The 255,233-nt window shown below is 35.6% G+C and overlaps 2 protein-coding genes across 5 annotated transcripts; both read left to right on the top strand.

The window, feature by feature from the left end:
- The first annotated feature begins 33,623 nt into the window (after positions 1-33,623).
- LOC136035829 (homeobox protein MOX-2-like) lies at positions 33,624-65,566 on the top strand. Its single transcript, XM_065717792.1, has 4 exons — positions 33,624-33,927; positions 45,170-45,326; positions 59,603-59,772; positions 64,747-65,566. The coding sequence occupies exons 1-4, from the start codon at positions 33,649-33,651 to the stop codon at positions 65,083-65,085; spliced, it is 945 nt and encodes a 314-aa protein (XP_065573864.1). The 5' UTR covers positions 33,624-33,648; the 3' UTR covers positions 65,086-65,566.
- Positions 65,567-83,037: 17,471 nt separating this feature from the next.
- LOC136035450 (tight junction protein ZO-2-like) lies at positions 83,038-243,576 on the top strand. Of its 4 annotated transcripts, XM_065717262.1 has the most exons (25): positions 83,038-83,095; positions 91,149-91,296; positions 106,017-106,086; positions 117,411-117,620; positions 130,526-130,805; positions 131,720-131,858; positions 134,452-134,648; positions 174,080-174,252; positions 179,963-180,150; positions 191,584-191,850; positions 194,332-194,449; positions 203,037-203,161; positions 204,667-204,872; positions 206,134-206,285; positions 210,551-210,672; positions 215,476-215,654; positions 219,692-219,863; positions 221,720-221,948; positions 225,628-225,802; positions 230,145-230,375; positions 232,632-232,922; positions 234,136-234,383; positions 237,187-237,678; positions 240,723-240,937; positions 243,308-243,576. In XM_065717262.1, the coding sequence occupies exons 2-25, from the start codon at positions 91,251-91,253 to the stop codon at positions 243,544-243,546; spliced, it is 4,764 nt and encodes a 1,587-aa protein (XP_065573334.1). In that variant the 5' UTR covers positions 83,038-83,095; positions 91,149-91,250; the 3' UTR covers positions 243,547-243,576. The 4 variants fall into 4 exon arrangements, with proteins under 4 accessions (XP_065573334.1, XP_065573336.1, XP_065573335.1 ...); XM_065717264.1 differs by lacking the exon at positions 240,723-240,937; XM_065717263.1 differs by lacking the exons at positions 83,038-83,095; positions 91,149-91,296; positions 106,017-106,086; positions 117,411-117,620 and adding an exon at positions 120,227-120,364.
- The last annotated feature ends 11,657 nt before the right edge of the window (positions 243,577-255,233 follow it).

A 255,233-nucleotide genomic window follows, 5' to 3' on the forward strand; every position in this document is an offset into this window, starting at 1 on the left:
AAATGAATTTCTTTTCGTTTCTAGTGATATAGTCGTTTCATGAAAAAAAAAATATTTTACATATTTTCTCTTTTGAAACAGTTCGTGGTAACGAACTGTAGTAAGGAGCGACCCGGCTTAATAGTAACCGAAACTCTAAAAAATGGAATTTTGATACCAATAGTTACATCAAAAGAATCGCATTTTAATGCTGATTTTAAATATACAAGTTTCATCAAGATTAGTTTTACCCTGAGAAAATTTGCCTCATTTTCGAAAATAGGGGAAAACACCCACTAAAGGTAGGTCATACAATCTTAACGAAAATCACACCATCAGATTCAGCGTATCAGAGAACCTTATTGTAGAAGTTTCAAGGTCCTATCTATAAAAATGTGAAATTTCGCGTTTTTTGCCAGAACACAGATCACGGATGCGTGTTTATTTGTTGTTTTTTTTTGTTTTTTTTTGTTTTGTTTTTTCCCCCAGGGGTGATCGTATCGACCCAGTGCTCCTAGAATCTTGCGCGAGGGCTCATTCTAACGGAAATGAAAAGTTCTAGTGCCCTTTTTAAGTGACCAAAAAATTGGAGGGCACCTAGGCCCCCTCCCACGCCAATTATTTTCCCAAAGCCACCGGATCAAAATTCTGAGATAGCCATTTTATTCACCGTAGTAGAAAAACCTTAAAACTATGTCTTTTGGGACGACTTACTCCCCCACAGTCCCCGTGGGAGGTACTACAAGTTACAAACTTTGACCAGTGCTTACATATAGTAATGGTTATTTGGAAGTGTACCGACGTTTTCAGGGGGATTTTAGGTTGGGGGGGGGGGGGTGTTGAGAAGAGGGAGATATATTGGGGGAACTTTCCTTGGATAAATTTGTCATGGGGGAAGAAAATTTTCATGAAGGGAGCACAGGATTTTCTAGCATTATTAGAAAAAAAAAATTAAAAAATAAATATGAAAAAGTTTTTTCAACTGAAAGTAAGGAGAAGCATTAAAACTTAAAACGAACAGAAATTATTACGCATATGATTGGCTCACCTCCTCCTAATACCCCACTCTTTACGCTAAAGTATTTTTAGTAATTTCAACTATTTATTCTACGGCTTTTGTGATTCAGGGGTCATTCTTAATAAATTGGGACACAATTTAAGCTTTAGTGTAAAGAGCGAGGTACTGACGAGGGGGTGGACCCCCTCATATACGTAATAAAAACATGAGAATACAGAAGTTCGTTACGTAAGCTAATTTTTAACTTACGTATATCTTTTACTAATAAAAAAAACATTCGTAAAACATTAAAAGTTCTAGTTTCCTTTGTAAGTAACAAAGAAATCGGAGGGCTACTAGGCCTCCTCCCCCACTCCTTTTTTCTCAAAATAATTCGATCAAAACTATGAGAAAGACATTTAGCCAAAAAAATATGCAAATTTCGTTTTAATTATTCATCTGCGGAGAGCCAAAATCAAAACATTCATTGATTCGAAAACGTTCAGAAATTAAATATAAAAAAAACAAGTTTTTCTAACGGAAAGTAAGGAGCAGCATTAAAACTTAAAACGAACAGAAATTACTTCGTATATGAAAGGGGCTGCTTCCTCATCAACACCCCGCTCTTTACGCTCAAGTTTTTACTATTAAAAAGCAGAGTTAAGAGAAACAGTCAAAATTTAGCATAAAGAGCGGGGCGTTGATGAGGAAGCAGCCCCTTTCATATACAAAGTAATTTCTGTTCGTTTTAAGTTTTAACGCTGCTCCTTACTTTCCATTAAAAAAACTCGTTTTTTTAAATTTAATTTTCATAAGAATCCATAGTTTGGTTTACTAGTTGTATGTTACAGTAACTTTTTCAACAAATTTTAATCCTGACACAAACAGTATTGTTGAATTTAATTTTATAGCACCTCAATTTGACCTGAAAAATAAAACTTAATACCATTCCCCAAAAATTCTGTCTATGCTCTTCGACAACCCGGATATATATATACACGCTTTCGAATTAGTTAAACTGTATGAGCAGAAGTAGTATAGTATTAACTCTGAGAGTTTCAACTTAATTAAATAAGAAGTTTCTTTTACTGAAAGTAAGGAGCAACATTAAAACTTAAAACGAACAGAAATTACCCCGTATATGAAAGGGGCTGTTCCCTCTTCAACGCCCTGCTCTTTGCGCTAAAGTTTGACTCTTTCTCTCAACTCTAATTTTTTAGACAGTAAAAACTTGAAGAGGGAACAGCCCCTTTTTTTGCCGTAGCAAAAAACGTGTTTTTTGCCGTAGCAAAAAACAGCAAATTTGCAGTCTCCGATATTCGTCGTCATTACCTCTAAGATTCGAATTGGCCAGAGGGTATAGTCCGCAGATTTGGCTAGGAATAAATCACCGATTTTAATGTTTGCAGGATTCATGCCTAGTAAATGAAAGATTATAAAGCGAAAGAAACTAATCTTTCCGTGAGGGCCGAGCCTGACTAATGTATCCAAGTGAACAATCAGTCCAAACTGTGCGAGGTCGGCCCAACTGCTAATCCTTGTCTGCACTAAAAAGTGTAATTAACGCGCAGGCAAATTATATCCAATTTTCTCTACATACCACACTTGGCTATCGTATCTAATTTTCTCAATTCAAAACGCCAAAAATCTGATTGTGTGATAAATTCAAGTATCAGATTGCACAATTTCTGTAGTCACTGAATTAATTCATGGCTAAGGAATCAAGTTCAAACAATTCAAAAGTTCAAACAGGTGTAATCCCTTTGAGAGCTGGTTCAATACTGCAGCATATCAGTATACTGCAGGCATCTTCTTTGAATTGAATTCATTTTTTTCGGTAATCTCGGTTATAACGTTTTTTTCTGACATTATGAGAAATAGAAACATTCAGATCGAAATAAAGATTCTTAATTTTATGAATGGCTTAAGAATATTAAGTGGAAACTTTCAGGCCATAATGAGGGGGATGTACAACTGACGAAAAGGCAATATGCGCATACTTCCTTATATGAAATTATTCCGTATATGAAAGGGGCTTTTCCTCTTCAACGCCCCACTCTTTACGCTAAAGTTTGACTCTTTCTCTTAACTTTACCTCTTAAAACAGTAAAAACCTTTAGCGTAAAGAGCGGGGCGTTGAAGAGGAAAAGCCCCTTTCATATACGGAGTAATTTGATATCAATAGATACATCAAAAGAATCGCATTTTAATGCTGATTTTAAATATATAAGTTTAATCAAGTTTAGTCTTACCCATCAAAAGTTACGAGCCTGAGAAAATTTGCTTTATTTTAAAAAATAGAGGAAAACACCTCCTAAAAGTCATAGGATCTTAACGAAAATCACACCATCAGATTCAGCGTATCAGAGAACCCTATTGTAGAAGTTTCAAGCTCCTATCTACAAAAATGTGGAATTTTGTATTTTTTGCCAGAAGGCAGATCACGGATGCGTGTTTATTTATTTTTTTTTTCCAGGGGTGATCGTATCGACCCAGTGGTCCTAGAGTCTTGCGGGATGGCTCATTCTAACGGAAATGAAAAGTTCTAGTGCCCTTTTTAAGTCACCAAAAAAATTGAAGGGCACCTAGGCCCCCTCCCACGCTAATTATTTTCCCAAAGTCACCAGATCAAAATTCTGAGATAGTCATTTTATTCAGCGTAGTCAAAAAACCTTATAACTATGTCATTGGGGACGACTTACTCCCCCACAGTCCCTGTAAGAGGGGCCACAAGTTACAAACTTTGACCAGTGCTTACATATAGTAATGGTTATTTGGAAGCGTAGAGACGTTTTCAGAGGGATTTTTAGGTTGGGGGGGGGGTGAGAAGAGGTGAATATGTTGGGGGAACTTTCCTTGGAGGAATTTGTCACGGGGAAAGAACATTTTCATGAAGGAAGCGCAGGATTTTCTAACATTATTTAAAAAAATACAATGAAAAAATAAATATGAAAAAGTTTTTTCAATTGACAGTAAGGAGAAGCATTAAAACTTAAAACGAATAAAAATTATTACGCATATGATGGGCTCACCTCCTCCTAATACCTTGCTCTTTACGCTAAAGTATTTTTAGTAATTTCAACTATTTATTCTACGGCTTTTGTGATTCAGGGGTCATTCTTAAGAAATTGGGACTAAATTTAAGCTTCAGTGTAAAGAGCGAGGTACTAACGAGGGGGTGTACCCCTTCGTATACGTAATAAAAATATGAGAATACAGAAGTTCGTTACGTATGCTAATTTGTAAGCTACAAATATCTTTTACTAATAAAAAGATTCGTAAAAAAATTAAATTTTCTAGTTGCCTTTTTAAGTAACCAAAAAATCGGAGGGCAGCTAGGCCTCCTCCCCCTCTCCTTTCTTTCTCAAAATCATTCGATCAAAACTATGATTAAGCCATTTAACAAAAAAATAAATATGCAAATTTCGTTTTAATTATTCATCTGCGGAGAGCCAAAATCAAAACATCCATTGATTTAAAAACGTTCAGAAATTAAATAAAAAAAACAAGTTTTTTTAATGGAAAGTAAGGAGCGACATTAAGACTTAAAACGAACAGAAATTACTTCGTATATGAAAGGGGATGCTTCCTCATCAAAGCCCCGCTCTTTACGCTAAAGTTTTTTTACTGTTTTAAAAAGTAGAGTTAAGAGAAAGAGTTAAACTTTAGCTTAAAGAGGGGGGCGTTGATGAGGAAGCATCCTCTTTCATATACGAAGTAATTTCTGTTCGTTTTAAGTTTTAATGTCGCTCCTTACTTTCCGTTAAAAAACTTTTTTTATTTATTTAATTCATTCAAAGAAGATGCCTGCAGTATATTTATATGCTGCAGTAATGAACTAGCTCTCAAAGGGATTACACCTGTTTGAACTTCTGAATTGTTTGAACTTGATTCCTTAGGCATGAATTAATTCAACGACTACAGAAATTGTGCAATCTGATACTTGAATTTATCACACAATCAGATTTTTGGCGTTTTGAATTGAGAAAATTAGATACGATAGCCAAGTGTGGTGTGTAGAGAAAATTGGATATAATTTGCCTGCGCGTTAATTACACTTTTTAGTGTAGAGAAGGATTAGCAGTTGGGCCGACTTCGCACAGTTTGGACTGATTGTTTACTTGGATACATTAGTGAGGCCCGGCCCTCACGGAGAGATAAGTTTCTTTCACTTTATAATCTTTCATTTACCAGGCATGAATCCTGCGAACAGTAAAATCGGTGATTTATTCCTAGCCAAATTTGCGGGCTATCCCCTCTGGCCAATTCGAATCCTAAAGGTAATGACGACGAACACCGGAAACTGCAAATTTGCTGTTTTTTGCTACGGCAAAAAAAGGGGCTGTTCCCTCTTCAACGCCCTGCTCTTTGCGCTAAAGTTTGACTCTTTCTCTCAACTCTAATTTTTAAAACAGTAAAAACTTTAGCGTAAAGAGCAGGGCGTTGAAGAGGGAACAGCCCCTTTCATATACGGGGTAATTTCTGTTCGTTTTAAGTTTTAATGTTGCTCCTTACTTTTAGTTAAAAAAACTTGTTTTTCTTATTTAATTTCTGAACGTTTTTTAGTTAATCCATGTTTTGATTTCGACTCTCCGCAGATGAATAATTAAAGCGAAATTTGCATATTTATTTATTTGGCTAAATGGATTTCCCATAGTTTTGATCGACTGATTTTGAGAAAAAAGGAGGGGGAGTAGGCCCAGTTGCCCTCCAATTTTTTGGGTACTTAAAAAGGCAACTTGAACTTTTAGTTTTTTACGAACGTTTTCATTATTAAAAGATATATGTAAGTTACGAATTAGCTTACGTAACAAACTTCTATATTCGTACGTTTTTATTATGTTTCTGAGAGGGTTCACCCACTCGTCAATACCTCGCTCTTTACACTAAAGTTTAAATTTTGTCCCCTGAATCACAAAGGCCGTAGAATAAATAGTTGAAATTACTAAAAATGCTTTAGCGTAAAGACTGAGGTATTAGGAGGAGGTGAACCCCTTACATGCGTAATATTTTCTGTTCGTTTTAATTTTTAATGCTACTCCTTACTTTCAGTTGAAAAAACTTTTGCATATTTATTTTTTCATTGTTTTTTTAAATAATGCTAGAAAATGCTGCGCCCCCTTTATGGAAATTTTCTTCCCCCATGACAAATTCCTCCATGGAAATTATCCCCCACATAACCCCCTCTTCTCACCCCCCCTCCCAACAAAAATTCCCCCTGAAAACGTCTGTACACTCCCCAAAAACCATTACTCTATGCAAACACTGGTCAAAATTTGTAACTTGCAGCCCCTCCCACGGGGACTGTGGGGGAGTAAGTCTTCCCCAAAGATATAGTTATAATGTTTTTCGACTATGCTGAATAAAATGGTTATCTCAGAATTTTGATCCGAAGACTTTGGGAAAAAAATGAGCGTGGGAGGGAGCCTAGGTGCCCTTCAATTTTTTGGTCACTTAAAAAGGGCACTAGAACTTTTCATTTCCATTCGAATGAGCCCTCTCGCAAAATTCTAGGACCACTGGTTCGATACGATCACCCCCTGGAAAAAAAACAACAAAAAAACAAATAAACACGCATCCGTGATTTGTCTTCTGGCAAAAAATACAAAATCCCACATTTTTGTAGATAGGAGCTTGGAACTTGTATAGTAGGGTTCTCTGATACGCTGAATCTGATGGTGTGATTTTCGTTAAGATCCTATGACTTTTACGGGGTGTTTCCCTCTATTTTTTAAAATGAAGCAAATTTTCTCAGGCTCGTAACCTTTGATGGGTAAGACTAAACTTGATTAAACTTATATATTTGAAATCAGCATTAAAATGCGATCGTTTTTTAGAGTTTTGGTTACTATTGAGCCGGGTCGCTCCTTACTACAGTTCGTTACCACGAACTGTTTGATACCCCCAGTCGTTTTCGAGATACTGCTGAGGTATATTATTGTCAACCATACAAACAGTGCCCTTTGTTTAATTTTAAAGTGACACTTAGTTTTCAAACACAATGGGCACATTGCATAACTGGGGGGGGGGTACATAACCAATTTCCCTTGAGAAATAGCTACTGGACCGTTCTGCTATGCTGAAAAAAAATGGCTGTCTAAAAATTTTGATATAACGTGCTTGGGAAGTGAATGGACTTGGGAGGAGGGCTCCTTGCCTTCCAATTGCTTTTGACTCTTGAAAAAGTCCGTTTTAGAACGTTTAATTTCCAATCGAATTATCTCCTTTAAAAGTTTCAATGATATTGTTATATGTTATAGAGCGGTGCTGATAATGATATTGCTTATATGACCCTTTTGAAAACCAGCATGCACACAGTTTTTTCGCGTAATGGACCCCCCTCCCACCCTAAACGTTCCTTATAAGCCTTAAGACCTTTAGTGTGATTAGTTACAGTAACTGCAGTGATAGTGATAATAGTATACACATAATGCTTTCTGGTTAGTTCAACGTCCACAACAGTTTACTTTTAAAGGTCTAACTTAATAATATGAGCGACTTATAATAACTTTTGAGATATTGTTTTTTCACCTTTTTGAAAATGATCATGCTCATGGTTTCTTTTGATTTAGTTCAACATCCATCTAAATATTCGTTGAAAGATTCACCTCAATACTCTTAGCTCGTGTAGTAGAAATAGTTGTACTAGCACTAGTAGCAGTGTGCACATAGCACCATTGGTTTTCTTTCAACATACCATTCAACACACGCCTGAAAGTTTTAACTGAATACTATCAACCCATCCTAAAGCATTCCTGATATATCTTCTTGATAGCCTATGTTTGGCATAGTGTGTTTCGATTAAGTTCAATAGACGTTTAAATATTTCCCATATTTTTCGCCTTAATACCCTTAGCTTCAGTAGCAGTAGTAGCAGTACCAGCAGTAATAGTAGTAGCAGTAGAATTAATAGTAGGTATTCCCAAGAAGGTATTGTCTTTTTGGTTCCAAATCAATATACTCAGTATTCCTGAGTAACACCCTTTTGACAACCAGTATACACATAATGTGTTTTGATTTAGTTGAACACTCCCCTCAGTATTCTCTGGAAGGTTTGCCTGAATGCCCTTCGTCTTTTTGGAAAGTAAAGATCATACCTGCATACATTTTTCAATAAGATATACTATGTGTAAACAATGAAAGAATTGTCAAACGTAATGCCCTTACCATGAGGACTGTGGGGTGTTTTGACACCCCCAAAGACATAACAACTGGATCTTTCAACAATGCTGAAAAAATTAATTTCTTAAAATTTTGATTGGATGTGTTTTGGGAAATTATAGGTATGGGTGGGATTGATCTTTCATTCACTTTTCACTCTTAAAAAAGGCACATTTTGAGCAAAATGGCTGTCTCACAATTTCGATCAGATGCATCTGGGGAAAAAGGGTGTCGAAGGGAGAGGGGTTAGCTTGTTGCCCTCCATCACTTTTGACTCTTAGAATGGAATTAAAACTTTATATTTCCAATCAAATAAGCCTGCTCTGAACTTCTAATTTCTAATCTAATAAGCCCCCCTCCTCACCCTGATGCTCATATGACCACCCCTTCCATAAAAACCTTATATGTTAATAATTGGCAACCACTTATAGTGTTGTGGGGTGGGAGTGTCATCGGAAGAGACATAATTGAATTTTCAACCACGCTGAAGAAAATACCCCTTTCGAAATTTCTGTGGGCACAATATGTCTTTTATTTTTTTGTATCTTATGACCAAGACACTACGTGCAGAAGGAGTTGTCGTAGAAACTTTGAAAGGGGCTGATTCAACTGGAAATCGAAAGTTCTAGTGCTCTTTTTAATCTTTTTAGGAGTCAAGAGCGTTTAAAGGGCAACCAGCCCCCCCTCCACGGTCATCATTTTCCTAAACACGTCCGATCAAAATTTTGAGATAGCCACATTGTTCAGCATTGTTGAAAGGTCCAGTTTAAGGAGATGAACCCCCCCCCACAGTCCTCAGGCCTTCACGGTTAAAATAAACCCCTAGAGTCTTTGTACGTTGCCTGTAATATATGCCCTAGGATTTTTATGGAAGGGGTTGTCGCATAAACTTGAGATGAGGCTCGTTTGATTTGAAATTGATTCCAATAAATAGGGAATCAATTTATTCCAATTGACTTTTGTTCAATCAATTGGATTGAACAAAAAATCAAACTATTACTGCTACTATTATTCCTACTACTACCACTACTACTGTGATACTAGTACAATTAAGGCTACTTGTATGAAGGTGAAAATTTGAAAAAAATCGAAGTGGTATTTGAACTAAATCAAATCACACTATGTGCACGCACATTGTCAAAAGGGTATATCTAAAGAATAGATTTTGGTATTAAGTTAGAACTTCCAGAGACTGCTTAAAGAGGAAGATCAATTGACAAAATAGCAATATGTAAACCCTAATACTAAAGCTTCTACCACAGGTACTTTTACTAAACTTACTACTACTATTGCTATTACTCCAGCACTAATTCTACTGCAACTACTTGTAATGCTAAGAGCATTAAGATGAAAAAACCTTCAAGAAGCATATGAATATACAGGTTATCAAAAGGAAACATCGGCAATGTCTAATTGTATTAACTTGAGTCTTCCAGGACTTGATGAGAGGGATTTTCAACTGACTAATAGGCAATATTTTAATACTACTGCTGCTACTAGCACTAGCGCTATTACTATTAGTACTACTACTAGTACTACCAGTAGTATACTACTACTAACTATACCTAAGGGGATGAAGGTGAAGATTTCAGAATTTTTTTTTTTTTTGGGGGGGGGGGTGTGGAAGGTAAACTGCATGACAACACTCCGTCTATATTGCTGTGTGAAGTTGAAACTTACAAGGTTTGTTGTGGGGGATATTGATCTAACCAAAAGACAATATTTGCATTTAGTACTACTGCTTCTCCTCGAACTACCACTACATCTACTTCTCCTATTATTGTAACTACTGCTACTACTGCTACTACAGCTACTACAGCTAAGGTTATTAATATTAGTTCTACTTCTACTGTTGCTACTGCTACTACGACTATTGTTACTGAAATCTCTAGGGAACGTTTAGAGGGAGTTACAATTAAACGAAAATGTTTCATGCAGGTTTTCAAAAGGGCATATAAGCATAGACGGCGCTGCTAAATCATAGCAATTAAAATCATTTAAATTTTGAAAGAAGCTAATTGGATTGGAAATTAAAAGGTGTAGCGCCATTTCGAAGAGTCAAAAGTGACTGGAGGGCAAGAAGCCCTCCTCCTTAGCCCGTAATTTTCCAAAATATTCCAATAAAGTTTTGACACAGCCATTTTGTTCACCATAGTTGAATGATCCAGTATGTATGTCTTTATGGATCTTGGGTATGTCAATCCCCACACTTATGCAATTTGCCCATATTTTAAAACTAACTGTTGCTTTAAAACTAAATCAAGAGGTACTCTATGCATGCTGGTTGCCAATAAGACATCAAACAGTTTGTGATTACGAACTGTAAGTAAAGAGCGATGCGGCTCTATAGTAACAGAAACTTTAAGAAGCAGTGTCTTAATAACAATAGGTAGCCTATTTCAGAAGAATTGAATTTTGACGCTTTTTCAAAGTATTAAAATTCATTAAATTTAATTGTACCCATCAAAAGCTATGAGCCTGGGAAAATTTGCCCAATTTTTGAAAAAGGGGGAAAACACCACCCAAAACCTCAAGTGATCTTAATGAAAATCATTTCATTAGATTCAACATACCAAAATTCTAGTTTAGAAGTGTAAAGCTTCCATTTACATAAATGTAGAAATTTGCATTTTTTGCCAGTAGAAAGTTCACGGATGCGTGCATATTTTTTTTATCCCAGGGATGATCAGTGATCATATCGAACCAGTTATCGTAAAAGATCGGCAGAAGACTCGTTTGATTGGAAATCCAAAGTTCTAGCGCCCTTTTCAGAGACCAAAATTATTGGAGAGCAGCTAACCCCCCTCCCACGCTCATTTTTCCTGAAATTCATCCGATCAAAATTTGGAGATAGCCATTTTGTTCAGCGGGAAGGGCTGCAAGTTATGAGCTTTGCCCATTGCTTACATATAGTATTATTATTGGGAAATACATAGACGTTTTCAGGGGGGCTTTTTCTAGTGGGGGGATGGGGGTTACGTGGGAGGGTCTTTCCAAGGATCAAGGGAATTTTCTATGGAGGAGAAGCCGGACTTCCCAGCATTATTTAAAACGTGATTAGAAATAAAATAAAAACAAGTTTTTTTTAACTGGTCGTATAAACTTTAGATTGGAGGAAGCTTATTGGATTGGAAGTCGAAAGTTCTAGGGTCTTTTTTAAGGGATAAAAGTATATTAAGGGCAACCATTCTCCTCCAGGCATATCATCCGCCAAAACATATCTGACCAAAATTTTAGAGATGTTTTACTTAGAATTGTTTAAAGATCCAGTAATTATGTCTTTGGGGATGGTGACCTCCCCAGAATCCTCAGGGCAATTTGTTCATTGTTTACACAAAGTATGTTTAGTGAGAAAGGTATGTATTTTGAACTTTACTTTCTAAAAAGAGAAAGGGTATTCAGGTGAGCCTTTCAGAGAATGTTGAGTATAGTGTTAAACTCAATCAAAAGACGTTTCGTGTAGGCCTTTACAAATTGTCAAAAGGGTATAACTCAAGAATGACTGAGTATTAACTTGGGACATTCAGGAAATGATAAGGGAGATGAGCATAAAGGCAATATTTGCATACGACCACTACTACTACAATTATCACCGCTACTACTGCTACCACTTATACTACCACACTACTCCATTTACAATGGTGAAAGGTAATTTCAACTAAATCAAAAGACGCTATGTGCATGTGCATTTCAAAAGAGTATATCTTGAGAATTGATTTCAGGGGGATTTTATTTTGTTTGGGGGTGGGGCTGAGGGGAGGGGGCTATGTTGGAGGATCTTTCCTTGGAGGAATCTGTCATGGGGGAAGAAAATGTCAATGAAAAGGGCGCAGGATTTTCTACATTACTATAAGAAAACAATGAAAAATAAACATGAAAACGTTTTTTCAAATGAAAGGAAGGAGTAGCATTGAAACATAAAACGAACAGAGATTATTATGCATATGAGGGGTTCTAAAAATACTTTAGCATAAAGAGCGAGGTATTTAGGAGGAGATATATACCTCGCTCTTTATGCTAAAGTATCTTTAGTAATTTCAGCTATTTATTCTGCGGCCTTTCTGATTCAGAGGCATTCTTTAAGAATTGGGACAAAACTTACGATTTAGTGTAAAGAGCGAGGTATTAACGAGGGTACAAATCCCCTCGTATACAAATATAAGATTATGAAAGTTTGTTACGTAAGTTAATTCTTAAGTTACTTATATTTTTTACTAATAAAAACGTTCGTTAAAAATTAAAAGTTCTAGTTGCCTTTTTAAGTAACCGAAAAATTGGAGGGCAACTAGGCCTCCTTCTCCACCCCTTATTTCTCAAAATCGTCTGATCAAAACTAAGAGAAAGCCATTTAGCCAAAAAAAGAATTAATATACAAATTTCATTTTAATAATTTATGTGCGGAGAGCCAAAACCAAACATGCATTAATTCAAAAACGTTCAGAAATTAAATAAAAAAAACTAATTTTTTTAGCTGAAAGTAAGGAGCGACATTAAAACTTAAAACGAACAGAAATTACTCGGTATATGAAATGGGTTGTCCCCTCCGCAATCCCTCGCTCTTTACGCAAAAGTTTGGCTCTTTGCCACAATTCTACTTTTTAAAACAATTAAAAGCTTTAGCGTAAAGAGCGAGGGATTGCGGAGGGGACTTCTGTTTCTGGTGTAGTTCCTTTGCAATTTTATATCGGACAAATAAGGTAAAAAAGACGCTTTTCTGTGCAGTTCTTATCGCCCCATTACCATCTCATGTAAAATTTTCAAGCTCTTTGAGTCTTTTTGACAAGGGATATTGAAGAAAATTGTTCCGCCCCTCCTCGTCAGTTTGGGTACCAGCGAGGCTTAGGTAGAGAGCATGCTCTCCTTCTACTTATAAATGTGCTGAAGGATTTTGAAGAAAGAGAGGATTTCCTGGTCTTATGTGCACTCGATGTTGCAAGAGCATTTGACTCGTGTATATTTTCGCAGGTTTTGCATGAGGCCCTTTTGAAAGGTACTGATGCTGTGGTAATCACTTGTTTAAGATACATGTATAGAAATCTGAAGGCTGGAATTAAGGATGGTAGTCAACTATTTCCGATTCTGAAAGGTGCTCGCCAAGGAGCTCTCACTTTTCCGGTTTGTTTAGCAATTGTGTTACCGGTGCTCACAATTCGGACCTGCTAAGCCTTTCCTGCACTTTTCAAGGATGCTCTTCGACCTTTGAGTTTCTCCAGAAAGATTAAGAATACATTGGTTTGAGCTTTAATACCGATATTACAGTTGTTGTACCATTCAACCATAAAGAGAATAGAAATTCAATAAGTCTATCCAGCTCTGAGGTTTCTTTTGCTAGCAGCCTTGCTTACCTGGGCATGCCTATTGGAGCAAATCTGAAAGAAACTGTAAATCTGGCAATTAAAAAGTATGACAGTAAGATCCAGGATGCGTATGCCTCCCTGGCTCCAAATGTTTCGGATCTAAGTAGAGTTCACAGTTCTCACTTATATGATAGCCTAACAGTTCCTCACTTACTTGTACTTGCTCCTGTTTGGTCTTTCCTTAATTGTGGCAAAAGAAAGCAAGTTCATCTCCTTTACTTTAAATTTGCAAAGTATTTAATGGAACTTCTAACTTGGGCAAGTATTTCTTTTCTCCCATCTTTGGTCATTTCTGTTTGTCCCTTGTTTGTAGTCGTCAAAGTGTGTTTTTATTTCTGTCGTCTCTCTTTCCGTTTTTTCTTTTCTTGATTTTTACTCTGTCATTTCTGGGCTTTCTGTCCAGTTTTTTTGTGATGGGTTATAAATAAAATAATGATGCTGATGATTAATTTGGAACTCTCAGGAAATGATAAGGGAGATAATCAGTTGACCAAAAATGCAATACACGAAACTACTAAAGTTGAAACTACCACCACTACTATTGCTACCACTACTAATAGTACTACCACGCTGCTACATTTAAAATATTGAGGGGAAATTGTAACTGATTCAAAAGACACTATAAGAATGCACATGGTCAAAAGAGCGTACTTCAAGAATGGATTTGGGGATAAATTTAGAACTTTCAGTGGATGCTTAAGGGGAAGACGATTTGACCAAAAGGTAATATGTGCACGCTTTACTGAAAAAACACTTTACTAAGAAGAAAATGGCCGTGGTTGGTCAGTTTAACTACTACTGATACACTACTACATTTACAATATTGAGGGGAAATTTTAATTATTTCGAAGACACTATTAGAATGCACATGCTTAAAAGACCGTACCTCAAGAATGGATTGGGAATTAAGTTGGAGCCTTCAGAGAATGCTTAAAGGGTAAGATCATTTGACCAAACTGCAATATGTACACGCTAATACTAATACTAATACCACGACTACATTTACTACTACTACTACTACTACTACTACTACTACTTCAACTAGTACTTCTATTGCAAGTACTTCTCAGGCTAATATCATTAAGATAAAAATTTCAAGAACTATATGAATATATGGGTTATAAAAAGGACATAGCAGAAAAGTCATAGCAACGGCTGATTCAATTTAGTTGAAACTTCCAGGACTTAATGAGAGGGATGTTCAACTTACCAAAATGTTATACATTGATACTACTGCCGCTACTAGTACTAGTGCCATTGCTATTAGTAATACCAATGCTACTACAGGGAACACTATTACAACTATGCCTAAGAGTATGAAGGTAAATTTTTCAGGAAATTTTTCAGGGAGAAGGCGAACTGAATTATGTCACACCGTCTATAGGTAAAAATGGCGTAAAAATAATATCTTTTGGATAGTTAGGTGTATGAAGTTGAAACTAACAGGGTTTACTGTAGGGTATATTGAACTTTCCAAAAAAATGGGTGCCCATAAGCTGAAATTTAGGGGGACACTTTCCTGGTTTAATCGCAACTTCCAAGGTTGTATATGGACCCTGGTGCCGCGCCAGCGCATAGGAAAAAAGAAAAACTTATTTTGCGGAAATTTAGAAACTTCGCAAGTCGCTGGAGATGTAGACATCTGGTAGGAACGATATAGCTAGGGCATTTCCAAACCTTTACGTAATAGTTGAAATATCTAAAAACTATGTATTCGCGAGCAACTGTCATCATTACGAAGAGAGATCATTACTTACATCATAGTTGGCTTAGTTGGAAATACTTTTCCCTTAGATTTCATACTATCAAACGTCCAGAAGGGATTGGGAAGGCACATCCCCTTTCAATTCAGATTGTTTTGATAATGAAGATCTGTGCTCTTAAATACAGACCAACCAAATATATTTAGCCCATGAAGCTGGTGGCAAATTGCCTAGCTCATCAAAGGTTCATCTATGAGTAAGAGTCATCTATGAGGGTATTTAGGGAGAAGGTAGAACCTACAGCAGAGGTCAGTGTGACGACTATGAGAGGTGGGAGAGGTAATGTGTGAAAGTGGCTGAAACAGCCAGACCCTATCTATTACATGAAAAAAAAGTCGAACAGTGAAAATATTTAAATGTAAGAGCAAAAGTAGTAATAGTAGCCTTGAAAGTTTCAGTTTAATACCCCCAGTCGTTTTCGAGATATCGCTCTGATGTTTCTAATTGGCAACCATAGTCACAGTTTCTTTTGATTTACTTTAAAAGCAACATTTAGTTTCAGAGCATAATAGACAATTTACATAACTGATATACCCAATATCCCTAGAGACATAGTTATTTGACTGTTCTACTATGCTGAACAAAATTGCTGTCTAAAAATTTTGGTTGGATGTGCTTGGAAAATGAATGGGCTTGGTCAGGTGGCTGCTTGCCCTCTGACCACTTTTTACTCTGGAAAAGGACAATAGAACTTCTAATTTCAAATCGTATTAGATCCTTTTAATTGGAACTCCCCCTGGACGTCCCAATAACCCTTAGTGTCATTAGTTACAGTAATTACAGTGGTATTACTAATATTATACACATAGTGTCTTTTGGCTAGTTCAAAATCCGCCAAAACTTACCTTTAAATTGTCTAATTTAATAATGTAAGCCGTTCTTCATACGTTACTTTGTCAACTTCCTGAAAATATACATTCTCATAATTCGTTTTGATTTAGCCCAACATCCACCTAAATATTCCTTGAAAGCTTCAGCTTAATACCCTTAGCTCGCGCAGTAGAAATAGTCTTAGTAGCAGTATTCGCATTGAACCATTGGTTTTTTTCAGCATACGCTGAAAGTTTAAACTTAATATCATCAATGCATCTTGAAGGTTTCCGGATGTGTCCCTTTGACAACTTTTGTGAGCCCCCTCCTCAAGACCTTGCTCTTTACTTTGAAGTCTTGACTTTTTCCTCATAATTTTTTAAGAATGCAGCGAGGTCTTGAAGAAAAGGCAACCCCTTTCATATGCGAAATAATTTCTGTTCATTTTAAGTTTTGATGCTGCTCCTAACTTTCAGTTGAAAAACTTGTTTGGTTTTTTAATTTGATTAATTATAGATAGTATTTGTTAATGGAAAAAATACGGAACAAGTTTTTTAAAGAAAATTGAAGACCATCATTAAACCCCGAAATAAATTAAATAATCTTCAAAGTAAAAATACAAAATAACTGTAATGGAAAAGAAAACAACGAAAAGATATAAAATATTTTTTTCTGTGAAAAAGACTATGCCAATAAAAAACGAACAGAAATTTATTCAAAAAACTTTTTCCACAAAACAAGTTTGTCAAAGAAATAGCAAAGAGCTTCATTAAGCCTAAAATGAGTAGAAATAAATTCAACTAATTTTCCAAGCAAAAAACTAACACAAATAGCCATCAATAAATAGATTAAACCAAAAACGAACAGAAATTACAACAACTGATTGAGTCAAATCCAAAACGAGCAAAAATTAACATGACTAGAGCTGACAAACCCCTCACACCGTCTCAACACCAAAAAGTAATTAGACTATAAGTATTATATTAAGACTATAACGAATAAATATCAGAATATGTATATTAAACTGACAATACATGTTTATTTATTTTATTTTTAGTAAAGTACAAATTATAATCTGGTCTTGAGAAGACATGGGGGTTGTTCGCACTACTCCTTTTAATTTTTGCTTGTTTTGAGTTTGACTAGGCTATCTATTGTAGTTTCTGTTTGTTTTGGGTTTCATTTATTTATTAATACTGTTTGTTGGTTAAAATGTCATTTATTTAATTTTGATACCAATAGCTACACCAAAAGAATCGCATTTTAATGCTGATTTTAAATATATAAGTTTCATCAAGTTTAGTCTTACCCATAAAAAGTTACCCATCAAGAGTCGGTTGGTGAACTGGGTTTGGAATCCTTTGTCTGAAAGGACGCGGGTTCGGATCCCAGTGTACCCAATTCTTCAGTTTGGGACGGGGGTCAGTGGCGTCACTCTGTAAGCTTAGCCAGAGTCGACCCAGCTCTAAATGGGTACCTGGAGAAATCTGGAGAAGGTAAACAGGAAGGGTGTGCGAAAGCACAGGATGGTTGGCCCCCAACCCCCCATTGCAATTCCTGGCTGAAGGGCGATGAAACGGAGATCAGCACCGCCGGTAGGGACTGTAAAGTCTAATGCCGTATCATTTACCTTTTTTATTTTTTATTTACCATCAAAAGTTACGAGCCTGAGAAAATTTGCGTTATTTTAGAAAATAGGGGGAAACCCTCCCTAAAAGTCATAGAATCTTAACGAAAATCACACCATCAGATTCAGCGTATCAGAGAACCCTACTGTAGAAGCTTCGAGGTCCTATATACAAAAATGTGGAATTTTGTATTTTTTGCCAGAAGGCAGATCACGGATGCGTGTTTATTTGTTTTTTTTTTTGTTTTTTTTCCCAGGGGTGATCGCATCGACCCAGTTGTCCTAGAATGTTGCGAAAGGTCTCATTCTAACGGAAATGAAAAGTTCTAGTGCCCTTTTTAAGGGACCAAAAAAAATTGGAGGGCACCTAGGCCCCCTCCCACTCTAATTATTTTCCCAAAGTCAACGGATCGAAATTCTGACATAGTCATTTTATTCACCGTAGTCGAAAAACCTTAAAACTATGTCTTTGGGGACGATTTACTCCCCCACAGTCCCCGTGGGAGGGGCTACAAGTTACAAACTTTGACCAGTTCTTACATACAGTAATGGTTATTGGGAAGTGTACAGGCGTTTTCAGGAGGATTTTTTGGTTGGGGGAGGAGTTGAGAATAGGGGGATAGGCTGTGGGAACTTTCCATCGAGGAATTTGTCATGGTGGAAGAAAATTTCCATGAAGGGAGCGCGGGATTTACTAGCATTATTAAAAAAAAAAAAAAACAATGAAAAAGTCAATATGAAAAAGTTAGTTTTCAGCTGGAAGTAAGGAGCAGCATTAAAACTTCAAACGAACAGGAATTATTACCCATTTGAGGGGCTCACCTCCTCCTAATACCCCGCTCTTTACGGTAAAGTATTTTTAGTAATTTCAACTATTTATTCTACGGCTTTTGTGATTCAGGGGTCATTCTTAATGAATTGGGACAAAATTTAAGCTTTAGTGTAAAGAGCGAGGTACTGACGAGAGGGCGAACCCCCTCATATATGAAATAAAACATGAGAATACAAAACTCCTTTACGTAAGCTAATTTATAAGTTACGTATATCTTTTACTAATAAAAAGATTCGTAAAAAATTATAAGTTCTAGTTGCCTTTATCTTAATTAACCAAAAAATCGGAGGACAACTAGGCTTCCTCCCCCACTCTTTTTGCTCAAAATTATTCGATAAAAATTATGAGAAAGCCATTTAGCCCAAAAAAAAATAAATATGCAAATTTCGTTTTAATTATTCCTCTGCGGAGAGCCAAAATCAAAACATGGATTGATTCAAAAACGTTCAGAAATTAAATAAAAAAAAAGTTTTTTTTTAACTGAAAGTAAGGAGCGACATTAAAACTTAAAATGAGCAGAAGTTACCCCGTATATGAAAGGGGCTGTTCCCTCTTCAACGCCCTGCTCTTTACGCTAAAGTTTTTTTTTAACTGAAAGTAAGGAGCGACGTTAAAACTTAAAACGAACAGAAATTACTTCGTATATGAAAGGGGCTGCTTCTTCACCAACGCCCCGCTCTTTACGCTACAGTTTTTACTGTTTTAAAAAGAAGAGTTGAGAGAAAGAGTCAAACTTTAGCGTAAAGAGCGGGGCGTTGGTGAGGAAGCAGCCCCTTTCATATACAAAGTAATTTCTGTTCGTTTTAAGTTTTAATGTCGCTCCTTACTTTCAGTTAAAAAAACTTGTTTTTTTTATTTAATAGGTCCTGGCGCGAAGAGATTTTACTCGGCTCAATGCATTCAGATGTTCAGCGTTTTCTGGAACCTGATAACACATTGATTACCAGTTTACTCGCTATATGGGGACACTTATTTTTATGCCTATTTATTAGAACTTGACGACAGGCTTTTAATATTTAAAAATTATCCCAGTCAACTTAGATCCAGAAGATAATTATCCAAAACTTAGTGAACAGGTTGGTTAAAGAGTTCAAAAATCGTAACTCAAATAAACAATATTCTGTTTCAATACCTTGATTGAATAAAAGCCAGTCAAACCAGTCCAATTAGTTTTGTCCTTTTAGACAACATGGTCTTCACACCACGAACACGAATGAAAGACTGACAGATAAGATACAACATATATACAATCTTAGAAAAAAAACATACAACAGGTACTAAAATAAATGACTAAATTAAAAGAAATTATTGTTAAAGAATAAATGAAACCCCAAAACGAACAGAAATTAAATAAACTATCATAGCAAAAACACATACAACAGGTACTAATATAAATGAATAAATAAATCTTAAAACGACGGAAGCTCAAATTGAGTATGCAAATCAAGCTTGAAACGAACAAAAATCATAAAAAACAGGAGTTTGGGTTTTGCCTCCTTCTCTCACTGTAAAAGTTTAAAACCTGCTGCATCATTGGCGCTTTTCTGAAAACTGTATGTGTTTTGAATAGTCTTGGAAAGTACAAATAAAATAAAAACTGAAATTAATTGTTGAACGATCATCAATTTAAAATTTTATTTTGCTGTAAATTTTATTTTCATTTTCAATGCTTTAATAACTGGAAAAGGAAATATTTGTAATACAGTACGTTTTCAGCAAAGCGCCAATGACTGAGTAGGCTTTAAAATTTTACAGCTAGGGATGGGGGCAGTATCCAAACTCTTGTTTGTATTGAAACTATATTAGTCTTAAACAGCCTTGGAAAGAACTAATAAAACTAAACTGAATATTTGATATATAATGACATTAATTACTGGAGGTTCATCACTTCAAAATTCAATTCTACTCTAATTTTTATGTTTATTTTCAATGTTGTAATAAGTACATAAGGCAATGTTTGTGATGTAATTCGTTTTAGTAAAGTGCCAATGACGCATTAGGTTTTAGACTTTTACAGTGAGAAAAACAAGCAAAACCCAAACTCTTGTTTGTTATGATTTTTGTCCGTTCACAGCTTGATTTTCATGTTCAATTTAAGCTTCAATCGTTTTAAGATTTATTAAATAAAAAAAAAACTAGTTTTTTTAACTGAAAGTAAGGAGCGACTTTAAAACTTAAAAGGGATTATATACGGAGTAATTTCTGTTCGTTTTAAGTTTTAAAGTCGCTCCTTACTTTCAGTTAAAAAAAACTAGTTTTTTTTTATTTAATTTCTGAACGTTTTTGAATTAATGCATGTTTGATTTTGGCTCTCCGCACATATATTATTAAAATGAAACTTGCATATTAATTCTTTTTTTGGCTAAATGGCTTTCTCTTAGTTTTGATCAGACGATTTTGAGAAATAAGGGGTGGGAAAGGAGGCTTAGTTGCCCTCCAATTTTTCGGTTACTTAAAAAGGCAACTAGAACTTTTAATTTTTAACGAACGTTTTTATTAGTAAAAATATGCGTAACTTAAGAATTAACTTACGTAACAAACTTTTATATTCTTATTTTTTTATTATGTATATGAGGGGGTTTTTCCCCTCGTTAATACCTCGCTCTTTACACTAAATCTTAAGATTTGTCCCAGTTCTTTAAGAATGACCCCTGAATCAGAAAGGCCGTAGAATAAATAGTTGAAATTACTAAAAATACTTTAGCATAAAGAGCAAGGTATTATCTCCTCCCAAATACATTGCTCTTTATGCTGAAGTATTTTTAGAACCCCTCATATGCGTAATAATCTCTGTTTGTTATAAGTTTCAATGCTACTCCTTACTTTCAATTGAAAAAAAAAACTTTTTTATGTTTACTTTTTCATTGTTTTTTTTTATAGTAATGCTAGAAAATCCCGCACCCTTTTCATTGAAATTTTCTTCCCCCATGACATATTCCTCCAAGGAAAGATCCTCCCACATAGCCCCCTTCCCTCAACCCCACCCCCAAACCAAAAAAAATCCTCCTGAAAACGTCTGTACACTTCCCAATAACCATTACTGTATGTAAACACTGGTCAAAGTTTGTAACTTGCAGCCCCTCCCCCAGGGACTGTGGGGGAGTAAGTCATCCCCAAAGACATAGTTATTATGGTTTTCGACTATGCGGAACAAAATGGCTATCTCAAAATCTTGATCCGTTGACTTTGGGAAAAAATGAGCGTGGGAGGTGCCCTCCAATTTTTTTGGTCACTTAAAAAGAGCAATAGAGCTTTTCATTTCCGCTACAATGAGCCCTCTTGCGACATTCTAGAACCACTTGGTCAATACGATGACCCCTGAAAAAAAAAAAAAAAAAACACGCACCAGTGATCTGTCTTCTGGCAAAAAATATGAATTTCACATTTTTGTAGACAGGAGCTTAAAATTTTTGCTATAGGGTTATCTGATACGCTAAATGCGATGGTGTGAATTTCGTTAAGATTCTATGACTTTTAGGTGGTGTTTCCCCCTATTTTCCAAAATAAGGCAAATTTTCTCAGGCTCATAACTTTTGATGACAAAGACTAAATTTGATGAAACTTATATATTTAAAATCAGCATGAAAATTCAATTCTTTTGATGTATCTTTTAGCATCAAAATTCCTTTTTTTAGAGTTTCGTTTACTATTGAGCCGGGTCGCTCCTTACTACAGTTCGTTACCACGGACTGTTGGATTTACTCATTTTATATTAGTACCTGTTGTATGTTTGTTTGCCAGGATTGTTTATTTAATTTCTGTTCGTTTTGGGTTTCATTTGTTCTTTAATGGATACCCTTTGGGAAAGCGGCGACTCTTAAAAAAAGAACTAAAAGTTTCAATTTCCAATCAAATGAGCCCCTTCCAAAGTTAATACGGCCACCCCTTCCATAAAAAATTTATGTTCTAGTAATGGGCAACTTAAATAAGTCGCAATCCTTTCCCCGGGGGATATGGAGGATTTGTCAACCCCCTAAGTTATAGTAATTTGAATTTAGGACTACTTTGAGCAAAATGGTTATTTCAAAATTTTTATAATATGCATTGGGGGAGGGGGAGGAAAATGCACAAGCGAGGGGCATGTTGCTTTTTGATAATTTTTGGTTCTGAAAAAGGGCACAATATATTTTGATTTTTCGATCGAATTAACTACCTCTAGAGTTTATGTGACCCCGCCTTCCATTGGAGCTTTATATGATAGCGATGGGCTGCTAGTATAAAATACAACCCTTTCCCCCAGGGCTAGGAGGGGGTTTCAAACCCGTAACCATAGCTATTTGACACTTGAAGGATTTTGAACAAAATAGCTAACTTAAAATTTTGAGCGACATAATTTAGAAAAAGGGTGTTGGGGGGGGCAGCCTAGTGTTTCATTACTCTTGACTTCTTGACTTCGGTAAAAACCATATTTATGAACAATGGACAGCCTCCATAACTTGCAGCCCTTGCCCCGGGGGTAGTGGGAGTCTTTTCAACCCCTAAGGAATAACGAATTTAATTAATTCACCTCTTGATCATTTCAGACATAATGGAAATCTAAAAATTTTAATTGGATGCTTTTGGGGAAAAGAGGGCATTGAAGGAGGACCTCGATGCCCTCCATTCGCGATTGGCCCTTATAAAGGGCACTAGAAATTATTATTTCCACTTGAATGAGACCCTTCAGAAGCTTATAAAACCACCCCTTGCATATGAAGTGCCTCTGGAGATAAGCCTTATGAGCCTTACGACCTTGGGATTGGTGTTGGGGAGGCTGGTTGCCATAAGGTCAATTTTAACCCTTAAAAAGTGAAATAGAACTTTCAATTTAAAATCATTTGAGTCTCCTCCAAGGCTTATACGACCAATTTTCCGTGCAAACTTCATATGTCACCGGAGCCTAAAATTCCAACCCTTCCCCTGGGTTTCGGGGGGAGGGAGGTATGTGGGACCCTGAAGTTTTATCATCTGGTCGTTAGAATGTCTAAAAAAAGCAGCTGTCTCAAATTGTGATCGGATACATTTGGGAAAAGAGGGTGGAGGGGGTTTAAGAAAGTAAATAGAAATTTCAATTTCCAATCAAATGAGTCACCTCTGATGTTTATACGACCAACCCTTACAAAAAAACTTATCTGCCCCTGGGGCATAACTTACAACACTTCCCCCGGGCTCCGGGGGGCTCTGTTGAACCCTGAGTTTTTTTTATCTTTTAAACTATTTTGAACTGAATGTCTATCTAAAAATTTTGATCAGATACATTTGCAGAAAAGGGGCCTTAGAGGGGTTGACAAGCTACCCTCCGATCACTTTTGACTCTTAAAAAGGGCATCAAAAATTCGATTTACAATCAAATGAGCCCTCCTCCAAAGTTTATACTACCACCCCTTCCATAAGAACCTTACATATCCCCGGGGCATAATTTACAACACTTGCCTCCAGGTTTTGGTAGGCTGTTTTATCCCTGGAGTCTTTGTTATATTATCTTTGGTCTATTTTGAACATTAAGTAAAAAAACAAGTAATATTTAACTGAAAGTAAGGAGCAAAATCAAAACTTAAAATAAACAGAAATTATTCCGTATATGAAAAGTGCTGTCCCCTCCCAAACACTCTGCTCTTTACGCTAAAGTTTCTTATTGTTTTAAAAGTCGGAGCTATGAGAAAGCGTCAAACTGTAGCGTGAAGAGCGGAGCGTTGAGGAGGGGACAACCCCCTTAATATACGGGATAATTTCTGTTCATTTTAAGATTTAATGTCGCTCCTTACTTTCAGTTAAAGAAATTAGTTTTTTTTTTATTTAATTTCTGAACGTTTTTAAGTTAATGCAGGTTTTGATTTTTGCTCACCGTATATGAATAATGAAACGCAATTTGCATATTAATTTTAATTTTTTGGCCAAATAGCCTTCTCAAAGTTTTGATCGGCAATTTTGACAAAAAAAGGGCGGGGAGGCGGCCTACTTAGAAAGGCCACTATAAATTTTAGTTTTATTTACGAACATTTTTATTAGTAATAATTTTACGTAACTTACAACTTAACATACTTAACGAACTTCTATATTCGTATATATTTATTACGTATATGATGGGGTTCGCCCCAACGTCAATACCTCGCTCTTTATACTATAGTTTAAATTTTGTTCCAATTTTTTAAGAATGGCCCCTTAATCACAAAGGTCGTTTAATTAGAATAAACATTTCTTTTGAAATTATCAAAAATACTTTAGCGTAAAGAGCGAGGTATTGAGGAGGGGATAAATCCCCTAATATACGTAACAATTTCTATTCGTTTTAATTTCGCTTTTTATTTAATTTCTCGTTTTTTTTTTAAATAGCGTTGGGAATCCAGCACCCCCTTCATGGAAATTCTCTTCTCCCATAATAAATTCCTCCATGTAAATATCCGTTCAAGTACCCCCTTCCCCCCAACCTCCCGACCACAAGAAAAAACTCCCCGCTGAAAACGTCAGTATCCTTCCAAATAACCAATACTATATGTAAATTAAATAAAAAAAACTAGTTATGGCACTTGGTATTAACCAAGTGACATATAGCAATCGCAAATTCTGTCGGTCTGTCTGTCGGTCCCGGTTTTGCTACTTTAGGCACTTCCAGGTAAGCTAGGACGATGAAATTTGGCAAGCGTATCAGGGACCGGACCAGATTAAATTAGAAATAGTCGTTTTCCCGATTTGACCATCTGGAGGGGGGATTGGGGGGCCGGTTAATTCGGAAAAAATAGAAAAAATGAAGTATTTTTAACTTATGAGCGGGTGATGGGATCTTATTGAACTTTGATATTTGGAATGATATTGTGTCTCAAAGCTCTTATTTTAAATCCCGACCGGATCTGATGACATTGGGGGGAGTTGGAGGGGGGAAACCTAAAATCTTGGAAAACACTTAGAGTGGAGGGATCGGGATGAAACTTGATGGGAAAAATAAGTACAAGTCCCAGATGCATGATTGACATAATCGGAACAGATCCGCTCTCTTTGGGGTAGTTTGGGGGGGGGGAGTGTAATTCTGAAAAATTAGAAAAAATGAGGTATTTTTAACTTACGAACGGGGGACCGGATCTCAATGAAATTTGATGTTTAGAAGGATATCGTGTCTTAGAGCTCTTGTTTTAGATCCCGACCGGATCTGGTGACACTGGGGGGGATTTGGGAGGAGGAACCCTAAAACTTGGAAAATACTTAGAGTGGAGGGATCGGGATGAAACTTAGTGGGAAAAATAAACACAAGTCCTAGATACATGATTGACATAAACGGAACAGATCCGCTCTCTTCGGGGTAGTTGGGGGGGGGGGTTATTTCTGAAAAATTATAAAAAATCAGGTATTTTTAACTTACGAACGGGTGATCGGATCTCAATGAAATTTCATATTTAGAAGGATATCGTGTCTCAGGGCTTTTATTTTAAATCCCGACCGGATCTGGTGACTTGGGGGGGGGGAGTTGGGAGGGGGAAACCCAAAACTTGGAAAACGCTTAGAGTGGAGGGATCGGGATGAAACTTGGTGGGAAAAATAAGCACAAGTCCTAGATACATGATTGACATAACCAGAACGGATCTGCTCTCTTTGGGGTAGTTGGGGGAGGGGTTAATTCTTAAAAATTAGAAAAAATGAGGTATTTTAAACTTACATTGAGATCGGATCTCAATGAAATTTGATATTGAGAAGGATATCGTGTCTCAAAGCTCTTATTTTAAATCCTGACCGGATCTGGTGACAATGGGGGAAGTTTGGGGTGGGGGAACCTAAAATCATGGAAAACGCTTATATTGGAGGGATCGGGATCTTCATGAAACTTCATATTTAGAAGGACCTTGTAACTCAGATCTCTTATTTTAAATCTCAACCGGATCAAGCGTAATTGGGGGGGGGCAGTTGTGGGGACCAGAAATCTTAGAAAATACTTAAAGCGGTGAGATCAGGATGAAACTGGATGGGAAGAATAGAAACCTGTCTAAGATACGTGACTGACATAACCGGACCGGATCTGCTCTCTTTGGTGGAAATTGGGGGGGGGGGGTAATTTTGAAAATTGAGGTATTTGTAACTTGCGAAAGGGTGACCAGATCTTAATGAAGTTTGATATTTAGAAGGATATTGTGCTTTAAAGTTCTAATTTTAAATTCCGACCAGATCCTGTGATATTGGGGGGAGTTGGAGGGGGAAACCGGAATTCTTGGAAAACCTAAACATTGGGGTATTTTTATCTTACGAATAAATGATCGGATCTTAATGAAATTTGATTTTTAGAAGGAATTCATGTCTCAGAGCTCTTATTTCAAATCCCGACCAGATCTTTTGACACTGGGAGAGTTGGAGGGGGAAATCTTGGAAAAACACTTGGAGTGGAGGAATCAGGATGAAGCTTGGTGGATAGAATAAACAAATGTCCTTGATATGTGATTGACAGAATCGTACTGGATTTGCTCTCTTTGGAGGAGTTGGGGGGAGGGGTTCAGTGATTTGGCGAGTTTGGTGCTTCTAGACGTGGTTGGACGATGAAAATTGGTAGGCGTGTCAGGGAGCTGTACAACTTGACCTGATAAAGTCGCTTTCCCAGATTCGACCATTTGGGGGGCTAAAGGGAGAGGAAAACTTAGAAAAAATTACGAGTGGGTGATCGGATCTTAATGAATTTTGATATTTAGAAGGATATCATGACTCAGAGCTCTTATGTTAAATCCTGACCGGCATTAAGCCTCTTATTTTCCTTTTTAAATCAATCTACTGATTCATAGAATTTTGTTAGAGCTCATACCATATGATCTCTTGGCTCTCAGCTCTTCTCGCCTCGTCACAAGTGCCATATGAGCTCTTAGCTCTTGTTTTTTTAACTGAAAGTAAGGAGCGACATTAAAACTTAAAACGAACAGAAATTACTCCGTATATGAAATGAATTGTCACCTCCACATTCCCTCTCTCTTTACGCTAAAGTTTGACTCTTTGCCACAATTCAACTTTTTAAAACAATTAAAAACTTTAGCGTAAAGAGCGAGGCGTTGAGGAGGTGACAACCCATTCCATATACGGAGTAATTTTTGTTCGATTTAAGTTTTAATGTCGCTCCTTACTTTCAGTTAAAAAAAAACTAGTTTTTTTTTTATTTAATAAATCTTAAAACGATTGAAGCTTAAATTGAACATGAAAATCAAGCTGTAAACGGACGAAAATCATAACAAACAAGAGTTTGGGTTTTGCTTGTTTCTCTCACTGTAAAAGTCTGAAACCTAATGCGTCATCGGCACTTTACTAAAACGAATTATATCATAAATATTGTCTTATGTACTTATTACAACATTGAAAATAAACATAAAAATTGGAGTAGAATTGAATTTTGAAGTGATGAACCTTCAGCAATGAATGTCATTATATATCAAATATTCAGTTTAGTTTTATTAGTTCTTTCCAAGGCTGTTTAAGACTAATATAGTTTCAATACAAGCAAGAGTTTGGATACTGCCCCCATCCCTAGCTGTAAAACTTTAAAGCCTACTCAGTCATTGGCGCTTTGCTGAAAACGTACTGTATTACAAATATTTTCTTTTCCAGTTATTAAAGCATTGAAAATGAAAATAAAATTTACAGCAAAATAAAATTTTGAATTGATGATCGTTCAACAATTAATTTCAGTTTTTATTTTATTTGTACTTTCCAAGACTATTCAAAACACATACAGTTTTCAGAAAAGCGCCAATGATGCAGCAGGTTTTAAACTTTTACTGTGAGAGAAGGAGGCAAAACCTAAACTCCTGTTTTTTATGATTTTTGTTCGTTTCAAGCTTGATTTGTATCCTCAATTTAAGCTTAACTCGTTTTAAGATTTATTTATTCATTTATATTAGTACCTGTTGTATGTGTTTTTGCTATGATAGTTTATTTAATTTCTGTTCGTTTTGGGGTTTCATTTATTCTTTAACAATAATTTCTTATAATTTAGTCATTTATTTTAGTACTTGTTGTATGGTTTTTTCTAAGATTGTTTATCTGTTGTATCTTATCTGTCAGTCTTTCATTCGTGTTCGTGGTGTGAAGACCATTTAGTCTAAAAGGATAAAACTAATTGGACTGGTTTGACTGGCTTTTATTCAATCTAGGTATTGCAACAGAATATTGTTTATTTGAGTTACGATTTTTGAACTCTTTAACCAACCTGTTCACTAAGTTTTGGATAATTATCTTCTGGATCTAAATTGACTAGGATAATTTTTAAATATTAAAAGCCTGTCGTCAAGTTCTAATAAATAGGCATAAAAATAAGTGTCCCCATATAGCGAGTCAATTAGTAAACTGGTAATCAATGTGTTATTAGGTTCCAGAAAATACTAAATATCTGAATGCATTCAGCCGAGTAAAATCTCTTCGCGCCAGCACCTATTAAATAAAAAAAACACGTTTTTTTAACTGAAAGTAAGGAGCGACATTAAAACTTAAAACGAACAAAAATTACTTCGTATATGAAAGGGGCTGCTTCCTCAACAACGCCCCGCTGTTTACGCTAAAGCTTGACTCTTTCTCTCAACTCTTCTTTTTAAAACAGTAAAAACTTTAGCGTAAAGGGCGGGGTGCTGGTGAGGAAGCAGCCCCTTTCATATACAAAGTAATTTACGAAGCAATTACATATAGGAAGTAAGTAAAAAAAACCATGACAACTTCCTCGATGGAAAGTTCCCCCAGCCTATCCTCCTTTTCTCAACCCCTCCCCCAACCAGAAAATCCTCCTGAAAACACCTGTACACTTCCCAATAACCATTACTATATGTAAGCACTGGTCAAAGTTTGTAACATGTAGCCCCTCCCACGGGGACTGTGAGGGAGTAAGTCGTCCCCAAAGACATAGTTATAAGGTTTTTCGACTACGCTGAATAAAATGGCTATCTCAGAATTTTGATCCGTTGATTTTATCAGAATTTTGATCCGTTGGAAAATAATTAGCTTGGGAGGGGGGGGGGCTAGGTGTCCTCCAATTTTTTGGTCACTTAAAAAGGGCACTAAAACTTTTCCTTTCCGTTAGAATGAGCCCTCTCGCAACATTCTAGGACAAATGGGTCGATACGATCACCCCTGGGGAAAAAAAAAGAACAAAAATACAAACAAACAAATAAACACGCACCCGTGATCTGCCTTCTGGCAAAAAATACGAAATTCCACATTTTTGTAGATAGGAGCTTGAAACTTCTACAATAGGGTTGTAGACTTATATATTTAAAATCAGCATTAAATGCGATTCTTTTGATGTAGCTATTGGTATCAAAATTCCATTTTTTAGAGTTTTGGTTACTATTGAGCCGGGTCGCTCCTTACTACAGTTCGTTACGACGAATTGTTTGACAGTGGGCTAAGTTAACTAACTTGGAGCCCTTCCCCCAGGGACTGTGGGGGATTGAGCTGTCCTCAAGGACATAGTTATTGAATTTTTTGATTATGGTGAACAAAATGGCTATTTCAAGATTTTGATCCGGTGACTTTGGGAAAAAATGAACCTGGGAGAGGGCCTAGTTGTCCTATCATTTTTTAGTCACTTAAAAAGAATTTAGAACTTTTAATTTCTATCAAAATGAGGCCTCTCGCGACATTCTGGGACCATCGGGCCGATACGATCACCCCTGGGAAAAAAGAAACAAACAAAAAAAAAAAGAAAAAAAAACAACAAATAAACACGCATCCATGATTTTTGTTCTGGTAAAAAATTACAAAATTCCACATTTGCAGATAGGAGATTGAGACCTCTACAGCAGGGTTCTCTGATACGATGAACCTGATGGTGTGGTTTTCACCAAGATTCTATGACTTTTAGAGGGTGCTTCACCTTTTTTTTGAAAATAGTCCAATTTTCAGAGGCTTGTAACTTTTGATGGTAAGACTAAACTTGATGAAACTTATATATTTAAAATCAGCATAAAATTTTGAATCTTTCGATGTATTGAAAAAACTCTGTTTCTTAGAGTCTCAGTTACCATTGAGCCGGATCGCTCCTTACAATAATTTTTTACCACGAACTGTTTGAAAATGACTATATGAAAAATTTAATTGGAGGCATTTGGGGAAAAGAGGGTTGGATGGGGGGGGGTGCTTGCTGTAGTTGGATCACTTTAGACTCTTAAAAAGGTAATTTCTAATCATTTGAGTCCCCTCCAGGGTTTATACGACCACTTCTTCCATAAAAAATTTGTGTGTCCCCAGGGATTAAGTTACAACCTTTGTCCTGTTCTCCAGGGGGTGTTATGTTAACCCCCATGTTCTGTTGTCTGATCGTTGGACTGTTTCAAGCACTGACAATCTCAAAATTTTGATCAGAGGCATTTATGGAAAAAAGTGTATGTGTGTGTTTGGGGTACACACCCTCCGATCCCTTTAAGAAGGTAACTTGAACTTTCATTTTCCAATCAAATGAGCCACCTCTGAAGTTCATACAACCCCCTCTTACATAAGACTTTATCTAACATGCCCTCGAAGCATAACTTAAGATACTTGCCCTGGGCTCTTGGGGTTTCTGTCGACTCTGGAGTCTTTATTGTCTGATATTTGAACTATTTTTAACAAAATGGGTATACCAAATTTTTTCCAGATGGATTATGAAAAAAGGGCGTTGGGGGGGGGGCTGTTGGTCTAGTTGCCCTTCAGTCTCTTTTGAATCTTTGAAAGTGAACTAGAACTTTCAATTTCCAATCAAATGAGTCATCTCTAATGTTTATACGAGTATCCCTTCTATAAGAACCATGTATGCCCCTACGGCATAACCTATAACTCCTGCCCCCGAGCCCTGGGGGTTGTGTCGACCTCGGATTTTTATTATTTGGTGTTTGGAGTATTTTTTAGCAAAATTGCTATCTCAAAATTTTATCGGATGGATCTGGGCAAAAAAGGCGGGGGGGGGGTAGTTGCCCTCTGTTCTCTTTTGACTCTTAAAGTGAACTAGAACTTTCAATTGACAATAAAACAGGCCAACTCTGAAGTTCATTCGAGCATCTCTTCTATAAGAACCATATATGCCCCCCGGGTATAACTTACAACGCCCGCCCAGGGCCCCTGGGGGAGGGGGGTTGTGTCGACCGGGGAGTTTCTTTTATATCATCTTTAAAATATTTTTAACAAAATGGCTGTCTCAAAATCTTATCGGATGTATTTGGGGAAACAAGGGCGTGGGGGTGGTTAGATGCCCTCGAATCACTTTTGACTCTTAAAAAGGGCACTAGAACTTCCGATTTTCAATCAAATGAGTCCCCTCTGAAGCTTATACGACGACCCCTTCCATGTGAAGTTCCTCTGGTAAAAAAAGAATAAATAATAAACGTTGGAGCCGTATGGCCTTTACTATAGGCAATGCTATAGCGTTACCTCTGATTTACAGCTATGTTTACGGTAAAATCACCCTGAAGAAAAAGTAAATACACTAATTGAGGCATAAAGCATCCCTCCCCTTTCCAAAATAAAGTTAGTAACCCTCTAAAAGCCCACCACTGTGTATCATTATGATCAGTTTCAATGTATCAACCCAGTCAACTGAAGGTTTAAAATATGTGTTTATATTAACGGTTCATTTTGCAAGGACTATATGTATCCATAGGAATATATTTGCCATCGGACAGTATTATGACCTCTGAAACAGGGAAGCCGAATGTGTAATTTCCCAAGGATTTATAATTCTTTTGGCTATCTCATATTTTTTACCCAATAGCCTTAATAGTCGTTTATTTTCTGTTAATTTGAAGAAATACCTTCTGATGGAAGGGAGTTTTTTTCGTACTCTTTTAAAAAAGTACAGAAATTTTTAATTTGCTATTCATTAAGCCCTTATTCAAATTTTAGGATCACCCTTACTGCTTACCTAGGCTGAGGGAAAAAAATATTTGGAAGACATTGTCGTTACTATGCATTAAGTTGACCATTACTCCTCCATATCATTACTCATCCAATCCCTCCTCCATATCATTAATCCTCCATATTATTCGACTGGCTATCTCATATGTTTTACCCAATAGCCTTGATAGTCGTAGCTGTTTTCACCAAAGCTGTAGGTTTGTGCAACAGAATGGAAGGAACCACAATTTTGCCGTGGCACAATCTCCTTTCTTCCTTAAAAGGACACTAAATTGTTTTTTCATTCGAAGGAGTATCCCACCGATATTTTATGACATGGATGTGTTTTGGGAAACGATGAGCTTGTAGGCGGGGACTTGTTGCCCTACATTCACTTTTGACTCTTATAAAGGCCACTAGAAGTTCCGACATTCGATCAAATAAGCCCCGTCCAAAGTTTATACGAACATCTGTTCAATTAAAACCTTATATGCCCTGGAGCATGAAGTACAGCCCTTGCCCCTACGCTCGGGGGGTTTGTGTCGACCCTGGAGGCTTATATTCATTCGAAGGAGTCGCCTACCCATATTTTATGGCCTCTGCTTCGAATCAGCTACATCTGGACCATTCTTCTCAGGAACATACAAATTTTGTGTTTTTGTAGATTTGGATTTGACACCTCAACTATAAAGTTTTCTAACATGCTGAATTTGACAACGCAATTTTCTTCAAGATAACGTTCCTTTTTAGGAATTTTTTCCTATTTTTTAAAACCATACAGATTTTCTTAGCCAAAAACCTTTTGTTAAGTAAATTCAAACTTAATAGCTTTAAAAAAGTAGCCTAGAATAACTTTAAAAACAGACGCTTTAGTACACATTGTTACAAGGTAGTACAGTTTGTTATTGCGAAAAGTTAGTTCACTGTCCATTCAATTTTTCAAGATTTCAAGCTTTCGCTTGAAACCTTTACAGTATTTTTGATTGTGAAATATTTCTCAAATATGACATTATTACTTTTTGGGGAGAATGTTCCCTTTTCTGCTTAATTACATCGTTAGACTCACCCAGCAAATGCATAGAAGGTTCTCAGGATCTAATTTCGTTTCAGAAGTTTTGGTAATCAGCTATTATGTGATTACTATTCCGCTTAGTCAGAATCCAAATATACTTTGCGCATTTATTTACTTTTTCAAAGACCAATCATCACGCTCTTTGTTCCGCCCTAGTATAATTCCCATTGGCTCATGAGTACTTCTCCAGTTAAGAGTTTGGAATGTGGCATAATCGTCCAATTCCAAAGCCTTTCTGTAAGCCAAGCGATACACAATGGCTACTGATTCTTTCCGAATAGATTCCTTACTAGGATGTAAGAAATCAGATGACAGCTCATCAGAAAGGTCAGATTCTGAACTGGGAAGAAATTCTCAAACACCCAATTCTTCAAGGCAGATATGCTTGTCGCCAAGTTACTTTGAATCTAAAGAGGTGATTTTAAACGATGGATTATTTCTTCCGGAAAGGTGCGGATTCCAGTTTCAAAGAAATAGCTATCCACTTAGTTTTCCAGAGAGTATGCAGCAGACAATGACAATCAATGACTACAGGGTAAGAATTTTGGTATTTGTTTTATTTATTTCAGGTCTATGTTTTAACTAGGTTTAAAGAGGGAAAGTCACCTCTAAACCCTGAAATCTTGGTTTTTTAGAATAGCGCATTTTTCAAAGCAGTTCCCCAAGGAGTTGCACCCTCCTCCTCCTAGAACGTATTCGTACTTTCTTTCAAGGTAAAATGTAGGGATGTTTCTTTATTTGCAACTAATTTATGTGTTTTTATTTATCGTTGTCTATAAGCAATTACTTTGGTCTTCAGTTTTCATTATTTATTGCTAGGGTATGTTGGAAGTATAGCTGATTTTGACCGAGAGAAAAGGACATTGACATAAAGGATAATTCTAAGAAAAAAAGACGATAAATTCGCTACCTGCCTTTAATGCACGAGTTCAAACTATAAAGCCTTTTTTTCAAATAAAATTAAAAAGCGGTGTTCACTGTTAAAGCAGTTCTTTATATTTTCAAGGGTACCTTGCTTTTTAATAGAACGAAAGCTTCGGTCTTTTCGCGGGTTTGAACACACCAATTTTGGATGCAGGCTTAGCCATTTGGAATTTGCAGTGCTCGGAATCCGAAAACACAGGCATAGGTCTTTGTAACTATTAAATAAAAAAGTAAGCTTTTTTCAACTGAAAGTAAGAAGCAATATCAAAACTTAAAACGAATAGACATTACTGCGTATCTGGAAAAGGTTACCCCTCCTCAAGACCTTGCTCTTAACGCTAAAGTTTTTCATATAACTTTTAAATAAGCTTTATTATCCTAATTAAACGGCCTTGTGATTCAGGAGTCATTCTTAAAGGATTCAAACAAAAAGTAAAATGTTAGCGTAAAGAGCGAGGTCGTGAGAAGGGTTAAACGTTTTCATATAAGTACTCATTTCTGCTCGTTATCAGTTATGATATTGCTTCTTACTTTCAGTTGAAAAAAAACTTTTTTAAAATTTAATTTCTAATCGTTTGTAAAAAATGCAGGAAATCCAGCTCCGCCTCCATGGAAAATTCCTTCTTCCCACGGAAAGTTCTTCCATGGAAAGTTCTTTCTATATAAAATACGCCCCCCCTTGCCAGGGAAATTCCCCCCAGACAATTCCATTCTACCTCAAAATTCGACCCTGAAAGTTCCTTGCGGATGATTCCGGGTGAAATATTTTTTCTTAGCTCACGCCCATTTGGAGATAACTTTAATTTCTGATTGTTTTTAAAATCATGCGGGAAATCTCCTCCTCTGGGAAAAAGTTTTCTCACAAATAGCTCCTCCCCCATCCCTAGTATAAAGTTGCTCCCGTAGAAAGTTCCCTCTGGAAAATTTATCCCGAGGAAAACTCCCCTATGGAGAATTTTTCTCGCGGATAATACCCCCCCACCCCTACTGAAAGATATTCTAGGCGATTCCAGCCAGGTAAAAATTTCCTGCGGACGATTCACCTTAACATCTCTACATGTAAAATTGAGTTGGCAATGAGATAGTAAGACAAATAAAATAATTTCGCATATGACTTCTGGCAAATTCCTCGAGTGTAAAATTCCCCCTGGAGAGTTCAACCCGTAGAAAATTCCCCCCACCCCTACGAAAAATTCTCACTGTGGAAAATCCCCACAGTGGAAATTCCCCGTCCCCTCCCCCGAAAAAAGTTTCGGTATGCTTCCAAATAGCAAATGCTATGCGTTAACAATAGGCAGACTTCATGACTTACGGACCTTTCCCCAGGGGCTGTGGGGTCATTTAATTCCCAGAGGCTATTGTTACTGGGCTTTTCAACTAAGCTAAATGAAATGGGTATATCAAAATTCTGAAAATTTTGATCGGTCAACTTTGAGGGAAAAAGGGGGTTGAAGGGGGGCTAGTTGCCCTACAAACTTTTTGGCCACTAAAAATAGAACTAGAACTTTTAATTTTCGTTCCAATGAGTCCTTTGCTGATATTCTAGGACTATTGGTTCGATGCGATCACCTCTGGGGAAAACAAACTAAAAAACGAACAAATAAACACGCATCCGTGATCTTTCTTCTGGCAAATAATATAAAATTCCACATTTTTGCAGATGGGAGCTTGAAACTTCTACTGTAAGGTTCTCGGATACGTTGAATTGGATGGTGCAATTTTTATTTTCATTCCTTGACTTTTGAAGGGTGTTTCCCCCCTTTTTCGAAAATCAAGAAAATTTTCTCAGACTTGCAGCTTTTAATGGGTTACAACAAAACTTTATAATCAGCATAATAAGCCAAATATATTGGTATATCTGTTAATATCAAAATTCTGTGGTTTAGAGTTTCAGTTACTATTGAGCCGTGTCTCTCCTTCCTTGCAGTTCGTTACCACAAACTGTTTGATAGAACTTGACATGTCGAGAAGGAAGTGGTCCGTTTAAGAGGTAGTATTGTTCACGGGGCGCTTTTGGGCTAGCTGCTATATAGTAAACTATTAGTAGCCTATTAAATAGTAGGGGTAGATAAGAAGGTAGGTATTCACTAGTTAATTTTGCTTATAGGACAAAAATAAGATATATGAGTAAAAAAAACAAGCTCTTTCCAAAGGTAATAACAACTACCATTATAATTTTGTACGAGCCCCCCCCCCTTCTTAACAGGCAGGTATTGTCCAAGGTCATTTGCAAAAGTCTTGAGATTTTGGTGGTTTTTATTGTTTTTTGTGCCATTTTCTTATCAACGGTTGGTTCGAAAGCCATATTGAAGCCAGTTTGAATACGCCCCCCTCCCAGCAAAATCATTAAAGTTTTAAATGTATAGCCAATTGCTATATTTGGCTAAATTGGGGATGAAGGGTCGGGAACTCAATTACAATGGCAGTGATTGTAATATTTGGAAAAAACAATAAATGGGAATAGAAAAGCATTTTTTTTAAATCTGGTCTCTTTCCAACACTATAAATTAACTCAGGCTGGTATATCCCCTCCCCTTACTTAAATACTCTAATAAAAATATATTCATTTCAGTTCATTCAAAAAAATCTTTTTAGTGGATTTTCACCGTTGCTTCCAGTTTTAGTTGAATCCTAGCCTCCCTCCATGGAAAAGAATTTTCTTTGGGGGAGGAGTGGGGGGGTTAATTGCCCCCTTTCCTCGGTTCGCTTTCCGCTACCAGACCCCAATTCAACCCCCCCCTTTTTGAAGAAATACGGTTTCTTCAAAAATCTTGTCAAAACTAAGATAGCCTACACAATTCAAGCATCTTTAGAAATGGGTCAGTTTTCTTTAGTACATCTTTGCCTTTATAGTACTAAATGGCTCATTTTAAGTTTTCATTACCATTTTCGCTTGATTAGGGAAAATTGCCTCCAACTTTGCCCCCTCCCCAGGATGTTGAAGAGATGTTCCCCACTGCTTCCTCCCCCCCTAATATCTGGATGTATCCTAAGACAATATAAAGATGTTGCTGATTTCGCTTGTTTCCAATATGAAATGTTAACCTGATTAATATGAAATATTAATATTGACTATTTTTTATTTGGAATATGTTTTAGTTCACAAATTTTAGCAGATAATTACAAAATAGGGATTGATGATCAATTAAATAATCACATGTCTTTTCAAACTATTCAAATACAACTTTTCAAACTGGCTCTGTTTTAAGCACGAAAAATTATAGTACGGCAAAAAATCAGCAAATTTTGTATGTCCGAGTAATTAGGGGCTGAAGGGAACGCTATAATAATGACAGTGGTTTGGAAAAAAACACTGAATGGGGAATTCAATGACATATTTCTTTTTTTATCAAGCAAAGTTAATCAGCGATTGCCTACCTTACCACTACCTATACCATCTACTAACTAAGGATTCTTATTTTTTATTTTACCCAACCTGATAAAAAAAGCACCTCTGAGACAGTGTCGCCTATTAAATCAAGCAGTTTGGTGTAGGTACCACAACTTCTACTTACATATCTCTGTACCTGCCTATTGAGTGCATTCGGACTTCTTTTTTGTCAAATCTGCAGCCAACATTAATAGGCTTTATTGAAAAAAGCAACACTTTCGTCCTATTTGAAAGCATGATATCATTGAGAGTTATGAAAAACTGCCACAGTGACGTGTGAAAAAATTATGTGTATCTACCCCAAAAGACTAACAATTTCATGAGACTAATGATTCGTCTTCAGAAACAAGTAGTCCCTCGCAATTTTGTTAGGAATAATGGGCAAAAATAGCGAAACAGGGGTGTTCCATTTTTAAAAGTACTTTCACCACCCTAATGGATGATGTAAAGAATACTCTGTAAAAAATAATATGAACAACAGAAAAAGTATCAATATCCTCGTATACAATTGCCTATAAAACGACTGTTGAAAGATATAATGAATCTGGAGAGGGTTGTCTTTTCAAATTTTGATTTTCACCTTCAATTGATTCTCTTGTTGTTTTACTGCTAAGAATACTAATTGTACTATTGATACATTCTTACTAGTTTCAATGTCGTAAATGTCGTGTTTAAATGATGTACATGGATATATTTAAAGAAACTTTTTGGCTCTTGTTCATTTTTCTACCGCAATGTTTCATAAATTTGCGAACTTCTGAAAATAAAGGGTAACTATTCCAATACAGCTACTTTGCATGCTGTTACGAAGGTCCCCTGAAAAAGTCTTTCCTAATCTATAATAAGTTATAGAGCTATAAGATTATCTAAAGAGAATCCCAATTTTCAAGCCATTTTTCAGGGAAAATGAAGAACAATATCAAAAATTTAAAACGATAAAAATACAAGGAACTAAGTAATGAAGCTCGAAACGAATAGACATTATGCCAAATGATTAAGTTGGTCTTGAAATGAATACGAATCACCAGATGCAAGTATGCCTGTGCCGTCACCCTATTCCCCTCTAAAAGTGTTAAGAGTGTTGTTTACGATTCACTGTGATCTACTTATATTATACTTATCACTTATACATATTATATATATGTAATATTATATATATATTATATTATATATATATATAATACATATATATATATATATATATATATATATATATATATATATATATATATATATATATATATATATATATATATATATATATATATTATATATATATATATATATATAAAATATAATAAGATACATATTATATATATACTTATCACTGTGATCTACTACTTTATATTGTTTAAATTCAGAGTTTTAATTAGGTACATTTCCAATGCACAAAAGATCTATTGAAAAATATAATAAAACACATATTGAAATTTACAATATATTAGACATTTAAATTAAACTATGGCTGTCACAAGCATGCTGATATCGACATCTTTTTTGTTATGGAGGTTGGAGTAGGTTGTCACTTTTGTACTTGTTATAAAAGCTATGTTAAAAATTATTCACCAAGATGAGAGTAATTATTTTAGGGGGATTTGATAATGCTTAGGAGAAATTTAGAGAAGAAGGCATCTAAAAAAGGGACTAATTTTGACGCATCGACAAAAATTAGAACCACATTAGATAAGAAAAACTAAATTAACCGTCATGAATATGTCCTCACTACATCGAACAAAAGTTTTTTTTCTAGAAAGTTTCTCTGGCACTTTGGGAATTGTCTCCGTAATAAATACAAAACTAAAGAAAAGTTTTAGAATATATATTTCAATTTACTCCAATATTGTCAACAACTTTAGAAATTCTTAGATGCAAATTGAAGTGGAAATTGGAGGTGATTGTGAAAATGCAGACAACATACTGTGTTTTCTGTAAGGATGCTCATATTTAGGCTTTATATTTATGATTAGTAACTTCCGAATCTCTTAAACACTAACTGTAGTGGCCTTTTTCAAGATGTTGCCTTTAATCTAAAAGCCGTATACACCGTCTTTCGTGTTACCCCTGCTTGGCCCCTTAAGATTATTTTTTGGATAATTAAACAGAAAAGAATTGTACTATCTTCAAGTAGAGTAAAGATAAAAATTGAAAATTAAGACGAACACGTATTTTTTTTTCTTATATAAGAGGAAGACTAGTCCTAGTTTTCTGCCCTAAAAGAAAGCATTTAGAGCTCGCAACGAAACTAGCCAGAAGATAAGCAAAAGTATTTTGTAAATAATCATCTTTTAACACATTTAAAGTAAGAATATTATTTTTAAGGCAATTGTGAATATACATATGAACCCTTTCGTTTTCCAGTCATTGCGAAAAAAACATGTTTTATCATATCATTTTTCTGTCAGAGAATTCATTATAGATGCATCAAAAACAGGAAAAAAAAAGCCAAAAGAGATAAAACATGACTTATGGTCATTCAAGTATTATTTAGGGAATGATCTTAAACCTTTAAATCTTTATGTTTTAGATCAGGGCATTTCTCTTCCTACACCAAAATTCTTTGTCCACATATACAAACTTTGTCTTTGATTTTCAATGAAGTCTTAGACTATTGATTCTATTGTAGAACATGTTCCTGGTAATGGGGCCACTCATCCTTATGGTAAACAAAACTGTAAAAAAGGGAATTCCGATAATAACTGATAGCCTACGTCAAAAGAAATGGATTTCAGTGCTGATTCCAAATATACAAAATTCCCTAAGTTTAATGTTACCCATCAGAAGCTACGAGCAACAAAAAATTTGCTTGATTTTCAAAAAAGGAGAATCCAACCCCCCCCCCCCAAAAAAAATGCAATGAACCCTAATCAAAATTGCACCATTAAATTCAGCATACGAGGAAGCCCTGCTGTAGAGGTTTCAAGTTCCCACTTGCAAAAATGTTGAATTTTGTGTTTTTTGGCAAAAGATCTTTTTCAACCACGGATGCATGTTCATTTATTTATTTATTTTTTTCGTTCCGTGTTTCCCACGGGTGATCGAATCAAACCAATGGTCGTAAAAGATCATGAGAGGGTTCATTCAAACGGAAATTGAAACTTCTGATGCTCTTTTTAAGTGAAAAAAATTGTGGGCAACTAGCCTTTCCCCAAAGTCAACCCTTGCACCCTTTCCCCAAAGTCATCCGATCATAATCCTTATATAGCTGTTTTGATCACTATTGTAGAAAGATCAAGTAACCATGACTTGGGGAAGACATGGCCCCCACAGCTCCTGGTTGAAGGGCTGTAAGTTACAAAATTTGTCCATTGTTTACATATAATTTTCGTTATTAAGAAGTATGCAGACATTTTTTGGGGAGGGAGAATTTTCTGCTGTTGGGGATTTCCCACGGAGAGAATTCCTCCTTGGAGAGGAAAGTTTCCGGGGAATAAGTTTCAAGGGGATATTTTATATGGGGGAGTTTACCAATATAAAATTCTTTTTATTTGTATTACTTTGTCTTTGGTGACTCAATTTTACATGTGAAGACGTTCCAAGAAAATGGTCCGAAGGAAATTTTAAGCAGGGTTGGATTGTCTGTGGAATTGTTTTGTTAGAGGGGAGTATTTTCCGCTGGAAAATTTTCCGTGGTTGATTTTTCGGCGGGAAAATGTTCCATTGGGAAATTTTTCGCGGGAGAAATTTTTCATTGTTAAATTTTCCGTGGGAGGAATTTTCCATTGGGGGAGGGCATTTCCAGAAAAAATTTCCAGGGAGGGGGAGAGAAGGGTTCCTTCATGATTTGAAAAATAATCAGAAATAAATGAAAAATGAAAAATAAACCTTTTTTTTTAAATGGAAGTGGGGAATTTTCCAGGCGGAATTATCCGAAAATTTCAGCGAGGATGGAATTGTTGGAGATAGTGGGATTTTAAGCGAAAGAAATTTTCTATGGAGGAATTTCCGTGGGGGGATTTTCCATGGAGGGGAAAGGCGGTTATCCCGGAATTGTTTGAAAAACGATCAGAAAATAAATAAAAAAAGTTTTTTCTCGACTGAAAATAAGGAGCAATATTCAAATTTAAAAGGAACAAAAATTGTTCTGTGTATCACGGGGGATATCCCTCCTCAATATCTTGCTCTTTACGCTAAAGTTTGAATTTTTGTCCCAATCCATCAAGAACAACTCCTGAACTCCTGTACTGTTGAATTAGAATAGGAAGCTTGTTTAAAATACTAAGAAACTTCAGCGTGAAGAGCGTGGTTTTGAAGAGGGGCATCACCACTCATATACGGATAATTTCTGCTAATTTTAGATTTCAATTTTACTCCTTACTTTCAGTTGAAAAAACTTTTTTATTTGTATGGGAAACCCTCTGGGAAACTACGAAGCTATCAGAAGGGTCAGATTAAAATTCGAACATTAAAACATATTTGGTAGAGAAACAATTATTATTTTGTCCGAACATATTTCAGACAGCAGAAACTCAGTTGCTCAAATATTTAAGCCGATCAATGAGTTAAGACTTGTATTGTACTTGTGAGCAGACTCACAACAATATTTATTTAAGCAAAGATGTTAAATTTAGGGGTGAAACCTTTTCTGTATATATCCATAAGAGCCTGGATCCGTAGGTAAGCTTGTGAGCAGACTTTATTACCTGAAACACAGATATCTGTCGATAGTTTTGAAAAGTGTTGCCAAGAAAGTTTACAGAAGTTTGGTAAGCCTATGGGAAAAGTAATTAAACAAAAGTTAACTTTCTTATAAATTATATGTTTATTACTACACAGATCAGTTGCATTGTAGATCCTTGACAATATCCCCCTCCTTTGGTTATACTATCTTAACGTAGTTTCCCACTTTAAATATAGTCATTTCATATGAATATAATTTTGATTTGAAACTTCAATTTGTAAAATACAAAGCAATCTACTGAGTTCAGTAAAACATAACTGTCAGATTTAAACGAACAAAAGTTAGTCAAACAGTTCGTGGTAACAAACTGTAGTAAGGAGCGACCCGACTCAATAGAAACCGAAACTCTAAAAAAATGGAATTTTGGTACCAATAGTTACATCAAAAGAATTTTATTTTATTGCTGATTTTAAACATACAAGTTTCATCAAGTTTAATCTTACCCATCAAAAGTTACGAGCCTGAGAAAATTTGTGTTATTTCAGAAAATAGGGGGAGGCACCCACTAAAAGTCATATAATCTTAAAGATAATCACACCATCAGATTCAGCGTATCAGAGAGCCCGATTGTAGAAGTTTCAAGCTCCTATCTACAAAAATGTGGAATTTCGCATTTTCTGCCAAAAGACAGATCACGGATGCCTGTTTATTTGTTTTTTTTTGCCAAAGGGTGATCGTATCGACTCAGTGATCCTAGAATTTCGCAAGAGGGCTCATTCTAAAGGAAATTAAAAGTTCTAGTGGCCTTTTAAAGTGACCAAAAAAATGACTTAAAGTGAACTAGGCCCCCTTCTACCCTCATTTTTCCCCCAAAGTCACCGGATCAAAATTCTGAGATAGCCATTTTATTCATCATAGTCCAAAAACCTAATAACTATGTCTTTGAGGACGACTTACCCCCCCCCCCACAGTTCCCGTGGGAGGGGCTGCAAGTTACAAACTTTTACCAGTATTTACATATAGTAAAGGTTATTGGGAAGTGTACAGACGTTTTCAGGGGGATATTTTTGGTTTGGGGGGGGGGTAGTTGAGGGGGGGATATGTGGGAGGATCTTTCCATTGAGGAATTTGTCACGGGGAAAAGAATTTCAATGAAGTGCGCAGGATTTTCTAGAATTATTAAAAAAAAACAATGAAAAAATAGATATGAAAAGTTTTTTCCAACTGAAAATAAGGTGCAGCGTTAAAACTTAAACGAACAGAAATTATTACGCATATGAGGGGCTCACCTCCTCGTAATACCTCACTCTTTACGCTAAAGTATTTTTAGTAATTTCAACTATTTATTCTAAAGCTTTTGTGATTCAGGGGTCATTCTTAAGGAATTGGGAGAAAATTTAAGCTTCAGTGTAAAGAGCGAGGTATTGACGAGGGGGTGAACCCCCTAATATACATAATAAAAAAATACGAATATAGAAGTTCGTTACGTAAGTTAATTCGTAAGCTACATATTTTTTTACTAATGAAAGCGTTCGTAAAAAATTAAAAGTTCTAGTTGCCTTTTTAAGTAATCAAAAAATTGGAGGGCAACTAGGCCTCCTCCTCCGCTCCTTTCCTTCTCAAAATCTTCGAATTAAAACTATGAGAAAGCCATTTAGCAAAAAAAAATTAATATGCAAATTTCGTTTTAATTATTTATGTGCGGAGAGTCGAAATCAAAACATACATTAATACAAAAACGTTCAGAAATTAGATAAAAAAAAACAAGTTTTTTTTAACTGAAACTAAGGAGCGACATTAAAACTTGAAACGAACAGAAATTACTTCGTGTATGAAATGGGCTTTTCCTCCTAAACGCCTCGCTCTTTATGCTAAAGTTTTTTACTGTTTTAAAAAGTAGGGTTAAGAGAAAGAGTCAAACTTTAGCGTAAAGAGCGGGGCGTTGAGGAGGAAAAGCCCCTTTCATATATGGAGTAATTTCTGTTCGTTTTAAGTTTTAATGTCGCTCCTTACTTTCAGTAAAAAAAACTTGTTTTTTTTATTTAATATAAACAAGAGCGAGAGTACTGTCCCCTGCAAAGCCCTTCGAGTGTCACTTGTGACACTTGACATAGGTTAGACCCAAGCCTCTAAGCAAAACAAGTTATCAATTCAAGAAAATATTCTTTCTTGATTGATTTCGCACGTATCTTGTAGCCCGTTTTTGTTTTCTTAACTGTTTAATTCATTTTAGAGATCGAAGCCTGCATCGACCGAAGGAATGTTTTAGAGAGGGCAAAGGCTTAAGAGCAAAATATATGTTGTTTTTTTTTGGCCATACTTATTAAAAATTACTTAAACGTGAACTTAGCTTCTCCCACGTTGGGAGTCGTCTAAAACATCAACGGCCTCGAAATTGGACGTTCTTAGTCCAAAGTCAATAGTTCGTTCAGGAACGACTGCAATACTCTGCTCCATTTCCGAAGGAAGGCAAGAACACTGCCGTAAACTTCAACCGGCTGCCACCTTTAAACGTTCTTTCAAGTTTACCAAAGTCTTTTTTATGCTAAATTCATATTGCCATCAATTACCTAATCTGACTTGTGTTAGCCCCACCCCCTCCGATTTTGTGACTTGTTCAAATTAAGGAATGTTTTGGTTTTGGACGGTATATTGGAAGCAATTACTTCTTACATTGCACATCCTATGGATATTTATTGTCTTTTTTGGAAAGGGGTTGGTTGATAAGAGACGTAAAGCGAAGAACTGGTCATGACTTGTAATATTTTTATCATAACTTAACCCATAGTTTGTTTTGATGTTTTTAAGCTAAACAAGTCTAAGGTTATTATAATATCTCGACAGGCAAATCCGAATTTTCTCGACTCTTCCTTCTTAATTCATCAGCAGCTCCAAGCAGCAGCCGTTGCAATGAGAGGTCAAACAGAACTACAAGCTGCCCAGCTAGAATGGCTCACCCGGTCAGGGATTATGTATAACAGATTTTCTGGAGATTTTACTAGTAAGTAGATCCTTAGTTCCAATATATTTAAGTTTTTTTTTCTTTTAGTGCTTCTACACAGAATGGCAGATAATTTTACTGAAGAGGGACAATCTGTGTTTTAAACTTACTTCAAAATTATAATCTCTTGTTAAGAGGAAGGTTTAGTTTTCTTTATAAAATTATTTAGACGGAAGCCACCAAGAAAACAAATACTGCCAAAAATATAGAATGAAAATTTTTGTAACTAAATTTATTTTCCTTTTTTCTCCATTCTTCAAAGATTCAATCTAGTTTCATTCAGTACTCATCAGTAAGACTACTAATTTTTGGTCTCCCTCAACTAATCAGGACACTGACGTGACCAAACGCACTCGAAACATTCAGACTTGTACCTCCCTACTCCTCCTATGATAAAATTATCCGTAGTTACACCTCTAAAATCTCATGATTTCTTTACAATTAACAATTTTGTACCTTTTTTGAACGTGTGCCCCCCCTGCACCCCGGCCTTTGTGGCCTTTGAGCATAGCACAGCAGGTCTTTGCTACGCTCCTGATTTGTGACTGGACATTGCTGATGCGTTGCCATAGCATTGAGGTCGTAAATCTTCAAATGATTTGCGTATCTCGAATTATTTTGATAATATGTTTACCGTATTGGCTGCATCTTTTTTTACGAAACAGATTGAACTCTAAAAAAGACTCCTTCACAACTGCTGTTCTTCACCAGAATGAATGTCTACATATTGAAGAGCTTGTGACAATAGGCTGCACCATGAGTAGATTCTTACATTACTCCGTAATGTTCCGGATATCTTGTAATGTTTTCGCATGTCTTGTAAAAGTCTCTCCCTAACCGGGGGGTGCTGAAATTTGTCTAAATTTATTTTATGTTCTTGTTGAAATACAACAAAGGAGTTTGTTGCACATATAAAACGATAGCTTTTGTTTCTAAATCGAACTCAGCAATAAGCTTTACAAGTTCTATCAAACTACCAGCATTTCAATCCAGCTTGTCATTTATAATGCTACTTTGTCTCTGCCCTCTAAGGGCTTAATTCTGTTTGGCTAGATACTTTATACAGCATGGCACCCTTTAAGCATTTCTTGCCATTTCTCCTTATCTTTAGAAATTTAGTTTTGAGGATCGTCATCTATTAAACCTTTTTTTTTTTGCAATTCTTTATTCCATTTCTTTCCACGTTTTGACTGGGTGCCTTTCAGAATTTTCATAAGCAGAAAATTTTTTTCTGCCTTTTCCCACCTTTTAAAGCCGTTTTAGATTCCAGTGAAGAATACCATCTTGGGTTTCCAGGGAAGAACATATACTAATTTCATTCTTTGACCAGCAAAGCACACATTAAATCAATATGTGCACCCTTGTGAATACTCCAACCATGAACAACTCACATTACCTCCCATTCGTTTCTCAGTTGTTTTGTAAACCCCCTTGAAGCTATTGATTTGTTATTTATCGGTTGTTAAAAGGTTCAACATTGTTCTGAAAATAATATGAGCCACCGTCTAATATTAATATACAGAGTGCATCTGGAAAAATTACTTTTCTGCTTTTTTAGATATTACTCGGTATTATTCGATATTACGATATTACGGTTACTTTTCTTGATGCCTGGTCAGAATGCTGTATCTAAAGTATTGACGATAACTTACATGAACTGTAAAAAAAAACTTGATATAATTCATGACTTCTTAATAAACGTTGTTTTTAATTGATTCTGCCTGCCTTGGATCGGTTTTACTTTCACATGCAATTTTTAGCGGTTCAAGTGTTCACGTTTAGATAAAATCATGGGATGTGTCTTTAGTTGAAGACTTTACCCCTTTTGATGTTCATGATTCAGAAGATTGTCCTCTTTGAATAAATGCTGTGAAGATTTTACTTGATTTCGCACTTTCTCCTTCGCGGCCCTTTTACTAATCCCTTCTTTCTGCACCACATGATTTTGCTTACCGTTCTCTTTACTTTTTCATCGTTATATAAGAACTAGTTTCCTTTTAGGGTCCTTAGGCAAACATAAAAAAGACCAGTAACAAAACTACACTCACTAAGAATGACGACAGAACATGCACAGTAGTTCTGACGACTTCCGAAGATCAAGGAATTGATGAAAAAACTTTGTTTGGTCCCCCCTTAGAGGCTGCACCCAGGGTCAGATGTTCCTCCTTTCTGTCCTAAATATACCAGTGATTTAGAGGGGTTCTTCAAAACAGTGAAAAAAACTCAAAAACTCTTTAAATTTGAATTATGAATTTCTTTTAATAACTCAAATAATATATCCAGATAATGCCTCAAGGTTTTCTCTATGCCCCAGGACGATATCCAACAAGAATATCCAACGAAAGTAGTCATCATTTTACTATTTAAATCTCTCGCTGAATTTACATATTCTTCTATAGCATCCTGTTATAGATAATAATTATAAGCGTATTGGTTTGCCTTGAACGCTGTGAAGTCGCAAGTTTTGCTTTTTCATTGTCACCTTGCACCTGATGTGATAAATTTTGGTGGTACAACTATAAAAACCTACCAGGGAGCTGACTTACCTAGGCCTTCCCCATTGGTCCCTCTATAGCTTCAACATGTAATTTGATTATTACCCACATAGACAAGACATTACTTGGGGCATACACGTCGCTTGTTCCGTCACAGGTAAAGGTTAAAAAAATGATCATGGCTAAGCTTTATAAGGCAGTGGATTTGCCTGCCTTGTGTACTGTTCCTATTATCATTTTGGGATTTTCTGATAGCCACGGATAAGAAAGATACTAGAAAACAGTTTTTCAAATTTGTGAAGTTCCTTCTTAGCTCCCCAGTGGGTCTCAGAATTGTTTCCTTTGAAAAAATATTTAATTATCGGGCTTATCCTTAGTGTTGATGACCTGGCCACCAGCATGTGTAGTAAAGAGATGGACCACCCTTGCATGAGTATTCTTTTTTGAATTGCTTGTAGTCGTTGTTACGTATTTTGTGTATAGTAATTGGTTTTTCTTTGTTTTTTTTTTCTCTTTTTATCCTACATTGTTTTCATTTGGTGTATTGATGGGTAATAAAATATTAATTCATTCATATATCTTTTTGTTCCGTTTTTCCGTACTACTTTAAAGAAGGCGAGGAAGTGGGAAAAAAAATTAAAGAATGAGCAGGTCTTTTACAGGCCAGCTGATGTTGAAAAAAAACAACAACATAATTTAAGGATTTACTTTATCCATGAAAGCGGATGAAAGTATAAATAAATTCTATTCCTTCGCATAATCCCTTTCATTCTCTTATCAAGGATTTCAGTGAAGCCAGCATTCCCTTGTCCAATTTTCAATATTTTATCAAACAATTAATCACTATTTAATTGATTGAAGAAAACTACTTACTCCAAATAGGTAATCATTTAAAGAGCTATTTATCTCAACAGGGATAGTGGAACGATTTGCGGAGGGGTATTCTGCTGATCGCTCCCTGATTTTCCGATTATTACATTTCCATAACAAAGCAGCCGTCTAAAAGATCAGGTTAGAAGTAATTGGCTTGTAGCATTCAGCTAAAGGACCATCTGCTACTTTACTTCATTGTGACAAGTGTTGTAAGCATAAGGACATATGGATGATTATATGGCTCATTAGTCAATTATACACCGGTTGATAAAGGATTGTATGTACTAATTATCTTGGTTTTATAAATTTTATCCAAGTCTTTGCTTCTATGATTTGGGAAATGGTGACAAATTCTTGTGAAATATCTAGATTTACAAGTTGCTCAAAACATCTGGAAATGACCCTAGCTTACCTTAGGGGTAGACTAATATTCATGAGCTCAAATCTAAGCGTTCATGTTGCCTCTTTTGTTTAAGTGAGGTTCAGTTTTTCAAACAAAATAGGCGTTTTCATAGAAAAAGTTTGTCTCGCTCATTCAACTAAGCGAAAACCATTTCGAGTGAGATATGATGTTTTAACTTCTGCAAAAAGCGTTTTGACAAATCCAACATTTCAACATTTAGTTTTGCTTATTCAAACCTTCAGAACAAATAATAAAACAGTTCGTGGTAACGAACTGTAGTAAGGAGCGACCCGGATCAATAGTTTTGTTACTAATAGATGCATCAAGAGAATCAGATTTTTATGGTGATTTTTAAAATATAAGTTTCATCAAATTTAATCTTAACTATCAAAAGTTCCGAGCTTAAGAAAATTTGGCTTATTTTTGAAAATAGGGAGAAAAAACCCTATAAGTCATAGAATCTGAACGAAAATCACACCGTCGCATTCAACGTATCAGAGAACCCTACTGAGGAATTTTGTGTTTTTTTTTTGTCAAAAGACCGATCACGGATGCGGTTTTTTTTTTCTTTTTTCTAGGGGTGATCGTATCGGTCCAATGGTCCTAGATTGTTTCGAGAGGGCTCATTCTAACGGAGATTAAAAGTTTTAGTGTCCTTTTTAAGTGGCCAAAAAAATAGAGGGTACCTAGGTCCCCTCCCACGCTCATTTTTTCCCAAAGTCAATGAATCTAAATTTTGAGATAGCTATTTTGCTCAAGATATTCGAAAAACCCAATAAATATGTCTGTGGGGACGACTTACTCCCTCACAGTCCCTGGGGGAGGGGATGAAGCTTACAAACTTTGACAAATGTTTACATATAGTAATGGTTACTGGGAAGTGTACAGAAATTTTCCAGAGAATTTATTTTTTTTTTTTTTTTGGGGGGAGGAGGGGTTAGGGGTTGAGGGAGGGGTTAAGTGGGAGGATTTTTCATGGAGGAATTTGTCATGGGGGAAGAGAATTTCTATGAAGGGGGCAGGATTTTCTAGCAATATTTAAAACAAAAACGATGAAAAAATAAATATGAAAAAGTGTTTTCAACTGAAAGTAAGGACCAGCATTAAAACTCAAAACAAACAGAAATTATTACGCATATAAGGAGTTCATCTCCTTTTTATACCTCGCTCTTTACGCTAAAGTACTTTTGGTATTTCAACTATTTATTCTATGGCGTTTGTGATTCAGGGGTCATTCTTAAGAAATTGGGACAAAATTTAAACTTTAGTTTAAAGAGCGAAGCATTAACGAGGGGGCAAACCCTCTCATATACGTGATAAAAAATACGAATATAGAAGTTCGTTACGTAAGTTAATTCGTAAATTACGTATACTTTTTACTAATAAAAACGTTCGTAAAAAATTAAAAGTTCTAGTTGCATTTTTAAGTAGCCAAAAGATTGGAGGGTAACTAGGCCTCCTCCCCCACCTCTTTTTTCTCAAAATTGTCCGATCAAAACTAAGAGAAAGCCATTGAGCCCCCCCCCCCAAATGCAAATTTCGTTTTAATTATTCATATGCAGAGAGCCAAAATAAAACATGCAATTATCCAAAACGTTCAGAAATTAAATAAAAAACTAGTTTTTTTAACTGAAAGTTAAAAAAAGTTTTTTGAACAGAAATTTATGCTCTTTATGCTAAAGAGTTGAGAGTAAGAGTCAAACTTTAGCATAAGAAGTGGGGGGTTGAAGAGGGAACACTCCTTTCATATACGGAGTAATTCCTGTTCGTTTTAAGTTTTAATGTCGCTCCTTACTTTCAGTTAAAAAAACTTTATTTATTTATTATTTATTATTTTTTATTTATTTTCTCAATTGAAAAGGCCTTCGCAACAAGCATTAAAATTACTGAGTCACTAGTTTTTGCAGCATACACCCTTGTTCATAGCACATTGTCATATTTAACTCAATTAGAGCTGATTTTTTTCCCATGGCAAGTATCCAGAATTTCTATTTTTTCTGGAGGGGGGGGGGTTGGATGGTTTTAACTCATCAAAACATCCATAACGTGGAAATTTCCGATATTTGTAAAAATTGTAAAAAAGTTTCATGGAGCTAGAGCGAATACACAAGGGTCAAAGGACCTCTAGGCTCGTGCCTGGATTTTTCCATTTCTTTAAATTGAGGAAAAGTCTAACAGTTCAAAATATCAAGTAAAGTAGAACTCCAAATACGGCATCAGATAAGACGAGAAAGTACGAAATGCATATATGAATCCTAATGGGCAAATGATTAATTGATTATAGCAACATCAGCAGTAGCTAGATGAATATTGTGAACATTTGGAAGAAGGCTATGGGCTATATTTTCCAAATATTGAACGTCAGTCACCAAAAATATCCAACTCAAAACTCCAAGATTCCTTAAAAAAAGTTGGTTTCACCCGATTACCCATCTAACTTGATTTGGCAACCAATGGCATGATATATTTATTATTCCTTAATGGTCAGACAGTTCGTGGCAAAGAACTCTAATATAACTGTCAAAAAAGGGAGGAATTTTGATAACGAGTAATACATAGAAAGAATTGAATTTTTGTGCTGATTCCAGATATATAAAATTCATTAAGTTCAGTGTTAACTATCAAAAGCTAAGAGCCTGAGAAAATTTGCTGCATTTTTGAAAGAGGGGGAAATACTCCCAAAAAGTCAAGCGATTCTAATGAAAATCACACAATCAAATTGAACAAATCAGAGAACCATATATGTAGAGTTAAGCAGCTATTATCTGCAAAATGTGGAATTTTGTATTTTTTTTTGGGGGGGGGGGAAAGAAAGATCGCGAATGTCTGTTTATTTGTTGTTGGTTTCTTTTTTCCCATGGATGGTCGTATCAAACCAATGACCCTAGAAAATTGAGATAGAGCTCATTTGAACGAAAGTTAGCAGCTCTGGTGCCCTATCTCACAGATCCAAACCATTAGAGGGAAACTAGCCTCCCTCTCGAACACTTTTTTCCCAAAAGAAATCTGATCTAATTTTTGAGATAGCCATTAGGTTCAGGATGGTTGAAAGGCCCAATAACTATGTCTTTAGTGACAAAATGACCCTCACAACTCCTGGGGAAACAGCTCTGTGCTATGCAATTTACCTATTATTTGCACATAGTAGTCTGCTTGTTATTAGGAAACATAGGACAATTTTTCACGAGGGTGGGAATTTCAGTGGTGATATTTTCCACGGAGAGAATTTTTCATAAGGTAAAATTTTACAGGGAAATTTTCTAGGGAGGAAGGTTTCCCAGTTTGATTTGAAAAACAAAGAAAAATTAAATATAAAAAACAAGTTTTTTCAGCTGAAAATAAGGAGTAACATTAATGCTTCGAACGGAAAGAAATTATCTTGCAAATAAGGGGGTTTTCCCCCTCTTTAGTCTCTGACTTTGTATGCTAAAGTTTGACTTTATTTCCCAATTCTTAAAGAACGGCATCTGAAACACAAGGGCTGTTTAATTGAAATAAAAAGATTTTCTTACACACTAAAACACTTAAGCGTAAAGAGCCAGAGGTTGAGAAGGGGTTAACCTCCTAATTTTGTGAATAATTTCTTTTTATTTAACAGCGTAATAAGCAACAATTGCTTATTCGGCTACTTCATTGAGTCTATTAAACGCTACCCAAAAACTGAAGAAGGGTTATATGATGGGACAAAAATGGTTTATTATATTTAGCCTATGTTTTATTTTCTATAAAAATAAATTTTCATTTTGGAACGAGCCAGCGGACTCTTAAGAGGCTTATGAAGTGGGAGGCATGGGATCTAGAGATCTCGTCTTTATCTTTTCAACGGTCTGGTGTTCACTGCCAGGTTTTTCCTTTTTTAACTTGCGTTTCGTTTGAGGGTTGAAATCAACATTGACCTATGCATCATTCATATGATATACAGATATTGCAGATAGAATTGCTTCAAGATAGCTGAATCCAAGTTGAATTAAATAAAAAAACGAATTTTTTCATCTGAAAGTAAGGAGCAACATTAACACTTGAAACGAACAGAAATTATTACGCATATGAGGGGATTCGTATTATAGTGAATAATTGTTCGTAGAGAATCACTAAAATTCACTATTGAAAAATAGTCCTTATGTATTTTTCGGGGAAGTGGGCTGGGGTCAGAAAACCCTAATTTATCAGGTTCTCTGGCCATACCATTGACTAGTCTTTACTAGAACTGTTAACGTCCCTCATGCGGCGTGAAAAGTTGTAGCAACTTTGGTGGTGTATCTCCCCATAAAACTAAAGTTTTATGGGAGGTATACTCTATTTTTGTCTCTTTCCCTTTGATTAAACCCTGCAGCTCTCAGCCTGTTAAAATTTTCAAATGGTAAGGTCTCACACAAAAAATAGTCTATGGTTTTGAAAACAGCCTCAATATTCGCCGTTTCTGCTTAAAACTAAATTTACTCTCTATTGTCTGACATCTAATAAATATTGCTACTTCTAAAAAAAAACACCGTGTTTATAATCTAATAATCTATGTTGTTATTAAATATTCAACGGCAAACTTTTCAGGTGAAAGTATTGAGCGAAATTAAAATCTAAAACGGACAGACGCCATCCCGTATATGCTCTCCCCTCGACCCCTACTTTTTACACCAATGAATTATGGTGCCATTTTTGAATTCAATAAACATAGTTGGTGGAGAATTTCAATAATCGGCTAAAGTATTTGAGAGACTCAGCTGTTGCTGTCTAAAATGGATTTTGAACAAAATAGTAAAAATTGCTGCTTTTGTACTAAATATGTTTCAGTGTTTTTATTTTAATCTGACCTATCTGATAGTTTCATAATTTTCCAGAGCGTTTCTCTAATGTTCAGCACTAAATAAGTGTTTAATCATACATTTAAATTGAAAATAATAGATGAAGAGCTTGAACTTTTATAAGTAACATGTTATAAGGGTTCATAGTGGACACATAGCCTTGGGTTGGGGAAGGCTGATATTTGACACGGATGCAAGCTTAACAGAGTAATCTTATCGTCATGAAAAATAAATATTAATTCTTTGTATTGTTTTTATTTTCAACATGGTATAATAGGTTCCAGCCTTTTTGAAATATGTGTAAAATGTGTTCTATGTCGAACACATTTACATTGAAAAATTAGCATTATATTTTTATTCGGTTACTCATGGATCCTATAAATGTCTACTTCATTGGAACCTTAAAACGAACTGCGAAACATTTTTGTTTAATATATATGAAGTAAGGACGTGTATCTCCCAGCAATTAAATAAAAAATACATATTTTTTCCACTGAAAGTTAAGAGCAACATTAAAAACTAAAACGAACAGAAACTATTCCGTATGTGAAAGGGGTCCTCCCCTCTGCATCGCCCCGCTCTTTACGCTAAAGTTTTTACTGTTTAATAAAGTAGAATTGAGAAAAAGAGTCAAACTTTAGCGTAAAGAGCGGGGCGTTGAGAAGGGAACAGCCCCTTTCATACACGGAGCAATTTCTGTTTGTTTTAAGTTTTAATGTAGCTCCTTACTTTCAGTTAAAGAAACTAGTTTATTTTTATTTAATTTCTGAACGTTTTTGAATTAATGCATTTTTGATTTTGGCTCTCCGCACATAAATTATTGAAATGAAATTTGCTTATTAATTATTTTTTGGGCTAAATGGCTTTCTCTTAGTTTTGATCAGACGATTTTGAGAAAGAAGGGGTGGGGGAGGATGCCTAGTAGCCCTCCAGTTTTTTGTTTACTTGAAAAGGCAACTAGAACTTTCAATTTTTAACGAACGTTAGTATTAGTAAGAAATACACGTAACTTAAGAATTAACCTACGTAACGAACTTTTATATTCTTATATTTTTATTATGTATATGAGGGGGTTTGTCCCCTCGTTAATACCTCACTCTTTACGCTAAAGCTTAAATTTTGTCCCAACTCTTTAAAAATGACCCCTGAATCAGAATGGCCGTAAAACAAATAGTTGAAATAACTAAAAATATTTTGGCATAAAGAGCGAGGTATTTAGGAGGAGATGAACACCTCAAATGCGTAATAATCTCTGTACGTTTTTAGTTTTAATGCTGCTCCTTACTTTTCAGTTGAAAAAACTTTTTCATATTTATTTTTTCATTGTTTTTTTTTAAATAGTAATGCTAGAAAATCCTGCGCCCCTTCATTGAATTTCTCTTCCCCCATGAAATATTCCCCCAAGGAAAGATCCTCCCACATAGCCCCCTTCCCTCAAACCCCCCCCCCCCCCACAAACCAAAATAATACCTCTGAAAAACGTCTGTGCACTTCCCAATAACCATTACTGTGTGTAAACACTGGTCAAAGTTTGTAACTTGCAGCCCCTCCCCTGGGGACTGTGGGGGAGTAAGTCATCCCAAAGACATAGTTCTTATGGTTTTCGACTATTTTGAACAAAATGGCAATCTCAAAATTTTGATCCGTTCATTTTGGTAAAAAATGAGCGTGGGAGGGGGCCTAGGTGCCCTCCAATCTTTTTGGTCACTTAAAAAAGGTACTAGAACTTTTCATTTTCATTAGAATGAGCCCTCTTGCGACACTCTAGGACCACTCGGTCGATACAATGACCCCTGGGAAAAAAAATAAATAAAAAAAAATAGAAAAAATAAAAATAAAAACGCACCCTTGATCGGTCTTCTGGCAAAAAATACGTTCCACATTTTTGTAGATAGGAGCTTGAACCTATTTCAGCAGGGTTCTCTGATACTCTGAATGCGATGGTGTGATTTTCGTTAAGATTCTATGACTTCTAGGGGGTTTTTCCCCCAATTTTCCAAAACAAGGCAAATTTTCTCAGGCTCGTAACTTTTGATGACAAAGACTAAATTTGATGAAATTTATATATTTAAAATCAGCATAAAAATCCAATTCTTTTGGTGCATCTTTTAGTATCAAAATTCCGTTTTTTTTAGAATTTCGTTTACTATTGAGCCGGGTCGCTCCTTACTACAGTTCGTTACCACGAACTGTTTGATCAGAGGTAACAAAAATTAGTTTATATCTGTTTTAGCACTGGGGGATTTCCATTCAAGTTGATATTTAAGGGAATTTGGAAGTTACTAATTATAATTTACCAGCTAGACAATATGAGCGTCCTTAAGAAGAACGTAGCATGTATTGTGTTTTTACAATGACCACCGATTTCCGCCTCGATTTGCACCCAAGAATTTTTAAACTTGTTGAAAATATTGAAATAAAACTAAAATTTATATCGTATAATTTCCCTTTTTTTTATCTATCATAGAAAAAGAATACAGAATGTCTGTCAAATATTCTGAAAAAAAGTTGTCTTCGATGTTTTCCATCTTGAAATTTCTTCTTACTTAAATTCCTCCTAACCATTGCTAAATCTTACTAAAAAAAACTCTGCTTTTCTGAATAAATTACTAGCATTTCTTTTATTATAACAAGTATAAAAGTAAAAACCTATTCAAACTTCCATAAGAAAAAAGAGGCTGTCGGTAGCAGTATTCTTGGGACAACTAGATTTTTAGCCTGATTTTCTCAGGCTAACGGTTTTGACTTATAACTGTAAAAGTAAATAATTCAAACATTTGAAACCACTTTTAAATGAAAAACATATAATTAGGCCTATGTAATGATATTAACTTTCTTTCCTTAGAATTCTAATTGCTCTTAGCAGGATTCCGTCTTCACTAACCGTTCATTACAGCAAAGTGTTCTATTTTTAAAATATAGCATGTAAAAAATAGAACTACATTAATTGCATATTAGTCCATATATTACAGGCGTTCTGATATACTTGACGGTAAAAGCAATTTGATTGTATGTCCGTTACCGGATTATTAACACACGAACCCTTTTTTAGTGCAACGTAACCACTTTTTTAACAACAAACATTCCTATCTTTAAATATTAAATAAAAAAAACTAATTTTTTTAGCTGAAAGTAAGGAGCGACATTAAAACTTAAAACGAACAGAGATTACTCCGTACATGAAATGGGTTGTCCCCTCCGCAATCCCTCGCTCTTTCCGCTAAAGCTTTTAATTGTTTTAAAAAGTAGAATTGTGGCAAAGAGTCAAACTTTCTAGGACCACATGGTCGATACGATGACCCCTGGGAAAAAAAAAAAAAAAAACAAATAAACACGCACCCGTGATTTGTCTTCTGGCAAAAAATGCAAAATTCCACATTTTTGTAGATAGGAGCTTGAAACTTCTACAGTAGGGTTCTCTGATACGCTGAATCTGATGGTGTCATTTTTTTAAGGTTCTACGACTTTTAGGGGGTGTTTCCCCCTATTTTCTTAAATAAGGCAAATTTTCTCAGGCTCGTAACTTTTGATGGGTAAGACTAAACCTTATGAAACTTATATATTGCGATCCATAAAATGCGATTCTTTTGATGTAGCTATTGATATCAAAATTCAATTTTTTAGAGTTTTGGTTACTATTGAGCCGGGTCGCTCCTTACTACAGTTCGTTACCACGAACTGTTTGATATTTGAGACAAATAAAAGGCAGATTAGATATGACAAGCACTGTCAATTCCAAAAAAAGAAAGAAAAAAAAAATCGTGCTTATTATAAAGTCTTTTTTGTAAGAAATGTGTACCTATACTGGTTCTCGTATTTGCTGATTCCAGAAAGGAATTAGCCGTTTGGGAATTACATAAGGTTGTATCTCCAACCCCCTCCTCTCAAATATAAATTCTGGCTTTCTCACGAAACGGGTTCATTTAAACGAATAATTATTCGCATATTGAAGTTACAGACAGAATGCTAATATACCTCCATGATGAGCATTACTTCTCAATTACGGTTTCATTTACATACTAAACACTTGACAAGTGTACTCAAACCACCTGCAATAACTTATATTGCTGATGTCTATACACCTGGGCTGGTGTTGGTATCAGTAACACATAAATATCCTTAGTTTGTTTAGCATGACATTTAAGAAGGTAGCGTTTGTACCGGATTGTTCTTGAATGGTTAAAAATTAGCTTTTAAAATATTATGAATATTGCTGATTCAGGGTATTTAACCGGCCATGGGCTATTGTAATTATATTACTCAGTAAAGATCGAATAAAATTTCATAAAATTTTCGGTGTTCGGAAGTCATGATTATTTGAAATTTAAAGAATAATGGGTTAGTTGAAAAGATAGCATTTTATGGGTTGTAAAAGAGCATTTTAGTCCCATCTATTTTGTAAAGACCATGGAGAACCTCTTAGTTTTTTAAATGTATTTCGAAAAAAAATCTATCAATTAGTATACCAAAAAGCGTTGGAGCAGGTTTCACATTTCATTTTGCAAAAACGGTGCAATACCGAACCGTGTAACTATGTGACGAGTATTCTGGCCGAGGTCTCTTCCGAAGTTTTTCAATTCCTTCAATATTTCCCAAACATCTAATATTTTCCATCAAGGCTGTATCCAGGGGGCTATAGGATTTGACCCCGCCCCTGAGATGTTCATCTGACTCGCAAAAACATAACAGAAATGTATATAAACACATTTTTGATACGTTTTTAATACTTTTTGTAAAACCCACTTAAGAAGATTCATCCCCGAACAAATCCTGGGTATGCCTTGTTTTGAATTGAATAAAGCTCTTTTTTGGAGTATTTTAAGTTTACCCCCGCCCCCAATCTGATGTAATCCTCGTAATTTTAAACACCAGCACCCCTTCCTGCTGTAAAAGTAAACTAAACCCGCCTGTAAAACATATAATATAAATGCAATATGACAAAAATTTTGAAATAAAGAAGGAAAGTCTGCATTAAAGCTAAAAAATGATTTAGACCTGCAAACATCCCTTAAATAGCAAAACGTAGATTTGAAATATTTTAAACAGAAATGATTTATATCGCGTAACTAAGATACATTCTCATCAGTTATATACAGGGGGAGGGGCAACCAGGCTCGCACCTCTTCTCTCCGAAATCGAATAATTTTTGGACCAATACTGCAGTTTCTTTACATTGAATGTAATTCACCTATGCTGACGTTTTTTTTATATATCTGCCTCCCATTACATTGAGGGCTTTCCAATAAAGTTATGTGGGTGATGCCTGTCTTTAGTCACTAAACAAGAAAAATCAACCTGTGATAAGAATATAGCAACTCATATTACGTGCACTCTGCTCCATCATCAACATGAAATTGTTTCTGATCCGTCCTTAAGGCTGGGCCCTCATCACCGTCTCGTCGGGTTGTTTTAGGCTGTTTGATATTGGTATAGTTATTTTGTAGGGAATTTTATTTCTTTTACTTTTTTACTCCACTATTTTTCACAGTATGTGGGTTATAAATAAATATGTTTATACATAACCTCTCCGACTAAAGTTATTTGCCAAAATGACAAAATACTAGATAGTTTTGTATCAAGGCTAGACCTTAATAAGAAAACTAAATTATAAGTGAAAAAAAATGTAAATACTATTCATTGTTTTCATCTTCATCCAAGGCTAGGTAGTGAGGATACAATATTAAATATTAAAAATATTAATTACAGATCATAATGCTGCGACAACGGCTGCTTTATTGGGAAAAGCAAGGCGACCTCGTACCGCATTTACAAGTCAGCAACTTTTGGAGCTGGAGAACCAATTCCGACAGAATAAATATCTTTCCAGACCAAAGAGATTCGAGGTAGCCACAGCTTTAATGCTTACCGAAACACAGGTAAGAACCTCGATTCTTGAACACTAAGTTTCACCCCTTGCTTAAAGTTTAAAAAACAAAAAAACATTTATTAATCAACTAAACAAATATTTGGGTAGATCTTCTTTTGATCAATTCAATAAATTAATATCTTAGGCAATTTTACCTTTCTATTCACAGTTATATCTTAAGTTATATTAGCACATCTTATATTTATTAAGATTTTGTCCTATATGTGCTTGCGTTAGGATGTATGAATTGCAATTTGGAGTGAACATTTTGTTGCGTAATTTGCATTTGCTGAGTTTCCTTTCTTTATGCACTCACATGTGTCTGCACAATTAGAAATACCGTGTAAACCTTTGATAGGGAGTATTTTCCCTGGGTCCTTAATCTGTAATGTTTTAAATGTACAATTTGGTTGCTTAACTCATGCTAGGGGTCAGTTCAGTATTATCATTTCTATAAGTCTCTGATAGAGCCAATTTGGGAAATTATTTTTGTGCCAGTCGTTCGAAAATTTAATAGCAAGGTGGTTCATTCTTTCATTCAATATATTGTTTATTTTGTTTAAGCTGTCACAATTTTCATCCGTTCGTAATTTACGTCTTCACAGGTCATAGTTAAATTTCATGCTGGAATTTTATTTCTTTGTATTGACTGGGTTATATAGCTGAAATGGAAAAACAATAACATTCGTATGCATATATCAAGAAAAAAAAATAACCAGTTTACCTTTAGAAACCTATTTAGACAATGCCAATGCATTTTTTACGAGTCAATAGTCATGGCATATTTCTAGATATGTAAAATTCACATCATATCTATTGCAAAGTCAATGGGAGTTCTCAAACAAGAAAATATATTCTAAGAAGGGGTTGAACAAGTCCGAGAAATAAAGTGAATTACATAAAAGAGGAGGATATAACTTATAATTGTGCCTAATTCCCTCTAATCTGATATATAAATCATCTAGAAAATCAAACGACTATCAGCAACAACTGTGATTTGCTAGACCTTTCACTATGACATGTCTCAAGCTATGAAATAAAAAAAGAAAAGCTATTAATCCAGTAGAATAATGCAATAAATTACATATAAGAACAGAAAGTATCTTATGATTATACCCGCTTACTCCTAATATAATACATAAATTGTCAAAACATGGAAAAATGTCACCAAAAACTCATATTTGCTGTAATGATGGCTAAGAGTAGTCTCAAACAAGTAAATTTGACCAAAGAAAGTGTTAATCAAGTCGAATAAATACAGTAAATCTATATAAGGCTTTGTATATGACGTCATTATAAGTATGTAAAGGGGCGATTCAAAGAGAAATTTCAGTATAAATCCTACAATGGCAGAAGAAACAGCCGAGGAAGCTGCTCAAAGAGTTAATTCAAAGAGAAATTTTAGTATAAATCCTGCAATGGCAGAAGAAACAGCCGAGGAAGCTGCTCAAAGAGCTAATGCCAGTCGATTATTATAGCTTGAGTAGATGTGTTCAAATCGGGACTATGTCTAAAATTTTTCCCTATTGCAAGGCCTTGAAATTTAATGGTGAAACAATGGGAATGTGTTGCGCCTCAGGAAATGTTAAACTTCCTCAACTGGCTGCACCACCAGAGCCATTGAAGATTTTATGACGTTACAGACCGGGACACCGGGACACAAGGAATATAAATGACGACTGGGACACTCAAAGATAAATTACAGACCGGGACAAAAATGACGACTGGGACACAGGGAGGGAATACAAATAACGACCAGGACACTCAAAGAAAAATTACAGACCGAGACACCGGGACACAAATGACGACCGGGACACAGGGAATAAGAATGACGACCGGGACACAGGGACACAACTACAACGGGGACGCCGGAAGGGCACAGGGGGGATATATAAATGACGACGGGGACACAGGGAATGTTCGATTAGCAATCACCATCAACAAAGCTCAAGGGCAATCATTAGAAAAATGCGGTATAGATCTGAATACGGATTGTTTTCCCATGGACAATTATATGTTGCATGTTCAAGAGTCGGGAAACCTGACAATCTATTTATATGCACAGACAATGGGATAGCGAAGAATGTTGTATATTTGCAAATTTTACGTAGCTAAAAACATATATATATCTATCTATATTCACAGGTGGGACACAGGGACACAACTACAATGGCACGAAACTAACATGGCGCGTAACGACTACCGCGCTGGGGGGGGGGGGGGGCTTGAATCGCCCCCACCAACTAGGTTTTGCTGTGGCGTGAAGTGCCTCACCAACACCTAGTTATATATAAGAGAAGAATATGTCTTATGAGTGTGCCGAATTTACTAAATTATGACGAATAAATCTCCTTCAACTTCATAAATGTCAATAGCTCTGATCCTCTAAAACGTATTCTGTGAGATATCTCAATGAAGGAAATAGAGTATGTAATCTAAGAGTATATCAGATTAGTGCAATATATTCAGTAGATTACAAATGAAGGAGGAAATTCTTATAAATGTACTTAATGGATTATAACAGTTCTGACTTGATAAATCTTGATTATGAGAAGTCTCAAACAAGGATGTGTAAGTGGCAATCAAGTCAAGTTTAAATGCGGAATTCTAAAAGTAGAATATATCGTATGATTTTACATAATTCACTAACCTAACATTTAAATCATCTCCAGCATAAAAGCATGCTGCTAACATTTCAGACTTTCCGCAATACTGACTATTAATAGTCTCAGGCATGTAAATTTAACCAAAGACTGCATATTCGACCTTAATATGACACATAAATCTCCTTAAACATAAAAGAATTGTCTACAGAAACTCTGATCCACTAAATGAACTGCTTAGAATGCCTCAATGAGGTATATATTACCAAAAATATTGTTAATTCAGTAAAAATGATACAGTAAGCTACATATGAGAGCAGAATATATCGTATGAATACATAAAAACATGATATGTCTTACGTTTGCACCTAATTCACTCTAACATGACATATAAATCATCTATAACTTCAAAAATCTTCACCAAAAAACTATAATTTTCTAAAATATTGATTGTAACTGGTCTATGACATGAAAATGGAAGTGAAAAAAGTGTTTTTCACTATAATATGACATACAGAGTTCCTTAGACATTGAAAAATTACCTACATCTGATCTACTAAAATGTATTACATAAGATGCCTCAATTTGGGAAATGTAACCAAAATAAGAGTTAATCCAGTAAAAATAATGTGGTAAATTAAAAACGGGAACATGATCTATCTTATGATTTTACCTGATTTTTTTTCTTATATGACATACGAATCGTCTCTAACATTGGAAAATAATCGTCAAGTCATATAAAATAACAAAACTTCGCCTAGGAATGGGCTGATCACGTTAAATAATTGTATCAGAAAATAAAACTGTCTATGAATGTTCTAATTTGTTATTCACCTTTTTTTTTAGAAACAGAAAAACCCTTTTCTTTCAAATTTGAAGCATGAACACTAAGTTTCAAACATGAAATAAAGATAAGAAAAAACGATACGAATTAATAGTCTTATAGAAAAATACTAAGAATATCAAATACAAAGCTACTTTGAAACATACAAATTTTTTAGAGGGGTGGGGGGTGGATTTTTAGGAGAAAAACCAAAAAATATTCAGAATCAGAAATAAATGAGATTTCCCTCGAGAGCTAGCTTCACTTCTCACTTAAAGACTTTATTTATTCACGTCTTATGTTTTAATATTGCTCTTTGCTCTCCTTTAAAGATTTGGGTTCAAAGTTTTATTTTTATTTAGCTCCTTATCTTATTTCCTGGTTTGGGAAAGTCCTAGAGTTCTTTAAAGTGCTTCTCGTTCAAATCAACGGTTGTTGTGTTTGAGTAGTCTTTCCTAAGGAATCAGGACAAAAAGTCTTTTAACGTTTTTACGACGTTTTTACTTCAACTTTAACGTCTGTCTATGACAGGTAGCCCCTCATATACAGGATAACAACTGTCCGGCTTAAGTTTTAATGCTGCTCCTTGCTTTCAATTGATTTTTTTTATTAAATTTCTCAGAGTTTTTCGAATAATGGCAGGAAATTCTCCCTGACTATTTCAAGGGAAAAGCCACAGGAAATTCTTACTGTGAAAATTCTCCCTCTTTTCCCGTAGAAAATTACACCGAAAATTTTCCTTATGTTTCTCATAAACAAATACTTTATATGAACAATATGGGCAAATTACGAAACTTATAACCCTTTCTTCAGGGACTAGGGAGGGTCATATAATCACCAAAAGCATAAGTACTGGACCTTTCATTTATTCTGAATCAAATGGCTGTCTTAAAATTTTAATCAAAAATGTTGGAGAAAATAGGGTGTGGTTGGGGGGCCTTGACCTTCAATTTTCTTGTTCGCTAAAATGGAACTAGAATTTTTGATTTCCATGTGAAAGGGCAACCATCCAATTTTCTAGGTCCGTTCGTTCGATAAGAATACCCTGGGGAAAACAAACTAACAAAAAAACAAACAAAAAAACAAACAACAAAAACAAATAAAAATGCATCCGTGAACTTTGTTTGGCAAAAAAAACATAAAATTCCACATTTTTTTAGATAGGAGTTTGGAACTTCAACAGTAGTGTTCTCTGATATGCTGAATCTGATGATGGGGTTTTCATTTCTTTACTTTTTGGGGGTGTTTCCTCTAATTCCTAAATCAGGCAATTTTCCTAAGCCTCGTAGCTTTTGACTGGTAGAATTACGCTTTATGGATTTTATACATTTGGAATCAGCTTTAAAAGGCAACTCTTTGAGGTATCTATTGTTATCAAAATTCTATTTCATAGAGTTTTGGTTACTCTTCAGATAAGTTGCTCCTTAAATACAGCTCTTTACCACAAACTGCTTGATATTGTTGACAACAAGCCTTATGACAAGACTCAAATGTTGTTAAGAGATGCTTTAGTCCTATTATATGTATGTATTTTTACTTATACAATCAATTTTTCCAGGTAAAAATTTGGTTCCAAAACAGGCGAATGAAATGGAAAAGAAGCAAAAAAGGTCATAATGAATCTAGCAGCGAAAGAAAATCGAAAGAACGAGTTAAAACAGAAGAAAACAAATCAGATTCTAGTTCTAGCAGTAATCAAAACTGCCTAGAGAATTTGTCGAAAGCAACTAGTGATAATAATACCCAGTCTACTTTCATAAGGATTGCAGACGCAAAAGGGGGGTCCTTACCCAACTCTTCTGTGCATTCACCTTCTTATATATATCCAGAGCCGAAGGAGGTTCGACAAGCTCCTCATAGTAATTCATCGAAGATCTATAATCCATTTTTTGTTTAAAGTTTTTACCTTTTGTTTTTACGTTTTCGTGAGTAAATTATCGAATAGTGAAAATGTAATACTTACTTGGGGCTTAGGTGGAAACCTTGTTAAAGATACATACCATAATCTCCCATGAAGGGTATACTAGGTGAAAATACTGAACCCAATTGTATATCCCATGAATGCTAAAATAGCTATACGTAATGATTTTGATACCAATTCATTTCTTTGAGCTTTGGTCACAATTGCAACGGTTCCTTCCTTACGTACTATTCATTACCGCAAATTGTTGGAAAAGAAAATACAGTTGTTCAAAATGTGACTCCTATCCCCAAATTTTAACTGTATTCGGAAACTCATTTTTTTTGTTCAATTCAGTCTAATTTCGTGTATTAATTTAATAAAGCGATTAATAATATTACCTTCAGAACCTTTTCTATTTCACTTCTGTAGAATTAGGGATATCAAGGGTGGGATTCGTCAGTTATGCTGTCAGTTTCTTGTTTTGCTAGAAAGCTTTTAAGCAATTGAATAGCCAGTGGGTAATCTTCTGGAAAATCAGCTCTGGTTATTACGGCTGTCATCATGGAAGGGACTTTGTATTATTCATGGTCGATCTTTGCCCAACTTCGTGATGGCAATTAGGAAAGCAGAATAGTGGAAAATGGCAATTTTGTAAATGCCGGGGACTGATAGCCGATAATTCGTAGTCAAAACTATTTGCAAGAGCAACATCTTTTTTACTGAATATGAATCTGACAGTCAAAGCATAATAAATCCAAGGATTATCTAGCAGAAAAATCACTCCTGCTATTTTAGAAATATATTAACATTTAAAATTGCACATTTTTTCTGGTACTAATTGCCATATTTAATACAGTGCAATGGAATAGGTTTCTCAATAATAATAGGGAGTCTAAACATCTTTTGTAAAAACGATAATCAAATGCCTGTATTAAATAGCTACAATATTAAGTGACCGCTTTAAAGAAGAAGAAGAACAAATTTATTCCGTAAACTGAATGAATGAAAAAGCTGTTTCAGACTTTTTGTTGAGAAATGAAATATTCTTGTCCTCTTTCAAATTTGTTTGAACAATATTTTCTAAAAATAAAGCTCTCAAAAAAATCAAAGAGTAATATTAAAGCCTAAAAAATTAAAGCCTTCCGCCTCTTTGTTTAGAAATGAAATATTTTTGCTCTCTTTATAATTTGTTTATATAATATTTTCTAAAAATAAAGCAGTCAAAAAAATAAAAGAGCAATATTAAAGCCCAAAAAATTAAAGAATTCGAGCTTTTGTTGAGAATTCAAATATTCTTCCCCTCTTTCTAATTTACTCCATCAGTATTTTCTTAAAATTAAGCTGTCAAAGAAAATCAAAGAGCAATATTAAAACCTTAAAAAAATTAAAAGCCGCCAGACTTTTTGTTGAGAAATGAAATGTTCTTGCCTTCTTTCTAATTTATTTCAACAATATTTTCTAAAAATAAAGCTGTCAAAGAAATTCAAAGAGTAATATTAAAGCCTTAATAAACCAGAAATAAAGAAATATAGTAATTCAAATTTAAAACTGAAGCTACTTTGATGGGGTGAATGGAAACTTAGACAAACGTAAATTAAAATGAAAAATGAAACGAAACACAAGAGGAGTCGAAATTGCCACAAACAAAAATGGGGCTACCGCCCCCATAGTAAATCTTATGTTATAAGAGTAGTCACAGTAGTGGTATTGATATTACAAGTCACAGTATTGAATAGCGGTACTACTACTAGCAGCAGTAATATTAACATATTGTCTTTTGGCCAGTGGAAAATCGTCCCTCTCATTAAGTCCTAGAACTTAAAGCAAATAGCCATTGCTATGGCATTACTGATATATCCTTTTAACAACCTGTACGTTGATATACTTCTTGAAACTTTCATCTCAATGCTCTTAGTCTTACAAGTAACTGCAATAGAAGTAATAAGAGTAGTAGCAGTAGCAAACGCAGCAGTAACACTAAAATTATCAGTAATGTGCACATACTGCCTTTTGGTGAAATGATCTTCCCCTTTAAGCATTCTCTGAAAAGTTACAACAAAATAACCGAATCAGTTCTTGAGATACGCTATTTTGACAATGTGCATGCACATAACACCTTTCGATTGTTCAAATTTCCCCTCAATACTGTAAATGGAGTAGTTTGGTAGTAGTAGTGGTAGTAATTGTAGTAGTATTTTTAGCATGCAAATGTTGCCTTTTGATCATTTCGCTTACCATTTCTTGAATTTTTCCAAATTGTTATACTCAGTTATTCCTAAGTTACACCCTCTTGAAAATCCGTATGCACAAAAATCCCTCAAAATTCTCTGAAAGCCTCACCTTAATGCCCCTCGTCTTTTTGGACTTTAAACTTCAAACATGCATGCCTTTCTCAATAACAAATACTTTGTCTAAGAAATGAACGTATCGCCAAACTGTTTTGGGGAATGATAGGCTTAGGGGGACTAATTGTCTTCCACCCACTTTTGACTCTAAAAAAGGGCACTAAAACTTCCAACTTACAAGCCAATGAGCTCCATTCGATCCAAGTTTTATACAACACTCTTTCCATAAGAACTTTATGTGCCCCGGGGACATAAAAAGTTTAAAAATAAAAACTTTACAATCCTAGCCCATCGGCTATTGGGTCCACCCTAAAGGGATTGTTATATGATTTTTGGACAACCGGTAAATAAAACCGGCTATTTCATAAATTCAATTGAATACATTTTAGGAAAAGAGGATGTCAGGAAGGGGGTCTAGCTGCTCTCCATAATTTTTTACTCTTAAAAAGGAACTAGAAATATACATTTCCAATAAAATGAGCCTCTTCTAAAATTCCATGACCACCCCTTCAACAAAAACCTTACATGTCCCTGGGGCATAACTAACAACCCCTACCCTCAGACTCTGGGGGATTGTGTCAACCCCAAAGGCCTTACTATATTACCTTTGGACCATTTTTGAACAAATGGCTATCTCAAAATTTCTATCGGACGCATTTTAAGAAAATACGACAGGGAGGAGGCTATCCACCCCCTGATCACTTTGACTCTTAAAAAGGGCGCTAGAATCATCTAATTTCTAATCCAATGATCCCACTCCGGAGTTTATACTATCACCGTTTCCATATAAAACTTATATGCCCTTTAGATATAACTTACAGCCCTTGCGCTGAGGACTATGGGGGGCTGTCACCCTCAAAGACATAGTTTCCAGACCTTTCAACTACGCTGAACAAAATGGCTATCTCAGAATTTTATTAGATGTGTTTGGGAACTGATGGACTGGGGGGAGGCTTGTTGCTCTTTAATCATTTATGACTATTAAAAAGGGCACTAGCCCTTTCAATTACAAATCGAACATGTCCTTTTCGAAGTTTCTACGACAACAAATACCAACCTCAAAATTTCTATCTGATATATTTCGGGAAAATACGATTTTTTTTTTTAATCCTAAAAGGGCTCTAGAACTTCTGATTACCGGTCCAATGAGCCTTCTTTGAAGTTCATACGACAACCCTTACTATGGAAATCTTGTATACCCCATTTTAAACAGGCACGAAACGGAGATCACCACCGCCGGTTTGGACCTTAAGGGTCTAGTAACGTCTTACTTACTTACTTACTTACGTAAGTTAATTTGTTGTTACGTATATTTTTTACTAATAAAAACGTTCATAAAAAATTAAAAGTTCTAGTTCCCTTTTTAAGTAACCAAAAGATTGGGGGGGGGGCAACTAGGCCTCCTCCCCCAACCCTTTTTTTATCAAATTCATCCGATCAAAACTAAGAGAAGGCCATTTATGAAAAAAAAAAATTAATATGCAAATTTCGTTTTAAGTATTCATGTGCTGAGAGCCAAAATCAAAGCCTGCATTAATTCAAAAACGTTCAGAAATTAAATAAAAAACAAGTTTTTTTAACTGAAAGTAAGGAGCTACATTAAAACTTAAAACGAACAGAAATTACTCCATATGTGAAAGGGGTTGTTCCCTCCTCAATGCCCCGCTCTTTACTCTAAAGTTTTTACTTTTTCAAAAAGCAGATTTGAGAGAAAGAGTCAAACTTTAGCATAAAGAGTTGCAGTTGCTCCCCTGTCCTATGGCAAATCATGCCCCTATTTTGAAAGGTTTCTAGCTCTTCTCCAAAGTTCTTGAAAATTTGTTTCTGTAATAAACTATTACTATTTGGTTAAACTCATCATCCGAATAGTAATAACCTCAACAGTAATGTACCGTGTGCTATAATAGTTTTCATTCCTAAATTATCTTTAAAGGATAAAATTATATAAAAAAAACTAGTTTTTTTAACTGAAAGTAAGGAACGACATTAAAACTTAAAACGAACAGAAATTACTCCGTATATGAAATGGGTTGTCCCCTCCGCAATCCCTCGCTCTTTACGCTAAAGCTTTTAATTGTTTTAAAAAGCAGAATTGTGGCAAAGAGTCAAACTTTAGCGTAAAGAGCGAGGGATTGCGGAGGGGACAACCCATTTCATATACGGAGTAATTTCTGTTCGTTTTAAGTTTTAATGTCACTCCTTACTTTCAGCTAAAAAAAACTAGTTTTTTATGTAATTTCTGAACGTTTTTGAATTAATGCATGTTTGATTTTGGCTCTCCACACATAAATTATTAAAATGAAATTGCATATTAATCTTTTTTTTTGGCTAAATGGCTTTCTTTTAGTTTTGATCAGACGATTTTGAGAAATAAGGGATGGGGAAGGAGGCCTAGTTGCCATGCAATTTTTCGGTTACATAAAAAGGCAACTATAGATTTTAATTTTTAACGAATTTTTTTATTAGTAAAAAATATACGTAACTTAAGAATTAACTTACGTAAAAAACTTTTATATTCTTTAATTTTTATTATGTATATGAGGGGGTTTGTACCCTCGTTAATACCTCGTTCTTTACACTAAATCGTAAGTTTTGTCCCAATTCTTAAGAATGACCCCTGAATCAAAAAGGCCGTAGAATAAATAGTTGAAATTACTAAGAATACTATAGGATAAAGAGCGAGGTATTTATCTCCTCCTAAATACCTCGCTCTTTATGCTAAAGTATTTTTAGAACCCCTCATATGCGTAATAATCTCTGTTCGTTTTAAGTTTCAATGCTACTCTTTACTTTCAATTGAAAAAACTTTTCCATGTTTATTTTTTCATTGTTTGTATGGCACTTGGTATTAACCAAGTGACCTATAGCAATCGCCAATTCTGTCTGTCGGTCCCGGCTTTGCTACTTTAGGCACTTCCAGGTAAACTAGGACGGTGAAATTTGGTAGGCGTATCAGGGACGAGACCAGCTTAAATTAGAAATAGTCGCTTTCCCAATTTGACTATCTGGGGGGGAGTGGGGGCTGGTTGATTCGGAAAAAATAGAAAAAATGAAGTATTTTTAGCTTATGAATGGGTGATGGGATCTTAATGAAATTTAATGTTTGGAATGATATTGTGTCTCAGAGCTTTTATCATAAATCCCGACCGGATCTGATGACATTGGGGGGAATTGGAGGGGGGAAACCTAAAATCTTGGAAAACACTTAAAGTGGAGGGATCAGGATGAAACTTGCTGGGAAAAAAAAGCACAAGTCCCAGATACATGATTGACATAATCGGAACGGATCAGCTCTCTTTGGGGTAGTTGGAGGGGGGGGGGGTAATTCTGAAAAATTAGAAAAAATGAGGTATTTTTAACTTACGAACGGGTGATCGGATCTCAATGAAATTTGATATTTAGAAGGATATCGTGTCTTAGTGCTCTTATTTTAAATCCCGACCGGATCTGGCGACGGGGGGGGGAGTTGGGAGGGGGATACCTAAAACTTGGAAAACACTTAGAGTGGAGGGATCAGGATGAAACTTGGTGGCAAAAATAAACACAAGTGCTAGATACATGATTGACATAAGCGGAACGGATCCACTCTCTTTGGGATAGTTGGCGGGGGTTATTTCTGAAAAATTAGAAAAAATGAGGTATTTTTAACTTACGAACAGGTGATCGGATCTCAATGAAATTTGAAATGTAGATGGATATCGTGGCTCAGAGCTCTTATTTTAAACCCGACCAGATCTGGTGACATTGGGGGGGGGGGAGTTGGGAGAGGGAAACCTAAAACTTGAAAAACACTTAGAGTGAAGGGATCGGGATGAAACTTGGTGGAAAAAAAAATCACGAGTCCTAGATACATGATTGACATAATTGGAACAGATCCGCTCTCTTTGGGGTAGTTGGGGGAGGGGTTAATTCTGTAAAATTAGATAAAATGAGGTATTTTTAACTTACGAACAGGTTATCGGATCTCAATGAAATTTGATATTTAGAAGGATATCGTGTCTCAAAGCTCTTATTTTAAATACTGACTGGATCTGGTGACGTTGGGGGAAGTTTGGGGTGGGGGAACCTAAAATCATGGAAAACGCTTAGATTGGAGGGATCGGGATGAAACTTGGTGGGAAAAATAAGCAGAAGTCTTACATACGTGATTTACATAATTGGATCGGGTCCGATCTATTGGGAGGGGGGGGGTTAGTTCTGAAAAATAAGAAAACATGATGTATTTTTAACTAACGAAGGAGTGATCAGATCTTCATGAAACTTCATATTTAGAAGGACATCGTAACTCGAATCTCTTATTTTAAATCTCAACCGGATCACGCGTAATTGGGGGGGGGAAGTTGGGGGGACCGGAAATCTTAGAAAATACTTAAAGCGGTGAGATCAGGATGAAACTGGATGGGAAGAATAAAAACCTGTCTAAGATACGTGACTGACATAACCGGACCAGATCTGCTCTCTTTGGTCGAATTGAAGGGGGGGGGGATTTTGAAAATTGAGGTATTGGTAACTTACGAAAGGGTGACCATATCTTAATGAAATTTGATATTTAGAAGGATCTTGTGCTTTAAAGTTCTAATTTTAAATTCCGACCAGATCCTGTTACATTGGGGGAGTTGGAGGGGGAAACCGGAATTCTCGGAAAACGTGAAAATTGGGGTATTTTTATCTTACGAATAGATGGTCGGATCTTAATGAAATTTGATTCTTAGAAAGAATTCATGTATCAGAGCTCTTATTTCAAATCCCGACCAGATCGTTTGACATTGGGGGGAGTTGGAGGGGGAAATCTTGGAAAAACACTTGGAGTGTAGGAATCGGGATGAAGCTTGGTTGGATAGAATAAACAAATTTCCTTGATACGTGATTGACAGAATCGTACTGGATTCGCTCTCTTTGGGGGAGTTGGAGGGAGGGGTTCAGTGATTTGGCGAGTTTGGTGCTTCTGGGCGTACTAGGACGATGAAAATTGATAGGCGTGTCAGGGAGCTGCACAATTTGACTTGATAAAGTCGTTTTCCCAGATTCGACCATATGGGGGGCTAAAGGGAGAGGAAAAATTAGAAAAAATTAGGTATTTATAACTTACGAGTGGGTGATCGGATCTTAATGAATTTTGATATTTAGAAGGACATCGTGACTCAGAGCTCTTATTTTAAATCCTGACCGGCATTAAGCCTCTTATTTTTCCTTATTATTCCTTTTTAAATCAATCTATTGATTCATAGAATTTTGTTAGAGCTCATACCATACGATCTCTTGGCTCTTAGCTCTTCTCGCCTCGTCACAAGTGCCATATGAGCTCTTAGCTCTTGTTTTTATAGTAATTTTAGAAAATCCTGCGCCCTTTTCATTGATTTTCTGTTCCCCCATGACATATTTCTCCAAGGAAAGATCCTCCCACATAGCCCCCTCCCCTCAACCCCACCCCCAAACCAAAAAAAAAATCCCCTGAAAACGACTGTACACTTCCCAACAACCATTATTATATGTAAAAACTGGTCGAAGTTTGTAACTTGCAGCCCCTCCCCCAGGGACTGTGGGGGAGTAAGTCATTCCCAAAGACATAGTTATTACTATGTTGGTCACTTAAAAAGTGCACTAGAAATTTTCACTTCCGTTAGAATGAGCCCTATTGCGACATTCTAGGACCACTTGGTCGATACAATGACCCCTGGGGAAAAGAAGAAAAATAACAACAAATAAACACGCACCCGTGATTTGTCTTCTGGCAAAAAATACGAAATTTCACATTTTTGTAGATAGGAGCTTGAAAATTTTGCTTTAGGGTTCTCTGATACGCCGAATGCGATGGTGTGATTTTCGTTAAGATTGTGTGACTTTTAGGGGGTGTTTTCCCCTATTTTCTAAAATAAGGCAATTTTTTTCAGGCTCGTAACTTTTGATGACAAAGACTAAATTTGATGAAACTTATATATTTAAAATCAGCATGAAAATCTGATTCTTTTGATGTATATTTTAGCATCAAAATTCCGTTTTTTAGAGTTTCGTTTACTATTGAGCCGGGTCGCTCCTTACTAAAGTTCGTTACCACGAACTGTTTGATTTTTTACTGAACAGATTTTTCATAACGTGTTTTAAGACTTTCAGTCACTATGAGCTGTGCTCCGCTATTTAATAGATTGCAGAAATTGCTGCAGCCGTGATTGCTATGCTTGCTTTAATTTTGATCAATTTGATATTAGGGGGTGTATTTATGATTAATTAAAAAGAAAATTAAAACAGTTTTTAAAGCCATAAGGCTTTAAAATTTGAAGCCATAAGGCTTCAATGTATAATGGTCATTTTTCCCCAAAGACACTTCATATGGAAGGGTGACCGTTTAGACTTTGGAGGGGACTCATTTTATTGGAAATTGAAAGTTTTGGTGCCCTTTTTAAAAGTCAAAAGAGACTGAAGCGTGAACGACCCTCCCCCCCCCACCCTTCGTTTGCCAAAGACATCTAAAATTTTGAAATAACCGTTTTGTTCAAAATAGTCCACATTTCAAGTAAATATACCTTTGAGGTTGACATAACCTCTGCAGCCCCATTGCAAGGGCTTCAAGTTATGCGAATTACCCTTTTTTATCACATTAGGTTTTAAATTTAGAAAAGGGTGAATGTTTTATCCCAGGTCTTCAAGATGGGCTAGGGTACTAAAGTGAAACTTTAAATAACTTTTGAGAGAGACGCTGTGTACAATCAAAACATAATACGTGCATACTGGTTGTCAAAATGTTGTATTAGCAATATTTAAGGAATGACTTAGGATTATAAGTTGAAACTTTTGAGGGTAGGTTGAGGGGAATATTTAAAATTGACCAGAGGGAAACGTTTCCCCTTTTTAGGTGCCCCCTATCCTCAGCATTGATCGAAGTTTTGAAATACAAATTTTGTTCAAACTAGTCAAAAGGTCTAATAGATGTGTCTTCAGGGATTCAGGGACCATAAACACGGGGCAAGGATTGTAAATTCTGCAGTTTTTCTGTTCTTTACATGCAAGATTTATGTGCTTTTCCCACGTCATTACCGGTATGTAGTTCCTAGTGGTGAGGGATGTAATCTCAAGATTTCCATGGGTATGTGAATCGTGAAATGAGATTAAAAATTTCTTGTGAAGTTCATAAGATCTCTAGCAGTTTTTCAGCAAAATGAAAAAACCATTTTTTTTTCGATGTTGTACATGGTGTCAAAACAAAGCTATCCTTGCTAAAAATGTGAACAATTTTAGAGAAATTTTATGCCGTATTCCCACACAATATTAAAGTATCTGAAAACGGTACAAACATACGGAACAACAGATAGAGATACGGAACAAAGATCCGAATCTCTTTTGGATTTCTCAGGGATATTTCTAGAAAAGTCAATCTCAATTGCCAAATTCCAATTTTCCTATTTCAGAAATTTTGGTTTGATCATTCTTGTATTTTATTGGAGTAATACTATGAAAAGTACTCAAGACAACCTAAACTTTCTTATATACAAAAGCGCTTCTTTCACTTGGAAATTTTCATCCAAAGTCGTCATGATGCAAAAAAGAATTTTGACATTCTAGATGTAACTTTTTTCTAGACAAGGTAAATTTTCTTCCAATACAAATGGAATCATGCTGATAGGAACACATTGAGTTTTTAAGAACTGGAGTTGACATAGGTCTCCCCTTGCAACTATGGCCATTAAAGGACGCGCAAAACTAAAAGAGGGCCCGATAGGAGGGGCTATTTCCACTCTAATAAATTTCATTCATTAAACGTGGATCAGTTTCCAATTCAATAAGCCACCTCTCAGGCTAAAAAAATAAATAGTACTCGTTACATTTCGAAATTACTACGGTCACCTCTTCAATACGAAGTGGCCGTTGACCATTTATTTAGGCAGGGATGAAGCAATACACCACTAAGACATCCCTTCTCAATTTCAAAATAACTGGTGAAGCCGGGTTTTCGTAGTAAATTTTACTTCAAACTCAATCTCTGTGGAGTGTTTGGTTCCATCAAGGCGTTTTCAATCTTTAGAAATCCAACTAAGCATCCCCACTTTGAAGCTATCAATGACAGCCACACAACAGAAATGGGACTAATTTCAAAAACGATTGCCATTGCTAGCGTTATTAGCTCTTGGACGATTTTCATTAGCAGAGAATCAAGGCTCGATGTGTCCCCTGATGACAATTGTCTTCTGGTTTCATTAAGACTTAACACTCGGACAAGAGCATCCTAATTAGTGGCTTGGAAAACCTTTCTGACTCTAAAGATTTTATTGCTCTGAAAAGTTCAGTACATTCTTATTCTTTCCACTACTGCTTGAAGCAAAAACTTGCCCAAGAGGAAAATTGATTTGTAAAGTTTTTGGCTCCGTGATAAACGGGTTCTTAGACACTTTTTTACTGATTATTTTTCAAACAGTTCGTAAAAACTGTAAGTAAGGAGTAACACGGCTCAATAGTAACCGAAACTCTAAAAATGAAAATTTGATATTAATAAATATATTAAAGGAATTGGCTGGTTATACTGATATCAAAACATATATAAAATTCAATAAGTTTAGCGTTACCCATCAAAAGCTACGCGTCTGAGCAAATCTTCCTGATTTTCAAAAAAGGGGAATCACCACCCTAAAGTCAACGGGGGATCTTAATGAAAATCATAAAACCAAATTCTACGTATCTGAGAATCCCCCCTATTGTAGAAGGTTCAAGCTCAAATCTGCAAAAATGCGGAATTTTTTATTTTTTGCCAGAAGAAAGATCACTGATGCGTGTTTATTTATTTTTTTTCCGGGGGTGATCAAATCAAACCAATAGTCCTAGAATATTGGAAAAGGAATTATGCGAACGGACATTAAACGTTCTAGTGTCCTTTTTAAGTGACCAAAAATATTGGAGGGCAACTAGACACCCTCCCAACCCCTTTTTTCCTCAAAGTCGCTCGATTAAAATATTAAGATAGCCACTTTGTTCAGCATAGCTGAAAGGCCCAATAGCTATGCCTTCCAAGATAACATGACCTCCACAGCCCCTGAGGAAAGGTATTTAACTTATAAAATTTGCCCATTGTCTACGTATCATATTTGTTTTGGGGAAGTGTGCAAAATTTTTTCGGTTGGAGAGGAGGAGTATTTTTTATGCTGGGAATTTTTCCATGGAGATAATTTTCCTTAGAAAAGGAAGTTTCCGAGGCATAAACTTTGCTGGAGAAAATTTACGCTTGGGGAATTTACGAGAATTCCTATATGAATTTCTTTTCATTAGTCTTACTTTCTCTTTTCCGACTCAGTTTTACTTGTGGAAACGTTCAGGGGAACTCTCTAGGGGAAATTTTTACCGGTTTAGGGTTGTAAGGGGTATCCTTCTGTTGGAGGAGCATTTTTCATGGGAGGAACTCGCCATAAGGGAATTTTTCATGTGATAAATTCTCCAGAGGGATTTTCCTGTGGGAGCAACTTTCTGCTAGGGGACAGGGTATTTACATAAGAACTTTTCCACGGAGGCGAGAATTTCTGGAATGATTTTAAAAACAATTTTTTCAAATGTAAGTCTTTTCCAGATAGAAGTGCGGTAGAAAAAGTTTTTTACCTGGAACCGTCCACGAAAATATGCTGGAGAAATTTTTTAACTAGAATGGAATTTTCCTGGGAGGAATTTCCCTGGCAGAGGCGGGATTTTACGTGAGAATAACTTTCCATGGAGGGATTGTCCATGAGGAGAATCTCCCATTGAGAGAGATCTGCATTTCTCGGAATTATTTAAAAACGATCAGAAATGAAAAAAAAAACTAATTTTGATAAAAAAAAAAACCTCAAATTTTATATAAGGGTGGATGACCCATCCTTAATATGTCGCTCTTTGTGCTAAAGATGTTCTGTATTAAAAAAAAAATAACTTATTCTTCTAATGAAACGATCCTTCTGTTTCAGGAGTCGTTCTTACAGAATCGGGAGGAAAGTCAAACTTTAGTGCAAAGAGTGGGGTATTGTGAATGGGGCAGCCCCCTCATATGATTAATAGTTTCTGTTCGTTTTAAGTTTTGATGTTGCTCCTTACTTTCAGTTGAAAAAAAATCTTATTTTACTTATTTAATATTGACAAGAAGGCTTCTATAATAAAATATATTATACAGAAAACTGTCTAGCCCCAAAGGTGCAATGAACAAAAATAGTTTACTAGCTTTGTAATATTTAAAATGCCTCAACCTTTTCTGGAAAATATCTACAATTATTGTTTTATACCATTCACCTCTTTCCCAAAAGTTTCAGCGGGCTTGCCCCTGATATGCTGATTTTCTTTCTCGATTTTAGAACAGAAGAAACAAACAAAAACAATTTACTGAGACTACTATGTATTTTAAAAGGGCACTAAAGCTGTGATTACCAACTTGGGGTGCAGGCCTCAGCGGTGGGGCATGTCAATATTTTGGTGGTTCATGGGTCAGACGTGCAACCTTCGATTGGATATAATTTAGAGCCTGAAGTCGAACATCTAACCCCAGCTGCACCTGAACCCTCGATTAATTTAATCCCCCTGCAACTGAATCTTTAATTAATTGAACCTCTGCAACTGCACTACATTTAACTGAACCCTCGTGAAACCAAACTTCCGTGCAAATCAGCCCCAATTAACTGATTCTCGTGCAATAGAGCCCCCGTTTAACTGGAGCAACTCAACCCCACTTGACTGAACCCTCATTCAACTGAACCCCCATTTAACTCAATGTTCTTTTAACTCAACCTCCATTTAAATTAAGCCCTGTTTCACCGAACTCAACCCAAGGCCTAAGACTAAGTTTAACTAGCGCCCATTGGATTTGCTTCACGCTTTGTTTGGAGTTCCTAACTTGAACTTCGATTGCAGCTAATTTTCATCAGTGGCAGCCACCGAAACCGCACCTCATTCAGAATGCTGCTTGCGCCGATCTTTTCGCGCATAGAGAAATTAATGATTGCTCCATTCAAGTTGGACTTTATTCAGTCTTCATCTAAAGCCCCAGATTTGGGTTTCTTTTCCTGTAATTTGTCAAGTATTATAATCAATTTTTTTTTAATGTGTAAATGGGGAGGAGGGATGGTCGTTGAATTTGTGCTATAGCTCTAAGATTAGAAATAGCTTTTTCTCTGGTCAGACTTTAATTTTAATAGGATATAGTATATTGTGCAGGAAAACACAAAAGTCAGTAACAATTCGACAAAGAATTGAGAGATTCTGAGAAAAATATTCTAAAAGTAGCGATTTTTTTTAAACATACAAAATCATTTATATTTTGATTACTTGCTTATGATAGTGTTTCATTTTCTTCTCCCGTACTCCTGAAAATAAAAAAAAAATCCTTTTCATTTTCTTTCTTTCTTTCTTCTAAGACTCCCTGCTTTTTGTAGTCTATTTCATCATGATTTCATTATCATTCCTTCACCTTACTAACTATCTTGCCCCTTACTCGGCATTCCATAGCTTTCTACCTTTCTAATTCCTAACATAGATAATTTTTTCTCTTATATTAAATAAAACGAAACAAGTTTTTTTTACTGATACTAAAAAGTGACACTGAAACTTAAAACGAACATAAATTTTTCCATATATGAAAGGGACTCTCCCCTCCTCAACACCCCGCTCTTTACGCTTAAGTTTTTTATTGTTTTAAAAAGTAGAGTTGTGAGAAAGAGTCAAACTTTACCGTAAAAAGCGAGGCGTTGAGAAGGGGACAGCCCCTTCCATATACGGAATAATTTCTGTTCGTTATAAGTTTTAATGTCGTTCCATACTTTCATTTAAAAAAAAAAACTTTTTTTATTTAATTTCTGAACGTTTTGAATTAATGCAAGTTTTAATTTTGGCTCACTGTACATGGCTAATAACAAAAAAAAATGCATATTAATTTTACTTTTTTTTGGCTAAATAGCTCTCTCAAAGTTTTGGTCGGACGATTTTTAGAAAAAACGGGCGGGGGAGAGGGCCTAGTTGCCGTCCATTTTTTTGATTTCTTAAAAAGGCCACTAGAACTTTTATTTTTTTTTTACGAACGTTGTTATTAGTACTAAACAAACGCAACTTACAAATTAACTTACGTAACGAACTTCTATATTCTTATATTTTTATTATGTATATGAGGGGGTTTGCCTCTTCGTCAATACCTCGCTCTTTACACAGAAGTTCGAATTGTGTTCCAATTCTTTAAGAATGACCCCTGAATCATAAAGGCCGCTTAATTAGAACAAATAGCTCATTTGAAATTACTAAACATACTTTAACGTAAAGAGCGAAGCATGGAGGAGGGGACGAACCCTTTCATATACGAAATAATTTCTGTTCATTTTAAGTTTTAATGTTGCTCCTTACTTTCAGTTGAAAACACTTGTTTTTTATTTAATTTCTTATTATTTTTTAAAATAATCCTGAAAATCCAGCACCCCCATCATGGAAATTCTCTTTCCCCATGATAATTCCTCCATGAAGTGATCTTCCCACGTAACCCTCTCCCCCCAACACCCCATCACAAGCAAATAACCACCCTGAAAACGCCTGTATACTTCCCAATAACGAATACAATGTGTAAACAATGGGCAAAGCTCATAACTTGTAGCCCTTCCCCTGGGTACTGTGGGGAAATAAGTCATCCTCAAAAACAAAGTTATTTGATTTTTCGACTATGCTGAAAAAAATGGCTATCTCAATATTTTGATCCGGTGACTTTGGGAAAAAATAAGCATGGGAGGGGGCCTAGTTGCCTTCCAATTATTGGCTACTTAAAAATAGCACTATAACTTTTAATTTCCTTTGGAATGAGCCTTTCGCGACATTCTAGGACCACTGGGTCGATACGATCTCCCCCGGGAAATAACACCCAAATAAACATGCATCCGTGGTCTTTCTTCTGGCGAAAAATAGAGAATTCCACATTTTTGCAGATAGGAGCTTGAAACCTCTACAGTAGGGTTCTCTGATACGCTGAATATGATAGTGTATTTTTCGTTAATATTCTATTACTATTAGGGAGTGTCCTTTTTTTCGAAAATAAGGCTCATATTCTCAGGCTCCAAACTTTTGATGGGTAAAAATAAACTTGATGAAACTTATATATTTAAAATCAGCATAAGAATCTAATTCCTTTCATGTATTTATTGGCATCAAAATGCCGCTCTTTAGAGTTTCGTTTACTATTGGGCCGGGTCGCTCCTTATTACAGTTCGTTACCACGAACTGTAGTGATTTTTGGGAAATTTTTTTCCAAAAATCAATCATTTCTTAATCCAGGCGAATCAAATAAGAAAACAAAATAAGGTAAGAAATAACTCCCACAATTTCTAATTAAGTTTCATACAATCTTTAAAAAAATCACTTCAAATCTAAACTCTATAATCTGAAATTTTATACACAATCCTGTACTATTGGTATATTCCCCAAAATTAAATTAAATCTTAAGCCCCATAGATTCAAAATATCCTTATTTAATTAAAAATAGTAAAACTTCTATATTCAATCAAAAATCCTAAACATTCAAAATATTTAACTACAAATATTCAAACTACCACTTTAAATTAAATTATTTAATTAAAAATCAAACTCTATAATTATGACTATTCTATCCTAAATCCCACATTTATTTAAAAAAAAATCCATATTCAATATCTAACCAAATGAATTTCAAAATTTTTCAATACAATAAAACCTTACCTTAGAACTCATAATTAAAATATGAAAAATGTTTAATATTAAACATGAAAAATCTAAAGTAAACGTTGAAACTAACAACTAAATCTAAGTTTCCGATTAAATATAGAATTTTTAAAAGTATCAAATTTTACATCAAACTTATTTGCTACTCTTCTTCTTCCATTTTCTCAAAATATTCCTTCATTCTTTTCTATTGCTATTTCCGTTTTCACCATACTACCTTCAGGACTTATCTGTTTTTCTCGTGCTCTCGATGCATAGCACCAATAATGAGATATAATGAATGTGACCATTGGGTTTGTGGGCTCATCGTTACCGTTAACCTTCAGATAAGATATTTATTTTAAGTTAATGGCCGTGCATCTTTTCACTTCCTTTAAATTATTTTGATTTTTTTTCTGACTTTTTTTTTTTCATATTCGAGCATCAAATAGACTACGGTATCTTGTTCTTCCTTGCATGCTCCACATCATGCGTCAATCCCTTCTAGTTTCATTTTTTGCTTCACGTGTTCAGTTGACACATTTAATTGGAAGAAATTTTAGCTTTTATACTTTTCTTCTGTTTGTGCGAAAGTATTATGAGGTTTTTGACAGTTTGTAGTACATCGGATGCTTTACTGTTTCCCAGTCCTCCTCTCTGGTTCTCGCTCATTATCTCCGGCAGCACTTTTTCAGTCTGTTTGCTAGAATCATGGAAAGTAAATGGTAGTCACAGTCTGTTATGTTTACTGGCCTCTAGTTTTCTAATTCATCAGGATTTCCTTTCTTAGGTAGTAGCTTCATCATCCCAATCATTCTGTCTTCGATCCTTCTCGGTTAAGCATCTCATTGTATATTTTTGACAATATCTCAGTCAAATCTTCTCAACATCATTTATAGAACTCGTAAGGAATCCCATTCATTCCTGAAGATCTTTTTTTTTTTTAATTTCGTTTATTGCTTTTTCTACTTTTTCTTACATTATTTGCGATTTTAAATATTCACTTTGTTATTAAGTTACCTTCATTATATCTATTTTTTTTCATATACTCTTTCACCTGTTTTTTCATCCTGAGTTTTGTTTCCTTTTGAAAATGGTTTCTCGTAAGATTCTTTCGAAGATTCTCTTTCAGTAACTGGACTGCTTGTTTTCCCGTCTTTTCTTTTCAGTCATCTGGCTAACACCGCCGATTTCGGTTTGCTTTTGCGTTTTACTGAAACCTTCTCTTTATCTATTTCTGTTTCGTAGCATGTTTCGTTATTTTTTCCCCCGTCTTTTTGTTTCCTCTATTCCGCACTTAATCTTTGCTTTCCTTCGATTGTAACATTGCTTCTTCATCTTTTTGACTTCTTCTTCAACCTTACCGCTTACTTCATATTTTTTTTCTTTGACTGAGCGTTTCTCTTTATCTTGTCACTGCTTCGCTGCTGCCTTTCTAGAAACTGTATTTCTGTTTGTGTTATAAAGATCTCGATTATAAAGATCTGAAAATCTCCATGTATACCCAAAACTGACTAATTATCAAAGAAGCCATGCCCCATGCTCTCTTCTTTGGAAGATGTTCTTTTTTAGCTGTTTCAGTCCCCAACTGTCCTCTTCTCATCAGCAGGAAAATCAAAACAACTAACTTGAAATCAATCACGCAACCATTGCTAAACTGCAGTTGACTATTTGGGTTCATGATGTTAGTTTTGTAAATCTTGCGCAAAGGACACTATTTTTGGACCACTATCATTTGCCCACTGAGCTGCTGAAATTGGTGCCAAAAAAGGTTACGTGTGTCCAGTTTTTTATCTCCGCACTGGTAGCTTCATCACAATCGAAACTTGGAGGACCAAACCGTGAGCACCCAAAAACGTCTCGAGCGGACAACTTTTTAGACCGATAAAGTTTGGTCGTTAGTTTTGACTCTTTGATCCAGGAAAGTTCTGGGTCTCTGGCATTGTCGAAGATTAAATTTTAGAAGAACATGAAGATAATTAAGTTTTAAGGATTGTCCCAGATCTCGAATTGTAATATACTAATTTATGATGTATTTTATTCTTTTTGTGACTTTATTAGCCAATTATATTAATAGAATTATAATATGTTCTAATTTAGCCCTCTTATCTTCTTCTTCTAAACCTGCTTCCATTTCAGTAAGCTCATTGGCTATTCAAGAGGTTGCCACCCATAGACCTGGCTGTTTATCATTATTTTGTTGATTATGCTTTGCCCTATTGATACAATTCAAGACAAAAGGTTGTTTTCTATCTTGAAAGGCAGTTGAGTTTGGGGAAGTTAAATTTTAATATTCAGGCTGCAGTAGGCTAGCCTAGGTCTCATAAATTTTGACAAAATGTTTTGCCTTTTTATGTTTTTAGTATTAATCTTGGCTATTAGTTTTGAAAATAAAGGGTAAGTTCCTAGCTGGCAATATAATTTAGCTACAATAAAAGTGAGTAGCCCTACATTATGTGAGGCTTTTTTTATGTTCTTTCATAATTCAGTAATCACCTTTGGGGAAAATCTCCTTCAGCCTCCTTTTTAGGCCTTTGGCTTTCTTGGGTAAAATTGTAGACAAGCTACTTTTTGCCTTTGTGGAAAGGGGTTAGGTTAGGAAAATGAAACTTTCAGGAATAGATTTACAGACTATAGTAGGCTATATCATGGAAAGGTATTTTGAAGTACTTACCTCCACTCCTTCTCCCTCTAGAGGGCACTTACCTTTCAGCTTCACAACTTTGATCAATCCCAATTTATAAGGCTTTAACAATATACAAATAAATTTCCTAAATTTAGAAAAAAACATGGATATTGCTTAAAATTCTAATAAAATAACAAGAATTGCATTTTTCAAAACTAAAACCAGAAAAAAAGAAACTGTGAATAAAGGTGTAATGTTGTTTTATAAAATTCCAATAAGTATAGCTAGAATCCAGTAGGCTATAGCCCTGTTGAGTTGGCAAATTTCTAAGACTTAGAAATCAGAAGAGGGTTAACATATTGGCAAGGGGTACTTGTGCAATACACCCCCTACCACTCAATTTGTTCATTCACTGACACATTATAGAACTTTTTTTTTATTAGTTTCTTGTGGCTTAGCATGAGACAAGACAAAGAGAAGTGACAGAATAGGATCTAACAAATTTGATCCCACTTGTTTCTAATGAAGGTTACACTACAAGTACTAGTGTCCCTGCATTTTTGGCCCTTTTATCAGATGAAAATAAATGTACAGTATGTCCTTGCTTTTTTTTAATTTTGTAAATTTTTATTGCACCTACCTTTCTCAAAGTATAATAGAGGGATTAGTAACCATTATAACATACAATACCCATCCTGTACACTGCTGTACAGAAAAGACTAGAGAAGTTCAGTAGCAGTCTAGCAGGAAATGAATTAGAAAATCTTGAGATAAATCAATTACAAGTTTACCAATTTTAAAGTAAACTCTTCATCAAGACCTGCCACCAGCTTCAATAACCAAGAGTCCACTGCTATTTTCACATTGTTATCATCATCATAATGGTTGCCACTGAGGTGGCAACTGGTTGAACTGGAGATGAAACATGGGTTTCATATGTCATTCCCAAATTGAGGTAACATGACATGTGATAGAAACACAGACACTTTTCTGTAAGGTTGAATACCAAACAGACTCAGTCCCAATGCAAAATCATGGTGTCAGTGATTTGGAATAGGCATGGTGTTTTAATGATCAACTAAATGCAACAAGGAATCACTATCAATGCAAAAGCCTACTGCCAAACCTTCAGAAAACTCTGCAGAGCAATAAAAAAAAAAGAAGAAAAAAACTTGGTATGCTGACAAATTGAATTGTCCTTCTTCATGACAATGCATGACCTCACACTGCAGGTCAGAGCTGCAATTTGTTGGACAGTATTGACTGGGAAGTTTTAGATTATCCACCAAACAGTCCTGATCTTGCACTTACAATTACCATCTGTTTATCCACTCCAGCAAAACCTCAGTGGCAACAATTACAATGATGATGATGACATAGAAACAGCAGTGAATTCTTTGTTATTGGAGCAGATGGTAAGTTTTTATGAAGTGGCTACTTTAGAATTAGTTAATAGGTATGAAAAGTGTTTAAACAAACTTGGCAACTATGCTGTTGAATAGAGTAAAGTATGTATTTTCTGAAAATAAATTTACTTTGTTGAAATAACTTTTCCTTGTGTACTTATCTTCAAACAGACCTTACTTAAAAAACACCCCTCATATATAGTTAGAAAAAAAAAACACAAAAAAACTAATAATCACATCTGAAGTATCTTGATTACACTGCTGTATTGTGATAAGTTTATCTAAATAGACCAATACAAGACAAATATAAGGAGTTGGAATTAAACAAAAAACAGAGCAAACATTTCTAACTCTGAATGGTCAGTGGCATTCTGAATAGATAATGGTCAGACACACTCCAAGTCTATCTTCTGTTTCATTAGGTTTCACTTCAAAAGGTTAGTTGTTTTTTTCTGTGGTTGGAGACTGAGGATGGGTAGAGGTTCATTGTCTTTTCGCTTTGTTTTTTCAACTGGCTGAAAATATCCCTGGTTCTTAAATTATATTAAAGCACATGTGCCAGCAACAGGGTTGGGGTAATTGTACTGTAGAACTTAACTATTTGGGTGATCTTGTGGTGCTACTTCCTTTGTGTGGAGTCAGGGGCATCCTAGCTGAACTTTCACTCCATGTTTCTCTAGTAGCTGTCTACTGGCTTCTTAAATGCTTCAATAGATGTCACTTGGACTGTTGCTTTACTTAGAGAGTTTCACACTTGGGCAGCAAAGAATTTGTATTGCTCATGGTGTTTGTGAGTAATATATTTGGTTTCTTTGAGCATCCCCTGGTGATTTTGATTCAGCTGCAGAGAAAAGGGCATTTTGTACATAAGCATCCAATAGTTTCATCATCATTGCTACATCTCCATGCATCCTCCTGTAGGTCAACATTGGCAGGTTAGATTTTTTAGGCATTCCTCATATTGCAGGTGTTTTATATTGTTCAGGAGCTTAGTAGTTCTCCTTTGACCTCTGTCAAGCACATATTTGTCTTTTTATAGTGGGGGGGGATATTGGCTCAAATTTTAGTTTTGGACATACTAATGCTGTTTACAGCTTTTTTTTATAATTTTAGGTTTTCTAGTGGTTATAGTTTTTTTTGGTCCAAGTGTTGTCATGTTGGGTCCTGCTACTTAGTGCTGAACTTGTCCATGCAACTTAAACGCACTATCTATGATAACACCAAGGTCACGTTTTTCTTTGGACTTTTAAGAATTAATTTTGTGCGTGTGTTAGACAGCATGGAATATTTACAAACTCCACAGATTGTTAAGGTCTGTTTGTATTGATCCTTGACATTGTTCACTTTCTGCCAGCCAGTCCAATCAGTTTTGTGTCATCTGTAAAGAGAGTCATATAAATTAAAACTGCTGCTCCTGAATCATTATTTTACATGCTGAACAGGATGGGTCTACACTTTGTGGCAAGCTGCTGAGGACATGTACTGGATCTGAGTAAACTGGAATCCTGTTCTCATTCTACAGGACTACATGTTGTGTTCTTCCACTAAGAAAACTGATAATCCATTCAATTATATCAGGATTAAATTTGTATGCTTTAAGTTTGATAGTGATACAGCAGTGCACAACTTTCAAAAGCTTTTGCCTGGTCAAGTAACACAATGTCCACAGGGATACCTTCCTCAATCAACTTGGTCGGTATGTTGTAAGACTGAATGAAGCTATTCTTTATGGATTGACCTTTTTTCAAGCCATGTTGCACATAAACCAGCCATTAGTTTTTTTTGTTTGGTGTTTCTTGATGGCATCATTGGTTATCCCTTCCAAAATCTTTGAAATTTATCCATTCCTTTTTTCAATCTGCCGGGACTAATTTCAGGTCATTAGACATTTGAAAAACTTTTCATGGGGCTCTGTAATGCAACCCACTATTTCTTTTAGAAGTCTTCAGTAAATCCAGTTGGGGCCATTAGCTTTTGCTGGGTTAAGAGTTTTAAGTTGTTTGTATTCTTTAGGTAGTGATATCATAACTCTAGGCATTTTGAGTGCTACTTAGACAGGTTCTGCATTTGGGCTATTAGCTTGATCTGATATTGAAAATTTTGAGGAGAAGTTCTGGCTTAGAGTACTTGCAATCTAGACAGAATTGCTAATTTTTATGTTTTCATCTATTATAAGTTCAGTAATTGCTCTTCTTTTAGGATTATATGATGAAACATTATACTTTCATTTTTTTTGGATTTGCTTTTGCTTTGCATGTAATAGACACCTTGTGTTTAGATGCTACTATTCCCCAAACTAGAGTTTTACAAATTGATTAATAAGTATAGTTTAAAGTCTGATTCTCTTAGACTGTATCTTGAATAGATGGCTTTCATAATTTCTGCCAGATTCCATGTCTGACTCATGCTGAGGTTATGAATCCTTCACCATATTATTGGAAGAATTGCTATTTTTTTGTATTTTCTCCAGTTTCTTCTGTTCTTCTGAAGTTTTTAAGTTTTGGAATTTGAATAGATTTCTTTTTTGAAATAAAAGCAAGTAAAAATAGCCACCTGTTGACTGTAGGAATTTTCCTATAAGGGTCTGTTTCAGATGAATAATGAATGACCTTACCATATCTAAGAGATTGTATATGTCAAAAATGGCCTAGCTTGCAACACAATTTAGTAAAATCAGCAACATTTTGACAATGCACACCGTCTGTTTACTTTGGACTCCTTGGGAAGCAACAATTTTATCTCACTTAATATCTTATAGCATAGTATCTCATATCTAGTATCCTAAATATCTAATAAACTAGGTAATTTTATTTGTTGGAAAAGAAAACACTAATGGCTACAAGGTGCTGCAATTTTGTTGGTATAATAATCTAGTTATAACCAATACAGTATTTAGTTATAAAATGGCCCATAAGTTAACATGCTATTCACATAAGGATAAGACAGCTAACCTTATTGATTATATTAATGTAAGCCAAAGACAGGCAGGATAAACACAAGATACTAGGGTATATAGGAGCACTGTTATTGATATAAAAGTGAAGATCACCATCTAGTAGTGTCTAGAGTTAATTTTAAGCTGAAATTTCAGATGGATAGCTACCTTTCATGAAGCTATGACGTTCGTTGACTCCATAATGAAAATTTAAGAGAAACTTTCCAGTATAGATATGAATATGAAACTGGAGAGTTTATATGTTGGCAATTTAGAAGATGAGTGGAATAATTTGTGAAATTGCTGATGATGTCTTGGGAAGAAAGTTAAGAATGCAGCTAGGAATATTAGCAAAAATGAAAGGGCTTGTATAAGAATAGCCTGAGTGATAGATCATATGAAAATAAGAGGAATGTAAAGAAGGTGGAGGAAGCATTGAAATATGAACTATGGAGGTGTAAATTTGAGGCTTGGGATAAAATTGCTAAAGATCTGGAAGATGCAGCTAGGCGGCATTGTAATAAAATATTTTACTGGTATGTTGATAAATTGAGAGGGAATAGTCAATCTGGACTTGTCCTAGTTAAAGAGAGGAGTAGGGGAACACTTAGTGATAAGGAAAGAGTAAAAGAGAGATGGACAGAATATTTTGAGTAAATGCAAAACCAGGGTAGAGTTACAGGAAAATGAAAAAGTTTGTGACATCTTGGATGTAAAGAAAGATTTATTTAGTGTGGAAGAATAAGTGACAATACTAAAAAGATTAAAAAGTAATAAGGCCCCAGGTAATGATAGTGTGGTAAATGAGTTCCTAAATATGGTGGCTATGAGGTTACTGAAGATTATGATTTTTGAAGAGGTGAAGTACATAGCGACTTTAGGAAGACCCTAATTAAACCCCTGTATAAGAAAGTTGATAAGAATGATGTCTATAGAGGCTTTAGCTTGGGTTCTGTAGGTAGAAAATTACTTTGTATGATATGATGATACTTTTTAGACTTAGAGATACTGTAGACCCACTGTGCAAAAGGTGGGGTAGCATAGTAGCAATGTTATTTGGCAGTTTTCATTGCCTAGTAAAATTTATTGGCAGATTTTGTCTGAAAATACCATTTTTACATATGAAATTACTTTTTGCACAAAGAAAAGCTGTCAGCACAAGTTGTGCTGTTAAAGTGTTGGCAGCTTTTGGAATTCTGTTGAATTCTGCTACTGGCAGCTTTTTCTAAGGTCTTATCCTGGTATGGTGTACCAGACAAATATATTAAAGTAAGTAGTGCTATGTACAAGAATAACACTACTGCAGTTAAGGCAGGAAACAAGGTTAGTTGCTGGTTTTGTATGAAATGAGGAGTTGATCTTGGATTATGCTGATGATTTAAGCATCCTAGATGAAAGTTTGAGCAAAATGAATGAACTTTTAGAGGTTTTGCAAGTTCAGGAGGCTAAAATAGGTTTGAAAATTAACAATAAGAATACTAAATTGCTAAGGCTAGGAATAAGTGAAAATAAAAAGGTGATGTTGGGTAATGAAAAAATCAATCAAGTGGACAGCTTCATTTACCTTGGTAGTATTGTTAGTAAAGACACTGGGTGTAGTGAGGATGATAAGTGTAGAATAATCAAGGCTTAGGTTTTTTTTTTTTTACAGTTGAAAAAGTTACAGAAGAAAAAGTCTGCAAATGTTTTCCAGAGAATTTGCCCACAGATTGTTTTGGGTACCCGAGTAACTGACTGTGTTTCAAACAGTAGGCTGTGCAAAAAGTGTGGTTTGATCCTGCTTTCTAGGGCTATAGTGAGAGAAAGGTTGAGATAGATAGGGCACGTTTTGCTGATGAAGGATGAAAGATTGCCAAAAATTGTCCTTTTTGGCCTACTGTCAAGGGTTAAACAGAAAGCTGATCGTTTTTGGTTGGGTGGAAGGATGTTTTTAGGAAAGATTTAAGGGAAATGGGAAGTTCCTGGGAGGGTGTAAAGAGGGAAGATTTGAATAGACTGGGATGGAGCTTTCCAGCTACAGATGGCAACTACTCGTCTGACACTAGCATTGGCATTAGACTTTATTTCTGCTCGTCTTAGGTTCAATGTAGCTTTTTACCTTTTTTGAAAAACTTGGATGCACACATTTATTGGTTTAATGATACTTCTCTACTTCCAAGGTCCTTTTGTCTGCCCTCCAGAGAGGTTTGGTACTCAAACATGATAAAGCTGGATACCATCTTCATTGGGGGATGATTTTGCTAAAAAGGATAGGGATAGAGGCCCAGTAAAAGATTTACATAATCAAGGGCCTTGCAAAGATATGGAAAAAGTTCCAAAGCTGCCAGTAGCAGAATTTGGCAGAATTCCAAAAGTTCCAACACTTCAGCTGCACAACTTGTATTTTGACAGTTTTTCTTTGAGCAAAAAGTGTTTTATATGTAAAAATGGTATTTTTAGACTACATCTGCCAACAAATTTCACTATGCCATGAAAACTGCCAAGTAGCATTGCTACTATGCTACCCCACTTTTTGCATGGCAGGCCTTGCATCAGTTTCAGATTATCTGGCATACGAGTCTTCTGAGAGCAAATTAGTTCAGCTTAGCTATTAACATTTTGTGATTTTCTTTGGATCAACGTCCTCGATTGTCTGTTAATTGTATGGTTTCAAGAATATATAATAGTAGAATGTATCATAAGTATAAGAATTAATCCCAATAAATGGCAGACATGTTTTTCCCACCAAACATTAAACAATTTTTTGTTTATAAACAATTTCACTAAGTCCATCTTACAATACAGTTACGAGTATTCTCCATTTAGAAGCATGTAAGGAAACATCCCCTTGTGATATTTTCCCCCAGATACCCAATGAATTAAAATAAAAATCAACAAAGAAAAATCTTTCTGATTTGTCTACTGTTGTTCTTATTGGTTTAGTCAAAGTGGCCTGTGAATGGCTCACAGATTATAACCATGCCTGGGTTTCGGCACTAATGCTTTTATGCCCAAGTGTCCTAATTTTGGAAGAGGGGGGGGGGAAGTTGGACTCGTCTTACAGGCGAATAATCAAAATTCAATGAAAAAACTAATTTTTTTTTATCTCGCTAATTTAGGATATATTCAAGACTTCGGAATACTCAGACAGATAAATGTAACCCAGGTTTATTGCTGATCGAAAAATAGTGAATTTCATTTGATATATCTGGTGTGACAAAATGGAGCAGCTTGACCCAAAGGAATTTGTTTCCAGTTTGTTTTCAGGTACTTTTCATTATCTAAATTATTGCTCATTACTTAAGTCATAGTGTAAATGATTGATAAAATTATGAAAACAAATGTCCATTTTTGAGTCACCAAGCTACTAAGGCCTTAATACAATAACAAAAGAGAGAATAATGAGGACTTTTTTTTCCCAAGACAGTGAAGCAACAAAACCTATTTGAATATTTCGGCCCTATATCTAAGGGCCGTCTTCAGCAAAGAAAAAATAAAAAACAATAAAACACTTACAATAAAAGTTCTCAGTTAAAAATCCATTTTTTATTTTAAAATAGCCTTGGCATCATTACTTCTTAACGAAAAGTTCAGCCAAGACGGCCCTTAGATATAGGGCCGAAATATTCAAATAGGTTTTGTTGGTTCACTGTCTTGGGAAAAAAAGTCCTCATTATTCTCTCTTTTGTTGTTGTATTATGGAAAGGCAGTGCGGTCTTCGTCATTATTTACTAAGGCCTTATTGTTGAATTATAAGCCATTAAGACTATTCCAGTCATTTATAGTTCTGTTTTTTTATGTTAAACATATGCTATTTAATTTCTTAAATAGGTCTATTTTTTATTATCTTAAGCCTGACACATTTTAAGTATTCTCTGCTTCTATAAATCGTAAGCCCTAGTCAATAGAATGTCGAATCAAAAATTATAGAGCATTCCTGAATAATTGCAAGGTAGGGGTGTACCTAGGAGAGAGAGAGGTCCGAGTTTAAACCCCCTCCTCCCCCCGAGATATTTCTCTGACTCAGAAATTGATCCTAAAAATGCAGGTAAAAAGACTTTCTCCTAAAAAACTACAAAAACTTTTCTAATTCGCAAGTTTGTTTTAAAAATGCAGGTAAAAAAGAGATTTATGTCCCTCCCCCAAACGACTTTAGGTTGGCTCCCAGGATTAAAACTGTTCTGCAAAATCAAAAAGTGACCGAACAGCTAGATATACTATAGTCCAGGTCTAGATACCGAACGGTAGCACAGTGGATTATGCAATCTGGGGCCCAGGGGTTGATTCTCGCGGCAGCACGGCTGGGCAACAGACTCTCTGTAAAAAAGACAAACCAACTGAAACGTCAGTTCGACGTTTTCTGCAGTCTCAAGGGTTCTGGAGGATCTTTATCCTTTTGTCTAGTGCTAGTTCTAGTAAGCTTAGTCATTTCTAATTCCCATAAACTCGGACTCCTTGCTAAAGGCCTTGTTTATTTTTTTCTGGGTTATGCTTGGTTTGTGTCCATATAGTTCTGACCAAAAAGTATGTATATTTTGAATATGTGGTGCTAGTCCCGACAAATAAATATCAACACTATCTAGCGTTTTGTGTGTCTTGCCCTTTTTTCAGTATAATAATTAGAAAAAACTAGTGTAATTAGTAAAATAGGCATGGTAATACATGCCTAACCTCAGTTTCTAAAAGAAAAAACAATTATGAAACTTGAGAAAAATGCCAAGAAACTCCAAGTGCTAGATGGTGATGTTTTTTTTTTCGTTTACATTAGCCCCAGTTTCCACTATTATAAGTTGCCCATACTCTTTGATTCTGACTATTCGTATGAACCCTGGCTAGTCGACTGCTGTGTAGACCAGTTTGCCTAGCCTATTATTAATTTGAGTCTTAGGGTTGCAATTGAGAAAAAGAAACAGCTCATTTTACACAGCTTTTACAGTTTATTTTCAAGCTGAATATATAGTTTATATCGAGTAATTTGAGTAATTTTCAAGTAATTTTAGCAATTTTTATTGCAAGCCGTGAGATGGCAAAATTCGAGTTGAAAACTGAAAATATGTCTTAAAAAGATATTCCCAAGGCAACTTGAAAAATTAAAACCATTTGAGGATACTTATTTAGCATAATTTATTTTTAATATCATTTGGAGGTGGGGGGTCTATTTTCTGTATATCAAAAGTGATCATTGAATTCGTAAAGCTAATCCGTTTGATTGTCACTACCATTGCCATCTGATTCTGCATAAATAGTCTGAATACAAATAAGAATCAATATTCCGCAACTGGGGGGTTTCGAAAGAATTAATCTGAGATTTTTAATAAATCTTACTTTTTATTTCATATTGTTGTTTGTTATTGATAAACGTGAAAGTTGGAATTGGCTATTGCAAAGTGATCCAAGAAACCCCAACCGAGGCATTTGGACATAACCAGTATAATTTGAAAGAGAAAATATTGAATATTATTCAATGAGCGTTGATGATGGATCGCCAGGCTTTAGTCTTTTTTTTATTGTTTTTGTTTATTTTCGCATGTTAGAGTAACCTCCTGTGTACTGCTTACCCGGCTTTACATTTTCTCTCTTTTTTTTCTTCTTCTAGTCCTTTATTTTCTAGTTCCGTGGTGTTTTTATTTATTCATTTAACTTTTTATCATCTTGATGTATCCAATCCTTATGTTTGTTACCCCTAATAATTACAAGTTCTGCCCTCCATTGGTTTGTATCCTCATTTTGTTGTTGTGTCGTATTGAGTCGATAAATTCATTGATTCTAAGAGTTCTTTATTCGTGACTGTATTTTGCTGCTACAAGCACCATCTATAATATGTATTTCAAAACAGGCGCGGCTTTACGAAGGAAAACAATTTATTAAACAGGGCTATTCAAAACAGTTGGATACACAAAACCAATTAAGGAATGGACGCTTCTATTTAATTTATCTGTAATTTAGTAAACGATTCATGAAAATTCTAGTTCAATGTTCTGTTTATGAAATGGGCAAAAATTTGTTTTTGGTCATATTTCCAAAAGCTACTTCGGGGGGTTTCCCCACTCTCTTTGTTTTATTCTGTGTAAATAATGTTCTAGGCCAAACGATGTTTGTGTAAATATAAAAGAAAAACCATTCTGAAAGCCCAAAACAGTTAAATCTTACCAATCAGTTATTAAATCGTGGATTTAACCCTAGGACACTGTATAAACACATCTTCCATAACAAAGAAAAAAATCCTCTAGGCAAAATGGAACTGGCTTCTGCATATTGAAACAAGATATATTTCCCACCTTTAGAGGCGGTTCTAATCCCTGTATGAGCAAATGTTGGTTGAAACTGATCATTCAGTAAGGTTATTTACTTCATAATTCAGTTGTCTATCTTGTATGAATTATGAAACATAAAATATCCCAGTTCCTGAAATATTGTAACTATATTCATACTCGTCTTTTGTTTAGCCCCGCTCATGTCTTATTTTTCTTTGGTTGTAAATGAATTTCCTCAATCGTGACTCTGGACAACATCAGAAACAGAGTTAGATATAAAGTGGTTGCCCCAGAAGGTATGGATTTGGGCTCCACAATCTTAGTATGGAGGTGTTCCTTTACAGAGAAACCCAGAAAAAAATTATTGGTACTACCCATCTTTTGGATTATCACAGCTATAGGGACGGGGGGCTCATCTGGGAAGTGCTGTTTTCTTTTTTTCTTTTCTTTATGCGTTATGCAACATATTAAGTAAATAAAAGGTGCTTCTCTTTACTCTTTTCGTGTATGGGCTTAGGCGGGTACCCACGATAGGGAGGGGGAACTAGGGGGATTAACTTAGGGGGGATTTTTCAGTTATAAATTAAGAAAAGCTAAACTGATTTTTAATACAAGTGCAAGAGGTTACACTGATAATAAGGTCGCTAGTAAATTTTGCCGTTCACTGGCTCATTACATAACATTACTTTCTGCAATCGAAACTCTAGCTTTGTCTCATAAGGTGGACTTGCCACTTTTCTCCGTTTTATAGTTAGAATTAAACTGTGATTAGCTATAAGCAAAAGGTTAATTGGCTTTAGGTGTTCACATTATGGTTTTGCTTTCTCTTTGTTTGAATGCCGAAACATTGCAAGCAATTTTTGCGGTTTACCGAAATTATCAAGTAAAAACAAAGTTAATTGCCGATCTCTTTTATTGAAAATTCTCAACTTGCCTTTAGCCGTTGCTACATCACAAAGTATTTCAGAAAGAGTAAAATAAAGATGTTAATGGTAACTAGAAAGCAGAATCCCTTTCAGATGGCAGATTGACAATTCTCACTGGAGGATTTGCCCACTGGTAGATTTCAGATGTGGTAATTAATCGCGTGGTTTAATATTACAAATTACAAAGAACTCATCGAGAGATCAGTAAATACGTTCTGATTGTTCTAAACTGGCAGGGACTATTTCATTTGTTTAATTGTGCAGAAATCTTGTATGAATTCGATTAATTGCGCAACAAACATGTATGAAAGAGAGAGGTAAGGAGTTTTGGGCCCATGTCTTTCTTAAATCTTGATATTATTTTGTTCCTACAATTTTTTTTATGCTTTTGTGCCCCATCCAGTCAAAATAAATCTTTGCGTACGTGTTTGCGTAGATATTTGTATCTATTTACAATACACGGAATATGTGTCTGTTCAGCGACTACATCTCCTTGCTGGCCGATTTGGGGAATTTAAAAAAAAAAAAATCAAATTCAGATTTGTAGTTCAGCCGCTTAATCCACTCTTCTGATTTGTTTTTTCGTATCTTTTTTAAGTGATCAAGTTGTCAAAAGTTCTGGACTTTTTTTTTCAAAAATCTCTTATGGCTCTCTTGCTCACTTGCTGAAATTGTAAAAAAAATTGGTATAACTGTTTTGTTTTTTTTTCGCTTTCTCTCGAAAGTAAAACTGCTTTAGCTGTACAAGCAACAGATTTTTTATAAAAAGACAAGCTTAAGCAATAGAAAATTTTGGATGAAATCGTGACAAACACTGATTAGAGGAAATGTCTTCAAACTTGCTCTGCGCTTTTTTATCAAACAGTTCGTGATAACGAACTGTTGTAAGGAGCGACCCAGCTCAATAGTAACCGAAACTTGAAAAAACGGAATTTTGATACCAATAGTTACATCAAAAGAATTGAATTTTTATGCTGATTTTAAATATATAATTTTCATCAAGTTTAGTCTCACCCATCAAAAGTTACGAGCCTGAAAAAAATTGCCTCATTTTAGAAAACAGGGGAAATCACCCCCCTAAAAGTCATTGAATCTTAACGAAAATCGCACTATCAGATTCAGCATATCAGAAAACCCTACTGTAGAAGTTTCAAGTGCATATCTACAAAATGTGGAATTTTGTTGTTTTTTTTTGCCAGAAGACAGATCACGGATGCGTGTTTATTTGTATTTTTGTTTGTTTGTTTCCCAGAGGTGATCGTATCGACCCATTAATTCTACAATGTCGCTAGGGGGCTCATTCTAACGGAAATTAGAAGTTCTAGTGCCCTTTTTAAGTGACCAAAAAAATTGAAGTGTACCTAGGCCCCATCCCACGCTCATTTTTTCCCAAATTCACCGGATTAAAATTTTGAGATAGCCATTTTGTTCAACATAGTCTAAAAACCTAATAATTATGTCTTTCGGGGCAACTTAATCCCTCACAGTCCCCGGGAGAGGGGCTGCAAGTTACAAACTTTGACCATTGTTTACATATGGTACGGGTTATTGGGAAGTGTACAGACGTTTTCAGAGGGACTTTCTCGTGTCGAGGGGGGGAGAGGAGGTCACGTGGGAGGATCTTTCCATGGAGGAATTTATCATGAGGTAAGAGAATATCCATAGAAGGACCGCAGGATTTTTTAGCAGTATTTTAAAAAAAAATCAACGAGAAACAAAATTCAGCTGGAAGTAAGGAGCTGTATTAAAACCTAAAAAGGACAGACATTATTACGTATATAAGGGGTTCGACTCATCCACAATACCTCGCTCTTTACGCTAAATTATTCTTAGTAATTTCAAATATGTATTCTACGGCCTCTGTGATTCAGGGGCCATTCGTAAAGAATTGAGGCAAAATTCAAGCTTTAGTGTAAAGAGTGAGGTATTGAAGAGAGGACCAACCCCCTCATATAGGTAAAAAATACAAATATAGAAGCTCCTTACTTAAGTTAATTCGTAAGTTACTATATTTATTACTAATAAAAACGTTCGTAAAAAAATAAAAAGTTCTTGTTGCCCTTTAAATAACCAAAAATTGGAGTTCAACTAGGCCTCCTTCCCCACCCCCTTTTTATCAAAATCGTCCAATCAAAACTATGAGAAAGCAATTTAAAAAAAAAAAATAACATGCAAATTTCGTTTTAATTATTCATGTGCAGTGAGCCAAGATCAAAACATGCATTAATTAAAAAAAACGTTCTGCAATTAAATAAAAAAAACACGTTTTTTTAACTGCAAGTAAGGAACGACTTTAAAACTTAAAACGAACCGAAATTATTCCGTATATAAAAGGGACTGTCCTCTCCTCAACGCCTCGCTCTTTACGCTGAAGTTTTTTCACCCCCACCCCCCTAAAAGTCATTGAATCTTAACGAAAATCGCACTATCAGATTCAGCATATCAGAAAACCCTACTGTAGAAGTTTCAAGTGCATATCTACAAAAATGTGGAATTTTGTTGTTTTTTTTTTTGCCAGAAGACAGATCACGGATGCGTGTTTATTTGTATTTTTGTTTGTTTGTTTCCCAGAGGTGATAGTATCGACCCATTAATTCTACAATGTCGCTAGGGGGCTCATTCTAACGGAAATTAGAAGTTCTAGTGCCCTTTTTAAGTGACCAAAAAAATTGAAGTGTACCTAGGCCCCATCCCACGCTCATTTTTTTCCAAATTCACCGGATTAAAATTTTGAGATAGCCATTTTGTTCAACATAGTCTAAAGACCTAATAATTATGTCTTTCGGGGCAACTTAATCCCTCACAGTCCCCGGGAGAGGGGCTTCAAGTTACAAACTTTGACCATTGTTTACATATGGTACGGGTTATTGGGAAGTGTACAGACGTTTTCAGAGGGACTTTCTCGTGTCGAGGGGGGGGGAGAGGAGGTCACGTGGGAGGATCTTTCCATGGAGGAATTTATCATTAGGTAAGAGAATATCCATAGAAGGACCGCAGGATTTTTTAGCAGTATTTAAAAAAAAAATCAACGAGAAACAAAATTCAGCTGGAAGTAAGGAGCTGTATTAAAACCTAAAAAGGACAGACATTATTACTTATATAAGGGGTTCGACTCATCCACAATACCTCGCTCTTTACGCTAAATTATTCTTAGTAATTTCAAATATGTATTCTACGGCCTCTGTGATTCAGGGGCCATTCGTAAAGAATTGAGGCAAAATTCAAGCTTTAGTGTAAAGAGTGAGGTATTGAAGAGAGGACCAACCCCCTCATATAGGTAAAAAAATACAAATATAGAAGCTCCTTACTTAAGTTAATTCGTAAGTTACTATATTTATTACTAATAAAAACGTTCGTAAAAAAATAAAAAGTTCTTGTTGCCCTTTAAATAACCAAAAATTGGAGTTCAACTAGGCCTCCTTCCCCACCCCCTTTTTATCAAAATCGTCCAATCAAAACTATGAGAAAGCGATTTAATAAAAAAAAAAAAAAAAAATGCAAATTTCGCTTTAATTATTCATGTGCAGTGAGCCAAAATCAAAACATACATTAATTAAAAAACGTTCTGCAATTAAATAAAAAAAACACGTTTTTTTAACTGCAAGTAAGGAACGACTTTAAAACTTAAAACGAACCGAAATTATTCCGTATATAAAAGGGACTGTCCTCTCCTCAACGCCTCGCTCTTTACGCTGAAGTTTTTTTTATTGTTTTGAAGATTAGAGTTTTGAGAAAGAGTCAAACTTCAGTGTAAAAAGCCAGGCGTTGAGGAGGGGACAACCCCTTTCATATACGGAATAATTTCTGCTCGTTTTAAGTTTTAAAGTCGCTCCGTACTTGCTGTTAAAAAAAACTTGTTTTCTGTATTTAATGTTACTGAAATGGACTCACCTTTTCCTACACAATCACCAATTTTGTGTTAAAGCAGCTAACCTATGCAGTCACGGTCTTCCGGCAAAGCTTTCCGATAAGCATTTATGGTAGTTTTTGGTGAAGTTAACCGTTGCGAGCAAGGTTACGTGATTCAAGGGCTTGGCATTGTTGTAAGGACTGTCGTCGAAGTTCAACGCTTTTACTAGTGTTTGTTGATCGATAAGTGGAGCTAATTGAGTTTTTGGTGCCCCATCAAAGAGGAAAAGCATACTCGATTATGGATCCGATACAGGAGAGGAACGAAGTGTTTGTCAGACGACGAAAAAAAAAATTGAAATGGACATAAAATTAAAATGAAGAATGGATCCACTAATTACCAGAAATAAAGGGGGGAAGACTTTGCCCTCTCCCAACCTTCCCTTTAACCGAAAATGACTATTGCGTCGTTGTATTTATTTTTTTACTGTAAAGTCGTATGAATTGCTGATATTGAAGATTTTGTTTAGTCAGTTTTTTTTTTTTGCTTATCTTTAAAAGGAATTGATTTAAAAGGAAGAAAGAACTGCGAAATTACGGCCTTTTTAAAATTGTTAAACTAAGTGATTGTCACTAACGTACTACATAGAAGTGATGCCACAGAGAAATACCCTGCGGCCGCCCCTCAAACTTCTCGAAGGCAATAGTGTCATTGTTGCTTTTTGAAAAATTAATAAATAGTTTATATCCAATCTATAATGTAGCCAACTGATTTTGAATATTTTTAAAATTAACGGATTTAAAAGGAAGAAAAAATTGCGAAAATATGTCCTTTTTAAAATTGTTAAACTAAGTGATTGTCACTTACGTACTACATAGAAGTGATGCCACAGAGAAATACCCTGCGGCCGCCCCTCAAACTTCTCGAAGGCAATAGTGTCATTGTTGCTTTTTTGAAAACTTAATAAATAGGTTATATCCAATCTATAATGTAGCCAACTGATGTTGAATATATTTAAAAGGAAGAAAACATTTATAAATGTATTACATATTAGACTATTAAAACTAAATCGATTTTAACGTATGTAATGGTAACAAAAAAAAAAAGAATTCTCAGTTGTTTCAGTAGTATTTAATTTTTAGTGTTGAAATGGAAAAAGTACAACTGCACAGAAACATATTTTGTTTTTCATACGCAGCGCAATACCGCTGGTTAAGTAAAGAGCGATGTGGGCAAAATGCATTATTTATTTATTCATTTTTGGGTTTTTTTTACGGTTTTAGATCAGGCACTTCGTATCGAAGGATTTGTCGTCGAAACTTCGAAAAGAACTCATTCTATTGAAAATTGAAAGGACTAGCGCCCTTTTCATGGCACTTGGTATCTACCAAGTGACATATAGCGATCGTAAGTTCTGTCGGTCTGTCTGTCCCGGTTTTGCTACTTTAGGCACTTCCAGGTAAGCTAGGACGATGAAATTTGGCAGGCATATCAGGAACCAGACCAGATTAAAATAGAAATTGTTTTTTTCCCCGATTCGACCATCTGGAGGGGGGGAGTGGGGGACGGTTAAATCGGAAAAATTACAAAAAATGAGGTATTTTTAACTTACAAACGAGGTATCAGATCTTAATGAAATTTGATGTTTGGAAGGATATCGTGTCTCAGAGCTCTTATTTTAAATCCCTACCGGATCTGATGACAATGGAGGGGGAGTTGGGGGGACCTAAAATCTTGGAAAACGCTTAGAGTGGAGAGACGGGGATGAAAGTTGGTGGGAAAAATAATCACAAGTCCTAGATACATGATTGACAAAACCGGAACGGATCTGCTCTCTTTGGTGGAGTTGGGGGGGGGAGAGTAATTCGGAAAAATTAGAAAAAATGAGGTATTTGTAACATACGAACGGGTGATCAGATCATAATGAAATCTGATCTTTAGAAGGATCTTGTGCTTTAGAACTCTCATTTTAAATCCCGACCAGATCTGGTGACATTGGGGGGAGCTGGAGGAGGAAACCGGAAATCTTGGAAACTAGAAATCTTGGAAAACGTTTAACGTGGAGAGATCGGGATGAAACTTGATGGGAAGAATAAGCACAAGCTATAGATATGTGATTGACATAATTGGAACGGATCCGTTCTCTTTAGGGGAGCTGGGGGTTGTTAATTTGGAAAAACTAGAAAAATCGAGATATTTTAACCTAAGAACGGGTGACCAGATTTTAATGAAATTTGATATTTAGAAGGAACTCATGTCTCAGAGCTCTTATTTCAAATCCCGACCAGATCTGTTGACACTTGGGGGAGTTGGACGGGGAAACCGGAAATCTTGAAAAAACGCTTATAAATCTCGTAGATACGTGATTGACGTAACCGTACTGGATCCGCACTCTTTGGGGGAGTTAGGGGGTGGGTTTCAGTGCTTTGGGGAGTTTGTTGCTTCTGGACGTGCTAGGACGATGAAAATTGGTAGGCGTGTCAAAGAGCTGCACAAATTGACTTGATAAAGTCGTTTTCCCCGATTCGTCCATCTGGGGGGCTGAAGGGAGAGGAAAAATTAGAAAAATTGAGGTATTTTTAACTTGTGAATGGGTGATGGGATCTTAATGAATTTTGATATTTAAAAGGACCTCGTGATTCAGATCTCTTATTTTAAATCCTGACCGGTATTAAGCATCTGATTTTCTTTTTAAAGCAATCTATTAATTCTTAGAATTTTGCCAGAGCTCATACCATATGAGCTCTTGGGTCTTGTCTCTTCTGACCTCGTCACAAGTGCCATATGAGCTCTTAGCTCTTTTTAATAGTCAAAAGTGATTGGAGGGCAACTAACCCCTCTCTCACCACCATTTCCCCAAACATATCGAATCAAAGTTTTGAGATAGCTATTTTGTTCAGCGTAGTTGAAGGGGTCTGGACATTATGTCTTTGACTTTAAGGGTGACAACCCACAGCCCTTAGTACAAGGGTTGTAAGTTATGCCGCGAGTGCATATAAGGTTTTTATAGAACGGTTGGTCAAGGTTTTTATGCAACGGGTAAACTCTGGAGGTTGCTCATTGGATTGGAAATCAGATATTCTTGTTCCCTTTTTCAAGAGTCAAAGTGATCGGTGGCACCTCCCCCCTCCTATTTCGTATTTTCTGCAAATGCATCTGACAAAAATTACGAGATAGTCATTTGTTCAAAAATAGTCCCAAGATCGTGTAGTAAGGCCTTTGGGATGGACAAAATCCTTCAGAGTCTATGGGTAAGGGCTGTAAGCTATGCCCCAGGGGCATACAAGGTTTTTACGGAAGGGGTGGCCGTGTAAACTTTAGATGAGGCTCACTTGATTTGAAGAGTTTTTGTTCTAGTTCCTGTTTAAGGGTCAAAAATGACGGAGAGCAACTAGTCTCCCTCCCTGACATTCTCTTTTCCCAAAACGCATTCAATTGAAATTGTAAGACTCGTTGTCCAAAATCGTATAACAATGTCTTTGTTGGAGACAATCCCCCAGAGCCTATTGGCAACAGTTGTAAGTTATTTCCGGGGTATCAAAGTTTTCTATGGAATCTGTAGTCGTGTAAACTTTGAATCGGATGGAGCTCATTTGATTGGAAGTTGGAAGTTTTAGTGCCCTTTTTAAGAGTTGAAAGTCAATGGAGGGCAATCAGCCCCTTCCTCCCAAGCCCATCATTCCCCAAAACATCTGATCGAAATTTTAAGAGAGCTATTTCATCCAGCCTTATTGAAAGCTCCAGTAATTATGTCTTCGAGGATATCAACCTCCCCACAGTCCTCAGGACAAGGGCTGTAAGTTAAGCCACTCGTTCATTGTTTACACCTAGTATATGTTGTTGAGAAAGGCGTGCATATTTGAACTTTACTTTCGAAGAAGACGAAGGGTATTCAGGTGACAGTTTCAGAGAATGTTGAGAGGAGCGATGAACTAAATCGAAATACATCATGTGTGTACGGATTGTCAAAAGGGTGCAAAACAAGAAAACCTGAGTATATTAATTTGGAAAATTCGCGAAATAATAAGGGAGACGATCCAAAAGGTAATATATGCATGCTATCAATACTACTACAACTACTACCACACTATTCCATTTACAGTATTAAGGGGAAATTTGAACTAAATCCAAAGACGCTATGTGCATGTACATTGTCGAAATAGTGTGTCTCAAGAATCGATTGGTGTATTAAGTTGGAACTTTCAGAGATTACTTAAAGAGGAAGATAATCTCACCAAAAGGCGATATGTGCACACTACTGCAAATACTACTATTACTGCAACGTTTCCTATTACTACTACTACTTCTATTGTAACTACTTGTAGGGCTAAGAGCATTGTGATGAAAATTTTAAGAAATATATGAATATACAGGTTATCAAAAGAACATACCAGTAATGTCATAGCGATGACCAATTTTATTTGGTTTAAACTTCCAGGACTCGATGAGAGGAACTTTCTATTTAGGGTCAATGTATAGAAAATCCCCGTAAGGACAAAAAGAGAGTCGATAGGTACAAAATGTCTATTTAAGTGAAGTTTGAAATGGGGAGAGACATGAGAGGTGTTGGAAAGGACATAGGCCCAAGGACCAAGCTTTTACCCTTCCAGTGCTTAAGATTGAAATTCCCTGCAAGACTCCGAATTTCATAAAGTGTAACATTTTAACCATTAGCAAAATATATGCTGAATATTTTTTGATAGGATTTTAAATTGCACTATTAGCCCCAGATTTTTAATCCGAGTAGCATTTTTGTGGGAACCAAGCACCAGCTGGGAATCAAAATCAGAAATCATAAGTAGATTTGAGCGGAAATCAAATAATATTTATGAAATATGTCCTTAGTGTGATTGAAACGAGGGCAATCTTCCTCTTATCTTAAAGGGTGGTTAGGGTATTTTGTGAGAAACTATAGGCCTATAGTGGAAGTTGTGAAAGTTGTTGTCCGACACAATGGTAAGCTTTTTACGAGCAGATTCTTTAGAATTTCTCCAATAACAGTATCTGTCGGGGTACTAATGGCTTATTAATTTGTGCTGTGGTGTGGTATACTATATTCTGTATATAATAATTTATACGTACTGTGATTATTTTAATGAATTATGCTCGTAGAGATTTTTCAAATATTTTTGCCAACCTGGATGTATCCTTAGCTGTCCCAAAAAAGTTTCACCTAACACCCTTAGTCATTCCTGTGACGTTGTAGATACGCCATTTTGACGACCAGGGTGCACATATCATTTTTGATTTAGCTCAAGACCTTCCTCAAAATTCTCCATAAGTTTTAACCAAGCAACCTTAGCAGTTTTTAAAATATTGTAAATACTCTCTTTTGACAACCTGGATGTGTAAATTGTATATTCATTCAGTTCAACACCCTCCTGGAAGTTTCAACTCAAATCAAAATGATGGATTTATGAGGATTGTCAAAATCCCCATAAATTTGTCTTCGCTATAAACTTTTACTAAGATTAATCAAAATAATAGTAACCATTCCTGAATACTAATTTCAATTTTTATCACTTTAAGATTTTTATATAAATGACCGTTTTGATGAAAACCAATGTCTTGAATTTTCTTACATAACGCCATTTGAGGCTAATAGGAGAGGTTGACCCGAAGAAATGGGATAATAGGCTGCTCTTCTCTATTTTAGCCTTTAAAATGACACTAGAGCTCAGAATTATCTATTGAATGAATCCTCCTTCACTTTTTATTATCCTTCGACCAGTCTTGTTAAAATGGCAATTTTGAAATTTTGTTCTGATGCCACGGGGGGTTTCAGAGGTGCAGGCGGCAAATGGGGTCTTTTAAATATGACATTTTGACCTCCAATCAGTATTGCTTTAAAAAATGGCCTCAGAATGCTTATCTGTGGTTGAATTAGTCCTACATTAAGTTTGTACGACCACTTATTCTACACGATGTGACCACAAAAAAATAGATAAATGGTAGACGGTATCCTGCCCTTAACCAATGGTGTAATTTCGTCAAAATTGAAGGGGGGAGGGGCAAGGTTAGAGCTAATTTTTCCAAATCAACTGAAAATGATTGTGAAAAATAAAAAGTGAGCCATATTGTCGTAGTACCATAAAAGTAAAGATATACTAAGGAAAATTGGCCCGTTTATGTGGACGCTTGAATTATGCAGGCTTATCTTAGTTTCGACAAGATTTTTGAAGAAACTAAATTTCAGCAGGGGGTGGCGGGTGGGAACTGGTGTCCAAGGGGAAAAACTGGGGTTTGGAGGGGAAAGACTGGGGTTTGGAGGGGAAAAACTGGGGTCTGGGAGGGCGATTGCCCTCCCCTGCCCCATAGCAAATTACACCCCTGCTCTTAACTAGCAAAGATTACGAAAGAAAAATTTTCGGTTCTCATTTGTTTTCAGTCTTAACACTATGCCCTTGCTAAGGCAGGGATATCCGATTGATGGGCACCTTCAGGTCTCTGGTCACCTCTGAAATCTTGAGCTTTTACACATTACGCCTATTTTTTTTGCGTTTCTCCGAATTTCATTCTCCTCTAGAATAAATGTTTGTGTACATGCCTGAAAGGATACCGTGGATGTTTCTACTTTTTTGGGTATATCGCCAAAAACCGTGTGTATTGGTCCAGGAAAATAAACTCTTTTTTTTATGTCTCATTAAAAGTTCCAGAATCCTTAACGACAGAAGTTTTCAAGACACCTAGAAATAAAGCTGTCATACCTGTTAATTAGATCTCTCGAATTAACGCCTTTAAAATTAAATTATCCAATCAATTATCCTTACCAGCTTTTTCCAGAAACTCTACGTTAGTCTCTAGTTTTTTTTTCGTGTTGTTGGCTCCCTGCTCATCGGTGCTTTTTGAATACTCGCTAAGAGTGACTTCGTTTCAGAGAGAGTTTTGTAGACTCCGGCAGTGTTTGTTTCCGATTGGGATCAAATGTTCTAAGGTGTTTTTCCTTCCGTTTTTCAGGTTCTGACATTGAAGAGTCCCAATTAAAAACAACGCCTGGCGGAGCGGATACATTGCAAGAAGTTAAACGGTAAAGATTACAGTCTATCGTTGCTTGGTCAAACATTTACCAAATAATATTTTAGTTTTGTCGAGTACTGCTTTGACAAAGTTGTAGGCAATGTGAAAAACACCTGAAGGACAGGGTTTAATTACAAAAAGTCGAGTGGTAACTATTTGCTAATTTTATTTTTATCGTATTATAAGGTGAAGCAGATTGGGTAATAGAGAAGTTTTCTTTCTAGATATTATTTTTAACAAATTAGAGGAATAAAAAAAGAAAATCTTCGCATGCAGACTATTGGTCCCAGTAGTGCAGGTAGGCCTACCAATCTCCTTATTTGCTGCCTTCACTTGGTAGTACTATTGGTGATTGAGGGGGGGGGGGAGATCATCTGACGGTTCTCGTCTCTCTCTCCAGATTTTTCTAGGTACTTTATTGGTGTTGGGTGGACTCTGACTGTGCTTACAGATTCACAATGCTAACCATTGTTCCAAAAAGGGATAGTCCCTAGAAATTGACGTATAGTTCAAATAAGGGCCTTTCAGTGTTTTGTGTCATCCTATCCAGTGCAGTAAAGAGGATGGGACAGACAAGGGATGATCCCCCGGGTCCAGTCCGATATTCTTTGAAAATTTCGGAATATATTATGGAAGTTTGTTTTCTATTTAATTGTATTGCGGGCATTTGATTCCAGAAATTTCTGTTTTTTTTTTAATTGACTAGAAACCGTAAAATCAAAAACCCATGTGCGTCTGTTATAAAACGTTTGATAAAGTTTACGCTTTATTACGCAGCCTTGAAATATAATTGCAGGAAACTGCAAAACTATTTTTGTTGTAGATTCGAAGAGAAAATTATTACTATCTTTAGACATGATTCAGCTTAAACGGAGGTCGTCTCTAACTGAATTAGAGCTGTTCAGAAATTGGACCTAACATGGTCGACTAGAACGGTCAACGAATGGGTTCATCTTCTCGCTTTTAGCATTATAGTTCTCGCATCAAAGTTGGAACCAGCCCCAGCATAAGAAAACAAACGTAGTGAAAACAAAGAAATGTTACCAGAGTCTGCTTCAGGAATAATTTTTCCGTGGAGGACAGAGAAATGATGCGTGCAGTTCTATGTTTCTGATGCAAAGGGCCGTTGCTATTTCATATCAAATTCCTTTTTATTAGAACTATGTTGCAAAAATAAAGGGAAGGAGAGGGAGGACACGAAGAAATTTGTCCATGGTCCCGACTCCTGTTTCTCGACGGCCCTTATAACACCCCACTGCACCCCTTAAATTTTTGTCATCGGCACATCTACCGGAAAAGACAGTTGAATTCCAGTTAAACCCGGTGGGAGTAAGGTCTTGCGTTAAATATTCATTTCCAGCGATCCCAACGCAATCCTATCTTATTTTAAAATGGAACGGGAGGCATCCCAGAATTTTCATTATCTGAATATCTAGCAGAAGGGGTTATCGAATTTCAGCCAAATTTGGTGAGAAGTAAGAGTAAGTATCTTAGTTGTGCTATCTTGGGTACATACCCACTCCGACAACTATAGAAGGAAGAGCTTTGCCAGGCATGTAAGAAAGATTTTCCTTTTACGTGGGAGCCCAACAATAAGAAAAAAGTTAATTAAGAAGTGCCCAAAAATTCGGAGAAGTTTGGAATTTTGGTAGACCTGGGCCCCAAAGCCCCCTGCGTCCTTCTGTAGGGCTCATGATTCTTGTCGTAGTGGCATCTACCAGAACGAGCTATTTCATCTGACTCAAAATGTGTGTAAAATAAGAATTAATACCCTAGTATGGTCTTTGGGGGTCTAGAATCCCTAAAATTTTGTCATCCCGACATCCGCCAAAAACGGGCTGGGTGTCAGCCCAAGTTTTTGGAATTTAAAATCTGAATTCCTGGCTAGGTCATTTTAGGTTCAGGACCTAATTTTATTTTAATTTTTTTAGGAAAGGGAAGAAGGGGGGTCTAGATGCTTGCCATCAATACTTCTAATAAAAAGATTTTTGGATCTTAAAAAAAACAAAAAAACTTGATACGAGGCATCAGTTAGTGTCCCTCTGGGGCTCTGCGGGTCCTCTGAACCACCAATATAACCACTTTGGGGGAGAGGGCTTTAATTCGAGTTATCACGAAATCTATTAAAAAGGGTCAGATCTACCCAAACTTTGTTGGAATTAGTAGTTGATGTTTTATCTATGCCTTAGTTTAGGCTGGTAGACTACGAACCCCATGAGGGAGGAGGAGCGAGGGGTGGCTCCTTACTTTTTGTTCCAATAGCACATATGCCCAAAGTAGATGCAATATCTTAAACATACTTGGTGGAAAATAATTCCTATAGATTAGGCCCATAATGGAGGGTTTACACCGATTCCGACCTTTTGGTAGGATTTTTTGGCAAAGTAAGGGTTTCCTAAGTCTCATCGTCAGCCAAAACTAAGCGAGATGATGGAATTTATAGCCACTTATTCAACTGGTACAGTTGGTTAAGGTTATCTGTGCAGTGCTTGATACGACATTATCAGGGAACTGGATTGTTGTCATCTGCATTTCATCAGGTTTAAGGGATATGGGGTAGGCATTAGCATCCAGAGCTGATAGGGTGTCTACGGGGTTATTAGTGGTATCTGATAGCTTGAAGATAATTTGTTCATAGTAATTAGTTCCATGAGTTTTTGAAAATAATTTAGTTTTTTTTTTACTCAGACGTGTCTTTACAGATGTAGAGTGACTGTTTTACGCATGATCTATAGCCACAGGAAAATACTCAGGTTCCTAACATTGGTAATCCAAATGGGTATTTGGGAAAACATAGATAAAGTGGTATTCAGTGTATGCATTTTCATACATATAAAAGTAATTCCTAGATCTCTCTTAATTTTACAGCCTTTAAATATGAAACTAAATTAATAAATTTATTAATAAATATGAAAACGGAACAAACAATTTGTTACCCGAAATATATAGTCGCAAGCACTGCTCCACAACTGCAACCAATGGATGACAGTTACTGCAAAGCTTTGTGGGGCATTAGCACTGCAGATCGATTTGTAATCCTAGCCTGAACTTTCACTGACATCTCTGTCAGTTTTAAACGATGTCGTTTGGACCCATGAATATTGAAAGGGAATGGGCTAATAAAAGTAATTTAAAGTCAATTTTTGACACATTTTGGCCATTTAAAACTAAAATGAGCTCTGAACCATATGTTATGAAGAGTTCGTGGTTACAAATTGCCAGCATGGATCAAATCGGCCAAAAATAGTAACTGAAACTAAAAAAAGGAATTTTTGTAACAACAATTACATCAAAAGTAGGCCATTGGCTTTTTATCCTGATTATAAATATATAAAACTCTGTAATTTTAATGTAACTCATAAAAAAGGTACAAGCCTTAGAAATTTTGCCGGATTTTCGAAATAGAGGGAAACACCCAAAAAATAAAGGATCTTCACGAAATTTACACCTTCAGATTCTGCTTATCAGAGAACCCCACTGTAGAAGGGTTAAATTCCTTTTTTCTCCAGGGGTGATCACATTGAACCAATTGTCCTAGAATATCTGTAGAGGACTCATTAGAACGGAAATTAAAAGTCCTAGTGCCCTTTTTTAAGTAACCAAAACGGTTATAGGGCGTCTAACCCCCCTCCTCGCCCCTTTATTCCCAAAGACATTAGATCAAATTTTGAGATAGTCTTTTTTCAGCATAGTTGAAAGATCCAAAACTTTGCCTCTAGGGATGATATGTCCCATACAGCACCTAGGGAAAGGGCAGTAAGTTACGCACTTTGCCCATTGTTTATTGGTGGTATTTTTTGTTGAAAAATACACAGAAATTTTTCGGGAGGGGTATTTTCCATGGGGAGGAAAGATTCAAGGGGGGATTTACTGGCGGAGGTTCACATGGGGGAGTGGTATTTTCTGTTATTTTTTGAAAAACGTTAAAAAATTAAACAAAAAGCAATTTTTTCTACTGAAACTAAGGTGCAACATTAAAATTTAAAAAGAACAGGAATTAGCCCCCATGTGAGAGGAAGCGGCTGCCCCTTCCTTATTCCTCGCTCTTTACGATAAAGTTTGACTCTTTGTCCCAATTCTGTAAGAGCGACTTCTGAATCGCAAGGGCCGTTGAGTCTGAATGAGTAGTATTTTTAAAGAACTTTAAAATGTTTAGCGCAAAGAGCGATGGATGAGGAAGAGGCAGCTTCTCTCACATACAGAATAGTATCTGTTTGTTTTCAGTCTTAATGTTGCTCCTTTTCTTTTAAAGTTATTCTGTCTTATTGCACTCTTTATTCTTGATGTTGTGACTATTTCACCAATAGAATAAAAGTCAAACAATAATTAAGATCCCTGAATAGGAATTAATTCTGTGCACCAATTAAATCTGTTCGCTACAAGGTTCCCAAATCGGACACGATAATTATAACGTCTTCATTAGCTACAAAGATCGCCTATTCACTGGGCTCATTATTTAAGCAAAGGAGTCTTTAAAAAAAAAATGAAAGAAAAAAAAACAGATTAAATGCCACCCACGAAGAAATGTTACACCTTTCAAAATCAGTAAGTAAGAGGGTTTTGTCAGAACAGGAAACCTTTCGAAACCTTAATATGTTTCAAGAATACAAGGAGATCAGGTTTAAAGCCCTGTGAGTCGGTCAGGTGTCGAGTCAAATGTCGCCTTTTTTATTGGCCTGTAAGGTCTGAAAGGGGTGCTTGCTAGCGATTAAATAAAAAAAAACTAATTTTTTTTAGCTGAAAGTAAGGAGCGACATTAAAACTTAAAACGAACAGAAATTACCCCGTTAAAGTTTTTAATTGTTTTAAAAAGTAGAATTGTGGCAAAGAGTCAAACTTCAGCGTAAAGACGAGGGATTGCGGAGGGGGCAACCCATTTCATATACGGAGTAATTTCTGTTCGTTTTAAGTCTTAATGTCGCTCCTTACTTTCAGCTAAAAAAATTAGTTTCTTTTTATTTAATTTCTGAATGTTTTTGAATTAATGCATGTTTGGTTTTGGCTCTCCGCACATAAATTATTAAAATGAAATTTGTATATAATTCTTTTTTTGGCTAAATGACTTTCTCTTAGTTTTGATCAGACGATTTTGAGAAATAAGGGGTGGAGAAGGAGGCCTAGTTGCCCTCCAATTTTTCGGTTACTTAAAAAGGCAACTAGAACTTTTAATTTTTAACGAACGTTTTTATTAGTAAAAAATATACGTAACTTAAGAATTAACTTACGTAACAAACTTTCATAATCTTATATTTTTATTATGTATACGAGAGGGTTTGTACCCTCGTTAATACCTCGCTCTTTACACTAAATCGTAAGTTTTGTCCCAATTCTTTAAGAATGACCCCTGAATCAGAAAGGCCGTAGAATAAATAGTTGACATTACTAAAAATACTTTAGCATAAAGAGCGAGGTATATATCTCCTCCTAAATACCTCGCTCTTTATGCTAAAGTATTTTTAGAGCCCCTCATATGCGTAATAATCTCTGTTCGTTTTAAGTTTAAATGCTACTCCTTCCTTTCATTTGAAAAAATGTTTTCATGTTTATTTTTCATTGTTTTCTTATAATAATGCTAGAAAATCCTGCGCCCTTTTCATTGAATTTTTCTTCCCCCATGACAGATTCCTCCAAGGAAAGATCCTCGAACATAGCCCCCTCCCTAAGCCCCACCCCCAAACAAAATAAAATCCCCCTGAAAACGTCTGTACACTTCCCAATAACCATTACTATATGTAAACACTGGTCAAAGTTTGTAACTTGCAGCCCCTCCCCCAGGGATTGTGGGGGAGTAAGTCATCCCCAAAGACATAGTTATTATGGTTTTCGACTATGTTGAACAAAATGGCTATCTCAAAATTTTGATCCGTGGACTTTGGGAAAAAAATGAGCGTGGGAGGGGGCCTAGATGCCCTCCAATTTTTTGGTCACTTAAAAAGGGCACTAGAACTTTTCATTTCCGTTAGAATGATCCCTCTTGCGACATTCTAGGACCACTTGGTCGATACGATGACCCCTGGGAAAAAAAAACAAAGAAACAAATAAACACGCACCCGTGATTTGTCTTCTGGCAAAAAATACAAAATTCCACATTTTTGTAGATAGGAGCTTGAAACTTCTACGGTATGGTTCTCTGATACGCTGAATCTGATGGTGTCATTTTCGTCAAGATTCTACGACTTTTAGGGGGTGTTTCCCCCTATTTTCTTAAATAAGGCAAATTTTCTCAGGCTCGTAACTTTTGATGGGTAAGACTAAACTTGATGAAACTTATATATTTAAAATCAGCATTAAAATGCAATTCTTTTGATGTAGTTATTGATATCAAAATTCAATTTTTTAGAGTTTTGGTTACTATTGAGCCGGGTCGCTCCTTACTACAGTTCGTTACCACGAACTGTTTGATAATAATAAACCTACATAAATGTTCCTAGAAGCAGCCTACACTAATTAAAATAATAATGAAAAAAGACAATCACCTTCTCTCAAACACGTCCAGGGTAACAACCCTCATCCAAATACAACGCCATCCGCCCCAACCCGCTCCTAACTCCAACCCTATAACCCACTCCAGTCCTCCCTAAAAAACACTAATTTCCTAACAAATACTCTTTTAATCTAATTTTAAACTGTGGGAAGTGCTCAGCCTCCCTAGCACTCACAACAAGTGAATTCCATACAGAAGGGCCAAGATACTTCAAAGTAAAACCAGATCTTACACTATTTTGAATATCCACAACCAAGTTACTTCATACTTCCCAATTATTCTTGCTGTTTTCGTTTGTAGAATTTGCACACGCTTATAATTAACATAAAAATTGCTGCTCGAAACTAAACATCCGTATGATATACATGGGTAGATTATTGCAAAATATATCATGCGAAGAGCACGTTCTGGCAGAATATGCTTCAGTCTTCTGAGAATACCAACTCCATGTGCAATTTTGGCGGAAATAATGTCTTTATGGATTAGAATCAATATGGAAGCCAAAGTACCGCAGTGATTTAACTTGTAAAATAGGCTTTTCCCCTAATAGGACTCTACTACTTACATCAACAGAATCACCCACTCTACAGACTGTTAGTAAAAACGTTTTCTTTACATTCACGCACAACAAACTTAAACTTGTAAACACCTCTAATTTTTTGAGAGCATCATTAGCTTTCACTATTAAATCATTGGCTGGTTTTTCAAATGCTGTTAGCACAGTGTCATCCGCAAAAGAAGTAATACATGTATCCTGCAGATAAACGCGCATCATGTCCACGTAAACTAGATAAAGTAAGGGACCCAGTACAGAGCTCTGAGGTACACCACACGTCACAGGAAAAGACGATGAGACTACATCATTTAAAGCGACTTTAAGGGACCTGCCGTAAAGATAGCTCTCAAACCATCTTAGACAAACTCCATTTATTCCAAGACTTCTTTTTCGATGAAGCAATACTTGGTAGTGAACCGTGTCAAACGCTTTTCCATTCTCAATGAAAATAGACATAGGTACGTTACCTAAATTAATGCACAGTAATTTATCTCTAAATTATAATTTATCTCTCTCACGCAAGGCTGATTATCATCAAGTACACACTGAAATCACACAGTTCTTAGTAACGAACTTTAAGCAAGGAGCGACCCAGCTCAATAGTAACCCAAACTCTAAAAAAACGGAATTTTGATACCAATAGATATATCAAAAGAATTGGATTATTATACTGATTTCCAATATATCAATTTCATTAAGCTTAGTATTCCCCATCAAAAGCTAGGAGCCTGATAAATTTTGCCTGGTTTTTGAATCTTAATGAAAATCATACTTTCAGATTTCCTGTTGACCCTATTGAAGAGTTTATCTGGAAAAATGTGAAATTTTTTATTTTTTGACAGGAGAAAGATCACGGATGCCTTTTTTTTCAGGTGTGATCGTATCGACCGAGCGGTCAAAGAACATCGAGAAGGGGCTCTTTTGGACGGAAATAAAAAGTTATATTGCCTTTTTTGAAAGTAGAGGGCAATTAGCCCCCCACGTAGTTGAAAGGTCTAGTAATTACGGCTTTGAAAATTAAAACTCCCCCTCTTCCCAACAGCTTTCAGGGCAAAGGTCGTAAGCTAAGCCCCGGGGCATATAGTTTTTATGGAAAGGGTGATCGTATAAACTTCGGAGGGGCTCAATGGATTGGAGATCAGGAGTTCTAGTGCCCTTTTTAACAGTGGAAAGGTGTTGGAGGGTGACCAGGCCACCCCTCCACGGCTATCATTTCCCTAAACAAATCCAATCAAAGTTCTTAGATAGCCATCGTATAAACCTGGATTGTGGCTCATTCAATTGGAAATTGGGCAACCAGCCCCCCCCCCCTTTCTACGCCCATTATTTCCCTAAACAAATCCAATCAAAATTCAGAAATAGCAATTTTTTGACATATTTGAAAGGTCCAATAATTTTGTATTTGGGGATTACAGTCCCCCCCCACGACTCTCAGGACAAGGGTTATAAGCTATACCATTTGCCCATTCTTAACATTTTTGGAAAAGGGGGTCATATAAACTTCGGAAAAGGCTCATTCAATCTAAAATTGAAAGTTCTAGCCCTTTTTTTAAAAATCAAGAGTGATCGGATGGCAACACCTCCCCCCCCCAACCCCCTTTTTCTCCAGATGCTTCCGACCAAAATTTTGAGATAGCCTCAAAATTTTGGATATGGCTCATTCAGTTGGAAATTTAAGTCCTTTGGGGTTGAAATAGCCACTACTATGACTGAGCACCGCAAAGACTATGAGCATAAAGATGAACATCTCAAAATATATATGAATATACAGGCTATCAAAAGATGTACCAGTAATATCAAAGCAACGGGTATTTGTATTAAGATGAAACTTCCAGGACTTGATGAGAATGATATTTAAATGAGCAAAAGCTAACACGTTAATACTACTGCAGCTACTAGTTCTAGCTCGATTGCTATCAATACTTTAATACTATTAATACTGCTTGTGGTATTAAGGGTATTAAGGCTAAACTCTTAGGGAACGCTTAGGGGGAGTTTCACTTAAACTAAAAACTATGCATGCAGGATTTCAAAAGGGCATATAAGCAGTATCATAGGCAGCACCGCTCTATAATAGCTACTAATTTCAGTGAAATTTTTGAAGGAGCTAATTTGATTGGAAACTAAAAGTTCTAGTGCATGTTTGAACAACAGATAAAAATTTGATGTACAATGCTTGGCAGCATGTGCAGATCACTTAATTAATTCTATCAGAAGTTGTGTCAAAAGATCTTCTTTGTTTTTGTCAAAAATGTAGGGTTACAAGTGTCTTCGTCAAAATAGTTTTGGATTTACAATAAACAAAGATTAAAAAAAAGTAAAAAATAAGGTAGGTCTATAAGAATTCTCTGAAAAGATACAATTTTATTGTGTTTAATTAAACCAATTAGGACAAATTGCCAATTTTGAAACATTCACTCAAACGTAGGCGTATTTATAAAAGAAAAAAACGACAATTTTATTCGAAACTTTGCAACAGGACTTACAAGATGACACTTACACTATTAACGGTATAGCTGCACATCACTTCATCAACATTCACTCCATCTAGCCATGAGGATTCAGTGTATTAATATTTATTTAATTATTTATTTTTTAATCTGCTACACCGAGTCCAAATGTGCAAGACCCGGGTACTGAAGGCTCGATTTTAGTTCAATAAAATCATTCATTTTATAAGCGCATATATTACATTTAAAAGATTCACTTCCACACTGCCCAAGAGGTAGAGGTCAAGGCGGATTTTTTTAAAGAGGTATTGCCAGTTTCATTTGTTTTTTAATATTAGTCAAAAATTACTTGTAAATAGTTCAAGTAAGTGAGAAACTAGTACCCAACTTACTAGCTGGGAATCGAAGGAACATTCAGGCGGATGTTGAACTAAATCAAAACGAACCATAGGCATGTAGATTTTCGAAAAGGTGACAAAGCAATATCTCAAGAACAGCTTACGTTGTTAAGTTAGACCTTTAAGGATAAGTTGTTGTGGATTTTGAACTAGCCAAAAGGCATATGTGTATGCTATTAACACTACCAGTACAGTTACTGTAACTAATAACGCCAAGCTTATTAAGGTGAAACTTCTAGGAAACATTTAGGGAGAGTTTCAATTAAACGAAAAAAAAACTATATATGTGCAAGTACTCAAAAGAGCATGTAAGGAATATCCAGGGAAGCGCCACTCTACAATAGCTAGAAACATCATTGAAACTTTCAAAGAAGCTAATTTGACTGGAAATTAATAGTTCTAGTGCCTTTTTAAAAGTCAAAAGTTATTGGAGGGCAAAGAGCCCTCCTCCCAAGTCCATTCATTTCCCAAACACCATCCAATCAGAATTTTGAGACAGCCATTTTGTTCAGCAGAGGAGAACATCCCAGTAACTATGTCTATAGGAATATTGGGCATATCAACCCTCCACAGTTTATGCAATTTGTCCATTATGCTTTAAAACTAAATCTTACTGTAAAACTAAATCAAATCACTGTGTGTATGGTTGCCAATAAGACAGCTCAGCAATATCTTGAGAACGACGGGGGGTATTAAGTTGAAACTTTTACGGCTACTACTATTACTACTTCTGCTCTTACAATTTAAATCAATCAAAAGAGTGTAAGTGTATCCAGGATGTCAAAGAGTATATGTAGAATTTTTTGAGAATGGTATTAAGTTTAATTTTCAGGTCAACTTGAGGAGGCATAAAACTAAATTAAAAAATACTATTTGTGTTAGGATGTATTTGGTAGCTATTTCTAGGGGTCATTTCAACCCCAAAGGCCTTTTTACATGATCTTTAGACTATTTTGAATAAAATCGCTATCTCAAAATTTCTATCGGATACATTTGGGGAAAATAAGGTGTGGGATAGGGCTAGTTCCATTCTATTACTTTTTACTTTTAAATAGGAGACTAAGACTTCTGATTTCCAATTGAATGAGCCACGTTCGAAGTTTATTCGACCAGCTTTTCCATAAAAACTTAAATGTTAAAAATGGGCTACTAATATAACTTATAGCTCTCGCCATGTGGTCCATCGGGGGGGGGGGGCTCATCCTCAAAAACATAACTACTGGATCTTTCAAATATGCTTAACAAAATGGGTATCCCAAATTTTGATTGAAAGTGTTTGGGCAAATCATGGGCGAGGGGGGGGGGGTTAAGTATGTACATAAACTAATACTGTCCATTAATATCAACGACCAGTTATTTATTCCATAAGAATAAATAATTAAATAGGTCTGTTGTGTATGCACTTAAATGACATTTTAATGCCGCACAGTTCCTTATTAATTTTAGAAAACTGTCATCGATTTCTTTGGATGGTGAGATTGAGTTGAAAAACAAACCTGAACATCCCTCGTCTGAACAGGGGCAGGAAAAGGAGGAAATACCAAAGACTGTGTCAACGCCTACATCCCCGACCAAAAAACATGGTAACACACTTATTATTGAAATAGCACCTGAGGGAAAGGGTCAGCTTTGTGTTCCTTCTGACTGTGGAATTCGGTAAGTAACTTTAATGGCTCTAGGTTCACTCATTTTTGATAAGGGAGGTTTTATTTATTCGTTTTTTTTGTTTTTACCCTAGTCTGGATTTTGCACAGAAGAAATATGCATATTGTTTTTAGCAAAGCGCAAATCACACTCTAGTCTTTTAGAGGGTTTAAGAGGAACTTAACTCCGCTCTAAAAACCACACTGTTCGAAATACACATCGTTTTTAGTAAAGCGCAAATGATACTCTAGTTCTTAGAACTTAGAGGGTTTAATAGGGTGATAGCTTCATATTATTTTATGGCAATTTCCTTTTGTTCTATATATGTTCTTGTTAAATTTGACTTGATTTTTCGCAGTTTTTCACAGACGTAGTATTTAACATTTCACAGAGATATTCATAGTATTTTTTTCTCCATTTTGAGTTTGCCTCATCATGTGACAACTTTTCTCGTTTCAGGATTTAGTATTGCTCCTTACCTTCTTGTGAATTCCTTTAAATATAGTAATATAGGTTGAGTTAGTTATGTTTCGGGGCAAATTAAAAAAGTAACTCGTATACATGGTACGCTTTTTTGCTCAACAGCAGCGATTCAGGGAAAGGAGAATGAAAGTGTTTTTAGCCTAAGCCGAAACAGGGCATTTTAAGACTGCCTTTACGATACGATATGATACGAATTTATTATGTCAAATAACTTGAATTGAATGAGACATAAAATATAATTTAATTATTCCCACTTCCTTGTCACTTACTTATCAAAATGAGACACAAAATATTGTCGAAAAGATAATCTCTATTGGTCGATAACCGCGGGCTTAGAAGGCTCCAGATTGTTCTGGTGCATTGAATTTTACCATGCTCCTCCCGGTTTGGGGAGCAAGCCTCGATGCTTTCTGGACTCCAAAAGCTTCTGTCCAAAGGCTATCATCGTAATTTGTGAATTTCGGACCTAATATCACACGGGTAGCTCGTTTCTGTACATTCTCAAGGTCATTTCGTTGCTCTTTATTTCGCCCCGGATGCCACACAGGACAAGCATACTCTAAAATACTCAGAATGTACAGTTTATAAAAATTCAACAGTGAAAAATGACTGAAACCGAATCGCGAAATTGTAACTAGATTACGCAACGGCCTATTCACCTTCTTAGTTCTATTATTTCCATGATCCATCCATGACATTTTTGAGTCAAAAGTCACATATAAAATTTTCATATTATTTATAATTGGCACATTTATATCACTAAGGAACGTATCATCATTTTATTTGGAGAAAAAAAGAACTTCTTTTTAGGACTTGTCTGTTAAAAGAAACACACTCAAGAATTACGTTCTGTAAGACAAAACCCAATTTGTCTAATGGTTAAACCTAATGAGATATATCAAAATATTATGAGAATATACTAAAATATGATGAAAATATAATATTTTATTAACAAAATTATGGAAACTACAACAAAGAACCATGGAAAGCAGGCCGCCCAGAACGTATTATATTAAATACCTAACCTAACAAAAATACTTACTAAATATTTGATTGAAATATACCTACATCTTAGTTTTTCAGTGAGCTAAAGCTGAGACAGTAAACCGGCTCTTCGCAAATTCAATAGATCTTCCAGAGCGCAATTCTTGAGTGTGTTTCTTTTAACAGCCAAGTATCCATACTATTTTAGACGTTTTTTGGGGAATTAAAAAAAAATAATCGGAAAACGAAGTTTTTCACTGAAAAGTAAAGGCCATATTATACTATTTTAAATGTTTCTTTAGACTGACAACTACCGAGTTGAATCACGCTCGATGCTAGAGAAACACAACTAACGTCATGCTCTACCACGACTAAGTCGGCGAAATCGAGGAAAGACTGCTGTAATACCTCACGTTGCAACGTAGACAACTCGCAATCAATGTTAGTCTAGTCAGGGTCGTTACTATCCAATTTTGTTTTTTTTTTTGGGGGGGGGAGGCAAGGGATTTTACCGACTGGCTGGTCATTTTTGCCGACTGTTTTTTTGCCAATAATTAAAACAATCTCCGGCTCGAATACAATACGTAAAATCACTGAACTAGTTGGTGAAACCGCTGCATTTACTGACTGAGATTCAGATTTCGGTACAAATCATTTCACTATTTTAATGCTATTTATTTAAGCAAACGGAAAATTGTGGCACCATCTGTAAACTCACGGCAAGAGTCAGTAAAACTGCTGCGTTTACTGACCAAGTTCGAACTTTCTGTAGATGACATGTCAGTATTTTTGTGGTCTTTATTTAACTGAAAAAAAGATTTTAGCGGCGTCGGAAAAATCATGGCGCTTCGCTTCATGATTTTGCCGATTTTTCTTGTTTTACTGAGTGATTAAAACATTGTGGGGGGGGTCTCCCCTCCCTTCCTCCCTTCACCAATACGTGATGGCCCCGTGTCTAATTAACAACTTCTTTTTGGAAAAAAACGAACTGTTTTTAGGACAAATTCATCCCTGTTGTGAACATTTCCGTAGTGATTATAAATCGCACTTTACGCGCTTTGCAATGCGTATCTAATTAAATAGATCAGGAAATATCCAATTCTGGCAATGTGCTCATTCATCGAGCTTAATTGTCAGTGTTTATAATTTTGCAGTCTTGGAAAAACTTCCATAGTTTCATCATATTTTGTCGTCATACTAAATATTGTTTAGACTATAAAGTGGGTTTTCATGTCCTCGATCTTCAAAGAAACGACAAGAATTTTATATTATGGTGATAATAAATATCGGTAGGTTTATTTCCTATCAGTTGTCAGTTAGCTATTTTTCTTCTTACTAATCTGCTTTACAGACTGCTGGAATATTCATTTTAATCTGTGGAAAGGTAAGCAATTTTAATTCAGCAAAATAATGGGAAGTTTTGTTTGAGCCGGGGTGTAAGATCACGTATTCCAGATTTTCGCCGAAATTTGTTTTGATTACAATAAGGTTAGATACAGATATAAATAATTACTATGGAATGAGACAATCCGTGGATGATTTCTTTGTCTCGAGATCTAACTTTTCGTTGACATTTGTGCTACAATGCTCTATTTTGAAGTAATCTTTAACCTTTTTTTAAAAATTAGATCAAATATGCATTCACTGGGCGAAATCAAGGAAACGGTGGCTCTAACTTTGCCATGTGGCAGCGACATACCTTTAGTCTTGCAGATTAGTTTTTGTAAACAATTATGTTTCATATCACATGATGCTACTATTTTTCTTATACCTGGGGTCTTAGTATAAAAAGGACCAAGTCCATTTTTATAATTTTCAAAGTATAAAGCTAAAAAGTAAAGTTTTCGGTATATCATCATGGATGCTGATTGGGCAGGTAGGCAGGAATTACCTCCTATATTGGTAGCAAATATTGGTAGCATCCTTTTTGGTAGCAAAATGGTAGCAAAAAATTGCTACCATTGATTCTCATCAGTTGTATCCTAATTCCAGCAGTTTCTGATATTCAAAACAAATGTCTAATTTTCTTTCGTGGTAACAGTGTACCAAGTCCTCTTGACTTTCTATTTTATTTTATTTTTAGTTCTGAGATTTTATAAAAAAAATCTCAATTATTCCAAGTTATCCAAATCACAATATTATAGCCCAAAATGTGGGATTTAGTTGTCACTTGCCCTAGGGAGCCCTTATCTTGAAAGTATTTTTTTAATGTTTGGTTCTCTCAAACCCAGTTTTAAGTCCATTATTATACGACATTGAGAACCCTAGTCAACAAGTTAAGGATAATGAACACATTCATCCATCATACAGTGAAAAGAAATTGTCATACCTTTAGATTGTACCTAACAAATGATTGCTTATAATATGAATGATAATTTGGGTTGAATCTTTTTTTCTTCATTTGTTTGAAATAAAGACATAGGCTACATAGACGAGAATGAAATATTGATGCTATATTAGTGACAGGATAGTTAATGACAGTCACTGCGATTTTTTGCGCTTTCTAACCAATGTACAAAAAAAAAAAAAAAAAAAAAATCGGCCTTTGTTTATTCAGCTTGTCTCACCTTTATGATCTATTACTATTTCAGGGCGCGTAAGCAACTTAAAGTGTCCGCCAACATCGTCGCTGTCAACGACTAAAATAAAAAAAAATAAATACTGCTTGATTAGATAGAATTTGCGAATATGAAACACACAAAAAAGTTTTCTGATGAAAATGAAGAACGATCTAAATTTTGAAACGAACCTAAATTATTTCTTCTTAGTCTATGCGACATATATATCTAGTTCAAATCAAATTAAAAAAAAAATCAACTGAAAGTAAGGAGCAACGTTAAAACTTAAAATGAACAGAAATTATTCCGTGTAAATACGCTAAAGTATTTTATAAATTGAAAGAAAGCTTTTATGCTTATCAAACGACCGGCCCTATGTTCGTCCTTAAAGGATTTGGACAAAAAGTTCCCCTCCGTGGAAAATTCTCTCTCCCCCCATAGAAAATTTCTCAAAGTAAAGTTCCTCTTACGTCAAATACCCACCCCGGAAAATTCCTCCCAGACAAAATCATCCTCGCTGAAAATCCCCCAGGAAAATTTCTTGCGGACCCAATAGCAAATACTATACGGAAACAATGGGTAGCCTAAACATCGTATCTTACAGCCCTCTCCCCTGAAAAATTCTTCTTAGCATACTTTCATTTCAAAAAGGTTTTAATTTCTGATTGTTTTCCAATTCGTGTCGGATATCCCCCCTCTGTGAAAAATTTTTGCCAGGAATTCTCCCAACGGAATGTTTCTCCCGTGAAAAATCCCCTCCCCGTGGAAAATCCCTCCAGACAATCCTAACCCCGCTGAAAATTTCCTCGGGAACATCTCCACATGTTCAATTTAGTCGGCAAAGCCGAAGTAAGACAAATAAAAAGAATTTCGTAAAGAAATGTTGGCAAATTCTCCCAGTAATAAAATTCCCCCTTAAAAGCTTACCCCCCGGGAACTTTCCTCCCTACAAAAATTTTTCACGGTAGTAAATACCCCCAAGCAGAAAGTCCCAACCAAAACAATACACTTCCCAATAGCAAATACTATACGTAAACAGTGGGAACATTTCATAAATTATAGCCCTTTCCCCAGGGGCTCTGGGGGGTCATGTTATCCCCAAAGATATATTTGTTGGACATTTCAAATATGCCGAACAAAATGGCTATCTCCAAATTTTAATTGGACGACTTTGGAGAAAAAAGGGATTTTGGATGGGGGTTAGCTGCCCTCCAATCTTTCTGTTTACCTAAAAGGGGCACTAGGACTTCGGAAAAACGAATCCTCTGCCGATCTTCTAGGGTCACTATCCTAGAAGATCTATCCGATCTTCTAGAATTTTTCCTTCCTTTTTAAAAAATTGAGCACATTTTCTCGGGCTCGTAACTTTCATGGGTAATATTAAACTTAATAAACTTTTTGAACCAGCATAAAAATTCAATTCTTTCCCTCCTTTTTCAAAAACTGGGCACATTTTCTAGGGCTCGTAACTTTCATAGGTAAAATTAAACTTAATAAATTTTATATATTTTGAATCAACATAAAATTCAACTCTTTCCCTCCTTTTTCAAAAATTGGGCATATTTTCACGGGCTCGTAACTTTCATGGTTAAAATTAAACTTAATAAACTTCGTATATTTTGAATCAGCATAAAAATTCAACTCTTTTGATGTATCAATCGTTATCAAAATTCTGTCTTTTAGAGTTTCGGTTACTACTGACTGGCGTTGTTCTTTACTTACAGTTCGTTACCACGAACTGTTGGATAAACTGACTAGTGATTATTTCCTGTGTTTGTAAAACTATGGAAAACTATGGATATATTCGATGTAGAAGACAAATCTTTTAGGGTAGTTTTAAGTGTTGTGAATTCGCTCAATTTGGTGTAACTTTTGCCAAATAAGCCCAGATAATGAATGACTTTCTTTTTTGGTTTTAAAATGGTTTTTTGGTTGGATTACTGCGTCGTAGAAAAAGGTACTTGTGAATTATAGCGACCCCACTCAAGAAGTGAAGTTAGGTCAATCCTAATGAAATACACCAAAATATGATGAAAATAAACACTTTATTAACAAAATTATGGGAACTACAACAGAAAAACTAACCCAACAAGCAGAAAATTATGGAAAGCAGGCGCCCAGAGCACATTTTGTTAAATACCTAACCTAACGAAAATACCAATTCTATATATTTAATTAAAATATACCTACAACGTAGTTTTTCCACTGAGCCTAAGCTAATTGCCTCTAGATACAAATAGTTATACCAGTTTTTGTCAGATATTGTAGATACAAATTCTTGAGTGTGTTCTGAATAATTAACAAGCACCAAAAGAAAAATCTGAAGCGAACACGTCCGGGTGTACACTAGACTAAATAAGTTCATAGACTAGCTTCCGAAATTTGTATCATAGCATAAGGCTCTCCATACTATAGACAGAAGTAACTGGATTTCTTGAGTTCTTAATATGAAAGAAGGAAGTATATGGAGAGGTTTAGGTCGCAGAATGGTCCGTATTTGTGTCAGATGTACGGTGAAAATGATGACTTAGAGTACTTTATGTGCAATTGTAAGGAGTTGAAGGATTTGAGGGTAGTAACTTTTGGGATTGGGATTAATGGGAAGGATTGGATGATTAGAATTTTAAAAAATAAGTATAAGTGGGTATCAAGAATGTGGGGAGGTATGCGCATGTAGCTGTGCAACACAGAAAGAGGTTTTTGGAGGGTCAACGATAGGTGGGACAAGAAAAGAATGTTTAAAGATATTTTATATGGTGTGCTTGAAGCATTTTCCTTTTCTTTTTTGTAGCCATGATCCATGTAGCTTTAAAACATTTAAAATGTATTGATCATGTCTGCGATATTTTGTGTAATTATTTTATTTTCATGGTACTATGTGCCTTATTATGTTTGTTATTATACTTATTATATTGGTATTATTAGATACCCTGTTATGTGTGTTTGTATCATGTGGTTTTATTTTGTGTTATTTGTTTTGCCATGGCCCAAAGTGGCTTTTGTTGCGATAAATATCTATCTATCTATCTATGGTTTATTGGTTTTTGATCAGAGGCAGCGCTCTAGCGTTGCCTTTAGTGTCAAAAGTGTTACCCTTTTTATGGCACTTGGTTGTTTACCGAGTGACATATAGCGATCGCAAACTCTGTCGGTCTGTCTGTCCCGGTTTTGGTAGTTTAGGCACTTCCAGATAAGCTAAGACGATGAAATTTGGCAGGCGTATCAGGGACCAGACCAAATTAAATTAGAAATGGTCTTTTCCCCGATTTAACCATCTGGGGGGGGGGTAGTGGGGAACGGTTAGTTCGGAAAAATTAGAAAAAATGAGATATTTTTAACTTACGAACGGGTGATTGGATCTTAATGAAATTTGATGTTTAGAAGGATATCGTGTCTCAGTGCTCTTATTTTTAATCCCGACTAGATCCGGTGACATTAAGGGGAGTCGGGGGGGGGGGGGCTAAAATCTTGGAAAACTCTTAGAGTGGAGGGATCGGGATGAAACTTGTTTGGGAAAATCAGCAAAAGTCCTAGATACGGAATTGACATAACCAGAACGGATCCACTCTCTTTGGGGGAGTTGGGGGGGGGGTTAATTCTAAAACATTTGAAAAAATGAGGTTTACTTGCGAACGAGTGATCGGACCTTAGTGAAATTTCACATTTAGAAGGACCTCATAACTTAGAACTCATATTTTAGATCCCGACTGGATCCAGTGTCATTTGGGGGGGGGGAACCGGAAATCTTGGAAAACGCTTAGAGTCGAGAGATCAGGATGAAACTTGGTAGGAAGAATAAGCAGGAGTCCAAGAAACATAAATGACATAACCGGACCGATCCGCTCTCTTTGAGGGAGTTGGGGGGGGGGGGGGTAATTCGGAAAAATTAGAAAAATGAGGTATTTGTAACTTACGAATGGGTGATCAGATCTTAATGAAGTTTGATATTTAGAAGGATCTTGTGCTTCAGAGCTCGTATTTTAAATCCCGACCAGATCCAGTGACATTGGGGGGAGTTGGAGAGGGAAATCTTGGAAAACGCGAAAATTGAGGTATCTTTATCTTACGAATGGGTGATCGGATCTTAATGAAACTTGACATATAGTAATATCTTATGTCTCAAATGCTCTATTTTCAGTTCGAATCGGATCCGGGGACATAGGGGGTTAGAGGGGGGGGGGCCAAAATCTTGGAAACCGGAAATCTTGGAAAACGATTAGAGTGGAGAGATCGGGATGAAACTTGATGGGATGAATATGCACAAGTTTTAGATACGAGATTGACATAATTGGAACAGTTCCGCTCTCTTTGGGGGAGTTGGGGGGGGGGGGGTTCCAGTGCTTTGGTGAGTTCGGGGCTTCTGGACGTGCTAGGATGATGAAAATTAGTAGGCGTATCAGGGACCTGCACAAATTGACTTGATAACAGTCGTTTCCTCGATTTGACCATCTGGGGGGCTGGAGGGAGAGGAGAAATTGAAAAAAATGAGGTATTTTAACTTAAGAATGGTTGATTGGATCTTAAAGAAATTTGATATTTAGAAGGACTTGTGTCTCAGAGCTCTTATTTTAAATCCCGACCGTATCCGGTGATATTGGGGGAGTTGAAGGGGCAAACGGGAAATCTTGGAAAACGCTTAGAGAGATCGGGATGAAACTTGGTGGGAAGAATAAGTACAAGTCTTATATACGTGATTGACATAACCGGACTGAATCCACTCTCTTTGGGGGTGTTGGGGGCGGGGGTATTAATTCGGAAAACTTAGAAAAATTGAAATATTTTTAACTTAAGAACAGTTGACCGGATATTAATGAAATTTGATATTTAGAAGCAACTCATGTCTCAGAGCTCTTATATTAAATCCCGGCTAGATCTGGTGACATTGGGGAGAGTTGGAGCGGGAAGCCGGAAATCTTGGAAAACGCTTTGAGTGGAGAGATTGGGATAAAACTTGGTGGTAGAATAAGCAAATGTATATATGTGATTGACGTAACAGGACTGGATCCGCTCTCTTTGGGAGGGTTAGGGGGAAGGTCCAGTGCTTTATTGAGTTCGATGCTTCTGGACGTGCTAGGACGATGAAAATCGGTAGGCGTGTCGGGGGCCTGCACAAATTGACTTGAAGTCGTTTTCCCCGATTCGACCATCTGGGGGGCTGAAGGGAGAGGAAAAAAATAGAAAAAATGAGGTATTTTTAATTCACGAGTGGGTGATCGGATCTTAATGAATTTTGATATTTAGAAGGACATCATGTCTCAGAGCTCTTATTTTAAATCCTGACTGGTATTAAGCCTCTGATTTTCCTTGTAAATCAATCTATGATTCTTAGAATTTTGCTAGAGCTCATGCCATATGAGCTCTTGGCTCTTCCGACCTCGTCACAAGTGCCATATGAGCCTCTTAGCTCTTATTAAGAGTCAAAAGCGATCGGAAATCAACCAGCCCCTCACCTGGCACGCCCTTTTTTCTCCAAACGCATGCGATCAAAAATTTTAGATTGCCATTTTGTTCAAAATAATACAAAGGTCAAATACCCATGGCTCCAAGGCGGAGAGTGCAAAAGGATAAATAAAAAATAATAATAGATTCCCCCCACCCCTGGCAAAAGGGGGGCAATTTATAGGTTTGTCACGTGTAACTTTCTCGTAGTTAGTCATTCCCGTTTAGATTGCTTATCTATATTTAATCTTTTTGTGTAATCTAGTAATGAACAAAATGCCTCGTAGACCTTTTTCGGAATGACTAAGCATGGAGTCCACCTTCATATTTGGAACGCCTCAGCTTATTTTGTTTATATATATATATATATATATATATATATATATATATATATATATATATATATATATATATATAGATATATATATATATATATATATATATATATATATATATATATATATATATATATATATATATATATATATATATATATATATATATATATATCGCCGTGCAAAAATTGGGTTAGCAAAGTAGCAATGGTACTTGGCAGTTTTCAAATTTGTAGGTAGATCAAACAAAAGCTAGCAAAACACAATTTGTGCTGCAAAAGTGTCGGCAGCTTTGGAAGTTTTCCCATGCTATATATATATATATATATATATATATATATATATATATATATATATATATATATATATATATATATATATATATATATATATATATATATATATATATATATATATATCAAATCTGCTCTTACCAAAATTTAATTTTAACTCAATGTTTGATTTGAATCTTAGAAAAAGCGCGGACATAAACAGAAGCAATATTGAAAATTCATTTTTTTCGAAGTCATTACTTTCGACTCTTCCAGTTTTCTTTCTTGGATTTAAATGACGTTCTATAATTTTGCCAAAGTTTTTTTTTTTGCTACAATCTTCATCGTTTAGACTTGGCATTCTGATAGCATCGCCTGTCAAAATATAGATGGTCCCCGTAGCCCTAGACCATATGTCAAAACTAAGGGAAATAATTTACTTATCATATTATTCAAGTTCTATTTCCGGCATTCAAGAGTTGTCATACCACTGATTTATTTTGGATCCTGAACCGAATGTGATTTTTTTGTTATCATTTCCTTTTTAGAAATTTAGAACAGAATATTGAATTGCAAACTTCGAAGGGATTTTAAATAATAGTTATCGTTATTAAAGAGCTAAAGGTCTACCGTGTATTCTGTAAAAAGATAAGGGAAAAAGAGAATTAAGATTCTGGAACTCGCTCATGAGTCCTTTTATGTTGGTATTGACTTCATTGAAACTAACGTCATCATTTAGTTCATCATCTACGGTTGACATCATACGGTTATGACATCATTCATCATCTTGTATAAAAGATGAATTTTCAACGTTAAGTTTCATTAATGAAAGAACCCACTGATATACTAATTTTGTTTTAAATGAACCCTTCAACATATCTCTATGATGTTCCAGTGCCCGGCTAGTAATGGAGGGAAAAAAAGAGGACACATCAGCGCTATCCTTGAAAAAAAAGTGATTTTTTTTTGCTGTTTTAGCCTGGGGAATGTAAGTTCACTGAATGTGGTTTTCAGCCATAGTGACTCCAATGATATACTTTTTGTTTTGATGCGACGCCATCGTTGTAGTTTTAGGCTATTTTGTTTTCGAAATAAAGTTTTGCTATTAAGACTAATTTGGATAGTAATTTTTAAATGTTTGGTTGCTATGGGCCGTGCTTGGTCCTTTACTAGCTACCGCTGCAAACATGATTATGTTGCCGCTAATGTTTATCAATATGTTTTGTATATCGCAGCAACTTAGAGGGAATGGATTAAGTACACCAGCAAGAAGGTCTAACTTCTTGCCTTGACGTATCCTCCTTGAGTTGTGAAGAAGATTATCAAGCGATCTAAGGAGGTTGTAGGATTGCTCAGATTTTAGAATCCAATGGGAAGAAATTTGTTTTATTATAAATTAACTTTCTACAAAAGGGCCTTGATAGAAAATGTAGGGAACACTATGTAGGCGAAGAAAGAAAAGCAAATTAGAAGTTGGAAAATGTTATAGTGTCTCTGGTATTTTTGAAGGTGTAGCACAACGTGAAGTTTTCATGAGTAAAGGTCGCTTACTGGAAAAAAGGAAGAAAACAATATTAAAACTAAATTAAATTTTTACTATCTTTTTTGGAGGTTTTAGCCCAATTTTGATTTTGTTTTTGTTTGATTTATTGGTTTTTTACTTCAAATTGGAATACTTCAGCTTGCTTACTTTCATTGAACCTCTTATATAAGCTTATTTCCGCCAGTTTTAAATATTTAGTTTATTTGTTACTTCTTGTCGTGCGTATAGTCCTTGTCTCATTAGTCGAGGTAGAAAGTATTGGAGAAGGAAAAATGTAATCAGAAAAAGGGCTGTAGAAGCAGGGCGAGATGCTTTTTGTTAAGTTAAAATTTCATGTTCTTAGGCTGGATGCTTTCTGTAAAGTATTCAACTATGTATTTTCTCAAGGATTTCAAATTTAATCTATTGTTGTTGCTTAATTAATTATTTTGGTATTTTAATGTTTAAAATTTTGTCATTCAGGAGTTTTTTCAAATGATCCCCAAAGGATTAGTACGTGACAGAAATGCTTTTAGATTTCTTCCTTGTTTGAGGTTGTTCATGTTTTAGAATGTATTTTTCTCAACGCTGAGGATGGCTTGTTGTATGTCAATGAAATATTTGTCTTTTTGCTTTTTTCTATTTGTACTACTTGCCAGCTGCCTTACACCCATCGTTTTTCAATACTTCCTTCGTTGATTTTGACATCGTTTTGCTCTGTGCCTCTAAAGGGGTCTAGGAGTAAAACCATTACCACAAATGATGACATGGCAGCAGTCACCCTCGCTTGTGCTACTTTTTGCTGAATTATTGGTGTTTCTAATCTATGGTGTTTTAGCGTAAAAATCCTCCTAATTTTTGACATTATTTGTCTCTGAAGCACCTTGGACAAGTAATGTTGCTGGACAGATAAGTAACTTTTACACGCTGAATCACGCTAAAGATAACACATTTTTCATCGGAGTATTTTAACTTTCTTGATACCCTGAGTGAATTAAGTAATGTCTAACTTGTTGTGTTTTATGGTAGCAGTATTCCTAATCTTCGACATTATATCTGATTATGAAGCACCTGTGGCGAGTAGTGCAACGGTGAATAAAGTAATCCTGATACGCTGAAAGATACTGAAGATAGCTAATATTTCATAGTTTGTCACTTGGGTATTGTGGTGTTGAGAAGTCTCGGGTAAATTGAGTTGTTAAGAAAATATGTTTTTTCTATACCTAAATTTTCTTGTACAAAAAGTTTTACTATACAAAAAAGATGTGTTGTAGTCTTTTTATCATTTCAAAACTTTGACTTCAACTTGTTTGTTTTCTTGTAGAGTTCACCGGTCGAGCACTCCCGCTGGTGCGGCAGCGAAGAGTAGCCCTTCCTGCTCCCGTGCTGTTTCTGTCCTACCTTTGAATGATTTAGACCCGAAGAGGAGAAAAGTGAAGCCTATTGCCCGTGCTGCCAGTTTTAGCTTCAGTACTTCATTTGCTACATTAGGAAGAAAGCTTGGAGTTAAGAACAGTAATAAAAAGAAGTCAGATTTTGATCAGCCTCCACCAGTGAGAAAAGAACCACCGTCACCATCTTTTTCTTTGCTGCAGAGTGTGACGGTAATGTGGGCTTTTGCAATGATGAATTTGCAAACTTTTTTTCAACGTTGTTTTCCTACGAGTGAAAATATAATTTTAGGGGAGGATTATGTTTTTTTTTTCGCTGATTGTTTTTTGTGTGTTATTGATTTATCTGTTTTTGTTCTATTATTATTATTTTTTGTAAGTGACCCTAGTTGGTCTTAAGTTCAATAAAAAAAAAATAAATATTTGAGGAGGTACAATAATGAATAGTAGGCCACCCAAAGAAAACAACAGATTTGAACAAAAATCATTGTTAGCCTTATTTGTGCTTCGAGATGGAATGAGAGAGAAGGGAAGGAGGAGAGAGAATGAGAGGGATGGAGGGAGAATGTGATTAAGAGAGTGAAATAGAGAGAAAGAAAGGGTAAAAGAGCAATGAGCAAAAACGATTAGTAAGTAAAACAAAATTTGAAAGACAAGAAAATAAGTAATATTTGTAATGTGTATGGTTGGGGTATTGTCTCAAAATGGATTTGTATTTAACTTTCGAAACAAATTACGTTAACTAATCAAAACTTAAGGAAACAAATTATCAGGTTGTTTTATTTCTTTTGCCATGATGGTTTCCTAGCTTATATCTATAACCAAATTCTTCAATAAGTATTGATTCAACTCACTCGGGGTTCGTTGAGCTTCGTTTTCGTGGATAAAGGATGTTGTTCCGTCGGTATTTTTAGTAGTTGTTTTTATTTTTCTTCTTCTTCACTATTTTTGAATCTAGAGAGATCGTTGGAGAATGGTGAGAGAATTACCAATACCATAGTAATAAATTTTTTCTGGGACATTTTCCTATCCATGAGATTATCAATTACCAGTGTCTCAGTTATTCAAACTTTTATTGTAACAGTGAATCAAATTGTCTTTTGTTACATTATAATTACTATTTTCAGTCTGTAGCGACGTTACCTCGTAAAAAGAACAAAATTCGGCGCCCCGGTCCGTTTTCGCTGTCTGTTCCATCACCAGTCATTCCTCACCAGCCGCTATATGGAAACTTACCGCCTCAAGAATACTCAAGGAACTATAAAGGTCTGTTCTAAGCTTATTTAGTTCTCGAATAAATAAGACAAATGTGCTAATACTGTTAGTGAACTATTGTGTTGAAACGAATGGCAGTGTCTACTAAAAAAGAGTAAATTTTATTTTGACGCCGATCAAGTAAAGAAGTTGTTTACTTTTTTTTTGTCAAAACTTGTTATCAGCAAGAAGAAAAGAAAGGAAAATCGAATTGACACCAAGTGATTGCGTGTGTGGCGCAGTTAATCATCCTGCGGAAATGGCTGACAAAAGAAATTTATAATTTTTGCCATGGCAATTTTGATGAAGTTTGTGAGTTTCAAGGCATTCATGGCTGTGTTGGCGCTAAGATTGAATTGAAATAGGGCTAATTGCCATTCATCAAGAATGTGTTGCTCATCAGTTGCGTTCTGTTCTGTGTCCATTATTCCTGAATTTTTAGGATTTCTTTAAAAATCTTGCAAAAATAGAGTGGCAAAAATTCTTTAGGCCTAGAAGTGTCCAACTTTTAAATCGGGCCCTGGCTACTGCCCGCTTCCCTAACTGTAAAAGCTCATTTCTTTTAAATATTTGTTAAAAGCCATTTCCTTTAAACGTTTATAAGTATTGCATTCACGTATTACGTCATATGTGGTTACATCCTACGATTATGTTCATCAATCATCAAGCTTGTACGTAAAAATGTAGTTTTTTTGTAAAAAGTGACACTATTTTAAAAACTTTTAGTTTTTTATTTACAAAACACACCAGATGTAGTAATCTTCTTTAAGATGAGCCATCAAACAACTCTCTATGATTTTCCAGTGCCCAGCTATCTGAGTGAAAAGAAAAAGGGAAAGAAAAAAAGATGCCGTCGATGCAAAATATCGTGGGTAGCCACTTTTTTTTTTATTTTCGAACCAATATATTTTCCTTGTTATTTAAGCCAAGGGACTGTTATATAGAAGCCAGTCGCCACATTCGATGAAAATTTGAGATAGCTGTTTTGTTCAGCATAGTTGAAAGCTCCAGTAACTATGTCCCTGGGATAGAAAATCATCCCCACAGTCTTTGGGGCAAGGGCATTTAGTTATGAGGGTTTACCAGCACATATCTACAAACAAAGGCGAAGAATGACCAGAGCCCTGTCATTGATCTGACAACTACGCGACGTTATTTTAACAAGGGACTACAACAATTCAAAAACCATAAAATGAAAAGCAAAACTTTGATTCTTAGTAGATATCGTTGTTAGTAATCGGACATGTTTTAATAATTAAATATATTTAAAAAGACGTAATATGAAAAGATAGCAAATTGTCTCCAATTGTCTATAGCTAGAATACAAGCGATAATGAGAATCCATATATAGAAGCCTGCCGAGTGCCGGGGCCTGGCGGCGAAGCCACCGGGCTCCCGTACAAGTACTATAACCGATACCCTGAACTTTTTAGACATTAGATGTGCGATTAGTATTTTATTATTAATACCTTCCCAATAATAAAAATCCAAAATAATAAAAGATTATTTTGGACCAACACATTTTCTCAAGTCTACACTGAAGTGCTTAAGTCCGCTTGAAACCTGGCAGCAAGAAGTCCCTGGAACCTCCAGTATGAATGGAGGCTTTGTGCAATCCCGGACCCATCTTGGTCACAACATGGTTTTCAGCTCTCGGTGAAGCTCTTCTATCAACAAGAGTCGAAATCCTGCACAGACAGTCTCAAGTCTATTACCTGTGACTCATTATATTTCCATACCTACAAATATTATGCTACTACGGGGAGACAACCCATAGAAAATAAATTAGCTAGAAAGAGGTTTTTCAGCTCGAAAACGACCGCCAAAACAGACTAAGCCCGGAAGCATTATCCATTAGTCAGAACCATGTGCGAATGTTCTATCGTTTACTTGGCTATAATTTCCTCGAGGGGTGCCACTCCTCAAGTGGAAAAAAACTATTTTTCAGTAAGAAATCACACGGAGAAAATATACATCGAGATTTCAAGAGCATGTCAGCTTATTGCTTGCAAAATCGATGCTACATTAGTGCAATCGCAGTGCAAGACATCCTTTACCCAAAGATTTATCTCGAGGAGCTCGAACCTCTTGAGACACCTGGCAATTTTAAACTGCAAGTATGTTTTCTCTTACAATTACTTTTGTTTTAAACTTCACTTTCGAGCAGTCTTGCGAGACTCGGGGATGTGTTTCAGAAGATTGAGCCTCGGTACAGTTTTCCTTTTTTGGAGAGTATGCTTTGAAAATGGGAAGAGTGCATTATCAAGGAAAGAATTCTAATTTTTCTGTCAAGAGGGTTATCTTGTGGACAGTTGTATAAATCTCGAGATTTCGGGACGGACCCTGGCCCAGAGATCCCTTCCCTGCATGAGCGTGAACCGATTATATTTTCCGTATGTTTACTCTTATCTGGGTTGGACTTCCGTGTGCTGACTTTCGGGTGAGTGGAATTTTGTTTAAATTTTGGGTGCGGTGAATATACCACTGGTTGAGCTTTTTTGCTTGATGTACTTTTGTGGGGTTGAATTTAAGTGACTGAAGTTGCGATGGGTTTAGTTTTGCGTGCACTTTTTTTTTTTTTTTTTTTTTACTTTCATTATTTTAGTTGCTTCACGTTGTTCGTCGGCAATGGCACCATATAGTCGTTATGAAGATGACCCTTCACTCTTGCCGCTAACCTCTTTCGATGATTCGCCAACCTCGACTTTAAACAGATTAATAGCTCACAGCCCGAGCGCCTCGCCTATACCTCCTCGACTCGTGGAAATGTACGATGAGCCAGTTGATGAAGATATAGGAGTGGTAAGTGTCTTTTTTTCAGTTTTTTATAAACATCGGAAGTGGGGCAATCATCATTCCAGACAATGAGCAGATGTACGTATAAGAAATTACCCCATGCAATAGATAAGGATTCTCGCCGTTGATACAAACGATAAAGAACATTCGATAATCCTATGTTCACCCGCGGATAAGGTGGCGTAACTCGAAAAAGGGTGTTCGTGTAAATAACCCTATCAAACTCATTGACAACTATGCATCTGTGCAGTGAGGGGGAAGGGCTGTGCACCCCTGTCCCCTCTAAAATGTGATAATTTCCTTATTTTCTGGTAACCTTTGATTATTTTTTTTCATAGAATCGCCTACCTTTTACGTTTTGTAATTATCTCTAACACCCCTCCCCCCCCCCAAAAAAAAAAAAAAATCAGACGCACTTGCCTTTTTGCAGCCCCTGTTCAGCCGGTCAAAACCAGCCATATCAGCACTAGCTGTCTTATAGTTTCTCTCAAAATTATCTTCGATTACCAGACTTAGGATATAATATGAATGCAATTATATCCAAACAACCAAGCAATGAAATTAAGCTAACAGCTTAATCTCGCTCCAGGAACCATTAGTTCTGCAAAACGCTCAAGCTGTAGTTTCAGTACCCTTGGGCTCTCTTGTATATGTCTCTTTTTTTCTGTTTTATTTTGATACGCTGATATTCAATGTTTGCGCCTTATGTGGGTTAGATTTTCTTGGTCTAGCTAGTTTAAGATTTAAAATGCGCGGGGTTTTCTAAAGACATTCCCATTGTTCGAGATACTGCGTGTGTAAATTGTCTCTTTATCGAAACAATGATACGACTTTAATAGAATGACATCACATGGCTGGTGACATTTTTTTGGTAGTTGAAGAATATCAATTCGATCATCCGTTCCTTAGTTCTATGACCATCTACCTTAGTTCTGCCCTAGGATGGAATGGATGGATGGATGGTAGGCTTATCTATCAACAAGTAAAATGTCATCATTTCATACAATCCCAAAATGACTTATGCCAGATTTGCCTCTCATTCAGACGATTTGTCTTGGCTCTTTCTCCAATTAGCTTGATTTTAATTCATTCAAGGGATCTTAGTGGGGAAACTGGGGTAAACATGGATTTATCTTCCCCTGTCTGCTCTTGGTCCTGTTTGTATGTTGAAATGTGCATTTTCAAGTAGAACAGATCCCTCTTCTTCCTGCTTCTTAGATATATAATAGATGGTCTACTCATCAGCTCGTGCTGTGCAAATAAACGTTGAACGCTTCATCAAACGTGACTTTTCTCTAACACAGAATTTTCCGAAAGTCTGACTCTCGATGTTTGTACTGACTTTATTTTGGTAAACTTGATTGTTTGGTTCTATCCTCAGTATGAAATTTGTTCAAATAAGAATAGTAATTCCCTGGACGTTCGTTATTAAAACTAAAAAATTGAACAAATATTTTGTTCTTTTTAAGTGGCCCAACTAAAACATGACCACCCAGTGAACTTAGAATTAAATTTTTTCGTAACAAATAGTGTTGCTATCGCACTAAAAGTAGCCCCTTCCCTTTTTTACTGCGCAACAGTAGTATCTAGAGTCAATTTAAAGCTAAAATCTAGGAAGAATAACTATCTTCTAAGTACGTGAAACGTTTGTAGACTTTAGGACTAGAAATTGAGGGAAATTCCAAAGACCAGCTAGATATGAGACTGAAGGGTTTAGAATTTGATCATGAAAAAATTGATATAATAATTTAGGAACATAGTTTGTCAAGAAGTAGAAGATATCTTAAGAGAAAGGCTAGAAATGTAGCTAGGAATATTAGCAAAAATGCTTTAAGCTGGGTAGATGAGAGAAGGGGATTTTTTAAGGTAATAGATCTGGCAAGAACAAGAGAAAAGTAAGAGAAGTGAAGACGGTAATGTAGTAAGAGTTAAGAAGATGTGAATAAAGGCTATGGATAAAATTGCTGAAGATATGGAAGATATAGTTAGATGGCATAATAGTAAGATTCGGGAGTAGTAAGTATTGACAATTAAGAGGGAGTAGTCAGTAGTAGGTAAAAGATTGTACTTTGGCCTTAATTAGAGAAAAAGAAAATGATGAGGAAAGATCGGAAGACTATTTTGTGAATGCGTTAAATCCTTATAAGCTGCAGGAATTGGTATAGGAAAGAATGAGAAAATTGTAAATAGATTTGAGGTGCAGAAAGATCTATTTAGCAAGTGGAGCGACAGACGGTAATGAGAAGATCGAAAAATAACAATGCATATATTGCTGACGATAAATTAGTTTTTGAAATGATTGTTACGAAACTTGAAATAAGATGGTGAAAATCATGAGTAGCCTGTATTGTAAAGGTGATACCTAGCGATTTTAGGAACCTTTTGATAAAATTCTTTAAAAGAAGGTGATAACAGTAAGTGTAGTGATTGCAGAGGTTTTAGCTTGATTCCTTTGAGGATTGCTAAGGATAATGATACTTATTAGACTAAGGGAGGTAGAAGATAGAGTAAAAAAATGGATGAATAGCTAATAGGAGAATAGGAAAATAGCTGAGTCTTCGAACTAAGTTTAGGATATTGGAAGTGACTATATGGGTAGTAATGAAGTATGGCCCTAAAAACGAGCGTTTTGAAAGGTTTAGGAAGATATGCTGGATGTTTTCCAGGGAAATTGTTTAGGGATCGTCAGGCATTTCTATTGCTGATATATTGTTTATCAAACAATAAGCAGTTTGACAAACTTGGTCCAATCCAAGTTTAAACGAATATAATTACATAAAGGTTAAGATAGCTAGGTGACGAGATTGGTAACCAAAAAGCGTGCTTTTTTGCCATTCTCCTTTGATCAAACCTCCTTGAATGAGGTGGGGAGAAGTCATAAGAAAGGATTTAAAGCGAGTTCGAGATTCATGAAAGGTAAAGAGAAAAATTTCAGACAAGTCGGGGGGGAGGAGGAGGAGGAGGAAATCTTTCTAGATAACTATTCATGTATCAATTAATTACTACTAATACATAGAGCTAGATAAGTTTATTTAAGTTTCAATTTCCCAAAAAAAGATAGTAGTTTGTTGTCATTCCATTAAAATAAAATAAAAATCTTCCCTTCATTATTATACTTGAAGTAACTGATCAGTTATTTGACGTAAATCTGAACCGATTAGCGGGAGTAAAGATGTTCTTTGAGTTTGAGCCAGCTCGATGCAATGCTTTTCGTCGGGTTATTGCTCAAGATCATCTTAGGGACAGCCCCCTAACTTGGCTAGACTCGGTTCAAATTCGAGTTGATTGATGACTTGGTCGAATGTTTAAGCAAGGGCTATAGTGGTAGTTTCTTTTGTGCAATGTCTCAGCTAACTCTTTATCAATAACAGTAAAAGTAACAAGGACATCAAAATGAAAACGTTTTTTGACCCCTTGCTCCATCTTCGTTCTATTGTGCCTGATTCAGTAATCTGACAATGCGTTTCGTTCGTAAAATTCAACCATAAACGATCTGTTGATTCTTAGTGTGTTAATCACCCGTTTTTCCTGTTTAAGCGATGTTGGCTGAGTCCAATTCTATGTTATGTTATCAAGGAATGGAGTCATATCACTGAAAATGCATCAAGTCCGTGATATTTTAATCATGGCGTCTGAATCAATAAAATTGGTTTAAAATATGTGTGCTCTTACACGATAAAAAAAAGGTGATAAAAATGATATTTTCGGAATCGGAAGACAAAAGGATCCGATTGATATGTTAATGAAATTCCAACTCTTAAGTGACAAATGTAGCAAAATAGAATACTTGGCTGTTCTAAAAAGATGTTCTAGTAAGTAGGTCTATTAACTAATAACTTGGTGTTAAATATTGAGCAGTTTTAACAATAACTATATTAACGCATACCTTCAATTTTTAGCTATTCAATGGTACATACTTTACTTTTCAACTCCTACTTGGTAACAGGATGTTAGGAATATATTCCTACATATTCTTACTCATTCAATCACTGTTTGTTCGTTGTTGTTTTTTACCCAGTTTATTGCCAATTATTGGCATTGTTTGTCCTTTGCTACAGCAATCACGGAAATTACACTTTCAAGAGCTTCATGATTATGTTGGTGTTTTTTCGCTCATTTTATGCTAATTTTTCACACACATTTCTTATTTTCAAACTTGTCGCCCGCAAAGTTCTAAAACTACATACGGAGGTATTTTTCATTAAAAAATGAGTTCTTGGGTTTTCCTAATTTTTTAAGATCTATATTATTGTGTCAGCTTCCATATAACCCATTTAAAGAATGGAATTTCATTTTTGCTATCCTAGGTACTTGTGTTAAATTGGATTTAGTAGAACCAGTTAGCCCCTTCTGCCACTTCATAGATGCTTTCTAGTACCCTTTTGTGCTCTACCACTTTCAAAGCATGATTGAAACTCTTTTTCTTCTTCGTATCCTAGAGGAATCTTTGAGCCTCAAGCGCATAATCTGATACTTTGAAAAATTGTAATATAAAGATCGGTGCAATTTGCTAAAAAAAATGCATAATCAACAATATCTATGAACTAAATCACAAGTTGTACTAATTATCAAAGCCGGACTTTTACCTTTTTAAACACTCTTTAGTAATCCCTCCAAATAAAATACACACACACGAAAAAAAGCGGCCAATAATAGATTTTGTACCTTTTTTTTTTTTTTTTTTTTTTTTTTTTTTTTTTTTTTTTTTTTTTTTTTTTTTTTTTTTTTTTTTATATATATCATTGTTCGTTTCTTCAGAATATTTGGGAATAGTTAAGTCTTTGCTTGAAATATTTCTGTTTACAAGTACATTAGTAAGGCTTCTATTTTCTTTTGTTGTTTTTTTACCATCTATGGCTGCGAAGTTAGTTTGTTTGAGCGTTCAATGGAAATGGATATGCGTAATTCACTTCATACAGAGGTTATTCATCGAAAGTTAAGTTCTATATTTTAACCATCAAAACCTTATTTACCAGATCATAATATGGGTTTTAAAAGCTAAAAAAAAGCTAACAAGCATTTTATGGAGCTATGCTCTATATCTGCTGAGTTTATTAATAATTTGTATTCTTTCTGTGTCTCTTTTGAGCAATAAAGTTTATTGACTCCTAAGTGCCCTCTTAAGTCGAAACTGCCTGTCTCAAGAGTCAATAGCTATTAGCAGTGAGTCCTTGCCATTTACCACATCCACTTGTTTAGATGCAACTTATTATAATCTGAGTGAGAGATAGCCTATTTTATCCTGAAATAATTTTGATGATTGCCTCTCTGATATATTGTCAGGGAAAGCAAGGGGCCTTTCCATTATCGTAATAATTTTAGGTGAGCAAAAATCGTAAATTTTCCCATGGGAACATTTTTCTGTTAAAGGGTCTAAATAAGAAGCGTTTTGCAAAGATGGCAGTGTGTACCTGAATAATAAGAATTTGATTTTATATATATTAAGCAAAATCCTGTTTTGTAGGGTTCGAGGTGGAGATATTTAAGTATTTTTGTCCCTAGAATCGTGGCTGATCTCCTCTACCCACTATGAAGTAGGCATTACTCTGCAAAATGGCTGCTGTAATTCAAAAGACATTATGTTTTACGGTATAATTTTTTTGCAGAAGTGAACAAACACAAAAAAATGTGTGTTTTTTCGCTAAGAAGTAAATATGCCTATCGACTGCTGTAATCCAAAGGATGATATGTCGCACGACATCAATGTTTGTAGGAGTGAAACAACTTTGTTGTTTCATTTTGTTCTTGTTTGTTTTTATAGTTATTGCAGAACAGTTGATTTTCTAACAAAATTTGTTAACGGATCAAAGATACACATAAAACAGTTTTGATGAAATTAAAGATAAAAAATTTCAGAGTATCTTGATAACCAAACGTGTCATGACACTACAACATCCTTAATCGAAAAGATTGTATGGTCACTTAATTTAGGGCAGAATTTTGAACTTTAAATGTTATAGCAGACCAATTTCCTATCTTTGCTGTTTTCAGTTCCAAGAATATTTTGTGGCAGAAAGCCCTTACATCAGTCTCCAAGTTTGGGCTTCTACAAATTTGGTAAGAATGCATTAACCTTCTTCAGATCGAGGTCAGCAGAGAACCTCAAGGGATGTTTTTGAAATGGATTTGGTTTTGTGCTTGCAGTTCGACTCCTTTTTTGAGCCAGTTAAAAGTTACATTGTTGATCTATCCGTTACGCCCCTTCAATCTTCCTGGTCCAAAAGATATATTCCTCTCAATCCATGAATGACTCCAGGCCTCCTCAGATGTTGTAGAAGCAAAAATAATCTTTGGAAATCTTAGAAGTCCGTAAAGGCAGTGTCAACTACTACTGCTGCTTGTCTTCATGGTTTCAAACCCTAAAGGAGTATTCATAATTATTTTATTTGGAATTGCTTTACTATTTTCAATCTTCGAGATGTGAAAAGGATTTTCGAAGAAAAACTTGGCAGGTGACAAATTCTGTCCCCACCTTCTTGTGTCCGTCCATGTTTGATAATTTTAATGTTCAGTTTAAACTGAAAGTTCAAGAAGTATTTACAACTTATTTTTCTAATGTTGAAAAGACAACTGCTTCTTCAGTTACCTCCTTTACTCAAACCCAGTTTAAGATCGTTTTTTGGTCCATTTTGACTGAATTCAGTGACCCTTGAACCAGTTTCTGAGTAGACATGAGCTAAAATCGTTAATGGATTGAAGTGGTTCATCGTCTTCTGGTCCTGATCGTTTTCCCACTAAGGTAGTTAAATATCATTCTCCTTTTGATTATTTCATCTTGGAGGAAAATATCTATTCTGTCTTTTGGAACTGGAAATTTGTCCTAGTTCACTTATGCGAGCTTGGGTAAATGTGCCATGCAAAGGCGGACCTAAGAGTGACCCGGTGAATTATTGGCCAATATCTTTGTTCTATACTTTTTTAACCACTAAGCTTTCTTTCCAAAATATTATTTTTATGATTATCAGTTTTGCTTCGAATCTAGGCACTGCACAGAACATGCATTTACAACTATTTTGAATTTTCTAAACTTCGTTCTGCATTCCTGGTTTGATTATTCTTTGTTTGGATGGTTGGTCTCCTTGAGTGTCTGAAATTATGGTTGGAATCTCTCAAGGCTCAGTTTTAGCGCCAGTTCTGTTCTTGATTTATATTAACGACCCTATTGCTGTGGCTATTAGCTAAAAATTAACAAATTGTTGCTGCTTATGTCACCTCAATTTTTTCTATACCTAATAATATAGATGGGTGAGGACACTCTAGTTGCTTTCACTGACTATAGTACCTTCCGTACTGCATAACTGAGTTTGCGGTCCGTGTCAAACAGGTTAATTGGTTTGGTTAGTATTTTTGATTCGCTGCTAATTTCTTTCCGACGGAAACGTTGACAAGCCGAGCTTTTTATTTTTTCACGGGTTTCTCAGACTTGCCCTCGATTGTCTGAAATACATCTTTCACGAGTTCTTTTAGTACACCTTACGATCGGTATGTCCCGTTTCTTGGTATTATTTTTGGTGGAAATATCTCCTTCATATTGTCCTTTCATGTTGGTCGAATTAAAATGACACTATTGAGCGGTTTCCGAATTCTTAGGAAACTGGGACGAGGTTTCCCGGTATCACTTCTTTAAATTTGGTTTCACTCTGCATTTCAGTCTTACATCTTATATATTCCTACTTTTCTTCCTTTCTGAGACCATTCTCCAAGCCTAAGATATATACTGCGGCAAAAGAAACTCATCCTCGAAAGAAATCTCTGCTAAGGCATAACTTGATTTGAAGTCGCTTTATATTCTCGTCTGGGTGATTTTCACTCCTTTTTCAACTACACGATGATGTTTGTGCGACCATCAGAGCTATTCCGTCTTCTTTCTCTGATGAATCTTAATGTGATATTTGTAATGCTGGCGATATCTCTATCCCATTCAGCCCGTCTATTATATTGGGCTTTAATACCCTGACTGCGTGGAATATGTTGACTGCCAGTCAGGAAAAGAATGTCGCTCGTTTGGCACCTTCAAATTAGTTCAATTTTCGACTTCTCAGTGATTTTTTCTTCTTTTTATTTTTTGTTCTTTTGGTTGTTATTCTTTTTACACCCCTCTGGGGTGGATGTCTCTGGGCCATGTTGAAAAAAATGTGTAGGTAGTGTTTATTGCGCATGGTATTTCAGTCTTGCTTTGTTAAAAACGGGTAATGAGTTATGGACTCCATCCTTTTTTTTACTTTACGTTTTTCATTTCATTGCGTCTTTTATTTTCTCTATCTCTCTACCTGCACTCCCCACCTTAGAGTTTTTTGGGGTGGGGGATATGGTGGTAAATGTTGCTTTTTTTAATTTTTTGAATAAATGAACTCTGATAAGAAAACGGATTGGATTAATTTTTTGTGTCTAACGAATAACAGAATATAGAATGTGAATCTTAGTTTGATTAAAAGTTCTTCAAAGAAAAGTAGAGCCATATTAGAATCTATGAGGAGCAGAAAAAACGTCATATAAAGCCATAGCACCACCTTTATTTATAACTTATTTGTATTGTGATATTATTCTTTATCGTTGTTTTTGCTTCTCTTTGTTTTGAATTTCACGCATTCATAAATAGTGATTTTGTTTTGTTTTAATTTCGATTTTATTTCTGTTCGCCTAAGGTTTTAAATATGGCTCTTTACTTTTGTTCGAAATTTCTTCTTTAGAAATTGTTTTTTTATATCCATTTATTTTCGTCTTTAATTGACGTGCTTTTATTAATGGTTAATATTAGGAACATTTATATTTTCTCTCTATAGAATTAATATGTTGTATTACAGTTTAAATCTTGGTCGAAATTTGAATATCCAGCCAAATTTTCCATCAACAGTGGCTTTGTATCACAAATTCTTAATAATAGTTTTACTATAGAATCATTGGTGGATGAGAAGGGCGATTATTTTTCATACAAGTTGAAAATCGTGCGCAGTTTTTGGTCTTGTATAGGGATTCGGTCTTCTATGAAGCCGAAATATATTCGAATGTATTTTCCTTATTTGGTTCATTGGCGTCAGTAGAAGATGGAGGCATGGGCCCCCTATATTTATAGTTTCTTCCCCAGATTTTGAGAATAACTTTGTTGGGGTATTTTCGTTGACAAATGTCTTTTTTCGTATTTTTATTGAAAAAAAATGAACAAATGACAAATTTGCCTTCATCTTCCTAGACTTTGGAAAATACATGTTCCCTCCCTCCTTCTCCCAACTTTCTTGGGTACTTTATCTCTTATAGCCACCACGCTCAAGTTCTTGGTCTGACAGAACCATTTTCTTTTTGTAGCCTCTAGCTTAGCGTGAGAGAGTGTATATACGCTACGCTACATTGTAGATATATTTTAATTAAATATTTTAGTTGGTATTTTGGTTTGGTTCTGGCGTTCTGGGGGGCCTGATTTTCATAATTCTCTTTTGTAGTTTCCATAATTTTGTTACTAAAATATTTTGTTTTTATCATACTTAGGTGTATTTCATTAGGAATAACCTAACTTTACTTCTTGAGTTTGGTAGTTGTAAGAGATAAGTATCTTTCTTGAATCGACGCCACTGGTTTGGTCCTCTATGAAGCCATCGTAACCTCCATCCTGCCTTATATATATTAAATAAAAAAAACAAGTTTTTTTCAACTGAAAGTAAGGAGCGACATTGAAACTGAAAACGAACAGAAATTATTCTCTATATGAAAGGGCTGTTCCCTCCTAAACGCCCCGCTCTTTATGCTAAAGTTTGACCCTTTCTCACAGCTCTACTTTTTAAAACAATAAAAAAAACTTTAGCGTAAAGAGTGGGGTGTTTAGGAGGGAACAGTCCCTTTCGTATACAGAGCAATTTCTTTTCGTTTTAAGTATTAATGTATATATATATATATATATATATATATATATATATATATATATATATATATATATATATATATATATATATATATATATATATATATATATATATATATATATATACTAGCTGTTGGGGTGGCGCCTCGCGCCACCCCAACACCTAGTTGGTGGGGGCGCTTCGCACCACCCCAACAAGCCCCCCCCCCCGCGCGCGTAAGTCGTTATGCGCCATATTAGTTACGCGCCATTGTAGTTGTGTCACTGTGTCCCACCTGTGAATATAGATAAAAGAGAAAAGATTTCTCTTTTCGTTATAGATATATATATGTTTTTAACTACTTAAAACTTGCGAATATACAACATTCTTCGATGTCCCATTGTCTGTGCATATAAATAGATTGTCAGGTTTACCGACTCTTGAACATGCAACATAAAATTGTCCATGGGAAAAACAATCCGTATTCAGATCTATACCTCATTATTCTAATGATTGCCCTTGAGCTTTGTTGATGGTGATTGCTAATCGAACATTCTCTGCGTCACCGTCGTCATTTATATATCCCCCTGTGCCCCTGGCATCCCCGTTGTAGTTGTGTCCCTGTGTCCCGGTCGTCATTTATATTCCCAGTATCCCGGTCGTCATTTGTGTCCCACTGTCCCAGTCTGTAATTTCTCTTTGAGCGTCCCGGTCGTCATTTATATTCCCTGTATCCCGGTCGTCATTTGTGTCCCAGTGTCCCAGTCTGTAATTTCTCTTTGAGTGTCCCGGTCGTCATTTATATTCCTGTGTCCCGGCTTTTAGTTTTCTTTTTCTCCTTTATTTTTCAGTTTTTTTCCTTTTTTTAGTTTTTTTTCTTTTTCAGTTTTTAGTTTTTTTTATTAATTTTTAGTTTTTTTCTTTTTAGCTTTTTTTTGTAGTTTTTACCTTTTTTTTAGTTTTTTTAGTTTTTTTTCTTTTTTAGTTTTTAGTTTTTTACCTTTTTTTAGTTTTTTTTAGTCTTTTAGCTTTTTTAGTTTTTTAGTATTTTCTTTTTAGTTTTTTTGTAGTTTTTACTTTTTAGTTTTTTTTCTTCTTTTGTATTAATGCTAAAGCCAAGGTCCGAACCTGGAACCTCTCGGACCTAGAACCTGGAACATAACGCTTTACCAACTCAGCTACTTCGGCTTGAATACATTCGTTTTGAGCAGCTTCCTCGGCTGTTGCCATTGTAGGTTCTTCAGTCATTTTACAATTAGAAATTTCTCTTTCAGCGATCTTCTTACAATTAAAAATTTGTCTTTGAACGATTTTCTTAAATACCTGTGTCTTGGTCGTCATTTATATTCCCTGTGTCCCGGTCGTCTGTTGTGTCCCGGTATCCCAGTCTGTAATTTCTCTTTGGGTGTCCCGGTCGTCATTTATATTCCCTCTGTCCCGGTCGTCATTTGTGCCCCGGTCTGTAATTTCTCTTTGAGTGTTTTTTCTTTTTAGTTTTTTTTTGTTTTTTACCTTTTGTCTTTTTTCAGTTTTCTTTTTCTTCTTTATTTTTCAGCGTCACTATGAAATACATATCGCCGAACCTTTGTTTTTTTTTTTAACTAAAATCTGGTAGGCATTGATGACCTTATCCAAGTCAAAATCCCAAACCCAATCATCATCGCTATCATTTTCAGTTTTGATATGTTTTGACTCTCGCTGTCCAGGTGGATTTTCATCTAACTGCGCGGTTTTGCGTTCTTTAGCCGCAAGCCTGTTTTCTTGCTGTTCTTGTGATTCCTCGGCACGCTTTCTTTTCTTACTTTTTCTATCAGCCGCAAGCCTGTTTTCTTGCTGTTCTTTTGATTCCTCGGCACGCTTTCTTTTCTTACTTTCTCTATCAGCCGCAAGTTTTTTGGCATAGACTCTTTGAGCAGCTTCCTCGGCTGTTACCATCGTAGGTTCTTCAGTCATTTTACAATTAAACATTTTTCCGTCCACGATCTTCTTACAATTAAAAATTTGTCTTTGAATGATTTTCTTAAATACCTTTAATGACGTCATCATCATAACAAACATGACGACAACTAACTTCATGACGACATGACGTGATGACATGACGTCACTCGACAGACACACAGACAACTTATTTTTATATATATAAGATATATATATATATATATATATATATACTAGCTGTTGCGGTGGCGCTTCGCGCCACCCCAACACCTAGTTGGTGTGGGTGCTTCGAACCCCCCCAAGCCCCCCCGCGCGCGTAAGTCGTTACGCGCCATATTAGTTACGCGCCATTGTAGTTGTGTCCCTGTGTCCCACCTGTGAATATATATATATATTATTTTTATATATATAGATATATATATATATATATATATATATATATATATATATATATATATATATAGATATATATATATATATATATATATATATATATATATATATATATATATATATATATATATATATATATATATATATATATATATATATATATATATATCTATATATATAAAAATAAGTTGTCTGTCTGTGGATGTGTGGATGGATGTGTGGATGGATGTGTCAGGTGACGTCACCTGAAAAAACTGGATTAGGTGACGTCAAAACTGAAAAAACTAAAAAAAGGCAAAAACTACAAAAAAAACTAAAAACTAATAAAAAAAATAAAAAAGCTAAAAAACTAAAAAAACTATAAAGGTAAAAACCAATAAAAAACTAAAAAAAAAACTGAAAAAACTAAAAAAAGGCAAAAACTACAAAAAAAAACTAAAAACTAATAAAAAAAGTAAAAAAGCTAAAAAACTAAAAAAACTAAAAAAACTAAAAAAAGGTAAAAAACTAAAAAAAATAAAAAATAAAAAAAAACTAAAAAAAAGGAAAAAACTGAAAAATAAGCTAAAATAAAGGTAAAAACCAATAAAAAACTAAAAAAAAAAAGGAAAAAACTAATAAATGACGACACTCAAAGAGAAAGCGACCAGGACAAAAAACTAAAAAAAAAGGCAAAAACTACAAAAAAACTAAAAACTAATAAAAAAAATAAAAAAGCTAAAAAACTAAAAAAACTAAAAAAAGGTAAAAAACTAAAAAAACTAAAAACTAAAAAAAAAACTAAAAAAGGTAAAAACTAAAAGAACTAAAAAAGAAAAAAATAAATGACGACACTCAAAGAGAAAGCGACCAGGACAAAAGGAATGTTCGATTAGCAATCAACAAAGCACCGGGACACAGGGAGTATAAATGACGACCAGGACACAAGTAAAAAAAAAAAATTAACAAAACTAAAAAGAAGGTAAAAACTACAAAAAAACTAAAAAGAAAAAAAAACTAAAAACTAATAAAAAAACTAAAAAATCTAAAAATCTAAATAAACTAAAAAAGAAAAAAAAAGGAAAAAAATAAAGGAGAAAAACAAAACTAAAAAACGAATGTATATACAGACCGGTACACCGGGATACAAATGACGACCGGGACACAGGGAATATAAATAACGACCGGGACACAGGGACACAACTACAACGGGGACACCGGGGGAAACAGGGGGATATAAATGACGACCGGGACAAAAAAACTAAAAAGAAATAAAAACTAAAAACTAATAAAAAAAAAAAAACTACAAAAAAAACTAAAAACTAATAAAAAAAATAAAAAAGCTAAAAAACTAAAAAAACTATAAAGGTAAAAGCCAATAAAAAACTAAAAAAAAAACTGAAAAAACTAAAAAAAGGCAAAAACTACAAAAAAAAAACTAAAAACTAATAAAAAAAGTAAAAAAGCTAAAAAACTAAAAAAACTAAAAAAACTAAAAAAAGGTAAAAAACTAAAAAAAATAAAAAATAAAAAAAATGACGACACTCAAAGAGAAAGCGACCAGGACAAAAGGAATGTTCGATTAGCAATCAACAAAGCACCGGGACACAGGGAGTATAAATGACGACCAGGACACAAGTAAAAAAAAAAATTAACAAAACTAAAAAGAAGGTAAAAACTACAAAAAAACTAAAAAGAAAAAAAAACTAAAAACTAATAAAAAAACTAAAAAATCTAAAAATCTAAATAAACTAAAAAAGAAAAAAAAAGGAAAAAAATAAAGGAGAAAAACAAAACTAAAAAACGAATGTATATACAGACCGGTACACCGGGATACAAATGACGACCGGGACACAGGGAATATAAATAACGACCGGGACACAGGGACACAACTACAACGGGGACACCGGGGGAAACAGGGGGATAACCTGACAATCTATTTATATGCAAAGACAATGGGACAGCAAAGAATGTTGTATATTCGCAAGTTTTACGTAGTTAAAACCATATATATATATATATATCTATATTCACAGGTGGGACATAGGGACACAACTACAATGGCGCGTAACTATTATGGCGCGTAACGACTTACGCGCGCGGGGGGGCTTGGGGGGGGCGCGAAGCGCCCCCACCAACTAGGTGTTGGGGTGGCGCGAAGCGCCACCCCAACAGCTAGTATATATATATATATATATATATATATATATATATATATATATATATATATATATATATATATATATATATATATATATATATATATATATATATACAAAATTCTTGGCTGTCCCATTGTCTGTGCATTTAAATAGATTAACAGGTTTACCGACTCTTGAACATGCAACATATAATTGTCCATGGGAAAACATTCTGTATTCAGATCTATACCTCATTATTCTAATGATTGCCCTTGAGCTTTGTTGATGGTGATCGCTGATCGAACATTTCCTGTGTCCCCGTCGTCATTTATATATCCCCCTGTGCCCCCCCGGCGTCCCCGTTATTGTTGTTTCCCTGTGTCCCGGTCGTCATTTGTGTCACAGTGTCCCAGTCTGTAATTTCTCTTTGAGTGTCGCGGTCGTCATTTATATTCCCTGTGTCCCGGTGTCCCGGTCGTCATTTTCGTCCCGGTCGTCATTTGTGTTCCGGTGTCCCGGTCTGTAATTTCTCTTTGAGTGTCTTGGTCGTCATTTATATTCCCTCTGTCCTGGTCGTCATTTGTGTCCCGGTACTTTGTTGATGGTGATTGCTAATCGAACATTCCTTGTGTCCCGGTCGCTTTCTCTTTGAGTGTCCCGGTCGTCATTTATATTCCCGGTGTCCCGGTCGTCATTTGTGTCCCGTGCCCCGGTCTGTAATTTCGTCAGTCGACAAACATGACGTCAGTCGACACTCAAACATGACGTCACTCGACACACAGACAACTATTTTTATATATATATAAAACTCGCGCCACCCCAACACCTAGTTGGTGGGGGTGCTTCGCCCCCCCCCCAAGCCCCCCGTGCGCGTAAGTCGTTACGCGCCATATTAGTTACGCGCCATTGTAGTTGTGTCCCTATGTCCCACCTGTGAATATATATATATATATATATATATATATATATATATATATATATATATATATATATATATATATATATATATATATATATATTATATATATATATATATATATATATATATATATATATATATATATATATATATATATATATATATATATATGTTTTTAACTACGTAAAACTTGCGAATATACAACATTCTTTGCTGTCCCATTGTCTGTGCATATAAATAGAATGTCAGGTTTAACGACTCTTGAACATGCAACATATAATGGTCCATGGGAAAACAATCCGTATTCAGATCTATACCTCATGATTCTAATGATTGCCCTTGAGCTTTGTTGATGGTGATTGCTAATCGACGATTCCCTGTGTCGCCATATTCATTTATATATCCCCCTGAGCCCCCCGGCGTCCCTGTTGTAGTTGTGTCCCTGTGTCCCGGTCGTCATGTCCCGGTGTCCCGGTCGTCATTTGTCTCCCGGTCTGTATATACATTCGTTTTTGAATTGGTCTTTTTTAGGTTTTAGTTTTTTTACCTTTTTTAGTTTTTTTGTCTTTTTTTTAGTTTTGTTTTTCTCCTTTATTTTTCATTTTTTTTCCTTTTTCATTTTATTTTCTTTTTTAGTTTTTTTTAGCTTTTTAGCTTTTTTAGTTTTTTATTAGTTTTTAGTTTTTTTTTCTTTTTAGTTTTTTTGTAGTTTTTACCTTTTTTTTAGTTTTTAATTTTTTTTACTTATGTCCTGGTCGTCATTTATACTCCCTGTGTCCCGGTCGTCATTTGTGTCCCGGTGCTTTGTTGATGGTGATTGCTAATCGAACATTCCTTGTGCCCCGGTCGTCATTTATATTCCCTATGTGCCGGTGTCCCGGTCGTCATTTGTGTCCCGATGTCCCGGTCTGTAATTTCGTCAGTCGAAAACATGACGTCAGTCGACACAGAAACATGACGTCACCTGACAGATCCACAGACAGACAACTTATTTTTATATATATAGATATATATATATAAATATATATATATATATTTTCTTTTTAGTTTTTTTGTAGTTTTTACCTTTTTTAGTTTTTTTCTTCTTTTGTATTAATGCTAAAGCCAAGGTTCAAACCTGGAGCCTCTCGGACCTAGAACCTGAAACATAACGCTTTACCAACTCAGCTACTTCGGCTTGAATACATTCGTTTTGAGCAGCTTCCTCGGGTGTTGCCATTGTAGGTTCTTCAGTCATTTTACAATTAGAAATTTCTCTTTCAACGGTCTTCTTACAATTAAAAATTTGTCTTTGAACGATATTCTTAAATACCTCTGTCCGAACCCAATCATCATCGCTATCATTTTCAGTTTTGATATGTTTTGACTCTCGCTGTCCAGGTGGATCTTCATCTAACTGCGCGGTTTTGCGTTCTTTAGCCTCAAGCCTGTTTCCTTGCTGTTCTTTTGATTCCTCGGCACGCTTTCTTTTCTGACTTTCTCTATCAGCAGCAAGTTTTTTGGCATAGACTCTTTGAGCATCTTCATCGGCTTTTGCCATTGTAAGTTCATCAGTCATTTTAAACTTAAACATTAATAGATTTCTACGTGAACATATATGTCTTAAATATCTTTAATGACGTCACCGTCATAGCAAAAATGACGACAACTAACTTCATGACGTCAGTCGACACAGAAACATGACGTCACCTGACAGACAGACACACAGACAGACAACTTATTTTTATATATATATAGCTATATATATATATATATATATATATATATATATATATATATATATATATATATATATATATATATATATATATATATATATTATAAGGAGAAAACCTAAGTTGTGCTCCTACAGTACGGTAAGAAACTTGTTGAGTGGTAGATGAATTCTAAACGATAAGTTCCGCTAGCCACTTTCTCCTTCATGTACCAAAGCATTCCGAGTCTTAATGACCTCATTGTCACCTCCAAAATGATTGACACACAGGTCCTTTAATCTATGATGTTTAGCACCAAATTCCTGACCTGCACATATCTTAATTTACAAATGGATTTAATGGGCGTCCATGGTTTCCAATTACAGGCTGTTTCTACTAACTTCATTCTGTTCTTGTTAGTAATAACACGTAAACTGAAGTTTATTTTTATGGGTTTCAAAGTTATAAAATCTTTTTTATCTGTGAATAATGCTCGAAACGTGGTATCGAGGAAAAGACGGAAGCATATTAGGAGTGAGAATAAAAGTCGGAACCGGATCCGAAATGAATCTAGGAGTAGAAGCCGGACAGATAGAGTTGTATTCAGTAGGCAGCACAAACGAGTAAGTTAATGTCCTTTGAGTTACCCTCCTTACGAGTGTAAGACTCAAATAAAGAGTTTTTCATAATGCACCAATTGGGCGGAATGTAATTAAATAATTAATTTGAATAGAAATAATATTGGGCTTACCTAAAAACATACGCCAAATCTAGGTGTCATTTGGCTCCAGTGGGTAAGCAAAATGTATTTTTTTGAAAAAGGTTGATACTTGACAACTTTTTAGCTTCAGATCAGGTCTATCTTCAAAATCTGCCATAGTTTTGATTGACCCATGATGTTCTTAAAGTCTTAAATGATATTAGTTCTGTATGAAATTAGCTTTAGAAAAATATTTTCCAAAATAAAAGTTCCTCAAAGAAAACAAAAGAGCCATATTGAAAAACTAAGAATAACAGGAAAAAAAGTCAAATATTAATTCTAAGATAACTAACAGAAATTGATGCCGATGCAAATAAAGGAAGCACAATTCAAACAGAATATATATATATATATATATATATATATATATATATATATATATATATATATATATATATATATATATATATATATATATATATATATATATATATATATATATATATATATATATATATATATTTGTGTGTGTGTATAGAACATGAAGTTGTATAATAGCTAACATACAACTTCATGCTAGTCAACAAAAATGTTTTTGCCCCTGTTCCTTTCCATAAACATGATATTTTTGAGTCCCCTTGCCCTTTGAAAACACTCCCTGAAAATTTAAGTAGATTCCTTAGTCGTTTTCGAGATATTACAGATGTGGCGTGTTGAAAGCCTGGGTGTATGTACTATCTTTTGATTTATGTCATTACTTCATGGTGAATAGATTCAAAGTTCCTCTGTAACTAATAATGCCAAAACATTTAAACGTTGCAAAACGTTTGGTCCCATGTCTCTTCTTCTAAATACAAGATAAAGTCTCCTTACCCCCCCAACTGTCCAAAAGTTTAAGATTGATTCTCATAAGTTGTCCCCGAGGTACTGCAGGAATGCTGTTTTAATAGCTTAGATACATGTTCTCGCTCAATTTACTGCTTTTCCTCCTCCCTGGTCAAAGTTCGAGGTCCACTTGATCCTCTAGGACCCTTTGAGAATTTCAACTCGATCCCCCAAGTTTTTCCTGAGATAATGAGATAATGCTATTTTGAAAGCCTGGGTACACAGGATTGCTTTTGATCTACATTGCTATTCCACCGGAAATCGATCCTATTTCAACAGGGGCTCCAATTACCAAAATTTAAAAACAGATAAGAGAAAAAGAATCTTTAGACCCCTCCCTCTTTCCTTGACACCCCCTGGAAGTTCAACTTGATCCTAAATTTGATCCCTAAAGAAATTGTAGTTTCATCGTTTTGATCACTTTGGATTTACTGTCTTTCGACTTACATTTTTTGATTGGCTTAACTCTGAATACATGCTTGGTACCACATAGACTTGAGATGGAAAGATGTTTTGGTGGATCAGAAAATATTTTACCCCCCCCCCTCCCCGTTAAACTTTGAGCTTCACTTGCAAATGTATCTTGGGGCTTATTGCAAATGCGCTACTTCGATAATCTGAAACCACATGGTGTCTTTACTTCAACACGAATAGATTCTTCTTTCTCCCACACTAATTGTAAGTTACAACTCTATCCTTTGAGCTGTTCCCAAGATGTTGCGGATATGGTATGTTGATAACCCAGATACACGTGGTGCATTTTGATTTAGTTTGACCATCTCCTTTTAACTTATTATTCAACGTCCACTCTCCCCCTCCCCCCAACACTCAGTACAATTTCAACTTTATACCTCAAGCTGTTCGTAAGATGTTGCAGAAAGTCTTTTATAGCCTGGCAACCCATGGTGTTTTTTTTTTTTTTTATTATTATTTACGTCGATGCTTAACTGTGGATGCACTTTCGGTCTCATAGAAGCTTATTGTGCCATAGAGGATAGGTGGATCCGAAAAAACTGTCTAACTCATTCCACCTCCCCCAACACAAGAAGTCCACTTGCCTCAGCTCCCCTTTCCTTCCCCAAAAATTCTTGAAAGTGACAACTTTATCCGGAATCCCATTCCTGATATATTGCGGATAAGGTATTTCGATAACTTCGATACACATATTGTTTTTCGATCTTCCTCTCCCTTTCCTCAAGACAAAATTTAGAATTCACTTGGACCCCCCTCCTCCAGATAATTTGGTGCATATTGCGTCATTTGCTTTATTCAGATAGGCGTGTCGTTTCCAGAGTATACCCGATGGAAAATCTGCTAAGCTTAGACGAGCGAAGGATCCTAAGAGCTCCTAATTGATCGGACAACCAAGCCCAAATATGCCCGACTTTTCCGTTGAAACCATGTTGACAACTGTAATGACATTCTTTTTAGAGCTTTAGACGTTTTTGAGCTGAGTGATAATCAAAATTCTGGTTCATTATCATTTGGGTTACAGGGAAAGCTCGAGTAGTAGAAACGGGCACAAGAGAGAGGCTGGATTCCATAGAACTATTCCTAAAAGTTTGAGAGAATTGCAAACTAAACATCAATACCCCCTCCCCCACCCACGCCGCCTTTACCATTACAAAGTAAGCAATGTGTAATCTGTGTTATTTACAGTCCTTGCCCTAGGGGCTATAGAGGCCTTGCTCACCACCGAAGGGGCATTTATTGGACAATTCAAGAATTTTGAGTAAAATGTCTATCTCAAAATTATAATTGGATGTGTTGATGGTTATGTTTCTGCCGGGTAGCAAAAAATGACACGAGAGGGGGGGGGCTGGTTCTCTCCCAATTACTTTCGACAGCCAAAAGGACACCATAACTTTTAAGTCTCCGATGGAATTAGCCTCTTCCAAAGCTTCTTTGACAACCCCTTGTATGCCAAGTGGCCGGAGGAAAACATAATACTATATTACTGTTAAAGTGAATTTTGAACGCTAGGAGACAATTAAATGTATTAAGGGTTTTTCTTAGCGTTGGTACACTTCGATCAGCTTTAGATTTTTGTATGAAAGGCTATAAAATTTGTTCCGTGGACCATATGTAAATGCCATGTTTGCCGCTCATGGCCCACCGCATTTTATCTATAGCATCCCTAGCCTACATTTTTTCAGAAAGATTTGTTTTATCTTTTTCAAACAGTGGGAAAAACTTGACGAAACTATGTTCCTGCACAGGCTAAAACTTCCATCCAGTCGTACTCGTGTTTACATTAAAAAAATTATTTCATAAACTAAAATATTTAAACCTTAAGAATTAATTTTTCTTCTGTTAGCTATCAGATCAGTAATTTTATTGTTGTTTTAACAAATAAAAAATTAAATGGAGTAGCACAGACTTCGTTGATTGAATTTAAAAAAAATCAGCCATTTTTTCTTGCTGTAATTCTGTCCTTAAAATATTGATCGCCAGATATAAATCAAAGCTTTGCTGATACACTTAAATATTTTCCCAGTTATTATAGTATAGTAGCTTACTAATGGCTAAAAAAAAAAAGAGATTCGAAATCCCAATTCAAAATATGCCGTTTGGGCTACAAGTGCCTTAAGTTTTCAGTAAAAATCAAATCATAGAGTAAAAAATATGGATTCTAGAGAAAAATTTGCTAATTTGCAATATCTATATATTTATTCTAGATTTTAAAAGTTTTCATTTAAATATTTTTTTGCATATTGATTAACTTCCTGTCAAAAAATTTCCTGCGCGTGAAATGTCAGGCTTTTTTTTGAATTGAAGGACTTTCGGGATAATTTCCACAAATTGGATTGAAATTTCCTCAAGCATACCTAAAGTTGACTTGAAAATTGCATGAACTACTGCCTTTACATTTATCCAATTTTTCTGTATGTATTAATTATTGGTAGCATTATTCGGACGACAACAACAACGTTCATTTCACAAGTGTAGGCTAATTAGCTATAACAAGTAATCTATTATGTCACTAAAATTTGCTCTCGCATTTTCACCATGGACCCTTGTATTTTCCCCCTGTGGGATAAGTGGAATAGGTCGCCGAGGTTCTCATAAAAGTTGACCTCTCTGAACTGGGTAATTCAACCCTTAGCCTGAGCCCGGCCTAGACCCTTGCCGACCGACAAATTTTTTGTCTAGATAACTGTGAGAAAAATGCTACGACTGGGAGCTTTAGTCCATCAATCATTCAGCCAAAGGATCCGGTAATTAACAGTCGCTGCCTAGATTTAAACAAAGAAAAAAGAAGGCCAAGTTTCAAAAACATAAAACACTGATGACAGATTAAATACCTGAAACATATTAAATGTTGAGCTGACGTTACCCAATGAATTGGGCGGTGAATGATGTTACATCAGCTATTGCTATGTTTTATAACAACCGAATACCGAAACTTTGGAAATTTGGAGTTTGACTATTAATATTGTCTTGATATTCAAGAAAGCCACATAGTCAGAACCTTAAATTAAAATTAATGACAAGATGTTTTTGTCTTGACTTCGTTTTTGTCTGACTTCGACACATCTTGTAATTCGATTTTGTTAATTCGATTGTAATTCGATTTTGAATTGTATTTTTGTATTGTCTTCTATTTAATATTAATAAACTTCTCTCTCTCTCTCTCTCTCTCCCTCTCTCTCTCTCTCTCTCTCTCTCTCTCTCTCTCTCTCTCTCTCTCTCTCTCTCTCTCTCTCTCTCTCTCTCTCTCTCTCTCTCTCTCTCTCTCTCTCTCTCTCTCTTTCTTTCTCTCTCTCTCTTAAAGAATGTAAAAGTCATTTATTCAACTAGATTGAGACATTTTCAAAGTGAAAATACCAACTGAACTTGTAAAATTGTTCATTGCATTCATGAACTGAACCTTAATTCGTTCGAAAATCCTTTCCCCTTCCCTCTTCTGCCTTTGTCCAAATATATGGTCCGTTGCAGCAAGAAAAAACAATAAAGAAATAATAATAAGCGAACACATTTCTTCATTTATATTAATAATAATCTATCAACCTAAATACATTTCAATAAAAACTAGCCTACAATGTCTAATTTTCAGCGGGCTCCCTACTTATCCTGAGAAGTCTCCTCACTCACCTAATAGGATCATCGAGCTGCTGCTTTCAGAAATCACGTAAACCAGGTGACGGGGGTTAAGCGTATAGGAACGGTTCCAAGTGCCATGGGGACTGTGCCACATGTGGTGCAGCACTGCTGAACACGTGGTGCTTCGAGATGCACACCAGGTAGCGGAATGTGCGCGACCCATCGTATATCGCTTAAACATGATTTTTACTTTCCGCTAAAAATATTTCTGCATTAATAAAGGAATAATTCTTCCCTCCTACGCTCCTTTTTACATTGAAGTCGTCTGATAAAAATTTTGAGATAGCCATTTCGTTCAGCATAGTTAGAAGGTCTAGTAACTATGTATTTGGGGATAACAAGATCCTCCACAACCCCTGAGGAAAGGTCCGTAAGCTATGAAATTTGCCCTTTGTTTACGTATATTATTCGCTATTGGGAAATATACAGACTTTTTTCCGGGGAGGGGGGTGATTTTCTGAGTGTAGAATTTTCGGTGGAGAGGGAGGTTTCCGGCGGGGTGAACTTTCGAGGGGAAATTTTACACTGAGTGAATTTGCCAGAATTCCTATACGATTTTCTTTTTATTTATCTTACTACCTCTTTGCCGACTCGATTTTAATATATAGAGATGTTAAGGCGAATTGCCCGTGGGAAATTTTCACCGTTTTGGAATTGTCTTGAGGATTTTCTGTGGATGGGGGATTTTCCACGTAAAAAATTCTTCATGGAAAAATTTATCGTGGGATAAATTCTCCATGGAAGGATTTCCTGCGGGAGCAACTTTCTACTTAGGGGGGGGTGTATTTTACGTTGGAGGAATTTTCCGTGGAGGAGGGAATTTTTCATGGAAGGGCGGTCGGATTTCCCGGCATTATTTAAAAATTGATCAGAAATTAAGTTAAAAAACTCGTTTTTTGAACTGAAAGTAAGGTTTTAACACCCTTCTCCACACCTCGCTCTCTACGCTTAAGTTTGACTTTGTGTCCAAATTCTTTAAGAACGACTCTCTGAAACGCAAGGACCGTTTAATTAGAACAATTAGAAGCCTTTTTTTACACTTAAAGACTTTGGCACGAAGGACGAGGTATTGAGGTGGAGAACCCCTCTCATATACGTAATAATTTCTGTTCCTTTTAATGTTTAATGTTGTTCCTTATTTTCAGTTGTAAAAACTTGTTTTTAATTTAATAAACAATAATGAAAGTAAAACAGTTCAAAATAGGGATGATACCTTTTTATTGACAGTGAATAGATATAAAATTATTTAACTGGATATTTCGAACACATATACAGTGTTCATCATCAGCAGTAAAACAGCAGTAAGAGTTTTACTGCTGATGATGAACACTGTATATGTGTTCGAAATATCCAGTTAAATAATTTTATATCTATTCACTGTCAATAAAAAGGTATCATCCCTATTTTGAACTGTTTTACTTTCGTCATGGAAAGGCAGTGCGGTCTTCGAAGTTATCTATAAACAATAATTTAATGTGATAAACAAACGAACCTCGAGTTAATTTAGAAAATGGAATAAAACAATATCCTGAGAGCGTATAGTATAGCTAAAATATTATTGAGGGCTATAAATAATACTAGTTGGATGCTTGTGTTTACAAACTTATCATTTTGATATTTAGGAGCCAGTAGCAAGTCCTTGCCTTTGAATGCGGGCTAACTTGCCAGAAAGTTTGAAAAATCACTTTGGATACAAACTTTTCTTGTATTTCACGGCTAAAGAAGAGATGTTCTATAGTTGAACCCATCGAACATCGTGGTACGAGATCGACTAGTAGCGACAATGCCTTATGATTTGATAAAAGTTTAATAATACAATAAAAAGACGCTATATATACATCAACAAGTAATTTTATTTCATTTATTTCCTTTCTTGGAGTTGGGTCTAACGAAGGAAACTCACTGAAAATATGACCATCTCCTATTCAAACGTATATAAGAACAGGTATAAAATTTGGGAAATATTAAATATATTTGGAAAATCGTTAGATACGCAGTAAACAAGAGATTAAGTCCAAAAGACCCTTAACAGTGTATATTTCTTGACTATGAAAGCACCTTGTCTATGGGGAGGATTAGGGATCTTATTTCTCCAAGAATATGGTAAATACTCTTTCAGTAAATAATAATATGCTAAATAATAATATGCTACCGAATGATTTTTTCCTTTTTCTGTGCCCTTCCTCCCCCCAATCAGGGATTAATCGATATTGCCTATATCTATCATTTTTGTCTGCTTTTGTACCTAGACCTCTCTAAGGAATATAATTATAAAAGAGATGCACAAAAGTGCAGCTGATGCCTGAATTGTCAAGAAGATCGCCGATTTGAAGGACTGGGCTAATACATAAAACTGTCAAAAGAATTCAGTCGAAGTCACATTTTTTGTCAGTAAATTGGACGAAGATTTGGTACCCTAGATCTTCCGCAAAAGTAGAAACATCGAGAAACAAGATCGATGAACTGCTTGAGCGGAAATAAAAGCTCAGGCCTTGGTATTTATAGAGCCTGTCATAAAGTGAAGAAAATCTTTTTGTTTAATTGAAATCCAGCTGAAAATACTAAAGGTAGAGATTTAAGCACTTCCTTCGGGCAGGCCACCGTGAAGAAGACATTGGATCTACATTAAATAAAAATTGGTGTTACTCCACTTCAAATGATGCTTGAATTTTATCTAAGAGATCTTCTCCTTTTTATGCTACGCCCTTCCCTCAAGACCTTAACTATTTCGGTGTGGGGTGTCGACTTCCTGTTAAATTTTTACTGAAGCTACATGGTTACCTCAGCCCGTAATTATTACAGTTCAGAATGAGTCCTAGGGTTTTAGTGGCATTCTGATTCTACCCGTTCTCCCCTAACCATTTTATCAAGCTGTGTCACGGCTCGCAGGAAGGATCGATGATTTGCCTTCTAGGCTCGCATTCTTGAAGTTTTGGATTGTAACTTGGAGCTTTGGTCTCTTCTCATCCCGTATAACCTGTTCCTCTAGAGTAACTTCTGGTCTTTCAGTTTGAGTTGTAGTAGTTTTGAAGTTGGATTTGTGAACTTTGCAGGAGTTATTTCATCCTAGAGTCGTCGCTAAATTGTCTTAACAGGTTGTTTTTTGTGAACTAATTTTTACTTGTGTCAATCTGTCAGATGTTTTTCGAAATCTAAATGGTAACTGTAATACGTAATGACCTAGATGAACAGAAGAGTTGCCCTGGTGCCTTTTCAAGTGTTAGAAATAGTTTGAACTTGGGTACGTGGTGCAATATGGTCATGGATGCTGGACCAAGTAGTAGAGGAGAACCACCTCCTCATCTGCAAAGTGTTAATAGAGTGGAATTTGCTACTACCCCGCTTGATCAGGTTTGCCATTTTATACCTTCTTGTAGTCTGGCAGAAAAGCAGCCTAGGCTACAACTTTATATAACCTTCCTTTTTCTTGCTAGTCCGATAATACAATTCTAGTTGAACTCTGGATCCATTCTCGGGATTTTCATTCACTTAACTCAGCTACATCTTATAATAGACAGCAGTCCTACTTATCGGATTTTGAGAGTCACTCCTAATATAGCTGCATCCCAGTACCCCCCCCCCATACCTGATGGCTTTCTTAGGCTTTTTTGTAGCCTACTTTCATCTCACATAATAAGTGGATCATAATGTTAATTTGAAGAAAAAATCCATCGAATTCACGATCTAGGCCTAGTGCAGGACTAAATCTGGGTAGTAGAAGGGGGGGGGGACTGGAATGCAGTTCACCAGAAACCAAATGAATTGGGAATTCAATAGGATACATAGGCTACCTATTTTCTAAATGTGACGAATTAAGAATCTGGGAGTAGCCTGTAGTATTTAATTCAGAAGGGGGATTGAGGAGCGTCTTGCTATGTTGGAAAGTAGCCTAGGCTAGTTGACTTGGGTGAATGTAAGTTTCAGAAATTAATCTGGGGCCTAAAATACAATCCATAAAGGTTTTTTATAGGGTGTGCGTGTAACTCAACCCTGTTTAACTCAATCCATTTAAATGAACCTTCGTTCAACTCGGTCCCCGTGCAGTTCAACGCCTTTTGTCTCAACGCTCATTGAAATTGGCCTATGATTTTCAGTGTCACTTTTTTGATGTGTTTTAAGTATTTTTTTACCCCCCCTCCCCATGTAAAAACTAAACACCCCAAAAAATTCCTGGTTACGGCGGAGCCAGAGAACCCTGCTAAAGAAGTTGCAAACTCCTATATAGCAAAATGTAGAATTTTGTTTTTTGTTTTTTTTTTGCCAGAAGAAAGATAACGGATGCGTGTTCATTATTTTTTTTTTTTTTTTTTTTAGAGTTGATCGTATCGAAATAATGGTCCTTGAAGATCGGTAGAGAGTGTATTTGAATGGAAATTACTATTGCCCTTTTTAAGTAACCTGAAAGATGGGAGGCTAACTAACCCCCCTTGGGGGGCTATTTACTAGAAAAAATGGCTCTGGAAGGGTGCTTTTCCCACGCCCATTTTTTCCCCAATGTCGTCCGATCAAAATTTATAGATACTCATTTTGTTCAGCATAATTGAAGTATTATTTTAGGGGTAACATGACCCCTCTCCCTCACAGCCCGTGGGGAGAGGCCTGTAAATTATGAAATTTACCCATTGTTTACGTATAGTATTTGTTATAGAGAAGTATACAGAATTTTGCGAGGTAGAATTTTGTGCTTGGGGTGGGTTTCCATGGAGAGAGTTTCCGTGGGGAGGTAAATTACTGGGGGCTAACTTTCAAGGGTAAATTTTACACTGGAGAGATTCACATAATTTCTATACGAAATCGTTTCTATTTAACTAACTTTCTCTTTGTCATCTCAATTTTGCTTGCGGATATTTTGTAGGGAAATTGTCCGGGGGCTATTTTCAGCATGTCTGGGTTTCCAGGAGAAAATATCTCTGGAAGGAGGGATTTCTGGAGCAATCGTAAAAACGATTAGAAATTAAAGTCTGTTTCAAATGAATTTTTCACGCTGAATCGTCCGCAAGACTTAAAAAAGGGGAAGGGGGTCTATTTTACGTGGTAGTAAATCTTCACGGAGTTTCTGGTGAAAGTAGGGAATTTTTCATGGATGATGAGCCAGATTTACCGTCATTGTTTGAAAAACGATCAGAAATTAAATTTAAATAAAACGAGTTTTTCAAACTGAAAGTAAAAAGCAACATTAAACCTCGAAACGAACAGATATTATTCCGTATACGAAGGGGTTGTGGCTCTCCTAAGTACCTTGCTCGTTACCATAAAGTTTAATTGTTCGTTCCAATTTCTTAAGCACAGATTCTGAAAACCAAGGGACTTTCCATTAGAATAGAAAGCCCTTTAAAAAATGCTAAGAACTTTAGTGTAAAGAGCAAGGTATTGAGGAAAAGGGCAAACCTTTTGAGGATATTGAGGATAAAGTGAATAATTTCTGCTCATTTTCAGTTTTAATATTGCTCCTTACTTCCAGTTGAAAAAACTTGTTTTTAAATTTAATTTATCTGAAGGCTTAATGAGAGCTTGGGTGTTTTTGGCATTAAAATGCACCCTTTGTGGCATCTCTCTCCCTTCTTAACTATAAAACAATCAGAGAATTTCATTGTAGAAGTTTAAATTCTTTTTTAAAGTTTTGTAATCTGACCACTCCCTACAGATAGTATTTGTTATTATAAAACTTACGGTCATTTTTCGCAAGGGAGTTTTCTGCAGGGGAGGATTGTCCGGGAGAATTTCGTGTGGGGAGAAAATTTTGAGAAGAATTTTCTCTCAATGGGGATCAAATTGTCCGGCAAGATTTTTCTGTGGAAAAATGTGGGTAATTTCAACAAGGGTGCTGGAAGGTGTATTGAATTTCTTTTTGCGTTCTTTATTGCGTTTATTTTAATCGTTTATTGACGTGAAGTGATTTGCTTAACAATGCAGTGGTCTTTTATTAATAAGGGGTGGTAGATTGTTGTGTAGAGAAGGGGTTAAGATACCAAACGGACTACGTTTCAGTGGCCTAATTTTCTAAGCCTTAGATGAAAGCTGAACAATTTTTTGAGACTTCTTGTCTAGTAGTTTGTAGGTCCCAGGTATATTTTCAGTGTATGTCTTTATTATAGGTTCTGGGGGAGTTAGTAGTCTCCTAGCATTGGTTACTTGAACTTTTTTCTAATAAGCCCTTGTCCTATCTTCTAGGACCCTTGGTTTGATATAATAATCTCTGAGAAATACTTAGGGCATTGAAACTTACTCATTTTCTTATCCAACCACCCCCTACACAAAGATCTACCTCCCCTCCTTAATGATATATCACTATTATGAAGCAAATCATTTCGTTTAAATAAAGCATTAAATAATGAGCACCCTTCAAAGTTTATGTGTCCATTAAGGGGAGATGTGGATGAGGAAGGCAGTCTCCCTCAAAAACAGAATAAATACTGCTCATTTTGAGTTTTAAAGTTATTCTTTACTTCCTTAATAGCAGGGCAGACCAGAAATATTCCTAGAAATCATAAGGGGGTAAATATCAATTTTACATTTTTGATACGTTTTTATAGGTTTTTATACCCCCCCCCCACCTACCCAAAAAAATAACCCCCTTGAGCAAAAGTCTTGGTTACGGCTCTTGCGGGCCATATATCAATTTTTACCTCCACCCTCTCCTCCTCTCTCCCTTAGAACTAATTATGTATTTATCTGAAGCTTCAGTGGCATCTGGGTTGCTTTGGCATTAAAATGCATTCTCTGAGGCATTTCCCTCCCTCCCTAACTACAAAACGATCAGAGAGCTCCATTATAGAAGTTTAATTGCCTTTTTAATTTTTTTTTTTTTAATTTGTCCGTTGCTTACAGATAGTATTTGCAATTAAATACGTACGGACATTTTTCGGGGTTCTGCTGGGGGAGGGAAAATTGTCCAGGGAAATTTCCCGTGCGAGAATTTTGGGAAGAATTTTTTTTTTCAACGGAGATCAAATTGTCCAACAAGGTATTTCCGTGGTAAAATGTAGATAGTGTCCACAAGAGTGCTATAAGGTGACATCTCCCTTCTTATTGCACAAAAATGTTTCTAGCGTTTATTTAATCCTTTATCTGAAGTGATTTACTTCATAATGCAGGGATATAGTAAGATACCTAAGGTAACGCTTGGTAAGATACCAAAAGGAGGATGTTTCAATTGCCTAATTTTCTTAGCCTCACTGATCCTTCAGAAGAAAACAGTTTTTGGGACTTGTTGTCTAATTTTTCTTAGTTCCCAAGTATGCATTCAGTCTACGCCTTTAATATTGGTTCTAAGGCGGGTGGGGGGAGAGTAGCAGTGATGAATTAAAGTAAACGCCAGAAATATTTTTTGCAATAAAAAAGGGTGTTGTCACCTTGTAGTATATTTATGGACGCCAACAACATTTTTCTAAGAAAAAATCTTGCCAGAAAATTTGATCCCCGCTGAGAATTTCCCCTGGACAATTCCGTCGTAAATTCTCTCCATGTGTAAAATTATGCATGCGAAGAAGAAGAAAGACGAATAAAAAAAATTGTAGAAGAATTCAGGATAATTCTTCTGAAAAAGTTTCTTCACTTGAAAAATTCCCCCTGATAATCCCCCCCACAGAAAAATTTTCCGCGAAAAATGTCCGTATGCTTCCCAATAACAGATAGTTATCTGTGAATAATGGACAAATTACAAAAATTCAAAAGGGACTTAAACTTCTACAATGGAGTTTTCTTATAGTTATGTAGTTACGGAGAGAGGGAAATACCTCAAATTTGCATTTTAATGCCAAAACATCCCAGGTCTCATTGAGCCTTCAGATAAATTAAAATTTAAAAAAAATAAGGTTTTTCAACAGAAAGTAAGAAGCAAGCTCTCATTGAACCTTCAGGTAAATACAGAATGAGTTCTAAGGGAGAGAAGAGAAGATGGCTGAGATAAAAAATGGTGTATAACTCACGGAGCCGTAAACAGGACTTTTATTTTTTGGGGGAGGGTAATACTTCTTGTTGCACTATCAGCTACTCAAAATATAGCTTGGTTCGAAAAAAAAGTTTATTTCAGAGGTGAGAGATCTGAGTGATCTGAGAGATCAATGCTTTACCATGAGCTAATTGAACTAAATTTCTACTTTTCTTTCTTAACCAACAAAAATATATCTCTGATGCAGTATTAAGTCATACAGATGGCAGTGTTCGGACTCGCCTATAAATTCCAATAAATTCCTATATTTTAATGCACTCCTATAAAATGCCTATATTTTGGCTAAAATCCTATTATTCCTATATTTTTGGCTGAAGAGCACTAAGAACATTGCTCATGATTTGCAATTTTCTGTCTTTTGGTGTAGATTGATAATTAATTACAACTGTTGAGCTGTTTGAACTTAACTAATGCTTTGTGTTGGGCTTAGTAAGCTGCTTCTGCCTGGGCTATGCTGTTGTGTTGACTTAGTAGCCTATGCTTTGTTTTTTGTCATCTTGGGCCTGTCCGAATTGAGCGAAGATCAGTATATAGGCTAGCAGTCACTGCTTAATGAGACTGGAGTTCTTGCGACTTATGTGTTTCCTGGCTGAACGCTGGCTGGCTGATGTGAATACGGCCCAGTTATTCAAATGGGCTATTCTAAGATAGTTGCTAATCGAGGGAAGTATAATAGACGTGCACTGGGTCGGCTATATGCTACATTCTGTGATCAACCTGTCCTTTATCTATCTGGTCTTTATTCCCCTTCTAAAGAAAAATGATGTTATCAGATTTGGACTTTTTATTTCAGATATTGTAAATTTTTACTTTATCTCCCCCTTTGGTATAGCAATGGTAAGATAATTCGTAAGTTTGATGTCCCTGATAGAAGTGCAAAGTTGGCCCTCTTGCATGGAAGGTTGTCGGAATCAGCTTTTTATCGTTTATCGCCTCATCATCCTTTGGTCCGTCTGTTCGGTTAATCTCATTGTAGCATAGTGTTTTTATGGCACTTGGTATTAACCAAGTGACATATAGCAATCGCAAATTCTGTCTGTCTGTCGGTCCTGGTTTTACTACTTTAGGCACTTCCAGGTAAGCTAGGACGATGAAATTTGGCAGGTGTATCAGGAACTGGACCAGATTAAATTAGAAATAGTCGTTTTCCCGATTTGACCATCTGGGAGGGGGGAGTGGGAGGCCTGTTAATTCAGAAAAAATAGAAAAATGAAGTATTTTTAACTTACGAACGGTTGATCAGATCTTAATGAAATTTGATGTTTGGAAGGATATCGTGTCTCAGAGCTGTTATTTTAAATCCTGACCGGATCTGGTGACATTGGGGGAGTTTGGAGGGGGAAACCTAAAATCTTGGAAAACACTTAGAGTGGAGAGATTGGGCTGAAACATGGTGGAAAAAATAAGCACAAGTCCTAGATACATGGTTTACATAACCAGAACGGATCCGCTCTCTTTGGGGTAGTTGGGATGGGGGGGATGATTCTGAAAAATTAGAAAAAATGAGGTATTTTTAACTTACGAAAGGGTGATCGGATCTCGATTAAATTTGATATTTAGAAGGATATCGTGTCTAAAAGCTCTTATTTTAAATCCTGACCGGATCTGGTGACATTGGGGGGGGGGGGGACCTAAAATCATGGAAAACGCTTAGATTGGAGGGATCGGGAGGGAACTTGGTAATTTGTGACCAGGCATCCCACGCCATCTACCATAGATCTGATCCTGAGGACTTCCGAATCCTATATTTGGCCTATATTTGGACCCAGGAAATCCTATAAAAATAGGACAGAGTCTATAATTTGAAACGAACCGACCTGTCCGAACCCTGAGATGGCTTTTTTTGGTTTCTTCATATATATTGTTGAGCTTAATGTAGAAACTTATAAACCATAAGCTGAAAAAGTGTCATTCAGTATCATTATCTCTGTTTCATAACTTAGTTTCTTAGCTTAACAAAGATAAGAGGATCATTATTAGTACAGACCTTATTACTGCAATCTACTGTAGATGAGAAAAAGTCAGATAGAAGGTATTTTTTGTCAAACTTCTATATCAATAAAGCCAAAAAAGTAATTAATTTTACTTTTTTCATGCTAGTCTTCAGTAGAACAAGAGAAAAAAATCATTTGTATGACTTTCATGATGGTGTATGACAGTATAGACAGTCATCTGTATGACCATTTTTCCATTCCACATAATCAGAAGAAACATGATATAGTCTTTGGCATAGAAACAATCATGTGACTGGTTAGAAAGTAGAACAAATCTGGATTTTTCTCAGCAGTCATTTATTCACAGATAAAATGTTATATCGCCTCTGAAGCCTGTTAAGGGTCTGTCACGAGTAAATTTGTGGGAACAATGTGCTGTTTTTGTTTTTCGCTTCTTTTTTTTTTCATTCAACAACCAAAAAATAAATTTTCCTTTGGTATAATCGGTGAAGCACAGGTGGTCAGATTAGGAAGTTATTATATTGAATCATCTTTTTACAGGTTTATATTTGGAAACTTAATTTTCTGAGCAAAAGTAAGCGTAAAAAACATGCCAAAGCAAGTGTAGTTACGTATTTTATTGTAAGCCTTATATATATATATATTTATATATATATATATATATATATATATATATATATATATATATATATATATATATATATATATATATATATACTAGCTGTTGGGGTGGCGCTTCGCGCCACCCCAACACCTAGTTGGTGGGGGCGCTTCGCGCCCCCCCCAAGCCCCCCCGCGCGCGTAAGTCGTTACGCGCCATAATAGTTACGCGCCATTGTAGTTGTGTCCCTATGTCCCACCTGTGAATATAGATATATATATATATATATATGGTTTTAACTACGTAAAACTTGCGAATATACAACATTCTTTGCTGTCCCATTGTCTTTGCATATAAATAGATTGTCAGGTTTACCGACTCTTGAACATGCAACATATAATGGTCCATGGGAAAACAATCTGTATTCAGATCTATACCTCATGATTCTAATGATTGCCCTTGAGCTTTGTTGATGGTGATTGCTAATCGACCATTCCCTGTCCCGGTGTCCCGGTCGTCATTTACATCCCCCTGTTTCCCCCGGTGTCCCCGTTGTAGTTGTGTCCCTGTGTCCCGGTCGTCATTTATATTCCCTGTGTCCCGGGTCCCGGTCATCATTTGTATCCCGGTGTCCCGGTCTGTATATACATTCGTTTTTTAGTTTTGTTTTTCTCCTTTATTTTTTTCCTTTTTTTTTCTTTTTTAGCTTATTTAGATTTTTAGATTTTTTAGTTTTTTTTATTAGTTTTTAGTTTTTATTTCTTTTTAGTTTTTTTGTCCCGGTCGTCATTTATATCCCCCTGTTTCCCCCGGTGTCCCCGTTGTAGTTGTGTCCCTGTGTCCCGGTCGTTATTTATATTCCCTGTGTCCCGGTCGTCATTTGTATCCCGGTGTACCGGTCTGTATATACATTCGTTTTTTAGTTTTGTTTTTCTCCTTTATTTTTTTCCTTTTTTTTTCTTTTTTAGTTTATTTAGATTTTTAGATTTTTTAGTTTTTTTATTAGTTTTTAGTTTTTTTTTCTTTTTAGTTTTTTTGTAGTTTTTACCTTCTTTTTAGTTTTGTTAATTTTTTTTTTACTTGTGTCCTGGTCGTCATTTATACTCCCTGTGTCCCGGTGCTTTGTTGATTGCTAATCGAACATTCCTTTTGTCCTGGTCGCTTTCTCTTTGAGTGTCGTCATTTATTTTTTTCTTTTTTAGTTCTTTTAGTTTTTACCTTTTTTAGTTTTTTTTTAGTTTTTAGTTTTTTTAGTTTTTTACCTTTTTTTAGTTTTTTTAGTTTTTTAGCTTTTTTATTTTTTTTATTAGTTTTTAGTTTTTTTGTAGTTTTTGCCTTTTTTTTAGTTTTTTTAGTTTTTTAGCTTTTTTATTAGTTTTTAGTTTTTTTGTAGTTTTTGCCTTTTTTTAGTTTTTTTAGTTTTTTAGCTTTTTTATTTTTTTTATTAGTTTTTAGTTTTTTTTGTAGTTTTTGCCTTTTTTTAGTTTTTTCAGTTTTGACGTCACCTGATCCAGTTTTTTCAGGTGACGTCACCTGATCCACGATCCACAGATCCACAGACAACTTATTTTTATATATACAGATAGTTTTTTTTTTTTTTACTTATGTCCTGGTCGTCATTTATACTCCCTGTGTCCCGGTGCTTTGTTGATTGCTAATCGAACATTCCTTTTGTCCTGGTCGCTTTCTCTTTGAGTGTCGTCATTTATTAGTTTTTTCCTTTTTTTTTTAGTTTTTTATTGGTTTTTACCTTTATTTTAGCTTATTTTTCAGTTTTTTCCTTTTTTTTATTTTTTTTTATTTTTTATTTTTTTTAGTTTTTTACCTTTTTTTAGTTTTTTTGGTTTTTTTAGTTTTTTACTTTTTTTATTAGTTTTTAGTTTTTTTTTGTAGTTTTTGCCTTTTTTTAGTTTTTTCAGTTTTTTTTTTAGTTTTTTATTGGTTTTTACCTTTATAGTTTTTTTTAGTTTTTTAGCTTTTTTATTTTTTTTATTAGTTTTTAGTTTTTTTTGTAGTTTTTGCCTTTTTTTAGTTTTTTCAGTTTTGACGTCACCTAATCCAGTTTTTTCAGGTGACGTCACCTGACACATCCATCCATCCATCCACAGACAGACAACTTATTTTTATATATATAGATATATATATATATATATATATATATATATATATATATATATATATATATATATATATATATATATATATATATATATATATCTGGGCTTAGTTGGTGACGGCTCTTAGGTATAGAACTGAAATATTCTTTTATTTTCTTTTCTTTTTTCTTTTCTTGTTTGCAAAAATGTAAATGTGATCTGTAATTGACAAAAACAGGCTTATAATATGGCTTTTTTAGCTTCACAAATGACACGTTTGCTCAGCCTTAAAATCACAATAGGCTCGATGGGAAGCAAGAAAGTTTTGTTCATTTTTTCATCTTTCTTTTTCATGTTTGTTTTGATGAAATTTCTAAGATGTAGGCCTATCAATAATGCAAGAAAATTCCCGATGCTGTAATTTATCATTCTATTATGTTACTCTTTTCAATGGTTTGAGCAAAAAGGGTTCAGTCAACCTTACAACTTTTGTCCGAACTTTTGTGAATCCGCAATTGACCAATTTGTAAATCCACCATGCAATTTACACTATGTGCTTACTGTCAACGGAAACCGCATAATAATGTGATGTTCCGTCTTCTCTTGACATGTACATGATGTCCCAAGGGATTACATACTGTTATTATTGGTGTAGAGGACTCAGTGGTCTCGACCGTGTGTCCTCTGCCTCTGGTCTACTCTTGGCTCTACCTCTGTGCCTCTAACCCAGTCTTCATATATCCACAGCTCTTTGTACATGCAGATGCATAGTGCGTGACCCCTTGACATGGACACGGTTGTTGTTCTGCTTTCTCATGTGTGAATGACTTATTGAGGTTCGGCTGAAAGAATTTATTGGTTTTATGGTTGATTATTTTACTAATTGTACAGTAAGGATGGTTAATTTTGGTTAGAGGTTTAGAAAAAATGACATTGGTTCTCATGCTTGTGACTCGTGTCCGAAACTAACATTCCTTTTTCCTTGCAATTTTCCATAATTCATTGAATGACCTTTTCAATTGAAATAACTCTTCTACTTTTGACTTTAGTTATAAAGCTCAAGGCTTTGGATTTATAAACGAATTAAATCTTCTTTCATTTGTTTTTTTTATGAATGAGTTCAATTTTATTTTTTGTTTTCGTATAATAAGAAGACCTTTTACTAAGAGCAATCAAACTCAAAATATGAGCTGCTGATGACGCTTTTTCTTTGATACAATACAAATCGTTTCTATTTACTTTTCATTTTTGTAGTTCTGCTGTTAATCTGAACTCCCGGAAGTTATATGCTGTTAAGGCTGTAATCCTGCCCTGGGGGATAGTTTTTTTTTGTTAATTGAGTCTAGAAAGTCTTCGTGGTATGGGAGGAGCTCACTTGGTAGAATAATGGGTGTTTTGTGGATATATCATGCTTCAGGTCAACACTTTTAAGGTAATTTTACTGTACTGAGCAATGTTTTGCTTAATTTTTCAGGATAATGTGCCAAGTTTCAAGAAGAATGAATAAAATCTCGGGGTTGCTCTAATTAATCATTTTTATCTAAAACTAGTAAGGTTTCTAATATTGAAATGTTTTACTAATGTGTTTCTTATATGTAACTTTGAACAGGAGCCAAAAGGGGACTTTAATTTCCAAAAAAGGTGCCTTGCGTTATGTTTTTAGGAGCTTATGTGCAATCCAATGTGAACGAAACTAAATATCCCCAGGTGACACATGTCCTGGTATGCAGAAGCTATAAAAAGAAAGCCAAAATTTGAGAAACGAGAAATACAGAATCATAGATAAAGCAAATGTGAAATAGCATATCTGGAAAGATAGTCTTATCGAGTTATTTGACATTTCCGGCAAACTGTAATGGACTTGATTTGCGTATCCCAAGAAGATAGAGGGTTTTCTAGGTCCAAAAGAGAAGATGAAGAATTCTTCACGAGTGGACTAGGCAAGGTTTTCGCAGTGTTCCCAAAATATATGAACTCTATTTCGGCACAAGGCTACTGGAAGATAATGGGCTCTGAAGAATGATTTGGATATACTACAGCCTATGGACACTCAGAGTGATTAAATAAAAAAAAAAAAAAAACAGTTTTTTCAACTGAAAGTAAGGATCAACAATAAAATTTAAAACGAACTGAAATTATTACGTATATGTGGGGATTCGCTCCTCCTCAATACCTTGCTTATTACGCTAAAGTTCGAATTTTGTTCCAATTCTTTAAGAATGAACCATGAATCACAAAAGCCATTTAATTAGAATAAATGGCTCTTTTGAAAGTACTGAAGAAAAAACTTTAGCTTAAATATCGAGGTATTGATGAGCTGGCGAACCCCCTCATATACGTAATAATTTCTGTTCGTTTTAGGTTTTGATGTTGCTCCTTGCTTTCAGTTGAAAAAACTTGTTTTTTAAATTTATTTTCTGATCGTTTTTTGAATGATGCTCGTTTTTTGAATGAATCCCTCCTGAAAACGTCTGTATGCTTCCCAGTAACCAATAATGAATGTAAACTACAGACAAAGTTTATAACTTGCAGCCCTTCACACTGGGACTATGGGGGATTAAATCATCCTAAAAGACACAGTTATTAGATTTTTCGACTATGCTGAAGAAAATAACGATCTCAAAATTTTGGTCGAGTGACTGGGAAAAAATGAGCGTGGGGGGGGACCTAGTTGCCCTTCAATTTTTTGGATACTTAAAAATGGCACTAGAACTTTTAATTTTCGTTTGAATGAGCTCTCTCATTATATTCTAAAACCACTGGGTCGACATGATCACGCCTAAAAAAAAAAACAATAAATAAAAAAATTAACACGCATCCGTGATCTTTCTTCTGGCAAAAAATACCAAATTCCTCATTTTTGTAGAAAGGAGCTTGAAACCTCTACAGTTGGGTTCTCTGATACCCGGAATGTGATTTTCATTAAGACTATATGACTTTAGGGGATGTTTCACCCTTTTTTCAAAAATAAGGCGAATTCTCTAAGGCCCTAAACTTTTGATGGCTAAGACTAAATTTGATAAAACTTGTACATTTGAAATCAGTATAAAAATCCATTTCTTTTGATTTATTTATTGGTATCAAAATTCCGTTTCTTTAGAGTTTCAGTCCCTATTGAGCCGGGTCGCTCCTTACTTACAGTTCGTTACCACAAACTGTTTGATGTAATCGTAAAAAGAGGGCTCTATCAGTTCCTGAAATCGTTGGTTCCTGTCGGGGAAAAAATTGTTGGGTTGCTTTTTTTATGAACTTGCTATTCAGCCCTGCAATGAAAATTTATTGAAAAATAAAAAAAAATCTAACTATGTCTGCAAAGAACGACCTGTGTCATGCCCTTAGAAATAAGAGAAGACATTCTTTAAGTTGCTCGGTTTTAAGAAGTTTTCCAAGATCGATGTCAGATCACCACAAGCAGCCATTTGTAATGGAACGCCAGATCAATTGCGAAGGGAAAACTTATAGAGTTAGAAGCTTTCATAAGGAAACATCAAACAGGCAAAAGATGCTTTTAAGATTTTATTGCCATTAAGATGCCAGTTTTTCCGTAAAGATAGGAGTTTCAGGAGAAGAGAGGGATAAGTAGCAATTCTTATGAAGAACATCAAGTGCTGTGGAATTAAAGGTATAGACCTACCTGGTGTTGTAGATTCATTCGCGGTCAAAACTTGGCTTGGAGTCAAATACTCTGCAAACTGTTTTGCAGAAAAAGGAATGTCATAATAAATGAGTTTTACTGATTAGTCAGGGACTTACAACACAAACAATACTTATCAAGGGTAGTCGAACATCACATTACGTTAATTACCAAGCGAGTAAACGAATGATTGTTTCCCCCCCCCCTCCCTCCTCAGAAACATTTGGTTGACTCGTAAAAACATAATAAAAATATATAAAACGCATTTTTGATGCGTTTTAAAGGTTTGTGTCCCCCTCCGGAACAAAAATCGTGGATACGGCCCCGAATGCATGTTTTGGCTATTGTATAACCTTTACTAATCCTCATGCCCGTTTTTGATATTATCTCGAGTGTTTGGTTTCAGTCTTAAAGAATTAAAGTAATTAAGATGGAAATGTTGTATTTTTGCCTACTTTTGCAAAACGGATCAAGGAGTGCAACTTCTATATATTACCAAGCCTTATGAAAATTTTTCAAATTTGCCAAATCCTGAAATATTTTCTGCTTTATTTTTCCTTACAAAACGAAACGTCCTACTACTAAGCAAACGTATAGATGGTTCCTTATTTCAGGCTGCGGAAAGAGTGACTTGGGAATATCATCATGTCACGCTTCAAAGGATCCCAGGATATGGTTTTGGAATAGCTGTTTCTGGTGGAAGAGATAATCCTCACTTTACAAATGGAGACCCAGCAATTGCCATCTCAGATGTCTTGAAAGGAGGACCAGCTGAAGGGAAGCTACAGTAAGTAATATAACCCAAGAGTTTCTCTCAAAAGGCATTAGTCCACGAATGGCGGTTAATGTCTTAAGATTAAAGACGTTAAGCTAAAGATAGACACTATCCATTTTCTTTGTACTTGCTTGTGCTTAGTGCTGGATGTAAGTGCTAGAGTAACCCCTTCAGCCCATGAATTAAGTGAAGGGGTGGTTAATTAGGAATGGGAATCAGTTAACGGAAATTTTTATAGCATTGTAATCGAAGAGATTGTTTTCTAGTTTTCAAAATATTTAAATTTTTCTTCAGATAACTTCGGAGACTACTCTGCCTTTCCATGACGAAAGTAAAACAGTTCAAAATAGGGATGAAACCTTTTTATTGACAGTGAACAGATATAAAATTTAACTGGATATTTCGAACACATATACAGTGTTCATCATCAGCAGTAAAACTCGAAATATCCAGTTAAATTTTATATCTGTTCACTGTCAATAAAAAGGTTTCATCCCTATTTTGAACTGTTTTACTTTCGTCAAATTTTTCTTTGTTTTCTTTTCTCTTTTTAACTCGTTTTCCTTAACTCACAAACTTTTGATTTGTTTCTTTTTGATTTTGTATGTCACTTTAGACTTGTAATGTTTTTTTTTACCACTTCCACATGTTCAATTACTTTTAAATTTATCAGTAGGTTCACTTCAGATGACAATGCAGTAATAAAACAGCAAAATTATAATATCAAGGCCTTACCCCCTTCATATACGGAATGATTTCTTTCTTTTAAATTTTTAATGCTGCTCTTTAATTTTAATCCCATCTCTAGTTTTTACTTGGGACATCATTGCTGAAAACGACTCAAATTTTTCTTATGGGATTTTATATTCACTCTAATGATAAATCCAATGAGAAATTTTCACTTACTTCACAAATTAACAATGAAATAGCGTGGGTAACCCTCCCCGGAAGAGCTTAATAGCTGCCTTTTGAATAAATTGCTTGGTAAGAAATTTAATTAGTAAGGATAGCATCCGTTTAAAGACAATACTTTATGAATTGGAAGTGTGCAAATGATGTCTTGTCCCACGAATACTTGTGAGACACAGGAGAACTAGGGCTATAAACAAGTTGAACGTCAAAGATTTGTCTTTCAGTCACAATAAGGTTTCATTAATGGATTTTCTCCATTATTTTTACCGTTTATGTATAATTAAAACCAAGTAGTTGCGGGCACCAAGCCATGGCTAACTTTAGAATAGAATTAGACGGATAGTCTGGACGAGAGGCAAATCTGGCATAAGCTCTTTTTAGGACTGTATAAAAATGATGTCATTTTACTTGTTGTTAGATAAGTTCTATCATCCATCCGTCCATACAATATTCCTGGGGCAGAACTAAGCCAAAAGGCTATGTATCTGTAAAATCTTAGGAAAATTCTATATTAACGCCTACAGACATTTCTAGCTCCGACCTGGAACCCGGACTGGCCCTCCCTGTCCGAAATTTTAAGACATGGTAATTTTCTTCAGTGTTGTCATTTGATATCCTATGTTTATGAATGTATGTATATTTCTTTGCCTGTGTGCTTTTGTATGTCCGCGTTTCACGAGTTGTTTGTTTTGTGTGCACATGTTTCCATTTAGATTTTTTTTTTCGAATTTGGCCCTGTGTCAATATATTGCCCGCTCCCCCTTTCGAAATAAGTTCCTTACTAGAATTTACTTTTGAGAATATTATGTGCTCTGGTTAAGAATTGGAATGAAGCTGAAGGGCTTAGTGTGGAAAGTAGTTGTATAGCAAGAACAGGTGGAAGCCATTTTCAGGGTTCAGGAAATTCAAATACGGAAACTGAAGAAGGGTACAACACAACCTTTTTAAAATATTGTCAGGTCAAAAAGAGTTGGGGCCTATCAAGCAGTTCTTGATAACAAACTATATAAGTAAAGATCGATTCTGCCCAGTAGTAACCGAAATTCAAAAAAAATAGTAACAATTGATATGGCACATCGAAAGACTTGGCTTTTTATGCTGATTCCAAATATATAACATTCATTAAGTTTAATGTAACCCATCGAAAGCTACGAGCCAGCTAACCAAAGCTAATTTGCCACATTTTTAAAAGGGGAAAACACCCCCAAAAAGTCCAACGATTTAAATTAAAATCCCGCGATCAAAGTCAGTATATTAGAGAACCCCACTGTAGAGGCTTTAAGCTCTTATAAACAGAAAGTGGAATTCTGTATTTTTTGCCAAAAGAAAAATCGCAGATGCGTGTTTTTGTGGGTCTTTTTTCCACTGGTGTCGTACCTTACCACCGGTCTATTGTCCTTTTTAAGTTACCATAAAGATTGGAGGGCTACTACCCCCCTTCCATGGCCATTTTTTCCAAGTTTTTTCAACTGAAACTAGAACTACATTGAATGCTCGAAAGAAAAGAAATTATTGCGTGTATGAGGGAGCCCCCCCCCCTTAGCCCTCGTTCTGTACGCTGAAGTTAGAATCTTCTTTCCAATTCTTTAAGAACGAATCCTGAAACTCAGGGGTCGTTTAGATGGAATAAGAAGCCTTGAAGCACTAAAAACTGTAGCCCCTCGTTTATTTAGTAATTTTTTTTAATTTTTAGTTTCAAAGTTGCTTCTTACTTCCAGATGATATATATATATATATATATATATATATATATATATATATATATATATATATATATATATATATATATATATATATATATATATATATATATATTGTATATATTTTTTAAATTGCCGAAAATGATCCTGGAATAGTGGTGGTCTTGGTCTTGGATCTTGATTGGCTGACCTTGAGATGCAGAATCGGATTAAGAGCTTATCGGTTGCCCCTCTGATAAAGAACCGAATACATCGGTTGGGCATGAAACAAGTATGTCCGCTTTAGTGTCCAAAGTTGAGCATATAAGTTTAATGTTTCAAAAGAACTCAAGTATTATTGTTTGTTTTTATGTTGGGTTCAATCGGTCAATATTAGCTGTACTATGCCTCTATTAGTCTCTATGTACTATGCCTCTATTTTTCCATGTATTGGAAAACACTTAGAATGGAGAGATCGGGATGAAACTTGGTGGGAAAAATAAGTACATGTCCTAGATACGTTATTGACCTAACCGGACTGGATCCGCTCTCTTTGGTAGAGCTGGGGGGGGGGCACCTAATTCGGTAATTCGGAAAAATAAGAAAAAATGAGGTATTTTTAACTTACGAACGGGTGATTGTATCTTAATGAAATTTAATATTTAGCAGGCATATCAGGGACCCGACCAAATTAAATTAGAAATAGTCTCTTCCCCGATTTGGTCATCTGGGGAGAGTGGAAGGACGGTCAATTTGGAAAAATTAGAAAAAATGAGATATTTTTAACTTACGAACAGGTTATCGGATCTTAATGAAATTCGATATTTAGAAGGATCTCGTGTCTCAGAGCTCTTATTTTAAATCCCGATTGAAACCGGTGACATTGGGGGGAGTTAGAGGGGGAAACTGGAAATCTCGGGAAACGCTTTGAGTGGAGAGATCGTAATGAAACTTAGTGGGAAGAAGCTCTTGGCTCTTCACCAAGAAGCTATTTCAACGCCACAGGGCTGCTGGAAACTCAATAATTATAGCTTCGCTGTAGCGTTGTAACTGGTAAAACTGGTCAATGTAAAATTGGGTATTTTATTTATTTTATCGTAATTTTACGGAACCCCGTAAAATTGGCATTCTACCTATTTTACGTAATTTACCTATTCTACCGGTATTTTACGCAGTGGCGTAATTTCAAACATATCTTGGGGGAGGGGGCAAAGTTTGAGTCAATTTCCCAAATCAAGTGAAAATTAAAGTAAAAGCTAAAAAATAAGCCATTTGGTACCATAAAGGTACTATTTGGTGCTATAAAAGTGCTATAAAGGTACTTTATAGTGCTATTAAGATAAATATAAACTAAAAAAAAAGTTATCTGTGTCTGTTGATGCTTAAATTATGCAAGTTTATCTTAGTTTTGACAGGGTTTTGGAAGGAACCAAATTTTTGCTGGGAAAATAATTTGCTAAAAAATCATCCGTCCCTGCGTCATTCCTAGGGCTGAACTAAGTTGAGCCCCTGCCCCATAGCAAAATTACGCCCCTGATTTTACGTGTTCTACCCGTATCTTACATATTTTACTCACATATTTTATGACGTCTTGCAATTTTCGCGGCACAAAGCGCAAAGAGGCTGGTAGAAACGGGTTTGGATATGATTTTGTTTTATGGATCAGCTCTACTACCTGGGTTAAAAGGCTATCTGTCTGACTTCAGCCTCTTATCAGGACAATAAACTGTTTTATAGTATAGGTACATATAATATTAAAATGGTGAAATATTATCTGAAATAAAATTATATTAGGTCTATGAGCTGTTAAAGACAGATAGAGCTACAAGCAGGATTGACAAACAAGAAAAAAAATGACAAACAAGAAAAAAATAATAGAATTCAAAATAAGGTTAATATCAGCCAGTGGACAGAAAAGGAGCAAAAATGACAGAAGCAGATATAAAGGTATAGAACTTCCGCCCAGCCGTCTTCAGTGCTAAAAAAAATGAAGGAAAACTACCTTTTTGAAGGAGAGTAGAAAGACTGAATCAAACAAACCAAGCCATAATAAATGAAAGGCTATTCGCCAATTAGATTGGGCAAGAATCCTCTGCTTAGTGATTGACTTAGCTTGTCACTGACCTAATTTTCATTAAAAGTGTCGTCAGATGATCTAAGTTTAGACTTAAGAAAAATGTTATTTGAATCATTTAATTTTTAAGCTATAGTAAATTGGGTTTATAGGAATATCTCCAGCATCTCTATTTAAAGCAAAGTCTCTATTTATGGATTTTTTTTTTAATTTCATTCGCCATCCTAACATAATTTGGGAAGCCATTTGCTTCAGATGTGGGAAGCCTCAGATTTGCTTCAGTTGAATCTTGCACTACTGCCCTAAGTAAGCGTGGTGATGGATGGCGTTCTGGGCTTAGTATTTTCATCATTTTGAACATGAACTTACACCTTTCTTTACTATTTTTACGTTCTTAATGTTTCATTCTTAAGGTTTTGAATTGTTGTAATCCCTTGTCAAAATATATACAAATATTTGTGTAATTACCAAGTTTTTGCTCTAAGCAATTTAATGTAGACTTTTCCATGCATGAAAATCTTCAATTTTTTTCACATAAATGTGACATCGTCATTGCAATACTGAGTATTTAAAAATGACGTCACTCACATAATTTGTTTTCAGAATTAAGGCTCTTAGCCAATTTCCTCAAACTTCTGACCTATCTAGATCGTTTTTTTTTTTTTTTTGGCCAGAATGTCCCAGGTTACAAATTTTTTCCGAAAAAATATGGAGCCGTTTTTAAGAAAAAATACATACATACATAAATACACAATTATTGCTCACTCATAAAGAACATTTTTTTTTTTGAAAGGAGGCTCTAGGTCAAATAATTTTTGGAACCCCTTTTCTGAAGAATCCAGGCCTAGAAAAAAGTTCAAAAACATTGCCTTAAAGATTTATTTTGTTAGTGCTTGTATTCAATTACCATTATATACTTGCAAAACAAAGAGGATAGATTAAGAATTAAAATAAGATTTTGCTTAGCCGTGTTAAGTATTAGTAGCTTTACCTTACTACAAGGCTGAAACACTGCTCGAGTCATGAATGTAGCTAATAATTTGTTTTCATCTTTTAGGATAAACGATCGTGTATTATCAGCTAATAGTGTTCCTTTAGAAAACGTGGACTATAACACTGCGGTCCAAGTTCTCCGGGATAGTGGCGGTGCAGTAAGTCTTGTCGTAAAAAGAAGAGTGGTTGTTGTGTCAACTAATGAATCTTCAACAATGAAAGTTACTTTAACAAAAGGAAAAAAGAAGGAAGGTAAGAAGGCTCAGGCTTGGCTGCAAGCTCTTGGCTCGCTAATTCAACTTTTTTCAATTTATATATTGATAATATATCATTGCCATGCTGATTAATGGTATCAGCCCTTTTTTCCTCACCTTTGTCTCCATAATTTTTTATAGATAAAATGTTAAACTTATGCACACCCGAGGCCTTATCCAGGGGAGGGGTCGAATCCTCCTCCCTCGGAATGTTTATCCGACTCGTAAAAACGTAGCAAAAATGCACTTAAACTAATTCTTTATGCGTTTTTAAGATTTTGTACCCCCTCCCCCTCTCCCCGATCAAAATCCTGGATATGGCCCTGTGCACAGATAACCAAAAAAGGTATTATCACTGAAGTATACTCGATGCTACATTCTTTATTCGTAATACGAAGCATTCGTAATAGGAGCTAATACTAATGATGAATCAATACTGATAGATTATAAAATTAACAAAAATCAAAGCACAACGATGTCTGAGACGATGTCTGTGTACAGATAACCAAAAAAGGTATTATCACTGAAGTATACTCGATGCTACATTCTTTATTCGTAGTACGAAGCATTCGTAATAGGAGCTAATACTAATGACAAATCAATACTGATAGATTATAAAATTAACAAAAATCAAAGCACAACGATGTCTGAGACAAAACACAGTGCAAAGTCATTTCAGTTTTATGCCTTACTAGCTGTTGGGGTGGCGCTTCGCGCCACCCCAACACCTAACTGGTGGGGGCACTTCGCGCCCCCCCAAGCCCCCCCGCGCGCGTAAGTCGTTACGCGCCATTGTAGTTGTGTCCCTCTGTCCCACCTGTGAATATAGATAGATATATATATATATTTTTAACTACTTGCGAATATACAACATTCTTGGCTGTCCCAATGTCTGTGCATATAAATAGATTGTCAGGTTTACCGACTCTTGAACATGCAACATATAACTGTCCATGGGAAAAACAATCTGTATTCAGATCTATACCTCATTATTCTAATGATTGCCCTTGAGCTTTGTTGATGGTGATTGCTAATCGAACATTCCCTGTGTCCCCGTCGTCATTTATATATCCCCCCGTGCCCCCCGGTGTCCCCGTTGTAGTTGTTTCCCTGTGTCCCGGTCGTCATTTGTGTCCCGGTGTCCCAGTCTGTAATTTCTCTTTGAGTGTCGTGGTCGTCATTTATATTCCCGGTGTCCCGGTCGACATTTTTGTCCCGGTCGTCATTTGTGTTCCGGTGTCCCGGTCTGTAATTTCTCTTTGAGTGTCCTGGTCGTCATTTATATTCGCTGTGTCCCGGTCGTCATTTGTGTCCCGGTGCTTTGTTGATGGTGATTGCTAATCGAACATTCCTTGTGTCCCGGTCGCTTTCTCTTTGAGTGTCCCGGTCGTCATTTATATTCCCTACGAGCTGTTGGGGTGGCGCTTCGCGCCACCCCAACGCGCGTGAGTCGTTACGCGCCATTGTAGTTGTGTCCCTGTGTACCACCTATGAATATAGTTAGATTTATATATGTGTTTTGAACTACGTAAAACTTGCGAATATACAACATTCTTGGCTTTCCCATTGTCTGTGCATATACAAAGCCTTATGTACTTATAATGACGTCATATGCAAACGCTCTTTTTACAAACAAACAAACATGCATACACACAACAATGCACGAATTTGACTTGGAGTTGACTTTTCGCACGCGTCATTGATGCAGTTATCCCAGTGTTGGTCATTCTCCAATAAATTCAGAGCTAGGCATGCACTACGGTAAGTGTCATGTATAGTACCGTTTACAGTTCTCAAATACTCAAAGGACGTCGGACCGGGTACATTCACCAAAAGCAGGCGTAGAAAGCAGCATTCATTTTGATTGGGGTGAACAGTGTAGTCTTCCTATCGTGGTATCTTTGAAGATGGTAGGTTGGCCGTCGACTGACTTACCCTGTTTTCGACGTTCAAATACTTTATTTTTAGTATTCCACGTGCAATACGAAGGCACTTCAGTATACAGCAGTTTTTTTGCAAAGGAATCATTTTTGCATAGCGAAAAGAAACTTTGTATCCGGTGGATTCAGGGCTCTTTGTTGCACGTTGGATTCCGAAAAATAAACACGTTGACCATTCTGTAAATGTACCGCTAAGTGAACAACAGCTGGACTACGTTCATGTATCGGAAATGAAAGAATTCGCCAAACAGCTTCATTACTGCTTATTTATCTTCCAGCCTGATATTGTACGATTTCGTCGATATCACTGATTTCGGACTGCAAGCCAAAAACTGCCATGTCACTGCCTTTGTTGACGTATTTACATATGTATTTGATTGCCTTCACGGAGTTACAATATTCAACGTTTATGTGTGCATTAAATGTTTTTGATAATAAAGGGGAATATGGAACATCCCACTGGTTATATACTTCGATGGTGGTATCGTTCCGCTTCTTTATTACTGCTATCTTACCACCATCTTCAGTAGATCTTCTTCTATATTGTCGGTAACCATCATTGCCAGTAATTGTGTTGGGTACTAAAAGTCGAGGATATTGCTTTGTGCACCTTCCTTTGGCCATGCATGGTGATTTTTCGTTCAGTGCACTGCAAGGTCCATGTATCATATTTTTTACCACAATACCATATAAGCCCTTATCGACATTTTCATCAGGTATTTCAGCGGAAATCACATCATCAATTTCATTAGAAGTAATTTTATCATGTAGCCAGATTAGTATATGTGCGTGTGGCAATCCTCGTTTTTGCCATTCCACTGAGTACATCCAGCATCGTACTGACCCAAACACTTTAAGTTTTACTATGTAGTTTATCAGTGATTTCAACTTTTGCCGGAAGACACGGGCCGTAATGTCATGTCTATGAACCGCCGATTGTCCTTGAAGTAAAAGCTGCTGTATCTCGTCCCAAGATTGATTACATGTAAATGTAATAAATAAATCTGGACGACCATAGAGACGAACATAAGCAATAGCATCTTGAGCATATTCATGCATATGACGGGGACTGCCAGCATATGACGAAGGTAAAATCGTTAATCTTCAAACGTTAGTGGTATTACTGTCATTTACAACTGCATCTCGCAAATGAATGTATTATTCAGAGCGGAGCTTGGTCTGATTCAGACGGATAAATAGCAAACGTTCTGATTCAATCTTTGCATACATATCAACGATGTATTGGTGAAACAATTGACGGCATTTTAAAATATAATTATCTTCATTGTGACGAATCATTAGTCTATAGGAATAATAATTCTTTGCGCTGCATTTCTTATCCGTTTGTTTATTAGTGGATGGATCTATCAATTTATTATTAAAGTGATAGTCGTCGGCTCCATCCCAAAAAATGATAGGATATTGTAAGGCATCGTAGCATCGATGAGTTTCAGCAATTCTTACCAACTGAGCGTTTCGCTTATGAAGAATAATATCTCGAGGTAAAAACTGATCACCCACCATAACGATTGCAACTTCGTCGATAGTTGGAGCATTGTATCTACGCACATGTTCACCAGTAGGTGTTTTGTCAGCGGAAATAACAATTTTATGCGTATCAGTAGGCATCAAATCGATAGCTGTTTTGAACAGATGCACTAAATCATTGTTTTCGTGGAAAAGAAGTTGCAATTCGGAAACGATAGTCCTTTCAACGTCGGGAAACATTTTGCAACGTGCATTCAATTCAGAATTGCTATCACTGATGAAGTACAGTTGTAAAAATTTATGATTCTCACCTGAGAATGGTAGAAGGGACCCTGCTCTATGGTAAATTTGCCCTTTTACTTTGAAAGTAGGTATAAATTGATCTGGATTTTCGATTTTGGCACCAAACGACGTCATTTGGAAACATGAGTTATATTTTCTGATCTGTATTAAAAAACGCTTAGATTCTGACGTAGTTTTTTGTAAGCAAAGTCTTCAATGGCTCTGGTGGTGCAGCCAATAGAGGAAGTTTAACTTTTCCTCAGGCGCAACACATTCCCATTGTTTCACCATTGAATTTCAAGGCCTTGCAATAGGGACAAATTTTAGACATAGTCCCGATTTGAACACATCTACTCAAGCTATAATCATTGACTGGGCTGTACCTGAATGCCATGCGATAATTTTCACGTTGCTCTTGTGATTCCTCGGCACGCTTTCTTTTGGCATTATCTCTTGAAGCCGCAAGCCTGTTTTCACGTTGCTCTTGTGATTCCTCGACACGCCTTCTTTTTTCACTTTCTCTTTTAGCAGCAAGTCTGGTTTCGTGTTGCTCTGGTAGTTCCTCGACACGCCTTCGTTGACGTAATAGATGTCCCGGTCATCATTTGTGTCCCTATGTCCCGGTCTGTAATTTCGTCAGTCGACACATAAACAGACGTCACTCGACAGACACACAGACAACTTATTTTTATATATATAGATGTCCCGGTGTCCCGGTCGTCATTTGTGTCCCGATGTCCCGGTCTGTAATTTCGTCAGTCGACAAACATGACGTCAGTCGACACACAAACATGACGTCACTCGACAGACACACAGACAACTTATTTTTATATATATAGACTAGCTGTTGGGTCACCCCAACACCTAGTTGGTGGGGGCGCTTCGCGCCCCCCAAGCCCCCCCCCCGCGCGTAAGTCGTTACGCGCCATATTAGTTACGTGCCATTGTAGTTGTGTCCCTGTGTACCACCTATGAATATAGATAGATTTATATATGTGTTTTGAACTACGTAAAACTTGCGAATATACAACATTCTTGGCTTTCCCATTGTCTGTGCATATACAAAGCCTTATGTACTTATAATGACGTCTTATGCAAACGCTCTTTTTACAAACATGCATACACACAACTCGTTTTTATATAGATAGATAGATACAATACAAATTAACTGCGTAAAACTTGCGAATATACAACATTCTTCGCTGTCCAATTGTCGCTGCATATAAATAGATTGTCGGGTTTACCGACCCACGAACATGCAACGTACAATTGTCCATGGGAAAAACAATAAGTATTAAGATCTATACCACATTTTTCTAATGATTGACCTTGAGCTTTGTTGATGGTGATTGCAAATGCTAATCGAATTGGGAATTGCAATCTTTTAAATTGAAAAGGTAGATCCGTTGGAATCATGGGAATGCGAGGAATAAGAACAGCCTCACCCTCAAAAGGCCCTGTCAAGATTGTGGCCTCTATTACGTTTTCCATTGTTTTTTTTACGGCGAGTCGCGTGCCATTGCAAAGCTTTGGTGAGTTGATATTTCTTAACAGTATTATTGGTACGCCTATTTTTAGTTGTAGCACGTGTGGTGGAAACCCTGAAAGATCCGCGGAATTTAAAAATTCAGATGGATAATTAACCGCCTCATTTGGTTCCAAAACTGTGTCGACTGACTTGTAAAGGACTGCCTGGTCTCGAATCTTGGTTAAAACAATATTGTTGATTTCGTGGACGTCTATATTTTTGGGTGCAAGAATCGCTCTTTCACTTAGCCATTTATTATTTTTATAATTGTTTAGAATATTCGGAAATACTTTTTCAATCAATTCATTTTTGGACGTCACTAAATTACAGAATTCAGCAGGTAGTTGTATACGTCCTGAAATTGAGTCTACTGGGAGCTTTCCGTTTCCAATTGCCAGCAATTGATCTGAAAATGTTTGACCAGAGTCATCGTTTTGCAATCGGACACGCATATTTGTAGTTAATTTTAATGTTTTTACGTGTGCCCATAAATTAGAATTTTTCAGGCAAGCATTCATTTCGTCTGCAGGGGTTGATCTAGGTATTATAGGTAATGTTTGCCTGAAATCTCCCGCAAGCAATATTAATGTGCTGCCAAAGGGTTTCGAATTCCCTCGCAAATCTTTCAAACATTGATCCAGAGCCTCGAGCGATTTTTTTTGTGCCATTGTGCACTCGTTCCAAATAATAAGTTTGCATTGCTGCAATACTTTACCCATCCCAGATGATTTGGAAATATTGCACGGGGGAGTTTCTGTAGAATGCAAATTCAGAGGCAATTTCAAAGCGGAATGAGCAGTTCTTCCACCAGGCAGCAACGTTGCGGCTATTCCGGACGACGCAATAGCCAACGCTATATCATTTTTTGATCGAATTGATGCCAGAATCAGTTTTATCACAAACGTTTTACCAGTACTTCCTGGTGCATCCAAAAAGAAAATTTCTCCAACGTTGTTATCGACACAATGCATTATCGTATCATAAATGTCTTTTTGTTCCGACGTTAACTTGGAAATGTTATTTTGTACATACGACAATAGATCACTCGTACTGTAACTTTGTTCACGATCCAATTCTACATATGTCGAAACAGCAGCGGTACGATTAGGTGAAGGCATTCCCAAATCCTGAAGAGGTTTGTTTGCCATACATACGCACAAATCTTCTATAATAACTAAAGTGTAGTTATAAATTTCTGATGTAAAATCAAAAGTCATATTTGACGTCTCTAACCGTTTTCGATGGAGTATATCTTCGGACATTTTCGATTTATATTTTCCCCATAACTCTGTAGGAGCTGAAGGAGAGCAAGTTGCTAGAATGATTCCAAACAATGCACGAATTTGACTTGGAGTTGACGTTTCGCCCGCGTCATTGATGCAGTTATCCTAGTGTTAGTCATTCTCCAATAAATTCAGAGCTTGGCATGCACTACGGTAAGTGGCATGTATAGTACCGTTTACAGTTCTCAAATACTCAAAGGACGTCGGACCGGGTACATTTACCAAAAGCAGGCGTAGAAAGAAGCATTCATGTTGATTGGGGTGAACGGTGTAGAGTCTTCCTATCGTGGTATCTTTGAAGATGGTAGGTTGGCCGTCGACTGACTTACCCTGTTTTCGACGTTCAAATACTTTATTTTTAGTATACCACATGTAATACGAAGGCACTTCAGTATACAGCAGTTTTTTTTGCAAAAGAATCATTTTTGCATAGCGAAAACAAAGAAGTTAACTTTGTATCCGGTGAATTCAGGGCTCTTTGTTGCACGTTGGATTCCGAAAAATAAACACGTTGACCATTCTGTAAATGTACCGCTAAGTGAACAACAGCTGGACTACGTTCATGTATCGGAAATGAAAGAATTCGCCAAACAGCTTCATTACTGCTTATGTATCTTCCAGCCTGATATTGTACGATTTCATCGATATCTTTGATTTCGGATTGCAAGCCAAAAACTGCCATGTCACTGCCTTTGTTGACGTATTTACATATGTATTTGATTGCCTTTACGGAGTTACAGTATTCAACGTTTATGTGTGCATTAAATGTTTTTGATAATAATGGGGAATATGGAACAACCCACTGGTTATCTACTTCGATGGTGGTACCGTTACGCTTCTTTATTATTGCTGTTTTACCGCCATCTTCAGTAGATCTTCTTCTATATTGTGGGTAACCATCATTGCCAGTAATTGTGTTGGGTACTAAAAGTCGAGGATATTGCTTTGTGCACCTTCCTTTGGCCATGCATGGTGAATTCTCGTTCAGTGCACCGCAAGGTCCATGTATCATATATTTTTTACAACAATATCATATAAGCCCTTATCGACATTTTCATCAGGTATTTCAGTGGAAATCACATCATCAATTTCGTTAGAAGTAATTTTATAATGTAGCCAGATTAGTATATGTGCGTGTGGCAATCCTCGTTTTTGCCATTCCACTGAGTACATCCAGCATCGCACTGACCCAAACACTTCAAGTTTTACTATGTAGTTTATCAGTGATTTCAACTTTTGCCGGAAGACACGGGCCATAATGTCATGTCTATGAACCGCCGATTGTCCTTGAAGTAAAAGCTGCTGTATCTCGTCCCAAGATTGATTACATGTAAATGTAATAAATAAATCTGGACGACCATAGAGACGAACATACGCAATAGCATCTTCAGCATATTCATGCATATGACGGGGACTGCCAGCATACGACGAAGGTAAAATCGTTAATCTTCCAACGTTTGTGGTATTACCGTCATTTACAACTGCATCTCGCAAATGAATGCATTGTTCAGAGCGGAGCTTGGTCTGATTCAGACGGATAAATAGCAAACGTTCTGATTCAATCTTTGCTTTAATATCTCGAGGTAAAAACTGATCACCGACCATAACGATTGCCACTTCGTCGATAGTTGGAGCATTGTATCTGCGCACATGTTGGCCAGGAGGCGTTTTGTCAGCGGAAATAACAATTTTATGCGTATCAGTAGGCATGACATGATGACATGACGTCACTCGACAGACACACAGACAACTTATTTTTATATATATAGATATACGTCAGTTGACAAACATGACGTCAGTCGACACACAAACATGACGTCAGTAGACAGACACACAGACAAACAACTTATTTATATATATATAGATTTACACCAGAGGTTGCCACTTCTCGAGATAGGTCTTGTGGCAGGCAGGTTTGAACTGCAGTCTCCAGAGTTTCAGGGCACTGGTTTAACCACTATGCTGTCACATGGTTGAATGTAGTGCAACACTTGACAATGAGAAACCGTACTAAACTAGGCATGTCAATTTAAAGGTAATTGAAGAAACCAAAAAGGGAATAGAAACGTTTTGACGAACTGAAAACCTGTTATCAATTAATGAAAAGCCAGTATTATTTATCACAAAAGAAACTGGGCAAGTTTGAAGTGTATTATTCGTAACTTTTTTTTTATTGAAGAATTTTTGTTAGCAATACATACCATTTAGTTCCAATAAGTCAAAGTTGAAGTCCCCATAAAATCAAAATTCTTGATATTGCTGTTGGAGAAATATTATTTTGGACTAAAATTTATTCTTAGTATGTATTTATTTCTTGGCTAATTTTGTTATTTGTGTGTGGCTAAAAACTGCTCATACCTTTATAGTTTGTGTAAAGTATATATACGCAAATTTTTTATTGCTACTACTACTACTAACAACTCACTGAAGCACCAAGCTACTTGAGGTCAACACAGCTACACACGTCCTCCCTCATCCCAATTTATTCAAAGCCTTTCTCTACACTCTCCCAAGAAATTCCCATTTCCTTTAAATCTTTCATTACGGCATCCACCCACCCTATTTGGGGATGAAGTGCTTTTCGTTTGGCCCTAGCTCACCCCCTATTCTCAGAACGTGCCCTCGTCATCTCAACCTTTCTATCGTTATTGCCCCCGAAAGCGGAATTGAACCACATTTTTCATACAGCTTAATGTTTGAGATACGGTCAGTCTGTCGGGTACGCGAAATAATCCATCGGCAACTTCTCTAGAAAACATTAGCAAATCCTCCTCCGTTTTTTCAGAGCATCAACGCTTCAGAACCATACTTGACCACTGTTATCACTGTAGCTTCTAATATTCTAATCTTGGTTATTACCCTTGACTTATCTTATTATTCTTCCAAACTTTTTTCAACTGTGAAAAGACACCCAGGGTCTTGGCTATTTTACTGTTAGCATCTTCACTGCACCTACCGTCTTTTCTAATGATACTACCTAGATAGGTGAACCTGTTCACTTGATTGATGATCTCATTCTCTAATAATAACTTTTGACCTTCACTTATTCCTAGTCTCCGCGACTGAGTCTTCTTAACATTAATTTGCAACCCTATTCTTGCTCCTTGAACTCGCAGAACCTCTCAAGTTCATTCATTTTGCTAATGTTTTCATCTAGGATGCTGAAATCTTCAGCATAACCTAAGTCCAGAAAAGCTTACTTCTCCATTTGATTCCGTGTTCTTCTATTGTCTTTCCTGTGCTCCTTAAAACAATCCCTCAAAATGATTCATATAAACGGAGATAGAACGCCACCCTGCTTTACTCCTGATTTCATACAAAACCAGCTACTAACCTCATTTCGACCTACTAACCAAATTTTTAATTCTTTTCCAAATGTTTGCGTTTAACTTTCTCACGGTTTAGCACGTTCTCAAAATATTTCATCCATCGCCCTTTAACTCATTTCTTGTCACTGATTGTGACAAGTTCACAATTAGTCCAATTATCTTTAACTGGGACAAGTTCAGACTGACAATTCTCTCCCAATTTTTAACATGTTAGTACAATATTTTACTATTATGCCTTTTGGCTGCATCTTCAAAGCCTTAAGGGTCATGACTACGAAAATTTGGACTGCAGATTTTGAAATAAAATACCGTATGACATTAACACTCATAATAGAAAACCTTTTGTACACCCTGTTCTCCTAATGTCTGAAAATCCCTGTTATCCCTTTCCTGACTGTGCAAGTTTTCCGAGACACGATAGCTCAATCGTTAAACTCTTCAGTATTTCTGTTCATTAACTGCCTTCCCTATCTTTTTCAAATCCCCTTCACGATCCGTGATAAATTATTCCCTCCCTAGTCAGTGTTCTCTCCTCAAACTTCACCTCCCTTGTTCTACAAAAATACTCATTTTTATCCCAGCAAAAAATTGTCCATAAACAGATAGAAGTACCTTTCTTCCTGCATATTTGGTATGTTAAATAAGTGAATCTTCTCACCTCCCCCACCCCCATCTTTTTTTTACTACGGTTCCTTGCCCATATCCATATAAAAGTGTTCTCGCATCTAATGATACTTCGCTTTTTTCCGTTCTATTTGACCCCCCCCCCCCACCTCCAGACTTAATAGCTGTTGGAAAAATAAAGAAAGTACGTTTCAAACTTTTACGCTTTGCTTTGAACGTTTATCGGCTGGTCCGTTGCCACAGGAAATGGATTCAGCGCTTTAACAGATGGGTCAAAACAGAAAATATGTGGATACAGATATATGTAGGGAACAGTTTTCAGCGCACCCGTCTTATCATTATTCCTTGTTTTAAAAAAAGCTTGTTTCTGGAGTAATCTAGTTCCACAGCAAACAATAAACGTGAAATAGAAGATTCATGCTTATACTCAGGGGACATTGTCGTAGTTTTTGCTCCACAGCTTTGACATGCTAGTTAAAGCTTCTACCTCTGTTTACCCAGGTACCAAAGGTATATTCGAACGCCAAAGATGGAGGCAGCCATTTCCTTGTCTTATGGTGGCACTGTGGATTGATTGATATTTGTGTGGACATCAATGGTCATGGGTTTAACTCGACCTGCCGCAGGGCCTGTGCAAAGCCCTTTGCAGTCAAGAAACGTTGTTAGGCAATAGAGGACAGCCTTTTCTTGTTAGGCTTCACAACAAAAAAGAGCTAGATTCTCTGACAAAATATTGGTATAAAGAAGAAAAAATCCGAACAAATTTTTTCTATAAGTAACAATTTAAGGATTGTAATCTTTTTTTCATGAGAATTGGGCTTAGTTGGTAGTACCTATTACAATTTGAATCTTACTATGCCTTAAGGCTTGAACAGGTGCTTTTTATGGTTTGACCTTTACTGCATAGAGTTTTATCGTAGGATTAGTAAACCGCCTAAAACTGTTATTTGTTTTTAGATTTTGGAATTGTGCTTGGCTGTCGAATTTACATAAAAGAGATAACAAACAAAGCACTCATGTCGCCATCGGATGGGGGTCCTGCTATTCAAGAGGGGGATTTGGTACTCCGAATAAATTCTCAGATGACAGAGAACCTGAGTTTGAAAGAAGCCAAAAAGCTGATGGAACAATCTAGGGATAAGCTCCAGCTTGTGATTAAGAGGGATAAGGCTGAAGGGCCATCAGGAACTCTCTCTATTGGAACGAATGGACCAGCAGAAAATGGTATGGCTTGTAATATTATGCTTTAATTGTTGGACCTCTGCTTAAAAAGGTTAGACTTGGTGGAAATTTCATCGAATTTATATACACCAAAAGCACGTATTCTTAGGTTCCACCACTAATCTAAAATATTTAAACTATATGCATCATATCTCTGGAAAATATTGTCCACAGTTCAAATATATTTGAAAAAAGTAATATATTTGAAATGACTCCGCTTGACTTATCCTTGCCAATAATATTTTCTTTCGTAAGGAAAACCAGCCATTTTTTTTTCTACTCCATATCTAGAAAAAAAAATGTAAAACTTAAATTGTCTCAATTTGAGAGCATGCGTATTGTTTTTAGTAGAAAAGCGACTCATAAATCCAATAAAGAATGAAAATGTACGGAAGACGCGTCGTTTACTTCTTGGTCCCCCCCCCTCCCTCCAGTGAAAAAAGCCTGTGGACCTGCCTCTAAACAGCCATGTTTGGTTGGAACTTCAAGTCTCGAATTAAAATTTCGCTCAAATTTTTATATTCTTTTGTGCGTTGGGCTATTGAAATACTGAAGTTGCTATCGTAACATTAAGTAATTGACGATTTGCTTAATCCAATTTTGGAGAAAGGAGGATGGGGAAATATCCTTTAGTTCGTGTTTTTCTTGGAAGTAGGTATTCTTCAGTACCTATATCAAAGGTTCCCTGACCAGAATTTTCTATTCTTCGCGCCCTTTTCATGAGTAAAAGACCCAGACAAATAGTCCTAATCATAAAGATCTACTTGGTATGGTTCTTTCAATTGTGTTCCTAGATTTTGTGGTATAAGCTAGAGTCCTCGTGAGATAAAAATTTTTGTAGGCTAATGTACACTATATTTTTTTTTTGCATCAGTTAACTTAGAGTAAATTGTCACATTTCAACTGCCTCCTGGCAAGGCCGTATCCAGGGGGGGTCAGGGTTTGTTTCCCCTCCCCCAAAGTTTTGGTCTGACCCATAAAAGCGTAATAAAAACATAGACAAATTTTTGATGCATTTTTAAAGTTTCTTCTGTACCCCTCCCCCCGAACAAATATCCTGGATACGCCCTTGGCTCCTGGCCATTTTGATATTTTCAAGACTGCTATCGTATTTACGTGTATTCTGTACTAATATCGCGATCGAAACAAATGCGTCTCATGTTTTATGAAACTAGAGGGATTGCCTGTTACTGTATAAGTAATAGGTTTCGCTGTGGAAGGCCCACTGCTGACAGAAAAATTGAAAAGTATTGGCCTAAAAATTAACTTTTTGGTTTTTCCAACTATGAAATATTTTGCCTCTAATAACTACGGGTAGCCCTTATTGAACTGCCTCCTGATTCTTGGGCTTAGGGAGTTTGCATGCCTAGCAGGTTCAGTAAATCACCATTGGATTGCTTTGTAAATATGCTTAGTTTTTCTACCTATTCAAGAGGTTAAATGATTTTATGCATCTTGTGCGAGTTTTAATTTAATACTCTAGTCTCTATTTAAGTTACTATAATAGTACGTATGTTGCAAACCACTTCATTGGAATTGTAGTTGGGTTTCTAGTTTTTGCGTATTACGGCTTCAGGGCAGGTTTTTGTTTGAACTGAAGCTGTACCTTTGGGCTTTAAATATTTTTGCGTCATGATTTAAAGCCTTGCGAAAGGCATTGTTAGATCGTTTGACAGATGATCAAAAAATGAATACGATGTTCTAGAATCATGACAAAAATTTGATAACATTTCTGGTCGACCAGTTCTTAAGGGAAAACTGCACCTAAGCGAAGGGATTTTGGCCCTTTCTACTGGATCTGCCATATTCCCATGGTCACCAGTAACCAAACTATGGAAAATATTACCCTCGAATTCTTGTCTTCTGACTATAGGGCGTTTGCACGACTTCAAGACGTTAATCTGCCTCCGAGTTTAAGTCCACACATAAAAAATTTCGGAGAAGAGATATTTCTACTTGAAAGGGGGGGGGGGCAAGGTCGGACCTGGGATTTTTCGTGGCGGAGGGGACCTCACAAAATGCAACACCAATTTTTTATATGTATTCTTGGTACTTTTGTACGAGTCAAAGAAAAATTATGGGGAGTGGGGAAAACTGGGTACCTCCCATGGATACGGCACTGAGTGGGGGAATCTAAAACGTAACAAAGAAGAACTATTAGCTGCACTTTTCTTTGGGGAATTCAAGCACCACTTTTTTGTTTCGTAATCCACTCTCTTGTACATTTCCATTATGTTTTCCGAAAAGCTTGTGCTCCTTGATTTTTTTTTGTGCTTCCAAATATTTTGCTATAATTATATTATAAAGCCAAACCTTAATTTTATTCCATTTTCGGTTTTTTCTCCTTACGGTGTAGGTCTGGCGATAATATTTGGAAGAATATTTAGTAAATAGAGCAAAAGAAAATCAAACTTTAAAAAATACAGAGGGACAAGATTTTCTCAGTTTCATCCTTAATATCTTAGAATGTGGGATTTGTTGTAGGTCATGATTCGATGGGATCTCCTTATCAACACCATTATTCAACCCAAAACCTCTATGTTCAGTCACCTACAAGGCATAGTGGAACAGATATTAGAGTATCCATGAACGGATTTAGAAGGTAAGAATGTCTTAAAAGTTTTTTCTTCTTTTTTCTATAATAGGTTTTCTTATGCTTGAAAGTGACCTTAATTAGAAGAATTGATCGTTTTTCGCCCCAACTCCAATGCGAGAGATTATGCGCTAGATGGCTTCTATTACCCTGGCGTCATGTAAGTGGAACCAAAACGACTTTTCCATACCCAGGGTATGGAAAGCAAAGTAAATTTAAAATAACGAGTATATGCACTTAAAAAGGCGTGAATAAGTGCTTAGGCTGATTATTCTAACTTTTTGTTTTTAGGTTTGAATAAAAGTTTTATTCCTTTTTAGTTATTTGTAACCCTTTTACAAGTTATGGAGGTTGAAAACCGCGACATAAGATACGATATGCTTTTATTTTTAAAATGACTCCCACAAGAGAAAATGCCAAACTTCTGTTTTATTCTAAAAAAAAAAGATGATGTACGGTTTATTTAAAAGGCAATAAAGTTATAGTATTGAAAAAGTAAAAACGAAAAAAAAGGATTAGATAGCGTCAAAACGCTAAAACAGAATAAGTAAGATGAGAGTTTGAAGTTAAATATGTGGTACGACGCGAAGAAATGATTTGACAGAAATACTAAGAGACGAGAAGAGAAGGAACAAGATCATAGTAAAAATACGTAAACACAAAGAAAAAGCCGTCAAAGCTATTATATATTTGGAATGGTCTATAACCGCAAAATAAGTGTCGTAAGGGAATAAAAATAGAGAAACGCGGGAAAACATAAATTAAAAAGAATTGAATCTTCGAACTCTCAAATTGAAGAAGGGCAAAAAGGGATGAGAAAAAAAAAATAATGTAAAAGGGAGATTTTATAAAAAAGAAAATGCGGTTTAAAAGAAGAACCTGTTTTAGGAGGGAGGAAGATTAATTATTGAAAAGCTCAGAAAGAAAGGGTCTCAAACTTTCTTTTCATGGTTTATTGCGCTGGTGTAGATTGAGGAGTGGAAAGGGGCACCGGTAAAAATGGTTTAGGAGGCCTAGGTTTAAACAGGGCTACGGGATTCAAGTAAAATATGATAAGCTCATAAATGCGCTTGCATGACAAAATTTAAGCAAAGGGTTGTACTCCTTTTAAAGGAATTAGCTGAATTTTTTTTTAATTGTGAAGAATACTTGACATATTCAGTCTTATTTATTGGTCATAACCTATATGTGCATAGACTATACCTTTAGCCGTGAGTTGGAGGTTCAGGTATATTTTGAGGAAGGGCGGTTTGCTGTGATTAAAATCAATTTTATAGCTCAATTAAATATAACTTTTAGTCTCATTTTTTTTTTGGGGGGGGGTCCTCCTGTTTACAGAAGTTGGCTTATGAGCCCTTAAAGAAATTAGATCAATAAATGCTTGGCTTTTGTGGGACATACCATGTTTGGTAAGACAACAGCACGGACATGGCATGTTCAACTCTCCCCCAGGTCTATGTATGAATTTTGATGAAAGATGGTTTGAATAAGTTTAAAATCAATTTTTAACTCCAATTTTTGTATTATTTTTACTCATTTAAGCTGAAATGGGGAACGGGCAGGGGGTCCTTGCTCCTGTGTGTAGATTTGGGTGATACTTTTATCGTACTGAATTTCACAAGAAAAAGGCTGGCTGATCATGTCTTAAAGGGATTTGATAAATACTGGTCAGTGCTGTGTTGTAACATATCGTGTCTTACAAGACAACAACAGAGACACGGTGTTTGAAGCTCGACCGACTTGCATATACCCACAACAATCAGCCACATTAATATTCTGTGCAACTTTAAAACCTGGAATGTTTGATCTAACATAATTCCACAAAAATTTGTAATTACAGCTGGATATATATTTTTCGATAGCTACTTTCGAGCTATTGAATATGCATGAACAGTTGCCAAATTTTGTCTTTTGGTCATTGTTAGAGCTCATTAGCATTCCAAGGTCAAAATTACAAATTTTATGACGTAATCCCAACAACAAAAGCCGTAGTTCGTAGTAAAATTTTCTTTGGCACTTAGTGGTTCTTAGTTTTTTTTTTTTTTTTTTTTTTTTGTTTTTTTTTTGTCAAAGGATTTGTTTTGGTCATCAGAAACCTGTCCAAGTGTTTCCAAGAGATATGCTCTAAATAGAACAGCCCTCTACCCATAAAATATATTGGTTAAATAACCTAGAAAAGGAGATAGGAAAAATGTTAGACCGAGTCTCAGTGTCGGCTGATCGTCTCAAAGACAAAGGGCCCAAATTTTTCAAACGATACCTCCTTTGATATAATTTTTAATATTTTTTTAAGCAGTTATACTAGAATATTTTTGAGACTGCCCTTTACTGAACTTTAAATAAACAACTCTGGTCTAATCAATCAAAAGTTGGAAATTCAGACCTTCTAATTATGTAAGTATCATTAAATCTGAATGTCTCTATCTTCAGCACGAAACGAAAGAAGTTAAATGGTTTTTCTAAGATTTCTAGGGAAGCAGGTGTTTGCTTTTAGTTTTTCTGTCGTTCATTCATATCTCTTATCCAAGCTTTCTAAGTTAGGGTAAGGCCTTCCAGTCAAATCTAAATAGTTTGACCATACAACTTAAATAAGTTTGTAACGGACGAGATAGGGTGATTCTTTAACGTATTGAATCCCCTTCAAGGGGTTGGAATGGAGGAGTATTCGCCAATTTTTTAACCTGAATTGTCTTAATGCTGCGACGAGGTTTAGTGGTAGTAGATCAACTATGTTGAAGGTCAGCTCTCCAAATTAGTTGACATCTAATTCCTGTTGTAATTCCCCATCACCCAGTCAACTTTATTTCATCTATTTTGAGATTGATGTTAAGGTAGGAAATGAAATTTTTTGTCTAAAAAACCTAAATGTTCATGATTTTTTTCGTCCTTTCTGTTAAATCCTACTCTCAAGACGCAAGACTATGGAATGACAGAATAATCCAAGATAGGCATGGTTCTGAGCTGAAAAAATCTTTAAATTGACTAGAAATATTCCCAGGATAAGACATAAATAACAAGGGATTAGACATAAATTTTTATTTTTTATGCTTTTTTTTTATTTTGTTTTGTCCCCCCCACGACAAAAAATCCTGGTTACAGCCCTGGGATTATAATCAAGTTTTACCTCTACCCTCCCCTCGTCTCTCCCTTAGAACTAGTTTATCTAATGCTAATAAGAGCTGGGATTATTTGGCATTGAAATGCACCCTTTGAGGTATCTCTCTCTTTTTCAAACTACAAAAGAAATCAGAGAACCCCATTTTAGAAGTTTAAGAGCCTTCTTAAGTTTTTTTAATTTTTCCATTGTTTAAACATAGTGTTTGTTATTGGTAAACATAGAAGGATTTTTCTCAGGGGATTTTTCTGCAGGAGGAGTAAATTTTGAGAATAATTTTCTTTCAGCGAGGATGTAATTCGGTTTTTTTTTTTAGGTGTAGACGCCAGTCACCATTTGAACAGTGCTTTTAATAGGCTTTCAAAATTGCTTTTAATTTCGATTTTTTTTTTTTTATGAACAAAAATTTTTTGTCATGTCTTCAAAGAAAAAGCATCCAAAGAGAAAGAAAGACACCAGACGTGATCAGTAGTTTTTGAAGTCTAGGATGAATGAAAACGAATCTCAAGGATGATTGAAAGAAGTCGCTGAGGATCCGTACAATGCTTTTTGCCGTGCACAGTGTAAAAATTCTGGCACGATAAAGTGTAATAAAAACAAGAGCCAAGAGCTCATGGCACTTGTGACGAGGTCGAAAGAGCCAGCAGCCCATATGGCATGAACTCTAGCAAAATTCTAAGAATCAATAGATTGATTTAAACGGAAAATCCGAAGCTTAATGCCGGTCGGAATTTAAAATAAGAGCTCTGAGACACGAGGTCCTTCTAAATATCAAAATTCATTAAAATCTGATTGCCCACTCTATCAGATTAATACCTCATTTTTTTTAATTTTTCCTCTCCCTTCAGCCCATCAGATGGTCGAATCGGGGAAAACGACTTTATCAAGTCAATTTGTGCAGCTCCCTGACACGCCTGCCAATTTTCATCGTCCTAGCACGTCCAGAAGCACTGAACTTGCCAAAGTACTGGAAATCCCCCCCCCCCCCCAAAAGAGAGCGGATCCGTTCCAATTATGTCAATCACGAATCTAGAACTTGTGCTGATTCTTCCCATCAAGTTTCATCTCGATCTCTCCACTCTAAGCGTTTTCCAAGATTTCTGTTTCCCCCCTCCAACCTCCAAGTCCCCGGATCCGGTTCGAATTGAGAATCTGAGACATAAGACCTTTCTATATGTCAAGTTTCATTAGGATCCGATCACCCATTCGTAAGATAAAGGTACCTCAATTTTTACGTTTTCTAAAATTTCCGGTTTCCCCCTCCAGCTCCCCCCAATGTCACCGGATCTGGTTGGGATTTAAAATAAGATGCTCTGAAGCACAAGAACCTTCTAAATATCAAATTTCATTAAGATCTAATCACCTGTTCGTAAGTTACAAATGCCTCATTTATTTTAATTTTTCCGAACTCGCCGAAGATGAATCTGCCGACAATACATTGGATAAGTACATCTGTGTTCTAGTAAAATACGCTAGGAAGAGTGATGGGAAGATATCTAACAATTTTCTTGGAATGATTAAACTTGAATCTATCAATCTTTCTGCTACTGGCAATTTGTTACAGTTAAGAGAGTTTTTTGTTGTCTAAAATTTGTCTTTGAACCAGATTGATGGCCTTGCCTGTGATTGTGGGTCTTTGACGGTTGGGGCTAACAATTCCGTTTATAAAACTCATGGATTCAAAGGACTCTAAGGACTAGTGCTTTTGAAATGTGTTTGCTATTCAGTCCATCTATGTGCTGTTCTTGCTACAGCCAAGAAACCAAAGAATGTCGAGGAATTTGTGAGGATGGTTGTTAATTACGTTGCTTCAAGTTAAAAAAGAACTTTGATTCTTATGAAGTTTCAAGAGTGCTATAAAATATCCTTGAACAGACTGCTTAAACTTACAGACACGAGATGGCTTGCTGCTCACCATTGCATTATGAGACTTCTTGATCTGTGAAGTGCCTTTGAATGGTTTTTCGTGCTAGCTTCAGCCGAAGACCGGCAAGTTGCTGCAGACAAAATCTTGCTGGAGATGAAAAACCTGCTCACAAAATCGTGTTTTTTTTTAAGTAAGCTCTCTACGACTTACACTTTTTCAACGCCTTTTTCCAATCGTCCAAAATTTGCAGTCTGAGTGTGAAAAGTTCATCAAGGCTGTACGTAGTAACTTTATCCAAGGAACGCTTCTCTAGACTGCAAAGATCTATCCATCAAATCAGAGTCATTACAAATCATTAGAAGACGTTTTTTCAGGAGATGAAGCGGAATTCCTTATTACATCAATCCAAAGTGGTAAAATAGCCCCTGAGGACGTAAGCACTTTTCGAAAAAGATGTTAACGTTTTTACATTACCACAATGACACACACGCTGAGGTGATCCTTTTTTGAAGTCCCTTTAGTTTGCAAATCTCAAGATGACGGTGGGAACTGAAAGAAGCAATATTCCGTCGCTATGTTTCGTACGATTTCCAAGTCTTCTGCCAAAACTCACAGATATTGACTCCCAGTGGCCCAAGCTGCCACATACTTTTATTAATTCCAAAAAAGAAGATATGAGTAAAATGACTATAGATTTGATGTGGAGAAAAATACGCAAAACAAGAAACTTCACTCCCAGACCTGGAAGAGCTCGTCGAGAGGATGCTCTTGCTACCGCATTCGAATACAGACTCAGAAAGATTTTTTTTTTCTTGGATGAGTGATGTCAAGACAAAGAAAATGGAATAGGTTGGAGAAAGAAAGTATTGAAGTCGTCATGGTTATAAAATCGCGACTAATAACAAAAGATACCGTTTGCTGCAAATATATCCCTAGAGACAATCAGATAAAAATCCAAAATTCCGAGATCCTGTATTTAGGCCATCCACCCCCTGGTCATGAATACGAATTTGAAAGCGAAGGTGAAGTAGGTCAGTGAAAACGAACTGGATTTTTTTTTATATAATGTATGTGATGTAAAATTTGGATGGAGCAAAATGGAGTTTCAACAAAAACCTAAATTGTGAATCAGGATCCTTTTACTGGACAAGAAAAAGCCTTTTTATTTATTTTCTATGCTGTTTTTACTTTTGCTTTGCCTTATTAACTTGTTTGTGAAACTTGGGAGAATAAACCTGCATGTAGCATAAATCTGTCCAAAAAAAGGCATAATTTTTGGATCAAAAAAGCCTAATCCGTCCGTCTGAACTGGCAACACTGACTCCGATACGAGATATTGCTGTTACATATCTTGATAATGAGATATGTAACACAGCCGACATCTTGATGAAGGTAATAGCGCAAAAAACTTTTAAAATATGTTCCACTATGTTATACTTTCAGTTGTAAAGATGTTCAGTTTTGCTTTGATATTGAAAATAATTTAATGATCACGCCATAGTACAATGTATTAATCAAATTGTGCTAAAATGATTTCCTTGAGAAAAATTGTAGATCTAAAGAACGATTACCCCTTAATTTCTGATTTGAAACAATTAGATCATTGGCGGATCCAAGGGGGCTGGGGGACCCAGGGCCCTCAAGATTTTTTCTGGTGCCTTCGTTCTTTGATTTTTCTTTCTGTTTTTCACTATCTTTTTAAATAAACTTATCTATTTGGTTAATTATTGGTGCCCTTGACACTCTGTCCCCGCCCAAGATTTTGCTCTAGATCCTTCTTTGAATTAGACTACAAAGATTCAGCAAAGAAACCGAAGTATTTAGTTAGATCTGCTACAGTCAAAAATCCAAATAGTCCAAAAAAGTCTAAAAATGAATACTTAGTTTCACTATAGACTGTAAACAGGAAACATTTGCTTCCATATTCGGGATATATTTACGGTTATAATTCCCTCTTTATGACCTCTTAATAGAATCGAAAGTGCTACTTACCTCTGTCCAGGTTGAACCTTAGGCTAATGGATTAATTGAATCAAGGTTTTAGCATTAGTTGAAATCAATGAGGTTTTTTATAGTTTTCTCTATCATTTTTTTTTTGTTGGCTCCTTGAAGATTTCTTGATGATTATATAAATGAGCTAGAATTCTAACTATTCAGACCGAGGCATATTGCACAATAACATGTTGACTGTTTTCTTTATCTTTTTTTTTGTACTATAAATCTTAAAATCATTGACAGTCCTGGAAAAAGTTCTTTCAATTCATTGCTTTTTCGAGTCACTGCACAACAAAGACATATGCTAACGATAGTAAAGCACGCATTTTTTTTTTTTTTTTTTTTTTTTTTTTTTTTTTTTTTTTTTTTTTTTTTTTTTTTTTTTTTTTTTTTTTTTTTTTGTATTACCTATTAACCTTTTACATTTCACTCGCAAGAAATTGAGTAGCAGTAAAATTCTGAACTCTTTAAAATACGATTTATATTGGAAATTTTACTACTTGCGTGTCTTTATTATGAGGATTCATTACTATTCTTCACTCATTACAATTAAAACTTTGGGCGGTCCATTTTTCGAACTTGACCAATGGTTTATCCCTCGCCCTCCTCGTTACGAAAAGTATGCGGTCCCCTTCTTCTCAGGGTGTGATATATGAGCACTAGTGTTATTCTAGAACTAATAATAAAGTTAGTTCCATTAAATGAAAAAGCTGGTATGTTTGCTAGCCTATCCAATGAGTTATTAGTAACTTATAAGAGTGGAAACTGGCAAAAGCGTTGAAGAAAAAATACCAACTCTGACGTCTGTTAATTTGTTGTCGTTTTTTATTGTAATAAAAATAAAAAAATAGTTTAATTAGGTAAATTGTTGCAGTGGTAATGTCTGATTTTAGTTCTGGAAAAAACAAAATTGTCAAGTTAAAAAAAAAATATTAAGAAACGCCATATTGCAAGATGGGGCTAGTGATTTTTTTGCAACCCTAGTACCAGTCCCCGTTATTATAATTTACCCATGCTCTTTGATCTTATGCATGAAAAAAGACAATATTGAATGTTTTTCGGTTTTGCCATTGTGTAAGCTTTTGGTGACTCAGTCAACTTTATTAGCTTTGTGAATCATCTTTTTGTTTGAACAACCTTTTGTTTGAGGGCTATTTACTCAAGATTAACAATAGAACTGCTGTTTGCTACCGAAAACTGAAGAATTTTTGGCAACTCTAATATTACTTTTAATCTGTCAATTATTTTGCATCATACAAAAGTGTGGTTACCTTATATGTATGTGACTATGTACAAAATGGACGTTAGTCTTTTTTCTTTTTAATCAAGTAAGGTCGTTTTGGTAGTTTCGATTGAGAAAAATTGGAAAAAAGATATTGTAAAGCTTCCTGTGTTTTGGATTGACAAGTGTCCGAAAAATGAGCCTAACAATCTACATTTTTCCAAGTTCCTGACTCCCTTAGAGGATTTATTCTGTTGATTTTTTTTTTTTTTTTTTTTTTTTTTTTTTTTTTTTTTTTTTTTTTTTTTTTTTTTTTTTTGAATTGTTCTTATTCCAATTTTGCGTTATGCCAAAGATGTCAGTAAATACAGTAATTCAATCATTCTTCTTTTTATAGCTTAGACGACAAAAGTAATTTGACTCGGCAGACTGGACGCTCCAGAGGTCCTATCACTGATCTAGGTGTAGGATCCCTTGATGCAGAAGAAATTCCTCCCAGGCCTCCTCCTCCTCGTGGTGACGGTAAGTTTTGTATTTATTACTACTTTTTTTCAGTGGCTATTTCCATGTGTGGACATCCCTCCCCTCGAAATTGGCTCAGATGACTGCCCTCAATATCAGTCTAAATTTTTCAATTTGGAAGTATTGAAAAGTACGCCAAAAAATGATATTATCATGCTCCAAAACACATGACCCTCCCCCCTCACGCTTAAAGTACTGATCGTTTATAGATGGCTTGTCCTGTGCTTTAGTTTTTGCTTCTTATAATTTGAAACGTTTTAACGTAAGAGAGGTGGTAATGCCGATTAAAGGCAATAACAAGGATAAAGCAAAATAAGAGAATGATCTAGAAAACTGGAGGTGAAATAGAAAACAGCCGATCACTCTTTGACATGTATTCAATCAACGAATTAAGTTTTAGTTTTCACAATCGTGCAAGTAGTGATGGATTTCAAGATATCTGGGAAATTAGCTTTCAACTTCCAAGAAAAAGGAGAATTAGTATAGAAAGTGGTAAACACTCGGGCGTTAGGTGACTGAAAGTCTTTTTATTGTAACCTAGTGTTAAGTGAAAAGAAGCAGTTCAATAAACCTTGTTGACGGTTAATCATTATTTTAACGAAGTTCACATTTTTATGTAATCAGTACTGTATGATTAGTGATTTTAATTGATTACTTAATGAGGCACGTCAATTCTATTTGATATCGAGAAGAATTGACTCCTTCTCCGCCGTGTAAAGGAGAACCTGGTCGTGAGCATTTTAAACAAAGTATTTTTTGTAGCTAAATAAAGTATGCCTTTTGTTGTTGTTATTTATATAGTTTTGAATAGTTTCTACACTATCTATGACCTTTTTATTCGGGATTAATTAAACTGGCTCATCAATTAAGTAATGAAAAATGGCAAAAATGAATGTGTTGTGTGTTTTAGACTAAATACAGGTGTGTGTCTTCATAAGGCACAAAAGTAAAGACTATTGGCCGAAATTTATTCCTATGCAATTATTATCCTAATTTGTATATTTGTTTCCTCAAAATTCAAATTCAACTCTGAAACTGAAAAGGTTTTTGTTTGGAATATTGCATGTGGACAAGCAGTCCCGAATCCATAGATCATGGATTTTTTTTCTCCTTTTTTTTCTCTAATCAATTTGTACTATATGGCAAACTCAAAAGATGTCCCTGAATGGTTTTCAGACGATATTAGTGTTTGGATTCGCTTCCCTAACACATTCTATTTCAGCCTATTCTAGATTACTATTTTTATTTATTCCTAAGGGGACCATATTTTCCCAAGGTCTCCTTTCGTAAAAAGGAATATTATGGTCAAATTAAATATTCCTCTAGCTCCTTTTTTCTTTCCTTTTTTCTAAAGTCTCAAAGTTTGTTCCTAATTTAGCCTTCAAACTTATAGCTTTTATATTTAATAGTTAGCTACTCTTCAGCCTTGTAGTAAGTATGGTATTCTCAGCTATGATTGGATTTTCCTTTAACTTACTTACTTTTTCATTATTTTTTTTTTTAAGATTACTACCCGAGCCGTACAAGTCGATCTTACGGTGACGAAAACCATCGACCGACCGACAACACAGTCATTAGGTTCAGAAAAGAAGGTGGATCTGTAGGGATTAGGTTGACGGGTGGAAACGAAACTGGTGTCTTCGTCTCTGCTGTTCAGCCTGGTAGTGCTGCCTCAATACAGGGTCTTCAGGCAGGAGATAAAATTTTAAAGGTAAGGCTCTCTAGGGTAATCTTAAGAATAATTCAACTGTAGATGGAATATACAGTTGCGAAATGTTTCTCCAAAAAAAACACATATTTCATAGCGCGCAATTTGGGAAGTTTCCTAAACCGTCAGCCGTCAGAGCCATAGTTTCCATTGCTACTTGGTTTTCCGTCGGAAACAGTTGTCATTGCGCGTGCGCGAAAGTGGGATCATAAAGCTAGTGTGGTTTTAGCTGTGTGTCAAAAATCTTCAGTGGAGAGTATAGGACTTTCCTCTACTGTATGATTCTTTAAATATGATGCGTAAACATCGGTTCCTACAAACAAAATATTTAGCTTTAGTAACTAAACCTGCGCATGGGGTAGATTTTTTAGATTCTGTGAGGTTTCCTTAACATTGTGCTTACCAGAGGTTTGATACTATGGAATTAAAATCGTTATAACGAAAATAATTTTGGAATATTTTTCCATTCGTACGGGCCTAAGGTTCAAGCATTTTGATTATATATTTGTTTAAATAGCTCTTTGGCTTTAGTAATTAACACTTACCTATGTACCAATTGTCGTCATGGAGAGTGGAGGGGAGATTCGTAAATGCTTCAAGTCTGTATTTCAGCAATTTCAATGAGACTAGCATTTGTTTCATGTCTCATTTCATACTGCCTGTTTTTCTTCTTCAAACTTGCAAATATTGGTAGTGCTACTGGTTAAAGCTAGGCATTGATTCAACAAAGTCATAAAATCAATGGTGAGGCTGTGAGTTATAGATTTAGATTAATGCTCTTGTGAATTTCTTCCGATTGTTTTATCCTAGGGCTCGCACGAATTTGAATGTATGCGTGTTTTATGGACTACGTTGCTGCGTATTCATTTCAAATGAGAGCTTAAGTGAATTAGAATGAAAATCATGAGTAATTGATCTCGGATACTCTTGAAAAAATACAGATCGATAAACTCTGTTAAAATTCAAGATGGGAGATTGAGTGAAATCCTTGAAATTTTTTACATTAAGTCAAATTTATTTAGCATTTTGGTTTGGTTTGTTCAAGAATTTTACTTTTTGCCTCCCTCCCCCGTCCTGTCACATGTCTGAATAACAGGCCCAGTTAAATGTCCAAAGAAAGGCGAAGATGGGTTGTCATAAGTTTTTCTTTTGGGCGCATGTCCATGAGAAGGATTTCCCAAAGAATAGCTTTTGACTATTCGGATTGTTTTCAAAGTATAAGAATGTCAGATATTGGATAAATGATCTGTTTTTTGTATTGTAGGTTAATGGGACAGACGTGAAGGGTGCCACACGAGAGGAGACTGTGCTAATGCTAATGGGGCTTCAAGATCAAGTTGAGTTGCTGATACAGCATCGCAAGGAAGAGTATGATCAAGTGTTACAATCTGGAAAGGGTGATCTTTTTTTTGTTAAGTAAGTTAATAATTTTTTTTATTCTCATTCATTCTGTTAGGACTTCAAACAAATTTCTTATAGTAGAATGAAATGGGATTTCTTGTGTAAATATAACAAGATTTCTGATTTGTTGTCTCTTTTTTAGACCAAATGGCTTATTTCTATTTATTTATTTTCTTTCTTTCATCGTAAATATTCAATGAGTGTGGGAATACAACTAAAACATGATCTGTGGTCCCTATGCTTGTTTGGTGGAGACACTTGTGGGCTTCTGTAAAATGTTTAGCCTGCCCAGTCCTGTAGTGGAAGAATTTTGATCCTGCGCGAAAAATGAAGTATTTTTTGTCTCAAAAGAACTCCCAAGGAAAAAGAAATAGTCTACAGGTTATGTTCCAGAAAACCGCACAAGTTACTAGTAATGAATTCAGAGAAAATATACCCAGTTTGCTTATATAGCTCTTGAAATGCTTTTGAGCTGTTTTTTTGGGGGGAGGGGGGTAATTGAGAGAATTTGCCTAATTTTTACTTCAGTTAGGGTATTCAACTTTTCATAGGGTTTCCAGTGAGAAATACCGATCCCCCTCCTCCACCCCCCGTTTTCTCTAAAGGGGTGGTAGAATTCCTTCTAGACCACGTTTTTCATTTTACTTCATAAAAATCTACAGTAAAACTCTTGAGTGAAATGCTAATCTGGTTTGTTAGACATAATTAACATTGTCACGTCAGGATGAGTACTAGTGTCTTCTAATTGTGGGATTCTGATAACCGTTACCAAATCTTTGACCTCATAAGAACAAGCAAATGATTCAAATTATTACGAAGTCGACAATTTACAGAATCTAGAAAATAGAGTTGCTGCGAAAGTCTGGTTAAATTTTTACATTCAGAATCAGAGGCTACATTATACCTTACAGTAATTGTCGAGGATATACTAAATGTTCTGGACAGCTTTTTCCTGTGTTTTAATAGAGAAAATTCATACCACCTAAATGTCAATAGAAAAAAAAAGTCGGAAAAACTATTGCACGAAGTGCAAGCGGTGGGAATATCCATACTCTTATCGTTGTTGTCAGTGTGAAAACGCCTTTTAGAAACATGTATCTTAGTTCTAAGGCCAATAATTAAAGGTCAAGTGTAATTGTGTTCAATAATGCGAAAACTACAAAACCCGAATTGAAGGTTTCTTAGTACAGTCCATCCCTTCATCTCGCTTGTGTGGCCACCTGGGCTATCTGGTGTTCGAGAGTAAAACTAGTTTTGTTCTGTTGTTCAAGAGTAAAGCTAATTTTGAAAAAAAAGAAAAAAAAATGAAACTTTGCCACACTGATCTAAAACCTTCATTCTTGAAGTAGGGAGGAAAAAATTCAAACTGCAGCGTAAAAATTGCGAGGGTTAGAGGATGGTAGTCCCTCTCATATAAAGGTTACTTGTGTTCTATTAAGTTTTATTTCCGGTTATAACTGTCATTTGAAAGCTTTTGTATAATTTATGTTCGTTTTCATATGGAATGCAAGCCAAACCAAAATATAAGGTGGTTATCGCCCTCGAATCTGTGTAACAATACTACGGTAATAAGACACCATTTAGGTGTATTTACTTTATTCAATGTTCATGGTTGTATTTCTGTAAACTTGTCCTGTATTGCTGTAACCTTGCCCGCTCTTGACACTCAAATTTCACTATTGTATGGTAAAGCTTCGATGGTTAACGATTATTTTCGTGTAAGAGTATTTTTTTTACTGAGTAAGTCCGAAATTTTCTCAATTTGAGGGAAACTGTTGCCCCTGTATTATAGCCTTATAATCATTTGTTTATGATTACATACTTCTCTTATCAATAATAATAATATCAATAATGTTATCAATATTATCAACAATATTGTGTCTGAAATTGATAAGTTCCGAAACTAGTTTTGATGGTTCTAAGCGGATAGGCTATCTAAAGCAAGAATTATCATCTTGCAGCGCAAAATAGCAGAAACTAGCAATTTCCTATCGTGCAATGACTTTTGTTGCTTTTAAAGGCCACTTCTGAAAAGGAACTTTCGATTTCCGATTCAGTTAGTCATCTTCCACTATGCTACGACGACTAGTTCAACGCATTGAAAAAAAAGGAGAGACAAGCAGGCAAAGAAATAGACTTTACCCTGACTCTCCTTTTCCGGGAAAGTACTATTCTTTTTTGTTGGGACTTAAACATTCTGTGCAGGTTTCTCAGACATGTTGAATTTCACAGAGTTTAGGAATGCATTATGTCCTTTTGGGGGTATTTTCCTTCTTTAAAAAAAGAGCAAATTTTTAATTGCCTATAAATTCTGGTGTGGTCTAATGTAGTGATCTTTGCGTATTTAGATTAATTTTACTAATCAACCCTTATAAATAAAAAATCTACATATCAGAGCATCTACTGAAACAAGTTGTTTGGTCTCGACCAAACTTAGTCAAAATTAGCATAAAAAGCTGATTCATCACAAATGCATTTTAGCAGGTACACAGACACATAAAAAAAAATAATGTACATTTTATGAAAAGGTTTTTTTTTTGTGTGTAGATTTCTTCTGATAAGAATTGTTCTTAACTTACGATTTAGCAGTATGAAACGCTTGATTATATGTAAGCTGGGTTTACATGTGCTTGCCAAATATACAGCGCTGGGATTTAGAATATATATTTATGATAAATAGCCACGCTAAGGAATTTCCCGACGGATGGAAATTTGTGGATGCCCTAACGGTTGTTGAAACCTCCTACCGACACTTAGTAAGCAACCCTATGAGTATCCTCAATGATGTTGCAGGTGACGCTGCGGTCTTGGACATGAGAATAAACCCCTCTAAATCTTTGATAATGCCAATATGTTTCCTTAAAACCTCACCCCTTTTCCTCAACCCTATCCCCCAGATATTTCTGTGTATTCCTTTAAATTACTTGGGGTTACAATTTCCTCTAGTTTAAAGTGGGATATCCACGTTAAAGATATTATCCATAAAGCTAATGCGTCCATGTCTCTCCTTAAGCTCTTGAATAAAATTAACGTCCATCCATCCCATTCTTTACGGATCTATACTTCCTTTGTCCGTACGCATCTTGAATATGCATGTCTGGTTTAGCATCCTGGCATCTCCCGTGATGAATCCAAAAATTGAATCCATTCAAAAAAGAGCCCTGAGAGTAATTTTTAAAGAAGCTAAGGTACCATACTCGCTCCTTCTAAAAAAGGCCAAGCTGCAAACTCTTTCCCCCAAAAAGGAAAAAATTTTCCTCGGCATCCAGACGCCGCCTGCCAAGCACCGTTTCCGAACCCGTTCCCCCGTTCCTATTTTGTCGCCTATCCACTGCTTAACCTCCAGGTATGAAAAAACCTTTGTCCCCTTCATTACTGATAAAATAAACCGCTAGTTTTCCTTTTTCTTTTTTTTTGGTACTGGTGATACCCAAGTGTTATGCTCGTTTGATTCTTTTGTTTCCTCCCCTTTGTATATATGCTTTCTTTTAGTTTTCAGCGCTAGTTTTATCTCAGTCTTTTTTAGTTTTGTTTTAGTTTTTACCTTTTTAACTTTCTGACGTTTTGCTTCTTTTTTTGACTATTGAATAGCTTTGCCTTTCTGATGTTGTTATTTTTGACATTGTTTAGCCGGGTTTTTTCAGTTGTTATGCTATTTTTATGATTTTTTATAGTTTTATAACTTGAAAATGCAAATTCGGCCCTTCGGGGCTTGTGATAGTCATTTTTAAAAAATTAAATATCTTATCTCATTTACATTTGACCCGCAACTAAAACAAAAAAGCGGAGTAGCAATAAAAAAAATATCAGGTGATCACTATCCGTTTTGAGCGGGAGGATAATTGTATTTAGATTGTATAGTTGTATATTGTTTGCTCTGAGTTTTTCTCTTTGTTGACAAAGATTCATGTCTATTAAATGTATTTCAATTCATTAAGATATAGTCAATCATATTTTTTGTGGCTAAACACACAGGTAAATTGTAAATACTCTTGTTTTACTAAAGGACTGCCATGTTAGTATCAAAATTAGCTACGTTTCACCTTTTTTTAAATCTTATTCTTTGTTATTTTGGTAGACTTAATCAATGTGACTTCGAAACAAGTCAATTAGTACATTCAATTTATGAGTCTTAGCTCGTATGTATATTTCATCCTTTGTATTTTCAATGATACATGTCATAAAGCCCTTGCTGAAAATTTCTACATCAGTTTTTCAAGACCTCTTTCCTCTCATCTCTAATTCAGATCTCATAAATAGATTGCAATTTTCTTTTTCAGGACACACTTTAGTTATGATGGAGGACTCAAAGGAGATATGGGTTTTAAGAAAGGAGAAATATTCAAGATCATTGACACCCTATATAACGGGGTAGTCGGGCAATGGCAAGTCGCTAGGATCGGTAAGTACTCTACGCCATGGATTTCAATAAACTATATGCTGTATGTCTTTCTAAACAGTTATAAAGGATAAACAGATTTAGTGTTTAACGAGCTGGAAAGGGCAGAGTTTTATCATTGTTGACATATGTCTCTTCGCTGCCTTAAAATTTTTGTACATGTTAACAATTATTTTTGGAGCTTCTTCCTCTGGCTTATTCTCAAATTTCTTCGGTAATGTCGAATGTTTTAAAGCCTAAATAGGTTTCAGGGGGCTTAAAAAATTCGTACGTTATCATGTTAATACTGAAAAAGAGTAATTAATAATAATATCATGTTGAATTATCTGCTAACTCAAGGGATCCCATCTAGTGGGTCGTGACCTCTTATTAGATTATTAGCCTGTGAATTAGGTTTAACTGAGAAGTGCTCGTATGGAAAAATTTGTTTTGCTCCACTGGAAGCTAGGGTTTCTGTTTAATTTGAAAATTCTTCTGTCTTATTGTACTTCTAATACTGATTTCAATCCATTCGGAAGAACACTTTAAGTGAAAGAACCCTCAAAGCTCTAAGGTTACGTAGAAACGAAGTGTTAGGAACATACCGGAAAAACTTGGACTTTTTCACACGACCACAAAACATCGGACTTTAGTTTGAAAAGAAAGCATACTTTTTTTTAGGCAAATATGAAATCGCTCCGGAAGTTTCAAAAACAAAAAAGTCCCATTAAATTGCTGAAATCCTTATCATACCTTGTTTATTTAAGTCAGTTAAATTAGATCTCGGGGAAGTGAGTGAAATTAAAATGCTAAAATATCTACGTCCAAAAACATAATTCAGAGACACATTTCAGAAATGTCCATTGATGATGGGACGAGTTTTATCAGAACTGAAAGCATCTCCCGTGTTACTGCAAATGTAACGTTATGGTAATATGGTATTTGCCTAAATGCCTTTACATGAATATTGCAACTACTTGTAAAGATAGAGCTAGTTAGAAAAGGAACTTCTTGTCAAATCTAGTTGTATTGTAGATCAATCAGTCTGTCATTTTGTATTTTGTTTAATGATTCGGTGGCTACTAAAGTAATATTTCTTTTTGTCTTGACTTTTTGAAAGGGTTGAAATTAAATGCCAAATGTTCTCGATATCATGGCTGGTGGGAGGCTATTGAGAGCCTTATAAATTAGTCTTCTATATTCTGTAGGTCACATTCGAACTCTTCAGTTTCTAAAAAAAAAACATCCTATTTTTAGAGATTTTCTGTTTTTTGTCAAGTGCTAATTTTGCTGACTTATTAGACGTAAGTCCCGCCCGTGCTCGTAGGTTGTTTTTGGTCTCTTCATTTAGGCTACTTTTATAGTGATATAGTGTCTGTATGAGGATTTATCTTTAGCCAGGTGGAGAAGCTGCAGCGGGTGGAGTGTTGAGTAGTTATCTTTCCATCTCTTCGTGGAGGTGACTTCTGGGATAAGAACCATGCATGTGGCTATCGAAGACTATTTTGGGAATTTCCCATACGTTGGATGTGGCCCAGCCACCTAAGTTGTTGTACTTTTGTTTTATTAAGTTTGATGTGTTTGATCTTGAGGCTTTCAAACAACATAGTATTAGGAACCCTATTCAGGTAAGTAGTGCCAGTAATACGGTGAAGTTACTTTACTATAAATGCGCTAGGTGATGTTTGGTTGTCGGTTATGACGGTCCATTATTCACATGTGTATATGGCAGTCTGGATAATCAGTGCGTCGAAGAGTCTTGTTATCAGTTGTGCCGACAAATTCTTGTCCCTCCAGATAGGCATCAAGGCTTTAAAAGTAGAGTTAGAAAGTTCCAAGTGTCTCTTAGTATCTTTGGAGTGATGGTTATCAGACGTTAAAATCTCTCTTTCACCTATGTTTCACCAAAATAGGTAAAATCTTGACCCATTCTATGTTGTCATCACTGAGCTAGATACTTAAATTTTCTTGGTTTTCCGGCTCTCGCGAACAGGGCTTGGCTTTTGTCCTTGAGGAAGTGAAGGTCGTTCCGAAGTGGCTGGTGGTTGACTGAATGTTTTCAGCTTGTGGCTGAAGATTCTCAACGTTCTCCTGTACTTTGTCTGTCATCAGCATTCTGTCATCAGCATTTAAAAAATTAGGTATTTTTAACTTACAAATAGGTATTCGGATCTTAATGTAATTTGATATTTAGAAGGACCTCGTGTCTCAGAGCTCTTATTTTAAATCCCGACCGGATCAGGTTAAATTGGGGGCAAATTGAGAGGGGAAACCAGAGAACTTTGAAAATACTTAGAGTGGAGACATCGGGATGAAACTTGGCGGAAAGAATAAACACAAGTCATAGATACGTGATTGGCAAAACCGGACCGAATCCTTTCTCTTTGGGGGAGTTGGGAGGAGGGGTATCCAGTGCTTTAGCAAGTTTGATGCTTCTGAAAGTGCCCGAACAATGAAAATTTGTAGACGTGTCAGGGATCTGCACAAATTGACTTTATAACAGTCATATCCCGGATTTGACCATCTGGGGGGAGGGGGCTGGAAGGATGAGAAATCGTGAAAATTGAGATGTTTATATCTTACGAATCGCTGATCAGGTCATAATGAAACCTGATATATATAAAGATCTCACGTCTCAGATGCTCCATTTTCTATTCGGATTGGATCTAGGGACATAGGGGGTAGAGGGGGGAAAGAGAAATCTTAGAAACCGGAAGTCTTGGAAAATGCTTAGAGTGGAGAGATCGGGATGAAACTTGGTGGGAAGAATAAACACAAGTCCTAGGTACGTGATTGACAAAACCGGACCGAATCCTTTCTCTTTGGGGGAATTGGGGGGGTCCAGTGCTTTAGCAAGTTTGTTGCTTCTGAACGTGCTCGAACAATGAAAATTTGTAGACATGTCAGGGATCTGCACAAATTGACTTAATAACAGTCATTTCCCCGATCTTACCATCATGGGGGGACTGGAAGGATGAGAAATCGTGAAAATTGAGATGTTTTATCTTACGAATGGGTGATCAGATCTTAATGAAACTTGATATATAGAAAGATCTAATGTCTCAGATGCTCCATCTTCTATTCGGATTGGATCCAGGGACATAGGGGGTAGAGGGGGGAAGGGGAAATCTTAGAAACCGGAAATCTTGGAAAATGATTAGAGTAAAGAGATCTGGATGAAACTTGATGGGGTGAATAAGCACAAGTTTTAGATATGTGATTGACACAACCGGGCTGGATCCGCTCTCTTCGGGGAAGGTGGGGGGATTTCCAGTGCTTCGGTGAGTTTAGTGCTTCTGGACGTGCTAGGACATATATATATATATATATATATATATATATATATATATATATATATATATATATATATATTCAACAATCTGTCTTGGCTTTTTTCTACAATTGGCCATGACTTTGACTTTTCCCACAACTATTCCCTCTTTTTTAAATTCAATTTTTAAATTCTTTTTTATCATATATATATATATATATATATATATATATATATATATATATATATATATATATATATATATATATATATATATAGAAGGATCTCATCACTCAAATGCTCCATTTTCCATTTGTATTGGATCTGGCAATATTGGGGACTGGAAGGGGGAAGCGGGAATCTTGGAAGCTAGAAATTTTGATGTAAAGACCGTCAAGGTGCTCCCAGTTTACTTTCATTTATTCCGGCTGGATTCCATCTGGGCCAGTAGCTTTGTTTTATCCTGAAACCCTTGATAGGTGCTTCTACTCCAGAACGAAGTAGGGCGAGCTCGGGTCCGTAGTGAATATGGGGAAGTTGTTTGGCATATGACACCGACGTATCTGGGAGTATTGTTGAGTTTACTTTGTTCGCAAAGTGCATTTTCTTCTGGTTTGGATTCCATCGTAGTTTTGATCCTGTTACTATGTTCATCGTGGAGGGACAGTCTTTCAATCCTTTTTTTGGCTAGTTTTCGCACTCTCTTGTTCACCAAGTGATAGTCGTCTTTCTTGAATGCTATTTTGCATGGCTCATACTGCAAGTTTTGCGTATTTCTGTAAATATATAATATTTCTTCTTAATATTAACTTCAAAATAAACAGAATGACAATTCTATTTAATGACAAAAACATAGTAAAGGGGGCGACAAGGCATTTTGGAAAGCAGAAACTTCCATGCATAATAAAAACCATATATGGGGAGACCGTTTGAACTAAGCGATAGAGCCAGCTTAGCTTAGTAATTTAACTACGAATCTCTGTTTAACAAAAATGTAATAACAGATTTAGAATGATCGCAGCTTATTTCTCTGGTTTGTCCGGCAATAAGATAAGGTAACTTCAGCCAACAGAAGGGGAATCCCCAAAAGCTATATCTGGCATCGTTTCTCCTCAGAAAATTATCAGTAACGGGGTCAGATTTGGAAACAACAACGTAACCGAAGAAACAACAGCCAATAGAAGGGGAATCCCCAAACGTTATATCTGGCATCATTTCTCCTTTGGGGTTTCATCGGAAAACCTCTTATTGGGCATTTCTTTCGCGTGGACTGAACCGCCTTGTATTAAATTCTGTTCATGTCACAATTTCCTGGGTCTCCCACCTAGAGCAAATTGGCTGAAAACTTTCGGTTCATCGTTGATTTCATAATCGTTTCCCTAATGCCTTAGAATTTTTCTTCGTTCCTTTTGGGGGCTGGTACATTTTTGGTTTGGGTTTAATGGAAGCTGATCGCTGGAATTCAGGGGAAACTTCGAAATATTAGTTTTTTATTTGCCAATAGTTTAATTATCAGTAATTTTTAACCCTACTAAATATTGGGATTTCTGTTTAAGGAGGAAGTGGCCAAGAAATTCAAAGAGGTGTAATTCCTAATAGCATAACCGCAGAAGAAATAGCCACAGCACAATTTAATGCTGTCAAAAAGGAGCAAACTGTTTCCGATTCTTCAAACAAGGGAGGATTTTTCAGAAGGAGAAGAACAAATGGAAGAAGGTCAAAATCATTGGGAAAGGTAAGCTTCTCTATCTATATATCCCCTATATATCTTTTATATATATAGTTTTCATGTATTTAAGCTGTGACTATTTTTTCTCCACCCGATGTCCACATTCCTTTTTCGTAGAACATACAAAAGGGTATGGAATACTCTGGCATCTTTTGTAGGGTTTATAGGATGCTATCCTTGATCTCAATCAACTCTCGATGTTAAAAAAGTAAACTAAATTTTATTTAAAATAAGTTTCAGAACTAAATAGAAATAGGAAAAAAACCAATTTTTTTTGTTTTGTTTAGTGCTTTAGTTATTAAAAAACCGCCGAAGTGAGCTCTTACTTGTACAACTCATTTATGTCCTTTTGTCTATATATTTTTTGTTTGGACTGAAAAATAAGCTAAATTAAGTGATCAAACAGTTCGTGGTAACGAACTGTAGTAAGGAGCGACCCGGCTCAATAGTAAACGAAACTCTAAAAAACGGAATTTTGATACTAAAAAATACATCAAAAGAATCGGATTTTTATGCTGATTTTAAATATATAAGTTTCATCAAATTTAGTCTTTGTCATCAAAAGCTACGAACCTGAGAAAATTTGCCTTATTTTGGAAAATAGGGGGGAACACCCCCTGAAAGTCATAGAATCTTAACGGAAATCACACCATCGCATTCAGTGTATCAGAGAACCTTGATGCAAAAGTTTCAAGCTCCTTATCTAAAAATATGTTGAACTTCGTATTTTTTGCCAGAAGACCGATCACGGGTGTGTGTTTATTTGTTTTTTGTTGTTTTTTTCCCAGGGGTCATCGTATCGACCAAGTGGTCCTAGAATGTCGCAAGAGGGCTCATTCTAACGGAAATGAAAAGTTCTAGTGCCCTTTCTAAGTGACCGAAAAAATTGGAGAGCACCTGGGCCCCCTCCAACGTTCATTTTTTCCCAAAGTCCACGGATCAAAATTTTGAGATCACCATTTTGTTCAACATAGTCGAAAACCATTATAACTATGTCTTTGGGGATGACTTACTCCCCCACTGTCCCCGGAGGAGGGGCTGCAAGTTACAAACTTTGACCAGCATATACATACAGTAATGGTTATTGGGAAGTGTACAGACGTTTTCAGGGGGATTTTTTTTGGTTTGGGGGGAGAGGGTTGAGGGGAGGGGGATATGTGGAAGGATCTTTCCTTGGAGGAACATGTCATGGGGGAAGAGAAATTCAATGAAAGGGGCGCAGGATTTTCTAGCATTACTATAAAAACAATGAAAAAATAAACGTGAAAAAGTTTTTCCAATTGAAAGTAAGGAGTAGTACTAAAACTGAAAACGAACAGATATTATTACGCATATATGGGGTTCTTCTCCTCCTAAATACCTCGCTCTTTATGCTAAAGTATTTTTAGTAATTTCAACTATTTATTCTACGTCCTTTCTGATTCAGGGGTTATTCTTAAAAATTGGGACAAAACTTAAGCTTTAGTGTAAAGAGCGAGGTATTAACGAGGGGACAAACCCCCTCATATACATAATAAAAATATAAGAATATAGAAGTTTGTTATGTAAGTTACTTCTTAAGTTACTTATATTTTTTACTAATAAAAATGTTCGTTAAAAATTAAAAGTTCTAGTTGCCTTTTTAAGTAACCGGAAAATTGGAGGGCAACTAGGCCTCCTTCCCCACCCCTTATTTCTCAAAATCGTCTGATCAAAACTAAGAGAAAGCCATCTAGCCAAAAAAAGCATTAATATTCAATTTTCATTTTAAAAGTTTATGTGTGGAGGGCTAAAATCAAACATGCATTAATTCAAAAACGTTCAGAAATTAAATATAAAAACTAGTTTTTTTTTAACTGAAAGTAAGGAGCGACGTTAAAACTTAAAACGAACAGAAATTACTCCGTGTATGAAAGGGGATGTTCCCTTCTCAACACCCCGCTCTTTACGCTAAAGTTTTTTACTGTTTAATAAAGTAGAATTGAGAGAAAGAGTCTAACTGTAGCGTAAAGAACGGGGCGTTGAGAAGGTACATCCCCTTTCATACACGGAGTAATTTCTGTTCGTTTTAAGTTTTAATGTCGCTCCTTACTTTCAGTTAAAAAACTAGTTTTTTTATATTTAATCTTAAACGAGTAACGTGGACATTGTCACTGCTTTTTTGGAACTATGAGAATGCACTTTCAAATCCGAATAATATTCATTGAAACCATAACTTAAAAAAAAGACTTAAAATTTGACGTCTTAATGACATGCGTGGAAGAGCCGATTACCCGAGTATTACCTGAGTGAAACGGTGGCTTCAGAAAACATTGCCGTGTTGTTGTACAATCGCCCTTAAGAATATGCTACTTCATTACAAAATAAATGGCTGTAATTAACAGCTACTTGTAATCTTTATTTGATCAAATAGATTATTTCAAGCCTAATAAAATTATTTAAAGTTTACATACCCTTCCACTAAATATTAAGAAGGAGGCACATTGCTCCCTCTCTGTGGTTGTCTGAAGCATCGAAAAATATATGTTTTTGCTCAATTTTTTCTTTTTTTTGAACGAATAGGTTGTGTTTTGGAGACTTTTTAGTATTCTTGATTATTACGAAACATAATTTTTTTTGAAGATACTTTGAATATTGTTTTATAGCTACTCTTTTCTTAAGAGGTCTTTTTGGATCAAGGCCTAATATATCGGAAAAAAAGTTATATTTAATCTGTCGTAGTTCTACCAAAGCAGAAAGAAATCGAATCAAGAAATCCTCCTACCGTGTAACCATTTATTTAAAAATAAAATTTACACTCTCAAATCGCTCTCATGTTTCACAAACGAATCCTTTGCCTTTGTCATGTTCAGTCGACAAGATAGCAAAGCCAAGGCTTCTAAAATGAGTTTAAGATTCTGGTTAAACCTAATGTGCGCTCAGTGGTGTCAGGTCACTAAAATTTAGGAGATGGATGCTTTGAAATCTTGGGACAAATTTGTCATTGTTTTTTCAATAGAAATGTCAACAAAAAGGCATATTTCAGTAAAAGCGTCACCTAAAAAGCTATTTCGGATCTAGGGGTCACACGCGAATCCCCCCTCCCCAATTGACGCTACTGTGTGTATTGATTTCTGACTTGGAAATTACAATATTGTTTTCAGATTTGTACTCTACTACCTCCGAGACTGTTAAATTCTAACTTTGTTGGAAATCAAGCACAGTTTGTGAAATACGTAGGCCTTTATAGTATGATATGATTGAGGAGAGTTATGTCATATCTTAATTAATTTTGACCATTCTCTAAATTTTTTTTTCTGAATGGTCATGCTGAAAGAGGTGTACTATATCTATATGTGCGAAATGTGTCATAGGGACCTCTTTATGTAGCAAAGACTCAAGTGCCCTACTTTCTGCTTTCCAATCATATGAATAAAAAATACTTGCATAATTTCCATTTCAACGTAAAAAAGTACTTTAGACGTCTATATTGCAATACTAATTCACTTTTATATTTGTAGTCATCAAACCGAAAAATACTTTTAATGCAGTGGCGTTAGTCGGAAAGGGGTTACGGGCTATGCCCCATAGAATTTTGCCTCTCTCCCCTAGATTTTGAATAACACATTTAACTGCCCCCCCCCTCCAGGGTAAATTGACATAACTGCTTAGGCGAAAATCTGAGGATATATACTATTCTCATTATTTTCCATCAACAACCTCAAAAATTAAGAACCCTACCGATTTTGGCGGAAAGCAAACAATAACTGCCAAACCAGGCTGCCTTCCAATTGGTTTTGACCCTTAGTAAGAGCGCTAAAAATTCTAATTTGTGATCGAATGAGCTCTTCTCCAAGCATCTATCATCGTTCGTTCCTCATGAGGCCACAAAAAAATTTCAATACGTCAAAATATATCGCTGTTTTAGCAATTCGACGCAATAACGCTGAATATGACCTAATTTATTATTGAAATTCGGAATATATGACAGAAAACCTACCTTTTTATCTAACTAGAACTTGGCTCTTTATTATTTATCCGCATAGGTGATGATGCTATTTTCCTAATATTTGTATCATTTTTAGGATCATTGGGATGATGTTGTATTCACAGAGAGTCTTTCCAAATTCCCAGCTTATGAAAGGGTGACTCTAAAGCATCCTGGATTTGTTCGGCCAGTTGTCCTGTTTGGTTCTATAGCGGATATAGCAAGAAATCGCCTGTTATCTGACTATCCAGATAAATTCTGCTCACCTCGTAAGTGAATCAACAGCACAAAATAATATAATTCTTAGACTGACTGTTGTACCTACTTGAAAATATTTTGCGTTGCCTTATATATTTTACGCTCCGTTGCCACATGCTATGAATTTTTAATAGCATTTTTGATGGTGGCAAAATATCCATAATGCCGCGGAAGGTGATTCACAGGATATTTGAAGTTTTCTAAATGTTTTTTTTTTTTTTTTTTTAATAGCATTAGAAAGTTATATTTTCAGTGGTTGTGAAGGCATAACCTTGGAAGGGGATTCAAGTATGTGCCCATTCCTCCGAAATTTGTAAGGCTCATCTCATGACTTTTCAATTTTTCACATAATTTGTCTTTTTTCGGTTTTGCTTTATTTTTTCATTAGTTCTTACCGTCCTCATTTCAATTTTGTTTCACATCTTTATAAGTCAGGGTTTTTTGTCTTTGTTCAAACCGCTGCAGTAATTCTTATTTTAAGTGTTTGCACTTTATGTAATATCTCAATTCAGTTTTATCCTAAAGGGTTGAGGCAAAAAACCACAACGTTATCTTAATTTTGGACTGTTTGCAACCGCATAATGATTGGTGTTTACCTTTACGCTTCAGTGGAACACGCGCAAAATTTTCTACAAAACGAGCCAAAATATTTTTTTGGCGCTTTTAAATAATTAGTTATAATTGTATAAAATAGTAACTGCACATATGTATACTTGTGTCCCTTGTTTTCAAACATACAGTGAAGAATGAGCGTATAACAACAATTTTGTTTTTAAGTCTATATCCTACAATTAATTACAAAATATCCAGGTTTTTAACAGCTCTCTTTTTCTTCACTTTCATAACTAAATTTTTACCCTTTTTTCATATATTTTTCTCTATTCCAGTATTAGCGAGAATTCTTAAATACCAACTTTGGCTAAAGTTGGTATTAATACCTACTTTTTTTGCCAACAAATCTCAAAATGCAGCTTAAATTTTTTTGATATTCAACGTTTGTATTGCAATATCAGCTTCAGAAATGTAATCAGCAAGCTAAAAATCTCGAAATACTATCTTGGTCTCTCTTCACTCGCGCTCCATTCCTTGAATAGTTACTTGGTGCTATTGTATTTAAGACAGTCGTACTCCGATAATAGTGGTTTATAATCAGTAATTTTTAATAATTTAAGTGATTCTTCGAAATTATCCTTGAATTATCAGGTGTTGGAGTAGGTAAAAATTGAAAACTGGGTGTACTGGAGGGGCCCGGGCTAAGGGCCTAACCTTCGCCGTCCAATGATACAGATTGACAATTCTTGTACCAATAAGAATGTAGAAAGATTCAATAAGTACGTCATTAGTGAATTATATACCAGAAATGAGTATAGCGAATATTCATCACAAATTTGTATTCAAGAAGCTCAAATCCCTTTCATAGAGTCTTTGGTGAAATCCAACTCCATTTGTAAAGCGTGTATTTAGCATTTTATGGTTTAGAACGTCATCATACCATCTTAATAAATTTTGATGATTAATAATTAATTAAATGGAACCATTTGTTGATAGGGGTGGGGAGAGGGCTGTATGCTTCTTTAAACAAAGAAAATCTCTATGAGGTTATAAAATTTGGTGATAGTTTATATCATCGAATATATTAAATGTCTAACATTATAGTGTTCAAAATAAATAGTATTAAGACAGTTCTCAAACTAAATGTTTGGAGAATTCTTGCGTGCATTAAATATATTATTTAATATATCTTATGTGCATAAAGAGCTTTTCTTACTATAACGTTTTACAATTGGGTCACTCGTTCTGGATGAGCCACATAATTTGAGAGGAATTCAATATTCTCAATTTATGTTAAAATATTCTTATTTTTCAGAAGTTGACTCGGGAAATGGCGACGAAAATGAGGAAAACAAAACTCCCAAATCTGGTATAGTTCGACTCAGTGCAATACGGACAATTATTGACTCAGGGAGACATGCTCTGTTGGATATAACGCCTTCGGCTGTTGATAAATTGAATTATGCCCAATTTTATCCAGTTGTAGTGTATTTAAAAGCGGATTCAAAGTTTGTAGTTAAAGAGCTTCGTTCGAGTTTGCCCAAGTAAGTTAGTACCTCTTTTGACTTCTACAAACGTTATAGGTCTTTTTTTTTCTTTTTCTTTTTGCTGTAATATATAGCAAGATTCGAGTGATGTTTTGAGAGAAGTGCTCACTCCATGGTTGACACGCCCTATATATTCGTCTTGGGAGTATTTTACTAGTTGATACTTCAGGCTTATAAGAAATCCCTGATGCTATAGTTTTTGTTTAGTTTTATTTTAGTAGTGGTTATAGTAGTGATCAATTTTTTTTTAACAGTTGCTGTACTATTTTTTGTATTTCTTTTACTAATAACAAGGTCAATATACTGAATTCATGGTATCCAGCCGTGCATGCATGATTTTTTTATTGGGGGAGGGGGAGAGGATAGTAGTATGTCGAAAATACACAGGAATAGGCAAAGTGTACGGTGAATACAGGAAAAATCGTAAAGATTGTATGTTGTCAGGTGCTAGGCATGCTTCACCTTGCTTGAACCAAAACCAAGCTAGGAATTTCAGTTAGCGTTACTAGGAATTATAAAGTGGGATCAAGGCTCCTCCAATACTTTTGAAACACATGGTACTATTGGGGTCTGAGAATAGCGTATGGATTTTTAGAGGTGAATCCAACTTCTGAGTCCCATAAGTATCCGCGTCTACTTAAAAGGATAGTTTCTGCAGCCAAGAAAACATTAATCAAGAAATTTTAGGCCATTGAATCTTGCACCTGGGGAACTATCTGACTCGATACTTTTTCCTTCATCAACAATGATTTGTAAAGGCCCATTCATTATTATGTTTTACTAATAGCGACATTTAGTTAGCACAAATTTGGGCCAAGCAGGTTTTCATAGACTGGACAAAAAAAAAACTTAAATTGGTCACAAAGTTTTATTTTCTTTGACTGGCTTAAACTAACAGTGCATATAGACAGAGACAAGGGTTCATTAATGAAGACAAAAACTGTTGTGTGTTTGTTTGTATCCCCCGAATAAGTTCATGCTTCTTTTTTTGGATTGACTTGTAACTTACTGGGCACAAACACTAAGCAAAAACACCTAAGAAGCGAAAAATACTAAGAGGATAATATATATTGCGAAAAATTAGGTGTTTTTTTTTTTTTTTGATCATCTTGAAAATTTCAGGACAAGTAAGCACGGCCAATTGGAACCTCCATTGGGACAAGAAAATTAATCTTGGTGCCTGTGAAAAAAAAAATCATAAAAAGGCTCTTTTAAATTAGTAGACTATCTACTATATTAGATATGATTATTTTCAAGGGCGTCTACAGGATCGGGATCAGAACAGCTTCAGAATATGGAGCAAAAATACTTCTGATCGATTATTTGACTGAATACTCCAATTTGGCTGTTAGGCCTACCGTCCAATTACAATTAAAGTCCAGTATTTAATTTTAATCAGAACAACCGGAAAAACTTTAGTGGTGTTCCTACAATTAATCATTAATAAAACTATGACTATTCAAAACCAATATTATTTAAATTTTAAAATGTGCCCCAAAATAGAAGCTCTTCAAAAAAATTAAAAAGTCACATCAAACAAGGAGGTAGCAGATTCCAATAAGGTTGAATTGACGATTCCCAAAACAAACAACAATTACCATGAATAAAAGTAGAACCATCGCCCTCTTTAATTTTCCAGAAGCCAGAGTGTTGTTTGAATTTCAGTTAAAGTAAATGATTTTTAAATATTTTTATTTTACAACTAAAATATTGCAATGACCCAGCCTACCAAGAATTAATTTCATTATATTTTAAACAATCAGCCTACATTCACTTTTTCTTTGCTGTAGTCTTGATTATTATCTTGTTTAATTTTTATTGTCGATGTTTAAATAAAAAGAAAAATTAAACAAACTACCCAAAATAGACATCGTTTTAGTAAATAGCACCTGACACTCAAATCCTTTAGAGGGTTTAACAGGTGGGGCAGCCTCACTCTTATTTGCAGTATCTCTTATTTGGAAAGCTTGATTGGCCTTGTGCTATTATTTTCGTGTTGTGTTGTTATTCATGTTTTGACAAATGAAAAGCCATACAGTTCGACATATGAATCGTTTTCAGCAAAGTATAAATGACGCGCTGGTCTTTAGACGGTTTAGGAGGGCGATAGTTTTATTCTTATTAGAGGTAATTTCGGTCGACAATTCATTCAAATTTCTGTTCATTTTGGATTTATCTACTCATCCATGCCAGTTTATGTTTGATGTGATTTTTTATTTTAATTTCTGTTAGTTTTAGTGTCATTAATTCATTTATACAAAATTTATATCTGTTTGAAAATTCTATTATTGTATAACTTCTTGCTCGTTTTTGGAAAGATTTTTTTTTAATAGTTTTAAGAAAAAGAGGGAGGAATGTGTTTGCAAATTACAGAAGGCGCAACACACTTCACATTCTTGATATCTGATGTAATCTTGGGGAATGAGTACTGCCTCTTCTCCAGAAGTCTGGTGTGTCTCCAGTGTCTGGAGAAGTCACATCTCCAGACACCTCCCTTATTCGCTAGCATTTTTATGCCCACTGGAATTTATATATTACTTTATTTAGTGCTGTCTTGATCAAACTTGGACTTTTTCGTTGGTAAGTGATATACTCACTGCATGTCTACGCACATATCTAACTAGGAGCACTTTATGTCCATCGTAAGAATCTACCTATACTTAAAGAAAAACAATTTGATATGAATTAAGAAATTGGCTTGTAATAAATAGCTCTTGGTCTGAAAAGAAACGAAAAGAAGTTTCGTTGACTATATGCTAATAATACTTATCTAAGAGACATGAACCTATGATCGATAAAAAGGAATCTGGCTTAAGTTTTCAACTGAAGGAATTGTTTGTGCTAGAGTAAATTACTCTTATTGTTCAAAGGTAATAATAACTAGCCAAAGACGCAACACCGGGGTCTCAGGAGGTCAGATTAAAACGTAATGAAAAATAAAATGAAAAGTAGATAAGAATTAAAGCATAATACAAAGAGAATAGGAAGAAAACAATATTTGCTTGAAATCCCCTATTGAACTGAGAGATTTACTAGACCAGAAAGTGATATATATATATATATAATATATATATATATATATATATATATATATATATATATATATATATATATATTATATATATATATATATATATATATATATATATATATATATATATATATATATATATATATATATATTTATATATATATATATATATATATATATTTATATATATATATATATATATATATATATATATTTATATATATATATATATATTATATATATATATATATATCTTTCTTTCTCTCTCTCTCTCTCTCTTTTTCTCTCTCTCTCTCTCTTTCTCTCTCTCTCTCTCTCTCTCTCTCTCTCTCTCTCTCTCTCTCTCTTCGCTCTCTCTCCTCTCTCTCTGCCAAAGTTTATTCGCAAACTTGTTTTTATAAAGTTGATACATGACATTTTTTTTTCCCCAGCTACAAGCTCAGCAGTTTTTTTTTGTTTTTTTTTTTGTCCAAAATATACTATCAAGGGTTCAGGTTTCCATTTTGGATGAAAAAAAACAACACAATAATAGGCAAGCTAAAGAAATAAGGTGGAAATCTTGAAATTTTGAGGGTCCTGTCTTGTAAAACTGGCGTCCATGCCTCCTGTTTGTAGTCTCCTGTTACGCAGTTTAATATTTTTCAGGACAGCTCATCGAAGTACTAAAAAGCTGCTAGAACAATCTCAGAAGTTAGACCGTTTATGGAATCATATATTTACAACCACTGTAGCAGTTACTAGTGCTGATACCTGGTATAAGAGAATGCGAGAATGTATTGAAAGAGAACAAAATCAGGCAGTCTGGATGTCTGAAAATAAAGTAAGTGTCTTTTCTCTGGCTTACCTATTTAAATTTAAGTCTTCTGACGGCTGGTGAGGAAGGTGACATGGTCATCTTTTTTCTTACCCCCTTTTTCAGGGGTGAATCTCCATCATTTTTCTTTGGGGGGACGGGTCCATTTCCGGATAGTCAAGGGGCATGGGATATCTAATATTTTTTCTCCACATTATTGGGTGGGGCAACTGTCCTCCTTTTCTTAACGTCGCCCCTGTCCTTTTTTCTACTTTTTCTCCCTTTCTTTTTCCCTTCTTCTTTTCCTTTTTCTCACTTCAAAAATCCTGAGTTCACACTCCTATGTGTCCCTCTGATGCAAAAGAGCTCCCGCATATCGGATGTAGTAAGAACAGACAACTTGACCCCTCAACTTGGTCAGGTCCATCAACTAAATGTAACCATGAGCTAAAGTAGGAAGTATAGAAAAATATGTATTTAATTGCTTAATGTTTTTTTGACATTAGAATTTTTGTTTGTTTGTTTTTTGTTAGCTCTGATTTTTTCCTACTTTCAACTTTTATTTCCAAAATGAGTGGATTTTCAATGGCTGAATTAAAGCGTAGCAATTTAATAGATCCTCATCAACCGAACAATTGTCATTAAAGAATGATATAAATTCCGATACGACCCTCAAAGTGTCCATTTTTTTGCGTAATAAGCTCAGAGTAAATGACCAAAAAGAAAGATCTAAGCCTGATTTAAACAGCCTTGATAGTAAGAAGAAAGAATAATGAACATAGAAAAATAATTTAGAAATGAGACTTTATGCCAATGGAATTTGAAAAAGAAAAGTATTTTGTGAAAATTCATTTCAATGTGTATAAGCAACAATGCATCCTCAGCGCTAATAAGTGCTGGTAAACTGCAAAGGCAATGAGGATTAACGAAAAACCAAACTTAAAAAGAACGAAATAAAGAAAGTAAAATAAAAATGTATCTCAGAGTTTTCTTCCTTTAAATTTGCATTGTTTAATGGGTTTTTTTTTTAGTTCTTTTGTTCTTCGCTTTCTCGTTTGTGCTGACTACATCTCGTGCGCTGAATAAGCAGTATACTTATTCTGAATTTCCGGTGCGAAAGTCTTTTCTAATATAAGAGATAAAAAATTTGTTTGATTTGATCAATACATTTGTTTGTCTCTACTCTCCTCCTTCCCCTCTGTCGCCGTCCCAAAGACTTTAACCAATGTTCACCTATAGTAGAAAGTTAATGAGGCTATTTCCTTTGCAATTAAATTGTAAAAAGGGATGTTCTAAATGCACTAAATGAAATTCCATACCTACTAAAGAACATTAATATACTGTAAAAATTGATTGTGCTGGACTAGTAAAGTGTCGGATAGCTTTATGTTGTTCTGATTTTCTATGCATGCTATAAGTATACTTTATGTGCACTTACCTATAGAGAGACATCTGGAAATTGACGCAGACTAGTAAAGTTTCTACTTGGAATGATATGTTTTGAGTGAAAAAAGTAATTTGCTTGTCTAGTTTAACAGTTTACGTACCTGCAAAGAAGAATAGTTTCATAAAGTACTCTCAAATATTGCCCTGCAGTATATGGTGGTTTTTTTCTTCTTTTTTGTTAGGAGGTGAGATCCACTAAGAGAACCATTAAACCTAATAGTCTATATTCTTTCAAAGGTGTACCGGCGATTTTTATTGTGTACTCTATTTGCATACTAGCGCATCTTTTTGCCGATGAGGCTAAATGTTTGAATATATATTAAGCTAAATTAAATTGTTTTAATGCAAAATTGAACACCAAACTTTGGACAACATCGTTCTTGTTTCTTAGCTCTATTATCGTTTTATTTCTACTTCTATCAGACGTTTTTTTTTTCTTCCTTTTTTAATAGGAAGATACTCCAGTACTTTTTTTTTCCTGTAATATAAGTTTACTGTAATTTACCTATATAAAAAAATTGTATATAGATACGAGTGGATAAAACAGTATCAGATCAGTATCATATCGATAGTATCAGATCAATAGATAGTATAAGAATATATAGTATCAGTATGAGAATAGATAGTATCAGTATCAGAATAGAGTAGTGACGCATTACACTAGCCCGTAAAAGAATCTTCGGACCTCTCTAAATTCACGTTACACTTACTTACCAAAAATACAATTTTTTGGGATTTTCTTCAATTCTTAAAAGGTAAAGGTTAATAGTCCTTCCACAAATTCCATTTGGGTATTTGAATTGACGTCGAATTTGAAGAAGAAGCAAAATCAATAAAAAAGTTTTAAAATTTTATATGAAAAGACAGGTTTATAGTGCTAAAGAGAATTATTTATATTTAACGAAATACACAAAGAGAGCAGTCTTGCGAAAGAAAAATAATACAGTTTTCTCTAGTTTCACTGGAATATTTGATATAGTGTTTTACTTGTACAGTTGCACATAAGTTTCAATGAAATGTTTAACACAGTGTTGTACTTCTTATTTTCTTCTCTAAAATGTCAGCTAAAGTTAGTAATTGTGGAAAATGTATTATTTAAAAGGTTCAGTGGTATTGTCAGGTGAGCACTTACCACCTCACCTCCTCTCCCCCCCCCCCCCCTTTAGTTGAATTTTTTGGTTATTTTCATTGAAAATGTCTTCGTTTCGTACTATCGTTGACGAAAATCATGAAAACCAACAACTCCTCCCCCTTCTTTTCATTTCCTTGAATTGGCACCAATAAGAAGGTATGTAACATTTTATTCTGAAAAAAAAAAAACAAAAAAAAAACTATTATTAAATACTAAAAGTAGTTTTTTTTTTCAGATTTATATTCGGTACCCAAAATATACAAAAATGCCTAAAAGAATTTGAAAGATGTTTTTCTTTTGTGTTTTTATGTTCATTTCCGAAAAGAAAGGCAACAATAGATAAAATAGGGATTTGTAGTAGATTAATCGTCCTTTCTAAATTTCTTTCAACGATTCTTGTTCGAGTGAACTAATTACTTTCTCTTTCCTCTATTTCTCTTCTTAAAATGTTCTAATAACTATTCCTCTTCCTCTTTTAAAACTGATCGTTCTACCTTGGCAAGATGAGAAGTTTTAAATGACATGTGCTTAAATAAATTTTGAGTTTCTCATATCTAGAGTCACTTGTTACTTATCCATCTTTTTATACATGTTACATCCACATTTTATCCACGTCCATGTTATCCACATGTTACATTTTCACAAAATTGCATTCTGCTTTACCATTTTAGCGCATCCAACTCTTAACTGACACCTGGTTTGCTACTTCAAATTTAAATCAGTATTGTTGGTCCGACCAACCCCTTCCAATACCCCCGCCACCCATTTTTGGTAGTCCACTTCCCGCTTATTCGTGTGAAATTAATAACAACCTTTGTTGCACATCACCACTTCCACCAATAGCAGAGGAGTCTACGTTAGATGACTCATTCTCTAGTTTTGACTATGTGTGATTATCACGTGTTCTATATAAAGCACAGTTTTGTTTGTTTTTAAGTGAGAACATGACTTTGAATTATAAATACCTTTGAGATAATTAATATATTTATTTGGCTATTTAATTGTCATTTAGCTCATTATCCGTCTCTTGCATTTAATTATTTAACTTAAATTATGGGAATATTTAGTGAAGCTTCAGCCATAAGTGGATTAGAGCATACAGCTTCCAGTATACTAGAGAGGTGTCATGTCAAAGAACCGCGTAAAAAACCGCGTTTATTATATTCCATTTATGCTCCGTGGAACAATCTGGAAATGATCAGATTATGATGCACTACAGCTTTGAGCGCAAAATACCATTTCAGGTACTAGGATTAGGATAACGATTAAAAACATCCTGGTTTTGGCTAAAGTCTTGAAATTTTTCATTATACGGTAGGATTATCATGAGAAAAGACCTGTCACTGGCAATCCTGGTTAAAATACCGTGTTCTTATAAACAACCGTTTTGGAATGTTCTGTTTTAATTGTCATATGGTTAATTCTTTTGTATCTAATTTAGATTTGAGGGTTTAGCTTTTCATTGTACTGTTCGTTACTCACCATGGAAATGCAAAATTATGTTGATATTTTGGGGCATTAATCCCTGTTAGTTGGGAATTTCATTTTGAACAGACTAAAATAAGAGTTCTTCCGACGGACTTTATTAAGATAGGTCAAGTGATTTGGGTTTGTGAGTGGCTTAAAGGTTAACCTTTAAAAGTGGCTCATTGACATTTCCCCACTCAAATCACTTTGCATGTCACAAACCACGCACTATCTCTTTAAACAAGATAGAGACCACTTATTTGCACGAGTTGTTGTGTTGTCTGTTTGTTCTCTAACTAACTGCCTGCCTCCCACCCCCTGTAGCTGGATAACTGCAACCTGGCTGACGACTTCCTTTTCCCGATGAATACACGCTTGTCATACGCTTCCTCGCCTGAATCTGATGTCGATCTTTCACCTGAGCCTCGGATGCCAAAGGTGGAGCCAAAAAAGACAAGATTGATGAGGAGTAGCAGCGATCCATCTATAGTCAGTCCCGAAGAAGTGGCACCAAGTTTTTCGCCACCCTCTTACCCGAGAGCGTCAACCAAGCAGGTAATTATCTATGTAGTATTTTGGAAGTGTAACTATTTAGTGCTTTACTCTTGACAATTTGCTTTTTTTTATATTTTTTTTCTAATTGGATGTTTTTAAGGTCATGCTGATAAAGTACCAGAAACATAAAGGAATCAGACTAAATAGAGAAAATCCAATTTTTGCAAATAAATCTGTTGTTTGAAAATTGGATGGCATTCATTCCTAAAGTCAATGTCAAATCAGAAAACGGAAAAAAAATGTATTAATTTTGAAATAGTCTAAACTTGAACTTCTACAATGTAGTTGCAAGGCCGTGTTCAGGAGGGAGAAAGGGCTTTTTAAACCCCCCTCCTACTGCTCCTGAAATTTTTGTCTGACTCGTAAAAACGTAACAATCTTGCTACGGGTTGATGTAGTTGTTTCACGGCTAGGCTAATATTTTCTTGAAATTTTAGACTAAAATTGTTCTGACCTTTAGCTATAGACCGCTAGTTCAATTATAAGTTCAATTATAGTTCAATCAAAAGTCTTGGGATATTGTCCTTTTTCTTTTTAATTTTTTCTAAAGAAATACGTTTTTTTAGGACATCTTTTATGTCGTGAGACCTCTTAAAACAGGAGGCCTGATATGTCGCTAGTCAACTTTTTTTCTTATGGTTTTGCTGTTGAATTTTAGGAGCTCTTAAAGCCATGTTGAGATCTTTTAGGGCTGTGCAACTAGGATTTTTGGAGTCACAGCAGAAAGTGGGAATTCAAATTTGGCAATATGCGTTGATGAAAGGCCTGTAGAGGTAATTAAAGTAGTCTAATAGCTTAAAATGGTTAAACTTAATAAGGATTGTTGTTTAAAAAAAAAAAACTTGAATAACACGCGATTTGTGTGATTGATATGTATACATACAAGCATCAAGTAAACCAAATTAAATTGGCTTGAATCTGTGACAAGTGGTTTTAGTGTTGCAGTAGCTTTCTTGAAAAAAAAGTCTTGACCAGGAAAAATACGATAAATTAACTTGATAGTTCACCCCTCCCCACCCCCCACAAAAACGGCTTGAAATGGTGCAACTATGGTTCCAACCGAAAGCGAAATTATATGTTAAAAATTATTATCTTCCTTTTCCCGTAATTCTGCCAATAAATGGACGCCTCAGATTATGCTAGGATTGTGGTTGCCAAAATTTTGAGCGACTGAGTGACATTACAGTTCATAAAACTTTATCTGAGGTACCCAACAAAATATGAAAATAATGCATGTTATGTTTAAGTCTTCTAGCTGTTTGTTAACCATTAAATATACATTTTTAATTTATGTTAAAAAAATATTAGAATATAAAAAAAAAACATAGTTTAATGTCTGGGATTGCAGGTTTATTTTTGTCACGAACAATTTTTTTTTATAAGTTGGGCTCGTATGTCTCAGCAGCCATTTTAAAATGGAAAAACGTTTGGATAACTGCATTGAGATTTCCAATGCAGTTATCCAAACATTTATCATTCAACCGGTTTTTGTGCATGTTTTTAATGAGTTTCTTCCTTGAAAATGAAATCTTGCACAAACAAGTTGAGTGGAAAATTGCCTTCACTCTTAAAGCAATCTGAAGCAACATTGGATATTTCTGCTTAAGAACAACGGCCAAATACTTTTTATTGCTCGAAGTGAGTGATTCTAATGAAAGGCCACTTTGAGTGTCGATCCATATCCACTGCAGTGTTGTCTTTTTCAAAATATTAGGTAACACAGTTAGAGAATTCTTCTGTATTAATCCCTACATTAGGAGATCTCCCGAACTGTGCTACGATGAAAATGTTTTTGGAGTCGTATAAGTATTGATTGAATTGATTTATCAAGTCTGAAAAAAATTGAATAAGCTCTTTGTTGTTGTTTTTTTTTTTGTTTTTTTCACGAATAGGATATGTACATACAGATCCAAACCTGAAATAATATATGCATCAAAAAAGGAAAAATTTTGCTAACAGCACCCATGCTCCAGAAAAGTTGTTTTAACCCTTTGTCCCTGAATGCTTGACATGCTCTTGAAACTTGTAAGTCAATGCATACTATCAGTATTTATTCCTACTAAAACAAATTATTACGGGAACGGCACCCGTACCAGCGCGCGTGCCAGTTTGAATGTTTTCGTTTCTTTATTTTATTTTTCATGGAATCCTTGTATTGTTTTACGATTTTCTGAATCTGGTATTTTCCCTTAGAACTATAGCGTTTTTAACTTGGAGTTTTTTTTATTGAAATTTGCACTTAATTTTTTGTTTTAGCCATCTTCGGAGGGGCTCGATGGTCGCCGAATGGATCGAGAAAGTAAATATGGATTCATCGACTCAGGTCATTCATCGCGACCTAGTAGTCATCATCCAAATTCCCGGCATAGCGTTGGATCAAATCACAGGCAGCCTTTTGTCAAAGAAACAGGCTTACCCATGGATCCCCCACCTCCTAAAATTGACAGAGCTAGTAAGCCTCGGGCCTACGTTGACTCAGGAGGGTGTGAATCTGGTAGTGCGAGGAGGGGCACTTCTGTAGATCGAGATAGTAGAGATAAGAAAACAGTAAGTTGTTGTTCTCCAAATTGGCAGTTTTAGTGTGGTCGCTCAGATACACGAGATAACGTGTGTCTGAGCACTGTTCGGCGATTTTGAAGGCATTTTGATCAATAAAAGCTAGTTAAACCTTCTAATGACTGTGAATTTACTCGAAATGTCTTATTCCTAGTTGAATAAAGTAGCAATCAATCCATTATCTTTTGTCCTGTTAGCCATTGTACTTTTTTTGTTCTCATTCATAAGGTCTTTTCAGTGGACACCCATTTAGAGGTACAAAATAAACGTTGAATATCTAATTGGAGACTTCCAGTCTTTACAGTTTTTTCTTTGATTCTAGTGTCAGATATTTGATTAAATACTAATTTTTTTTACCACAACTTTCCCTATAAATGAGATTTAATACCAACTAATATTACCTTTGTTTTTTGTATCTGTGTTTGTTTTTTTTATGCCAATTTTAAGATTCATACTCAATTGCTGAAAGGCAAATTTGTGCTCATACAAATTCTGGATACCTTGTAAAATGTTTCTTTGTTAAAATAATACAAGCAAATTACTTAAACGGTTGCCATTTCCTGTACCTATGTATTACAATGGTCCAATATTCCAATGGTATTCAAAGTGTTGCTGATCCTCACACTTTAAAAAATAATTTAAGTAAATGTTCTACTTCATGTATGGTTGTGAGCTGCTCTCCAGATCGGATCTTTTTTCCCTTTTGCGATGGTTAGGTAAATTTACATCTTATTTTTTTGCTTTTTTTGTATCTTCTGTTGATTATAGTTTATGTTAGCTAAATTTCGTTAATCATATAACACTCAGTGTGTTGGTTCATGTGAACTTTTTTATTTGTTTTTGTAAGAAAAAAAACACAAAAAAGAATGAAATTGTGGGGGGGGGTGTCTTCATTATTTTATGGAGAAATTTGTTGTAAATTTTAGTCGTAGAGGCTCCTTAGAGCATAATAGTTACCGTTTTTGTCAATTTGTTCTTTGTTGTGTTTTTTTTTATTGTCGTCTAATAAATTAGCTCTCTTCTCTCCTCTCGAATAGAAGCATTTTAAATGGCTAATTCTAATAAAAATTTTCAAACAGAAACATTCTAATAACACTTTCACTTATAGCCTACTGGTACTATGTAGCGTACTTTTGCGTTGTGAGAATTCTTGAATTGTAACAGTGTTTTATAACAGATAGTTCTTATCTTCTTTATCATTTAGGCGAGCTATGAAAGCACATCTTCGCAAGAAGCGTATCCTCGTCACAGCGATTTGTCAGGTCAAACTCCTAACGCTTCAAGTTTTCGGACTCGAGAGCCAACAGACCCATCTCGGTATTCGAAAGAGAAGTCTCAAGATCGAGGGAGATCCACCGCCAGACAGCCAGATCCATATAGATTTTCAAGATCTAGTACAAACCCGCCTCCTGGGTCACCCTCCCAAGAGCGGCCTTTGAATGGCAATTATGGGTAACGAAAAACTTCACTATTTGACAACCGTGTCCTTTTGTCGTTAAGTAGTGTGCTCAGTATGAGAGTTTGAATAAGCTAAATATAAATTCTTCAAGGTTTTCCGTATTTCGGGGCTGAAAAATTTGCTAATCTACAGCCCATAAATTTATTTGTATGTACTTTATTTTTCTTTTTTTAATCTGGCTTAATTAACACTTGATTAAAAGACTTAGCTCGTTCTGTTACAGAACAACCTTAAACTGCCAGTATACTGTTATAGTAACGTGGTATCACTCTTTATTAAATTGATGTGTCACCAAATCACTTTTAGCTGAATTTTATTATTTGTATGTCTGGAAGTCTTACTACTATGTAAATGGAATGATTTTTTAGATATATTTCTTTATAGATCCAATTAATGAGTAACGCAAAATATTTTTGTCAGGCAAATCAAATACTTTTTTATGACCGAGCTTCGCTCGATGAAATGAATTTCTTACATAAAACAACGTCTGGTGTATCCCCCCTCCCTGTGAAAATGTGATCCTCTCACACCCTGATTCACTCAAGAAAAAGCCTGTTATGTAGTTTTTATTGATTTAGTTTTATTGAAATTCATTTTATTTATTGGTGCCTCAAAACTATATAAGGGAAAACAAACTTAGTTTACCAAAACTCTAGTCCAAATTAACAATATTTTTTGTCCAATATCGTTAATCAATACATACCAATTTGCTACAGATAGGAGATCAAATACAATGCAAAAATAGTCCAGCTCAGAACGTTTAATAAAGAGTATTGAGGTGATTAATATTCACTTATCCTTGTCCAACTGTCAAACTTCATTTTGACAGTTTTTTCAGGCTTTTGGGTTTCTAATTACAGATAGCAGAGGATTTAAGCAAAATATGTTATGGGCAAGTTTCCCCAAAGTCGTGACCTATTTAGATTGTTATTCTACACCAGAAAATGCTAGTATGCTAGTTTTCAAAAAAAATACGTGCTATTATATATATATATATATATATATATATATATATATATATATATATATATATATATATATATATATATATATATATATATATATATATATATATATGTATATTTGTGTCTCTGTGTGTGTACGTGTTACCGTGAATGTCTAAAAATGGCGAATGTCAACAAACGCCAAATACGTCAGTGAAAGATCAAATATTTCATTACATTCTTGTGCATTTGGACCCTCCCCGGCGTATGTAAACAATCAGAGATATGCTCTGGTGAGAGTCCGAAAGAGAGGAAAAAAAACAATCCTTAAAACACAATGCCAAGAATGTCCAAAAGAGAGGAAAAAATCACAGTTTTTGAAACCCAGTCCTTATCTCTAATTAGATAACCGAAATGTTTTAGTGATTGTTGTTGGAACAGAAGACTCAATATTCCTATTAAATTACAAATGAAAATGGTACCCTTAAGCAGCCTTACACACGTAATCACTTTGTAATTTGTGAAGACAAGTTACTTTCTATGGATGAAGTTGGTTTTTGAGACATTTCGCTCAGAGAAGCAGCTGCAGATTCGAGAAGCGGTGGGCAAGGCTTTCAATTACGCTTTCAATCAAGGCTTCATATACGCTTTCATTGCAAAAAGAAGTGTTCCACAGACAAATGCGGTTGTAAAAACAAGAGCCTTTTGTTCAAGTCAAAGTTTCATAATAGTTTAAGTTGTTGCAATAAATAAGATTTGGCTCTCATGATTTAGTAGATTTCACGTTGTTTCAATATTTTTAACATTTGGTGCACCAGCAATATTGCAATCAGATGATGGTACAAAATTCAGTAATCAAGTCATATCTGAAAATTGCGCTATTTGAAGTTTGTTATTGCTATTATTTTCCTTTCTCATTAAAAAAAAATGCTGTCTATTTTACGTTCTTACTCATTCCTTCCAGAAAGAGCGGCGAAAAATTATGGGGAAGAAAATATAAATATCAGAAATGCTCAACATTCCCCTTTAGTGCTTGGTGAATGTCGACATTCTCCAGTGAAAGTCAGAATTAAGATATTTAACAAATATTTTGGACATCACCAAGCGACTATGTTTTTGTTGACATTCACTGGTGAATGTCAATATTTAACATATTTCGGACATTCACAGTGATATATATATATATATATATATATATATATATATATATATATATATATATATACATTAATGTCGACATTCGGCAGCTTTGCCAGTCGATTTAATGCAAGGTTTGATGATGACACATTAGAATAGGTTTGGTTAGACGAGGTTGGGTTGGTTTAGGTTGGATTAAGTTTTAAACCCATTTTTGATATTTAGAACCAAATTTAACCTAAACCTAAACTAGCATAATCTAACCTAATTTTAACTTTTACCATCATAGGTTGCATAAGACTGAAAAAGCTGACTCGCAAAGCTAATTGAATCGAAGCAAAGAAAAGGGAATTTTGAACATTGACCGGTGAATGTCGACATTAACTAGATTTGACTAGTTAATAGATTTCGGTTTTTAACTAGATTTCGGACATTAACGGTAATTTTATTTATATATATATATATATATATATATATATATATATATATATATATATATATATGCATATATATATGTGTGTGTGTGTACAAAGAAAGCCTATCTTCACCGTTTTCTATCTAGAGCTGTGTATCTAATAAGGCATTATGCGTAATAATTTGCAAACACATTATTTTTTTCTTGACATTTATTTATATCTGTCTATGCTTTCCCTTAATTTTAGTTATGCATATGTGACACCAAAGACTGCTTTTAAATTGATATTTTCTTTCCCAGGACATATGACTACAAGCCTTCACCTCCTCCAAAGGGTGCATCTGTTGGACCTGTATCTAGTTATAAACCGGTACCACCACCCAAACCAAGAAATTATAATCGACCACCTCCTTTAAGCATTAGCAATGGTGACCCAAGCGCGACTTACTGGAGCCACAGTTCACCCAGTACATCTAGTAATCCAAAATCTCCAGTTCCCCCTCGGAGCTACGATAACTACTATAATAGTTACAATAATTATCCAAAGTATGAAGAAGACAGTAATGGATTTGATTCTGGTCACGGGAGTAGTTTAGATAGACAAAGTTATGGAGGATTAAGTGTAAGACCTCCAAGTTCAAATAATAAGAATCAGTATTATTATAATGTTCCTCCAAGAGACAATCGACCTATTGATTTGCAACATAGAGATCAACGAGGAAGTGCATTTGAGCTGTATAGGAAACCCTCATACGCCTCTACATCTGCTGGACCTAGTGCAGAAAATGCAAGGTGAGCCTCGACTCAAATGGAATTTTTTGGCTGCATGATTAATTATTATTATTTGCTTTGGGGAAAGCTTCCGGCTCTAACTTGAGATGGTTATATTCTTTTCAAAGATTTTAATCTATCAAAACCTGTCATCAAAAATCGTTGCGATTCAAAAATTCGTCAAAGCATAAACTAGTTTGAGTCCATAACCAAAAAAATGAGACTAACTATTCACGAGGTGCGTTAATTGGGGGGGGGGTAATTTTTTTTCTTCTTTTTACTTCTTTTTTCCCTTTTTTTATACCATACTTGTAACTCAAAATTTTATTTGTTCCACCTAGAGTGTGGAAAGAAAAGAGAATATCTCGTGAATATCACCTGAAAAAGAATATCGTTTTTATGGCACTTGGTATTTACCAAGTGACGCAATTTCTGTTTATGGCACTTGGTATTTACCAAGGTTTGGGGAAACCTTGGTATTTACTTGGTTTTTCGGGAAAATTAGGAAAAATGAAGTATTTTTAAATTCGGGAAAATTAGGAAAAATGAGGTATTTTTAAATTTCGAATGGGTAATCGGATCTTAATTAAATTTGATATTTAGATGGATATTGCGTCTCAGAGCTCTTATTTTTAAATCTCGACCGGATCCGGTGACATGGGGGGAGTTGGAGGGGAAACCTGAAATCTTGGAAAAGACTTAAGAGTGGAGAGATCGGGATAAAGCTTGGTGGGAAAAATGAGCAGAAGTCCTAGATACGTGATTTACATAACCGCAACGGATCCATTCTCTTTTGGGTAGTTGGGGCGGGTTTAATTCAGAAAAATAAGAAGAAATGAGGTATTTTTAACTTAAGAACGAGTGATCGGATCTTAATTAAATTTGATATTAAGAAGGACCTCGTAACTCAGACATCTTATTTTAAATTCCGACTGGATCCAATTTACGACATGATACAGCCGTTACGGAAATGCTTCCACCCAGGGACGTGCGAAAAAATTTATGTTTGGAAAGGGGAAGGGGGCAATAGTGAAAAACAACTTTTTATAAGAAGCGACTAGAAGTTTGAGAAAATTTAAGGTCTCAGGGGGTGGGTGGGGGACCAATGCTTATCCCTCTGTATGTCCCTGATTTAACCTTCTGGCTTTAGTCAATTAATGAATTGAGACAAACTACACATACAACTTAGCAAGAAAATCTGACCCAAGAAATGTATACAATAACTCAATTTGCCATTTTTCATCATTTACTCCCTTGTCGGTTATCGCATAGAAGCCAACCGTGGACATCGGTGATGAAGCCGGTTGGTGAACCCGGTCCGCTGCTCTCGTTCGTCTAATGCATCAATCTTTCTATCTTTGGACCATAGTTCTAAAAAAAATGCGATGTAACCAGAATTTTTAGAAACTTGAACGTGACTCAGATTCAAAAACAGTATTCTCTTGGGATTTTAATTTTTTGGTAAATAAACATACATTCTGTTTTCTCTGTCATTTGTTAATATTTTTCATCTGTATCAAAGTTCTTGGAAGCTGTTCACTGCCTAAGAAACATTTGTCCTGAAATTCTTTAATGCTGGTTGGCAATGCTGTCGGTGATGTATTATGGTTTATTTTTATATCTAATTTATTGTTTGTATATTGTGGTGTGTCGTTTGATTTGTAAACTTTACATCTTCGGTTTCCAAGACGGCCTCTCTTTGTTTTATTTAGTTAAGTAACGTCAACAGGCTCCTCTTCAAAGCATATGGTCGAAAGAATCAACTTGTGTAATCTCCACATAAGAAATAGTGGACTTCAATGGATAAATTTAGAATGGGGTTCAGCGTGCTAGAGTTTGTTACCCGTTTATCAATATCACTTGTCCACGACATTTGAGTGATAAAAACGTCACAGATCCCGAGGGTCAGTACTTCGTCCATAGTCCAGTGTCCACGGTTGCTTAGACCCCGTATAATGTTCGAAGAACTGGGATTAATGGGATAATCAGCCTTAAGCGCACTCTCTGGGACATAGCTCGTTCTTGTTGCCTTCAGGAGAAAGTATATATGACGTAGTACTTGAGTAATGGCATTGTTCTGTGCTGTAATTTCGCTTAAAAAATTTTTTATGGGGTATTGTGTCATTAAAGATATGGGTATACCAGTCAGACGAAGTTTTAGATCTACAAAACTTAGAAGCGACAAGGTTCTTATTTCTTAATGGCGCTGAAGACGAGAATTTGTAGCGGTGTCAATCATAATAAATCGAAATTAGTATGGGCCATGTAGGTTACGAAATTAGAAAGCTGTTATTTCTTTTTCCAGGTATTTTAATTTTTTAGGTAAAAATGTAGAGTCCATTTTTTAATGTAAAGTGTAATATCTTACTTTCTATGATAAAGCAGCATCACAAGCCTTTTTTATGCCTTGTTGACTTGCGTTTTGATCAAGTTTCGGTTCGTCAAGACTTCATACCTTTTACCGTTAAGGTATACTGTCGTTGTATTTATTTCTCGTCGTAAGCATTGATGGGTTATCTATCTTTGCATTAAGTTCGTATATATGCTAAAACCCTTAAGCGTAAAGAGCTATATTTTGAAAAATTTGTTTACTAATTCAGCATAGTAGGATTAAGTTAATATAAAAAGGAGTGTTGGATTTATAGCTTGGTCTTTTGGGCCAATTCTGTATCTGCTTCAGCTCAGTAAGCGAGCTTTTGGTGTCAAAAATTACGACTCTTGGACTATTAGACTGAAAGAAATGATAAAACAGATTCCAAAAGCCACTTGATGTCTCCAAAGGCCATGCTCTGCATAAAAAAAACATGATATATATATATATATATATATATATATATATATATATATATATATATATATATATATATATCTAAACGGTTGCTATATCAAAACGGTTGTAATCATAATGCTTACTACTAATTGTAGGCTTTTCACTAACATAGCATAATCATGCGAGTTTCTAAACCATCATCCTGAGGCCTATAAAATATATCACTTTGAAAAACTAATATCAACAGAAAACTCTTTCTTTCTACAACTCCTAACATCCTCTTTTCTTCTGTTAGAACGTCTCCTTCTGATATTCGCTCCCCATCTCCTCAGTCAGTAATTGCAGTTGCAGAGGGGGTCTTCACCTCCACTGGAGGCTCGCTTGAATCTCGTGAAGCAGGAGTCTCACTTCATATTCCCCCAGAGGCTCTGCCCTCCGGTGTAAAGCAGCGGATTTTCTTTAAAGTGTGTAGGGATTCTGCACTAATGCCTCCTTTGGATGCGGAAAAAGGTATAACATGCATTTAACCTTTGTGACTTTGTTTCTTTTGCATGGCATGGGTTGGCATGGGTTTCTTTGGTGTGCTTTGAGCTTATTCTAACTACTTTCTCTATTTGTATAATCTATTATAAAAGTTGTTGGCTACTGGTCAAGACGGATCAATCAGAGTATAGCCAAGAGTACATTTGGTTAAAAGTTTTTGGTAAAAAAAACACAAAAAAAATAAATAATCGTTATTTTATTGAAAAAGAAATCGTCTGGAATTTTATTTTATGATCCAAGCAAAACAACAAGAAATTTCAGATTTTCTTCCTTAAAAGTTTTCTGCTTTTCTTGTTTTTTTTTGTTTTTTTTAATTGTTTTTTTGTATAAAATTTAAAAATATGAATATTTTAAGCCAATACTTGATGTAGTAGCCGTCTTGCTGTCGGGTATGGTATGATCCGAGCAGTGATCTAACGCTTTCCCAGCCTTTCGAAGTAGTATGAACAAACTCTTATGTTGCATGTTTACAAATTGCTGTTCTTCTGTATTCTAACGTCCTGTAGGAAGTTCGGATGAAAATACCTCTTCTGGTGATGACACAAATTTCAGAAACAATGTTAAAGAAGGATCTAACATAGTGCATTTGACTCTAGAGATATATGAGTACGAAGATTTTTGGGTTGTAATTAATTATGGGCTCCCTCACTGTGTAGATTTCTTTAAATTTTTTTCTTTGAAGAAAAGGTTGGTTTAAATAAATAGAAAAATGGGACGGAAAAATAGTCAACAACCCATCAGTAGGAAGTCAAGCATGACTTGTAACTATTTAACTTTATAATCAAAGCAATATTGTGCATCAAATTGAAGACAAACTCCAAATAATGAACTTATATAACTCCTAGGATGATAAATTTATTTCTAAAGCAGACAAAAAAATTAAAATCATGGAGGTGTTGAGGCTATGAAAAAAAGACAAATATTTGTACTGTCTTTCGAGATAAAGTAGGATACATGTGAAAATGTACTCCTGGCAGCTGAATTTAGCAATTAAATCCGTGTCCGTTGCGTCTTAGGCGTTGCACGAAGTGTCCTATGCGTGGCGACCGCTTTGAGAAGGCAACCCCTCGATTTGAACAGCTTAGCAATTCCAAGACATTTGACCTCAAATAAGCTTATATATGAAAAGAGGTAATATTTTGGCTTATCCGACTTTTGCCATTCATATGAAACTACAGCGGAAATACGAAATAACCTATAATTATACAACTTAGGAAATGTTGGAACTTTGATGGGATAGACATCTTAGTAAAAATTTTGCATTTGTTTTGTTTATTCTGATAATTTTTCATATATTAAAATGACATTATTTCTTAGACTTGTTAATGCGTTTGCTGAGTAACGCTTCTTGTTTTCTTTCATAATATTGACAGTTGTTCTTGCACTTTGTAAGTTTGTCTCTAAAGACAGGAACTTTTTTAATGATTCTCATTAGACCCTATAAATTAACGGAGGATACAGTCATGGTTTTGCTTATGATTTTAAGTTCTATGAATAAAGACATTTTAATTTTGATAGACAATTATTTCTTAAATAATTTCCCCTATTTAGAAATATATGCCCAGATTCTAGTACTGTAGCCTTCTGTTTATTTTATTTATTTATTTATTTTTATTATTTTTTTCATAGTCCTATCTACTGTCTGGAGGAAAGAGGGGAAAAAAAAAAAAAAAAAAAAAAAAAACTGTAAACTAGCATTTTCGTAAATTACAGAATATTTATAAATGTATGAATTGTGTTAAAATATGTATTTTCCGAAATATCTATGTCATTTTCGGAAATATCTAAGTCTTTATCAATAACCAATATGCTAACTCCGTAAATTCTGAATTGTCAGGAGTTGAAAGAGTACATACACCCTTTGAGGGGTGTAGCTATTACGTCGATTGATTTTTAATTAAAACCAAGTAGTTGTAGGCATCAAGCCTTGGCTACATGTAGAAAAAGCCAAGACAGATAGTTTGAGTGAGTGAGAGGCAAATCTGGCATAAGCCCTTTTTAGGATTGTATGAAATGATGTCAGCTCATTAATTTCACTTCAATTCGGTTCAATGATGTCAGTTCAGTTCAATGATGGCCTTTCTTTTTGCTGATATCTTTCTCCATTTTTGCAGAAGTGTTTTGACACCAGATCTAAGCTGGTTTAAATCAATAAAAATCAACCAGTTGGCCAAAATTCCATTTAAAGAATCAAAAATACAGAGATGTAGAATCGAAACAAGTTAAAGAGTTGAGAAAAAGGAGCTGATGATTAAACGTCATATTTTATACACTCTACAGGCAATGAGACTTGATTACTTAATTTCATAACTTTCAATCAGTTTTCTTGCATTTCAGGTGAACAACTTTTGAGTCCTTTGGTAATGTGTGGTCCTCATGGTCTTCGCTTCCTAAAACCTGTTGAATTGCATCTTCCACATCGACCCGTTGGTTCATCAAATCGATGGAGCGTTGCTTTAAAAAGCGGTGCCACTGAAGAAATAGACCAAGAGAACAAGTGGAGGCACCTTTCTTTGCCGCCAGACCTGAAATCTACCGGAGAAGGAAATGTGGTTGTACTTGTTGATCACTTTTAGTAATTTAATAGTAATTCACTCTTCCTCTTATTTTCTCGTCTCAGTATATTATAGCAATATGTCATAACCAAAGGCCTTAGGTTTAGAAGAAAAATTTCGTCCCTCCTTTTTTTAAGTGGCCCTTCGTGCTAGTGAACTTCGAAAACCACACGGTTGGTAGAAGAAAGAATAGAAACTTATCCTGTATTTTTTTTTTCTTGGCATAAAAAAGGCTATTAAAAACCTGGGCTGGAGACCTTTGCCTTTTTTGGAGGTCTACTTATGCTCACCTTTTTTCACTCTTGTTTACAGAGTTGTGATATTATCCAAAAGGAACTTATTCATTGGCTTAATTTTGGATGTACTCCAATATCTCAGTGTTTCAAGATTAACAATTCACACATTGACTTGATTTTCGATATATTCATGGACTAAATCAATAAATTGCAAAACTTGAAAAAAAAAATTATTCATGAAATTATTTTTCAGCAGTTCTGTGAGTTTGCTTTCATTCATCTTAAACAAAACTTGTATAAAAATGTCAAGACTGAGAATTCTAGGCAAGCAAGCAATCAGTAAAAGCAAAATGATGCGTTATGGCCTATAGACACCCTGTATTTGACAGACTCTACCTATTCTTATTTTATAACCATATTAGGAGGTGATTATCAAAAGTTAAAAAGACTATCAGAAATAAAAATGGTAAGTAACAATAAAGTGAGTGAGAAAATTTTAATAGTAAAATAATTTGAAAAGGAATTTTTTTTTTATTGATACTATAACAAACTTCCATTACAATGAGGGTGTGCCCTAACATGATTGTTCAAAATTAAGGAGAAGGGGTTGAAACCCCCAACATGTTTTCTATGCTCTAATGTCAAGTAAAGGGAGCAAAAATCAAAATGCGGCATCAAGGAGGCACACTCGTGCCTCTATAAAGAGGCGAACCACGACAATGTTAAGCGATCTTCGGTTCCAGTGGTCGCAGAGGGATGGGGAGGGATGCATTTCGTAGCCCGAGCTCCAACTAAGAAACCTGCCAAATTTCATCCCCCTCCGACTTTTCCTTCATGGGGAAAATCTGGCCGAAAGTTTCGACCCACCAACCCCAGCCCCCCTTTAACGTTGTCCGATCGGGCTGAAATTCACAAGTTAAGGTCCCCTAGGGCCCAGGAGCTTATCCGCGAAATTTCAGCTCGATCCGATATCTCCTTCCCTGTTTTCCAGAAACCACGCATAGCCACTTAATTTTCATATTCTTTTTTATCTGCCACTACTACAGGTCACAGCCGACATCGGATCTGGGTGTACGAAGACTCATTCGATGCGGAATTCTCCGAGTAAGTGCCCTTGAAAGTTTCATAGGAAAATCTTAACCCCCCGAAAGTTTCGACCACCCAACCCCACCCCACCCCTTTAACATTGTCCGATCGGGCTGAAATTCACAAGTTAAGGTCCCCTACGGCCCAGGAGCTTATCCGCGAAATTTCAGCTCGATCCGATAACTCCTTCCCTGTTTTCCAGAAACCACGCATTAGCCACTTAATTAACCCATTTCTCCATAAGAGTCCATGTTAATTTGAAATTTTTAAAAGTTATTTAAAAGTTATATTTACACACATGCAGGTGGTTAGCTCAGTCGGTAGAGCGTGGGACTTTTAATCCTCGAGTCAAGGGTTCAAGTCCCTTATCGGGCGGTTTTTTTTTCACGAAAGAAAAACGTACAGAAATAATATGAAAAAAACTTCGTTTTCTTAAAGAGTTAAAGAGGCTGCGTCCCAAAGTCGAACCTTAAAACGTACAGGAATTAGGAGAGGCAGTTGGGGGGCTGCCGCCCCCCAAACCCCCTGCTTTTAAAGACTCTTTTGTACAGGTTTTTTGTTGTGGGGGGACTTCATTGTTACTAATTACTAGTTTCGGCGCAATGGTTCTCCTGTCCTCTCGTGTTTAACATTTTTCGAAGTTATTCCATTATTCATTCATTTCAATTGTTTGTTAATTAAAAGAGGGCCTTTCCGAAGCCAAGAGCGGGGGGTTAGGGGGGCGGAAGCCCCCCACAACAAAAAACCTGTACAAAAGAGTCTTTAAAAGCGGGGGGTTTGGGGGGCGGCAGCCCCCCAACTGCCTCTCCTAATTCCTGTACGTTTTAAGGTTCGACTTTGGGACGCAGCCTCTTTAACTCTTTAAGAAAACGAAGTTTTTTTCATATTATCGTTGAAAGTGACGCGACAGAACTGATGTCGTTTTTGGACAAGGGGCTGTCGATTTGTGCTGGAGAAATGAAAATTATAATATCAAAGCGCAGTCTATAAAATGAATAAAATCATGATGCGGATGTCTTTAGCTATTGTCGTCTTTTTTGAAAAATTTAAGGCCTTTCCATGTGATAATTTTGATACCAGGGTATTATAGAAGATATTCTAGATCCAGTACTTCAGTAGGATTGAAGGTAGTCTGTTGACTTAAGGCATATTTCTTTCAGTTTTTTTTTTTTTTTTTTTTTTTTTTTTTTTTTTTTTTTTTTTTTTTTTTTTTTTTTTTTTATTAGCGTAATATTTCTATCCTTTCGGTTCAAAGGACAAGAGGTCTTGCCTTGTTTTTTAGGGAAAATGAGGTCATAAATGACGCGAGGAGAAGGATACTGTGTTGAGAATGTAGATTTACTTTGTTATTTATGTACGTATCATACCACCGGACTATTTTAAGACTAAGAATAATTGTTTGTAAATTACAATATAAATGTAACCTGTATAGCCTGCCATTGTTTGTTACATATCAGTGTAAATTATGTTTTTGCCATTCCTCGTATGGTCGATCTCTATCGTTTTTAAAGATCTAAACCTGTTAATAAGCTATGTAAATTATGCGTAATATTTTTTGTTAACTCTAATCATTACAGTTGAATCTAAGATCTGCAATTGGTAATGCAGAACAACGAAATGCATTGAAGTTCCGTTGAACAATTGTACCAGAGTCCTTGGAGACCTACTCATGATTCACCAGCACAAATAAATTTTGCTTAATAAGGGCTGAGTTACCAGGTTGGGGACTGGGAAAAAATTGATGAGAATGGGTTCTTAATCGGTTTTGTGCCTGTTTGAAGACTCAACAATACTTTTGAGATGTTATTATTTTGGATTATTAATTATGATATTTCTGCTTCAAATGAGAAAAAGCCCAAATAAATACACAATAGCTAAATAACTAAAACTTTTTTTTGCGAGAGAACAAAGCAAGTATAGACTATTTTCTTTTCAATTAGGTTTAGGGTATGGTAAGAGCCCTAAGAAATTTTTTGGGGGGCGGTCTATGAACCTGAACCGTTTTGAGCGCCCGTCACAGGTCTATTACACGCCCTGACGACTTCAATCTAAACCATTTAATCTAAATCTGGGGCATTAACGCCAAACTTGGTAGTAACACAGCTAATAAAATAAAAATATATCAGTCTACATAATTGTGATTTAATTTTATAGTTTAATGGATCAGCAAATAGGAGCCATTACTAGCCTACACATATTTTAGAGTTTATATTTTCTATTCTGTGAGATTTGTTATATATGTTTATCATGCAAATAATTGTTTGTATATAAAGACTTCATGACAGTCCTGTTTTATTTTCGTATAAAATAGTGATTAGTACGTGTGTATTATTATACTCATTTTGTGTATTTTATTGATGTTTCCTGGTCTTATTAAATTTTGTTGTTGACAATTAATATCCAATCTGATAGCGATGTAGAGGAAACATAATTACTACGAAATTTATAGATGTCAATGGATTTGCTAGTGACTGGGAACGACTGTATACTTTTGAGCGATAAACACCGCTGTGATTATTGCTGGTTTTCTTCGCTTTATGCAGTTCAGAGAAGTATTTGGCATGATGGAATTCTCTAAAAGACTGCTTTTTATATGAAATTGTAGTTAGTTTAATTAGAAAAGAAACCGTACGTGCTCTTGAGAGGATTGTGGTAGACTGCCCCCCCTGCCATTACAGACCAAAAATACACTAAAAATATATTTTTCCTAAACCCAATATTTTGTTTTCCCAAAAAATTTTGGAGGCTTGATTGCTTAAAATATTATTTGTTCATCCACGAAAACAGTACCACACTACTTCACATACGTTTATACATCCAAGATTTTTGGCAAGAAACCGTGCCGTCTCGGGGACTGCGGTGAAGAGTTGGTCATTGGCGTTAGAAATCCTTTCTGAACAGCGATGCTTTGTGGATATATTTAGCAGAAACGAATTCAAATTACCTATCAGGGATCATTGTCTGGTTCAAAAGTATCACAAACTTTGCTGTGAGACACGGGAGGGAGCGTCCGAAAACGCGCCAAATGCTCTTTGTCCCTGGTCAGACTTGATGCTTACAGCCGTAAGTTATTGGGCCAAGAGGAGCGAAATGTAAAAAAGAACGTTTTGGTACCCCCCCCCCCCAGAAAAAAGGGACCTATAGAAGGGCCAAAAAGTTTTTCCTCGAAACTCATATATTTCTGTATATAAGAAGGAAATACTGAAAGGAAAACAGAAAAAGTGTATTGGTTTCCCAAAAAACAGGGTCCAACAAAGGGTTAGAAATGGGCCAAAAAGTTTTTTTCCTGGGCCACGTTGTATGGAAGGGGTGTTCGTAAAAACTTGGGAGGAGACTTATTCGATTATAAATTGAGAGCTAGGCGGGCGAGTCCCCCTATCGGACTTGGGTCGCTTGTTTGCTTCGTTCAGGCGACTTGTCGGTCAACCAATAGGGCAGGCAGGCCCTACTAGGTTTTGGACGCTCGTTTGATTGTGATTCCAGGCGACCTAACGGTCCTGTGTCAATTCTAAAACTTGATCAACCTGCCTGAGACGGGCTTGCAGGCGGGTGTGCCTCTCCAAAAGCTAACACACAAGTATTTGTCCAATAAGAGAGCCATAGTTATCCCCGCGTTTACCCTTGCCGTTTACACAAGCACTTGGAAAACTAATAATAAAATATACTACTACTGCCAACAACTCACCGCAGCACCAAGCCGCTTAAGGCCAACACAGCTACACACGCTCCTCCTCCATCACCATCTATTCAAAGCCTCCCTCTTTACACCCTCCCAGGAAAGTTTTATCATAAAGTTTTGAAAGTGGTTTCAGAGACGAGGGAAAAGTTGACATCGAAATAACAGAACAATATGAAGCATAAGACTGAACTAGGCTGCAGAACAAGATTCTAAGAATCGACCCTGGAAACATGTGTTTGAGCTTTCTAAGGATTCCAAGACTCCTGGAGACTTTCATTTTAATAAGGTCAATATGATGCTTGAAGGAAAGATTTTCGTTAAGCAAAATGCCTAGGAATCGGACGTAACGATCCTTAGGTCTACTTAGAGAACTTCTTGATACGTGTAAAGTCAGGGTAAGCCTTTGAGACTCTGAAGGAAATGAGAGAACATGAGTTTACGACATTTAAGGCAAGATAGTTTACATCAAACCACTGGATAATTCTTTCAAAAGGGGCTATCATCTTTGAACTAAGATCAGTCTCAGTTCTACCAGCTGTGCAAAGAGTACTGTCATCAGCAAAGCAGCAAGTGCATCTGGTAAGGACAAACTCCTGTTGCAGTTAGTGACGGATGCTGGTTGACGAAGACGACAGCAAATGGTAAGTTTTAAATTTTTAACCACATTAATAAGGTCAATGACGTAGATAAAAAGAGAATCGGCCCAATGACAAATCATATTTGACCACTGTCGTCACTGTAGCTTTTAGTATTCTAATCTTTGTTCGCAAAATAATCTTACTATTTTCCAAACTTTTTCTACTGTGAAAAAACACTGAGCCTTGGCTATTCTACTTTTAACATCTTCACTGCTCCTACTGTTCTTATTAATAATGCTACCAAGGTAAGTGAATGTGTCCACTTGATCAATCTTTTCGTTGACCAGCTTCAACTTTTCATCTTCACTTATTCCCAGCCTAAGCGACCACTTACGAACATTTCTACTGCATTAATAATCCCTCACATTCCTTTTTTCATAATCTGAAATAGTCTATGATAGGAACTGGTTTCCACAATCATTGCGTCATGTAATTAAATAATATGCGGCGCAATAGCGCTGCGTAAGTAAAGAGCAATGTGGGCATAGTGTATTATATTTTTTTCTGACCAAGGCACTTCGTATAAAAGGATTTGTCGTAGAAACTTCTAAAAGGGTTCATTTGATTGGAAACTGAAAGTTCTAGTACCCTTTTTAAGAATCAAAAGTGATTGGAGGGCAACCAGCGCCCCACTCCCATCATTTCACCAAACGAATCTGAATTTTGAGATAGCCATTTTGTTCAGCATAATTGAAAGGTCCAATAATTACTTCTGGGGGTGACAACCCCCCCACAGCCCTCAGGGCAAAGGCTGTTAGTCATACTTGTTGCCCATCATTAAAATATAAGGGTTTTTATAGAAGAGGTGGTCGTATAAACATCGGAGGGGGCCAATTTGACCTGAAATCAGAAGTTTTAGTGCTCTTTTTGACAGTCAAAAGCGATAGGATGGCAACTAGCCTCCTCCCACATCCAATTTTTCCCAAACACATGATCGAAATTGTGGATAACCATTTTGTTCAAAATAGTCGAAAGAACATGTACCAATGCAGAAATAAATTATAATAACTAAAACTCAAAACAACCTGAAATCACAAAGCAGGCCAAAAGACAACATATACCTGCTACTACTGTTACTACTTTTACTAACACAACACTATTACTGCTCTTACTACTACTATTACAATACTAGTACTTTTAGGGCTACTTGTATGAAGGTGAAATTTTGACAGAATATTGAGGGGAAATTTGAACTAAATCAAAACACGCTATGTGCATGCAAAATGATTTTGGTCTTAAGTTGGAACTTCCAGAGAATGCTTAAAGGAGAAGATCTGTTGACCAAAAGGTAGTATGAGCATGCTATTACTACCACTGCTACTTTTCTACTACTAAACAACTCCAACCACTGCTTCAGTTGCAACTAATTGTAAGTGCAAGAGTATTAAGATCAAAGGGGGTCAAAAACGAATAATCATCAATATTTTTTGGAACGGCTTACCGTATCGAAATGAAACTTCCAGAATATAATGAGGGTAATGTTCAACTGACCAAAAGGCAACATGCATATGTTACTGTGAATGTCCGCAAATTGTCGACGTTCACTTGTGAGTGTCTGAAATACCCTTTTCTCCCTGGATTTACTCAGCGTTGCCAGTCAAATTTTTTAATTTAATATAAGGTTTGATGATGACACACTAGGTTTGGTTTGGTTAGATGAGGTTAGATTGGTTTAGGTTAGCTTAAAGTTAGGTTTTTAACCCATTTCTGATATTTAGAACAAAATTTAACCTAATCTAAACTAATATAATCTGACCTAATTTAACTTTTACCATCATAGGTTGCATAAGACTGAAAAAGCGGACTCGCAAAGCTAATTGCATCAAAGCAGAGAAAAAGGAATTTCGAACATTCACCGGTAAATGTCGACGTTAACTAGAATTTGGACATACACAGAAAACATACATACTACATATATACTGCAGCAACTTCTGTCACTACTACCAGTAACACGATATCACTATTACTACTACCACTACCACCGCTGCTACTGTGATACTAGTACTATTAAGGCTAAATGTATGAAGGTGAAAATTTGAGAGAATACTGAGGGGAAATTTGAACTAAATCAAAAAACAATATGTGCATGCAGATTGTCGAAAAAGCATATCTCAAGAAAGCATTTGGGTACTAAATTGGAACTTTCATAGAATACTTGAAGGGGAAGATTAATCGACCAAAAGGTAATATGTACACGATACTACTAATGTTATTACCATTTCTGCTTCTTTTGCAACTACTTGAGAGGCTAAGAGCATTAAAGTGAAAATTTCAGGAAGCATATGAATATACAAGTTATCAAAAGGATGTATCGACAATGTCATAGCAACAGCTAATTGTATTAAGTTGAAGCTTCCAGAACATGACGAGAGGGATGTTCAACTGACCAAGAGGTAATATGTTAATAGTACTAGTGCTACTTCTACTAATATTACTACTCTGCCTACTATTACAACTATGCCTAAGGTAGTGAAGGTAAAATTTTCAGGGAATATTGAGAGGGGGGATGTCGACCGGATCACATCACGCTGTCTGTATGTAGGTTGTCAAAAGGGTGTATCAGCAATATCTTAGCAACAGTTAGGTGTGTGAAGTTGATCCTTACAGGGCTTGTTGTGGGGGATGGTGGACTAACCAAAAGACAATATTTGTATACTAATGGTATTGCTTCTACTCATATGGCTACTATTATTACTACGACTATTACTGCTACAAAACTACTATTTCCCATACTACTATTTCTACTGTTACTACTGCTTCCACTGTTACCGCTGCTACTACTACTACTACTCCTATAAAGCTAAGTGTATTAAGGCGGAAAAATTGGGAAATATTGAAATTGTTTTGAACTAAATCAAAACACGCTATGTTATACAGGTTGTCAAGAGGACGTACCAGCAACTTTTCAGGAACGGTTTATGGTATTAGGTTGAAACTTTCAGCGTGTGTTTAAAGGCATGTATAAGAAAACCAAAGGTGCTATGCGCACACTGCTACTAATGCTATTGCTGTTAATGCTACTACGCAAGCTAAGGGCATTAAGGTGAAGCTTTCAAAGAATATTTTTGTGGATGGTGAACTAAATGAAAACCAACTATGAACATGTAGATTTTCAAAATGGTGGCTCAGCAATATCTGTATAGCGGCTTTTATTATTAAGTTAGACCTTTCACGGTAAGTTGTGGCAGATTATGAATTAGCCAGAAGGTACTATGCGTATACTATTAACACTATCACTATGATTACTGTAACTAATGACGCTAAGAGTGTTAAGGTGAAACTTTTAGGGGAGGCTTAGGGGGAGTTTGAATAAAATGAAAAAACTATATGCATGCAAGTTTTAAAAGGGACTTATAAGAAACATCATTGGCATCACCGCTCTATCCTATATAGCAATGTCATCGGAACTTTTAAAGAAGCCAATTTTATTAGAAATAAAAAGTTCTAGTCCTTTTTTAAGAGTAATTAGTTAAAACTTTTCATCAAAACAAGTTTTTCAAAAAAAAAGAGTAAAGAACTCCATTAAACCAAAATTAAGTAAAAATAGAATTAAATAATCCACCAGGCATAGAACTACCGCAAATCAGCATCAATGAATAAATGAAACCCAAAACAGAAAGGAATTATAATAAATAACAGAGTCAAATTCAAAACGAGCAGAAATTAACACGAGTAGAACTAGAAACCCCTATGCTTTCTAAAAGCCAGAACATAATTTGCACTTTACTGAACAAATACAAATGAATTTGCATTGTCGGTTTAATATACATATGCTGATATTTGTTCCTTAAAATATTAATTAATTTTTGATTTATTCAGGTTATAAAAGTGAAAATATTAAAAAAAATGGGAACATTTTACTGAAAAAAAAAAATAATAAAAGACAAATAACCGTGGATTGACAGTTTAACTTACATATACTGATACTTATTCCTTAAAGTTTTGATAATTTTTTATTTATGAAACAAAAAAAGTTAAAACATTAAAATGTGTTTTGTTTTCAGTAAAGCGCAAATTATGTTCAGGTTATGAGAAGATATGGCGGCTATTAACCGTACTCATGTTAATTTCTGCTCGTTTCGAATTTGACTCGGCTGTTTATTGCAATTTCTGTTTGTTTTTACTTTTATTTATTTATTGATAGTGGTTTGTGGTAGTTTTATGCTTGGAAGATTATTTGACTTCATTTCTTTTTATTTTTAGCTAAATAGAACTCTCAAATTTCTTTGATAAACTGGTTTTGTGGAAAAAGTTTGTCAGATTGATTTCTGTTTGTTTTTTTTTACTGACTCTTTTTCATGGAAAAAATAATACTTTATATCTTTTCAGTTTTTCAAATAGTTCGTGGTAACGAACTGTAGTAAGGAGCGACCCGGCTCAATAGTAACCAAAACTCTAAAAAACGGAATTTTAATACCAATAGTTACACCAAAAGAATAGCATTTCAATGCTGATTTCAAATATATAAGTTTCATCAAGTTTAGTCCTACCCATCAGAAGTTACGAGCCTGAGAAAATTTGCCCTATTTTAGAAAATAGGGGGAAACACCCCCTAAAAGTCATAAGATCTTAACGATCTCAATAGAATCTTAACGAAAATCACACCATCAGATTCAGCGTATCAGAGAACCCTACTGTACAAGTTCCAAGCTCCTATCTACAAAAATGTGGAATTTTGTATTTTTTGCCAGAAAACAAATCACGGATAAGTGTTTATTTGTTTGTTTGTTTGTGTGTTTTTTTCCCTGGGGTGATGCGTATCGACCCAGTGGTCCTAGAATTTTGCGAGAGGGCTCATTCGAAAGGAAATGAAAAGTTCTAGTGCCCTTTTTAAGTGATCAAAAAAATTGGAGGGCACCTAGGCCCCCTCCCACGCTCATTTGTTTCCCAAAGTCATCGGATCAAAATTCTGAGATAGCCATTTTATTCAACATAGTAGAAAAACCTTATAACTATGTCTTAAGGGACGACTTACTCCCCTACAGTCCCCGTGGGAGGGGCTTAAATTTACAAATTTGACCAATGTTTGCATATAGTAATGGTTTTTGGGGAGTGTTCAGACGTTTTCAGGGGGAGTTTTGGTTGGGAGGCGGGTTGAGAAGAGGGGGTTATGTGGGGGATACTTTCCATGGAGGAATTTGTCATGGGGGAAGAAGATTTCCATAAAGGGGGCGCAGCATTTTCTAGCATTATTTAAAAAAACAATGAAAAAATAAATATACAAAAGTTTTTTCAACTGAAAGTAAGGAGTAGCATTAAAAATTAAAACGAACAGAAAATATTACGCATTTAAGGGGTTCACCTCCTCCTAATGCCTCAGTCTTTACGCTAAAGCATTTTTAGTAATTTCAACTATTTATTCTACGGCCTTTGTGATTCAGGAGACAAAATTTAAGCTTTAGTGTCAAGAGCGAGGTATTGACGAGTCGGTGAACTCTCTCATATATATATATATATATATATATATATATATATAGAATAAAAACGTACGAATATAGAAGTTTGTTACGTAAGCTAATTCGTAAGTTACATATATCTTTTACTAATGAAAACGTTGGTAAAAACTAAAAAGGAGCTTTTCCTCTTCAACGCCCCGCTCTTTATGCTAAAGTTTGACTCTTTCTCTTAACTCTACCTCAACAGTAAAACAGTAAAAACCTTTAGCGTAAAGAGCGGGGCGTTGAAGAGGAAAAGCCCCTCGCATATACGGAGTAATTTCATATAAGGAAGTATGCGCATATTGCCTTTTCGTCAGTTGTATATCCCCCTCATCATGCCCTGAAAGCTTCCACTTAATATTCTTAAGCCATTCATAAAATTAAAAATCTTTATTTCGATCTGAATGTTTCTATTTCTCATAATATCAGAAAAAAATGTTATAACCGAGATTACCGAAAAAAATGAATTCAATTCAAAGAAGATGCCTGCAGTATGCTTATATGCTGCAGTATTGAACTAGCTCTCAAAGGGATTACATCTGTTTGAACTTTTGAATTGTTTGAACTTGATTCCTTAGGCATGAATTAATTCAGAGACTGCAGAAATTGTGCAATCTGATACTTGAATTTA

This window comes from Artemia franciscana, chromosome 14 (assembly GCF_032884065.1).
Source record: "Artemia franciscana chromosome 14, ASM3288406v1, whole genome shotgun sequence".
NCBI classification, from domain to species: domain Eukaryota; kingdom Metazoa; phylum Arthropoda; class Branchiopoda; order Anostraca; family Artemiidae; genus Artemia; species Artemia franciscana.

What these genes read in the sequence shown, in the direction of transcription:
- LOC136035829 (XM_065717792.1), top strand. Translation starts at nt 33,649, where the DNA reads ATGGCTACTGATTCTTTCCGAATAGATTCCTTACTAGGATGTAAGAAA. An exon ending in TGACAATCAATGACTACAGG is followed by an intron (nt 33,928 to 45,169) that starts GTAAGAATTTTG and finishes ATATCTCGACAG; the next exon opens with GCAAATCCGAATTTTCTCGA. An exon ending in TAATGCTTACCGAAACACAG is followed by an intron (nt 59,773 to 64,746) that starts GTAAGAACCTCG and finishes CAATTTTTCCAG; the next exon opens with GTAAAAATTTGGTTCCAAAA.
- LOC136035450 (XM_065717262.1), top strand. Translation starts at nt 91,251, where the DNA reads ATGGAGCAGCTTGACCCAAAGGAATTTGTTTCCAGTTTGTTTTCAG. An exon ending in TTGATGAAGATATAGGAGTG is followed by an intron (nt 134,649 to 174,079) that starts GTAAGTGTCTTT and finishes TCCTTATTTCAG; the next exon opens with GCTGCGGAAAGAGTGACTTG. An exon ending in GGTCAAAATCATTGGGAAAG is followed by an intron (nt 215,655 to 219,691) that starts GTAAGCTTCTCT and finishes TATCATTTTTAG; the next exon opens with GATCATTGGGATGATGTTGT.